Here is a 228727-nt window from a genome sequence, read left to right on the forward strand (position 1 = left end):
AGATGCGTGGACGCCTCGCAAGGCCACGAGGCAATGAACTTGGTTTCGGTCGACCGATCAACGGGGACGCTCGCAGCCTTGCTGCCGCGTGTGCTTTCGGCCGGATGGTCGATTGATAGTGGGCCCACTGCGCGACTAGAGTTCTATCAAGCGACCGATCGATTAGAATGGCCGTAGCCTTGCTGCCGAGGTAACGTTCGGACGAATGACCGAGCCACTGCGTGTCTGGAACGCGACCGAATAGTCGATCGCCGGAAATGCGCGCTGTCTTACTGTCGATGGCCGTTCGATGAACAACGACGTCGATTGTCGATAGCGGTGCCTTCACACTTCACACTGCACGGTTTGCAGCGGTGAAGCTTAGCGACCGTACACCAGCCATGGTAAAAACACTGAACCCTTTTGCACGGGTGGCAGTTTTGTCTACAAACACACCACCAAGAGCATTGGGTTTTACGCGTCGTACCAGTGCTCGATGGAAAACACCAAACGCAGCGAACAAGGCACCGGTACCGGTGCCTTGTTCGCTGCGTTTGGTGTTTTCCATCGAGCACTGGTACGGAGCTGTACGGAGCGTACAACTTAGGATTGGGCGATCTTCAGAGAAAGATCAATCTTGACGGATCGATCTTATATTTGGCTCTAGAATCGATCTACTGATTAAATCGCTACCAATGAATCGGTCTTTGGTAGATCGATCTTTTGAACTTTATTTTAATACGCTTGTTTACGTTGGTACCCTAAGAATTTTTTTTCCTTTATAATATTCAACAGGAGGGAGGTAGCGCAAACCTTCAAATGTTGCTGCATTCGGAAATAACGAAAACGCAAATAGTAGGCACCAATGCTACCGACGCAAGGGAGGCAGCTTCCACACCTGAACCCTACCTATAAACCCAAGGCGTGATCAGAGATGTTATGTCTCAGAACCAGTGCGCAAAACAGTCAGACTCATTGATTCATTGTGATATGAATATGAACTGCCATCTGCCTCATCATTCACTGCCTCGTGAGAGTCTGAATGATTCAGAGGTAAACGAGTCACTGACAGCCGAGCACTCAGTCAGTAGCTCAGTCAACACGTTTAAAGGGTGATACGGTCAAAATTTGGTCAAGGAAAAAGGCGTGTAAATCGGTGAAATCGTTTATTTAAAAAATCAAATTAAATTTCTTTTTCAAGTTCAATTAGTATAAAATTCAGGAAAAATATTCAGTTAGGCTTCCGCTTTTCCAAATCCGAATTGCCGGGCCTTACGCTTGACCCCTGCCATCAGATTTTGTACAGCCACCTTGTCCACCTTCTTCGCCGCAGAAAGCCAGTTTGCCTTGAACTGCTGCTCGCCCTTAGCAGTTTTTTTGGTCTTCTTTAGGTTCCGCTTGACAATAGCCCAGTATTTCTCAATTGGGCGGAGCTCTGACGTGTTGGGAGGGTTCTTGTCCTTGGGAACCACCTGCACGTTGTTGGCGGCGTACCACTCCATGGCCTTTTTACCGTAATGGCAAGATGCCAAATCCGACCAAAACAGTACGGAACAACCGTGTTTCTTCAGGAAAGGCAGCAGACGTTTATTCAAACACTCTTTCACGTAAATTTCTTGGTTGACAGTTCCGGAAGCTATGAAAATGCTGCTTTTCAAGCCACAGATACAGATGGCTTGCCAAACCAGATATTTCTTTGCGAACTTTGACAGTTTCATGTGCTTGAAAACATCTGCTACCTTTCCCCTTCCTTTTGCCGTATAAAACTCCTGTCCCGGAAGCTGCTTGTAGTCGGCTTTGACGTAGGTTTCGTCGTCCATTACCACGCAGTCAAACTTCGTCAGCTTCGTCGTGTACATCCTCCGGGTTCGCGCTTTGGCCGTCGTATTTTGTTTATCATCGCGATTTGGAGTCACTACCTTCTTGTAAGTCGATAGTCCGGCTCGTTTTTTGGCTCGATGCACGGTTGTAGACGATACACCCAGCTTATTTGCGGCATCTCGGAGAGAGAGGTTAGGGTTTCGCTTGAAACTACCGGCAACTCTCTTTGTCGTCTCAGCGGCTTCCGGTTTTCGATTTCCCCCCGATCCAGACTTCCTGGATGTCGACAAACGTTCCCCAAACACTTTAATTACATTTGTAACGGTTGATTTGGCAACTTTTAGCGATTTTGCCAACTTTGCGTGCGAGTAGCTCGGATTTTCGCGATGCGCGAGCAAAATTTTGATACGCTGCTCTTCTTGCTTGGACGGCATTTTGACAACTGAAGAGTGAATTCCAAAATCAAAATAGGAGCAACATTCTACACACACACACCTTCAAAATGAGGGGTGTTCAGGTTTTTTAAATGCAAAATTGAAAGAAATACGTCAAGCTGATATTGACCAAATTTTGACCGTATCACCCTTTATTCTGCCGTGATGGTACCCAATATTTGTTTTGAATGACTGAGCGTGCATTTTCTATGGAAAAATGACTCAATTACATGCTGTGTGAGTGAATGCAAGCGGTGTGCGTCGCCTGCTCGTGAGTGACTGAATGTCTTTGTTGGCTCTTTCATTGCCTCGCCCTTTACCGTTTGATACAAACGATCTGCACATAGCAATGGATTGAATAGTGCAGTGCTTTCACACTCAGCCTAGGCAGTCAATAATTTTAAGCTCTGCTCAGAACATCCCGGTGGCACCGACTGGGATTGAACCTAGGCCTGCTGGGTGAGAGGTATTCACGCTTACCACTACACCACCGGCACCGCTAAAGCACGCGCGATGCTGATGATGACGTTATGTTCGTTAAATTTACCACGTAGTCTGTAATGAGACCGTTTTTTCGATGTAAATATACTTCCAAAATTTATCATTAATTTTTTTTAAGATCGAAACAAGATATCGATTTTATCGATCTTTTCGTGGAGAAAGAATCGATCCGAAAAATCGGGAATCGGGATAAAAAATATCGATGTTCCAAAGATCGATCCAAGATCGCCCAATCCTAGTACAACTCAATGCTCTTCGTGGTGTGTAAAAGAGGCAGTACGCAGTGTAGTGTTGCGTTTAGACATGCCTGCCGTACACAACAAAATCCTCTTGGATGTAATATTAAATTTATTTTTTGCTATGTAGTCACGTGTTGTTCGACGAACAATGACTCGCCGGAGGGGTCACACTATGTGGGCTTTGGCCTGTCCGGAATGAAAACCTTCATCCCATTGACGGCAATTGAATGTACAAGAAAGACAGCTTCCACACCTGCGTAGGATATCGCACCCATTCATTCAACACACATGGACCGGGACCAATGGCTATACTTCCCTTCCGAAGGAAGACGTGAGCAGAGATTTTTATGCCTCAGAAAAATCCCACCGACCTCGGCTGGGATTGAACCCAGACCCATTAGGGTGAGAAAGTAGTCATGCTTACCACTACACCACCGGCGCTGGCCAAAATAAAATAAAACATATGAAGCGTGCCTTACGCAAACAACGTGTCATCAAAAGGGGATCAAGTCTCCAACAATTTTCAAAATGTGGTTTTAGACATCTTAGAGAAAAAAAAAACGTAGTTTTGGGAAATTATACATTTTGGAACCTTCTGAGTATTGATAAACTTACAAAACTGTGAGCCTGTGCAAAAACCACAAAATCAAAACAGAGGTGTCCAAAGTGTTACCACTATCGCCTACCGATAAATTAATAATTAATAATTAATAATTGTTCATCCTGACTGACTGACTGATTTCAAAATCTATCTATTCACAGTGTATCAACAAATGGTCCAATCAGTTATTTTCGACAATGTTGATCAGGTGCACAACGTTTATTTTAAGGTTGACAGCTCAAAAATCCGGGTCTTTCACAAAACGTCGAAGAACAAAAAGTCGAATGGACAAATGGTTCAGGGGAAAAAAATGAAAGAATGAACCTTAAAGGGTCAAAATTTTGAGCTGATACAAGGTTGAATGAACAGAATGTTGTATGAACTATAGGTCGATTGGAAAAAGATCGAATAATCAAATGTTCAAAACCGTCTAAAGGTCGAAATGAATTGAAGTTCTATAGACATAAGTTTGAATGTAACTTAGAATTTCACAATTTTTCCTATTTGACCTTTAATCATTCGGTATTTTAACCATTCAAACATTAGTACCTTTTAATTTCATTCGACCTTTTTCCATTTATAATCTTTTCCGTTCGACCTTTTATTCGATTATCAAAATGTTCTTTCGATCTACTGTCGATTTCAACCTTCTTATTTATCCTTTACTAGCTGAGTGTGCCCGGCCTTGCTCGCGATTCAATATTAGCTCGAGTTTATGCGCCGATTAAAAAAAACATACAATATTGTACGTATCCCCTCTTCCCTCTTATCTAAGGGGCTACTTTCTATTATCTCCTCTTTATACCTCCACATGCCAAGTTTGGTTCTTTTGCTTGATTAGTTCTCGAATTATGCAGAAATTTCTGTTTCATTTGTATGGGAGCCCCCTCCCCTTACAGAAGGGGGAGGGGTTTCAAACCATCATTAGAAACTTTTCCTGCCCCAAAAACTATTCCACAATCGATTGCCAATCAACGACGAGCGTCAATTGTCAATTAGTGATTAATCACTGACTGCAATTGAACGCCAGAGAGGCGATTTCCCTACCTGGAACACATCGAACCAACCAATGCATGGGCTGGGACCAACGACTTTAATTCCCTTCCGAAGGAAGACGTGACCAGAGATTTGTTTGCCTATGAAAAATCCCAACGGCCTCTACTGGTATTGACCCCAGACACACTGGGGTGAGAAAGCAGTCACCAGTTACCACTCAACCACACGCGCCATCTATTTTTTTTAACTTCTGTCTCCCTAACTTTCATTCGATCATTGGTCCTTTTGTCCTTCAATCTTTTGTCATTTGCATGTGCATTTTTGTTCTACTTGACCTTTTTTCCAATCGACTTTTTTACCATTCGGCCTTTCTATTCCCTCTTTGGCGTTTTGTAATATTTGACAATTCGTCCTTTGTAAGGTTAAAGACATCTATATGTAAAAAGTAGCCTGTGATTCACTCCAATATCTTTTACTCAGTTAGCAAAAACGGTCGCCACTACAACACAGGGATACATGACAAAAAACGACTGACGATCATTCATGCAAAACGATTTAAAGCTCAAGCTAAAGTCAAATGGAATAACATGCTGGTAGTAATGAACCATGTTGCTATCGCGTATTTGGCATAGGTCATGTTTTTTAAGAAACATCACTTTGTTTTTTTTTTTACTCCATTCCATCCAAGATCTCACACGTACAATAGCAAATATGAACGTTAAACAGTACAATAAGACATCTCAAAGAAGCATCATCCTGAACCTAAATACACTTATATCATAGCACAGTGTAGCATATGCGGCTGTGATATCGTGTGATGGTCAACCATCATATTTAGCAGATGCCAGGAAAATAATCAGTCAACATTTCAAAACACAACTGAACTCAATTAGTTAAGTGCCAAATAGACTCTGTTTTCAATATTGGCCTCATAGAGCCCGGCTGGTGGTGAAAAATATCGAAGTCACCGATTCCGACTGTTGTCGATTCGAAGTTAGTTTTAGCATGACTATGATACATTGTGCCAATTGTTAATTTTTTAAGTTGAGGTTTTTGGATCACTGGGTTGATTTTCTGGGACTTCTACCACCCCATCCGGAACAATGAGATAACAAAAAATGTGCATACCCCTGTCGAATGATGCAACATGGTGGCTGCCATCCAGAGAACCGAAACTTTTCACTCCATCCAATAAGAACTGCAAAATCTTTGCATTTTGTTGAAACGTGGATGATAAACAATTTTAAAACGATTGTGACTTTATTAAGCTTAGTCTGGTTTTCTTGTTATTTTAAAAAGTGTTAAATGCTAGTAATAACCTATTGTACAAATATTAAATAGTTCAAATATCCAGTTTCTGGAAGAACTATGACCCGTGGAAATTGAAAGACCCATCTAGAGGACGCCAGAAGGACTTTTGAGGAAGTAGGAAGATACTTTTAATAGAAGCCGGAAGAGTCTTCTGATGAAACATCTGAGTAAAATTGGAAAACAAATTGGGGAAGTTGGAAGACGCATTCAGAGGGAGAAGCAAAACGAAACTTCTGGGGAAAGATAGAAGACATTTCCGAAGAAAGTTAGAAGGAAATTTCATTGAAAGTCAAATATGCTTCCAGATGAAATCGGAAGAAACTTCCAAGGCAAAGTGACAGACATGGTCGGAGCAAGTTGGAAGATAACGGGTGTTCAATAAAAAAAAGAGATTTTTTTCAGTCATATAGCTAGCAAAAAAAAATTTCAACTAATTCAGTATTTTTTATTAAAAACATAATGTTTATTATTTTGCTAACCTTAGATTATAAGTTTGATTAACCTTGTGTTTAGTTTGTGTATTGTGCGTGTAGTTTTTTTTTAATGTCTGTTTTCAAGATGAATAGAAATAAGTTCATGTTTTAGGATTAATTAAATATTTGTATAATAAATTATATTTCAAACCTCCTTCTCCCTTTCCCCATCCAAAAAATTGTTAATCTCCACTAACCTCGAGACGACCGCGAGTAATCGGTTCAATTCCTTAAATGATAACTCGGCTCTGTAAAGTTTATTCGATTGAGCCTGTACAAATAAATTAATATAAAAAAAAATAATGTTTGTTCTTCAAAAAACGTCAATGAATATTGGAGAAGGGGCCCTGGTCAGCCGTACGACGCAACTTAGTCGCGATGCTCTCACAAGAGCCTGACGGCACTGAAATCATTCTCATTTTTTATTGAACACCCGTTACATCCAGGAATTTTCGGGAGAAATTTCCGATGTAAGTCTGAAACAACTTTCCGTGGAAGTCAGAATACACCTCCAAAGGAAATCATAACGACTTCTGTGGAAGTCGAAAGAGTAAGTTAGACGAGTCATCCGGGAAATATTTGCCGATTCTAGGGACCTCCCGGGAAGATCCATCAGGTGTTTCCCGATTCACGGGTAACCGAAAGTGGTAGGGAAATTGAAACACTACTCAGAATACCAAAATAATAATGCTAGCAAAGTCCACAACCGTCAAAAATTGTGTATACACTTGAGCTGCAATATCTCATCAACATCATTTATTTCCAGTTCAACGGTATTTCGCCAAACGACCTAAAATCGTCTACAGCATATGAAAATATTCGGTTACAATATTGCTACATCCTCATGAAAGGGAATAAATGAATGGATGAAAACTAAAACAACCTTAACTGTCAATTTGTACATTCATCACTCCCAATTCTATCCACCCCAAAACTTCTGATACCCCCTCGTTCATCCCTCTCATCCACCAACTAACCCACTTCTCACGATCTACTTCCACTTCCAGATCACCTTTGATACCCAAATCCGTGCCTCACCACGGCAGGATCCTAACCAACGTAATCCCTTTCTCGAGTGGCTTACCAGCTGGATTGGCACCACTACGACAACCCCAGCCCCACCACTAACTCCACCTACCGACTGTAGCGAATGCAGTAAGTATGCCCCTTTCGCTCTTGCCGCCAAGTAAACTCGATACTAACCGTCAATTTCCGTAGAATGCGGTCGAACGAACCTAGCAACCCGAATCGTCGGTGGAACGGAAACTCGCGTTAACCAATACCCGTGGATGGCTATGCTCCAGTACGGAGGAACCTTCTACTGTGGAGGGTCCCTGATCTCTGATCAGCATGTCCTAACCGCGGCACATTGCGTGCATGGCTTCAATCCGGCCAAGATCACCGTTGTCCTGTTGGATCATGATCGATCGAGTACGACCGAAGCGGAAACCATCACCAGCAAAGTAGAACGAGTGATCAAGCACAATGGGTACAATTCCAACAACTACAATAGTGACATAGCGGTGCTGAAACTGGAAAATAAGATCATGTTTAGCGATAAGATTCGACCGGTTTGCCTACCGTCGGCGAAGAAGTCCTTTACAGGCCAAGAAGTAGGCAAAATGTGTAGCTTTATCCATCGTGGGAGGTTTTTTAACAAGTGCTTTTATTACAGGGAATCGTAACCGGTTGGGGTGCCACATCGGAAAACGGACAGATTTCGGTGAACCTGCAAGAAGTAACTGTACCGATCATGTCCAATGCGGATTGCAAGAAAACTGGCTACGGGCAGAGTCGCATTACCGATAACATGATGTGCGCTGGATTTCCGGAAGGAAAGAAGGACTCTTGTCAGGGTGACAGTGGTGGTCCACTGCACGTTATCGATTCCGAGATGAAATCGGAAAGCGTTCATCAAATTGCGGGAATAGTATCCTGGGGCGAAGGGTGTGCTAAGCCTAACTACCCGGGAGTATACACCAGGGTGAACCGATTCCGGACGTGGCTTATGACTAACACGGCTGATGCTTGCTACTGTTCGGAATGACTGGAGGAATTGGAATAAATGAGGAACTAAAACTTCTGTAATTTTTACTGAATTATCCGAAATCGTAATAACGCACTGCAAATCATTATTCATGTTGCTTCATGGTAGATACCACTAGGCATCATTAACTCATTGCATCGCTTTCGCCACCTGCTTGCTATTTACTTTCAGGTTATTCAAGATCCAGTTCATGAGATCCCGGAGGAAGAGGATGATAGCGTCCTTGTCTCAGCTGGGGACAGTCCGGATCGAAAGGACAATGCCTTCCTGGAGTGGTTGGAATTGCTGACAGGGGTTCAACGACCTTCACCCCCACTGAAACCTGCTGAAAACTGCACCGAGTGTCGTAAGTATCTCGGCTATGGGTTCAAATTCCTGATGATAAACTATCTTCATACCCAACGCAGAATGTGGTAGAACCAACACGGTGAAGCGAATCGTCGGTGGTATGGAAACTCGCGTCAATCAGTATCCTTGGATGACGATTCTCAAGTACAACAATCAGTTCTACTGTGGTGGGACGCTCATTACGGATCGACACGTTATGACGGCCGCTCACTGCGTCCACGGTTTCAGTCGGGCACGGATGAGCGTTACCCTCCTAGACCACGATCAGTCCATGATGAATGAGACGGAAACCATCACGGCGAAAGTGGAACGCATCTTCAAACACCCTGGATACAGTTCTCTGAACTACGACAACGATATTGCCGTACTACGGTTGGATACGGTACTGCAGATGAACGATAAACTTCGGCCGGTTTGTCAACCGAGCTCGGGCGAATCGTTCACTGGATATGATGTAAGATTAAAACGCTTTCAATGAACATAAAGAAAAATTCAATGCTAAATTATTTTCCAGGGTATTGTTACCGGTTGGGGTACTACTTCGTCCGGAGGAAACGTTTCACCTACCCTTCAGGAGGTCACCGTGCCGATAATGTCCAATGAAGATTGCAAAAAGACGGCATACGGTGAGAATCGCATCAGTGACAACATGCTGTGCGCTGGATATCCCGAAGGAATGAAGGACTCCTGCCAGGGTGACAGCGGGGGTCCGTTGCATGTGATGGACAAGGAAATGGAATCGGAAAACATTCATCAAATCGCTGGGGTTGTGTCCTGGGGCGAGGGTTGTGCCAGACCGAACTATCCGGGTGTTTACACCCGGGTCAATCGCTATGAGGAGTGGATCCGAAACAATACAATCGATGGGTGCTACTGTAAGCAAGACAAGACGTCTTCTGTTTCAGTTGAAAACTGAATCATATTTATTATCCTAGGCAAATATTATAACAACGTGCAATGCGATATTTAATATCAATATTTATGTACTCAATAAAACATGGCGAAAAAGTAATAATGTAATCCACAAATCAAATATCAAAAACCACTATTCAGAGTCGTCCTCAAGTCATATTCAGATTAGTTCCATTGTGACTATAACGAACCACGGTATCAATAAAAGACGGTGGTTGGTGGTTCCAAATTTGTAACGTCGTATTGGAGGGCTGGTGGGTTTTCCAAATCTTTAAACCTAGTTATCTCTGAAAAAAAAAACCCATATTGACGCACCGAGCAGGTGTATAGAACCATTTGTTACTCAGGACAATACCGTTTTTGATATTATCTAGAAAAAAAAATTGGTCCATATTTTTTTGTCTCACAGGAAATCTCGTTTCTAATATTACCTTTCAGGTGATGATGTACTTGCTTTACCAGTCGAGAAGGTGCCGTGGAGACGAATGGAGCGGTGTCCTGAACGCTCACAAAACAGAGATCCATGCTACGGTTGTTCTCGTTGACTACGTGGTTTATTTGAGATAGCGTTGCTGTACTATAGCAGGCGAGAAGGGTCTGGGTAGAGAAATCCGCTGTGAGATGGTATCAAACGCCAGCAAGATTGAAGTCACCCAGAACGATTATCTCATCAATAGGTGTCGCATTCTCCTTGATGAAAACGGACTGGCCATGGTTATCGATAAGTTCGGTGTCACGAACCCGGTCAGGTATTATGTACACCGTACATAGGTACAGTGTGCGATCGCTTAGTTCTACGGCCACCCAAACTTGTTCCACACAGTTCCACAAGACGTTTACAATAGCTCTCACTTTTAACCCGAAACGAATTGCCACGAGAACACCACCTCCAGTAGATTTTTTTTTATGTTTACCACGGTTGATGGTCGCACGAGGTAAGGCGTTTTCCCTGGAAGTCATGGAAACATCAGGCGGCGAATGGACATTAACAATCTCAAGCGGTTGGAAGACCCCCTCTCCACATCCAACCACAGACCCGGAACGACTATGAAGATCGGACGCGGCAGATAGCAGTACTGGGTGAGGGATTGGGGGCTTCCGAAAAGTTTTCTACAGCGCGTCCCGGGGGCACTTCCTCGATTGAATTGGAGCTCCTTTGCCAAAGCGATGCCCCCTGGATAATCGCTCTACAAGAGGTCTATAAAGTTACAACCGACCAACTCAATCGTTCGCTGGGAGGGAGATACGATTAGAGCTACAAGCGCTGCGGGAACTTCAGGCACTCCGTAGCCATTGGGGTGCTTAGGAGCATTTCACACCAAGTTCTTGACCTCCAAACCGACCTACCAATCGTTGGCGTCACCTCAAGAATGCTGCTTACTTAGCTATCGGTTGTGGGTACCTGCCCTGTGAACGGATAGCTTACTTAGATGGAGACTTGCAGCTATTTCCAAGCTTCCAGAACCGCGGCTCATCGTCGGTGACTTCCATGGGCACCATCCGGACTGGGGCAGCCCTCGCCCAGACTCCAGAGGTTCTACCCTGGCGAACATCTTCGAGAGTGAGGACCTGGTGGTGCTGAACGACGGCGCTCCCACCTTTTTTAATGGACGGCACACCACCACTATCGACATTGCCACTGCCAGTCAATCTATCGCGAACAGGACGCAGTGGAATATCAATAACGACCTGCATCGTAGTTACCATTACCCGATCCGCATACAGCTTTCCGTAGGCGCGGCCTCTCCAACGACTCGGAGACCCAGATGGCGCTACGAGGAAGCCAACTGGGACGCCTTCAGGGAGAAATCCAACACTCTCCTTCAGCAACGCAATTCGATCAACTTCTCGAGCTTCACGGAAGTACTCTACGAAGCTGCAAAATATTTTGCCGGCCTGTCTGCTGTCAGTGGCTAAAATTTCGTCCAGCGCGTCAAACTTTCCATTCGCGAATCGCAAATTCCACCCGATGTTCCTGCTCTCCAGATCAACGAAGCTCTTACCTCCCGGGAGGTTCAATTTGCCCTCAACAGCAGTAGTGGTCAATCTGTCGGGCCGGACGAGATTGGATACCCGGTGTTAAAATACCTCTCCCTCGACGGAAAAACGAGGCTACTCGCCCTCTTCAACGATCTATGGCTCACTGACTCGTATCCGGACCTCTGGAAACAAAGCTTGGTTGTGTCCATTCCGAAGAACAACACGGCGAGTGAAGAAGCCTCCTCCTTTAGGCCGATTGCGCTCACTTGCTGCGCGGCAAAATCGTCGTCTTAGGTCGTCGAAGACCACCGATCACCATCCAAGATCATCGGATTCCTCTCAAGAAAACAGTGCGTGTTCTGGGGGTAGTACCAACAATCAATACGAAACTAACGATTTTAAATTGGCTCACTACATGACTAGCCTATTGGTCCCAAGCAAATTGATTAACGTACCCCATTCTAGTCGAAATTCTAGTACTACACAATGTTTGTTTTGATTCGCTATGAAATTTTGGCAGATAAAATGAGGGGTTATTGGATATTCCTATGTTTCGAGGGGTGAATCGATTAGCTTAGGACCGAAGATAGTACCAGAGCTGAGCCAAAAAGTTGAGCACGTTTCTTCGGGACCTACTAGTCTTAGAGTTACCTCTATGGTAGTACTGGGTAGCACCCGACCAGCACTTCAGGATGGCGAAAGAAAACTGTTGTAGCCGCATCAACATAGTCAGGACAAACTCCCGCCCCCATCGCTCCAGCAACCGTGAGATCCGCCTTCGTGTCGCTCGGGCTGTTATCGACAGTCGACTTTTCTACGGCCTCGAAATAACCTGCTTAGCCACGGAGAAGCTCAACCACATCCTCGCTCCGGTATGCAATACCTACGTACGCATCGTATCCGGCCTTCTCCCTTCCGCTATCGATCTGCTGCAGTCATTGCTACGACAGCCACTGCCTTCGCTGCTAAGACATCCGGATCGAAAGGGTCTTTCTCCTCAACGAGGGGAACAGAGCCCTCTGCACTGCAGCCAACCGTGACCTCCTCCCGGTGGCCAGGGTCCACTGGCATGGAGAGAGGAGTTGGCGATGAAACGTCGTCAAAATAGATAAGCGGATTAAGAGTGGACTCCAAACCGGAGATAACTCTGTTGCTTTGAGATGTTCTGTTGCAGAGCTTCTCGGGTCGGTTTATTCGGGGCACGTTCATCGCTTTACAGACGGATCGCGGTCACGGACTGAAGTTGGACTCGGAGTGGCAGTACCTAACACTGCAACGAGTCAAAGTCTACCGGAGGAGTGTTCCGTCTTTTCCGCTGAAGCTATTCTAGACGGCAGATCAACCGATCCTCGTGTTAACTGACTCACACAGTGTCATCCAAGCGCTGGAAGCCAAGTCCCGAGCCACACCTTTTTTTTTATGCAGGAGGTTATCTGCTCCCAGACTCCTGAGAAGATAACTCAGGGTGTGGGGATGGGAGAAATAGCTCTCCCGACCCTCTAAACCTTACCCTGTGCTCTAGGCCCTTGCCCTCCCCGGAACCGCCCGAAAGCATTACGTCATGGGAGGAGGCCGGTTGCGCTATGGCGCATCACTAGGTGTTGTGTCCGACGTGACACTCGCTACTGCACAGTGAGCAGCTGTGCAGGGCCTTCCTCTTGTTGTTCGCTGTTCGTTGTTCGCCTGGGTTCTAGAGCAGACGTGATAGCCAGCCAACTGTCCAACAGGGCAGCTTAGGACAGATGTGACCTCTTACCAGCTGCATGTGCTAAGCACTCTAAGAACCCGGCGTCACTCCTGCCTTTGCACAACGAGGGTTTGTGCAGGGCTTCTCCACCTCCTGGGACGAGCTAGATGGGGTTCCAGCGTCCCTACTCTGCGGTAGTTCGTTTCGCCGCAATATCTCTCCCTTGGGTTCGATAATTAGCGTTTCCAGGGCACACCACGAGGAGGCGAACTACTTCATGCCCCCCGAGCCACCCCTTGATACAAGCCATTACACGGTACGCCCCACCTTCAACCGTCTTTACGTGGATCTCTGGACACTGCGGTGTTCCCGGAAACGAGGATGCGTACAGACTGGCGGGATCTGGTGCGTCCCGTCCCCGCTACACCAAGAACGTACCCCTCCTAGACGTCAATACTACAAGTGAATACTATTATGGCAGCCTGGAAGCAGGAATGGTTCCAGTCACGGATCACTTTCCTGAGAAAGATCAAGGAAACCGTACGCTCCTGGCTGGACAGCCAAAAGTATAAGGGTCAGCGGGTCATCTCAAGACTCCGGACCGGCCATGCGAGGATTTCCGGTAATTTTGGTGGGACCCCTATCTGCAAGGTTTGTTCAATTTGCAGCATTCCCGTCTCGGTGGAACACGTGCTGTGTATCTGCACGGAGTTCCAGAAGCTATGGGAACAACATGGACTCCCGGAGAACGTCAGTAATCTGCTTGGTTACGACCCCTCGACGTTGGCTGCGCTGATCGCCTTTCTGAAGGACGCCCACTTGTATGGTCAAATCTAGCCTCCCGTCGGTGGCTGCACTGATCGTATTTTCCTCACCTTTTTATTTTTTCTGCCGCCGGGGTTATCTCCGCCGGACCGGGCACTGTTTCCTACGGTGGAGCTCTACCTTGTTCGCACAACTCCGATGTAATCCTCACTTTACATTAAGTTTTTAAAATGTTGTCTGTCTCATTCGTTGGGTAATCAGAGCCAGTTATACGTCACGTTCATGTCAAATGGAAACCTTTTTTTTTTTTTGAAGCAGGATCTAGCCTGACCATCTGCTGTATAACGTGATGAACTAGCGTACGGCTAAAAATCACGGTAATAAAGAGAAAAAAGAATTATAAATACTTCCTCGCTCGGTGATATTCTGGGAATGTCTATACATGGCCGTGGGGAAAACTCATGATTAATCACTTTGATAGAGCCTGGAGGAGCCAGTCGGATGAGGTTATGATTGATATAGAGCTTCTGCAGCGGGACTTAAGCTACATGTATATATCTCGCTCTCTTATTTCTGGAAAGTCGATCGGATGATATCGGGAAGTGCACCGGAAAAACCTGCGCATTTCAATGACAAATTGGGAAAATATTTACTTGATCTATTTTTCAGAAAAAAACATAAGATGATTGGCCTTATGAAAATCTTTGACATTCTTGGACCCGAATGTCTTGCTGCTTGAGAGTTATCAACATGGCTTTAAGCAAACATTTTGCAGATCATCCAAACAGGGACGGTATTGAAAGTTAATCCGAGTTTGAGCTTACCGCCATAAGGGATTTTAGACTTTAACACCAAGTCACTTGTGTAAGTTCAGATTCTGAGGAAAAATTTTAAGTAGCTCTGTGGAAAACTCCAAGTCGATTGTGAAGAGAATCCCAGGATCCGTGAAAAATACCAAGGGGATCGAATTTTGAGGGTAAAATCCCAAAGGAATTCTGACAATAATTTTATCGGAATTCCAAAGGCATCGCAAACCTAATTTCTAGAGGATTTTAAGGAAATTTCCAAGCAAAATTTCAAGACAACTCTGAGATGAATGCCAAAGAGGATTCAATTGAATTTTTAAATAAAGTTATAGAAGGAAGCTTCGAAGAAAATCTAAGGAGATAACATGATTTATAAGCGTTGATCCGCAGAGAATCTCTAGACTGTTATAAACACGTTTTTAGAGACTCCCAGAGAGAATCTCAAACTTATTTAAAAAGAATTTTGAAATAATCTCTATGATGGGAATTTATTTCAAAGGAAATGTATGAGAATATTCTGATAAAAACCTGAAAAGGGTTTTGAGTTGATTTTCAAGGTATTTAGGGTAAGGCTTGCGTCAGAACTTGCGATCAGAATATTTTAGCTCCAAATCCCAAAAAAAATAAAACAATTTCATTATCTATTGCTTTTTTTTTAAAGATTTTCTGCGTTTTGTCAACGCATATCCATTATTCTTCATGAGAAATCAGGTTGGTTCTGTGGTGGGAAACAAAGTGATTTCCCTATCACAAATTACAGATTTCAGTACCAAGCACTGAAATAATCGGATGGTACCTCTATTCTCTATTAGATTAGCAGCTACTTGGAGAAATATGCTTCGGAACGACTTGCCATGCCACGCCGTTCCATAGAATATTTTTTTCTTGTAGGAGATACTTTCAATGCAACAATGTCAGAGGTACTGCATCACCATCTATTGGTTGGGATGCTGAAGAAGATCCTTCAACTCGAGGCAGGAAATTCAAATTATGTTTAACAAGCCTTTTGAAAATGCATACGTTCGATATTGTTAAGTAGAACCTTGTTCAATCTTCTTAGCATTGACTAAACCAAGCGCTGACAGGTTTCCTTTGGTATAGCATACCACTCTTTTTGAATTGTGGTCCATAGTTGATCCTGATTTGAAAATTCTTTTCTTTTAAGCTCGTTCCATAAATTTTCGATGGGGTTGATGTCAAGAGATTGGCTAGGTCATGAAATAACCGACACTTGGTTTGCACGAAACCATGCCTTTACATACTAAGAAGTGTGTTTGGGATCGTTGTCTTGCTGAAAATGCCATATAAGAGGCATGCCCAAGTAACAATTTTGGTTTTATGAGGGTTCTGTAGACCATGATTTGGACTTGCAGAATGCTATAAAACCTCTATAAAGCTTGCAATGTTACTTGGGTGTTCTCTTCTGCATAAGGGAGCATAACCTCCTCCATGATTTCTCTTTATTCATATCTGGTCATGATAGAATTAATATGGAAATTAATACGGATCGAACTCTTTACCGGATGGTCTACGAACATTTCAGAGGAAAACAAATTTATTTTCGTTTCATCGCTCCTGACGATATTCCGTCATTTTCTTGCACCTCCCGGGCCGGCCCATGCACGATATTGTAAAGCATATATGTCACATATACAACAATGTCCATGAGATAAGGTGTTATGATAAATGGAAAGGTATGGTAACGCTGTAACTGCAATAGTGAGCGTTGTTCGTGCAAATCGGTATCTTGCAGAGGCACACCTTTTTTAATGACCTGCAGTTTATCAACACTTTTAACAAGTGGAGAACCTGTATACGAGCTTTTGCTCTGATTTAGAAATTCAATAACTGAATCCCCTTAATTTTCAATTGATGTTGAACTAAGCACATACTTATTGGAAACCAAACGTTTGATTTGAGCAAAGTTACAGTATTAGATAGGAGAGGAAACATCCTTTTCCTCAATAAACAGATACCATATTCTACAAGTACATAATGATGATGAATGATAATGTTTTATTAGGCTTGTCCTCCTGGCCTGTTGCGTTATCAATAAATTCAACTTTCACTCTCTTCTTTGCTTCAGAGACCTAATATAAGACTAATGACGGAACTACTGGAAAAAATAACGTATTTTTGGCAAGCAAGTTGTTCCACCTGGTCTTATAATCAGAAATCAAGCTCAGTTATTTTCCATTATCTTCCCGGACGTATTTCTGCAGAACGTCGTCATTTTTCACCGGTAACGTTTTGAAAATCTTGGCAATGTCTTGAACCCTTAATTACATGTGGAATTAAAAATATCAAACATATTGGAGTCATGCTAAAATTATGTTATTAATCTGGAGTTTTGATAATTAAAATTACAATGCAAGTTTGAATAATGATCAATACCGAAATTACCAGAAGTTTCACATGCGGTATTGGCAAATCGGCCAGTATTATCGGTTGTACCGGTACCAGTACTACCGGTAAAACAACTCTAGTTCATGCCACACAATATGCATAAATCATGCATCGATAGACCTAGATAACTAATAGTTGTGAAAGTGGTTCAAAGAACACTAAGTAAAAAGCATACAAATCAATTAACGCTATTACTGATTTGGTTCTGAGCCCAACACACTGTGTTAATTAGATTAACACGTCATGCCACAGCTTAGATATACGGTCGGGTAGGATGGTCTAAAACGCACCCCTAGGGTAAAATGGCCTCACGCTGTTATTCACAGCATTCCAAACATCACTTCGTGAATTGCGAGTTCAGTACTTGAACTAGTATTCTGGCACAAAAAATCCCAGAACTAATAATGGGGTTTATTATGGACTGTTCCCCCTACGCAGAAATGAAATTCAGGGAGCAAGATCATCTTCAATTTCAACCATCGACAATAAACAGAGTCAATAAGTATACAAATTGGAATAACCGTTATTTTTTCGGGAACAGGTCCAGTCCAGCTTTTCATTGCTGCACATGCAATGCAACATATAGTGTTTAGATGAATTTAAAAATAAAACCGACTGGCATGATCAAAATCTACCTGATCCTAAAATATAGAATAGCTTATTTTTGTTTCTTAGATAACTGAAAAATAGGAAACGGATAAAATCGTCCAAAGGTCAACTCGCACCACCATCGGTCATCAGCCTCAATGTGCCAAATTTTTCCCGCTGCACCAAAGCGTGCTCAAAACGAACAACATAACATCACAAATGATAATAATTGCATCCCGCCGAATGAATCCAATATCAATCAATGTCCCGGGTGCACTTATGTACCTACATCGCGATGCATGAAAGGCGAAAGAATCCGTTAAGAACTGGTCCCGGTAAACAGGTTTCGAGTTCTTTCAGTTTTTCGGACAATTCCTGTTTGCATTTTGATTGCCCTACTGATTCCGAGTTACTTTCATATGCGTGAGGTCGACGCTGCCAGGAAAGGATAAAAGGGCAAAGCCTTTGCCAAAAACTCGACTTTCACCGTTCAGCTTATTTGCGAAGTGTCCACGGCGCCGTGCGGAAGTGTTTCGGAGGAATTGGTGCTCTTTCACAGACAAAAAAAAATGGGATCCAAAAAAGTTGATCTTTTGGTATTTCAAGTGATTCTGTTAGTGATCAGTGACATCGTAGGGGCCAGATTGATAGCAATCAGTGACAGTGACGCATCCCAGATTGAATTTTTACGATTGAAAATTCTGCTGAAAAGCAACATCGACAAAGCTTTCCAAGGCGACGAGGTCAAGTTCAAGTTGACCAACTTTGCTACCCTTACTTCACCGCATGCATCGGTGCAAGGATATGGTTCGCCACAAGACGGGAAATTTCTTGATTTGAATCCAGGACAGCGAGTGGAGTCGGAATCCAGTTCAGCAAGTACAGATACTTCGGTAACCGCGGCCACCGCCTCTTCCATATCAACTGATGATGCAACAACTTCATCATCCTTTGTCCCTTTGGCTGCCTTCGCAACAACATCAACACCGCCCATAAGTCCTATAGTTTCCATTATCCCACATGTTTTCCCTCTAAAATCTGGAAATTCAGCAGCCATAGCAGAACCAATAATTACCGACCAGCAGTCCGACAATATTCCGGATGAAGTTAGTGTACCAAGTCAGATACATCCTCCATACGGTTTGAATCCTTCTTCGATACATGTTCCACTATCTCCTACAGCGAGTACCTCACAGGATAGCAATGTTTTCGGAAGCCTCCAACAAATTGAATCACCGAACAGCAGCCGTAACACTGCTACCTACCAGAGGTCTAGATCCCTTATTCCCGGAAAAGTCAGCAATAATCAATTTAAAGAACTTATCAACTCCATTGGGCCCAATCAAGGCAACAAACCTCAAGCGGACCGACAGTCGGATACCTTCTTTCAACAGCTTGGGTCACAATTCGGCAACGCCTTTGGAACCAACAACGCAAATCAAAGTTCCGGATCTAACCCACTGAGTCCGATCACCTCACAATTCCAGAACGTAGGATCACAGATAACCGGAGGATTCTCAAACGTCACCAATGCCCTCGCAGGATCGAGCAACAGTGCTAATCAAACATCTGGATCGAACCCTGTTGGCAGTATCACCTCGCAAATCCAATCCGTCGGGACTCAGATCGCTGGAGGATTCACCAACGTCACGGACACTATCGCCGGATCTAGCAATAGTGGCAATCAGTCGCAGTCCGGTACATCTCCTATTGGCAGCATCGCTTCCCAGTTTCAAAACGTGGGTTCACAGTTCAACGGAGGAGTCAATAATGCCACCAGCGCAATAACAGGATCAAACACCACTACCGGAATTCAAAGTCAACTACAACAGCTGATTAACACTCTTGGGTCCAATCAGGGCAACAAACCTCAAGCGGACCCACAGTCGGATACTTTCTTTCAACAGCTTGGGTCACAATTCGGCAACGCCTTCGGAAGCAACAACGCAAATCAAAGTTCCGGATCCAACCCCATCACCTCACAATTCCAGAACGTAGGATCACAGATAAACGAAGGATTCTCAAACGTCACCAATGCCCTCGCAGGATCGAGCAACAGCGCTAATCAAACATCTGGATCGAACCCAGTTGGCAGTATCACCTCGCAAATCCAATCCGTCGGGACTCAGATCGCTGGAGGATTCACCAACGTCACGGACACTATCGCCGGATCTAGCAATAGTGGCAATCAGTCGCAGTCCGGTACATCTCCTCTTGGCAGCATCGCTTCCCAGTTTCAAAACGTGGGTTCACAGTTCAACGGAGGAGTCAATAATGCCACCAGCGCCATAACAGGATCAAACACCACTTCCGGAATTCAAAGTCAACTACAACAGCTGATTGACACTCTTGGGTCCAATCCGGGCAACAAACCTCAAGCGGACCCACAGTCGGATACTTTCTTTCAACAGCTTGGGTCACAATTCGGCAACGCCTTCGGAAGCAACAACGCAAATCAAAGTTCCGGATCTAACCCACTGAGTCCGATCACTTCACAATTTCAGAACGTAGGTTCACAGATAACCGGAGGATTCTCAAACGTCACCAATGCCCTCTCAGGATCGAGCAACAGTGCTAATCAAACATCTGGATCGAACCCAGTTGGCAGTATCACCTCGCAAATCCAATCCGTCGGGACTCAGATCGCTGGAGGATTTACCAACGTCACGGACACTATCGCCGGATCTAGCAATAGTGGCAATCAGTCGCAGTCCGGTACATCTCCTATTGGCAGCATCGCTTCCCAGTTTCAAAACGTGGGTTCACAGTTCAACGGAGGAGTCAATAATGCCACCAGCGCAATAACAGGATCAAACACCACTACCGGAATTCAAAGTCAACTACAACAGCTGATTAACACTCTTGGGTCCAATCAGGGCAACAAACCTCAAGCGAACCCACAGTCGGATACTTTCTTTCAACAGCTTGGGTCACAATTCGGCAACGCCTTCGGAAGCAACAACGCAAATCAAAGTTCCGGATCCAACCCCATCACCTCACAATTCCAGAACGTAGGATCACAGATAAACGAAGGATTCTCAAACGTCACCAATGCCCTCGCAGGATCGAGCAACAGCGCTAATCAAACATCTGGATCGAACCCAGTTGGCAGTATCACCTCGCAAATCCAATCCGTCGGGACTCAGATCGCTGGAGGATTCACCAACGTCACGGACACTATTGCCGGATCTAGCAATAGTGGCAATCAGTCGCAGTCCGGTACATCTCCTTTTGGCAGCTTCACTTCCCAGTTTCAAAACGTGGGTTCACAGTTGAACGGAGGAGTCAATAATGCCACCAGCGCCATAACAGGATCAAACACCACTACCGGAATTCAAAGTCAACTACAACAGCTGATTGACACTCTTGGGTCCAACCCGGGCAACAAACCTCAAGCGGACCCACAGTCGGATACCTTCTTTCAACAGCTTGGGTCACAATTCGGCAACGCCTTCGGAAGCAACAACGCAAATCAAAGTTCTGGATCCAACCCCATCACCTCACAATTCCAGAACGTAGGATCACAGATAAACGAAGGATTCTCAAACGTCACCAATGCCCTCGCAGGATCGAGCAACAGTGCTAATCAAACATCTGGATCGAACCCTGTTGGCAGTATCACCTCGCAAATCCAATCCGTCGGGACTCAGATCTCTGGAGGATTCACCAACGTCACGGACACTATCGCCGGATCTAGCAATAGTGGCAATCAATCGCAGTCCGGTACATCTCCTCTTGGCAGCATCGCTTCGCAGTTTCAAAACGTGGGTTCACAGTTCAACGGAGGAGTCAATAATGCCACCAGCGCAATAACAGGATCAAACACCACTTCCGGAATTCAAAGTCAACTACAACAGTTGATTGACACTCTTGGGTCCAATCCGGGCAACAAACCTCAAGCGGACCCACAGTCGGATACTTTCTTTCAACAGCTTGGGTCACAATTCGGCAACGCCTTTGGAAGCAACAACGCAAATCAAAGTTCCGGATCTAACCCACTGAGTCCCATCACCTCACAATTCCAGAACGTAGGATCACAGATAACCGGAGGATTCTCAAACGTCACCAATGCCCTCGCAGGATCGAGCAACAGTGCTAATCAAACATCTGGATCGAACCCAGTTGGCAGTATCACCTCGCAAATCCAAACCATCGGATCCCAGATCGCTGGAGGATTCACCAATGCTACGAGCGCTATCACCGGATCAAGCAATAGTGCCAATCAGTCACAGTCTGGATCACCTCTCGACAGTATCAATTCTCAGCTTCAAAACGCGGGATCGCTATTCTCCACAGGATTTGCCAATACTACCGATGCCATAACAGGAACAAACACCAATCCCGGAGTTCAAGGTCAGCTTCAACAACTGATCAACAGCCTTGGATCCAACCAAAGCAGTAACAGTACTAACAATACATCCGGAACTGATCCTTTGGGTGGTATATCCTCACAGTTTCAAAACATAGGATCACAAATTTCCGGTGGATTCAACAACGTCTCTAGCGCCTTCACAGGTTCGAACAACCAAGCTAACCAAACATCCGGATCATCTACACTGGGATCGATTGCATCACAATTCCAAAATATAGGATCGCAATTCACCGGAGGCATCTCCAACTTCACCGGTGCCATAACGGGTTCAAACAACAACAATCCTCCTCCGGCCAACACTTCACAAGATACTGGCGTTTTTGGGTCATTCAATCCCTTCGGAAGCAACAGTGCTAACCAAACCTCCGGATCCAACCCACTTAGCCCCATAACTTCACAAATCCAGAACATTGGATCACAGATATCGAACGGAACTGGTGGCTTGATTCCAAATTCCCCCTTCAATCAACTCAGTCCTTCTGCAGTATCCCAAGCATCCAACCAGGTAGTCGATGCCCTGAAGCCATCTTCTGTGCAAGGGCAACTCGAGGGAATCGGTTCTCAGTTACAAGCAAACATTCCACCTGTATACAAAGACGACGAACTGCCTAATCAATCCTCAGTAAGCAGTTCACAATTGCAGGGAATCAAACCATCCATCAGTAATGACGTAGGCGTGTTTAGCACCCCAGGTGTACTTAACTGGAACACGCTCAATGAAGTCCCCTTCATCACAAACTTGTTTGGAACTAACAACAACAACAACAACAACAACAACAACAACAACAACAATCTCTTCCCAACACTTCTACCGACATTGCCTCTACTATGCCCAGTCTGTAGACCCGTTTGCGGAAAAACCAATCCCAGAACGCTTCGGGATCTGAGGGTAGTTGGAGGATCGGCACTGACTCCCACCAACAAGTATCCATGGACCGCCCGCTTTTCGTACTTTGGCGCCGATGCCGGCCAAGGGTCGTTGATCAATGACCGAACCGTAGTCACCACGGCTACCATAGTGCAAAGCATTCCAGTCTTCTCGCAGGTAAAAGTACTGTTCAACGTTTACGACCTCACGTCCACCACTGAACAGCGCCTCGTAAAGACAGTATCCAATGTTGTCGCTCATCCACTCTTCAATCCGCAAAACATCTACAACTTCAACATTGGAGTAGTCACGCTCGCTACACCGGTCGCTTTCACCAGCACGTTCATGCCGATCTGTCTACCAAAGCTGTTCGATTCTTACGCAGGAACTAACGCGGTCACCGTCGGTTGGGGCGCTGATTCCTTAACAGGTCAAACTTCATCAGTTCCTCTAGAGGTAACAATCCCCCTCTACACCGATCGTGAATGCATGCTGTCCAACTCCAAACTTTCCTACAAAAATCTTTGCGGTGGGGTGATCAAACCAGCAGTTGCCACTGCATTAAAGGCAACTTGCAAGGTATGTGCTTTAATTTCCACTTGAGCTTTCCTGGTTTACCTCTAATCTTAACTATATATTTTTTTTCTCAGGGCGATGATGGAGCAGGACTGATGTATCCATCGCAACTCGACCCATCAGTACTTACGTTGGCAGGCGTCAACATCGATGTACCAAATCAGGGTTGTGGGGAAACGAATCAACTGTCCGTGTTCAGCAAAACACAGAGCTACATCGATTTCATCATCCTCTACGGGTTTGGCTGCGGGTGCTAAATATACGGCAGTTCTTTTCTCATTTAATCAATAAACGACATAATACTTCAGATTACATTTATTAGTATGTACATTTATTCTCTTTAAAAATCTCCTGACAACAAAACGAACTTTAATTAAGTTCCAAAAAATAAAGGGAAGTTCCGATAAATTATGGGAAGTTTCTTGAACATACTGCGGGAACATGAAGAAAGTTTCCGGAGCTTCTGGAACAGTTTAGAGTTCTTCTACAAAGCTTCAAAAACCTAACGGCAGTTCCATTAGCTTCAGGAAAACTGCAGCAAATTTAAAAAAAATCTGAGCACTTCAGGGATATTCGCAGAACTTTCATGAAGTCAAAAAACTTCAAAGGTATCCACAAAACTTAAGGAAAATTGTAAAAACTTGAATGAAGATTAAAGAAACCCAAGAATGCTAGATGAAAATTTAAAGGGCAGCTCAAATGACTTCAGTAATATTCCGACAATTTTTGGAAAGTCCAGACCTTTTGGAAGTTTAATAACCTGTAAGGGCAAGTTTCAAAAAAATCAGGTCAGTTCCAAGAATTTCAGGCAAATTTCGATAACCTTTAAATACTTCCGAGTTTGAGGGAAGTCTAGTTCAAAGATGTTTCGGTCATTTCCATTAATTTCAGAGCTTCAGATAAGCACTTCAGGAGAATTGCGAGAACTTCAGGAAAGTTCCGAGCACAAAAGCGAAGATCAAAGAACCAGAGGGCAGTTCAGTTAACATCAATGGAAATACATGACTTTCAAAGAACTTCTGAATAAAGGCGGGATTACAGTTCGGAAACAAAGTCACGGGATTTGATTTAGGTCACGGGAAAGGAAATTTATGAACTTTACGGTTAGCTTAAGTCAAGTCTTCTTTTAAAAATGTTTCTTGCCGTCCGCCCTGAGGAAGCCCCTATTCCACTCATCGCAGTCGAGCCCCTCCTGCCAGCAACCAGCAGTCGTCCCGGCCCTGCGTTTGAGATGGGAGAAGGGATCTTCCACATTCCTGTTATTGGCAACGGCCCTACTCGAACATCCTTCCTCCGTCAAGTGACATCTACCAGCTCCCAAATGCAACTACACGCTGAACCTTCCATTGTTCCCGAACAGCGGAGGTCGGACATAACGATTTACTATCAGAACGTTGGCGGTATGAACGGCCTCGTGGAAGATTATCATCTGGCCGTCATGGATCACTGCTACGACATTTTAGTTTTGACCGAAACATGACTCAATTATCGAACCATTTCAAACTATGTCTTTGGTGCTGGCTACGAAATATTTCGCTGCGATCTAAACACGAATAATAGTAGGAAAACTACTGGGGGAGGCGTCCTTATCGCAGTTAATTCCAAGCTGAAAGCAGAAGTTATCGAGGACGATTCCTGGAACAGGGTTGAACAAATGTGGGTGGCTATTCAACTTGGTGATCGTCAATTGTTTCTCTGTGCAGTGTACATTCCTCCAGATCGAACCCGTGATTTGGAGCTTATTGACGCACATTGTCGATCTGTCTTGACCGCTTCAGACAAAGCAGGCCCTTCCGACGAAGTTATTGTTCTTGGCGATTTTAACCTACCGGACATTGCATGGACTCCAACCCATAGTGGTTTCTTTTGTTCTGATCACGAGCGTTCATCTTTCCACGTAGGAACCATCCAGCTCCTGGACAGTTATAGTACCGCAATTCTGTCACAAATCAATGGCCTGTTGAATGAAAACAACCGCACCCTGGATCTCTGCTTTGTGAGTGCTCGTGATACAGCTCCTTTCCTCTCCACGGCACCCGAACCTTTAGTCAAGGTAGTGCATCATCACCCTGCTTTAGTTATCGTGATCGAAAATAATATTGTCCATGATTTCACCAGCACTCCAAACGCTGTGTCATATGACTTCCGTAGAGCTGACCTTTGCAGTATCGTCCATGTGCTGTCTAACCTAGATTGGGCGCATATTCTAGATCCTGTAGACGTCAACAATGCTGCACAAACCTTTTCTCACGTCTTGGCATATGTCATTGACAGACACGTTTCCAAAAAGATCATCCATATCGACTCTCGCGTCCCGTGGATGACGAAAGATCTTCGCTCGTTGAAAAGAACTAAGAAGGCTGCTCTCAGAAGATTTACTAAACTCCGCACACTGCCACTGAAATGCTACTATGTCAGACTCAACCACGAGTATAAGCGGTTAAGTCGTCTCTGTTTTCAACGCTATCAAAGGAGGATTCAACGGCGGCTAAAATCACACCCGAAATCCTTCTGGAACTTCGTAAATGAGCAACGCAGGGAAGTCGGCTTACCCTCTTCCATGATTTTTAATGGTGAAACTGCTGGAAATCAACAAGACATTTGCAACCTGTTCTCAGCCAAATTTGCTAGTGTGCTTGAAGCTGAGCAACTCTCCGCTAATATCATTACTTCCGCGGCCAGTAATGTTCCTTTGATCAACCAAACGCTCAGCATGGTCGAAGCCACTACAGATACGATTTCTAGAACAGCATCTAAACTTAAGACTTCAACTAAGGCTGGACCCGATGGTGTTCCGTCGATTTATTCTTAAAAAGAACATCACTTGTCTTTTAGATCCACTGCGCCGCATATTCCAGCTCTCTCTTTCCAGCGGCATCTTTCCGTCTTGCTGAAAGACTGCGGATATGTTTCCTGTTCATAAAAAGGGAAGCAAACACGACGTAAACAACTACCGGGGAATCACGTCGCTGAGTGCTGTATCAAAACTTTTTGAATTGGTTGTCATAGAGTCCCTAAATGCGCATTGCAAGCAATATCTAAGTACAGATCAACACGGATTCATAACTGGGCATTCCACAACTACGAACCTGCTGTGCCTAACGTCTTACATCACAGACAGTTTGATTGCTCGGACCAAAACGGACGTTATCTACACAGATCTTACGGCAGCCTTCGATAAGCTGAACCACGAAATTGCGATCGCTAAGCTTGATAGGCTAGGGATCGGTGGAAATCTTTTGAGATGGTTTCGTTCATACCTCACGGAGCGCCAATTGACAGTAACTTTGGGTACTTGTCGCTCAGTAAGCTTCTGCGCAAAGTCCGGTATACCTCAGGGCAGCCATCTGGGACCATTGGTATTTCTCCTCTGCTTCGACGACGTTCACCATGTTATCACAGAGCCACGATTATCGTTTGCAGACGATCTGAAAGTTTTCTGCGCATCCGCTCACTCGCCGACTGCCGTTCTCTCCGAAATCAGATTGACATCTTTGCTGACTGGTGTAGTCTAAACCGACTGGTGGTCAACCCAGCTAAGTGTACAGTTATTACTTTCTCACGCAAGAAACAACCGATTATTTTCAACTACAAACTACTAGGCACGACTATCGAACGGGTGCACTGCGTGAAAGACTTAGGCGTTTTTCTAGACTCAAAGCTGACATACTCACACCATATATCGTATGTCGTCGACAAAGCGTCCAGAACGCTTGGCTTTGTCTTCAAGATTACTAAGAACTTCACGGACATTTACTGCTTGAAATCGCTCTATTGCTCTCTCGTACGATCTACGTTGGAATACTGCTCTGCTGTCTGGAGCCCGAACTACAATAATGGGGCCGAGCGAATTGAATCTGTTCAACGACGTTTTCTTCGCTTCGCGCTCCGTAAGCTGCCTTGGAGATACCCACTTCGTCTTCCAAGCTACGAGAATCGCTGCCAATTGATCAATATCGAGCCCTTACGTATCCGAAGAGATGTTTTCAGAGCCTTAACCGTCGCCGATACTCTTCAAGGAAGAATCGACTGCGAAGCAATTCTGCAACAAGTGAACATTAATGTTCAACCTCGATCACTACGCAACAGTCGTATGCTGAGACTTCCACTTCTTCGAACTAATTATAGCATAGGGAGCGCTATTTACGGCTTGCAGCTAGTGTTCAACCGAGTAGCGTCGATGTTCGATTTCCACTTGACACGGAATATGCTTCGCCGAAGATTCTCTGCCTTTCTTGCTGACCGAAGGCGCTTGATGCTTAACAGCTAAAGGGTGATACGGTCAAAATTTGGTCAAGGGAAAACGCGTGTAAATCGGTGAAATCGTTTATTTAAAAAATCAAATTAAATTTCTTTTTCAAGTTCAATTAGTATAAAATTCAGAAAAAATATTCAGTTAGGCTTCCGCTATTCCAAATCCGAATTGCCGGGCCTTACGCTTGACCCCTGCCATCAGATTTTGTACAGCCACCTTGTCCACCTTCTTCGCCGCAGAAAGCCAGTTTGCCTTGAACTGCTGCTCGCCCTTAGCAGTTTTTTTGGTCTTCTTTAGGTTCCGCTTGACAATAGCCCAGTATTTCTCAATTGGGCGGAGCTCTGGCGTGTTGGGAGGGTTCTTGTCCTTGGGAACCACCTGCACGTTGTTGGCGGCGTACCACTCCATGGCCTTTTTACCGTAATGGCAAGATGCCAAATCCGGCCAAAACAGTACGGAACAACCGTGTTTCTTCAGGAAAGGCAGCAGACGTTTATTCAAACACTCTTACACGTAAATTTCTTGGTTGACAGTCCCGGAAGCTATGAAAATGCTGCTTTTCAAGCCACAGGTACAGATGGCTTGATATCTCTTTGCGAACTTTGACAGTTTCATGTGCTTGAAAACATCTGCTACCTTTCCCCTTCCTTTTGCCGTATAAAACTCCTGTCCCGGAAGCTGCTTGTAGTCGGCTTTGACGTAGGTTTCGTCGTCCATTACCACGCAGTCAAACTTCGTCAGCATCGTCGTGTACAGCCTCCGGGATCGCGCTTTGGCCGTCGTATTTTGTTTATCATCGCGATTTGGAGTCACTACCTTCTTGTAAGTCGATAGTCCGGCTCGTTTTTTGGCTCGATGCACGGTTGTAGACGATACACCCAGCTTATTTGCGGCATCTCGGAGAGAGAGGTTAGGGTTTCGCTTGAAACTACCGGCAACTCTCTTTTTCGTCTCAGCGGCTTCCGGTTTTCGATTTCCCCCCGATCCAGACTTCCTGGCTGTCGACAAACGTTCCCCAAACACTTTAATTACATTTGTAACGGTTGATTTGGCAACTTTTAGCGATTTTGCCAACTTTGCGTGCGAGTAGCTCGGATTTTCGCGATGCGCGAGCAAAATTTTGATACGCTGCTCTTCTTGCTTGGACGGCATTTTGACAACTGAAGAGTGAATTCCAAAATCAAAATAGGAGCAACATTCTACACACACACACCTTCAAAATGAGGGGTGTTCAGGTTTTTTAAATGCAAAATTGAAAGAAATACGTCAAGTTGATATTGACCAAATTTTGACCGTATCACCCTTTAAGTGTAAAATTTAAGACTTATAAATTTTTAGTAACTTGACAATGCTTTCCTAGTTATTTTCGTTTGTAACTGTAGTAACTGTATGTCGTTTGTATAATCTGTACTTTTTTTACAACACATCATTGGGACTATTTCTAGTCTGTTGATGCAACCATAACAAATAAACAAATAAACAAAGCAATTATAAACTATTATGCATGTATTGATGTCAACATGAATAACAATTACACTAAATAAATTTGAGGCATCCGACTAGGTATTCATGGTGCTTACTCGAAGATTCTACAATTTTACAAAATTTCCGAACACTTTAGCGAAGTTCCTGTGAGATTTTGGAGAATCTTCGAGTTAGTTCCATGAATATAGTGAAAAAGCGGGAACGTTTTAAGGGAATTTTATTTATGTTAATAATGTCATGGCAGTTTCGAGCACTTCAGATATATTGCGGGTACTTCAGCAAAGTTCAGAAAACATTAAGGCAGTCCCATTAATTCGTGCAAGATCATAGAACTTCAGAGCACTTCCATTAATTCCATTTCAGGAAAATAGCAACGTGGAGTCCCAGGGAAGTTCGAATATAATATTGATATAGGAAAACTGGTTGGTTATTGGATATTATATGTACCTTCCGATCCTGCACGTTGTAGTTTTATATTTATCACAGTGATCTTGACAGTTTTACCTAGAGGATGAGTACTTAAGCAGAAACATTTTAGTTGAAGTTCTGTAAACTTCAGAGCAGCTTTAAGTATGGTGAGAACTTTAGAAAAGATCATTTCAGTTCCATTTTGTTTTTAAGATAAATAGAAAGAGGTTTTGAGAAGATGATCCTAGTATTCAGAAAGTCCAGGACACTTCAGAGATGCTTTGAAAACGTCAGAAAAAAAATCCAGGAATTTCACAGAAGCTCAGAGAACTCCAAAGAAAACAAAAACTTCAGGAAAATCGTAAGAACTACAAATAAATTTAAAGAACATCAGTGAAGATCAACGAACCTCCGAGCAATTCAGTTTAAAGATCTTAAGATCTGTTGAGAAGTTTTGATATTTTCAGAGAAGTTCAAAACTTTTCAAGCCAATTTAACAAAATTTGCTGGAGCTCCATGATAAATGGATAAATGAGGCAACTTCCGGGCGGATCAAAGAACATCAATGCAGTCGCATTAACTTAAGGAAAACTGTAGGAGCTTTGAAGAAATACTGAAGACTTCAGGGAAGCCTTCAACATTTCAGGGAAGTTTAATGAACTTCAAGAACTTCCATGTATAAGACGCTAGTGCATTTTAAGAAAGTTTAGAGATCTTTATGAAAGTTACGTGAACTTCAATACAGCTACAAGAACTTTTAAGGGAAAGTTTACCGCCGGAAAATAAAAACATATATTTTCAGAACGTTTTTATTTTTCTAAAAACATTAGGAAAAATCATCAAAAGTAAAAGAAAGTAAATTTTTTCCTTTGATTCTTAAATTCACATGTAAAAATAATGAAGTTTGAAATGATCATGTCCTCAAGTATGGTATGAATTAAAAAAAATGTTTTTCGAGCATTTGTTAGAAATTTTACAATCGACACTAATTCATTGACAAAATTATTTTTAACATTTTGATAATTTTGTTGAGTATACCATAAAAATTTGAGAAGCTGACAAATCGCAACAAATTTTTCAAATTTAAGTATGGATAATTTTTGAAAGATGAGATCTCGACAGTATTTCGAGGCATTAAATTTTAAATAGATTTAATGAATTTTAGAATCATGAATATTTAAAAATTGAGACAATTTTTTAAATATTATAGACTAAGTAAAAGCATAGCTCCTCAAATTCTATGCCACCGCCTGTCAACATTTGCAAGAGAGTTCGTGGGGCAATACCAGGCGGGATTCATGGGTGCCCGCGCTACCACGAACCAAATTTTCGCGATTCGGCAGGTTCTGCAGAAATGCCGCAAATACAACGTGTCAACACATAATTTGTTCATCGATTTCAAATCCGCATACGACACAACCGATCGAGATCAGCTATGGCAGATTATGCACGAGTACGGATTTCCGGATAAACTGACGTGATTGGGCGACAATGGATCGAGTGATGTACGTTGTTCGAGTATCTCGAGAGTGTCCCCAGCAGGGCCCAACAAAGTAACTTTCAATTGAAAATCGTCAAGCGACGACGAAGCTGTCAATCATAACTTTCAATTGAAAGTCATTCTGTCTTCTCTTCGAGCATATTCCCTTCAACAGCAACAGAACCACTTAAGATCAGTTTTCATGCTGTTTGTATTGGCTCTTGTTCATTTCGTCTTCAATTGTCAAATGAGCTTACTTTCGCATTGAAGCGAAGCTATTCGATCCAAATTCGCGCTGTTTTCTTGTTGCGCATGCGCAAAATATCTGTGCACGTGAATGTCGAATTTATCATTGTCGGGTGGTTTGTTTACCCATCAATATGGATATTTTTGGAATCGGGGTGACGTCTAGAGTCTGGAAAACGATATGTGACGCCATTTTTAAATTGAATATGTTAAAAAAAGGTGGGAAATACTGATGCCGACCCACCAATATGGTTATTTCTAATCTAATCTAATCTAATCTAATCTAACACCAACACAGCCAGTTCTTGAAAGCATCCTGGAAAATGATGGATATACCTCCATCATTTTGCTTGTCTATTTGATATATGTTTCATATCGAAGATGCGTCACACATATAAAAACGGCCAGGCCTACTGTGCAGCATTTAAGGGGCAAGATGATTCAGAAAACATCGGGCCTGTTTAAATCGAAGATCGATGCTTCAGAATCCAATAAATGGATGAAACGTGGACATCTCGTACCGATTTTGGTAATTATATGATTGGTTGGTCGTTGGAAGCATCAAAGCTAGAAAGGTTAAGTGATGCTCCATTTTCTTCTGACGGTTACGGCATGAGCACTAACTCTTGTCCTAGCCTGTTATGACTTATGGCTATAGCGCCATTACTCGCTTTCTGAAAAGAAAAGAGGGAAAAGAAAAAAGGAAAAAAAGAGAAGGACAATGGGAAAAGGACAATGGGAAAAGGATTATGTAAAATCTATGAACATAAACAACATTTTTTATTTGAAATATACAATATAGAAATGCATAACAGCGGTGGTCACTACCCGAGTCTTGTCACTATTATCAAGTCAAAAAAAGTAACAAGGAATAAAATGTTATCCTTTGATAATTGGAAAATCCTGATTTTTTAGTTTGAATTTGTCACGGCTAGGGTTCGGTGGTAGATCTTATGCCAGTAACGCACCACAAAAAGGTGATCCCCCAACGTTACTGGTTTGAAAAGACAAAAAAATTACCAAATGGAACGAACTCACCAAGTTTAGCTGCTTGACATGTGTTGATGTAGAAGTCCAAATTGTAGACGAAGCTTGACTAAGATCAGCATGAATTTATTAAATTTCATATATAAAAATGAAATTTATTCATTGATATTGAAGGGATCATAGAGTTATGGAGAGTTGACTGTAGCAGAGCAACCGAAAGAAGTTTAATATCATCATCATCAATGGAGTTTAGATCCTGCTTCATGACAAAGACCGATCTAACGGATAACGGAGTTTGACGTCAAAGTCCATCTTCCATCCAAACAACGGGGGAACAAAAGGGACCTCTCACACCAAGGCGCATTGCGAAGAGCCCTTCTACCACTACCGCGAATCATCATTTCGGTGCTCACACTCTAATTCAATTGGCGTTGACGGCACCTTCGAAAAACCGTGTCTTCTAACAATTTTAAATAGAGCGATTTCATTCGCAAAAAAATCATCATCTTAGCGCCCCTCAGTGGGACTTTGTATGGGAGCGAGCTGTCAATTTAATAGTTGAGTGTCAAACAGTGTTATTATCTTGCATTAAATCTTGATGTAAAACCCGAAATAAAAGTCTGTGGGATCGAAAAAAATATCGTTGTGCTCAGAAGACAAGCTCTTTCAGATGATGTATAAAAACAGATAATTTTTTCTTCCAATTTGGCATTGTTTAAAGGAATTTTTATCAGCTTTTCAAAAATCACATCCCTATTTTTCGGAAACTTTCGAAATTTAGTGCAAAATTATGTTTTTTGATATCAAGTCTAATGGCTGAAAAAAAATGATTCTACGCAAATACAAGCGTGGCATCGAAGTAGGCTATGACCATCGGTAATTAAATTGTGATCAAATAACACTCAATTATGTTTTACGCTATTTAATTTTTTATTTTGCCCTTATGCAGGATGGGTACACATTTTTTAATTCCATCATATTATTTTCCTGATGAATGTGAGCGTCTTAGTGGAATACCTGTATAATGAGAGAGAGAAGGATTAGTATTTTCCATTTAATTCCACTACTTTATTTGCTTATTCTTGACAGATACGCGTATTTCGTCTACAATGTGTAGACTTCTTCAGTGTCTTGTACTAATACTCGACTAATAATAGTCGAGTATTAGTACAAGACACTGATGAAGTCTGCACATTGTAGACGAAATACGCGATGTTCTCGATAGTCAGAACAAACACCGTATTTTTAGTTGCAAACTTAGCAGCTTCAAAGCTGTAATTTAATTGTTAACATTACTGATGATACAAAGATAAGTATAATACAATAATCTTACATTTTCAGTGTTCTTCTTCTTTTGCCAGGTCACCGTCTACCATGGATGGACAATTCCGACACGATCTATAACCAACGGTAGGTATTTAGGTCCATTTTAGGTTAGGCGACAAGCAAGGTAAGTACTATTATTCTAATTTTAGGAACAACAATTCTAATGAATGATCCACTTACTACGTGGAAAACCGCGAAATTATAAATACGAATCGAACTGTAATTACAATAAACGTTTTAAATCACAATTCTTCAATTATTAATCGCTAAACTTACAAGCTATTTCACCTCACTAGAATTAACTTCTTTATTTTTCCTCACAAAGAAACCAAAACAAACTTCAATAGCGCTTCATATGGGTCTACAACTATATGCGTTTCTTTACATTCAATCTGTCATTCGCTTCGCCCGGCACTGGCGTTTTGCTCGCGAGGGTTCGGTCAGTTGGTTCACCCACAATTCGCCGCGTCGAGGGGTATCGGCGACATCCCCCAACCCGTGAACAACTTCCGTTTCCGAAGCGACTGCTTCCGTACTCCTGTCGTTGCTCGCCACGTCCAGAACCACCAGCTTCACCGCAGGTCTAGCGAACACTCCTCTAGCTGTCTGTACCGTAGCACGCCTCACCTGCCCAGATTTGTCCGGAAAGGTCTCACAAATACGTCCTCGCTCCCAATGATTCTTCGAATTTTCGTCGACTATCACGACTAGATCGCCAGGTTCCAGCGGCTTCACTGCATCGAACCATTCCGTACGCCTCGTTAGCATTGGGAGATATTCTCGTACCCATCTGCGCCAGAATTCGTCCACGATGTGCTGCGCAAGCTTCCAGCTGTCTCGAAGGATCTTACCGTTCACAGGTTCGGTTGCTGGTTGCTTGATACCGGTTGACCCATACAGCAGAAAGTGGTTTGGCGTGAGTGCCTCTTCGTCTGCTGCCTTCAAGGGAACGTAGGTCAGCGGTCGCGAGTTGACGATCGCTTCAGCCTCCAACATGATCGTTTCCAACACCTCATCGCTTGGATGACGCGGACTATTCGATACTGCCTTCATCGCTACCTTTACGGAGTTGACCATACGCTCCCATGGTCCTCCCATGTGCGGAGCCGCTGGAACGTTGAAATGCCACTGGGTGTTCGCGTTGGTGAATGTGGCAGCGCAGTCCTCGACGATGTCCTGGATCTTCTGCTTCTCTTCAGACAACTGGCGATTCGCTCCTACAAAGTTCGTGCCGTTATCGGAAAAGACTTCCAACGGTGCGCCCCACCGGGCCACTAATCTCCTGAAGGCCACCACGCAGGAAGTCGTTGAAAGGCTGTGTACCAGCTCCAGGTCAACCGCCCTCACTGTGAGACAGGTGAACAGGCAAATCCACCTCTTCACCACGCTGCGTCCGACTTTGACTTCGAAAGGTCCCATGTAATCGACGCCGACGTAAGTAAACGGCCGAACGAATGGTGTCAACCGTACCTTTGGCAGTGGTCCCATCAGCACCAGAGCAGCTTTCGGCACTTTACAGTGTTGACAAGCTCTGCTGACTTTACGTACGAGAGTCCGAAGCTTCGGTAGAGTAGTAGAACCCTTGCCGTAGTTCATTTAAGACTGTTTCTCCGTTGGCGTGAAGGAACCGCCGGTGGAAAGAATCCACCAGAAGGAAGGTGATACGATGATCCCTTGGCAATATTACGGGATACTTTGCCGTGTATGCAATGTGCGGCGCGTTTCCATTCCGACCTCCTACCCGAATGATTCCGTGATCATCGATGAATGGAACTAACGATTGCAGTGAGCTTTGTTTCCGAACGCTGCGACCCTTGCTCAGCTCGTGAAGCTCCTCCGAATACGCCAGCTTGGGCCTGTCGCCAAAGTGTCTCCTCCGCCTTCTCGAAATCCTCTTGGTCTGGACCTTGTCGCCATTGTGCATCACTCAGCGTGCGCTTCCAGAACCGTAGCGCCCTGTGAACGTAGGCCATCGTACGGACTAAACGATTCCAGCTTGAAAAACGTGCAGCATCAACTATCTCCACCGTCGTTTGGTGTACCGCTACCATTCGAAGTTCTTCGCTTGCCGCGTCTGCTTCGCTTACTTCTGCTGATTGCTTAGGCCACTGCCCTTTTGGATCTCGTAGAAACGATGGACCTTGAAACCAACGGTTTTCTGGATCAAACGATGGTCCCGAACTTGGTGGCGTCATCTGCCACGTTGAGCTTCGATGGTACGTAGTGCCATTCATCCACGCTGGTGAGCGAAAGAATCTCGCCCACCCGAAAAGCGACGAACTGGTGGTACCGACTGTCGCTGAATCCGTCCAAAGGAACCGTTTTCGAATGTTGAGGGTTAGCGCCCAACACACGTTTTGCAATAAGCGGGATCCCATCATGGCAGCCTGAAGCTCCAAGCGTGGAATTGAGAGAGTCCAAAGTGGCGTAGCTTTTGTTTTTGCTGCTACCAACGAACACCAGCTACCTCCGCTGAACATCATTCTCAGGTAAGCGACACACGCACATGCCGCTACGCTTGCATCCGTGAACACGTGGACCTCGATTTCGTCCACCTCATGGGGCAGAAGATTTCCGTCAGTCAAGGATAAGCAAATAAAGTAGTGGAATTAAATGGAAAATACTAATCCTTCTCTCTCTCATTATATTATTCTTGTTTTTTATGTTTTGAAACATGTTGGTACTTGGTAGCAATTTGAGATTACACGATTCAAAATAGAAACGAAAAAAAAAAATCGCGTTACAGAATTGAGTTTAATACAATAAAAATGTCTCATGCTGAATTTTATTTCAAAACACATGTTGATCATTTCCTTGAGAGTAACCGTTCTCGAATTTGGCCAAGTTGGTTGAAAATGGTTCTTAGCCTACACAGTAGAAAAAACTAATGAGAATGTCTATCACTATGATGCATATAAAAGGAGCGTCATGTATCATTCAAGTTAACTTTCAAAATATTGTTTGCAACATTTCTTGCAAGTGGTATTATGGAAGAAAGCAGTTTTAGTCCGGGAATTAGAAAGTGCTTACTCAACTGTTGATCCAGAAACTCATTTTAAAATGTTTGAAAATTCATACCAATTCCGAAGTCACTTTCAGAAGCCATAAGCTCCACATGTCTACAGTTCCGATATCACATGGCTAATTGAAAGGCATGCACACCTTCAGATTCAGAACAATGCTTTGAATCCAGCGCGTATTTAATAAAGCATGATGTAAAAAACGATTGGGAATATCCATTGTCAGTAAAATAATATGAAAAGATCTCACCAAATTATGTGTCTATAGATCAAGCTATGGATCCTGTCTTAATACATTATTGTTGCCATCGTCCTCCTCCTCTTGCTTGTAGATGCTTTTTTCGCAGCAGCACACATCAAAAGTTCTATTCAATGGCACTAATTTCCTACTGTATAACTTTAGATATTTATAAAAAAAATACAAAAATATTTGGAAAAAGTGACAGAAGTCAACGAAAAAAACAGCGACCGAAAAAAAACACAATTCCATCCGCGAGCACAGCACACTGCGATCTTCGTCTATGGTTATTTGTGGAATCGGGGTAAAGTCTAGAGGTCGAAAGTTGATATGCGATGCCATTTTGAAATTCAAGATGGAGGCTTCCAGTTAAAGAAAAAGTGGAACTAGGATGCTTTTCCGTCGATCTTGTTTTCCGTGCTGAGCACCAATGCTACCGACGCCAGGAAGGCAGCTCCCACTCCTGAACCTTACCTATCGACCAATAAACTCTTAAACCGGGGACCGGGGACCAAAGGCTTTCCTTCCCTTCCGAAGGAAGGCGTGATCAGAGATGTTATGCCTCAGAACATCCCGGCGGCGCCGACTGGGATTGAACCCAGGCCTGCTGGGGTGAGGGGTAATCACGCTTACCACTACACCACCGGCGCCGCTATAGAACTAGGATGCTGTCTAGAGAATGTAAATTTAATCCGACGCTATTTTGAAATCCAAGATGGTGGTTTCCTATTTCAGAAAAAGTGGGAAATAATTACAAATACCTATCAATGTAGGTATTTTTGGAAACGGCATGTCATCTAGGGATTGGAAATAGATATGCAACACTATTTTGAAATTCAAGATGGGGGCTTCCGGTTCACGAAAAGGCGAAAAATTCTGTCAAATACCCATCAATATGGGTATTTTTGGAATCGGGATGACGACTAGAGAATAAAAATCGATATCCGTCGGCATTTTGAAATCCAATATGGCGGTTTCCAATTTCAGAAAAAAAAAGTGGGAAATGCTGTCAAATACCCATCTATATGGGTATTTTTTTAAACAGGGTTACGTCTGGAGGCTGAAAATCGATATCCTACGTCATTTTGAAATCCAAGCTGACGGCTTCCGATTTCAGAAAAAAGTGGATAATTCTGTTGCCGACCCATCAATATGGGTATTGACGTCTAGATGCTGAAAATTGATATTCGACGTCATTTTGAAATCCAAGATGGCGGCTTCCAGATATGCAAAGTGGGAAATACTGTCAAATACCCATCAATGTGGGTATTTTCGATATCCCAGTACCGTCTAGAGGCCAGAAACCAATGTTTGATGCCATTTGAAAATCTTACATGGAGGTTTTGGTTCAGAAAAAGTGTGAAATACTGTCAAATACCGATCAATGTGATTATTTTTGGAATCGGGGTGATGGTGGCTTCCGATTTCAGAAGAAGCCCTACGAATGGCGTTGAATATTGATTTTCAACTTCTATGCGTCGTCTCCGTTCCAAAAATACCCAGATCTTACGGTATTAGATACTTTTCTGTAGCCCGATGGCCGCCATATTGGATTACAAAATGGCGTCGAATATCGATTTTTGGCATCTACACGTCGTCCCCGGCCCGAAAATACCGATATTCTAGTGTATTTGAGACTTTTCTGAGCCCGATGGCAGCTATCTTGGACTCCAGAACATCCGGACTACATATAATCCGGATGCCATCCCTATCGGCACCCGATATTGTGCGTATACTATGTTTTGATGCCTGAAGACGTGACGCGTGACAAATCGAATGAGCCCCGAATTGAAGTGAAAGTGGAAAAAACGAAGGAAGCAGGTTTCGAGTCATTAATTACGTCAATTGAAACAAGTCTTTGCTTCAAATGAAATGAGCTGATGCACTTGACGAACGAAACAAGCCATAGTCAAGTCATGTTTGACAGGAAGAATGTCCATAGTGACTCGACAATAAGAAACATAATGACTTTACGAAAATGATATTGCTCGAAATGAAGCGATTCTGCGGAGAGTTCATTTTCTTTTCTTTGTTTCGAAAATGCAGAACCCTGCTCTCGAGTCCCTTTGAATCTCGAAGGGGGCTACGGCAAGGTGATGGACGTTCGTGTCTGCTATTCAACATCGCGTTAGAAGGTGTGATCAGAAGAGCTGGGAGGCGGATTGGACTTGTCATCAACGCATCGAAGACAAAAATACGTGAAAGGAAGAGGCTCTAGGGAAAGATAAGATAAGATATTTTGAATATTGTCGACTCCAGGCCCTAAAACCGGGATTTTATCATCAATTCAGCGTGAGCCAATAATTTCCCATCGGCTTGCGCGTAAAAACTAACACGACACGTCCTTCAGCGCTATATTTTTGTGAAATGAAAATAATAATTTTGCATTTGATCCTCAAAATCATCCCCACCAAAATGAAGACGAATATTAATATTGGCAACAACGGAGGCGATAATGAACATCCAGCCACGAATGAAGAAAAACAAAATGTTGATTACGATTCTCAGAGGTTGCCATGATCAAGAGAATATTGTTATGTCAAAAATAAGATTCATGCAAGTAGTTGGTCTTCATTTTCAGCTATGTTGAGTGTAGAAGAAATGATTTTTATCGGCACTGCTCTTAACTATCGTTCTAATTTCAATCACCTTTCATCATTTTTATGCTATTATTTACAAAATCTTTTACCATCAACACGTGGCCATTTCATGTTGTTTTCACTATTTCCATCATCGAAATATACACTATTTAATATACTTACCTGCATTCTGAAGCGAAAACTGCGCCACTTTAGTGAGCCCTGTGTGCGCGCAATGATCGTAATACTCGTCTACAGAATTATGCTCGCTTTTTCTCATGACCGACGCGAACCCCAATCGGTGATCGATCTTAATTTGTTTTATCTGTCTAGTCTCTATGTAACATTCCAACTTAAGTAAATGGGGCTGAACACTCGCAAAGCGATATTTTGTTCTTGTATGTTACAAGAAGAGGTTATGAGGTGTGAGTTTGACACATTAAACTTGTCAATTTAGTTTTCTGAAAGTCACAAACACTTGTCCCATTCTCTCCTATGAGCTCATGAAATTAAGAAATAAAATTACGCAAAGCTCTGGAAATATTGGAGTTGGATTTTTGATTTATTGAGCAAATTCATATTTTCAACAACATTGGTGAAGTCATGGTTCCTCTAAATCTCCATCCTGTTTTATCATAGTAAAACATGACTAATTTTTGATACGTTCAAATTGTGGAGAATAATCATATAAACAAAACGTTTGAAGACAATTCAAGGCTAAAATGAAAAGGTCAGGCTCTAGAAAAAAAAAAGTTCCACAATTTGCCTTTTTGGATCACAGTGCGATAGTGAAGCAAAACTGATCAAGCCCTTAAGCTTACATCAAGGTGACAATCGAGTGGTTCAGCAAAGTACAAAGCTAGCTGGATTTCTTCATGCTCGTCGATGACAGCAGCGGTTGCTAAATATTTGGATTTTCTTTCTCATGAAATCACCAAACTACGGAACGCTTTAGATCACAACAGTAGAGATATAGACACATTTATTCATTTCAATAATCTACTACTACATAAGTGAAAGTCTTTGTGAGCTTGTAAATTGAGTCCTATTGAGTGTAATTGCAGACGTGAAGGCACATTCGAAGCTAGTTATCCCCTAGAGTGCGATAGTCCTAGCAGTTTACTTTTTCTTGATGAGCTTTTTCCCAGAACCGCTGGGACCGGCTTCTAGCCAGAACGTTTCCATCTCTCCCTTTCCCTGAATTCATTCGATCCATCATTACAACTTCAATCAAAAACTGTACCATTTATTATCTTACCTTCACGGCCACCTTCCCGCGGAATGTCAGTTTGAAGCCATACTTCTTCAGCTTGTTGGCCGTGTATCCGGAAACTTGGATCTTGTTAATATCGCTACTGCTCTCCATTCTGGATGATGTATTGACCGTATCGCCAAACAGACAGAAGCGTGGCACTTTCAACCCAACAATTCCGGCCACGATCGGTCCGGTATGGAATCCAATTTTCACTCCAACTCCCGGCAGGTTCAGGTCGTGGATGCTCTGGAGCATCCTCAACGCCAGATCGGCCGTGTGCTGTACGTGGCAAGGATTAGCATCTGGCGCTCCACTTACCGCCATATAGACCTTGCCTACTGTCTCGACCTTGTACGCCATCGGTGACTGTATCAACTCGTCAAATGCGGAAAAGGCCGAATTCAACGTGTTCACTGTCGTCATCGCGTACTTGATCGAGTCATCGGACATAAGCGATTCCTGAATTTCTGCAAACAGAACAGTCACTTCCTCAAAGCTCTGACATGTTTCCAGAGGATTCTGCCCTTCTCGCAGCCGTTCAGCTATCGACCTAGGGATCATCGAGTACAACAACTCGTCACCCTGCCGTTTCCACGAATCGGCCAAGGCCAACGACGTTTCCAGCTCTTCAGCTCGCTTTTCCTCACGCTCACACATCAGATCAAGCCGGGAGTTGTGTGAAAATCCGGAGAATACCATCTCCCTGCTGAGACCGTGCGTGTTCAGATCATTAAGATACAACCCAACCTCTCGCAGTTCCTCCAAGTTGTTAATCCTGAAAATGCACCAGATAGTATATCGAACTTCGTATCGTTAAACACCCCCATGTTCATACAGAGGACTACAGAGAAACACCACTGAATCGATATCCTTGATGTATCGCATCTCCCCTTTCAGCAGGATACTCCTCAGACCCTGCGAACCCCGACGTGCCATAGATATCAAATTGGCCGGATCGTCCGGTTCCGGTTGGGACGGTTTGAGATCGGCTGAGGCGTGGGCAGTTTCGGCCGCTCCATTAATCGTTGAACCCTTCAGCAGTTGAATTTCAAAGTTCACCGTCTGGAAACGTTTCAACTGCAATTGATAACAATAACAAAAAAACATTCGTAAACATCAATCGATGTATGGTTAAGTAAACGACTTACATTCTCCCAGGTGAACGTAATTCCCGTAGGTCGCCGGAGCTTGAAGTGTTCGGTCACCTTAGCGCCCATCAGCTCCGTCGGTGAACGGTTAGTGTTGTTGAGAATCCACGATTCGATGAGCTTCTCACCGGCTGCGGTGATACGCATCTGCTCGTTGAGGATCAACGCGAACGGGAACAGATCCAGTAGCACACTGCTGCTCACCGGGGGCAGCTGAAGCTGCGATGGGTGAGCGTTGATGTGGACTCGTCGTTGCATCTGTGGATGAAGACAATATGTATATTTTTGTATGATGTAGATATTGCAGGTTTTCCAGATTACGCCATATGTGCTGGATGAATCCACACTGCCCTAGCCGATCATTTGTCAGGAATATAACCAACTTAGTGAAGAACAGCCCTCAGTATCAGTATCAGTAGTGTCACAATATTGAATTTAAAAATTATTCCTGATTAAAACTACAATAAATTAGTGTTTCGATTGCAACACCCCTCACGAAGTAGAGCGTTAGTTTTGAGCAGTGCTGTCATGGTCAACTGAGATTTGGTTACCTGCTGAATTTTCGAATGTGCGCGCCCAACCACCTTAAATTCATGCGCCCCTTTTCACAAGATTCCGTAACTGTAATGTAGAAAAGTATAAACACATGTACGCACAATTTAGTTCCCTCTAATCGACACTCAGACATGGCTATAGTTTTGTTTTTTTTTTATTAATTACTTTATTTGTACAGGCTCAATCGAATAAACTTTACAGAGCCGAGTTATCATTTTCGTTATACATTATTGATGTCTTATATTATATATAAGTTAAAGGAGCTGGACCGGATACTCGCGGTTGTCTCGAGGTTAGTGGAGATTTACAATTTTTTTGGATGGGAAAAGGGAGAGGGAAGTTTGAAATGTGGTTTTCGATACAAATATTTAATTAATCCTAAAACATGAACTAATTTCTATTCATCTTGAAAACAAACATTAAAAAAAAACTACACGCACAATACACAAACTAAACACAAGGTTAATAAAACTTACAATCTAAGGTTAGTATTCTTAAAGTAAACATATATGAGTTTCATAAACTCCAGATCACGTCTAGCCAAAATATCCCGAACTGGAACATTAGGTTGTCTACCTCGAGCCCAAAGGGAATCGCACAGCTCAGATCTGACTCCACGATGCTCAGCACAAGACCAAAGGATGTGATCGGCGTCTTGGTAACCTTGTCCACATTCACAGAGATTGCTGTCTCCCAGCCCAACACGGAACAAGTGAGCGTTTAACGAATAGTGATTGGACATGAGGCGAGACATCATACGAATGAAGTCTCGACCCACATCCAACCCCTTGAACCAAGGACTCTTCGACACCTTAGGGATGATCGAATATAGCCATCGTCCCAAACTCCCTTCACTCCACTTATTCTGCCAGCTGACGAGTGACTGTTGACGATAAATGAAGAAAAATTCGTTGTAGGCCATTTGTCGATCGTAAATATCGCCTTCCATAGCGCCCACCTTAGCAAGTGAGTCCACCATCTCATTGCCCGGAATCGAGCAATGAGATGGGACCCATGCAAAGGTGATGACAAAAGATCTTAAAGATAAAGCACTTAAAAGCTCTCGTATTTTCATGAGAAAATACGAGGAGTGCTTTACCGGCCTCATGGATCGAATAGCCTCGACAGAACTGAGACTATCCGTAAAAATAAAATAGTGATCTGGTGCAAGTGAGGCGATCGTTTCTAGCGTATAGTGTACTGCCGCCAGTTCAGCAACATATACGGAACAAGGAGCTTGAAGCATTCGAGAGGCGCTATGAAATTCGTTAAAAATACCAAAACCAGCGGACGACTCTATTAGTGATCCATCTGTGAAGAACGATCTTGCGGAATCAACTTGGCCAAACTTTGCAGCGTAAATTGACGGAACAATCATGGAACGATGATGTTCTGGGATCCCACGAATCTCCCGCGTCATAGATAAATCAAAACTAACTGAATTGCCGAAGTCAGAGAAGCATACACGATGAGGATTATGCTGTGAAGGGCTGACATCCTGTGTTATGTACACGTAGTACAATGTCATAAAACGAGTTTGGGGGTTTAGCTCAAGAAGCTTCTCAAAGTTTGCAATCACCAGTGGGTTCATAATTTCACAACGGGTGAGGAGCCTGAGGGATAATTCCGAAAACCGATCAGATAGTGGCAACATGCCCGCTAACACTTCGAGACTCATCGTATGAGTCGAGTGCATGCATCCTAACGCGATACGAAGACAGCGATACTGGATCCGTTCCAGTTTGATGATGTGCGTTTTAGCCGCCGACTGGAAGCAAAAACTACCGTACTCTAAAACCGATAAAATCGTTGTCCGGTACAACGTCAGAAGATCTTGTGGATGGGCTCCCCACCACGTTCCGGTAATTGTTCGAAGAAAATTGATCCTTTGTTGGCATTTTCGTCTCAGATACTCAATGTGGGATCTCCAGGTGCATTTGGAATCGAACCAGACCCCAAGATATTTGAAAGACATGGAATGAGTGATCGGCCTACCCAAAAGTTGAAGCTTCGGTTGTGCTGGGCTATGCTTCCTAGAAAAAACGACCAACTCAGTTTTCTCCGTGGAGAATTCGATACCTAGCTGAATAGCCCAAGTAGACAAATTGTCTAAGGTATCCTGTAAGGGTCCTTGCAGGTCGGCCTCTCTGGGCCCTGTCATAGACACAACTCCGTCATCTGCAAGTTGTCTCAGCGTGCAGTTGTCACTTAGACAATTGTCAATTTCTCTGACGTAGAAATTATACAAAAGGGGGCTTAAACATGAGCCCTGGGGGAGGCCCATGTAACTAAATCGAGAAGCTGTAGAGTTTCCATGAGAAAAGCTCATATGTTTCTCTGACAGCAAATTGTACAAAAAGTTATTAATTAATGGAGAAAGGCCACATGCGTGGAGTTTGTCTGAAAGGACCTCAACCGATACTGAATCAAAAGCCCCCTTAATATCCAAGAACACAGAAGCCATTTGCTCTTTTTTAGCAAAAGCCAACTGAATTTCGGTGGAAAGCAACGCGAGACAGTCGTTCGTTCCCTTGCCCCTACGGAAACCAAATTGAGTATCTGAGAGTAGGTGGTTCGTCTCAACCCATTTGTCCAAGCGAAAAAGGATCATTTTCTCCAACAATTTTCGAATGCACGATAACATCGCGATGGGACGATACGAGTTATGATCTGAAGCCGGTTTTCCAGGCTTTTTAATGGCTATAACTCTCACTTGCCTCCAATCATCCGGAACAATATTGAGCTCTAGGAACTGACAAAACAAGTTCAACATGCGCCTCTTAGCGACGTCTGGGAGGTTCTTCAACAAGTTGAACTTGATTCTATCAGCCCCCGGAGCCGAATTGCCACACAAAAGGAGCGCGAGTGAGAGCTCCAGCATTGAAAAAGGCTGGCTGATCTCGTCTACCGAATTCGTCGTTTCGCGAGGAATCATCCGTGCCGGCACGGAATCAGGACATACTTTTCGTGCGAACTTGAGAATCCACCGATCCGAGTACTCCTCGCTCTCGTTGTTTGAAGACCGGTTACGCATCCTTCGCGCCGTGTTCCAAAGCGTATTCATCGACGTTTCGCGCGATAAACCGTCCACGAATTGCCGCCAGTATCCGCGTTTCTTGGCTTTGATGAGGCTTTTGAGTTCGCGTTCAAGAGTCGAGTACGCTTCGAAATACACGGGTGTTCCACGTTTCCGGAAAAGCTTAAACGCGTCGGACTTTTTACGATAAACCTCTGTGCATTGGTGGTCCCACCAAGGGGAAGGAGGTTTCCTACGCAAAGACGTTCCAGGAACCGACCGAGTTTGAGCTCGAAGCGCGCTGTCCAAGATCAGATTGGAGAGGAAGTTATATTCCTCCAACGGTGGAAGCCCTTCTACCGACGACACGGCTTCCTCTATCGCGGTCTTGAACGTTGTCCAATCGATATTACGGGTGAGGTCGTACGCGACGTTAACGGATTCCGACGGATTGAACCCACTGGCAATCGAAATTTTGATCGGCAAGTGATCACTACCGTGGGGATCTTGGATCACATTCCACGTGCAATCCAACGATAATGAGTTAGAGCAAAGTGTGAGGTCTAATTTACTTCCATTCGAGGATGGTCCAGCCAAACGTGTTACTTCTCCATTGTTAAGTATTGTCATATTGAAGTTATCACAGAGGTCATATATAAAAGTAGAACGGTTGTCATCATACAGTTCCCCCCAGCCTGTACCGTGGGAATTGAAATCTCCCATGATCAACCGTGGAGCAGGAAGTACCGAACATATATCTGAAAGTTGTTTTCGATTAACAACGGCTCTAGGAGGAATATAAACAGAAGCAATACAAAGGTTCTTACCTTTAAAAATAGCCTGACATGCGATAACTTCAATACCTGGAAATTGTGGAAGATTCACTCTATAGAAGGAATGGCACTTTTTGATCCCCAAAAGTACCCCTCCTCCATGCGAATCCTCACGATCCAGTCGAATAATGTTAAAATCATAAAAAGGAAGATCAATATCTGAAGAGAGCCAAGTTTCACAAAGAGCAAATGCATCACAATCATTATTGTGAACTAAAAACTTAAAAGAGTCTAATTTAGGAATAAGACTTCGACAATTCCACTGTAGAATAGTGATCAAATCCCCGACCTCGTTTGGAAAATTATCCATCGAAGGAAATGATTGCTGCAAGGAGGGGCCATTTCAACGTCAATTGCTTTAAGAGGGTCTTCACAGTAGGAAGCATTGCCAGAACAATGCTTTTCAGAGGATCAGAAATATTCAGGTACTTGAGGATATCGTCCACAATTTTATCAAATGAGAACAACCCAGATGAAGAAGGGGCTTCTGTTCTTAAAAATGGGACATCAGGGGTTTTGGATGTCCCCGGGAGAGGTGGAAAATCCTGGGTATAGTCAGTTCTTCTGAATCCAGGAGGAGTAGAAACTTCCTTTTTTCCACCACTCCTTGATTTGGGCAAGCTGATTTGAGGTTCTTCATTCTCAACTTTCCGCGAACGGATGCGTTTTCGTTTCCGTGCTGAAAAAAGGAAAGAAGTTCCCTCCTCAGCCAAGTCAGAGTCAGTCTCGTCATCTGACAAAAGAGAAAAGGGATTTTTGTCGTTGGTCGATGGCGTGGCCGTCTTAAGCATTTCTGCAAAAGACTGCCGGGAACGTTCCTTAAGTGAGCGTTGTAATTTCTCCCCGCGTTGTTTGTACACCGGGCATGACGAGATACCATGAGGAGTTCCCTTACAGTACACGCATTTTGGTGCAGTGACTGTGCAGGCGCCATCCTCGTGCTTCTCCCCGCATTTGGAACAGCGTGCCTTGCTGCCACAGTGGGACGCCGTATGTCCCAACTGCTTACAGTTTTGGCAGTTCATGACCCGGGGAACGAACAAGCGCACAGGTAGTCGAAGTTTTCCCAGCTCGATGTAGTGAGGAAGGGCTGAACCAGAAAAGGTCACACGGAACGAGTCTGTGGGGGTAAAACTCTTTTTACCCTCGCTGACAGATACTGAGCCCAGTTTTTGGACATCCAGAATCTTCACCGGGGGAAGCAAACGGTTCTTGAAACGGCCAACCGCCTGCTTCTCCAAGATCTCGGGGGTCAGACTCGCTTCGGTGACCACACCTTCGATCTCCACATCACGAGCTGGGATGTAAACTCTATACTCGAGCGTGAAGAGCTGGGAGGCAGCAATCTCGTTAGCCTGCTTCAGGTTAGAGACGGAGACACGAAGTTTATTGTGCCTAACCTTCGTGATTTCAGTCACGGCCGAGTATCGCTTCGTCAGATCATTCGTAATTTGCATTACATTCAAAGGTTTGTTTCTGGGCTGAAAGTAGACAACCCATGGGCCAGTCGAGTCATCTGGATAGGCTCGCGATCGGGGGTTTATCTGAGCCTGTCCTTTGCCAGACTGAGACGATGAACCAGGGATGACATCATCTTTCTTCTGAGATGACGTACGTTTTCGACCTTTCTTGCCATCGCGTGGCAAAGTGGTGTCATCTTCCGACAAAACGTCCATTTCGTCTTGCGACAAAATGTCCATTTTGCCGTACTAGTGGGAGCGAAAAACGCTCTACCACTGAAACGATAATCACTCGGACACAATACACAAAAAAAACTACAAACACAGAACACAAACTTAAAATTTAACAGATGGGCGAAAGAGAGAAACAAGAACAAAAACTTATCTGATACTCCTATACTACTACCACCGAGCGTTTAAACAGCAGCAGCGGAGCGACGCGCAGCGTGGATGATCTTCGATCAGCGTGTGCGGGCGGTCTTCGTTGGTGTGTGCTTGTATGAGGGTCGGCACTCAGCTGAACACACGATGATAGATGAGCGGTGTAAATGCGGAGGCAGATGCTGACACTCGTGACGATGATCCGTGTGCAGGTATGCGTTACCACGCACCGATGGTGCGCAAAATGGTTGGCGAATTGGCAATCGCCAAAACAATTTTCCTTCCGATGATGCCGAAAACACACTTTCTTCTCAGAAAAAAACTCACTTTTAGTTAATTGTTTAACTGGGAACTATGTCAGGAAACACTAAGCGAGAAAAACTGATAATTTAAATCAAGTGAATATCGAGAAAACTTCCAAAATAGCGGAGCGCGAACTAAGTCGACCGTACTTCTTGCTAGGACGCAGTGGAGTGTATAGTTTTGTTAACTATCGCTTTTTGAGACGTAATAACTTCCGTAAACTCGATGCGAATCCAGATCCTAACCTTGATAAACCAAACACTCAACCATTGCACAGTGGTTTAGAATGCAGATTTAGGTGGAATGATATGTTTTGAGCCTGAAATTGAAGCTTTAGACTAAAAGTCTCTTCTACAAAGTTGTTCCTTATAGTTAGACCCGCATTTTTATGATAATGAATTCTAGCGTGGTTCTTATTATCATTGAAATCAAAAATCTAACTTTTTTCAGAGTTGGAAATGCTAACATGAAGCTATAGTGTGATAATTTATTAGCTAGAAAATGATCTTTTTAGAAGAGAGTAGGTGGATAGTTCCGTTAGAGTACGGCAGTATGAAAATTGAATAGAAGTTGAAAATGAGCGAAGGGCCATTAATGCGACAGTTTTTAAAGATAGACGCACATCTTTTGCCTAACCCGTACGATGTACGCGGAGACTTGAAGTATGTCTCGAAGTCTACAGGCAAAAAATGTGCGTCCCTCTTTTTGCTCATAAACTGACTGCGGCTGTGGAATAGTTGTAGCGCCGTTTTCATCACTACCTAAAGCCCCACGTTGCGAGAGCATTTCCAGTCGATGGTGTGTTATAATGCAGTTCTTCTTTACCCAACTATTGTGTTGCTCCTCTCGTCATGACCAACGTGATCATCTCAGAGAGAAGGCAGTAGGGTGGTTGTTGCGTGCTGTACCATCATCAGCATTGTTGACGGCTACTCCCGCCTTGAGTTGTTACATTAAAAATGTTTTATGTTACTTCATACGCGAAGCTAGCGATTTTCAGAGTTGGTTGGAAATGCTAACATGAAGCTTTAGTGTGATAATTTATTAGCTAGAGAATGATATTTGTAGAAGAGACTAGGTGGATAGTTCCGCGTACATCGTACGGGTTAGGCAAAAGATGTGCGTCTATCTTTAAAAACTGTCGCATTAATGGCCCTTCGCTCATTTTCAACTTCTATTCAATTTTCATACTGCCGTACTCTAACGGAACTATCCACCTACTCTCTTCTAAAAAGATCATTCTCTAGCTAATAAATTATCACACTAAAGCTTCATGTTAGCATTTCCAACCAACTCTGAAAATCGCTAAATTCGCGTATGAAGTAACATAAAAACACTTTGAATCGAACTTTTTTGTTTGTAGAAATTAAGGTTTACATTCTTAGGAAAATATATATAGTAAAATATATAAATAAATTAAAAATTGATTTTATACGAATTAAAAAAATAACATACATAATATTTCAAGACGCCTTTGCTGAGAAATTTGAAATAATAACACTAGAGTAAAACAGCTGTTTTTTTTCAGAGACACCCTAACTCAATTCAAGGAAATAGCTCTTAATCGGTCAATTTAAGAGATACAAAAAAGTTCTTTTTACAAAGTTGCTTGAAATTAGCTCAGCTATAACTTTTCAAAAAAAAGTATACCTTAATTTCTACAAACAAAAAAGTTAGATTATTGATTTCAGTGATAATAAGAACCACCCTAGAATTCATTGTCATAAAAATGTGGACCTAACTATAAGGAACAACTTTGCACAAGAGACTTTTAGTCTAAAGTTTCAATTTCAGGCTCAAAACATATCCTTCCACCTTAATCTGCATTCCATCTCCCAGATGTTCATTGGCTAGTTAGTTAGTTATCTTTATTAAGGAGACTTTCAGCCGAGCGCTGGTTCGTCTCCGAAAAGATGTTCATTGATCGGACCTCAAGTTCCCGTAATTTTCCTAAAATTCTCGGAACTTCCCGAATTTCACATAACTTCTACTGATTTGTGAATTTATATCGTCTTTTCAATGCTCTCTGGATATCCCAGAAAATCATTCAACTTTCCTGAAGTTCTTTGAACATCCCAGAAATTTTCTGGACTTCCCTGAATTCCACAGTTTCCACTATTTTCTTGAGGTTAATGGAACTGTCTTAAAGATCTTTCATCTTCCCTGAAGTATCCTAACGGAATTTCCTTCAAAATCTCCAAAGTTTTTTTTAAATTCCTTGGATTTTCCTGAATTTTCCAAAAAAAAATACTAGATGTCCTGGGAACTTCTCTTAAGTTGCCACGATTTTCCTAATATTCATGAATCTTCTCTAGCACTCCTGGAATTTTTCGGGAATTTTCTGAACTTCTTTGAAGTATGCTGGACTTCTGTAAAATTCCCTCATCGTTTCTATAGTTCTTCGAAGTTCTTTGAACTTCCCTGAAGTTATCAGGATTCCTGTAAAGTTAAATTTTCCCGAAATTAAAAATCCAAATAATTTACGTTGTTCGAAGATTGTCACTGAAATCCTAGAAATTTTATTGAAATTCATAGAACTGCCCCGAATTTATAGGAACTAATTCATCAAGGACTTCAAACTACCCTGTAACTACACTAAAGATCTGAACTTTCTTCTGTTCATTTTTCAAAATCACTAAATTTTCAAAAAAATTTCTTTCCAGAAGGTTTTGGTACTTGTCTAATGTCCCGGCAACTATGCTTGACATGCACAGTTGTACACACCAATTGCTCATTTATTAATAACTTTTCACTCAGTTGTTGGAATTTATTTTTCTTTAAAATAATTCAAAGATTAGGATCATAGTTTACTATAAATATGCAAAGAATAGGTAAAATTTAACATTTGAATCAACACCAATGAATTTTTACACTTAAAGTCCGAGATGTACAGCGAGCACTTCATTTTTACAACGCAAAAACAAATATAGTTTATTACTAGAATTTTGATTTTTTTTTTTTAAGTATCTATAACAAGCTTAAACTCTATTCCATCTACTGCTTCAAAAAGAACTTTGTTTCGTCAACTATGTGCAAAGTTATAAGCAAATGAGCAGTTTGTTACCAAAACTGTGTATGCCAAGTAAGCCGGCAACCATCCTGGGATTCATGGAATTGGCTTTGATTCATTGCCTGGATTCTGTGGAATCATTGTTCGCCTGGAGCTGTTGCAGTCGTTCGATGCATCTAATGTGTTAGCCTAACGTCGCACAGAGGGAATAAATCAACATAAAGGGAGCAAAATTCATTATCTCTGATCACCGCTGATTTAACTTTTGCAAATATAGTCATTCTTATGGGAAAAATGGAAATAGTTTCGTCCTGGGCAGAATAGGGCAAGTTGGAGTTTTTGGAGCATTTTACTCAAACATGGCCGCATTTCTCGACGAAGGCTCATCTTTGACTAGTTGAGGACAACTTGGAGTTGATGGTGATAGAAGGCCGTTTCTGCTGTAAAACCGGGAACGTGACGAGAGTAGAGAAATAATCCAAACCGGTATCGTTGGTCATCTCAGCCGCGAAAGGAAGAAAGCTAATAAAGCGAGAGCTACGGTCAACTGCCATTATTGTGTTTGCGCGTCAGATCAAGCTCTACACGATCTTGTCAAGGATTTTTTCACCACGGATGACGTCGGTACGCAGCCAGCAATGAATCTGCTATCCGAGGAAGATAAGCGTGCTCAACGGATCCTGGAGGAAACAACGGTTCGAGTCGGCACCCATTATGAAACCGGTCTTCTGTGGAAGTATGACCAAATAGAGCTTCCTGTCAATTACAACATGGCTTTTCGTCGACTTGAATGCTTGAAGAGGAGGATGGATCGAAGCCCAGAACTCAAGAATGCCTTGCACAAACAACTAGAGGACTACCAACTCAAGGGCTACGCACCCCGTGCGACCGAGGAGGAGCTAGCTACTGCTGATCCAAGAAGAGTATGGTATTTACCTTTAGAAGCAGTGCTGAATCCACGGAAGCCGGGAAAGGTCCGCATGATTTAGGACGGTAAAGCTGCTGTAAACGGGATTTCTCTCAACTCAGTACTATTGAAAGGTCCAGATCAACTGACGTCGCTTCCAGGCGTTCTGGTTAGCTTCCGACAGTTCAGTGTGGGCGTTTCAGCAGATTTAAAAGAGATGTTCCACCAGCTATACATGCGCAAGAAAGATCGACACTCGCAGCGATTCCTATTTCACAGTGATCCTTCCAGAGATCCAGACATCTACCTTATGGACGTCGTAACATTTGGGTCAACGTGCTCTTCGGAGTCAGCTCAGTACGTTAAAAACAAAAACGCTGATGAGTTCAAAGAGCTGTACCCCCGAGCCGCTGAAGGGATAGTACAGAACCACTACGTTGATGATTCTCTTGAGAGTTACGAAAGTGTTGAGGAGGCCATCAAAGTATCCCGAGAAATGCGCTATATTCACGAGCAAGGTGGCTTCGAGTTGATAAATTGGCTAATTAATTGTAGCGAAGTGTTGAGCGGCCTAGGAGAACCACAGTCCAAAGAAGGCAAGCAGCTCGCAACAGACAAGTCAAACGACTATGAACGTGTTCTCGGACTTCTATGGTTGACACAGGAGGACGCCTTCAGTTTCTCAACCCAAATGGGTCAGGAAATCTGTGATTTGATTCAGAATGGCGAACGTCCAACAAAAAAAGCAAATGTTGAAATGCCTGATGTCCCTTTTTGACCCTCTGGGACTGCAATTCCACTTCACAGTACAAGAAAAGATCCTGTTAAAAGACGTGTGGAGAGCAGATATTCAGTGGGACGAGAAAGTGAGCGAGGCTTGCACAGAAGGTGGAACAACTGGACGAGCCAGTTCGAGGAGGTTAGAAAGCTTCAAATTCCTCGCTGCTACTTCCCAGAAGCAACTGCCGAAAGCTACAGGGATCTACAACTTCATGTATTCGTTGACGCGAGTGAATCAGCGTACTGCGCAGCTGCCTACTTTCGTACGTTGAACTCCGAAGGATTCCCTGAGTGGGTGTTAGTCACAGCGAAGACGAAGGTGGCTCCTATGAAGACGCAGTCGGTGCCACGACTGGAACTGTAGGCCGCAGTTTTAGGAGCACGTCTGATGCAGTTCGTGAAAGAAAGCCACCACTATCCATCACGAAGAAGGTGCTTTGGAGTGATTCTGCTACGATGTCGATACAAACAGTTTGTTGCGTGCAGAATAGGTGAGTTGCTGACTGTCACCGATGTAGAAAACTGGCGTTGGGTTCCTAGCAAGCAAAATCCGGCAGATATTGCGACGAAGTGGGGAAAAGGTCCCGATTTGGCAGAAAACAGCGTTTGGTTCAAGGGTCCTGCATTCCTGCAACTTGCAGAAACAGAATGGCCGAAGCAGCGAACGCCGTCATCACCCACTGAAGAAGAACTGCGTTCTTGCTACGCTCACATAGAGGTAAAAATACCTGAACGTCTGGTAGATCTGGAAAGTTTTTCCCAGCGGAACAGGTTCACTCGCGCAGTCGCTTGCGTCCTGCGGTTCATCGGAAATCTGAAGCGGAAAACCACAGGCAACCAACGATCCGTAGGCCTGTTGACGTCTGAAGAGCTGCAGAAGGCGGAGAAACTTCTCATTCGAGCGACCCAGTGGCAGAGCTTGGACGAGATGGTGGTGTTAACACGCAACAGGTCGAAACCGGACGAAGAGCAGATACCCGTGGCAAAATCCAGCAACATAGCAACGTTGTGTCCAATCTTGGATAAAGACGGTATTCTTCGCATAGATGGCTGGATAGGAGCAGCACCGAACATTGGAAAGGAGGCGAAATTCCCGGCGATTCTCCCTAGGAGCCATGTGTTCACACGTCTGGTGGTCGACAGTTATCACCGTAGATATCTGCATGGTAACGCAGAGACAGTCGTGAACGAGGTACGCCAACGATACCACATTCCAAGGCTTAGGACAACACTGAACAAAATCATAAAGATGTGTCAATGGTGTAGGATTTACAAGGCTTCACCGTATGGCAAGATTCCCCGTATGGCACCGCTTCCACTTGCAAGGATGGCATCATTCGTACGTCCATTCACGTACGTCGGCGTAGACTTCTTTGGGCCATTGACTGTGGAAGTAGGCAGGAGTAACGCAAAACGATGGGTAGCGTTGTTTACATGTTTGACGGTACGCGCAGTACATGTTGAAGTCGCTCACTGCCTCACCACTGACTCCTGTGTGAAGTGCATGCGGCGATTCATATGCCGTCGAGGCTCTTCGGTGGAAATATATTCGGACAACGGCACCAATTTTCAAGTCGCCGAAAGACTACTAAATGAGCTGATCGAGCAGGTAGCCGTTACATTCACGGATACCAATACGAAGTGGATCTTCAACCCTCCAGGAACACCCCACATGGGCGGAGCGTGGGAACGGATGGTGCGCTCCATCAAAGCTGCAGTTGACGTAGCATACAATAGCAACCGCAAGCTAGATGACGAGGCGCTGGAGACATTCATCGTGGAAGCTGCAGTGGTCGTGAACAGTCGTTCACTCACGATCTACCGCTTACATTGGAGGAATACGAATCCCTTACGCCAAATCATTTTCTTCTGGGCAACTCAAGTGGTGTGCGGCAACCGGCAGTTCCTGCAACAACTCCAGCGGACGCTCTACGAACCTCTTGGGGTCAGATACAACAACAGCTCGACGTTTTTGGAGAAAATGGACCCGGGAGTAACTCCCAACTTTGACTAAACGCTCAAAGTGGTGCGGTGAGGTGAAGCCGATAGCTGAAGGAGAACTGGTCTTGATAGTTGGCGATGGGAGAAGGAATGAGTGGATACGAGGTCGTATAGTCCAAGCAATCAAGGGGGTGGACGGAAGAATACGGCAGGTTATGATACAAACTGCGAGGGGGCTAGTGCGTAGACATGTGGCTAGATTGGCGGTCCTAGAGGTTGATGAGATGAGTAAAACTGGACCTGGTGGTCAGTGTTACGGGGAGAGAATGTTGGCACTGGAAACACTGCTTGTGACGGTACAGTAGCGGCTCGGGCGAACTGTCAACGAAACTATCACAGTGACAGAACCGAAAGAGAGAAGAGAGATAGAGCGTGAAGATCTACATTGTCTCGTTTATTGTAGATCAATAGAATGAATTCAATCAAGTAAACGTGCTATCAGAAGGTGAAAAGTTAATAAAAATTGGATTAAATTTGCTTAAAATTACATAAAATTATTCCTTGCAGCTAATAATCATACCGCTAAACCTATTATTGAAATTAGTTGTTCCTACCTAAAGTTTATACAAATTCATGCAAATTGTAAGTTGTTAATCTAAATTGTTTGAACCTAACCTAACTTACCTTAATCATGCAGGAAAAAGTGAACAGTATTGTCTAGTACAAATGAATTGTTCTTAAAACTACACATGAACACCGATTTTTGTAAGTAAAACTAAATCTAATGAACTACTCTAAAAATAAACTTACAGCTAAAGCTACATTACAACAAAAATACCGTCGTTCTGATTTGCTAGAAAAAATCGTACCGTGGGACATATTCGACAGACAAACGTTGGGAACACAGAGTTTCCGATTATAAGAAATCTACCTCCATGTTCATAAATACAAACATTTAGCAGAATACGTGGACAAGTTGGTAAGATGCATATTAAACAATATAATTTCGTTTGTTTTAAGCCATTTCCCTTGAGTTTTGTCGATGAACAAGGTGCATCTTGCAACAAAAATAATAAATATATTCGTCCCCATCTTGCTCGCAAAACTTCTCCTGACGCCAATTTGTCAGATTTGATGAAATCTGCATTGGCGCGTTCAGACCCCAAGATCGGAACATTGGTTATGGCACACAGTTCTAAACGAAGAAGATCTTGAATATTTCATGAATCCTCAATGCGAACCTTGTAACAATGATGACAATTCTGATAAATAATACAACTATAATGTCAGCCACGATGAAGAATAAGTATTAGAGATGTTACTATTTATAAGTTTGGTGTAGAAAGCCCTAAACAAGTGCTTTGAATGATTTAAGAAAATTTGTACGGAAAGAAATCGAGTTTTATTTCAACTTTCAGCACCCTAACCCTGTCAATGTAAAAAAAGATAAACTGCCACGTCTTAACCTCGAGTAAGCCATGAATATATGATTTCACGTTACATGCATCGTAAACAGAATCAATTTGATCAGCAGGGTTAATATTTTTCATTATTTTTCATCAAATCCAATATCTTTGTATTTTCTATTTACTGGTTCATAGAAATGATCGTTTGGAGGATTATAGATAAAAGGATAAGCGGTAAGGAACATACTCTGTAAGGAATCAGTTGAAATGGAACTGAATTGGAAAGAAGCTGATATTTAGAAAGTTGATTGATTTTGTTCAAGGAATCAAAAATATCTCCAAATGACAAAATGACAAGCGATCAACGAACCGAATAATAACGCTATGTCAGAGGTGGAAATCAATAATGTTATAATCTTGTTCCTTCTTTTTCATGACAAGCAGCCCGTGCGACACAACTCACTCGGGGCGGTAGAAGGAAACGAGCAAATTGTTGGCCAGCTGCTTCACGAAGTAAACCTGAAGATGATACACGTGTGTTAATGGAAATTTTTTTGTTATGTCTTTTCTCGATTAATTTCAAGCTATGTCCTCATCCGTGTATATTGCAACAAAGCAGGCAAGCAATATATCATTATCCTTCTACCACTCGGATCGAGCTATGTTACAGAGCGAGTTTGTCATGGTAGTCGTAGCAACCGTTTTTTCTGTATCGTTGGTTGCTTTATGTGTTTAGATTCGCTGATTTTGTTTGTTTCCTTACACACGAAACACGGATTGTGCAACTTATGAAATAATTAATTTTATGTGATACATAAAGTTATTGAATAATATTTCTACGGTATGTGAGGTTCACTTAAGATGGGATTATCACCATAAGATGTTTTCAGTAGGACAGTTCTTGAGGGTTTAATATAAATGTATGATTTTACTTTTTTTCTTCAATAAAAGGGGAGAATCGGGAAAAATGTTTAATTATCTAAAGTCTGCGCAAAATGAGACAAGCATTACTTTAAACATATTTACAATGATATAATAAACGAGTATTCAATATTACATGCGTGAGTTCGAATTTATTAAATTAGAGGTGATAATCGGGAAAATGGGTTAAAAGCTGATGTCATCACAAAATGAGACCATCACCATTAAATTCCTTACACATTTTTACCGAGGAAAAGTGCCCCAACGATCAAAATAACAGACCTTAATTGGTATAAAAGTATAAAAGAAATTGGGTAAAATGGGTAATTTATAGAAATTTTATCAAGATGAAATCATCACCATTCGATTCCTCAGTCATTTTTACAGTAATACAGTACACGAGGGTATAGTATGACAGGCACTAACGCGTATAACCGTGTAACACTACTGATTAACTTAAACAGGGGAGAATTAGGAAAAAGAATAGCACCATACATCAGCTTACCTTTCTATGTAATTTAAAACGTATTTTTTTGGATTCCCTTTTCCTTCAAGAAGGACTATCATTGGACAGATTTTCTTATCACTGACTACTGTCTTTTAAAAAATATCGAAAATAAGGTAATTGGGGTAAAATTTGTTGAAATACCAATTTTCGTATCACCCTAAGCATATGGTACACCATAAGCGAGTTGGTAAGGAAAGAGCTACAATAGATTCTGCTGCAAACTGTTGTACAATAGAATATGGGCTATCTTTTATTGCGCAACTGTTTAGCTGAACTATGTACGTGCCGTATATGTCTATACGGACAGCCGGAGAGTGTAGAAGAGTTCGGATATTGTGTAAATCGCTACCGGACTATACTCTGTATATACATATTAATGACTAGATTTCATGTAAATAAATTATCTTTGGAATCGAAACGAAGAGTATTATTAAAATACAATCCATTCGATTAGTTCACGGACCTCAACAAAATTTACTAAAATGCATAGTCTGCACAGACTGGTCATGTTTAAAACCATTTTTAATGGATTCTCTAGATGTTTTTATATAAGAGTGATAATATGTCAGAACGTATATTAACCACAATGAGGTATTTTTAAAGTCAATTATACAAAATTTTATGAAATTTGAGTAAAATGCTCCAAAAACCACAACTTGCCCTATTCTGCACAGGACGAAACTATTTCCACTGGATTCCTGAGACTTTTTCCCATAAGAATGATTCTATTTGCAAAGGTTAAATCAGCGCTGATCAGATATAATGAATTTTGCTCCTTTTATGTCGATTTTTTCCCACTGTGCGTCGTATGACCGGGCTGCCGTGGCATTAATGGTTCAGTTCAGTTCGAAATAGAAGTGAATATTTCTGTTCGATTTGAGGCACATAAATGGAGCGTCATATAAGCTTACATTCTAAATCTGAGATATTTCATTAAAAAGTTGCAATTAGTGTACACGAAAGCCCATCTTTGTAAACAGCTTACAAGCTGCTCCATTCCGTGAAATGATATACAAGTTTACGTGAATGAATTTTTCCATAATTATAAAAATTGAGAATTTTTTACTGTTCAGCACATATGTAAACGTGCTTTTTTCATTTTTATTTCGTACTGATAGTCTAGCTAGACGTTAAAGAAATTATGCATTAAACACGTTATATGAAAGAAACAAAACTCGAGTTCATTTTAGAGCTTCGCAAGTGTAACAGCCCTGAATCCATGACTACCCAGACAACCAGAAGTCGTATAACAATGTACTCACAGTATCGTAAATGGCTACAGTTTAAGTCAAAATCGCATATAATAATGGCATACCTCGCATTATGTTTAAGTGAAATCGTATAGATATATATATGCGATTACTCATTTTTCCGTCGTACTGTATCATGAATTTGTTATTACATATTAAATCGTATATGATGTTAAATCAACTAGTTTAGAATTAAATTAAAATATACACGTATATGGCCTCCACTTTTGTACGTATAAGCCATTTCTTTGCATTCTATACGAATTGTTTGTTTGTATATATGTTTATATATCACGAAAACAATTTTGAATATATGTGCTTTCTGGTTGTCTAGGTAACTACCATGACAGGTCTGGGGTAGATTATCATCCCCGGATGTATCACTTCAAAAACCACACACTAAATGCTCAAGTACTCACGTATTCCTTGTTGTCGAAGTCCAGCCGATACTTAACAATCACCGTCTTCAGCCCTCCCTGTATCGAAATCGGTCCAGCCGTCCCACCGGGCACATCATTCTGGCTCTCCAGCACCTTGATCGTCACTTCCATATTGTACAGCTGCTTGGCAATCTCCATCAGCTGGCCGCGCAGATACTTGGAAAACCCGGACCGAGTGCTCCTGTAGACCAACACCGCTCCATGCTCATCCACCTCGGTCAACTGCATGGAGGGGCTTTTCATCTTACGGTACGTGAACCGCATCTGCAGATGGATGTTATCCATCGAATGGAGGAAATCGCAAAAATATCTCCCGGTAGCCTTGATCAGCTCATCATATCCAAAATTGCTGAAGAACCGAACGAAGCACCGCCCGAAGAATATCATAAAATCGTCGATACTTTTCCCGGTAATGGCCGATAAAGCTGCCGCCAGGTCCGGGATAAGGCTATCCGGATATTGCTGAATAAATAGAAATCGAAAACGAAACATTTATAACCACCTTTATACATATACACATCAATCCTATAACCATTCTGCATTACGCCCAATCTATATGCAAATGGCTTCGGGCAACGCAAGCTGCTACAGGTTGATTAAGCTCTAACTCACCTGGTACGTGTTGAACACGGTAAACTTGCAGCCGGTTGTCTGTAACGCTTGCTTCCATATGATTTCACCATATTCGAGCTTAATGCGGTGGTGGGTAAGAGCGAGGAAAATAATAAAATTAATTTGAGACTTTCGACCTACAGACGGATTTGAAATGCGATGCGAAAAAATACACACACACACACACACACATACGTCTACACACCATGCTGGTCTAGACTGGTCCGCGGCCAATCTAGCGCCCTGTGCAGAGTGCGTCTGGCTTCGATTTAGCGGAAACGGACGTACGTGATTGTAAAGCGTGCTACGGTGAATAACGTATGACTTTTTTTTTCAGATAATTGGCTTTCAGCACCGAACCTGAGATACTGACGAACCTTTTTATTATTGGAAGGATTAAAGAACTCCATGATGGATCGTTGGGGTGAAGGGTTGCTCTTTGGTGAATCGGCATTTTTCAACCATTTCAAAATCACCCACTTGATTCATCTTCCATCGTCTCGGCAGTGCAGATGTTCTCAAACTGTAGAAATAAAACTTGATCGGGAAATGTGGCGGAAAGACGCATTCATATCTGAATATGGACGGAAGCATATGTTGCCGTCGTAGTAATGGAATCCCGAGCACGTGTTCGTTTGGTTTCGATGATAGGGGAGAGTGGACACGCATCCCCTGCTTTGACCTTGGACCTCAGCGAAAAAATCGACGATGCGGTTTTCGCACCAGCTCACAGGGAAATATGTTTTGTAAGTTTATCAGTACTCAAAAGACTGGACGAAAAGTGAAGAATAAATTCTCAAAACTATGTGCGTTTTTTTCAAAAACGCATTTTGAAAAATTCGGAGAGAATTTATCCCCTTTTAAGAGATGCGCTGTTGTAAAGGACAGTGGACTATGGGACTTTTCAAATTACTTTTTATTATTCTCTCAAACTCTGACATGATGTATACATTCTTAAACGTACGTTTTTCTAAAATTTGCAATGAGACACAGTTTAAAGAATTAAGGGAGACTTAATCCCCCCTTTGGTTAATTTTTGAACACATACCATGATCGGATTTGTCAAAATTCTGGGGGATCTGGTACCCCAAACTGAGTTTTCATCTTCAAATAAAACTGATCGAAAAATCAAAAGTAACATTTGGCAACTATATTATATAATGTATGTAACTGATTCTAACGTTACTTATTCACGGCTTAGATCTGTAAAATTTTAATGAATTTCGGATTAATATCCAAAAACTTATTAAGAATGTTTATGGTGGCTGAAAATAAGTCGAAGGCAGTGACAATTACGTTACACAATCTGACGCAAATGTCACCAAAACTTTCCGTCTAGACGAAGCTTTGTATAAAGTTACCGGAACAAAAAAAAACTGCTCTGGATTTCGAGAAATCAGGGGGGGTATCAATTGTCCCCGGGGATCAACTGTGTCCAGTTTCCCCTACCTCTGATGGATGGAGAGGAAAAATGAGTAAACAGGGCAAACAAAAATTTTACAGATTGATGCAGGGTACGAACGAAAAGGTTCCGGGTCCGTTCCATGACCGGTCAAAACGGTCAGCCACCATTTCACTGACTGGCTGGTAGCTTCTCTGACAAGCAACGTGAGATGATTTCGCATAAGCCCACATATTCTAGGTGGGATTAAAATGAACATTGTATCAGACACACTTAAAAGATTATTTTAGCTCTGGTAACAGCTGCTGAGTTGGATTTTACGAGATATTTGTCTTCGAAACAGTCGATGGGCGTACCAGGAGAAATCCCAGGAAAGGATTTCTAACTCTAAGAAAGGTTATGCTTGAAAAGTTTATAATTTCGAGGATTAGCATTTCTCGGTACAGATTTAAGCGTTAAATCAATTTGCGAAATGTTTTCAAGCTGGTTGATGGGACACATTTAACGTTGTTTTCAGAGCAGCAGCATATGAGTAATTTAAACTATGAAACAAAGTATGAATATTTAAAAATGAGCAATGCTGGGGTAGAAGAATCCTGATAGAATTATGCATGGTGAAATTATATATTATCAGTAGAGCAAGTAGGCTAACCAACTTGAATTGGACCCCTACATATTTTGGACCCTTTTCATATATTTTTCTCGCTTACTGTCTAGTTTCTTCAAATTCATCTAGGTTGATGTTGTAATTACATTCTTTCAATTACTTGCTATGTCTCAAGATCATTAGTTCACCTCAAATTGCTTACAATTGCTCAATTTATGCAGTTTTAGAAAATGTTATCGAAAAAGTTTCATGTTTCGACGTTTGTCAAGAGGAATCGGCGTTAGTGTACTTGTTTTAAATTTGGTCTAAAATATACAATTCAATGATTTTTTTTATCAAATCAGTTTATCTGACTTTGGAAGATGTATTTCACGTGTTTATAAAGATTTCACCTTAAGATTTTACTTAAAAAGTATTAAATAAAAAGTGTCCAAAAAAGATCGTAAAAAAATGTTTCCAACTTATTTTGGACACTTATCAAATGAGAATCATCAAAAGAGCGACAAAAAAAATTCCGGTTGGTCGATCGTGCTATTATCTCAGATTTCTGATTAAATTGGTAAGTAAATCAATCAAAATTATATGAATTCATTGTTTTTAAATATATTTCTTGTTTATCAGGCGATTCAAAATGGGAAAAACGGCAAAACACGTAGAGTGGTCCACTCTGAGTTTTCCTAGTTTTCCTAGTTCCTAGTTTTCCACAAAAGTTTTCCTATCTCCCAAACGCAACTAAGGGGCTGTTCATAAACTACGTAGACGCTTTAGGGGGGTGGGAGCGCTTGGCAGATGTCTACGGTCCATACAATTTTTTTAAATTTTGTGTTTGAGACTGTCTTCTACGGAAGGGGGGGGGTTGAAATCTCTCAAAAACCGTCTACGTAGTTTATGGACAGCCCATACAAAAAATAATATGGACTGCAAGCATAGAGTCAGGTCTCCGTATTAAGATTTACTTCTGAATGATTTTTTTTTATAGTATGATTAGTTGTTTCCTTATGTTATATTATATTTCCACCGTTACTCGCGCCAACTTTTGTAACACCAGTACTCACGCGTTGTACTTTGTACAACAGTGTTCACTCGGCTGTCGACAAAAGCAGGCCACTCTCGATGTGTGCTACGCGATCGTCTGTTTACTCGGCAGCAACCATTGTGTGGTCCTCCTCATTGTTCTTCATCAGCAGTTCTTTCGGTCGATGCGTCGTCGACTTTGGAAAGCAACCGTTTCGTGATGAGTGTGTGAGTGCTGACCACGTTTTGCGTCCATTGCTGCAATGGACGCGCTCTGACCCTCGTTGGCGTACAACAATTTGCCATACAATGAAACCACTGGAAGCGACTCCAGTTCTGATGGACGAGGCTTTTTGGATAGCGGAAGATAAAGTGTTTATTGTGTTGTACCTTTTGACTATAGCTTTAAGATGTATTGTATAGTGACCATGAATCCTCGGCTCTGTTAAGTTAATTCGGTTGAGCCTTATCAAATAAATTAATATACCACACTTTGTACAACAGTGTGAGTTTTCCATTTCCATTTTGCAGCCGAGCTACCAATCGATCTGAAATCAACGAGTATTTCTCAAAAAACTTGCTTTTAACTAAACAAGCTAAATATTTATTAGAGTTAACCCCCAAAATATGCGGATAATAGAGAAAATGTAAATGGAAACCGCGTAAATGGTGTCCATACTACGAGGGTTCTGACTTAATTGGTTACAACATGGAATATCTCGAGATCCTGACCAGATAGAAAGTTACTGTCTTTGCCAAAGTAGTTCTAGAGATCATAACCTTTTTGCTGGTGGACAGTAGTTCAAAATTTACTCACTACATAGCGCTAGTATACATGTGAAGTTCTCGCATGTGATATATCTCGAAATCTTGACCAGATAGAAAGTTACTGTTTTCGAAAAAGTTGTTCAGGAGTTCAAAGCCTATAGTTCAGAATTTTTTCACTATATGGTGCTAGTATATACGTGAAATTCTCATATAAAATATCTCGAAATCCTGATCATATAAAAAGTTACTGTCTTCGGCAAAGTTGTTCAGGAAGTCAAGGCCTTTTTGCTTATGGACTTAAATTCAGAGTTTTCTCACTTTGCAACGCTAGTATACATGAGGAATTCACGCATATAAAATATCTCTAGATCCTGACCAGACAGAAAGTTACTGTCTTCGGCAAAGTTGTTCAGGATGTTAGGATCTTTTCGTTGGTGTACAGTTATTCAGAATTTTCCCTTTACGTGGCACTAGTATGCTGGTCATTCAGAGATATTTTATATGCTAGGATTTCACGTGTCTTTCAACGTCACCTAGTGAGAAAATTATGTACTTCCACCAACGATAGGGTTTGATCTCCTGGACAACTTTGCCGATTACAGTACATTTTTAGCAGGTCTTGAAATATATCATATGCGAGAATTGCACGTATATACTAGTACCATGAAGTGAAATATTCTGAACTACCGTCCACAAGCCAAAAGGCCTTGATCCCCTGGACAACTTTGCCCAAGACAGTAACATTCTATCTTGTCATGCTCTCTAGATATTTTATATGAAAGAATTTAACGTGTATACTAGAACTACATAGTGAGAAAATTCTGAACTATTCAACACCAAGCAATAGGCTTTGACCTCCTGAACAACTTTTACAAAGACAGTAACTTTCTATTTGGTCAGGATCTCGAGATATATCATATGAGAGAAGTGTGTATGTATACAAACGCCACGTGGTGAGAAAATTCTGAACTACTGTCTACCAGTCGAAAAGTCTTGCCCCCTGAACAAGTTTGCCCAATACAGTAACTTTCTAGCTGGTCAAGAACTCGAGCTATTGTATATGCGAGAATTACACGTATATACTAGCGCCTCGTAGTGTGAAATTTCTGAACTACTCCACCAACGAAAAGAGCTTGACTTCCTGAACAACTTTGCTGAAGGCATTTACTTTCTATCTGGTCAGGATCTAGAGATATTTTATACACGAGAATTTCACATGTATGCTAGCACCACGATGTGAGATAATTCTGAACTATTGTACACTAAGACATAGGCTTTGACCTTCTGAACAACTTTGCCGAAGACAGTAACTTTCTATCTGGTCAGGATCTCGAGATATTCCATGTTGTAACCAATTAAGTCAATCCCACGTAGTATGGACACCGTTTACGCGGTTTCCATTTACATTTTCTCTATTATCCGCATTTTGGGGGTTAATTGTAATCAAAGTTTAGCTTTTTTAGTTCAAAACAAGTTTTTTGAGGAATACAAGTTGATTTCAGATCGATTGGCAGCAACAAAATGGCAATGGAAAACTCATTTGTGTTGTACAAAGTACAACAGCGCGAGTAACGGGGAGTTAAAGGGTGATACGGTCAAAATTTGGTCAATATCAACTTGACGTATTTCTTTCAATTTTGCATTTAAAAAACCTGAACACCCCTCATTTTGAAGGTGTGTGTGTGTAGAATGTTGCTCCTATTTTGATTTTGGAATTCACTCTTCAGTTGTCAAAATGCCGTCCAAGCAAGAAGAGCAGCGTATCAAAATTTTGCACGCGCATCGCGAAAATCCGAGCAACTCGCACGCAAAGTTGGCAAAATCGCTAAAAGTTGCCAAATCAACCGTTACAAATGTAATTAAAGTGTTTGGGGAACATTTGTCGACAGCCAGGAAGTCTGGATCGGGGGGAAATCGAAAACCGGAAGCCGCTGAGACAACAAAGAGAGTTGCCGGTAGTTTCAAGCGAAACCCTAACCTCTCTCTCCGAGATGTCGCAAATAAGCTGGGTGTATCGTCTACAACCGTGCATCGAGCCAAAAAACGAGCCGGACTATCGACTTACAAGAAGGTAGTGACTCCAAATCGCGATGATAAACAAAATACAACGGCCAAAGCGCGATCCCGGAGGCTGTACACGACGATGCTGACGAAGTTTGACTGCGTGGTAATGGACGACGAAACCTACGTCAAAGCCGACTACAAGCAGCTTCCGGGACAGGAGTTTTATACGGCAAAAGGAAGGGGAAAGGTAGCAGATGTTTTCAAGCACATGAAACTGTCAAAGTTCGCAAAGAAATATCTGGTTTGGCAAGCCATCTGTACCTGTGGCTTGAAAAGCAGCATTTTCATAGCTTCCGGGACTGTCAACCAAGAAATTTACATGAAAGAGTGTTTGAATAAACGTCTGCTGCCTTTCCTGAAGAAACACGGTTGTTCCGTACTGTTTTGGCCGGATTTGGCATCTTGCCATTACGGTAAAAAGGCCATGGAGTGGTACGCCGCCAACAACGTGCAGGTGGTTCCCAAGGACAAGAACCCTCCCAACACGCCAGAGCTCCGCCCAATTGAGAAATACTGGGCTATTGTCAAGCGGAACCTAAAGAAGACCAAAAAAAACTGCTAAGGGCGAGCAGCAGTTCAAGGCAAACTGGCTTTCTGCGGCGAAGAAGGTGGACAAGGTGGCTGTACAAAATCTGATGGCAGGGGTCAAGCGTAAGGCCCGGCAATTCGGATTTGGAAAAGCGGAAGCCTAACTGAATATTTTTCCTGAATTTTATACTAATTGAACTTGAAAAAGAAATTTAATTTGATTTTTTAAATAAACGATTTCACCGATTTACACGCGTTTTCCCTTGACCAAATTTTGACCGTATCACTCTTTAACTTTTATGCATACCGTAAAACGGGGTGTAATTGATCTGCGGAGCAAAATTGATCGCTGAAATTTCTCGTGATATTTTTTCATGTGTAACATGTTTTTCGTTACTAAGCGTACGAATGTATCTTTGTATACATTGTAAAAATATTATGCATAAGTACAATATTGGGTATACTCAGTGATCAAATTCACCCCGCTGATCAATTTCACCCCGTTTTACGGCACCTTCTTTGAAAATTTTCCCACCTAGACGGACCTAACTAATGCGAGATAGGAAGAAGTGACCGTCGTAATTAATTTTAGGCTCATAGGTTGAAAGAACTTCAGCATGTCCAAAGTATATTCGTTCCCATTCAGTGTGTCTAAATATATTATGGACACTGTCCAAAATCAAGTGGAAGGGTCCAAAATATGTGAATATCATGATGTGAAAAGAATTATTTTTCGAGTATATATCAATAAATAAAACATCTAGTTACATTTTACTTACAAGATGAGTAGCTTTCGAACACAACCGCATGTAAATTGCATAATAATAATAAACAAATAATATTATTTTGACATAAACGTGATCTCACTTCCTCTAGGGGTCCAAAATCAGTTGGTTACCCTATTAGGGTGGCTCAAAATATCGGTTCTTAACCCGCTCAATCGGTTCTTAATCAGATCTTAATCATTCTCCCACAATTTGAGCTCATATGGTTGTGATCTCGGTCGGTGAGATAAGCAAGCTGCTTGGTGTGAATCGAAAGTTTGACTGGCGATGCAAAAAACGATTGGAGGATATAAGTGGAGCTGCAAGAATACCTGGGTCAAGGAGACCTCGTTCAGTTCGGACACGGGCATTGATAAAGGCGGTGGCCAACACAATTCGTTGGAATCCGGTAAGGTATATGGATCAAATGGCCAAAGACTATCTGTCACGTATAACGATGCAAACCATGGTTAAAAACGATCTTGGCCTCTATCCTTCTAAACTGTAACAACGACAACTTCTCACAGAAGCAGCAAAGAAGAAGCGGCTGGAAAGAAGCAAAATCCTGTAGAAGTGACTCGTGGATAACCCTGACGTCGTGGTGATTTATTCGGATGAGAAGCTATTTGACGTCGTCCGCAAATTTAACCGACAAAATGACAGAGTGCTATGCAAGAAAGTTCAGCTGATCCCAACAACAAATTCGTCTACAGAGCGCAAATCCAGAGTCGGTAATGATTTGGGCAGCAGTTGCATCGAATGGGAAGAAATCAGGCGTAACATTTGATAACGGCACGAAAGCTTTTGTAAACAGACTTTATAAGGTCCTTTGCACGCGAACCAAAGTACGTCAGTCCATTCTCGAATCAACAGTGCAAGCAAGCGGAAGTACGTGCCCACTTTCATCAACGGCGTGGCAACTAAGCTGCAACTGGACACGGCAAGCGACACCACGGTAATTTCAAAGTAAACCTGGAACTGTTTGGGTAAACCTACGATCAACAAGCCGACTATTGAAACAACTAATGCGTCGGGCAAGGCGCTGGGTGAGTTCCAGTGCGAAGTGAGCATCAACGGCAAAATTGCTCAAGGAAGATGTTTCGTCACAGCGGCTGCCACCCTCAACCTACTAGGCATCGACTGGATCGAGCTGTTCGAGCCGTGGGCAGTTTCCATCAATACGGCATGCAATCAAGTGAAGACGAAATCGATCGATCAGCAAGTTCGTGAATTCCAAGCAAAGCATACGGACGTTTTGAACGATTCATTGGGACACTGCAAGAAAATGAAAGTAAAGCTTTTTCTGCCATCGTGTGAGGAAAGGACATGGAGTCGCATGCAGTCTATCAAACACAACTCCACTACTTGGGACACATCGTGGACGCACAAGGCGGAACTTGAACGGAACTTTTAGAAAATAAATTAAAATAGGCTTTTGTCCTCTACACCAATTCTATATTTAGTTCGCACTTTTATGAAAGTTATTCCTAAAGGCAGGTATTAATATGTATTGATTTATCAGCATTAGTAGTAGTAATGGAGCTGTCGGAAGAATTAAACCCAGTCCTTCTGCGTGAGAGTCTCAGCACGAACTACTACGTCATCTGAAATATATTAAAGTGAGCTGTTGTCCCGCCTATTGTTGGAGTTTTCTGAGCCAGCTCACTTGAATACGAAACACAACACCTTGATGAATTTAAATTGGTGTTTGCCCGCATGGAATTCCATCACACTTGTAGCGCAGTGGTTAGCAATCGTAGATCACATGCAGAATACACGGGTTCGAATCCAGGAAATGTGGTTAGCAATCGTAGATCACATGCAGAATACACGGGTTCGAATCCAGGAAATGACTTTTTATTTTTTTTTACTTTTGGATAGAATGTTGCATAAATATAAGAATTATGAGTTATTCGGACCACTGATTATTTCATATTTACGTACATTAAATTTTGTTACAAAAAAAGATTTGTGCGGATTGCTTCATGTGGCTTGAAAGTTCTGTCGGAACTTTATTTGAACTTTATGGAACTTGAATGTTCAGTCGGAACTTTATTTGAACTTTATGGAACTTGAAAGTTCTGTCGGAACTTTAATTGAACTTTATGGAACTTGAATGTTCTGTCGGAACTTTATTTGAACTTTATGGAACTTGGAAGTGTTGAATGCGGACTTTTGGTTACTTGGGTAGACCATTCACATTGAGTTAACTTATTGTCCAAACTGAACATGGCAGAGCTTCACCATGGAAGGCGGTGCCCCCATCCGGTAGAGATGCCCCGACGGCCGAAAGGAAGGAATCAAACATTGAAAAACAATCCAGCGTCCTTCAGGAAGGAGATCAGGGTAGCCAGGATCGAAGGTTCGTCGCCCAGTATGTCGCCGATATTCCCCGAAAGGCCGTAGTGTTGCCGCACGAGCTCGTACTTTGGACACACGCAGAGGATATGCTCGACGGTGGCTGGAATACAGACGACGCAGGTCTTGCGGAAAACTCCTCCGCCGAAATCTTGTGAGAGCCGGGAGTGACCTGTGCGAAGCCTGGAGATGACTCGCTGCTCCTTCAGGTTCCCAAGGTCCTTCCATGGACGCGTGCTCTGCTTGATTTTCCTTAGAAGTGGTCCTTGGTTTGCCAACCATTCTGCTTGCCACCTACCTAGCCTGCATGAAAGTTTCGACCCATCGCTTGATGTCCGCAAGGGGAACTTCATCGGTATACCTGGCACCAGATGGTTCCGGCCCCGGCCAGTCTGTCAGCGTCGGAGTTGCCAGTGATGCCACAATGCCCCGGAACCCAAGCGAATATTGTGTTGGGGGGGCATGTCTGATGATCCCCTGAATCTACGGATGAGTGGGTATGTTGGACCGGAGAGCAGAAATTACGCTGTGTGGATCAGTGAGGATTAGGACTGGTCGGTCGGATGGTTTGATTGCTGCTTCGAAAATCACCGCTGTCTCTGCAGAAAAACAGAGCATTGTGGCGGTAGCCTCAAGCTCGTTGGCGAGAAATTTCCCGCAATGCCTATCCCAACTCCATTGTGTGATTTGGACCCGTCCATAAAACGGTGCGTATGCCTGGGGTACCCGAAGTTTAGCATCTTCGCGACGGAATGTCTGAGCGCGGCCGAGTTGTCTCCTGCCCTAAACAGGTCCTTAATTCGGCTTTCGTTGTTTAACGATCTCGATTACCAACTTTTTCCTCCAAGCCAGTCAAGAGCCACTAGGGGAGGTCGGTATTGGCTGCTGTACGGAGGATTCTGTTCCCCTCTTCGAGGAGATAGATCCATTCGTTACCTGATGTTTTTGCCAAGAAGACAGCCGCTTTGATAGCGACTGCGGTGTCGATTCGAAACCGGAAAGGGAGAACCCCGACTTCAGCGGGCTGTGACGGCTGGCGTCGAGGGCAGGAGACCTGAAACTACCCGGATGTAGCCGTTGTAAACCAGTGCAAGGACTTGCAACAGTTTGTCCTTGGCCATTGCGGTGTGCTCCAGACCGTAGAGTAGACGGCTGTCAATAACTGCCTTGGCTACATGCAGCCGGATAGCTCGGTTGTTGGTGCGGTGCGGCATGGAGATTGTTTTGATAAGGTTTATGCGGGTCTTGCAACTATCCTTAAATGTTGCGTGAAGGTTATGTGTCGATCAACTAGAACGCCCAAGATGCGTATCGTTTTTTCAGGGGAATCGGTTGATGATAAAAGCGCCGCCGACTCAGTGACCGCCCAAGTAACCAAAAGTTCTGATAAAAGGCTATTTATGGGCCAAGCAGCTAGGTTGAAGGTGGTCTATAGAATTCTTAGCAGCCTAATTTTTAAGTCGTTATAACAACTTGAAAGTTCCGGTACCATAATTGAAGAGCATTCTAAGCAGCCTCTGGCAGAACTTGTACGGAACTTTCAGAAAATAAATTAAAAAAGGTTTTTTTTTGTCCTCTACACCAATTCTATATTTAGTTCGCACTTTTATGAAAGTTATTTCTAAAGGCAGGTATTAATTGTGTATTGATTTATCAGCATTAGTAGTAGTAATGGAGCTGTTTGAAGAATTAAACCCAGTCCTTCTGCCTGAGAGTCTCAGCACAATCCGCTACGTCATCTGAAATATATTAAAGTGAGCTGTTTTCCCGCCTATTGTTGGAGTTTTCTGAGCCACCTGACTGACTTGAATACGAAACACAACACCTTGATGATAAATTGGTGTTTGCCTGCATTGTATTCCATCACACTTGTGGCGCAGTGGTGAGCAATCGTAGATCGCATGCCCGAATACTCGGGGTCGAATCCAGGAAATTACTTTTTAATTTATAGAATGTTGCATAAATATAAGAATTATGATTTATTCGGGCCACTGATCAATTCATATTTACGTACATTTAATTTTGTTACAAATAAAGACTTGTGCGGATTGCTTCATGTGGCTTGAAAGTTCTGTCGGAACTTTATTTGAACTTTATGAAACTTGAAAGTTCTGTCAGAACTTTATTCGAACTTTATGGAACTTGAAAGTTCTGTCAGAACTTTATTCGAACTTTATGGAACTTGAAAGTTCTGTCGGAACTTTACTTGAACTTTATGGAACTTGAAAGTTCTGTCAGAACTTTATTTGAACTTTATGGAACTTGAAAATTCTGAGAGAACTTTATTCGAACTTTATGGAACTTGAATGTGCTGTCGGAACTTTATTCGAACTTTATGGAACTTGAAGGTTCGGCCGGAACTTTATTTGAACTTTATGGAACTTGGAAGTGATTTTAATCGTTGAATGCGGAACTTTTGGTTACTTGGGCGGAAGCGCAGACGTGACAGCGGATACTCTTTGCTGCTGAGAGTTGGAACCCAGCTGAGGCCGCCATTTGGAAAATGCCGATATAGCTGCTTATGCTTGGGTGCGGGTCCTTGCGATGGTGCGGCCGGTGGCCACAATTAGCACGTTATCCGCGTAGACGAGAATGTGGATGTTGAGTGGCAAACGAGTTAAAGATCCGGTTCATCGCTATTAGGAAAATCGTCCCCGTGATAACCGAGCCTTGCGGCACTTCTGTTTCCTCCGGGAAAGAAGAAGACTTGGTGTTCCCCATGGCGACTTTAAACGATCGTCTTGCTTCTCTCCAATTCCCGTTCAACAGAAAAGCATACAAAATCGAGTTATCTTATTGGTTTATAGCCTATCCATGATCCGAAGCATGGAGAAGCAGTGGAAAAAGCATCGCAACGTTTGTGGTTCGAGTCCAGCTGGTAACCTTTTTTTCGACATAATTCATTTCACTCACCAATACCACAGACGAACAGACATATCTCTTTGATTTTTTTTTTTGAAAACTGTGTACCTCAATAAATAGGACATCAGTAACGTCATCTCTCAAGCTTCTCGCGGAAAAACAAGCTTGCTTGTTAAGTCGCTAACAATATTGCATGCAAGGTAAACAAAATATATATTAACGTCAAAGTGATCCGATGCCAACGCTGTTTGAGGAAATGATAATATTCAAATCAATTGTGAAATGTGTGAACGATGTTCCAGAATGAACTGTTACGTCTGTTTGTCTGTGCTAATACACTCCACATTTTTTGGTCTCCATTGTCTTGCATTGAACCGCAGCTTGGTATATATCATTCTCTGAGCATGTGGTCGCCGGCGCTGGTGGTGTAGTGGTAAGCGTGACTGCTTTCTCACCCCGATGGGTCTGGGTTCAATCCTAGTCGAGGTCGGTGGGATTTTTCTGAGGCATAAAAATTTCTGGTCACGTCTTCCTTCGGAAGGGAAGTGAAGCCGTTGGTCCCGGCCCATGTGTGTTTGAATGGGTGCGAAATCCTACGCAGGTGTGGAAGCTGTCCGTCGGAGCTTGGCACTAGATTGCGAAACAGAGACCGACGTTAAATAAAATAAGGAAGAAGAAGAAGGAGAAGAGCATGTGGTCTCCAATAACATCCTGCGACGATGAATCCCTCATTTTTTAAAGCAAATCTTAAATCCCCCTGTTGAGTGTAACGAATAAAAGCTCATATAGCAAACTAACAACACAATCAGGTAATTCCTCTAACTGTAGGTACAGTTTTATTGCAAAATCGCTTTACGCCCAAATCTTAAATCAGTCCGGATTTATTTCAATTTCCTGAATCTCTGAGATTAAGTAAAAAGATATGCTCTTAATTTTATAAATAAACAATGAAAAGATACCATTAACCATCGACAGAGCACCTCTTCGACGCAGTCTGTAAATATATTAGCGGTAATGAAAATTAATGACTTTACATTGTACTGCCCGAAAAGGCTGTTCCACCCCACCACCACCGCCCGCAACAGGGCAAACGAAACTTTCCAGCAAAAGTTCCCGTCCCTCTCGTTGACTTTGCTCTCTCTGACATGGGTCAACAAAACCGAGTCCCTTTTCGACAAAGCGTCACCCTTCGGGCCAAAGTCCCTAAACTTTACTTTAGATCGCACGTTTCGTGATGCGAAAAAAATCTCCGCTCTTTCATCGGAGCTCACTGGATTTCTTTTCTTCGGTTTTATTATCCTCAAATCCAGGAGGGCAAAATCAGTTCCAGATGAAGGGAATCTCAGCGGCAGCGCGTACCGAAGCGTTAAGCAGTATTCAGACATGAGCGTGCACGCACGGAGCGGAGCCGGGATTGCACCAGTATGAAAGAGTCAACTAGAAGTAGTTAACTCTCTCATCCTGATGCAAATCCCGCTTCACAACACGCGTGCACGCTCATGTCTGAATTGACGTTTAAAATTGATAATGTGCTCATAAAAGTTACACAAATGGTTTGCAAATAAGGGTTGCAAATCGATAAAGATGAAGCACATCGAAGTGATGGGTTTAGATGACCGCATTGCGTTGTCAGTTGTGGAAAGCACTATGTCCTTCATCAACATGAAATAGCATCACGATAAAGCCGTCAGTGTTGTCTAATTGTGAATTCTTTTTTTTTTAAATCAGTTCGAGACCGAAATTTTTAGTATTTATTACTCAAATGTGTTACTTTTCGACACTGTTTTGAATAAAATAATGGCCTACATTTCATAACTAAAATAGCAGTGTCGAAAAGTACTACTTTTCAGCATCATAGGGTCATTTTTGAAAAAAATAACTACAAGGGACAGCCCTATAGGGTTGTACGCAATGATGACGTAGGAGTACGAGGTCTTATTTAATAAATCTTATTTGTTAACTGCAGCGGGAGCTTGTGTTTTGTGTAGGAATAGGAATTTAAGCGGTGTTCTCTTTGTTTATACTCTTTAGTATGACGCGCTTGACATAGATGGCCCACAGCGACTCACGAAGAGCTACTGATTCCGGTGAATAGCGGTGCGGCTTCTTCCTCCTTCTATGGATGTGCCATGTGGGCTGCAACTCTCTGCTTGCAGGTAGTCTTCTGTTGTGTACTGGAGAACAATGTTCAACGCCACGTGCCGAAAGCACTGCTGCTGCTGCTGCTACTGATGCCGACGACCGGACACAACCACACACGGTGATTAGAACTGAATTAGATCAGCGGTTGAGGCCAGCCTTGATAGCTAGCTGCTTGCGGGGAGCCTTTCATTGTATCCCGGAGAACACCACCACTCACCACGTGGTGATTGAATAAACACCGTTTGGTGAGACCGGATGGTATTCAACTTTGAAACCTATGTTAGGGAAATCGCTTTTCGTAGGCTATCGGTAACGATTTTAATTATCATTGCAACAGTTGCAATTGTAATTACTGTCATTTTTTTAAATGATAAAGTATTAAACTAAGCAGATGCGTAGGAATATTTCTGATCGATTGGTGATAAAATTATTGAAATTGGTCTAGGGGCAGCTGAGTTATTAACGTTCAAAATCTTTCATAATTTTGTTACATGTTCCATTTTTGGTTTTCACAAAGTGTACCCCAATATAGAAATTACAGACGTAGTCCTACGTCAAAAAAGTGATTTTTGGACCACAAAACATGGAAGTGGACACCTTAATGACAAAATAACAGAAGTCTAAACGATTTGCAGTCTTCGAAAAAGTCGTCCTACATAGTATTCCAAGTCTATTTCCGCGATTTGATGAAATGTGAGCAATATTTGAACTTTTGGCAAGCAAATGAATAGGTTCGTTTCGTTTCCCATACATTTTCCCATACAAAATTTAAAATTCGCCCCCCATGCCAGATCATAACCAAATCCGTTCAAATTGGACACCGTTGTTTGGGACCTCAGTACACATTGGAAGAGCAGTGGAGAACAGGGGGTTGTGATCCACCATACAAATTTGGCTCATCGTAATGGATATATCCCTTATGGTATAATGATTTAGGAGTTTGCCCAGGACATCGTTGAGTTTGTAGAGCATCAAGTTCTAAACTTCAAGATGATTTGGAGAATCAACGATGTCTTGCTAACACATCCATATGTCTCAAAGGATATGATGGGATGCAAAGAGGTTCCAAGGGGTTCTTTCATGACTCAAGACATCTGGACTTGGTTGAACCTGGTTTGTTGGGTCGTGAGATTATGAAATTTCTCAGTGTGTTGCAATCAACGAATGATTTGAGACCTCTGCTAGTCACTAAATTCACTACTTATTATATTGCATGCCCACTACCAGCCCTGAAATGGCTTTGAAGTTTGAACTTTCTTTATTGCAGGATTTCATTTCACTGGATGATGCTTCAGGTAGAGGGGGTACAAAGCAAAGAACCCGAAAAGGACTTTTGAATCTTAATGCGCTCGGAAAAGTACACAGCTTAGTGTTTAATAACGCTAGATAAACTGCGACCGTCTTCGTTTTCGTTTGCCGATGGAGGGTGATAGCCACTGCTTTTTGTCGGTGTTTGCGTTTGTGAAAATGAACGACATTCGATAATAATAATGATGGCGATGATGAAGCGAGTGATAGCGTGGTTTCCATCACTTTTTTTTAAGTCGATGGAAAACGCTAGCCTTGTTTGTCTAGCTCAATATTTATGGAAGAAGGAAACGTTTTATTGATACTCGAGTCATGTTTTATGTTTCCTTGACAATAAAGTAGCACAACATCGCTTCTTCTTTATTGTATTTACTTGTATTAATTTTCCAATAACCGCTCTGAATGATTTACTGCTTCTTATATGATTATATTAGTGATTTATTTCAGTGTACATTCACATTATAATTCCTTTGTCATTCTTTCTTCACCGAAATCCACCTTCCAAATCGCTACGATATTAATATTTTTATGCATGTATCATCATCAACTGAACCTTGAGGCAACAATATCATCAAATAATTGAATGCTCAGCAAGGACATGCCAAGCAAAACAAGTAATTACATCCCTCGAAACATTACCATCATCATAAAAAGATTATCCTGTCAGCACAACCACTTAACTCTCACCCACATCTCTATGACTTCCATTTCCCTGGTAAACATTGACCTTAAAAAGGAGGGGGCTCAACAGAAAAGCCGCATAGTGCCATCCGAGGCTTACCATCTTTGACACTAAACATTTAGACCATTCTCCGTACAGAACAATAACAACTTTTCGATGGAGGCTTCAAACAACAAGTTCAATAAATAGACATAACACCAATAACAACCCATGGTGATTAATGGCTCTCATCAAAAGTCAATCATCAGGGAATAGAGCAATAGAGAGCCAATTAAGATAATTTCCCCGTTCGTTATCGTTATCGGCATTTGTATGCCCCCCTCTCCTGCCGAAGCCGTCCGCCCCTTCCAATGCTGGTTGCTGTTCCATCGATAGGAGGATATCAGTTGCCACCAATTTCAGCAGCAAACATAGGAAAGGAATAAACTTACTATTACTCATAGTGCTGTTAGTGTATGTCTGTGACATTCAATGTACGAGGCATTAAATGAAAATGGGAAAAGGCCTACCGCACTTTAACCGCACGGCAAAGGCAAACGGAGGGGTTATGATCACGCATATCCATTTGCGTCCTCACTACGCGCACAGTGGGGCGAAATTGAAGTTATTTTTCATTAATTATTATTTTCATATCATTTCCTTTTTTCAAATTCTCTGATCGATTTTAGCCTTTAATGCTAAATTTAAGGATAATTCCACAAGAAATGAATTTTCAGCATTACTGTGAAGATGAAAAATAGTTAAAAACTGTAGATTTCCAAGGCATGATAAATTGATCTTCCTAGAAATTCAATAAATATTCATTGTTAATTTCAATTGCTTCATTGGTTCTCATTATTATGTAAGAAAAATATAACTATGTTAATATATAATTAAATCATTTTAAAAATATTGAAAATCATTCTTCAACATCTATACCTAAAATATGCCTAATTGCGTCAATATGGGGTTTGTACTGTCTGAATGGGTTTTTCTGGACCTTTTTAAATATCCGTTCCACATTTTTCACAACTGTGTATATTTTGTCTTAATCTAGAGTGCTATGGATATTAAAACAGATATGTATAACGATCCAAAAAAAGATGACTTATTGTTTCAACTTTACACAACAGTTGTTATAAAAAATCCTTTTTAAAAGAATGAGCCACCCTAGAGTATTAAATTTTTAAATACGATATATTGAACGCCAAATGAGTATCAAATTACCTAAAAGGTATGTTGATTATTTTAAACCAAAAAAAAACAATTTCGACTGGTTTTTGGATGGCGTTACCCCACAGTGCTGCGGTTCGGTGCTTCTTAACTGCTGGACCTTCCACATTGTTTCTTTGTTATGCGTGCCTCTACCCTCGCTACATTAAGGAATTTTATGGTTATTGTTTTGCAAATTCGGAATGTCACGGAGGATGTACTTTGTGCTGTCAAGGTCAGAGTTGAGCTCATTTTGTTTTGGGTTAAGAACAGGAATACTTACTAGACTGATGCAAAATTTGAAATTTTCGCTCCACAGTGCTTAAACGGTTCCAAATTGGGTCCTGCTTAGCCTCCCAAAATTCGAACTACTTTAGTAAGAAACTGACTTGCCACAAACCATTTCAAGTTTATATGGAAATTACTATGAGAAAACTTTTGTTTTTGTTCATATCTATCTAACAATTCACCACATAACTATGCTTTTAAAAATGATAGCAGTGATTGTAGAAAATTCAGCAGGCAACATTGGTGTTTCTGGTGCGAAGAATTGAGCACAAATATAATGACTACTATGTCACACTGCAGAATTCAGTGTTGCCCACAAAACAGCTGCTTGATCATGCCATAAGATTATCAATCTCATAAACAATTAATAACTATTTAATTTAACATATGTCTGAAAAACGGTGTTTCGCAAAGTTGTAGCTTAGAAAATTTTCCGTAAGAATAGTTATAGAACTTTTCGAAAAAGCAATATGAAAAATGGGTAGAAGACAATGAATAAAAAGTTTAGTTTTCCAATAGTAATTTCCATATAAACTTCGAATGGTTTGTGCCAAGTCAGTTTTTTACCAAATGAGTTCAAATTTTGGGAGGCTAATCAGGACCTGATTTGAAACCGTTTGAGCAGTGTGGAGCAAAAATTTCAAATTTTGCATCAGTCTAATATGTATATTCATAATTTCCTAATGCTTCTGAAGTTTTCAGAGCAATCATTAAAATGCTCGGAATATCCCATAATTCCACGGAACTCCTTGTAGGTCGCTGAAAATTTCCTTAAATTAATGTCCAATGTTCTGAAGTTCGAAGTACTTGGAAGATATTGGTGCTTGCTAAAAATTCTTGCATTTTTTTTTTAATAATCGAACTTCGTTGATGTCCTTCAATCAGCTTGGCTAAACGTTTGAATTTTATTAAGTTCCTAAAATTTTCATTGTATAACACCCTTAAGGTGATTCGCTGTTACATCCTTATTCTCGTAACCACCGTAAACTTTAAGTGCACACATATAAGCTTCTGAGACACGTGCAACATTTAAATTGTAACTCCACGTTTGCTGCACTGAAACATACATGAAGTAACAATTTCAAACGAAATGGGGTACTGATTTCCGAGATTTATGTAATTGAAAATTCGAAGTGGAAGTGCATGCATACTATACTATGCACTTGTATAGCCTACGTGGCGGCCATTTGTGGACTCTGCAAGGAATCACATTAAAATACTCTCACTTTTTCCGGATGTTCATATAATTTGTATTACGTTCCGGGAATTCTCTCGTAGCGTTGTTGAAGTTTCCGGAAATTCCCTGAGTATCTCGAAGCTTAATTGAGGTTTCTACAATTTCCTATTTAAACTGCCCTTTGATTCTTTGATCTATCTTGATCTTCTCGAAGGTTCCCTGAACCTCTCAATTCTATTGAAGATCTCAATCCTGCGCAGAATCAAATTGAATTCTCGTAAACACCTTTAAACATTCCTGAAATTAACTGGACTTATGTGAAGTTCCTGAAATATCTCAAAAGTTGGGTAAAGAAGAATTGCATTATAACACACCATCGACTGGAAATGCTCTCGCAACGTGGGGCTTTAGGTAGTGATGAAAACGTCGCTAGAACTATTCCACAGCCGAAGTCAGTTTATGAGCAAAAGAGGGACGCATATTTTTTGCCTGTAGACTTGGAGACATACTTCAAGTCCCCGCGTACATCATACGGGTTAGGCAAAAGATGTGCGTCTATCTTTAAAAACTGTCGCATTAATGGCCCTTCGCTCATTTTCAACTTCTATTCAATTTTCACACTGCCGTACTCTAACGGAACTATCCACCTACTCTCTTCTAAAAAGATCATTCTCTAGCTAATAAATTATCACACTAAAGCTTCATGTTAGCATTTCCAACCAACTCTGAATCTCAAAAGTTTTCATAAATTCTCTGAATGTACAGAGTTCCTTGAAATTCTCAAAACATCTTAAGGGTTCTCGATTTTTTTTTCAGCGCATCGTGGATTTATCCTGAATTTTTCTAAACTAATGCTTATAAATCTTTAAGCTGCTCCAAAAGTGTCTGGATTAAAGTTACAGGAACTGCCCTTAATATCTCTGAAAGTCCCCAAAGATCTCTAGATCTTGTTTTTCTGAGGTACTTAGAACTTCTTAAAAGTTTTCACAATTTCTGAACTAAGTGACTCTAAGTTTCTGAAGTTCTCCTGACACCGGTGAAGTTCTCTGAAATTTCAGGAACTTCTTAATAGTGTCAGCAGTTTTTCGGAAGCTAATAAAACCCCTTTTTTTTTCCTTGATTTGTTTTCCGTCGATCAAGTTTTCCTTGTTGAGCACCAATGCTACCGACGCCAGGAAGGCAGCTCCCACACCTGGACCCTACCTATCTACCCATAACTCGTGAACTGGGGACCAACGGCTCATGAGTTATCGGCGTGATCAGAGATGTTATGCCTCAGAACATCCCGGCGGCGCCGACTGGGATTGAACCCAGGCCTGCTGGGGTGAGAGGTAATCACGCTTACCACTACACCACTGCTCTATAAAACCGCTTTGAAGTTCTGAAAGCTTCCAGTAAGTTTCCCATATTATCAGGGTATCGACTCAATGAAGAAAAGCAAACTCTCTGATATTCCATGATTTTAAAATAATTTTCAATTAAATTGCAGGTACAGTACCTACATTTTGTTAGCAACACAACTATTACTTTCCTCAGATCAGTGGCGAAACCAGGATTTCTATCGAAGAGGAGTTTTGTAAAATCAGACGAATAAAACAAAAAAAAAGAATTTAACTTCATGAGTTGAAAACTATGTTTAGTGTTTTTTACCAGTGAAATCCTCGGAAACTATTTCCACGAAGTTTAACAAATTGCACGTTTACCAATTCTAACGAAACTATAGTTCGATTTTCTGGGAAATCGCTAAAACTGGCATTAGAGTGTTTCAAAATAGGTCAATCCTGGGATTTCAAATGCTACCGCCATGAAATGATAGTTTCGGGGGTCAGAAACACCCTGCCAAAATTTGAAGTCATTTGGTTCGCGGGAATCAATCGCTCAAATGGCTTGAAGTTTGTATGGGGAAAATTGACAAAATGTATGGGGGAACGAGTCACTTTCACATTCCTGGCTATAGGTGGCGCTGAAGTTGGTCGATTTTCTTCGTGTACAAAAAGTATGACCTTTGGAGTATTGGGAACATCTTGGCTCAAGACCGGATGTGAGTCCGAGTTAACCCCGAAAAGTTATTAGCGTTTCAAATTAACGCCACGTGCCTTACTTTTGGTGAGGGCCTAACGCGCTTTGTGCGGTTTTATTTTTTTTTTTTTTTTTTTACGTACAAGCATACGGATAGCAATGTTTACATTGGTATAACTTTTATGTTTCACCATGAATTTGGTTGAAATTTTCACATTCTGAGAAAAATGTTCAAAATTATGGTCTACTGAAAATTGGAACAGATTGGCCTAGTGGTTCCGGTTTTATTTCGGGTTTCCAAGAGACCATTGTAGTAGATAGAGTTAGAGTTGAATAAATAATGAGTAGAATCGAGTGAGCGTGAAGCTTGATAGTCCGTATGTAAACGGAATCTCATTGGTTAGAGAATTTTGATAGGTTAGCAGGTATAAATATGAAGTACCTAAGCTCGTTGAATTCATTCTTGTAACGAATTTTGGAGGTGACGGACCACCATCAGCAGCAGAAACAGCAGCAACAGAAACAGCAGCAACAGAAACAGCAGCAACAGAAACAGCAGCAACAGAAACAGCAGCAACAGAAACAGCAGCAGCAGCATATACAAATGACCCGTGGGAGCTGCATCGCTAATTCGTGTAGCCGTGACCAAGGCTGGAAACCGGTCCGGTCACGACACCAAGTACTCAACACCACTGAAGAATCCATCTTTTATCTATGAGTTAAATATTTCTAAACTTTCTGCTACGACTAGTTTCCAAGGCGAAGATACACTTCGCAGGATATTGATGTTATCGTTTGTCAAATTGTGCCCCTTTGTAACGATATATATATTACCATGACCTGATGGATGGTAAATGAGAATTGATACGACATGATAGAGGGAAATGTGAACTGAAGAAATTTACCATGACATGAAGGATGGTAAACTATGCTAAAAATAATAATAATGAGGATTCTTGAAATTTTCCGGAGTGAAAGGTCTCCGAGGAAAAAATATGTATTATTTTACGAAACGAGAAAATTCAAGGCAAGATAGATAGTATAGTGGATGGTAAAGAAGTATTACCATGACCTGATTGATCATAAATAAGAATTACCATTACCTGATCGATGGTAAATAAGAATTTCCATGACCTGATGGTTGGTAAATAAGAATTACCATGACCTGATGGATGGTAAATAAGAACTACCATGACCTGATGGATGGTAAATGAGAATTGATACGACATGATAGAGGGAAATGTGAACTCAAGAAATTTACCATGACATGAAGGATGGTATACTATGCTTAAAATAATAATAATAAGGATTCTTGAAAATTTCCGGAGTGAAAGGTCTCCGAGGCAAAATATGTATTATTTCACGAAGCTAGAAAACTTCAAGGCAAAATAGATAGTATAGTGGATGGTTAATAAGTATTACCATGACCTGATTCATGGTAAATAAGAATTGATACAACATGATGGATGGAAAAGTAAACTGAAGAAATTTACCATGACCTAATGGATAAATAGCCATAACCTAATGGATAATTAGTTCATCTGAAACTTGAATAGAACGGTAATATTCGTGTACGCGGTTGAAATTGGTGACACTGATTTCAATGATTATATTGAAATAGGTAGTCATTTTGATGAATAATGATAACAGATATTGATAATTTTGAAATAAATATCAGTGTGGCAGGTTTGAAAATAATTATCACCTGATGAATGAAATATCTCTGAGAGGATAGATGAAAGTCCCCCGAGAGGGTAGATGAAATTCCCACAAATGGGTGAATATAATGCCCCCTGTCCTCAATTAAGGAGAGTAGAAGAGGGGAAGAATGTAGTAGATAGAGTTAGAGTTGAATAAATAATGAGTAGAATCGAGTGAGCGTGAAGCTTGATAGTCCGTATGTAAACGGAATCTCATTGGTTAGAGAATTTTGATAGGTTAGCAGGTATAAATATGAAGTACCTAAGCTCGTTGAATTCATTCTTGTAACGAATTTTGGAGGTGACGGACCACCATCAGCAGCAGAAACAGCAGCAACAGAAACAGCAGCAACAGAAACAGCAGCAGCAGCAAAAACAGCAGCAAAAGAAACAGCAGCAACAGAAACAGCAGCAGCAGCATATACAAATGACCCGTGGGAGCTGCATCGCTAATTCGTGTAGCCGTGACCAAGGCTGGAAACCTCGGTCCGGTCACGACAACCATCAGGGGTATAAAAGTTACCAGCCGTCTAGAACAAGGTGAGGCTGGAGATCCACAGCAACAGGCATCTATGGGTAGTGCTGATTAATACTTTAACAAAACCAACCCACAACGTAGTTCTAAATACTGAGAGTCCACCAGAAGGCCATCCAGTGACCCGGATCAACTTTAATCTAGATTATTATGTATTTTTGATCAAAGTAGGCCTTGATTATTCTCTGGAACTATATGAAATGAAGAAAAATTGTGATTTTTTTTATATATTAACTGGTCATTGGCTCCGAGTGGTCATCAGATGACCCGCCGAAAGATTCGAAAAACCCCTAATATTGAGTGATGTTTAAATTTGATCAAAGTAGGCCATGACTTTTATCTGCAACTATATGAAATTTAGTAAAATTGTGAATTTTGAGATATTAGCTGGTCATTGGATCCAAGTGGTCATCAGATGGCCCGCCGGAACCAGACCATCCGTAAAACTGATTGCTACGTAAATTTGATCAGAGTAGGCCTTGATTATTATCTGCATTTATATGCGATGTGGGAAAATGGTGTTTGCTGATATACTAGCTGGTTATTGGATCCGAGCAGTCACCAAATAATCCAGAACATCCGTTAAATTGATTGCTGTTTAAATTTGTTCAAAGTTGGCCTTGATTTTTCTCTGTTACCATATGAAATGTAGTAAAATTGTGTTTTTTTTTTTATATGTATCAGCTGGTCATTGGCTCCAAATGGTCACCAGATGGTCCGCCGGAAGATCCCGAGCATCTATAAAATTGATTCCTGTGTAAATTTGATCAAAGTTGGCCTTGATTTGTTCTGATACTATCTGGAATGTAGTAAAATGGTGATTTTTTTTTATATATTAGCCAGTCATTGCCACATAAAGCCACCAGATGGTCCACAGGAAGATCTGGAACATCAGTAGCAAGTATTGTAAAGTAAGCCTTGATTTTTCTCTGTTACTATATGGAATGTAGTAAAATGGTATTTTTTTTATATATTAGCTGGTCATTGGCTCCGAATGGTCACCAGATGGTCCACCTGAAGTTTCAGATCTGTAAAATTGATTGCTGTGTAAATTTGATCAAAGCAGGGAAAAAATATTGTCGCGACTGGATAACCGCAAAATTCATTCAAAATTCACCAAAAACTATCAAAATTTAGAAAAAAAATCTACTTTCAAACTGCTACATCTCGAAAACAATGTAACTTAGCAAAATGTTATTTCAGGTTTTCCAATTGCAAATTTGATGTTCTTTCAATGTATCAAGTTGAAAAATAACTAAACTAAGTTTTGGCTATTATTCCAAAAACTTGAGTTTTCTCAAAAATCATAACTGTTTTGTCTATCATATCTTATTCTTGACCTATGATGCAATAGATGGCATTAATTGTTCCATAAAACATAAAAATATAAACAAAAATTAAAATGATTTTGTTGAAATCATTTTTACGTTTAAATTTATAAAAAATATTGAGATTTTTTTGAGTACTATTTTTTTTTGTGTTTCCAAATGTTCCGTACAACATTGCCGAAGGTACCAAACCTATTGGTCAAACATTTTTTGAGAAACAGTTTTCTGCAGATAAGCTTAACATTTTTCTATAGGTCTGTTTTAAAATTAAGGCTCGATTTAAAATGGTGATCTGAAGATGCAAAATGGCATTTGTGGTCATGAGAAATGTTAGCCAAATAAAAAAATATATTAAAATTAATGGATTTGCGAATTTGTCTGGAATGGCTCAGTAGAGTGCTCTCACTAAGTACTTGGAATGTCCATCATTTTTGCATTTAAATAATTGTTATATTGATAGAAATGCTGCCCCGGTGTGGCGTTTTATACACTCCTACCATAATTGAAAATTGAAAATCCTCCCCTGCTTTGAAATCGATTACCGTAGTGTCCAAGGCATCGAATTTCATGAGAAAGATGAATACCTACCCACCAACCTACAGTATTGCATACACACAAACACGCTGTCCAGGCGGAAAATTACTTTTATCCACATGGTCGATCAGACGACTCAAAATTTAGTCGCTTCGAAATCGATTTCACTAAAAGTGGATTTAGCCAAAAGTGAGTTGAATTTTCCGGGCAAACCCGTGAAATTTTTACCTCAAAATTTTACGCAGTTTAGGATATACTGAGAGAAATCTCTAAAGATTTTCCTCATGTTCGAGAAGATTTTCCTGGAAAAGCCCAGCAACTTTTGAGTGAATCCTCGTGAATCCATATTGAGTCAGTCTGATTGACCGTGCGTGTTTACTTCAAAGTTCATCGAAAGATGTCCTTGAAAGTTCAATGATTCGATTCCAAATTAAAAAAAAGTCCACCGAAAATATTCTCTTGAAAGCAGCATGAAAGAAAGAAGGGTATGAAGTGGGGTAGACTTGGACTAAGGCAGAACTTCTGATGTTTGTATGAGGGTAAAAGAGGACGTTTGAGTTTGAGATTTCCCAAGGGAGCGGTTAGATTGGTACAAATGTTCATTGAACGGTCTCGATCGGAAAAAGGTAATGTGCGAAATCGCTACCATTTGATTCCAGTGTGGGTCTGTGGGAACATGGGTTATTATTTATTCAACCATTTTCTGACTAGTTTACGTACTAGCTCTATTCATACTGAGTGAACGCTGTTAGCCCGTTCCCTTGGGGTGATTTCTATATAAAATTCTGCGAACGAACACAAATCTAACACAAATTAATCGCAACGAAGAAACTCGAGGAACCGATACAAAGAGGAAATGTACCGCACAATTTGCATAAGTAATGGCACTAGTAAACATTATCCAACGAAAACCAGCATCACGTATCATCGTTTCTCAATCTGAAAGCCAATTTTCCGTGCTACAAACAGAGATGGAATTTTACTGGCGAGTTGTGCCCCGTCTCTCTTGCCACTCGGTAGGTATATTCCAGTCAATAAAAAAAATAAACACAACAAAACCTACAACGAGCACATTTGCCATGGTGGGAGATCGAAACAGTTTTGGTTCCTTCAATTTCCTCCTTGGATGGGAGAAAGGCTTCACAGCGTGTGTGTGCCTGGGGTGATATTTTATAAGAACAGAAACCATCTAGGACTCCCCTCGTACGCTTGGGAAAATAAAATTTAGTCTCCTACCATGTGCCATGATGGTAGTGCTTTTCCAGTTACATTTCGTAACAATAGCACACGTGCGCCACAAAAAAAAACACATAATACACAATCACACCCGTGATAAATTTGTACGGTCACGTAATTGGAAAATACGAGTTTACAAGGTGTTAACAAAAGCAATGAGGTTTCCCACTTTCGCCCGATCCCTTTCAACGACACAAAAGTGTTTTCAAAATCTCTAATAAAATAACAGATTGCAGTTAAACGGAAAAGCCAAACGAACACGTGCACGTGGAGGTGGTTTGCTTGTTTGTTTTGTTATGTTTTGATTTTAAACTTCACAAACACAGTTCGGTACGAGGAAGGGTGGTCTCTTCAATCAACGAGCATGATTTGACATATGTCTCAGACGAAACACACACTCTCACACATACACATTGATTGGACCCCACGACCACGTGGCCTAAACATAAATTAAAAATAATCACACGCACACACATACACACAAAACCACCCACAAACAACAGTTACGCATCTGAGGGACGATCGACACGGCTGGTTACTTACCAGGACGGCATCCTTGATCGATCGTAGGATGAGACCGTACATTTTTGATTCCTTATGCTACACTAACTTTACGTCAATCTAATGGGGTTTTTTCAGGTACGGCAATGATCAACTGTAAACCGTTGAATGTTTATCACTAACCACTGAATGCTTAATTCACTAACCCTGATTGGTTCAAATAAATCCGTGACCAGTTCGATGGAAAACCTGTGTTTGAGTTTTACTTATCGATGTGTTGAGCTATTCTTTCTGTGAAAATTAATATATGGTTCGGTGAGTTTCAAGAGGAATGTTGAAACTAGCGTTTGAATTTGTGAACCAATTCTCTCTGCAGGCCAAAACCATGTTTTAACTCTTTCGGGGCTAATTTTTATTTAACACATTTTGAAATCGGGTAATAGCATTTTCGGTGCATTATATCCAAAACCACACACACAATCCTGGATGGTGGTGCGATCTAACTCTTCATACAATTATAAAATATGATATATAGCGTCATGAGATTTGACTTAAATCAGCTTCTGGTTGCTTCATCGAGAGCAACAATTCAGGTGGGGCCAAGAAGACATCCATAAGGGGGCGGGGGTTTGAAATCTGCGACAAGTAATGTATTAGGTATAAGATGAACGTGACGAAAGCGGGGAGGGGTTGAATTTATCCTCAATTTAGCGTGACGTACTAAATGGATCACCCCTAATGTGGTCCTAGGCCTTCACTATGACTCCTATTGATCTAATTATAGAATTCTCATGTGATTTGATGTGTCCATTTTGAGTTTTGATTCAAAATGACATTAAACACTTTCCCGGGAGCATTCGGAACATGTCCAAGTGCAGCCAACGTGGTTCTGGGAACTCAGTATGACTACCATTGATATTGTTTTCGAACTCTCTTGTGATATGATGTGTCCCATGATTGGTTTGACACGTTTCAGGATGCTTCTAAAGGTTGAACATGAAAAAAATTTAACACATTAAAAATGCTGCCATTAAGGCATTTTTAGAGTAATTTTTTTTAAACTTCACTGAATCCAGATAAAAGTGTATAGAATCACAGTAGGCATTGGTTGTCAGAATAGGTTCATTTGTTTACATCATGGCTTCAGCGGAGCAAGCACTTCGCGATTCGATCCTGCACGATCGAAACGAACATCCCGGTCTATCCGCTCTTGGCAGTTTTAGATCAAATTCCGGGGCAGGAATGGTATACCTCGGTTTACCGGAAGAGTGCCCCGGATGAATGTAAAATCAGAAAGGAGTCGTAATTCCCCAAAAAGTTTCTTGTCTGGTAAGCAATCTGCACTTGTGGGCTGAAAAGCAATACTTTCGTTACTTCTGGGACCATGAACCAGCAAATTTACCAGGAGGAGTAGTCTCTACGGAAGTGACCACTGCTTTTTCTGGAGCAGCATGGGCTGAATTGAACATTCTGGCCGGACTTGGCAAGCTGCCACTACTCAAATTCCACCAAACAGTGGTAAAGCGAAAATGGCGACACGGTGGTGCCCAAGGAGATGAATCCGGTCAATATTTCGGAACTAAGGCTAATTGAAGAATACTGGTCAATTGTGAAGCATATACTAAATAAAAAGGGTGGAACTGCAATGGACCTGAAGAATTTCAAGCGGAAATGGAATTTGGCAGTCAAACAAGTGGGAATAGGGCTCGTGCAAAAGATGATGGTCCGTGTAAAGTTCGAGCAATGGCCTGTGGTCCGATTTAATTTCATCCCAAAGGCATGGAAAACTGGACATGACTGAAAGTGTACACAGCAAAAAAATAATTTTGATACCACATCGAAGTGGATGCACTTCAATCGTGTCAAAAATATGGTGTATTATTGCTTGCCAAAAAGGACAAAATTATCATTATTACAGTGCATGAACTGACATTACGCTGCTTTTACAGTATTTGTTTATTTTTGTGGCCATAAAAAATACATGAGATTTTCGACATGGTTAAAGTGCATCCTCTTGGATGTAATATTAAAATTTATTTTTTGCGGTGTAGCCTCAAAAATAGCAATATTCTCCGGATACCGGAGATATTCCGAGTTTCCAGAGGACTTGTTTAACTTGCTAAATTTTTGATGAGATTTTATAAAGGATGACGGTTAAAAATCTATACTTTTGTAAATACACAGAATGAAGAACTTTTTCTGCAGCGAATAATATGTCAAGAACTAAAATCGGCCAATAATCACCCGAGATATGGCCATTTACCTGGCATCGGTTCTGAATGCGGGCAGATCTATTAATCACTCAAAACATGCCGTTCGACAGCTCATTCTTCATCGTTTTTCGTCAATCAAACGGTTTTTAAACCAAAACATGCCGTGGCTCGATAGGCTTTAAATGCATCATTGTCAAGATGGGTCACTTTCGGAACCTCCGGGATACCCCGAGGAACCTGAAGCTAAGGATAATTGCAAGTTTACACCAAAACATGTCGTACGACAGCCATTTCTTCGTCGCTTTTTATCAAAAGGCTTTTGATAGATTTGAAGTGGATATTGGTGAACATGGTGCTAAACAAATTGATTTACATCTTGAGTCGGTCAAGGTCCATCGCCAGAAACCGGCGTTGGTGGTGTAGTGGTAAGCGTGACTGCTTTCTCTCCCCTAATGGGTCAGGATTCAATCCCAGCCGAGGTCGGTGGGAAGCTTATATCTCTGGTCACGTCTTCCTTCGAAAAGGAAATAAAGCCGGTGCCTAACAAGTAACATCTAATGATTCCAAAATTCTAAAAATCATTTTTTTTATAGCAAGTAAGTGGAAGCAAGCCGGATCCTGATCTATTGAAAACAAACTTCATCAGATTTAAATTATCAAAGTATCTCAACTCCTACTCAAATGATTTTTTTTTTTTTTGCTTTCAAGGGCTCCAATATAGCGAGTGAGATTATTGCTTATCCCATATAAGCTGATTGTGTACTCTCAACTTAGTGGTCTATATGCACTTCCACAGTTATTAATTTAGAGCTTTCGATGCTTTTACCATTTTTGCATTAGTATAATTGAGTGGCAAGTACAATCATACTCTATTATGCCCAGGGAAGTCGAGAAGTTTTTCAACCCTAAAAAATCCTAGATGGGACCGGGAATAGAACCCAATCACATCCAGCATGGTCTTACTGCGCTTTTACCGACTGAGCTAAGGGAGGCCCCAATTTCGATCAATCATATGTTTCTAACCATGTTTTTGAAAAATTATGCTCTGCTGTGGTAGAACCGTCACTCGTTGAGTGGGGTAGGACTTATTTGGAGTGCTGGGCAGTGCTGAGATTGGTCATTGTCATTAACAGACTTTCGCGCGATATTGACAAAACTGTTCGTCACATAGTCACTGACAGACCTGATCCTCAAAAAAACCTTCGTCAACATCTCATTCATTTTTTCGTCAATGACAAAAATTCACCTGGTAATTACGCATCGGATTCACCAAAAAGTGTAATTTCGTACATTCTGTGTTACATTATTGTCATCCAAGCAGTTCAGGACGTTGATGCTTGTTCACATTAACGGCTCCATGTAATAGTGTTGCTCAAGTCATTTAATTTCGTTACCAATTTAATAAAAATAAAAATCTACACATGTTCGTCACTGATAGCATTGTCATTGACAATTGACATGGATTGCGTTGACTGTGACTGTTAGCTCAAATGAGTGACCAAAGCAGAACTGTCAATATCATCGTGTATTGTCGAGATTTCGCAGCACTGGTTCTGGGTATAAGGGTGGGCTACAAATATCCACACTTAATGGATCTTTCGATGTGTATTGAGGTCCCCTACAGCTGTGCAAAATGTGATGGGATTTGGTTGCGATCTGAAATTGCTCCAGAATTTTAAAAATAGTATGTGCACTAAAAGGGAAACGGTAAGAAAATATCCATTTGTTGGTCTATAATTCACACATTGCTCATCATCGGACAATTCTGAGAGTTAGATTGAGCAACTCATATAAAAAAAACGTTTTTGAATACTGCAAATCGATTCGACTATTGTGCAAATAACCAATTTAACTCAATTAAATATTAACCAAGTCCAATGCACATACTTACAGAGGTTTGCGAGCCTGCGACTGAAAAACGCTGCTAAATACTGAAATCCTAATGATTACCAACTTGTAACTAATTAATGCTCCCTTAATTATCATTTTTTTTTCTTGCTTTGATTTCCGTCGATCTTGTTTTCCGTGCTGAGCACCAAAACCTACCGACCCCAGGAAGGCAGCTCCCACACCTGGACCCTACCTATCGACCCATCAACTCATGAACTGGGGACCAACGGCTTTAGTTCCAACGGCGTGATCAGAAATGTTATGCCTCAGAACATCCCGGCGGCGCTGACTGGGATTGAACCCAGGCCTACTGGGGTGAGAGGTAATCAGGCTTACCACTACACCACCAGTGCCGCTTCTTTATCATCATGTATACCATCATTATTGACTAAGGTGCGGTACACAAATTACGTAACGCAGAAACGCCCCTATGTAACAATACGTATCGTATTGCTAGACTACCCTCCTAAAATAACGTAACGCTAACTCACTCCCCCCTTTTATTGCCTATACATATTGAGGGGTATTTGACAGTAGTTCCCAGTTTTTTTCTGTAACCGGAAGCCATCACCTTGGAATTAAAAATGGTATCAGATATCGAATTCCAGTTCCTACACGTCACCCCGATTCCAAAAATGCCCATAGTGTGAGGTATTTGACAGTATTTCCCAGGTTTTCTGTAACCGGAAGCCACCATCTTGGATTTAAAAATAGCGTCAGACATCGAATTCCAGTTCCTATACGTCACCCCGATTCCAAAAATACCCATATTGTGGGGTATTTGGAAGTTCCAAATTGGAACTGTTTCCCAATTTGTCTATAACCTGAAGCCGCCATTATCGTTTTCAAAATGGCGTCAGACATGGATTTTCGGTTCCTACACGTCCCCCTGATTTCAAAAATATCCATATTATGGGATACATGACAATATTTTCAAAAAACTTTTTTTACAAAGTAAATCCCAAAAAAACGAGTTAATCCCAACTATCGATTGTTTTTATACGCACTGATACGATTAGCGAACCCATTTTAACATTTTAACGAACCTTTTAAAAACCTGATACAACACATTTTTATTATTTGGCAAGGACTCTGCATGGGAAAAAAGTATATAAGCTCTCTATTATCCTAAGGTTTTATTTTTCGAAAATATTAGGAACAATTATCAAAAATTCGAGAAAATCGTTTTTTTACTTAAATTCCAGATACAATTTACATGTAAAAATAATTTTTCTATCTAATCTCAGATCGTAATAAAATTTGTTCAAATTTGGCACAGTTGTTAGTGACCTTAATACGCATCGGAAAAATAGTGGAGATCAGGAGGTTGTGAGCCGTCATATAAACTTGACCCACCCTAATTATCATAATAGAATAATATGATTGTTTCAATAAAACATATTACTTGAATTAAGTTCAAATATCTCAAATACATCTCAATATACTTCTGGGATATTTGAAGAATGAAAGCCTATTTGATGTTTTTTTTTTTTTTTGAGGAGGGGATACCTAAGGAATTTTCTAATAAAGTACCTCAATGGTTTGTTACGTTTTGCTGTTTTCATGACCATATTTCTAAGAATTCACATTAAGACGAGTTTCCCACTGTTCTTTCAATGCAAAATTTTAACGAATTTGGTTATGATCTTGATTTGGGGGAGAGTTTTTAAGTATTTACGGAAATATGTACGAGAGACTGAGCGATCTTATTCATTTGCTTACCAAAAATCCAAATATTGCACAAATGTCACCAAAACTGGGACTTAGATTGAGAATACTATACCAAACAACTTTGTCGAAGCTGCAACCCACCCTAATGTACATACTTGGAAACATGGTCATGAAAACAGCAAAACGTAACAAAGCATTAAGGTACTTTATTAGAAAAATCATTGGGCATCCCCTTGGATCCCCCTATGAGTTGTATATGTAAGAGTAGGGTATAAGGTGTTGAACACAATTACGTTGAGTTTAGCTGCTAATACCTACTAACCTGCAAGGTACAACCCCTTAAAAATAGTGTAAACAATTATAACTAAGGATGTAAATTCTTTAAACAAAGAAATAGCAATTTGCTTCCTTCAGCAAAAATGTGCATTTTAGAGCACATACAACTTTGTAGTTAATGTTCTATAACAATGGAACATTCAAGCTTTGGGAAAAAATCAGTTTATTGTCTTCGAAAACGTTTCTTAAAATGACTTCATCTACAATGATTCCAAAGATATTTATCAATTTCAATAAGACATAACCTTACCTGAGTGTATACCCCCCTTAATCAAACATTTTCACCACTTAAATAAAGTACTCATAAAATGAAGAAACATTCTAGAAGTCATCAAAATGCTACACTCAATAGTTTCGTCGCAAATGGCCATGTCCCACTTTTATTGATTTCGTCCCACTGTGCGACGCCAGGAAGGCAGCTCCCACACACTCTCAGTCAACCGTTTGCCTTACGAACCGGTACTAGACGATCCATCTTAGGCTGAATTGCTGGTGAACAATTGTAGACAGGTTGTTGTCCCCTATACGAATTTGCACGGCAGACAAGACCCAATATTCATGCCTTGGCTGTGTAAGTTCACCCATCACATTCCGAGGAATTACTAGAGTAGTTTCAGTGGTCATAGTAAACGAAAATACAAGGAATTTGATCTCAGGCATAAATTTTTGGAAAGCCTTTGAAACCTATGATGCAGGGAGCAACTGGACTAGAGGCATGCTTGCCCTACACAGGTTTGATCACGAACTACTCATTTGCTAATAACTTTGAAAAACAGTTGACGAAACAAAGTTCTTAATCTATCAATTACTTTAAAGAAAAACAAATTTCAACAACTGAGTGAAAAGTTATTAACAAATGAGCAGTTGGTGTGTACACCTGTGCATACCAAGCATCGTTATAGGAGATCGCAGAGATGGATAGAGTGAAGGAGTTGTCAGCAACTGAATTGTTCCATTTTTTCATCCACTCTATCGAGACATTACCGGTAATTGGAAACACAACCCCAGGCGAATCGTTAGACATCCCGGAACTGGACTTAGCAGAGTCTTTGACAACGACACCAGAAACCGTAGAAGTTGAGCACAACTTAACCGAATAAGAGGGACAAGAGTTAAAGGATATCATTCGGCTATTTCCGTGCACCACCGATGACCGCCTAGGTCGAACAACTATATTGAAGCATGAAATTGTCCTGCGAGAAGTCGTAAAACCGGGACAACAACCTGTCTACAAATGTTCACTAGCAATTCAGGCGGAGACGGATCGCGAAATTGAGCGATACAAGAAGGTAGACGCCATCGAAGAATGTCCGTGTGAATGGGCAAACTCTCTTGTATCGGTTCGTAAAGCAAACGGTAAACTAAGAGTGTGTTTGGATTCACGAAGGATAAATGCCATGACTCATATCCCATGCGAGATATGAGAGGCATCTTTCACCGCTTAGAAAGTGCAAAGTTCTTTTCAGTAATAGACCCGAAAGATGGGTATTCCCAGATTCCTCTAAAAGAAGAAACTCGTGATTATACGGCATTCAGAACCTCGAAAGGATTCTAAAAGTTTAAGGTCTATCCGTTCGGATTAACGAATGCACCATTCAGTATGTGTAGACTGATAGACAAGGTAATAGGACTCGATTTAGAGCCCTACGTTTTCGTCTGTCTAGACGACATAGTCGTTGCTACCAAGACGCTAGCAGAGCACTTCAGACTATTGAGACTTACAGCAGAAAGGTTACAGAAAGTGAACTTGACTATGTCGCTGGATAAGTCGCGATTAAGTCGCAATCAAGTTAGCTGCTTAGGCTACCTATTGACTGAGATAGATGTTGCTATTGACAGCGCCAGGATTGAGCCTATTTTAAACTACAGTAGACCTAAATGTGTGAGGGACACACGCCGGCTTTTTAGGTTAGCAGAATTTTATCAAAAGTCTATTGCAAACAATAGTGAAATCGCTGCCCCGATATCGGACCTTTTGAAGAAGAATCCAAAGAAATTCGTGTGGACTGAACCAACAGAGGAGGCCTTCCAGTACTTAAAATCAGCTTTAATATCAGCACCGATACTCGTAAGCCCAGTGCCAACTGGGATTGAACCCAGGCCGTTCGGAGTGAGAGGCACTACACCACCGGCGTCTCTCAGACTATACATAAAGTATCTGTAGCTTGAAGTTAAAGGCAGAACATATCGCAACGTAACGAGTAACGCGCTATTGACACTATTGATTAATCTACGGTATTCAAAAGTTTTTTCGCACGTATTATCGGTCGTATCGCAGGAAAATAACCGTGGAAAACATACAGCAACACCTGCTTCGCAGTAAGACTTAGAAGGTTGATCATATTTCGTCGCGGTTGGAGTGTAAAAGTGTTTCAAAGTTTTCCACACGCCGGCTAACGCCATTGATTGTTTGGATTGTTCGTGAAAGGGACCCAGTTGAGTTACTCACGAGGCGTTACATTGGTACACTCACCGTCGGTTGTCAGTTGCGCTGCACTCCCTATTGAAAAGTACTGTTTATCCGAAGACAAAAAATCAAGAAGACTGGCAACTTTGCCAGAATCCAAGCGACAGATACAGTAGCGCTGCACTTGAGTGAAGGTGGAAGCAACGCATAGAAAAATGAGCAAATACACAAACCCATCTTCTGAGGTTGTAATCTTTGCTATCAAATTCGTTCGAAGCATTTACCTTTGAGCGGCAGATGACGCGATTGTACCTGTCTCATAGCGTTTGTATGAGAAAATGGAAGAGTTGCCAGTCTTCTTGATTTGTTGTCTTCGGTTTATCGCTTGGTTTGTTTTGCTCTGTGCATTTGCACACCCGGTTTCTTATCGCATAAATCGTAAACAAGGGCTCAAAGCAGCAGTCTCAAAAGTTGTAAAGTGCTCCATTGTTTCGGTCTGCATACGGTCGGTGGTGCTGTTAAATTGGATAGAGAAATGCGTCTCGGTTCTCACAGTGGTCTCTAAAATTAAGGAATCGATTGGTGGTGATTCATAGTGTTTGCAGTCGTACTGGCTGGTAAGTTTCGCTTTTTGTAAACTACTCGAGTGGTTTCAGTTTAAGAAAAATCCTTTTTTATCATTCAACTTCTGCTTGGGTTTGGAAAATATTGGTATCATGGTAAGGCTTGCGGTGGGATCTTTGATCGATCCGAAAAGTGCGTACTGTGCAGTGGGCTTTGTGATAAAGTTTTCCATCCCGGTTGTGTCGGACTGAATGTGACGAATTTCAAGGCATGGACTGCAAATGTTGCGTTGCTGTTGTTCTGTGAGACCTGCAGAGTAAACTTTAACCCTATGGTCATGAATCGTGAGGTCGTTATCATGAAGACAATGCGCGATCTACTTCTGCGCGTCGATTCGTTGGATCTTCGAGTGGGTCAGTTTGGCGAAAACCTCAAAACGCTGAATGGTTTTCTTTCCATGTCGACATCTAGGAGGCGCGAATCCAATATTTCTACGAGGCTGCAACAGTTCCTGGTAAGCGGAGCTGGAATGAATGATGCATCTGAGTTTTTCAACAGCATCGATCGGTTCAACCTCGATTTTTCGCTTCTTTCAAATGCGGCTAACAACAAAATCTTAAATGCTGATGAATTATCCATTATCACTAGCGCGAATGATGTAATGGGAGCAAATACAATCACTGAAGCTGCCGTTACTAGTGCCATGACTACAACAACTTCTGCTGCCACTGCTGCTTCTAATGTCATCAATGCTACTCATGCTACAACTACTACTGCTGCAACTACTACTAATGTTACCGGTGCCACCACTGCTACTGCTTCTGCTGCTCCTATCACTGCTACTGAAACTGCTGTTACCACTGCTACTGTCACTATCATTAATACTGAAGCTTCTACCGCTATTGCTGCTTCCACCACTCTTGCTGCTTACACCGTCTTGCTGCTTCTGCTCGTCCTGCTCCAGCCACTTCAACATCTGGCCTCAACAACCGCCCTTCTTCCAGACAATCCGTCGGCTGATGACAACTGTCAATTGAAATTGGTTTGCAAAAACCGTTTGAGGATACGACGTGACTCCATTAAATCGTTCTACGTTACGCCTTTTCATAATGGACAGACAGAAGAAGACATCATCGATTACCTGCGTGAAGTTACGAACACCGATACCTCAAGGATCAATTGTGTGAAGCTAGTGCCAACAATCAATACGAAACTAACAATTTTAAATTGGCTCACTACTTGATTAGCCTATTGGTCCCAAGCAAATCGATTAACGTACCCCATTCTAGTTGAAATTCTAGTACTACACTATGTTTGTTTTGGTTCTCTATGAAAATTTGACAGATAAAATGAGGGGTTCGTGGATTTTCCTATGTTTCGAGGGGTGCATCGATTAGCTTGGGACCGAAGATAGCACCAGAACTGAGCCAAAAAGATTAGCTCGTTTCGTCGGGACCTTCTGGTCTTAGAGTTACCTCTATGCTAGTGCCCCGCAACAAAAACATCGAAGAATGTACATTCGTATCGTTCAAGCTCTCCGTATCTGATGATTTGGATTCTATCCGAGGGGGACGACTCTATCTACGATGCAGGAACGATTGTGCTTTTGCTATGGCTAGCTGCGTGCACGCTGAGTGGATAGAAAGAAGATTGACAACGATTCTGAAGATTTCCTGCAAAAAGATGATGCGCGATGCAAGTAGATGCGAGAAATGAAAGAAGATTTTTCGAAGATTGATTCGCTAGTTGGAGATTTGTTAAGCATCTAGACTTGAGATTTAGATGTGTCGCCCCCTCCCCCCCCCTCGATTCTATCGTCGGTGACGCTTTCTACTGGCCAGAGGGAGTAGAAGTTAGGGAATTCCGTCCAAAAAACGACAAAGTCCATATCACCACTAAACCGACATGAAAGTAATGAATACCGGTGTACCTATTAACTCTTGCCATTTTCCTAGTTCTACAATTCCATTTCCTGTTGATTCAATTTTTGAACCGACCGTGAAACAACACCATTTAAACTATGAGGATATCAAAACTATAGTTTCAAAACATTCGATGAACTTTTTGAAGCTTGCTTTGCATAATGGTCGCAGCCTCTGTAGTAACGTAGACAATTGTCGACTAAAATATGGCTCACCAACAAATCCGTTGAATTTCAGGGTTATAGAATAATACGATCCTGACCGGAAATGTACAAAACGGAATCGCAGAGGAGGCGTTGCTTTCTAGTTGATGACAAATATCCGGTTCTCAGTTTTTGCCAAGTCTGAAGCTAATAGTGAAATCGAATACTTATTTGTTAAGTTAACAAAGGCTACCTTAGTGTATGGAATTATTTACAAACCACCCGATGTAAACCTGAACAAAATGAAAATGGTTTTTGAATTCATCTTAGAAACACTGGCTACTGAACCTAATGTTGTGTTAATGGGTGATATTAATGTAAATATTTTAGATGTAAATTCTTCCAAATGTCGTAGTATGCTAGACCAACTGAATACTCTCTCTTTTAAAATAGTGAATCAGTCACCCACACGCCATCAACCCGAAAGCACCGCGTCTCTTACTGATTTTATTGCAGGAAATTGTACATCCAATGTGAATAATACCTACCAGTCTTCTGCTGGCGGTATTAGTGACCACGATTTAATATGTATTGACTATATATTCAAACACTCAAAAACTACATCCGAAACCTATTTCCATCGCGATTACAATAACATTAACCACGATTCCTTTATACGGGATTTACAAGAATTAAATATGGATGCTATCTATTCTTATTGTGATGTAAATGACAAATTGAATAACCTGAATAATGCACTATTGTCACACATAAACCGTTATGCGCCTTTAACCAGCAAAACTGGTAAGAGACCCTTCAACTCCATGGCTTAACCAACATGTCCACAAGATGTTCAAAAATCGTTCGGAAGCATATGACTGTTGGAAACGCGATAAAAATAATGCTTAAAATGGCAAAATTTTGTTAAGCTACGCAACATAACTAACCGTACACACTTAGAAATAACTAATTTTACAAGTGACGGAATCCATCTCTGACGTAATAGATGAGACGTAAACAAACATGTCATGTAATATTAAGTGCTCCGAGACCGAAAAGTTCGTTGCTTGACGAAAAGTACGGTTGATTAAGCTATATTTCGCGTCTGTTATGACTCAAATTTATGTCAAAATTGACGCTCGTATATTTCAATCTCACAGCACCTAAATTTACATGAGTTTTTCTAAGTGTGTACGGTTAAAAACACTAAACGTGAATACTTTGCTTCCCAACTTAGTGCATTTCTCCCTGCAAAACAACACACTTAGAAATAACTATTTTAACTCGAGACGTAATCCATCTTTGACGTAAATTATGGAACGTAAACAAACATGTCACGTAAAATTAAGTCTTCCTAAGCCGAAGCATACGCAACTCGACGAAAAGTACGCTTGATTGAATTGATTTTCTCGTTTCTTTCAACTGATTCTTAAGTCATTTGGGCCGCTTGCATGTGTCGGTCTCAAGGCACGGAAATTTACATGACTTTTTCGTAATGTGAACTTAGGGATAATATTAAGCGACTCGGGATAAAAGGCTCAAATATGAATGTTGGTGATGTCTGCTGATTCATTGAATTATTATTTTGTTTCACATTTTGTCCCATCATCGTTTATTGAAACTGAGCAAGTTGATGAACTTTTGCTTTTTTTTATTCAGAGGTATTACTAGTAACGATATTTTGGCAGAGTTTGCGTCTTCTTCATGTGATTCTGTGTGTACTGATCTCATTCTTCTAAATAATTCGAAAGTGTTTTTACGTGTCACTCTACCTTACATCACAGACTTATTTAATTTTTGTATAACGACTTCAGAATTTCCATGTTCATGGAAAGTGGCAAAGATTGTTCCTATTGGTAAGATTGACAATCCAACTACAGAAAAGGATTATCGACCTATTAGCATACTTTGTGTTCTGTCGAAAAATTTTGAATCAATTCTATCCAAACAACTAAACGAATATCTTAATAATCATAATCTGCTATGTTCTTTACAATCTGGTTATCGTGAGAACTGCAGCACGATTACAGCTCTTAAAAATTAAAGACGATTTAAGAAATCGACAGTGAGCATTCATAAGGGCGAATACGCGATGATCGATTCTCTTCATCGATTTTCTCTTTGCATTGCTACAGCTAGGCGAAACAATTTTCTAGAATTTGTTCAATGCAGAGTAGTAACAGGTTGTATTGGCTATCAAAAGCAACAGCAAACGCATCGAGAAACGTTAAATCTAGCGAGTTATTAACAAAAGAGAAAATCGACGAAGAGAATCGATCATCGCGTATAGGCCCTTATGCATGCTCACTGTCGAAATGCTCTTGATAAGAAAATGTTAACCGTGATGGCGTTCTTAGATTTCAGCAAAGCTTTTGATTCAATTGATCATCGGAAAGTCTGCAATATACTTGCTAGTTGTTTCAAAATAGGTCATTCCTCAGTGAATTTAATCGAATCATATTTGGCTGGCCGATCACAGTATGTTGAATTTAATAACATGCCATCCAATTACGTGCATGTTCTGAGTGGGGTTCTTCAGGGATCCATCCTGGGACCCCTACTTTTTTTCTTTGTTCATCAATGAAATGCCCAACGTTTTAGTAAATTGTAAATTTCACTTATATGCAGATGACTGTGAACTATACATCTCTGGGAAATTGAATAATATTTCTGAAACTATATCATTATTAAATAGCGATTAATATAAAATTAAGATCAAAACAAACTGGTATTCAGGATATCCCATTATTTGAAGTGGGTGCTGATATCATTATGTATTCTGACAGAATTAAAAATCTTGGTATTGTAATGGATTGCAACCTCAACTGGAATGTTCAAGTCAATGCTGTGTATAGCAAAGTTTATTGTAGGCTTCACTCCCTAGTTTTGTTACGTCACTCCACGCCTCAACATATCAGATTTCAGCTGGCTAGAACCTTGATCGTTCCATTATTTTTGTACGGGGATATTCTCTTTAGCTTAACTTCTAAGACAAATACAAGAAATTAATGCCGTTACTAGATACGTATACGACCTGCGGAAATACGATCACATTCACGATCACGATCACACTTTTCTAATTTATTACTCGAGTACGATTTCGTCAACTACATAAAACTTAGAATGTGTATTCAAACTTTTAAAATTTTAAACGAAAGTCCGATATATCTTCAAAACTTCTTTATTAACTCACAACCTTCTAGGTCAAGTGTTTTAATTATTCCAAGATGCTCTACACATTGTTTAAGTGAATCGTTGCGCTATCGCTCGATTCGATTATGTAATGAACTACCGAGGGAATGCAAGACAGCAAGAAGTTTAACAACATTCAAAAACTTATGCAGCAACTACTTCAGTTAGGATAATAGGTTCATCGGTAGTGTAATAGAAGCACAAACTCTGAAAATCATTAGTAGATTACTTGTGCTATTATTCTTGTATTGTATAAATATATAAATAAATAAATTTTCAGTAGATTTTCTCAACCTACACGGATAGAAATCCCCTTATTCCTTTTGACAATTTTCTTTTGCAGCAAAAAATAATAATGAAGATCATGTGTCAAAAAAAGTATAAATGGTCACACATACCGTTTTTGTTTTCTTATAGGACCTATGTGGTATGTGTATGGGCGAAAAACATGAATAAAATAATTAATTTTCGTTTCGTGAACGTTCATTGAACATCCTTTTTTATATTGAAGTCTACCCCAAGTCTAGCAGACTAAGTGCTACACCTAGCACAGATTATGGAAAGAATCAAGTTCACAAAATCCAAACTCCATTATAGCTCAACACACTCAATTTGTACTCTATTATGTATGCTCGCGCAAGTAAGCATCTCAAGCTCTATACGTCACGTAATTTCACTGTGGTACTCTTTTGCAAAGCACATCTTCTTGTCTTGAAGATTGATTTTCTGCCTGATTTGCTCTTCGCTTTATTGTTCCTTCACCCTCCTGTAAAATCATAAAATCAAAAGCCAAGTATGTTAACACCGTGTCGTCGTCGTTGTAGTCATCATCGTCGAAAGTAGCAATATCGATCACATGTACACAATACTCGTATGGCGTGTTGTCTTCTCTTACGAGTGTACCCTGCTCCGGCAGCAACTTGACTTGTAACAACTCGCCTAAAAAAATACCGTCGTCTCGTCAGTTCCTCTGCGAAAGCCAATTATTAGGGGAAAAAAAGGGCACATGTACAAACACAAGACGCACAGCTGTAGACACATACATTACGCACCCGTAATACGCGCCTTTGTCGGATTTGTCGCCTTCGCACATGCACACAATCCAATCAATCAGTGAAAATTGAATAAAAGAAATATTTGATCCCCCTTTAGTTCGAATCCCTTTGGCATGATGAGCGAAACCAGGTTCATCGAGCCAAACTCACTCACTCAAGTGGCCCAAATCGTTTCAGGAGAGAGGCTCAATAAAAAGGAAAATCAAATACTTTTTTTATCCTTTTCCGCAGAGCAGGAACACGGCCGATGAATCTGATTCAAATATGAGTTCCATTTACTCACTTTCATTAAAATAATCGTTCTTCACAGACTGAGTAAAAATCTGCTCGAATTTTGGTAAATATTATTCATATTCGAGCAAAAAACTTGCCTCAGTCCATCAGTAATCACAGTGAGTAAATCGAAAGCGAGTAAACGGAACTCAATTTGAGTCAGATTCTACGACTGTGCAGCACACGGCATACGAAAAATGGAAACATCCTTTTCGATGAACCTTCATCCTTGCAAAGATGTTCCATTTTTCCTATACACCGTGAGCAGTTGGACGAAAGCCTCTCAGCGCCTATGTTGCTTTCTCTACAAGTTCTCAGAATCTCGTCTTACCTGCACAAAGTGCTGAACACTCTCCAGCAGCATACCGTACATCGTACACGTCGAAGTGCCTGCTGCCTCCTATCACAAGAAAAAAGAAGATAATCTGCGGAACGATCCGTCTCCAATGTTGAGGGTCCTCCCCTAATTGAGCCGTCTGCTGGTCCTCGGATGGCACGGCGTTTCTATTCAAACACAATATTCACACTTCACTGATCAACGATGCCCACACCCTGCACCACCATCATCATCTTCATCATCTTCGTTAGGTCTTTCATCATCATTCAGTGCAAAAATAAGAAATATTTGCTATCATGTATCGCCGGTTCCGACTACCTTTCGCCTTTTCTGCTTTAATGTACCGGTCCGCGACAGCTTCTCGCCCGTTAACGGGCTTGTTAAAAAATAGAACCTATTTTTAGACTAACCGTGTACCAAGGTTCTCCCCGATATATTTCCAACCCAAACATAAACCAAATTGTCAATCCACCTCACGCTTCCACTTTCTCGGAGAGAACATCTGTGGTACTCAAATTAACATTATTATTTCGTACCAGTTGCCCACACTTTTGTCGCTATCTGATTTCATCTCTCCTATACATTATTCGGTTTGTGCTTCATCGCGAAAACTTCTCCGTTAACAGTGTTGCCGCTACACGTGGGGATCGGATTCGAGTGCAGATTGCAGAGAACACGAAAAAGTTCAAAGTCATATCAAGCTGATGTTGCTGCCGACGACCGCCGCCGCCCACACCTGTAGTATGGGTCTTCGGCGAAATCAGGGAAGCAATCTGATGATCCCGAGGAAATTGCTTCAATATATTCGTTATTTGTTCGGTGGCCGTTGAGGAAGGATGTAGCATGGGAGTTTTCGTTGTTGTTGAGCAAGTAATTATCGTGTGAATTCGTGGATTTTAATCATACAGGGTTTTAAGAATTGCTCCTCAATCGAACGGATACTGTATTATTGCTTTCATAATATTACGAATAAAATCTTCAACAAATATTACTCTGAACAAAAATGCTAGGGAAATATGAGGCTATGAATAAAACCCGAGGTTCATAACTAACTAATGATGATAAAACTGACAAAATCCTTTAAAAAATTGCTGAGTTCTGAAACTTGCTCATTACCCCGTCTTCCCCTACACAGCTTAAATTAATTTGTAATTTTACACGAATTTCCTTTTTGAACGAGTTTGCATAAAATCGAGCTGATTGTCAAGTACGCGGAATTATCACAGACGCGGAATAACCCGCCTTCACAGCACAGTACAGTATCTGAACGAATTAAAAGTGCTCTCTGCATAAAACCGCTTTAATCAATATTTTGTCTGTCTTTCATTTTCTATTTGAGAACGCGCTTATGCACGTCACATCGTTGCACATAACATTCTCCTCTAAAGAAGTGACTCGAGTTATACACGGCGGAGAAAAAAACTGATCCAATAATCGGTCCGTCCGCCGAATTAGCTTTCTCAATGTTTGTTGATTTAAATTTACACGAGCATGTAAATTTATAGCTTTTATCGTTGAAAATTCGATGTTCTTCGATAAGTTTTTACATCGCGTGGAGAATAATACACTGCAAGAGAAAATTAATCGAACAAACGTCCAATTTTATGAGTCATATCATGCACTTTTAATGTGCATGATTTGTAATGTAAAATTTAAATTAAAACATAGTTTAAAGCGATGTAACTTTACAATGGTTTTGGTTTACATGTCATGTCTAATTCCTTATTTTTTGCTGTGTAACAGCAATATGTGCCAAGGAGCGCTTACCACGCTAGAAAAATAACTACCTCTTAAAGCAGAAAATCTGCTTTACACCTAATTATTTCCCATGAGCCTATAAAACGTTGCCTCTTGCGGTCGCTCGTTGTCTCGTGGTCATCGTAATCATGCAGATTAAAAATTTCGCAAAACGAGGAATAGGAGTGAAACCATAAAATGCTTCTGATTTCTCAAACAAAGCTTTTATTTTTAATCCTCGCCGTACATTTTCATTTTCTCGGACTTGTTTGGCAACCCGGGAATCAGGAAAGGGCCGGTGGCTCTTCCTGGGAATTCATGGAAATCTGGAAATAATTATATCCAGTAACCAGATAGATTAATCAGAATGTTCATGTTTATATGAAGCGATCTGGATTTTCCTGAAATTGTCTTCCAACTTCCCAAGAGGTTTTTTGCTTACGTATACTGCGTCTTACGGGAATGTACCGAAATCTAAAATTGCAACCGTCACGAAAAGGTGTTAAGTTTTTAACGCTTATAACTTTGTCATTTATAGATGAAATTAAAATATAAAACCCATATTGATCCATATTGAATAGAACCTTTGCTACACAGTATAATCTCGTTTTTGATATTATCCATAGATAGACGAGGCCTTAACAGATATTTTTATTCTTATTGGTCTCAGTTTCTGCACTGCTCAATTGAACAGCAAATGCTAGTTTGAATTGGAGTCCAAATCATTATTCAATAATCAATTGATTTATGTCTTCACGTTTATTTCCTAACATGACAATAATTTTAAGATATAATTGTGGCTTATCTATGAGGAGCTGATAAGAGTTTTACGTAGCGCGAAGTGTATATAAATCATTTTCTTTTTGACGTAGGACTACGTCTTTGATTTCTATATGGGGGTACACTTTATGAAAACCAAAAATGGAACATGTAACAAATTAAGAAAGATTTCCGAATGTTGATTTTCAACAAAAAACTATTGAAAAACTGGTAAATATCCAGCATTGTCCAAAAGCGTCGAATTAACTAACAAATCCACCAATTACCTACATGCATATGCTGCTTCCCCAGCACAGTCGTCAGAGAGTAGTAAGTAGACGAAGCAAATCGAAGTGGCATTCGCCTCCGATCCTCAGGCGCGTGCGAATAGGGAGGATGGAATTGCGTAATATTTTGCACACTCATCGCCATACCAGCCAGAACCACACATCCTGAATCTGGAACTCAAACACTTGAAGTCCAGATTATACAACCATCGGCACTGATTTTTAATCAGTGCCTCAGACTTGGCTATTTCCCCTCGTGTTGGAAGTCAGCATCCGGAAACCTGGGAAGGATCCGTCCTCTCCTTCAAGTTATCGACCAATCAGCTTTCTCTCAGGGTTATCAAAACTGTTCGAAAGAGCAGTCTATCACCGGCTCCTAACATCTGCCGAAGATCTCAACTTGTTGCTGGAGGAACAGTTTGGTTTTCAAAAAAGGTCGTTCGACCGTCCACCAGCTTACTTGAGTGACAAACATTCTCCAACAGAACAAGTCTGTTTCGAAAACATCTGCCATGGCGTTGTTGGACGTTGAAAAAGCGTTCAACAATGTCTGGCATGATGGCCTGGTGTTCAAATTGCAGCATTACGGTCTTCCAATCTTCCTAGTGAAGATAATAAACAACTATCTATCGGACAGGACGTTCCGAGTCTCTCTGAATAGCATAACATCGGATGCTTTCAACATCGGTGATGTGGTTCCACAAGGAAGCATCCTTGGCCCCATCCTATTCAACCTGTTCACCTCCGATATGCCGGCTCTCCCTGATGGTGGATCGTTGTCTCTGTTCGCAGATGACACATCCATCGTCTACAAGGGTAGGGTCATCGGAGTTCTGACTGCCAAACTTCAGAGAGGCCTGGACGTCTTGTCTGAACATTTCAACAGCTGGAAGATCCGTATCAACGCGGCAAAGAACCAGGTCATCATCTTCCCACACTCAAAATCTCCCAGACTTGTTCCGTCTGAGAATAATAAGATCTGCTTAAACTGCTCAGTGGTGGAATGGTCCAAAGAGATCGTGTACCTCGGGCTAACACTAGACAGTAAGCTTCTTTTCAGGGAGCACGTTGACAAAACCAAAACCAAGTGCAAAATCTTGATAAGATCGTTGTATCCACTCATCAATAGGAGGTCTACCCTGTCCCTGAAAAATAGGCTTGCTGTCTACAAACAAATCATCCTTCCCGTAATAGAATACGGGATGCCAATCTGGGAGAGTTGCGCCAAATGCCATCACCCCAAACTCCAAAAGATCCTAAACAAGATCCTCAGGATGATCCTTAACAGTCCCCCGCGGACTAGAAATGCTGAGGTCCACTGCCTGGCTGGTCTTCTGACACTGGAGTTACGAAGAGATGACTCCATCGCAAGGTTCAGAGATTGCTGTAGGCGATCCGATCAATAGATCGTCAGGGATCTGGCACGTTAGGTTAAGTTAGGTTATGTTGGTAGAATAACAAATTAAAACATTGAAACAACATACTTCACAAGAAGAAAATTGAAAAACATTACACAGTAAAACACAACATGTACAACACAAAATCAAAAGGTTCACCAAAGATGAAGAGCCCTTCTAGCTAACCTCTTGCCCTGTATTAGCAATTGTAAACCACATAACAAATCAAAATAAAGAAGAATTTTACTACTACTACCCTCGCTCCAAACAACATACAGCTCGACAGCCTCATCCGTGTTGAACACCCAGCTCAGAATTACTGAACCATCACTACAAAACGGTCCTTTTCAGGACCACCATAAATTTGTTAAGAGTATTATTTGGACATTTGTCAAGGTCATCAGTTCCCGCAAGCAGCTTGCTATCAAGGCTCAACCTGGTCTCTATAGAAGGTGTGCACACTTAAAAATTATCACCGACTTCGGTAATTTTTACCGAAATCTGAACAGCTGAACTGTTCGGTAAAATTTATGCAATTCAATTCAATTGCTTTTCAGCTACTTTGAAACTGAATCCCCACTAAAATGACAAGATTTGATCATTAAAAGAAGGTTGAACATGTTTTGAAATTAGTTTCAAATTCAATAGCCTTTAAAATGAAGGTTAAAGTTTTACCGAACGTTCAGCTGTTCTTATGTCGGTAAAATTTACCGAACACGAAAACAAAATCTTAGTGTGTGGAATTGTAGGCCCGAATGTATTCGTGAGATTAATCATCGTCCAACCATTTTCCAAAACACGCTGGTAGGAAGTGTTAAAAATCCATATAGAATTTGAGAGAAGCGGGAATAATTCGCTTTGGGTGTATTTTCAGTCCCCAGAAAGCCAATAAAATAAAATTTGTGAGAAAATTAATCCCTCACGTGTTCAATCTCTCGAAGTCCCTCCTTTTTTACATATTCTGCTCAAACGATACTTTCCGCCCCGCCCCATTTATATAATTCGGAAGGAAATCCTGTGAGGGGTTAATTGAATACTCTTTAATACCAAAATGCACAAAACTTAAAAAATCATAAATAACAAAAAATTCAAAATACACCTTTTAAAGTCGGATAGATGAATCGAAAATACTCAAGTTGACAGTCCCTTGGATTCTCTTCATCAACTTTCTCTTTGAAATAAATACTACAAATTTGATACGCTTACAAATAAAAAACGGAAAGAGTTAAGATAATTGAAGATTGATCAATTAAAAGAACTAAATGTTCACATTTGTTGCGTCCACTAGCGGTCCTACGTCAAGCTTCCGTTCGTGCCCCTAGGCACAGACCCTTCTACTTTTTTTTTTTGGCTTACAACTGGAGTTTTATGACTTCATACTTAATCTGCTTTAATCGATTCTCTTAATCGATTTTCTCTTTCGCGATTAACTCGACTGCAAATGAATTTCCTAATCAGTGTGTTGATTCAGGCGCAAGCTAACTACAGAGCTGTTACAAGATTTTCTAAATTTTATCCGCGAAATCCACGATTTCTCAAAAGAAATCCGCGACTTCAAATACTAATCCGCGACAAAAAAAAACTGTTTTCATTGCCTAAAAATACCAAGCTTATTGCTTACAGCATATTAGATTTTTACCTGCTCTCAACTTAGTGTTCTTTGAAGTACCTTCACATTTTATTTGAGAGCTTTCTATGCCTATTATCCTATCCTATGCCCAAGGAAGTAGAGAAATGTTCCAACCCGAAAAATTAAAAGACCGGACGGGAAACGAACTCAGTCGCCTCCAGCAGTATCGTTTGTAACATTTGAAAAAAAAAACAAAAAAAAAACAATGTATCATATTTATTCAGATATTTATGTATAGTATACATTCTGAGTAATTAATAAGTGAACATAATAAAACACCCTTACAATATGAGATTCGATTGAATAATACCGGCCTAGATTTGATGAACCATTATTTAAAAAAATAATAATGCATTTTCATTTGAAATGCAAATTTTTTTGAAAATTAACCTTTGCACCTCTGACGTATTTTGCTGTCCTAAATGTTGTAGTTAATTTGGCTCTATTTTTCTCAATTTTTTACCGATTCAAACTAAACACCCTGCACATAATCGAGAAATTACCAGAGTTTCATAAGTCACAATTGTTGGTCACGTCGCGGTTCTGTATTTACACGGATATTTCTTGGGGACTGTCCAATGGTGAGACATTTTCATGATATTTTTTATTCCAATATGAACCTAGCACTTTTTCGTTGTCAAATCATAACCGAATCGTATCATCTTGTTGAACGACTTATTACTATGTATACCGGCAATTATAGGTTTTCCAAATCGTCCAGAACTGCAATAATGTCTGTACTATCGAAAAATCTCCAATCAAATTCAAAGTGTCTATCAAAGTGTAATCCAGATGTTCAAGGTTCTTCAAATCGTCCTGGAGTTCAGATAATTTGCTCTACTATATCAACCGAGATTGGGACAAAGTCTTTAGTATCGAAATATTCCCAGACAAATTCATAGTGTCTATATGGATAATGTTTAATTATTTCCACGTATACCAGACGATTTAGGTTCTCCAAATCGTCCTGCAGTTCAGATGATCTGTTTAACTAGATCAACAAAGACTGGGATAATATTGGTAGTATCGAAATATCGATTTGGAAATCCTAGAACATTTGGCATACACGGAAATAGGTTGACATGATCCGCATAGACACTGCAAATTTGTTTGGGCATATTTCGATACTACAGATTTTGAATTAGTCTTGGGTGATCTAGTAGAAAAATAAGCTTATCTCCAGAATGATTTCAGAACCTATAACATCTTGTATACGTAGTAATAGGTCGGACACGATCTACATAGACACTTTGAATCTGTTTGGACATATTTCGATACTACAGACAGGCATGGAAAATCATTTACATTCATTTCATACATTCATTTACATTCATTTGCCTCTAACTTTTTTCATCAACAGCATTCCGCAAAATGATATACAGAACTTTTTTAGGTTTTGTTATTAACTACTACTTTTGCTCATAACTCAAATCTGTATCTCTTATCCATCACGAACTAGAGCGGGCAGAACTTGTTACTGTTCTTCTGTGAATGTAAAATACATTCACTGAAAAACAATTGTGGCTTCTGTTCGCTCTGGTCCGTCATGCATCAAAGATACGGATTTGACTTGTTAACAAAAGTTGTAGTTAATAACAAAACCTACAAAAGCTATATACATCATTTGGCGGAATGCTGTTGATGAAAAAAGTTAGAGGCAAATGAATGTAAATGAATGCACGAAATGAATGCAAATGATTTTCCATGCCTGACTACAGACATTATTGCAGTCCTGGTTGATATAGTATAACAAATCAACTAAACTCAAGGACGATTTAGAGAACCTAGAATATCCGGTATACATGGCAATTACTCGCATATATACGTAAAGTTGGAAGGGTTGCCCGTGTTGATATCCAACGATTTGGTCTTGTTGACGTTGATGGTGAGACCCGCTGCAGAGGAGCGTTCGGCTAGGTCATTGAGCTTACTCTGCATATCAGAGCGCCGTTGTGCTAGTAGAGCAACATCATCAGCCAAATCGAAGTCGTTGAGATGCTCCATGGTGATAGGCTACCAAAACACCCACGCAAACTACCCACGGCTCGGTACACGGTCAATTTCACCTACCATGATCTCGTCGATTACGATGAGAAACAGTAGCGGTGATAGTATACATCCTTGTCTCACACCAGCGACTACCCGGATAGGGTCGGACAAGGCTCCGTTATGCAGAACTCTGCACGTGAAAGGCTCATACTGCGCTTCGATGAGGTTGACGATTTTATCCGGGACTCCCTTGCGTGTCAGGGCGAGGATAGGCCCTTTTCAAATGTTACGCGAGAATACAGAATAAAATTTGAAAAATGTGGCATCACTGCCTAAGGCACCCCCAATAGCTACGCCAACGGAGCTGATCGGTAACGGTAAGATATTTTCCATAATTGTTTCACGATGTACCAGTTCTAATAGCGATTTTTAAAAGTGAGGGTGTTGTATAGACCAAGATTTAAAGCGCCAGTTACACTATCCTCCTTGTGAATATATTGACATGTGTAACGTCCGCTTTAGGTGTATAGATGTTTAGATGTATGGGCAAAAACAGCGCAGGATGTAAGCTATTTCTAAACAATCCAAATTTGAGTAGGATCTACTCATATCCACCAAAATTGAGTAAACAAAGTTGGGGCTGACAAGGTGGCGAATGAACAACATCGACCTAAATCCAAATGTTAATTTGTTATCTTGTTAGTTACAATCTAGTTTGTAACTAAAAAAACGGACTCAAACGACATGCACGTACCAACCATATCGAAAAAAGCTTGCCTAGATGCAACGCGTCCACAGACGCACATACAGACATCAGCAAATTTCATCTTGCCGGGTCGATTTTTCATGTTCAATTTGATTCTACGATGTCGTATTAAAACTGTCAAGCCAGATCGAGCCGAGTTCTATCGATTGGGAATGTTTTATACAAGTGAGATAGGTTGTGTGGATGGCTATCGGTCACAAACGGCAAGACGTGTGAAAATCGATTCTAATACCTATGTTACGCTAGTAACAAAGGTAATACACCAATCGATAAGAAATAACACTTAGAATCTTAGAATCAATAAATGCTTTTCCAATTTTACATAAAAAAAAACTTTTTAAAAATAAACAAACTAAAAGTGATAATTTTATCACTGTTTTCATGAAACAAACGCTCATTTTCGCATCGGACGGCGTGGTGAGCTGGTAGTAGCAGTAGAAAGGCAGTAGCTGCTTTTCGCTTATCCTTCCGGCTTCATACGCACAACACATCAGCGATCAGTAACGTCGTTTTCGCAGAACTTCCGTGCCGCCACGGACAGACACCACAGATCACCACGCGCTGCCTCAAGCGACAATCCCCATCCGTGTTGGGATTCGCTTTTCGAAGTCCCGTCGTTCCTGTTAACCACAGCGTTCACGAGTTCGCACCCCGAATCTTGCGCGTCGTTCCCATCACAACTTCTGAACAGGGTTACTTCCACTCACTTGCTATAAAAAAAATATTTTTCGGAATTATGCAATCATTAGATGATATAATGATGTGTTGTACTTGTAAGTAACAAGAAGAGGGTGAAAAGTATGTGTTTGACGCATAAAACCTGTCAATTTCGCATTCAGAGCGTCACAATCAGCGATCTTATGATTCGTGAGCGTTCACTCGTGAGCGCTCACGAGTCGTTAAATCGCTGATTGTAACCCTCTGAAAGCAATATTGACAGATTTTATGTGTCAAACACATACTTCACGACCTCTTCGTGTAGCTTACAAGTACTTTTTTTTATTATTATAGTCACTTTAACACTTTTGGGTCATTCGCGACTTGTCCGGGGGTAAGATTTGAACTCGTGACTTTGGCGTGAGAGGTATGGATGTTAACCACTACACCGAGGTCGCCCCCACTTACAAGTACTAATTATCATTATACCATCTCACGATTTCATTATTCCGAAAAACATTTTTTTATAGCAAGTGAGTGGAAGTAACCCTGCTTCTGAAACCCCCTTGTCTCTTCAAATGCTACGTCATTTATGCATGTCCCTTGAGCGATTACTAAGAAATTGGGCAACAGTGAAAATCAGTGCTATGTCTCAACATTTATGTTCCTAATGTTAATTCAGGTAGAGCTTCCTCAGAATGATATAAAAATGCACACATCAAAATTAAAGGGTTGTGTCCTAGACGTAGAACTCAGCCAAATTGATGTATGCCATGCATGTTCGACTATTATACTTTATCTTAAATTTTTCAAGTATTTCAATGTTTCCGCTATGGTTCAAAACTCGCGACATCGACCACCGTTCATCTTACGCATGAGATAATGTAGTTAAATTTAATGTAATGGTTAAGAATGGACAGAATTTTCCCTACATAACTACATAGGGTTGATCAATGTTGATCTATTTTGCTGTGATCAATGTGCACTTATCATCAAGTATAATACACAAAAACGCCATGCATGTTGTGGGATAAAACAATTCGCAAAATATACGTAATTTTTTTCAGTAGCTCCATCATTAGTTTTGAATTAGGTCTCTGAAGCAGAGAAGAGAGTGCAGGTTGCATTTTATGATAAAGCAACAGGCAGTTGTTTTCCCTATCAGAAGACGGTACTTTCAATATTGAACAAAATGTTGGTTCATATGTCAGCGAAGTAGGGGAGGAAGGAGTATAACGATCATACGGGGTTAAAGCACCTCTTTGTTCTCCATAACATAAAATTATCATGCATCATCACTGTGTACTTTCCAGCGTGTTCTTAGAATGATGCAAAATAGAATACTGTGACTTTTCTCAAATCAAACGTTTGGTTTCCAATAAGTAGGAGTATAGTACAACATTAATTGAAAATTAGGGGGATTAAGTTAGTGATTTTCAAAGTCAGATCAAAAGCTTGTATACAGATTCTCCACCTGTTAAATTTTTTGATAGTAAGCATCATAGTTAAGGTACACCGGGGCAAGTTGAAACGGTACATGTATCTCTTAGCGGAAGTGAATATTCACTGTAATTATTTTTGAGAGGCATTGTGTACTACCGCAAACTACTATATTAGAAATAATCTCAGTGATTATTCACTTTCGCTAACAGATGCATCTACCGTTTCAAGTTCCCCACGCACTTCTTTCTCTATGATGCACGGTATATGCATTTAGGTTAACATCCGACGTCCCTCCTTCTTTACTATTTTGCACAAAAAATACTTTCAAAGCCCCGCAACTGACAGGATTTCCCGCCGTTTTTTATGAATGCCGCGGGGCAGAAAGTATCTTTTGTGCAGAATATGTATAACAGGATGGACCTCGGATGTTGATCTTATTTCATATATAGAGGTACTAGATCTGTTTTACAATCAGCTTTTGATAAAACACCAACAGATTACCATCGAAATGCATGTCATCATATGCCTCTTAAGCAATTTTTTGTGTAGATAATTTTCGTCGTTCATACTAGTTAACGTCTCTCCTTTGATATCGCTGGTTGTCAAGGTGATCGATCCCCTGCCTAGACAATTGACCATACAAAAAATTTAAAGTTGTATGGTATAGTTGCCAACAGCCTCTAGGGAATCTTTAAATCTGTGTGGATTAGCTAGTGCCAGTGTACTAGCCAACTAGCACATGCTGGTAGACGCTGATGCCCTGCTTACATTATGCTGGCAGGCTACGCACAGTGCTAGAACACTATCCGCATATATGTGAACCACTGACTTGGTCCTGCTTGCAGCAGGACCTAGTGCCACGCCACCCGAAGCGGTAATGAGCAGAGGCAGGAAAGCAGCGCTGTTTTATATCTTTTCAGGTTCAAGCAGAATGATGTGCAACTAAGTGGTACTCGTTTATGATGACTGGGTTTGGGGAAAACGTTTATTTCATGAAAACAGTGATAAAATTATTGCGCATTTTTCCAGCAAATTTGTTAAGTAATATCCTATCGATTGGCGTATTTTGATTTTAATTTCATCTATAAATGACAATGTTACAAGCGTTCAAATCCTAACACTATTTCACCACATAATTTTTTTTGATTTGCACCCCAGTATAGTCGACAAAGACGTAATTCTACGTCAAAACGAGTTGCACATATGCTCCTATTTATGTGAAATTTCGTAATTGATAGTGAATATCTCGCGATTAGAACATTTTACCTTGAAATCCCTCCAATAAATTCTCGGAACATCTTTTTTCTACCGATGGAATTTAAAAAATACTAAATGTTCAATCTATAAAATATGTCGAACCTCTTAACGGAATCCCTTTATGCAGAGCTTTGAGTGTGTGGGTTTATTTCCTTTAAATTCCGTTATAATTGCTTATCTTTTGACCGATATGCGTATTTCGTCAACTACTTGCAGACTTCATCAGTGCCAAGTGCTTGTGTTCCCAATGTTCCGGTTCGAGATATCTTGGCTGGGCGCGATTTGGAATATATGAAACTCATATATGAATTTTTTAAATTCATTAACCTTAGGTTGTAGATAGTTTGTTTTCTTAATTTGGTATATTTGTCAAGATGAATGTGTTTGCGAGAAAGTGTGTGTGTATATACATTCCTTCTGTAGTATTCATGTTCATCTCATGTTGAACTGATCATTTCTTTAGATTTAAGTAAGTGTTTTAGAAATAGTTACCACATTAAAAAAAAATAAAATTGGTAATCCTCTCAACCTTTCCCCATCCTTAAATTGTAAAACTCCCTAACCTCGAGACGACCGCGAGTAATCGGTTAAACCCCCTTAACTCTAGTTTTAAGATTCTTATTGTTGAAGAAAAATAATATCTCGGCTCTGTAAAGTTTATTCGACTGAGCCTGTACAAATAAACGAATTACAAAAAAAAGTGCTTGTGTTGTGTTGAGTACTTGGCACTGATGAAGTCTGCAAGTAATAGACGAAATACGCGTATCTGTCAAAGGATAAGCAATTATAACGGAATTTAAAGGAAATAAACCAACACACTTAAAGCTCTTCATACTAAATGTTCCTTTTTTAAAGATTTCGTGGGTTTTGTGAACGCACATCCATTATTTTGTAGAAGGAAATGGATAACAGTACCAAACACTGAATTTATCAGACGGTACTAATATTTATGCTTTTAGAGATTAGCCATGCAAGTTCATCCTACTTGGAAAATAATGCTATAGAACAGTTTTTAAATTCCCGGATTTGTTGCTGATGGGGGCGAGGCATAGCAAGCCGGTCCATTGCATGCTTCTCCAAGTAGAAGGGACTTACAATGCTAATCACTTTGCATAAATAGAGGTACCGTCGAGTATTTCACCCTTTGCTGATAATGCCAACACGTGGAAAAGCAAAATCAAATGCCTCTTAAACTCAAACAATTATGTTCCTCCATCGGCAATCACCCAAACTAAAACTGGCTCCATATTGTACTGTAATCATAGATAGCACAAGGGTTGAGTGGACTCCTGAAGTAACCTATCTAGGGATATTATTCGATGAAAAGCTCCTCTTCCGTTCGCATGTAGAGAAAACCGTAGTCAAGTGTTCTGCCTTCGCTAGGTGTCTGTATCCGCTGATTTGCCGCTGATTCCCGCCTCTCAAGTCTGAACAAACTTGCTGTCTACAAATAAATCATATCACCTGCGATCCACTACGCAGCTCCGGTGTGGGAATCATGCTCACAGACTCATATGAACAAAATCCAGATCACTCTGAATAGAGTGCTGAGGATCGTCCCTTCAACACAAGAATTTCAGACCTCGACCAAAAGGCGAACATTAAAAAATTAACCATTTGTCAAGCTCCGGTATTAATTTCCCATCAGATGCCACTGCTGTTGTTTGCGGTGAAATCTATCAGAAACTACGCATAAACTGTTTTCCGAACTGTTCCCCCCCACAAATTAACAAGTTAACAAATATGTATGCATTTAGATTAACATTCGAAGTCCCTCCTTTTTTACATATTCTGAACAAAAAATACATCTGAAATCCCTCCTTTTTTACATATTCTCCGCAAAAAAATGCTTAGCCCCACCTCTGACAGGATTTCTCGCCGAATTTTTAAGAATGGGGCGGGCTGAAAGTATCTTTTTTGCAGAATATGTAAAAAATCATTCTCTTCGGATGCTAATCCAAACACATATTTAGAGGTACCAGACATGTTCTGCAGAGCCAGGTAAGGGAGAACGGTACATAACGCACCCCCGGGGTAGGACGCACTTTTTCATTTTATTTTAAGTTTTTCTTGGAATTTTTAATCCAATTCTAGGATTTATCATGCAGGATTTTTAGTTCATATGCTATGCTAGAAGTGCTGCTTGATAAGACAACAAAACAGTTTAGTAAAAGCCATGAAAAACACAAATGAAAGTCAGCTGGTGCGTTCTACCCAGGGGGTGCGTTGTATACCATTATCCCCTACTCTATTTTCTAGTCAGTGAGAGGTAAATCACTAAAGACATGGCATGTTGAGAGATTGAGCTCGTGAAAGAAAATATTCTCTCCCAAATTTGAAATGTTTGGCTCTCTGGAGACTGGCAGTAAAGCGGTTAAAAATGTTTGGGAAAAATCATTTTATTTAGTTGCAGCATGTTTAGCAATAATCTCGAGGAGAAAAGTGAACGACAAAGTCCATGAACGATTTCATTAGGTTATCGTCTACTTTTTTTGACATGTCAGATTTAAAAAAAAAACTTCTATGATCCCAGATTTTAAAATATATTTCAAAATTATTGGAATTTTTTAAATTTTCTTTGGCGATCTTCCATGTGATGAATTTTCAATTAAATTTAAAAAAAATTCGAAAATAATATAAAATGTTCAAAAATCGCTTTGCTGAGAGAAAATAAACCAAAAATACAGCCATACCTGTTGGAAGAATCTTCATTCGTGGATTTATCAAAAGAACTTCTATGAGAATTTCTTTTAAAATTTAGACGCGCATCGATGGCATTCTAGGCACAAGTATAAAGGAATTCAGAAGAGTATTCAATACAAGAACAAATTACAGTTCTGAGAGCTTACTGATTTCGGGTGAAAAATAATGAAAATTCTAAGGAAATTATGAGGAGAGCATCAAATAAATTCTAAGGGGTATACCAAGGTAGTTCTGAGGAGAATCCCAAAAGAATCCCGAAGAGACTTCTCGCAGAATTTCAAGGGTATTCCAATGAGAAATCCCACCCCAAGTAACAATTCTGCAAACATTTGGCAACCACTCTGATTTCTGATGGTTTTATAATGGCAATGAATAAGCCATTTAGTTTAAATACAGCATTTCACAGTGTAAAACGTTCCTGCTCAATAGTTCACCTTTTCGCTGTTTTAAAACCCGTTTACAGTCTGGCGAGAAGTAAAAAATTGTCTTGTTTTAAAATTAAATTTAAAGTAGTTCTCAATCCCTTCATAAAACTGTTCTAAAAATCAATCATAAACTTCATTAGCAATTTTTTATTAATGTCTTGATAAAATACTCTATAAACATGTTCTATCAATATAAAAGCAATCATAAAACCATTCGGTTTTAAATGAGAGTAAAATGCATATATTGTTGCCTTTTCGGCTTTTAAAGTGTATCATAAAATCTCCTCTGTTTACAAATTGAACTTTCAGGATGGATCCTCATAGTGAATAAAAATCAAATTTATGACAAGGATATCTCGAAAGATAAACGATGCTAACGACCGAAGGGAAGTCGAATTCAGTAAAATTTAGATCTTTAGAAGAACCAGCACGTCCAGCCGAATGGGTACCATCAACGACTGCGCATCATGGAGAAGTGTGAAGTGAGCGTGGTCCTCAAATTCATAAAACATTGTCAAAACAGTCTGAAAACAGACCAGCCTTCTTCAGACCTTGCGAATAGATGAAGATCGGAATAACTTGCGTCAGTACCGACAGCAAATCACTGAAACTGTCAGTTAGCGGACACTAGTTGGTTTTTCGATTCTTAGCTGCGATTTTATTCGGTGAAAGGATCATCACTTGGAAAAAAAATCATTCAACCGTACATTCCTGCATTGTTTGATGGTGCACTTCCAGAACCATCCGGAAGAATTGGATCTTTTCGGAAATGATCGAGGTTATAACTGTGCGAAATGCGAAATGTTGTGAACACTTTCTGAGTAACTGCTTCCAAGCCATCGGGAAAGAATCGCCTGGAAGAACACTGAATCGCTCAGCGAAACTATCGAACGATAAACAAACTTTGACGTTTAACATTTTGTAGGCAACATTGCCGCCATAAATGCTGCCATAAATCTGAACGGGTTAGGATCAAGCAAAATGGCTTTAGATAAATACAATTCAGTCTACAAGTTTTCTTCATAAAATCCATTTCAAAACCTTATGAATTTGTTGAGGATTTCTTGAAAGCAAAATAACTTTTTACAAATGGCCCATGAAAATCAACTTTTATGCCTCCGCCAATTACAATTATTTTGTTTGTTTTTTTACAATCTTCGATTTTCAATCTATATTTCCTTGCATATAACATTATTTTAGTTAATTTAGCAATGAGAGGGTAAGCTTAATGATCGATCTGAAGAATATTTTTTTTTTTTCTTAACGTTAAATAATTAGTAAAATCGATGTTTTCCGTGAGCGGACTCAAGTTTTTCGATGTTTTCACGTACATTTCACATCAAATTTTATATGGCACCTAAAACTAGGCCTAGTTTTGAGAACTATTTTATAATTTTGGGAATTCGGCAGGATTTTTATACGATCAGTTTTTATTTTAATTATTTTGATAAGATCGGATGGTATTTATGAATCCTTTTTTATCTTGATTGTTGTTATTCTAGTGAACTTAGCAAGCAGCTAGGGCTCAGAAAAAGGTTTTAATTGTTGCCAAATAGCTTTTATTGTAACTTAAATACGGGTTTGAAATGGATCTCAATGCGTTTATCGTACAACCATTTTGCAGTAAATCAATCTTGAAGAGCTTCGAAAATATACCCTTCAGAACCTTCTCCAGAATGGGCCAACTAGACAGATTCTAGGTTTTGGTGGATGCATCAATGGCAAAGCAGTATTGACCAGGGTTTTATGAATGTTGTTTTATAGTAGGTTTGTAGTATTTTATAAAACTTAAAATGTTACTTGGGACGTGTAAACAAAGCATGATTTTTCGGGAATTTATAAGAAAAAACTCTTTGGAATTGTGAGGAGAGTTTTAGGTGAATTTTAAGAAGAATTTCATTTAAATTCTGAAAAGGGAGTTCAAACTTCAATGAATTGAAAGTACTCCAAGTATGTTCTAATGAGAATCCCATGGTAGTTCCGAGTAGAATTCCAGGATTATTCTGTGGAGAACTCGATGAAAATGTTGTGGATAATTCCAAGTATTATTCCACAAAAATGCGTACAATTCCAAATCGAATTTAAAGGTGCACTCCAAGGAATCCAGTGGAGTATTTTATAACGCTTTATGTGGTAATTATAAGAAATTCTTTAAAGAATTCCTACAAAGAAAACAAAAAAACGTAAGGAAAAATCTCATTAATGTTTAAGGAGAAAACGTGTTATCAATATCGGATCCACTTTATAAAGACAAGTTTTTTCTTAAGAGTTTTAGAGATTACGAATAATTTGTGAACTCTCATGCTCAGAAGAGAATTGAGATAGGATATCTCAGTTCATCAAGTCTCTGGGACTCGAATATTCTAAATGCCAAACTTTTTAACATTTCTAAATTAAAATAGATCGAACTTCTGTGACAACGGATTTTGGCAAGTTAAAAATGTTCAAAATCTTTGGCTTAAGCAAATTATTCAAACTTTACAACATTAACATTTTTGAAGACCTGAGATTTAAAATAATATGTGACATTCCGAACTGAGCATAAATTCAAACATTAGGTAAGACTTCACAAATACTTCCAAAATTAAAAGACTATGTTATGAAATGACTTTTCAAAGCAGATAATCTTCCGATGCGTATTGAGATCCCCAACAGTTGTGCAAAGTTTTAACGAATTTGGCTATAATCTCGATTTGCGAGAGAATTTTAAATTTTGTTTGGTAAAATACGTCATAAACGGAACGATCCTATTCATGTGCAAACAGTGGAGGAAACTGCGAAGCACATGTTCTTTTACTGCCCAAGATTTGAGGCAGTGGTAATCAATACGGAGAATGTTGTACAAGAATTCCGTGAACAAGACAGTCATATACCTAAACATGGTCAGAGCTGCGCTGAAAGCTGAGAGTTGATAAGAGAACTAAAGGGTGTCCACGATGAAATTGTCACACTATGAAATTGCTCTAACTGTTTTAACCGTTGGGTAGAATTTAATGAAAATTTGGGTGGATTTAGTTCATAGTGTATTATTTACATCCTGCAAGTTTTAAAGTCCTGTGATCAAAACTCGCGGAAATGGAGTCGAAAGAACAGCTCGTGCGTGATAAAATCTTGCGCATACATCACGAGAACAAGGATCTCTCGCATCGTTCCATCGCTAAAACGTTGGGAATCGCAACCTGTTTTTCACGGCCAAGGATAAGTTCAGCGTTCCGGAGCATGTCCGCACTCAGAAGATGTCCAAATTTGCGAAGAAATTCCTGGTTTGGCAAGCCATTTGCACGTGCGGGAAGCGGAGTGCACCTTTCGTGACCCAGGACACGATGAACGGACAGGTGTACATAAAAGAGTGCCTCCAGAAGCGGCTGCTTCCTCTTCTGAAGGCCCACAACGTCCCAACAATCTTCTGGCCGGATTTGGCCTCATGCCACTACTCCAAGGACGTGCTGAAGTGGTATGCGGACAATAAGGTCAATTTCGTGCCGCAAATGTTCAACCCTCCCAACACTCCGGAGCTCCGCCCCATCGAGAAGTACTGGGCGATTATGAAGCAGCACCTTCTTAAACGACCTAAGGTAGTGAAGACAGTCGAGGAACTTAAGAAAGTATGGATTTACATGCAAAAAACGGTTGATTCACAGGTTGTGCAGAATCTTATGGCCGGGGTTAAGGCCAAGGTGCGGGCATTTGCGTATGGACTGTAAATAAAATACGAGTAAAATGGTAAAATGAAGTTTAATAGTTATTTCTCAATCCCTGAAAATTTGATGGCAATCGGATGAAAACTCGAATTTTGCGAATCAATTCTGTGTGTGGCAATTTCATCGTGGACACCCTTTAGCAAAGCCGGCATTCTGAGCTAACGTTAGGTACATGAGCAATCAATGGATTAGCTATTTTCATACTTTTAATTGTCCCGGCCATGCAGCCCTCGTGCCTCAACTGAATCATGGACGAACGAGTCAAATTCAAAGCTATTTTAAATTATCGATGAGTAAGTTTTCTCATCATCATAATTGTACTGTCACTGTTCAGTGAGTAAGCTACAAGCAAGAAAATGTCATAATTTGCCTATGTGTACTTTCCCTTCTCGCCCCATAACTTTCCGTTTACTGTACGGGCACGTTTTCAAGTTCACAACATCACAAATGAGTCCATAATTTAATTTGTTTCTCTGCCTACCGCGCATCTCCGTCCCTACTCCATCCACCATCGCTCAAAAGAGCTCAAAAGGGTATTCACCACGAAATTTACAAACCACCGGTAGGCCGAATAAGAGCGCAGATGGACATAAACATCACTCCCGTCTACCACCCACAACTGAGAGGAAACACAGCGAAGATGTACCCACCACAAATAGGGACACAAAGTGATTCAATCAATTCTCGAATATGGTTGATTTCCGACGAGAGCACAGAGAACCAACCAACGACGGCGACAACAACGACGATGAAGACGACAACTTAGGAAGGAGTGCGCGACTGTGGCCACAAGCAACGTTGTTCGAAGTTGTCATCCTTTTCCGTCGTTTCGAGTTCGCGGTTCTTGAGAAATCATTACGTATCACGTTGATACATTTTCTTGGTATTTGACGAATTTCGATGAGATTAAAGCTTATGGCTGTGTGGGTGGAAAATGACTACCTAAAATACGGTCACTAAATAAAGAAGGTGAAATTCCCATAGTTCCAATCGGAATTATCAATCAACGTGCTTGCTGGAAAGCAATGGAATTATTTGAAACTCCATAAATTATTGGAAAATGGGAAATGAAAATGTAAAAATTGCAATAGGAATCGTTTCGGTAGAACCAATAAAATCTCTGATCACGCCTTGCTTAGGAAGGGAAGTAAAGCCGTTGGTCCCCGGTTCATGAGTTGATGGGTCGATAGGGGTCCAGGTGTGAGAGCTGCCTTTCTGGCGTCGGTAGCATTGGTACTCAGTAGTACGGAAAACAAATCAAGGGGGGAAATACATAGATCCAAATGAATGGGGCTTGAAATGAGCAAACCATCTACAAAGCACTGTTCAAGCCCGGTGAATACGTAATATTTTATCATGAATATCACTTTTTTCGCATCGATCCGTTTGAGTTCTACCGGCTGATATATCGAACATTCTCTTCTACAAAAGAAAAATAGTTATCGGAGTTTGAACCCACAATCTTCTGCTAAGTAAGCAAAACGGCAACGGTCACCACTAGGTCACTGAGCCCCTTATATCACAACAACAATTAGGGTCGAATTATCGATAGAAATGCTGCCTCAACGATGACGGCAAGCACGATGACTGTCACATCAGTAGAGAATTCATTCCAATAGATTGACCATTCTGAAAGGATTCAATCATGTTTTCTGACCATTGCATCGTGCATGGGTTGATGCTCGATTGTTTCGTGTGTGGAGAGGTTGTAAGCCAAATTGTCGGTTAGCCAATCGGTTGAAGTAAAATCAAAGCATTTTGATTTAAGATGGGCGGAGTGAAAGTCTGTCAAACTGGTAGCAGTGTATATGGAGAAGTCGCACAAACATTGTGTGCATTTTAAATGAGTTTTCCAATAGGTTGACGTACAAGTCGAATAGCGGATTGGATTGTGTGTGTGGCGCAGTGGAGACTTGTTTGCTCGGTGGACAAATTGGTTGAAAGCCGATCCGACCGCGGAGGTCGACTCTATCGAAAATGCAGGGAATATTTTGTTTTGCTGTCTTTAGCTGCACTCGCGATGAAAAGAAGATTTATATGAAGATTCTGTAGATTTCTTGCAGAAAGATAACACTCGACGCAAAAAGATGGATTTAGATGCGTGAAATGTAAAAAAGATTTTTCATAAATTGAATTGCACGTGTGAAATTTCGGGCATCACAGGAATATTTAAGATTTAGATGTGTCGTCCCCCTAGGATTCGACATCCAGTCGAAGAACCAAGTGTATAACCTTGTTGCATTGTGTATGGGCCACATTACGTACACAACGTGAGTTAAACAAAACCAAAAACGTCAAACGTTACTAATCATCGCGCTCTGCTCGCGCCTCGTCTACTAATCTGCTCTTTCCAACCATTTTCGAAACCGTAGGAAACCAGGATAGATACCGTTTGGATCATGGGTGGCATTCAGGTTGAACATTCATTTTTGTGTCTAAATACAATCTTTAATATTTAAACAAAAATTCTACACGGTAAAAGCTTCCAAATAAGTCACTTCCAATCGAAATCATAAAATTAATTGTTTACAGTTATGCAATAAGCAATGAAGCAACCATTCTTCTGATTTGAACTCTATGAACATAGATTTGTCCCCCGCTAACGGCCAATTATAAGTAAATTGGTACGCACCTTGCGCGCCACTAGCACGCCTCTAGTGTTGAAATCGAAAATCTTTGACAGTGGTTTGTTTACACTTCTATAGAGAACAACTGATGCAAGTTTGATCAAATTGCTCGATCGCGTTCAGAAATAACGTCAAATGGAACTCGAAAAAAGAAAAAAAATTGTTCACAAACACCTGGAAAATCCAGAGTGGTCCGGTTCCAAGCTGGCTAAAGTGCTGAAGATGCCGAAAACAACAGTTTGTCGACAAGGAAACCCTGAGCGTAGAAAGCAATCAGCGGACCTTCGAAAAAACTGGAACCAGGGATCGTCAGCTGCACAGCAAGGTGCGTTAAAGCCAACCCCGGTCCTTCGATCCGAGATGTGGCCAGAAGGTACAACGCCAACTTTCAAACGGTGCGTAACATCTTTGCCAAGGAAGGATACAAGTCGTACAAAGCCAGTAAACATCCGAACCGGCACATGCAGCAGGACTCAGTGGCCAAAAAGCGCTCTTGTACGACCGTGTTTTGACGAAACACAAGGGCTGCACTTTGATCGATGACGAAAAATACGTCAAACTCGATTTTAAGCAGCTTGCCGGTCAAAAGTTGTACATCGCGACTGGACGTGTGGATGTGCCGGGAAGATTCAAGTTCGTGTTTGCCGACAAGTTTGCGAAGAAGGCCATGATTTGGCAAGTGATTTGCAGTTGTGGCCTGAAAACGGAACCATTCGTTACATTTTCGACAATAACATCCCAAGTTCAGTGCTGCAAAATATCAATATCAATACCTTTGAAATGCTGAATTTCACTAGCCACTTGATAAGTTCTGCCTCAATGTTTTTCTTATATACGCCAGCTAATCGAGTACCGATCTTTAGAAAACTAACCAGTAATATTAAAACAATGCAACGGTCATAAAAATAAGATGATTTATTGGGATAATAGTAAGATTTTCAACTTTTCCCTAGTGATATTCATATGGATAGCAATTACCGCCTGATATCCTCCTTGCTACGAATATCAGTGTCGGAAGTGAAATTCAGTGCTAGACCAATATCTTACGTCAATTGACATTGTTGACAGCACGCAGCACTGCCCAAGTTTACATCGTATTGCCGTTCATCCGCAAGCATAGGGACAAAGTCTCCAAGGTGGTTCTGGAGTGATATGCTAATGAATCCTCCGAATTGCCCGGAATTTCGACCAATCGAAAAGTACTGGGCAATTTCAAAGCAGCGACTTCGACGAAGCGGCGGAGCAGTCAAGGACATCCAGCAAATGCGGGCAAAATGGAAGAAATGCGCTGATTCCGTGTCCGTTTCCACTGTGCGGGCGCTGATGGGCCTCATCAAGAGGAAGGTTCGAGATTTCGTTCGAACTGGAGAAATGTAACCATCTAATGCTGTAACTTTGAAGTTTTAATAAAAGTACTTTAAAGCAAGCATTAATGGACTTTTTAAACTTATTGAATCACAAATTACAGGTCTTTTTGTGCGTACCAATTTACTATTAGTCAGCCTTTAGATCATGTCTTTTTTTATTAATAAATAAATCAAAAATTGCTCACATTTTGCAATGAAATGCTGAAAACTTCACAAATTGGTCAGAATTTCAAAACAAATTAATCGCAACATTGAATGCAATTGATCACAATGTTTAACGATATCCACAACTAGCTTCGAAATTAATCGCAATTTCCAAAATATCTGAACGAAAATTTGGTGCATGTTTGAAGACTTTTAACCTGTTTTAACAGAAATAGGCATAAGTTTTTGCATCACCATTTTCAAATAAAAACATAATGTATACACAAATTGTCTCAACTATACATTTTCGATTTCACAATTTTTGTATACTGCACGGATTATCAAAGTACTTTTGAATAATTTCGAAAGATTTACAGACAACTCTGCCTTACTCGATCTCTTCCTAACTCAACGGGAATCCAGGCTACCTTGCCCTCTTTACCAAGTTTCCAAAATTTACCTCCGTAGCTCGATATCTTCCCTAAAGGTCAAAACGCAAAGAGGGTGGAATGGAACGAAAATGGAAAGTTCGACAGTTATCACAAATACCATCAAGATGACCAACCGAAGTCGATTTGGTTCTTACTAGTTTTCCTTCATTCATTCATTCATTCATTCATTCATTCATAGGCTTACTCAGATCGTGAGACGGTTCCTTTTTGTTTGTTCAATTTTATTTTTAACAGGATTGGAATTTAAATTTAGGAGCTCGGCTCAGGGCGTAAGTCACTCTGCCACCTTGTGTTAAGCACATCAAAAACACTCTTCGACACACTGAAACACCCTTCAACCACCATGAGAACCAATTTTTCAATCTTTTCTGGCAGCACTGCCTAGAGCCAAGAATGTTTACATTCGTTTGATGCCCTTTTTTATTTTTGTTGATTTTTTCTGAAGGAGACATCTCCCACCAGCAATCGGTAGGATTCCACCGAGGATTCCACAGAAAACTGATCGGGACATGGAAGTAACACTCACTCCCGTAATTGGGACATTGAATATAGCCTCTAGAACAAAATAGAATATCTGCAACTGTGCATGAATGAAGGAGCGGATAATAATTATCACGTCAATTATTGACTGATAGCTGAAGAGAGATATTTCTTTCTAATTTAGTAGTAATTTCATATACACAATATCACAATCCTACTAGCTGCGGCGTACAAAAAGTTCGTATTATTTGCGAAATTTAGATCGAGAGATTGCTTAGAGAGTGGCATGCTCGGCTGGGTTATCAGGGCTTGATTGCGACTGGAATTCGTTTGGGATGGATATGAGAGGGCTTTACTAGTTTGAGCCAGGATCTCAAGCATGATAATTTGACGGCTGAGGGAGTACTTTTTGAGATCGGAGTCGTACATATACAGCACACTCTTTTAGATAGGTGATGCGGATGAGGATCAGGGATGAGAATTTGAAGTTGTTTACGTTGACGTGTGGTTTTTACAGGGATTCATTCCATGCTTACACTGTGCATTATTAAATTGATAAATTTTTGGCGAGAGCAAAAAAAAAGATTCTGTTTGTAAACAAATCTGGATGTAATGGTTGCAGGTAATCATCAATTTTCGCTCAACGTTTTGACAGCTAGGTCGACATGTAGAAACACGCAGAAACACTTTCCGACACCCAAAAACACACAAGAAACAAAATCAACACAGGCACAAGGTGGCAGAGTGACTTACCTCCTGGCTCGGCTAGCTTGGCGACTGCCGCTTTTGCTTACTGAGTAGAAGATCGTGGGTTTACTCCCAAGCTCCTCGAGAACAAAACAATTAATTATGTAATGTTGTTTTTGATTTCATCCACATCCAGAGGGCCAGTCACTTTCGAATGTATGGGAATGGTAGGAAACCATTTGGAAATGCATGAAAATTTTCAGTTTTTATTCATTATCGTCTTTATGGGCAGTTTCAGATGCACAAAAATTGCACGAGTACATTACTATGGTGATAAGGTAAACACTCGTTTATTTGTTTCCTTCTGTGAAAGCATTTTTAATCATAAATCGTGGATTTTCTGATATTCTCCATACTGCAAAAATGATTTTCCTACCACTGAAGGGACGACATCTCTCGGATCTTCAGTATAGCTACTACTCAAATCATATAATTAATTACTATGAATATCGGCGATAAAATATTATCGCCTGCTTAAGCGAATCCTGACCCATCTCTTACCAAAATATCCAACTCCGTAGCATCTATGGGAGCATTGGTGAGTCGCTGGCCTCCCGTTAAGCAGATGTTACATCATCAATATCCTTCATTTCCCCGTAACGGAGAAGATGGGCGTGGCCGGCAATGGTAATTTTCATGCTTTTCCTGTTCTGAACTTTGATTGGAGAACTATTCACTCCCAAATAGTTTTCCTTAAGCAATCAGATTAAGAACGTTAAAGTTTATACATGACAGTTGCCAGTACTACATACTTATGCAATCTACGAATTCTAGAGTAACATTTGAAATGGGCCTATGTCCAAAACGTAAACAAATCGGGTTTTGATACCATTCTTTAGCACCGCTTGATAACTACTTATCGTGTAGGAAACTTCCGCATAATCGAGAAAAATCATTAAAAATAACTCCATTTTCGAAACGGCCGATCAACGAAATTTTTCAATTCATTAATGGCCCGCACGCTAAAACGGACAACGATTCATTTATTTCATTTCATTGATAAGCCTAGTGACGTAGAAGGGTCGATGATTGAAAATTTTCAAGCCAAAGCTAGGCCCTACTGCTTGAGGCAGGGCCGATGATTTGTTTTGAATTTATTTGACGTTGCGAAAAGACTTAGCAAAGAGCGTACCATTTCTGATGACAAGCACAACGGCTTAACAAAAAGGGTCTGTACATTGAAGGATTCACAAAAAGGCTTATTAATTTATGAAATTAAATTGTTATCGATTTTCATATATTTTTGAAAGCTTTTCGTATATGTGGATGTTTTATACTGAGATACAGCTACTATTGTTATTGTGAACAACATAAATGCCAAAACTACTTCAATTTTCTTAAATATGAATTGAATAGTGGCGGAAAAATTTAAAATTAATTTTCTGGTTTGTTTACGTTTTGGACATAGGCCCATTTCAAATGTTACTCTAGAATTACTCCGTTACACACGCAACGCAACGCACGCAACGCAAGTAGGCTTACTCAAATCGGGATTTTCTGCTGTCGCTGTCGTTCCACTTCTCCTGTCAATTGCGCTTCGGCCGGATTGTTTTCCAGTCAAGGGGTGTTTTAAAATTTTTCAAACTTTACTACAAAACAATTCAAAATTTAATACAGTCAACTCTCTCTAACCCGGTATGTTAAGATCCATCATGTAAAGGACCTTAAAATATCGAGTTAGAGAGAGTTGTAGACTGTATCAAATTTGAAATTATTGAAACCGCCCCTTGACTGGAAAATACCTCTCCCGCTGTATGTGCTTCAACAATAGCTGCAATTTCCAAGCCTATCGACTATGTCAGATGGCGAGTTGAGTGTGGAACAATCGATAGAGCTGCTTCCGCACATCGAAGGTACGTGACCAAATCGGCGATAATCTCTTTTGCCAGTGGTGGCGGGGGGAGATGCCCCTAACCATCCCTCCCCAACAGGGTAGTTTGGTAAAGGAGACGATCAACCAGATTCGTGCCTTCCTCAAAATTGACCATTGCCCGCTTTCTACTCTCTATGTACAATTTTCACACTGCCGTACTCTAACGAAACTATCAACTCTATACTTTCATTTTCTCATCTATCGTATAAAAATGACCAATTGTCTGATATTTGACGTTAAGCATCTCCATCTATGTAAATCGTTAGCTTCTCGCATGGAGTACTACAAAATTTATGTGTTAAAGCACAAAACTTTTATGTTTAATAATCCTCACGTGAACTAATATCACATCAAATCACTTGAGTTTTCAAGGACATTCTAATTCGTGGCCGTGTTGGTATCTCAAAGTCAAGACGTATGCTCCTTATCAGTTTTGTTTGTTTTCTCATTAAGTGGTTTATTGGCAATTTAGATCAATTCGAATTTAAGATAAGAATTCTTAAGGCACCGTTTACATTTTTACCGGTGTAAAATATGTTTGAGCAATCATACAAGCTATCTGACGGGATGATTCGTACTAATTCGTTTGTATGGCGAAATGGCTCGACTGGATTCATTCTCCAGGTTCATTGTACTTTGCATCGCTAACTATGTGGCACGCAGCAACCGACAGCGGGAGAATTTAATTAAATTTTGTTCCTAACTTATTCTGCTTTGCAAGGTACAAACGCGGAAAATGTATCCGAAAATTGGAAATTCCATGATCACGTGCACCCAACCATTCGCATTTTTTGCTTCCATTAGCTGCAATCGATCGATAAACAGCTTCGACTTCCTAAAACTAATTGCCCGTGAAGGCGCGTGTCTCTTTGTATAATACTCAAATCTCTGGCCGGTCGTCGCCAGCAACCTGCCGTGGAAAACAGATTATCTTTGTTCGTGATAAATTTAATGAGATGGGAAGACCGCTTTTACGGACCTACCTTTTTGCATTCTCTTTGAAGTTCACCTTCCGGAGGAAGGTCCAGCAGTGAAAATTATTTGCTAATTCAATCGTAATCCATTCATTCATCCATTCATAAAAAAGGACCCGGATTCGTGGGTTTGTTCACGTTTCATTGAAGTTTTGATTTTTATTTCGCTTTGTACAGCGAACAAAAATAAAATCAAGATCTTCATTTATTTCCTAAGGGGCTAAGGGGCGAAATCCCAAAAAAAAAATAAACAGATTTGTGATGATTAAGGTTAACCACATGATCAAATTTATTTTACAACAGTAAAATGCAAACGAACAAAATTCATAGCCCAAATCCAAAATTCCGCTCAGAGGTATGCAATTTGCGAGGGATTCCAATCGGTCACACCGTTTCTGAGACGGATGGCCTCAAGCGAAAAGACCTACTGAGTGAATTGATCCGACTGTTCCAAACCGCTTTGCAAGACCAACATTCTTAGAAGGTGCCAGCAGAAGCTTTTCTTTTTCCACTCGGTAACGCAGCGTCTTGGATATGGGTCACCACCCAACGACCGACTCAGCGACATGACAAATAGACCCTGATGGAAATTAATTTCGTTCCAAGAAGTGCGCCACCTACCCAGCATCATCTAAACTGGCAGCTGGGTGGAAAAAGTATCTGGCTCGTGTGCTGAATTTATCTTGAATAGGAACGTGTGAGTCATCTCTGTGCAGATGAATAGATAAAAATATGACTTCCATTTCATGGTAGTTCTGGGGAACATTTATGTGGATATTAATTTGCAATAAATTTAATATTTTACACGTTAGCTTCAAGCTCCAGGTTCAGTTCGATCGAAATAAAAAGGTGCGTAATGCCTCAACCCTTCTGAACCTTCTTGGAAGGATTTAAAAAAAAATCTTGAGTTGGTGAGTTTTAACCGTTCTTAATTATTTAAAAAAAAACCTGTCGGCATGATTACTGTTGGATTATATCAAAATGGCAAAAACTAGGCATTATTCATGAGAAGCGGTACAATTATCGGAGGTTTCATCAATTTGAGTTTCATCAAATAATACAAACGGTAAATACATCAAATGTAAGAAAGCCTATTACATAATAACAAGAAATTTAATGGTAATACTTATAGCTCTACGGGATTATTTTTTAGATCCAATGCATTGATAGAAATCAACTTATTCCATAAAATCAGCTAACATCAATCTTACATAATGCATTGTAAAGCCTTGCGACCACTACAAAACAGAATCTCAAGGGTTTCATACGCAATTCATCATCCCCATTGGGTAGGGGAAGAATTACCCTACCCGATGGTTATGTTGGTTTGCGTGGGCGTGCTTTGAATTCATAGAAATCATGGAATCGCTGGACATAAATGGCCGACTGCAACTCACGAAGAGCTACTGATTCCGATCAATAGCGGTGCGGCTTCTTCCTCCTACTATGGATGATCATGTGAGATGCAGCTCACTGCTTGTCGGTAGCCTTTCGTTGTGTACTGGAGAACAATGTTCAACGTCACGCACCGAAAGCACTGCTGCTGCTGCAGCTGATGCCGACAACCGGACACCACCACACACGGTAATTGGAACTGAATCCGAAATACTTAGCTGCTTGCGGTGAGCCTTTCGATGTGTACTGGAGAACACCACCCCTCACTAAGTGGGGATTGAATAAACACCGTTTGGTGAGACCGGATGGAATTCAACTTTGAAATCTGTGTTAGGGAAATTGATTCTCGCAGGCAATTGGTGATAACTTTAATTATCAAAGCAACAGTTGCACATTCGTGCAATTTTCAATAGTAAATTTTTTAAAAAAATGATAAATGCTTGAACTTAGCAGATGTCTAGAAATATATCTGATCCATTGGTGATAAAATTATTGAAATTGATCCAGGGGCAGCTGAGTTATTAACGTTCAAAATCTTACATAATTTTGTTACATGTGCCATTTTCGGTATTCACAAAGTGTATCTCCATATAAAAATCACAGACGTAGTCTACGTCAAAAATAATAATAGCAAGCTTGTGAACCCTTAAGAGGTTGTCCAGGAAACTTCCAGGATTTGCGGGAAAAACCCACCGGGCTTTTGAGGCAAGTTCACCGAACTTGAGAAACAAGTCCATCGGACTTGTACGGAACTTTAAGGAATATTTGATCGTTCTTAGAGGAAAGTTCACATGATGTGTAAGGTGAGGGTACCAGATCTGTAGACCATCCCCCGAACTTGTGAGGCCAGTTCACTAATGTTGTGAAGCTAGTTCACAAGAATAAGAAAAAAGTCCACAGAACTTAAGAGGCACATTCACTGGACTCACGTGGTTAGTTCACCAGACTTGCGATCATAAGAAGCAAGTCCACTAGACTTAAGAAGCAAATCCACCGAACTTATGAAGAAAGTCCACTGAATTTGAAAGCAAACCTACTGAACTTATACAGCGAGTCCACCGTGACTTAAACCGGACCTTCGCAGCAATTTATCTTGACTTGTAAAACAAATGCACCGGACGTGTGAAGCAATTCCTCCGGATTTGTAAGGCAAGTCCAGACTTTGCAGAAATTCCTCTGGACTTGTAAGGCAAGTGCACAGTGTTTGTAGACCAAGTGTACCGGACTTGTAAAGCAAATCCATCGGAGTTGTGAGGCAAGTTCACCGAAATTTTGAAGCAATTACACCGAACATATGAAACATATCCACCAGACTTTTTAAGTAAGTTCACCAAGTGGCCTTGTGGAGTACAAGTAGCCTTGTGAAGCACAAGTAGCCTTGTGGAACACAAGAGGACTTGTGGAGCACAAGGGAACTTGTGGAGCACAAAGGAAATTATGGAGCACAAGGCGATTTGTGTACCACAAGAGGACTTGTGGAGCACAAGAGGACTTGTGGAGCACAAGAGGACTTGTGGAGCACAAGAGGACTTATGGAGCACAAGGGGACTTGTGGAGCACAAGGAGACTTGTTTAGCACAAGGGGACTTGTGGAGAACAAGGGGACTTGTGGAGCACAAGGGGACTTGTGGAGCACAAGGGGACTTGTGGAGCACAAGGGGACTTGTAGAACACAAGTGGACTTGTGGAACACAAGTGGACTTGTGGAACACAAGTGGACTTGTGGAACACAAGTGGACTTGTGGAACACAAGTGGACTTGTGGAACACAAGTGGACTTGTGGAGCACAAAGGAAATTATGCAACACAAGGTGATTTGTGAAACACAAAGGGACTTGTGAAACACAAAGGGACTTGTGAAACACAAGGGGACTTGTAGAACACAAGTGGACTTGTGGAACACAAGTGGACTTGTGGAACACAAGTGGACTTGTGGAACACAAGTGGACTTGTGGAACACAAGTGGACTTGTGGAACACAAGTGGACTTGTGGAACACAAGTGGACTTGTGGAACACAAGTGGACTTGTGGAACACAAGTGGACTTGTGGAACACAAGTGGACTTGTGGAACACAAGTGGACTTGTGGAACACAAGTGGACTTGTGGAACACAAGTGGACTTGTGGAACACAAGTGGACTTGTGGAAAACAAGTGGACTTGTGGAACACAAGTGGACTTGTGGAACACAAGTGGACTTGTGGAACACAAGTGGACTTGTGGAGCACAAAGGAAATTATGCAACACAAGGTGATTTGTGTACCACAAGGGGACTTGTCGAGAACAAGGGGACTTGTGGAGCACAAGAGGACTTGTGGAACACAAGGAGATTTGTGGAACACAAGGGGACTTGTGGAATACACTGTGGACTTGTGGAACACATGTGGACTTGTGGAGCACAAAGGAAATTATGCAACACAAGGTGATTTGTGTACCACAAGGGGACTTGTGGAGAACAAGGGGACTTGTGGAGCGCAATGGGACTTGTGGAGCACAAGGGGACTTGTGGAACACAAGGGAACTTGTGGAACACAAGGGGACTTGTGGAACACAAGGGGACTTGTGGAACACAAGGGGACTTGTGGAACACAAGGGGACTTGTGGAACACAAGGGGACTTGTGGAACACAAGGGGACTTGTGGAACACAAGGGGACTTGTGGAACACAAGGGGACTTGTGGAACACAAGGGGACTTGTGGAACACAAGGGGACTTGTGGAACACAAGGGGACTTGTGGAACACAAGGGGACTTGTGGAACACAAGGGGACTTGTGGAGCACTAGAGTGCAAATATACATACTCAAATAGGCTCTCGGACTTGTCGGCGAGTCCATTCGACTTGTGGGTGAGTCCATCGGACTTGTGAGCGAGTCCATCGGACTTGGGGCGAATCCATGGAACTTGTGGGCTATACCACACGACCTAAAGGAAAAGTACACCGGACCCGTTAGGTATGTCATCAGATGACTAATGAGGCATCCCCTTGGCCACGTTATTTGGCTTCTTAAATCTTGATTAGACTTATGCAAATAGTATTTTTAATTAACGCACTTGGTGAAAATCACGCGATAGTCTGTATGTTCGATAGCAGCTATTGTTTCAGTGCGCGCTTTGTTCATTGCTGGCAACTCGGCCACTTTCGTCGTTACCGTCTGAAGTGAAATGTGTAAAATAAAGAATACCATCAAGTTCAGCTTCCGAAAAGGAAGTGCAATACCCACCATGGATAAAATTGCTTGTTTCGTGAAAGTACTGAATGCAGATCAAATTGAACCAACTTAGCGCATTGCGGAGGAGAAAGCACTTTTCATAAAGTTCAAGTCTAAATAATCAATGCTGTATCACCCTGAGCAATATATTTTATATAATGCTAATGGAAAGGCTGTCGGTAGCGGCGCCGGTGGTGTAGTGGTAAGCGTGAATACCTCTCACCCCAGCAGGCCTGGGTTCAATCCCAGTCGGTGCCGCCGGGATGTTCTGAGACATAACATCTCTGATCACGGGGAGTAAAGGGAAGTAAAGCCGTTGGTCCCCGGTTCATGAGATGATGGGTCGATAGGAAGGGTCCAGGTGTGGGTGTACGGAATACGTACGAGTGTACGATCTTTCTCCAGAGATCCAAGAGTTTAAGCTGGGGAAATACGGTAAACTAAAACGTGTTTTCTGGGAGAAATTCCCTGTGGAGTTGGGCCTTGACATATGTGCGGCTGGTATATATGGACGTGAAAAAAATTCTCAACTCACTGCATTTCCTCAATCGGATGGACAATATGAAGGGTGTACTAACTAAAAACTCTCTCAGTCTAGGGTAATTCAAACAGTTAGTTGTGCATTGCACTGTTTACCCTAGACTGAGAAAGCCATAAAAACGAAATCTCCATACAACCAGTTGAACAACCAAATCACTAACTAAAAACTCCATAAAAAATACCACATTTTCTAATAATGTACACATGGCTCTCAAAGCATACACATTATCCACGTCCTAGTTGCTCTCTGTGTCCTAGTTTTTATGACACAGTTTACGCATACCTGAGTAACCTCGCAGTCAGCAGTAAAACTATTTCCTCTTTCTTATTTCGAAACCTTCTTAAGTGTTACAGCAAGAGCACAACAAAACCTATTTTCCAAACATCACTCACGTCGCATTGCATAGCATTTCTGTAAACTTTCCTTTCAGGTTTTTAGTTCAAATATATGTATTCCATTAAGACTCCATAGGTGACTAAAGTCACTTATAATATCCATCCGGTTTTGCCACAAGGGAACAAAAACAAATGTTTCTTATGTAAGGTGGAGGAGAGCCAAATTAACTTCTGCCCCAAGCGGAAGGTAGCGGTACCAGTACGTACGATTACAGAAGAACAACGACAAAGTAACAGTGGATGAGGTTGAGGTGCTTGATGAAGAAGTAGTGGAAATGGACGTGACAACTCCGGAGGCCGAAGATAGCTGTGAAGACAAAGCGAGCGATGCTCAGAATCAGCAGTCACCGGTATTCAAGGATGCGAGGGATGCTCCAAGTTTGGAATCGTACACTGGATGAAGAAGTCGTAGAAAAAATGGAAACATCAGAAGAACTCTTAACGAACCCCATCCGATACTGGGTCGGAATGGGAAAATGGTTTGGGTAACATTAAAACAATTAAATACCAAATAAACATTGGAAAAATTCTCCTTTACTGTATAGCTACTCAGATTTACTGTCCTGCCCTACCTGCAAGAAGATTCTAAAGAAAAATGAACTTCCAGAAGAATCTTCTTAAGAAGATTCTAAAAGAAGCTTCTTTTGGAAGCTCATTCTAGACGCTTGCCCTTTCGGCTCCGTAAGGTTTTCTATTTTTCACTGAGCCTTACCAAATAAACAAATGTAAAAAAAAAAAACAATTGCATTTACAACCTTGTGCAGTGCAATAAATATGGAGAAGCAATTCCATGCATGAAGTCGCAAATGTGTCCGAGATTTGCGCTCAAGTAAATTTGAAATGGTAGTGAAGGTCAGCCACCAAAATGGTCATTTTTGGATTCTGCATCGTATCAACTTAAGTAAAGTTTTAGAATCTAATCTGCTAATCAGCTAATGCTAATCTGGTTAAAATGTAGGTTATCACAAATTTGGTAAATTCGAATATCTCGCTTCATGCACTCTGAACTGAATTTTAGTATTAAATAAACGGAAATTTACTCTGAGCTTCGTCGTAAGATTGATTCAATATATCTCGGAAATCCTTTGGTCACACCCAATATGTACTCCTCAATTGATATGAATAATTTTGTGAAGAAAATTCGCAAAACAGCCAAAAGACAAAACTGACACGAAATTTAATCTTCAAACTAATTATCCCAGACTGGAACAATAATCAAACAAAACAGGACGACAAGCTTGGTTTCGGTTGGCTTGATTCGATTTGATTGACTGAAACTTTGGAAGTGATATTGAGAAGAGCTTTACCAGTTTACACTTGACAAGACAACCGTCGGTAAAAGCTTATTGATGTGCTTTCTTTGCAATACAACTTCTCAATTATTTGACAAAGCAGCTACAGACAGACAGGCACAAACTTTTCAAATTTCCCGCCATTATGTATCTATGTTTAGCAAATCATCAATGCCAAAAGTCATCCTGCACCAAAATAGAAACAAGTTAAATTTGTCTGACATTTTATGTACTTGCTGTTGAAGATGGGCAACAATGTTGTGCAACCTAAACGACCCTTCTTATACTCTCCTTTCCCCCTCCCCCAATCACACACCCAAACACATGTACAGTTGTTCATCTGTACCCGCGATTTTGGAACGTGCCAGCCAAAACTTTTGAATCCTTCGTTGAAGCAAGCAGTTTTTTTTTCTTCAGCGACTAAACACTCTTTTTATATAAAAACAACGCTGCGCTGCACACTGATACCGAGATACAATCTCCTGCAGACGTAATCCGGAACGTAATCAAAAATATAATATATTTTTCCCCCCAGAAGAGCGGCAGCAATTCTCATTTACAAACGAATCATAACTTCTAATTCTGTACTTTTAAGCGTAAAGCATTGCTGTCGGATTTTTTTCGAAATAGGTCGTGACTTGAGAATGATCCCTGTCACTGTTGTGCAAATACGAGGAAAAAAAGTACGACAAGTACACACTCTCCTATTTAAATTTTGCTGAAGATTACTGTCGACTTTAAGTTTTCAAACATGCTTCATCTCAGTAGGGTTGAGAGTCATATTTTGGAACATTTCAGGCAAAGTTGTTTTGTGAATCATTGCTGTGTCTTTAAAACGGAGTCATCGTTCGGACGGAAGTTATGGAAACAGATTAAATTCAAATTTACACGTTCTACTTAATCTTGATGAAAGTTTTCTTCAAGACAATAGAGGGGATCATGTGCAAAGGAGTGTGAGTGATAAAATTGATGGAATTCAAAGAGATTGGAAAGGGTGCAGAAACTTGATAGCAATACGACCTTCTTGAGCTATTTCTAAGTAGTTGGGAAAATGGTTCAACTTGTGAGCACCTTCAAATTAGCATAACGATGAATAGTTGATTGCAAACTTGGAAGCTCGTTTTCTCTACCTTAGTTTTATGTCACTTGCATCACTTCGTTTCATCTTCTAACTGGCTTTGACGCTCTTACACTAGCTTTCGCCTGCTCTCAGCATAGAACGTTGGAAACATGTTCACAGTTATTAATTGAAAGCATCCTATGGCAACCAGTAGTTACTGTATTTTTTTCAATTGCTAGAGCTGAAACGAGCAACCACAATGATGTCCAGGGAAGTCGAGAAAATACCCAACCAGAAAGATTTCCTATACCAGACTCGGAACTGAACCCATCCGCCTCTGGTTTGGTAATATCGTGCCTCAACTGACTAGGCTGTACATATAACAGAAATACGCTCTTCTGACGAAATGCAGCACTACCCCATTTCATCGATTTTATTCCGACTCGCACAGAGACCCGGGCTTGTCTTACTTTCGACGCACCGCAACCGTCGAAAACCCAAGAGCAAAGCATCAAGAGTGACAGTCTACGCAACCGAAAGGTAGTAAAATCTCGTTACCGAGAACAATAACGAAGTTTTTTTTTATTTTCTCGTGAAAACCCATTTGCTCCGCTTTGAGGTCAAAGCACCACCGCTGCTTACGATGGACTGCCAGGATGATTGGTCGATTAAATCATTGACCGAATTTGACAATAGGTCAAACTGGCAAAAGATTAAATTTCCGCAGGTTGAAGAATTCCTGGCAATAAGCAGACCAAACCATGCCCCAGTATTTGAAACGGAGTAAAAGTTTATTCATGCAAGAATATTCCGCTGAAAAAATGGCTTGAACAGGTTTTTATTAGAATAAATCCATTGTCCTATTAAATTAATTTTTATTTCTTCATGATTATGTTTGCTTTTGGTTCGTTCACTTCGATCGCACGTGGTCGCTCGGTTTAGAGGTTGGATATGTGATTTTGATGTGTTGTAGGTGTGTACTAGTTTAATGTTTTGTATATTTTTCTGTCACATGTGTCATAAATGGTGTATTGTGATATGAGATGCTCGGTTTTTAGTGCCAGCCGTTTCTGCTAACTGAGCAGATCATCGTAGGTTCATTTCCCAGGCTCCTACATATTTGTTGATTCGGAACATAACAAATCACAAGTGTGCACAGAAGTTAATAAAAAGTGAAAAACAACTAATAAATTGAAAATTCAAAGGGTGTCGGTATTACCCACAGTTTCGGTTCTACCCGGATTTCCCCTACATGACATAAATTGGAAAAGATTTCCAATGGAGAAATAACAGACAAAATCAAGTCACGGTAATAGTTAAATCGTTTTTCAGTCGACATAGAATTTCAACATTCTTGGAAATTTTCTTGATGACATTGTCAATGAGAGTTGAACTTAAGTTTGTCATCAATAATCACGCCAAGATATTTAATCTCCCGAATGCGATCAATAGTCTCATCATCAATTACAACAGAGACGTTCTCATTTAATCGATTCCGTGAAATTACCATAAATTTAGGTTTTTCAACTGCTTATACTTCAACCATCTACTTAGAGAACGCAAAGCTTCATTCAAGTGCAAAACGGCATCATCTTAATCCTTAGCTACAATGAATAACACAGTATCATCTGCAAAAGATTAATGTTACAAAATCGTAAGACACGTCGCAAGTCATTAATATACATAATAAATAACAGGGGCCCTAATACACTTCCCTGGGGCACTCCAAGATTATTCCCCACGGGACTGGAAACAGAATCATTGAAAACAGTCCGTTGAGATCTGTCAGATAAATAGCTTCCAAACCATTTATATGTAGTGCTCGTAATTCCAAAGCGTTTGATTGTACTTAACAGTAAGGGCCTAGAAATTGTTTCAAAAGCGCGTTTCAGATCCAAAAAACAGCAAAAATCGTATCTTTTTACGCTCCAAGTTGTTTTTCCACTATGTTAACACCAAATTCAACGCAGTTTCACAATAATGACCTTCCCGATATCCTGATTGTTCTGGTACCAACAAAGAGTTGCTATTCAAATACAGTTGGCCTTTAACAACAAGTTCTAAGATTTTCTCTAATGGGTGCAACATGTTGATGAGACGAAACTCTTCGGCTTTAATCGTTCCAGCAACTTTTTGAATAGGAACCACTAAGGATTCCTTCCAAATGTATGGCACATGTCCATTCTGCAATGATTTATTAATAAGGTCCAGAAAGATGTGGCCAATGACTTGAAAGCAATCTTGAATAACTCTAGCATTAACATTATCTACTCCAGCCGATTTTCCTAATGGAAAGCAAATAACTTTAAGTTAATCTATGTAATTGGGTGACAACCTTCACATCTACAACTACTATTAACAGGCTGTTTTATTTCGTCAGGCTCACCGACCAATTCAATGGAATGATTAATCAATGAACCACTGTCTACAAAATAATCATTAAACTTAGATGCAATTACTTGCTCTGACTGTTCTAATGTGCCAGTAAAGGTTATGGACCGCGGTTTGCAATAACTAGGTTTTAATGAAGATTTCAAAATTTCCCATAACTCTTGGCTGTTGTTTTGATGCTGATCAATCTTCCGTTGTACATATTCACAACGAGTTTTCTTTATCGATTGTGAATACTTATTACGCGCGATTGTGTACCTAGTCCAATGATTGTCATTATTTGATCAACAAAAATTTTTGTACCATTTGTCCCTTTTCCGTTTAAGACGCAAAAGATCCAAATTGTACCAGCTGTTCGATTTTTTCAAAGAAATAAACTTTTGCTCAACTAGTTGATTGGAGCACGTTTTCAAAGCGTTATTAAGACTCTGAACCATTTGGAGAATTATTTTAACTTTTGGTTAAAATTTGACAGATGGAAAGTTATCGATTAACCCTGCTATCCGAGCGTGGTCACTTCTGATAGACAAGAAGTTAAATTTTGACAACCTTGACTAAGTTCTTCTCGAAAACCGGTCGATCGACAGCACAGGGATTTTCGAACATAGAAAATAACTTTTGAAATGTTACTTTTAACCACGAGTTAAATTTAACTCGGAAAATTGTTCACAGCCTAAGAACAGCTGTAGATTCATCTAAGTTACCGACGGCGAATGGAAAATCCACGCTCCTCTCAACAAGATTCGAAACAGCTAGCTTCGAATATTTCCTCCAGCACTTCAATTTTACAAAATTATCGTTATCATTAACATGGTCTTAGACATTAATCACTAAGGTCTCATGATCGGTTATTTTCAAATCAGTTACCGTAACTGAACAAATGGAATCAAAATTAGAATAAACGTGGTCAATTACAGCTTTACTGTGCCTGGAAATACGTGTATACTCATTTACCGTTTTCTTTAAATTGAAAAACTCAGCTAAACGCTTCAAATGATTCGAATTATGGTTATCACGCCAATTAATATTAAAATCACCAGCCAATATATTTAATTTACTAGAATCAAGGAATGTCTCGAGCCAGTTCTCTAAAACTTTAACAAAACTGTGATCACTAGAACTGGGAGAATGATACAAAACACCATAATTACCCATCTTCATGCCACGTACAACTGTAATGCCCAATAACCAGTTGCCATCAATAACTTCGTTGGTACGAATGTTGAATTGAACTAATTCTTTGACATAAATAGCAAAACCGCCAGTGTGTCTAGAATGTGATAACCAAGCAGCAACAATATATCCCGTAAAACTATACTGATCAAAAGCTTCAGTGTCTACAATATGAGTTTCAGATAATAAATCACATAAAGGATGAGACGTAAACAAGCACTGTATTTGAAAAATGTGACTCACATTGGGGCCTCCCTTAGCTCAGTCGGTAAAGGCACAACTACAAAGCAAGACCATGCTGGAGGTGGCTGGGTTTGATTCCCGGTCCGGTCTAGGAATTTTTCGGGTTGGAAAATTTCCCGACTTCCCTGGGCATAGAGTATGATTATACTTGCCTTGCCACACAATTATACTAAATGCAAAAATGGTACATGCATCGAAAGCTCTCAATTAATAACTGTGGAAGTGCATCCAGAACACTAAGTTGAGAGCACGCAATAAGCTAATATGCGATACGCAATAAGCTTGAAGTGCGAGGAAGAAAAAGAAGAAGACTCACATTATCGCTACATCGCACTGTGAATAATTTGTGATAAGCTTGAAAATTTTGAATATTTTTTTATAATATCATTTATTTGTAAAGACTCAATTGCGTTAGCTTGAAAATTGTAAATCAACTTCATATATTCGAGATCGCGGCTAGCCAGAACGTCTCTAACGGGTGTAGCAGGTAGCTTTCCTCGGGCCCTAAAGGATTCACGCCACTCGGTAAAGTTGTTTAAGAGATCATAACCTTTTTGCTAGTGAAGAGTAGTTCAAAAAATTATCACTACGTGGTGCTAGTATATACGTTCAATTTTCGCATATACAATAGCTCGAGATCCTGAGCAGATAGAAAGTTCCTGTTTTGGGCAAACTTGTTCAGGAGGTCAAGACTTTTAGGCTGGTGGACAGTAGTTCAGAATTTTCTCACTACGCAGCGCTAGTGTACACGTGAAATTCTCATATTTAATATCTCGAGATCCTGACCAGATAGAAAGTTACTGTCTTCGGCAAAGCTGTTCAGGAGATCATAATTTTTTTGCTGGTGAACAGTAGTTCAGAATCTTCTCACTAGGTAGCGCTCGTATGCATGTTAAGTTCTCGCATATGATACATCCTGACCAGATAGAGAGTAAATGTCAAACTTGTGCAGGGGGTCAAGACTTTTTGGCTGGTGGACAGTAGTCCAGAATATTTTCACCAATGCCTATTCAAATTTTTTCGGTCAATGCCTATTGCTTGGTGCACAATAGTTCAGAATTTTCACACTACGTGGCGTTAGTATACACGCGAAATTCTGGCATGTAAAATATCTCGAGATTCTGATCAGATAGAAAGTTACAAAGTTGTTCAAGAGGTCATAAATTTTTCGCTAGTGAAAAGTAGTTCAAAATTTTCTCACTACGTAGCGCTAGTATACACGTGAAATTCTTGCATGTGGTTTGTTTCGATATCCTGACCAGATAGAAAGTTACTGTCTTCGACAAAGTTGTTCAGGAGGTCAAAGCCTATTACTTGGTGTACAATAATTGAGAATTTCCTAAGCGGCACTATTTTACACGTGAAATTTTCACTGTCTTGTGCACAGTTGTTCAGGGGGAAAAGGCCTTTTGGCTGGTGTATAGAAATTCATTTTTTTTTCACATCATTGCGCTTACGTGCAATTCTCGCATTAGATATATTTTGAGACCTGCTAAATTGTCATCGGAAAAAAAATTCCAGCAGATCAAAACTTTTTCGTTGCTCGACAGTACAGAATTTTCTCACTACGCGGTGCTAAGATTTATGCGAAATCTTCGCATATATAATATCTCGAGATCCTGAACAGCTAGAAATTTACTGTTTTTGGCAAAGCTGTTAAGGAGATAAAGATCTTTTGGCTCGCATATCGAATATCATAAAATAAAAATACATTTTACATCAGCCTAAGTGGGATAAGACAAATATATTCTGGATTTCTTTTACTGGTGAAGATTTTCATGCAGATTTGTGGATACATTAATTGGGATGAGTCGTTCCACTTATATACCTTATCCACCTACCTATAAATTAGTGGTAACACGTATCTCAGATAGAAAACATTATCTTAAAAGATCAATATCACTGAAACTTCCACAAAATTAATGTTTAGAGTCTCCCTTTCATTTTAAGATAATTTCAAAATGTCTTAACGAGGGGTCTAGAACAAGAAAATCCCTTTTTTACGTGTATACGGACAACGAGACTAACTCAGAGAGTGAGGCACTTTTGCTCAGATGAATGGAGAAATTTATAAAACCGTACACTCGCGATTATAAGTTTAAGAACACCTAACAAAACATGCAAATGTGTTATGTTCATATTTTTGTTATATTACGTAAAATTTTCGTTCTTTTTAGAACATTTGAAAGATTTTGAATGGAAATACAAAGAGGCAAATTGATCAATATAATTTCAAAATTTTGTATACCAAAGGTTCACCCAAAGTTACACTATTTTTCAAAATTTACTCTGAAGAATCATGGTTGATTTTCACAGAATTGAGTTGAAAAAATATTTGAAGTTAAAAGTAGTAATAGAACCCTTATACTATACCATTCGTACCATTAAAAACCCGAATTTATGATCAGACCCTTCTTACTTATTCAAGTTTATTTATTTTATTGTCATTATCAGTGACCAAGCCCCCCACCCCCGTGTCATCCAGTGACGCTACGCCACTGCCCGGGGGTACCCGGAATATATCCGGGTGTAGTCTATTTGGTGAGGCTACCAATCACCTTATCATCGTATTTTAATGTGATTTAATGGGTTTTAATTCAATTCATATTCAAGCAACTTCCCCGGGGTACCCGGAACATGTTCAAGTGTGTCCAATGTGGTCTGGAACACTTAACACGACTTGCATTGATCTTATTTTTGAATTCTGTAGTAATTTGATGTGTCGCATGATGGTTTTAATACGTTTTCCGTTAAATCCAGCGTGAAGGCCCATATTCACCGGATCTTATTCCGGCCATATCTCTGGAACCGGTTCACCGATTCCAAAACCGTTCAATAGCGTTCAATGGGACTTCAAGACCTATCATATGTCCAAATCGGTTGAGCGGTTGCTGAGAAACGTGAGCGCATTCATTTCGTTACATACACACACACATACACACATACACACACACACACACACACACACACACACACACAGACATGTCGGAGAGGCAGTTCGGATTCCGGAAAGGGAGATCGACGGTGGATGCAATTCGGACAGTGGTCGAGAGAGCTGAAAAGGCGTCCAAACAGAAGCGGAGAGGAGATCGATATTGCGCCGTGATAACGATCGACGTCAAGAATGCGTTCAACAGCGCCAGCTGGGAGGCCATCACCGAAGCACTGCATATAATGAGGGTCCCTGATTACCTGTGCAGGATCCTGAGGAGGTATTTCCAGAACCGGGTTCTGGTCTACGAGACAGACATGGGACTGAGATCGATTAGGATCACAGCGGGAGTTCCACAAGGCTCCATCCTTGGTCCAACGCTCTGGAACGGGATGTACAACGGCGTGCTAACGCTGAAACTGCCCAAAGGAGTTGAGATCGTTGGCTTTGCGGACGACGTCGTCTTGACGGTAACAGGCGAGACGCTGGAAGAGGTGGAAGTGTTGTCAACCGAGGCAATCGACATGATTGGTAACTGGATGAAAGGAGCGAAGCTGCAAATAGCCCACCACAAAACGGAAGTGTTATTGGTCAGTAACTGTAAAGCGGTACAGCGGGCAGAAATCACCGTCGGGGAGCACACCATAGCCTCAAAGCGTGTGTTAAAATACCTGGGAGTGATGATCGATGACCGGCTAAACTTCAACAGCCACGTCGAATATGCCTGTGAGAAGGCTTCGAAGGCCATCAACGCGATAGCTAGAATCATGCCGAACAACGCTGGTCCCAGCAGTAGCAAGAGGCGTCTTCTGGCCAGCATGTCATCATCGATACTGAGATATGGAGGTCCAGCCTGGGTTCCAGCGCTAGAAACGAAGCAGAACCAAAGGAAACTGAGCAGTACTTTCCGGCTCATGGCCATGCGAGTCGTGAGTGCGTACAGAACCATCTCGTCGGAAGCAGTATGCGTTATCGCCGGTATGATCCCTATCGGCATCACCCTGGCCGAGGACAGCGAGTGCTACAGGCAGAGAGAAGCCGGAAGAGTACGGAAAGTTGTGAGAGTGGAGTCATTGGCTAAGTGGCAACAGGAGTGGAACACGACGGAGAACGGTAGATGGACACATAGACTATTACCGATTCTTTCGACCTGGGTGAACAGAAAACACGGAGAAGTCAATTTCCACCTAACGCAGTTCCTGTCTGGCCACGGCTGCTTCAGGAAATACCTGCATCGGTTCGGACACGCAGCGTCACCCCTCTGTCCGGAGTGTGGCAACGTCGATGAAACGCCGGAGCATGTGGTCTTTGACTGTCCAAGGTTCGAGGCAGTGCGAACGGAGATGCCCATCCTTAACGTGGAGAATGTCGTCGATGGAATGTGTCGAGAGGAGGACTCTTGGAATGCCGTCAGCAGGGCAGTCACGCAGATTATGTCAGAGCTGTGCAGCGTAAATGGAGAGAAGAGCAGCGATCTAGCAACGCCAGCTAGCGCTGAGAGTACGACAAGTGCATGAGCACAGCCACCCCCCGAAGTAGTCGCTTCACAGTGGTCCCGGGGGGATCCAGGCAGAGGAGAGAGTAAGGAATGGGTTTTAGTGGAGCTGCACTAGGCAACTAGTGGATACCACACCGTGCCACCTTCACTACAGGCCAGGCTTCTTGAAGCTTTCCTAAACCTTACTATATATAAAAAAAAAAGACATGTTCCGATCTCGTCGAGCTGAGTCGAATGGTATATGACACTCGGCCCTCCGGGCCTCGGATCGATAGTCGGTTTTTCAAGTGATATCTATACCCTTCTTTGTAAGAAGGGTAAAAACCCTAAGGAGATCAAAAATTTTGTACAAAACACACTTTCATGTATTTTGGGGTTGTATTTAAGCACATGATCGGGAGTGTAGGTTACTCAGCGCTGAGTGAACTACGCTTTTGGAAATTTCTCCAGACAACTGAGTAAAACAATCTCACGACTGAGATAGTCTGATGGCTCAACTGGCTAAGTCGTGTGTATATATTTTATACATTTTACATTACATTACACATTTTAGACGAACTGAGTAGATTCTTCTCGTTTAGATTTAGGATAAGGTGAATGTAACCATAAATTCGACGTCACACTCCTAGCAGCGTAGGAATAGCGGTACTATAATGAAAAAGATGTTAATTTCATATTATCAGGCCTTTTCTTTATGATTTTGGATGCACCCACACACTTAAATATTTTTTTTTGCCGATATGGGCACCACCGAGCTGCTCGGTATTTTATTTTGCTGGATCTCAGTGAAAAACTTGCCGCGTGGGGAGAAAATTCTTAACTACTGTCTACCCGCCAAAAAGTCTTGACCCCCTAAATAACTTTGCCGAAGACAGCAACTTTCTAGCTGATCAAGATCTCGAGCTGAATACGCGAGAAAGGCACCGCATAGTGAGAAAATTCTGAACTATTGTCACCCAACAAAAAGATCTTGACCTCCTGAAAAACTATGCCGAATACATTTACTTTCTATCTGGTCAGGATCTAGAGATATTTTATATGCGAGAATTTCACATCTCTAGTAGCGCCGCGAAGTGAGAAAACTCTAAACTACTGTCCACCTGCGAAAAGACCTTGACCTCCTGAACAACTGTGCCGAAGACAGTACCGTTCTATCTGGTTGATAACTCGAGATATTCTATATGAGAATTTCACGTGTATACTAGTGCCGTGTAGTGAGCAAATTTTGAACTATTGAGCACCAAGCAATAGGCTTTGACCTCCTGAAAAACTTTGTGAAAAACAGTAACTTTCTATCTGGTCAGAATCTCGAGATATATCACATGCAAGAATTTCACATGTATGCTAGCGCTACGTAGTGAGAAAATTCTGAACTACTGTCCACCAGCGACAAGGCTATGGTCTCCTGAACAACTTTGTCCGAGACAGTAACTTTCTATCTGGTCAGGATCTCGATATATTCCATGTTGTAATCAATTAAGTCGAATCCCACGTAATATGGTCACAGTTACTATTTACATTTTCCCTATTATCCGCATTTTTAGGTGTTTACTGTAATCAAAGTTTAGCTTGTTTAGATCAAAACAAGTTTTTTGAGGAATACTCGTTGGTTTCAGATCTATTAGTAACTCAGCAACAAAATGGCAATGGAAAACTTATGTGTGTTGTACAAAGTACAACAGTTCGAGTAACGGAGGGTTAAATTTGATTGTTTCTGTGACGAAGAAAAAGTCGAAATCTACCTATCTATTCAGAACCTAGTTCTTGATTCATCGTCACCCGAAGAATCATCTAGTAAATTAAAAAAAGTTTTATTTTAGAAAAAGCAGAATTTTAAGATTTTACTACCATACCTCACCATGCAAAATTTTGAAATCTGCATCATCAAGACGTTTTCCAAGATGCCCGCAAAAAGTCATGTTTTCAGCCATTTCGTGTTGTCGTTCGGTAATGGTCAAGTTTACCGAAGTGATTACCGAGCGCTCAGCAGTTGTTATTTCGGTAAAAATTTCCGAGTCGGTATTGGGCAACCGGGTTGAAAAAAAGCAACAATAAATCAACCTCTCCGGGGAAAAAAACGCACAGTAAGAATCGAACATAATTTGCTGATAAAAGAACTAACAGAGGCGTTGAAGGAATATAAAAATAGGCCTCAATTGCCACTTATAACGAAACGAAAATTTCGCAGAAGCACTTTAGCAGACAGCCATCACGTGCGTACTTCATATACAATATGATATTGGATGAGTTGTGTCCGAGTCACGTTTTTTTTCGCTTTAAGACTTTGAGGTTCCCGAAACAAATACAGAGGGACACACTGTAAGTTACAGTCTGTAACCATCAACAACATTGAAAATTAAAGCTTCCAATCCATAATCGATTTCAAATCATACAGCGACCAGAAAAGAAAAAAACCAAGAAAGCTATTGTACGAAACCGATTTTTCATGCGTTATCACATTATCAAAGGTTTCTAAATTGATCCTGACTCAAGCAGGGAAAAAAACTAGAAGTTGATGAGCTCCATATCTTCCCGCTCTCCCGGAAATTGATTTTGCTTTGCAAGATGAAATTCTTCGAAGAAAGGTTATTTTATTTACTGATGCTTGTAAATGATTAATGACCTTCGTTCCTAGTTGAATGGTATTATGCAGAGCTGAGGAAGGTAATACATTTTTTCTTCTTCCTTGGCATTATTATGACCCATCTGGGACCTTACGCCGGCCCTCAACTTTGTGTTCTTTTGAGCACTTGCACAGTTGTTGATTCATAGTTTTCTAAGCCTGAAACATTTTTGCATTGGTATATATTGTGTGGTGAGCACAATCATACTGCCAGGGAAGTCGAGAAATTTTTCAACGTAAAAAATTCCTAGACTGGACGTGGAATCGAACCCAGCCGCCTCCAGCATGGCCTTGCACTATAGTTGTGTCTTACCGACTGAGCTAAGGGAGGCCCATAGGTAAACCCAACAATATGGATACTTTCGGAACGGGGACGCCGTGTAGAGGACGGAAATCGATGTTTTATACCATTTTCATATCCAAGATGGTACCTTTCGGATTATGCTCAACAATATTGGTATTTGTGGTACAAATACGTCGAGGCCGGAAAGCATTTTTTTTTAATAATTATTTTATTTGTACAGGCTCAATCGAATAAACTTTACAGAGCCGCGATATCATTTCTGTGATTCATTATTACTGTCTTATATTTAAAGTTCGAGGTTAGTGGAGATTTACAATTTTTGGATGGGAAAAGGGAAGAAGGAGCTTTGAAATGTGGTTTACGATACAAATTTTTAATTAATCCTAAAACATGTCCGGAAAGCAATGTCCGACGCCAGTTTGAAATCCAAGACGGTCACTTCCGATTTTGGACAAATGTTCAATTATAGCGTATTTTCGGAACAGAGTAGTGGCCGGAAATTAATGTTTGTAGTCATTTTGAAAATCAAAATGAGGTCTTCCCGCTTACGAAAAGCTGTCGGAAATCAATTATTGACACCATTTTGTAATTCAATATGAACGATTCAGGTTTTTTGAAAAAAAAAAAGGTTTTTAATGACTACAGTTTTGACAATTTTGAAACGAAGACATCTAGTTAATTTCAAAAACAACAGTTAATAAATCACATTTCGTCTCGCACGCTGAGCCGGTCAAGACGTTCTTGAAATTGATACCCATGGACGTTCCAGTTGACTCGCTCTCCAGCAAAAATACTGGAGCATACTCTCCCCCGCCATTTCCTGCACCGCCCACACCATTGCCCCCGAAAATCTCTGCGCTCCCCCGCCTATAAGCTTACCCAGAAGCCTCGAAAGGCCCATGGGTTGTTTTTTTCCGGCCCAAACAAAAACTTTTGAACATTCCGAGGATATCTAAGGATCTAACAACACATTTTTCGGCCTCTACCGATATTTTTAGAGTGACACCAATAAAACTGCGCGTTATCGTACACACTTTAAAAAAATAATGTAAATTTAGGTGCTCTGCGACTGACATATACGAGCGTCAATTTTGACATAAAATTGTGTCATAATAGACGCAAAATTAAGCTCAATCAAACGTACTTTTCGTCGACTATCGAACTTTTCAGTCTCGGAGCATTTAATTTCACATGACATGTTTGTTTGCGTCTCATCCTTTATGTCTAAGATGGATTCCGTCACGTGAAAAATTAGTTATTTCTAAGTGTGCAGATGATCGAAAGCAGGCTAACCAAATTGTTTCGTGCTAGCTTTTTTGATTGGAATACCGAGTCTACATACCCAGTTATGAGGTATAAATTGAAGGAGTGGTGACCGAAGCGAGTTTGACTAGTGATGATTTCTTGGGTCCCGATTCCTTCGGAATCTTTGAAAACCGTGCTCTACCGAAGGTGAAGATATTGAACTGCCTTCAAATTCAGTCAGTATCCGTCGTAGGCTCCAAAAAATCTTATCCCTTGTCAAACTCGTTTCGTGTGACCTTTTCGGGTTCAGCGTTACCTCACTACGTCGTTATTGGCAAGGTTCGGCTGCCTGTACGTCTGTTTGTAGCTCGGGTAATGAACTGCTCGAAATGTAAACAACATGGTCACACATCGGACTACTGCTCGAACAAACCACGCTGCGATCAGTGTGGCGAGTAGCATCAAGAGAGTCCTTCCAGTGCTCCTCCAAAATGCGTGTACTGCAAGGACAGCCTGCATACCCTGACTGACTGCCCTCGGTATAAACAGCAGGGAGACACCATTAAGCGGTCTCTGCAAGCTCGCTCCAAGAGAACAATAGCAGAACTCTTGAAGAATTCCGCTTCATCTTCTCAGATCACTCCAAAAAGCAGTAACACTTTCTCCATTTTGCCAGTTGATGATCTAGACTCTGACTCAGAGGCCGGTGAGGGTAGTCCGTTTGTCTTTAAAGGCAATACGAGAAAACGAGCTAAAAACACACTACCAAAAAGCCTCGTTAGGCCACTTGTATGGACCGACCTCCCCTCTTGGAAAAATTAAGAGGTAACGGAAATGCACCGAAACCCATTCCACCGGGTTTTAAACCTTGTAATTATGACAAGAACTTTCCGTCACTTCCAGGATCATCTAAAACCCCAGATTTCCCAGTTTTTCGGTCAGAAAATCAGCTGAATAATCAACAAGAACATGCCCCCATGTTCACGTTTTCTGGTATTCTTCAGTGGAACTGTAGAAGTCTTAAACCAAAATTTGACGCATTTAAATTTTTAGTTCACAGCTCACTCTTTGATGCATTTGCCTTTTGTGAAACATGGCTCTCTTCAGACAACGATCTTACTTTCAACGATTTCAACATTATTCGCCTTGACCGCGCAGATTCGTATGGAGGGGTGCTTCTCGGTATCAACCATTCCTTTTACAGAATCGTTCTGCCTTCGGTGACAGGCATTGAAGTTGTTGCATGTCAGGTTTGCATTCGAGGTAAATGGCTCAGTATTGCCTCAGTATATCTTCCACCGAGAACTGCGATTTCTCGTCAATATTTCTCGGATATCTGCACGGTTATGCCGGAGCCACGGTTGATCTTGGGAGATTTTAACTCTCACGGTACAGGCTGGGGGGAACTGCACGACGACAACCGCTCAACCTTGATATACATGTGCGACATCTTCAAAATGACAATTCTGACCACTGGGAAGCAACACAAATAACCAAGCCTCCAGCAAAAGTAAGCAGATTAGACCTCTCACTTTGTTCGAGTTCACTATCGTTGGATTGCTCGTGTAAAGTAATCCAAGATCCCTACGGTAGTGATCATTTGCCAATCAAAATTTCTATTACCAATAATGGTTCATCTTCTACTCGCTCGGTTGATATCGCGTACGATCTCACGAAAAACATTGACTGGCGAAAATTCACGACCGCGGTTCTTGATGCCAGTCAATCGGTTGAAATACTTCCTCCACTGGACGAGTACTCCTTTCTCGCGCGTCTCATCATCGATTGTGCGCTGCGAGCACAGACGAAACGTGTTCCGGGGGTTTCCGTTCGCAAGCGACCTACCACCCCGTGGTGAGATAAGGATTGCACCGACGCGAACAGCGAGAAGTCCGCCGCGTTTAAATGCTTCCGCAAACACGGTAAGGTCGGGAATTTCGAGCGGTACACCGACCTCGAGAAAACTTTTAAGGACTTGATTAAAGCAAAAAACGCGGTTACTGGCGTCGGTTCGTCGATGGTTTGTCGCGAGAGACTTCCATGAGAACACTCTGGAATGTCGGCAGGAGAATGCGAAACGTGTCATCACCGGTTAACGAAGACAAGAAGTACTCAGACCGTTGGATATTCAGCTTCGTGCGGAAAGTTTGCCCGGATGCGGTGTCCGTTCAAACCAACGTTCGTGATCGTCCGTCGTGTAGTAACGAAATAGATTCCCCATTTTCGATGGTGGAATTCTCACTTGCTCTCCTCTCATGTAACAACTCAGCTCCAGAAATGGATAGAATCAAGTTTAACTTGCTCAAAAATCTCCCAGACGTCGCGAAGAGACGCTTGTTGAACTTATTCAATCAATTTCTGGAGCACAACATTGTTCCGGATGACTGGAGGCAAGTAAGAGTTATCGCCATTCGAAAACCTGGTAAACCCGCGTCTTTTTCGTCTAGACAAATGGGTCGAGTCGAATGTTTTACTTTATACGCAATTTGGATTTCGGAGAGGCAAAGGAACGAGCGACTGTCTTGCGTTGCTTTCAACTAAAATTCAACTGGCCTATGCGTAAAAACAGCAACTGGCCTACGCGGGTTCAGTTTTCTTGGACATTAAGGGGGCTTTTGGTTCTGTTTTTATCGATTTCCTTTCGGATAAACTCCACGATTTGAGCTTTCACCAATTATGAACAACTAGGTATTTGAGCAACTTATTGTTGGAGAAATATATGAGTTTTTCTCATGGAAACTCGACAACTTCACGAATTAGTTACATGGGTCTCCCCCAGGGCTCATGTTTAAGCCCCCTTATTTATAATTTTTATGTTAAAGACATTGATGGTTGTCTCGATGAAAATTGCTCGCTAAGGCAGCTTGCAGATGATGGCGTTGTGTCTGTTATAGGGCCAAGTGCACCAGACCTGCAAGGACCATTGCAAGATACCTTAGACAATTTGTCTACTTGGGCTATGAAGGTAGGTATTCGAATGTGGAGTATTCAACGAATTTCACAGCGCCTCTTTTCAACTGCAAAAACCCTGTTCCGTATATGTTGCGGAACTAGCAGCCATATTCTACGCAGTAGAGCAAATTGCCTCACTAGCTTCTGACCATTATTTCATTTTTACGGATAGTCTTAGCTCATTGGAGGCTATTCGCTCAATGAGGCCGATGAAGCACTCCTCATATTTCCTGACCGAAATCCGAGCCAAATTGAGTACTTTATCTAACTGCTCCTATACCATCACTTTAGTCTGGGTCCCATCTCATTGCTCTATTCCGGGTAACAAAAAAGCGGACTCGTTGGCTAAAGTGGGCACTATGGAAGGCGATATTGTTGATCGACAAATCGCCTTTGCAGAATTTTTCTCAATTACCCGTCAGCAAGTCCTCACCAACTGGCAAAAAAATGGAATGAGAGTGGTCTGGGAAGATGGTTACATTCTATTCTCCCACAGGTGTCGTTCAAGCCGCGGTTCAAAGGGTTGAACATGAGCCGTGACTTTATACATGTCATGTCGAGGCTCATGTCCAGTCACTGCTCGTTAGATTCGCATTTCTTTCGAATCGGGCTCGCAGGCAGTAATTTGTGCGCTTGTGGTAGTGGTTATCACGAGATTGACCACGTGCTTTGGTCATGCACGCTCCATTGTGTTGCTAGATCCGAGTTATCCGCATCCAGGCATGGAAAATCATTTGCATTCATTTCGTGCATTCATTTACATTCATTTGTCTCTAACTTTTTTCATCATCAAAATTCCACAAAATGATGTATTTAATTTTTGTAGGGTTTGTTATTAGCTACAACTTTTGTTAACAACTCAAATCCGTATCTCTTATACATGACGAACCAGAGCGAACAGAAGCCACTACACGCAAACCAAAAATCTATTACAATGAATGTTAGTTCCGTTTCCTATCATCCTCTGTTCATGAACATCGCAGCGAATGTTAGAAGTTGACCTTACAGGCGATGTAATGGTTTTTTGTCTTTTTCATTTCGTGTTCTATCTACGCTTTCGACTATACCAGTAAGCTTGTAGAACGACGCACATTGTAGAACATTGTAGAACGACACACACACTTGCCTCGAATCTCTCCAGCAGAAAAAGCATACGAAGTCGAGTATGCGAGAAAATGAGCGCTTAATGTTTGCTTTTAGGCTATCCATATTCACGAGCATGGAGAGAGCAGTGGAGAAAGCACAGGTCTGATAATCGAAGCGTTCGTGGTTCGAGTCCAGTCGGCCATCGGATACCTATTTTTTTTCGACATAACTAATTTACCTCACTAATACACTCTACATTTTTCGGTTTCCAATTTTCTTGCATTGGACCGCAGCTAGGTATATCACATCCTCGGTTCATGCGGTCTCCACTAACATCCTCTGATGATGAATCCCACATAATTGTAAGCGAATCTTACATCCCTCGGTTGGGTGTTTTTCAATGAATGTATTTTACATTAATTGAAAAACAGTAACAAGTTCTGCCCGCTCTAGTTCGTGATGCATAAGATATACAGATTTGAGCTATGGACAAAAGTTGTAGTTAATAACAAAACCTACAAAAGCTCTTTGCATCATTTCGCGGAATGCTGTTGATGAAAAAAGTTAGAGGCAAATGAATTTAAATGATTGCATGAAATTATTGTAAATGATTTTCCATGCCTGTCCGCATCCCTCAGGGCCCGACGAAAACAACCTACCGAGATCTCGACTATTGCAATTTAATTTATGTGTTTTTAAAACGGATAGATCTGAGGATTTAGTAGTTAGCTGCCCATCGGTGTACCCCCATGTTTGTCTTTTTATCAGTTTGTCGATTAGTTCGAGATCAAGAGCACATTGTTCTCCAAACCTTGTGTTCTCAATGTGTCGGAGCCGTACTCCAATGAACGGAATGGTGGGACTTCCTAGTTCTCTTGCGGCAAAACTAATCGTGTCCTGACAAGACAGGAAAGGGAAAGGGTGCCGCTCAAACAGGAAGTCTTCGTAAAATGAGTGTTCTGCTCAGGCGCTTGGGATAACAAAAAACTCTTCTTGCCCTGATAAGGACGGTTGGGATTCCGCAAGCCCGTCGACAGCAAGCACTCAACCAGCGGTGGACTGTATTTAAAAACGGTGTACTGCTCCTCCTCAGTTGAACACAATGCCGGATCAGAGGATGTTGTAAAAAAACTAGGATAGCTTCAATTATTTATTTTCCTCTTGTTGTATACAGTTTGACAACTAAAATCATACTAATACTAATGCCACTAGCTTCGCTGCTTATATACTATCGTACTGCTTCTTCTTCATCTTCTGGTTTCGCCTTGCTCGATCGTTGGTTGAGAGAAATTTAACAAATGGGTGGGGCTTACGACGGTCACTGACTATCGTTCGCGTTTGGGCGTGAACATTCTCCCCCGGGCTGAGAAGTATTCTCGGAACGATGATCCAACGATTGTTTATTGTCCTTGATAGGAAGCACTGCAATCCTTGTTGCTGGACGCTTGTAAACAGTGCTACCAACCTTAACGTCGACCGTACGAACTAATTCATCGGATCCTGGATAGGTTCGAACAATCCGTCCCAATTTCCAGTTCATGGGTGGCAAATTCTGTTCTTCTAGGAGCACAATCATTCCTGGCTGCAAATTGTGTTTCTTGATTTGGTCCTTGGTTCGTTGTTGCAAGGTTTGCAGGTAATCATTTTTCCACTTTCTCCAAAAGTTTTCCCGTAGTCTTTGCAAAAATTGCCAACGGCCAAGACGATTGACAGAAATGTCTTGGTAACTCGGCTCCGTGATGGCAGTAAGCGGACGCCCGATCAAAAAATGACCAGGAGTGAGTACCTCGGGATCATCAGGATCAGGTGAGGTAGCATAGAGCGGCCGGGAATTCAATATAGCCTCGACCTGTGTCAGAACTGTCACGTATTCCTCAAATGTCAAATGAGTGTCCTTCAAGGTGCGTTTCAAATGGTATTTGGCACTTTTAACGGCGGCCTCCCAGATACCACCAAAGTTTGGTGCCTCAGGTGGAATAAAAAACCAAGCGATTTCCTTCGGTTGACAAAAACCCTCGATCTTTCCAACGGCTGATTGAGACCGAAACAGTTTGTACAGCTCGTTGAGTTCCGCCTTTGCTCCTCGGAAGTTGGAGCCGTTATCAGAGTGCATTTCTCGAGGCAGTCCCCTTCTGCTCGTAAATCGTTGTAATGCGCCAATGAACGCATCTGTGGTCATATCCGACACTAATTCCAAGTGCACAGCTCGTGTTACCATGCACACGAATACGGCTATATACGCTTTCTCCACAATTGGCTTTCGTCGTCCTTGTTTTACAAACACGGGGCCCGCATAATCCACACCAATCACTTCAAACGGGTTAGCAGGAGTCACACGGCAAGAAGGCAAATTTCCCATTAGCTGACTTGCCTTCGTTGGTCTGATATGAAAACAAGTGACGCAATTCCTCGTAATTTTCCTTACTGCAGATCTACCTCCTGTTAACCAAAATCTGCCTCGAATTATCACGAGCAAACTTGACGGTCCAACGTGCATATTCTCGAGATGGTACGCTCTTATCAGAAGATCGACAATGGGATGATTCGGCAATATATATGGATGTTTAGTCATGGTCAATATAGGCGAATTCGTCAATCTTCCACCTACTCTCAGCAGTCCATCCTGGTACACAGGATTCAGAGAAGCAATTCTTTTACATGGCTCCTTGTTCTCGATACGGCTTATTTCGTCTCCTAAAATTTCATGTTGAACTACCTTGATGATTACATCCATCGATCCTCGTAATTCAGGAACTGTGAGGTGACACTTCAAGTTACGAAGACTCGAGTCCTTGATTTTACAGTTTGAGATGAAACGCCGTACATATGCGATCACTCTCTGCAGCTTCCGAAAGGAGCTGAACTTGGCAAAAACGGGAAGATTATCAGCATTGTATGCGGCTGCAGAAACGAAGGCTGTCAATTTCAATTCCGGCAATTTTTCATCCGATAGCTGATTTGGTTGTTCAGTTTCGTAGTTTGCGGATCGTAGGAAAAGGGGACCCTTCCACCACAATTCATTGGATATCAAGACTTTGGGCAGCGATCCTCTTGACACAATATCCGCTGGGTTCTCCTTGGTAGGGACATATTTCCAGGTGTAGCCTTTGGTTTCAGTGATGATCTCAGCAACTCGGTTCCGTACAAATACTTGGAGTGAGCTTAATGGCTTGCGTAGCCAAGCCAGTACTATCTGGCTGTCAGACCAGAGAGTAACATCGTCAAATTTCATCTTCATCGAATCAATCACCTTCACAACCAATCGGGACAACAGTCGAGCCGCTAACAACTCCTTCCGAGGAATGCTCAATTCAGCTATTGGGGCGACCTTTGATTTGCTACACAAGAGTCGCAACTCGGCTCTGCCATCAGGAAAAACATTCCTCACATACACAATTGCACCGTACGCAGAAATCGAGGCATCAGAAAACCCGTGGATTTCCATAGCAACGGTGTTTGAAAGAATGACACGTCGAGGAATTTTCATCTCACACATTTGCGGCAGAGCATCGCGAAACTTCAACCAAGAAAGCAGAAGTTCTCCTTCAAGATTTTCGTCCCAAGAAAAACCAGCGGTCCACAATTTCTGCATCAAGATCTTTGCTACCACAACGACGGGAGAGACTAAACCCAATGGATCAAATAGCCTCCCAATTTCCGAAAATACCTTTCGCTTGGTGTATGTTTCAGGCACTTCGGCTGGAATCTTCGTTACGAACATGAATTCATCAGAATGTGGGCTCCAGGTTAGCCCCAAGGTCTTGATTACTTCGCTTGTGGTAGTATAATCCAAGCGCACTAACTTTTCTCGATTTTCTTCAGGGATTTGATTCAGTAATTCCGGACAGTTTGAGCTCCACTTGTGGATAGGAAAACCACCAAGTTGGAGTAATTCTTGCAGCTGGCGCTGTGCTTCTACAGCTTCTTCTACACTGTCAGCTCCAGAGAGGATGTCATCGACATAACAGTCTTCAATGAGAATCTTGGACGCAAGAGGAAATCGGTTACCTTCGTCGTTGCACAACTGAACCAGGCATCTGGTGGCAAGGAAAGGCGCTGAAGCTGTTCCGTACGTTACGGTTAGCAGCTCCAGAACTCGTAGTCGTTGGTTGGGTTCCATCCGCCAAAAAATCCGTTGGAATTGAGTATGGCCCAAAGCAATCAATATCTGCCGATACATTTTTGATATATCAGCGGTGAATACTACGACGGGTATGCGAAAACGAAGAAGAATGCTTAACAAATCACTCTGAACAACGCCTCCGACTTGAAGTACCTCGTTTAGAGACTTGGCTGACGGGCTAGGCTTGGCCGAAGCGTCGAACACCACTCTTAGCTTCGTCGTCGAACTGGTTGGCCGTAACACTGCGTGGTGTGGTAAATAATAACGACCTTGAGAAGGAACATCGTTTGCTTCATCGACTTCATGGCAATGACCCAATGCTTCGTACTCAACAATAAACTCAGAGTACAGTTTCTTCAGCGTGGGATCCTTCTTGAACCGTCTCTCGAGCATTAGGAAACGACGAAGTGCAACGGATCGGTTGTCCTCAAGCAATGCAATATCTTCTCGGAAGGGGAGTGAAACCATGTAACGTCCAGTTGACGTCCGACGATGTGTTGAACGGAAAATCTCCTCGCACATATTTAACTCTGTTTCCTCCTTCACTGAATGTGAAATATCCTCAACTTCCCAGAACCGACTTATCGTCTCACTTAGGGAATCAAGCGAAACAGGGTGGGCCACTACGGTATCAGCAGCATCGTTGTTGATCTCTCCAGCGAAGACCCAACCGAGATGGGTTTCATGGAGCTCAGGAAGACCATCGGCTAGGTGAATCTGACCAGACTTCAGCAACGTGAAAAACTTTGAAGCGCCGATTAGCATGTCGATTTTATCAGGCACGTGGAATGTAGGATCTGCCAATTGAACTCCGGTAGGAATTGGCCACGATGAAACATCTATTTTAGCGGAAGGGATGGTACCGGTTACCCTTGGTACCACAAGGCATTCCATATCAGTGGAGAAATTGGAACACCTGGACTGGATCGTCACTGTCAGCTTCTCTCTTGCGTAGATCTTTGCTCCGCCTATTCCGGTAACTGGCACGTTCACTGGCTCACGGGAAATCTTCAAACGGTTGGCGATCGTCTCGGACAAAAAACATACTTGGGAGCCACTATCCATCATTGCCCGGCAAGGAACTAACTGACCATCAGCACTCTCAAGATTCACGATAGCAGTTAGCAGCATCACGGTCTTCGCGGTTTGAGAATGGTTGCAGGAACAGGATGTGTTGGCACTTGTTGACGGAACGATTTTGGGAACTGTTTTGACTTCAGCAGCGTCCTGGAAAGAGTCCTTTTCAGGGAGGGTTTCGGTCTCAAGGGTTTTCGTGAAGGATTCTTCGTGCAGGAGGGTGTGATGTCGCTTGTGACATTTCGAACAATTACGCTTGGAAGAACAATCCTTGGCACAGTGGCCAAGTCCGAGGCAGTTGAAACAAATTCTCAATTGCTTCACCTTGTTTATGCGCTCTGCGATAGGCAATTTGGTAAAAATGGGACACTCAAAATGGCGGTGGTTTTCACCACAAAATTTACATTGTCTCGAAGAATTAGAGGACGTGACAGTGTGCGCCTTCTGATACACAGGTTTTGCATTGGAATATTTGGACTGAGGCTCTTTCGCCATAACAGGATGACGAGAATGTTGGAAACGCTCAAGAATTTGGCACTCACCTTTTAAGAACACCAACGTATCCTCGTACTTGGGTAACTCACCATGTTTTTGCTTACGTTCCCACAGCTGTAGGGTGTGATCGTCCAAACGGGAAGTTAATAGCTTCGTAATGATGACCCCGGATAGTTCGTCCACTGCCAGACCCTGGTACTCCAGTCCTGCGACGTGACGCTCACATGATTTCGTTAACTCCAACAGATCCTTGAAGTTGCTCTTCATTATCGGTTTCAACTGGATCAATCCATCGACGTGGGTGTCCACTATGACACGCTTGTTTTCGAACTGTTCTCTCAACTGTCTCCATACTTGATGGAAATTGTTGTCTTGAATCATCTTGGCATTGATGAGACCAGCTGCGTCACCCACCAAAGATTTGTCAAGATAATGCAGCTTGACGGCATCGGAATCACCACTTTTCACGACCAAATCCTCAAACATGGCTTTGAATTTGGGCCAATTCTCCACACGACCATCGAAAGAAGGTATCGGTGCTTTGAGGGGATGATGCTGCACGACTACTTGGGCTGCTCCACTAGGAATAGCAACCACAGGAGCAGGCTTGGCAAAATACTCCATCAGACGCTCTAGGCGATCGAGCGCTTCCGTGTGCAGAACGTCGAATTCGTCTAGCTTGTCGTCTTGCTCTTCCATTTTTGCCGGTGGAGTTATGGCAATCACTTCACGGTGGGCTTCAGTGTACTCGGTGTAATGCATTTCTAACTTTTTGCCATACACTTTGAGTAACGATGCACTGATTTGCGATGGGTCATCTTCAGCCTTTTCAAGGTTGTTGGTTATTTTAGTCACTTTGCCTTTAATTTGACCACGTTGGTGAATAAACATCTGCAACTTCTCGGCGTCCGCAGTGGGCTTCTTAGGCGTGTGGTCGATAGGCATTATGACGTTTCACTTTTCACAACACACTTTCTTTCACTTTTTCACTTCAATGTATCTTTTTTATTTATTGTCCACTTTACTTATCCAATTCTCACTACTCACTACTAGCTTTCTTCCAACATCCTCCAGAAACTCTGCTTCTCGTAGGTTTCTCCGCACAACGTTGCTCTGATCCGGCTCGAAGGACCAATGTCGGAGCCGTACTCCAATGAACGGAATGGTGGGACTTCCTAGTTCTCTTGCGGCAAAACTAATCGTGTCCTGACAAGACAGGAAAGGGAAAGGGTGCCGCTCAAACAGGAAGTCTTCGTAAAATGAGTGTTCTGCTCAGGCGCTTGGGATAACAAAAAACTCTTCTTGCCCTGATAAGGACGGTTGGGATTCCGCAAGCCCGTCGACAGCAAGCACTCAACCAGCGGTGGACTGTATTTAAAAACGGTGTACTGCTCCTCCTCAGTTGAACACAATGCCGGATCAGAGGATGTTGTAAAAAAACTAGGATAGCTTCAATTATTTATTTTCCTCTTGTTGTATACAGTTTGACAACTAAAATCATACTAATACTAATGCCACTAGCTTCGCTGCTTATATACTATCGTACTGCTTCTTCTTCATCTTCTGGTTTCGCCTTGCTCGATCGTTGGTTGAGAGAAATTTAACAAATGGGTGGGGCTTACGACGGTCACTGACTATCGTTCGCGTTTGGGCGTGAACACAATGCCTACCCTGCCATCCATTTGTTACAATTTGTTACCTCTAACCTCGAGATAGCCGCGAGTAATCGACCCCGCTTTACTAACGTTAGTTTTAAGTAATTTTGTAATATGAACAATGAATATCGGCTCCGCAAAGCTACGGCAAATAAGCCTGGAAAAATAAACGCATTATTAAAAAAAAGTTAATAAATACTGTTGAATTTAGTTACACCGAGATGAACTAACCTATGGCTAAAAATCTCGTTTAAAGATTTAAAAAATATAATACTGCTAGAGAATTCACCCTTTTGCAACCAATGAATACCATGTTATTAAAATCGAAACATGCAAAATTCGACAACCATTTCCTGTATTAATCCTGTAAACTATACCAACATAATCTGCACCTAGTCATTAATAAAAGAGGAGTGTTTGCTGCAAACATCTATTCATGTTCTTTTCCGTCATATCCGATCAAACACTTATCCGTCTAGCGCATCCAATTACTGTAGCAGAATCCTTTGGATGATGATAAGATGAAACCACATACGAACAAAGTAGAGTAAATCTTGTTTCACACAAATCTATCCTCTACCGTGAACGAATCAGATTTAATCGTTTTAAAAGTAATGCAAACGACCAACTTCCGATATATGCCTTCAGTCTATGACGTATCATCCTAAACCAGACAGTTATCCCCACAAACAGCGTAAATCCAGTCAGTGTGCCACCAGCCACAGCCGCGGCACACTTCGCTTGAAATAGACAACGAAGGATTATTTACAGTGAGAACAAAAACCACCCATCTACCACCAGCAGCGACTGGAAACAAAAATGACACGTTTTTCTTGAATAAAATTTCTCTTCCAAGCCAGTTTGGGGTAGATGAGGATGAAACTCAGACAAGTGTTGGAAATGTTTGCACCATGCCTCAAGTTTCATTCCCACGGGTGTCATCAGTTTTGTGTCTTTTGTATACGATACCGTCCCTCCACGGCAGTAATGGTTAGGTATAGCATGGCATACTTACCCAATACTAGACTGCGGGGATTCTTCAGACATACCTATGTACCTAGCGGATTGTGTCTTGTGAACAACGCACTCGCTCTAGACGTTAGGCACACAGCACCATCCACTATGCAGGGACTAATGCTAATGCTTGTGGTTTGTGGCAAAAAAGGTGCAAAGTGAATGTGAAATAATACTAGATTTGGAGAAAGCTAGTGACATAAGGGAATACCCGGATAGAAGTTGCACATCTTTCGTGTTATAGCATCATTTATCATGCAAACTTATCTGTGAAGGAAACATCATTTCACTAGATCGAATCTTTATCATAAAATTAACATCTACAGAATGTTACGTAAATGGAAGTTTTTTTACTGGGCATGAAGCTTTATGCATGCAAACGATGTGGAAAATAAACACGACTTGTATCGCTCAGTGTAACAAAAAAATCCAAAAAAGCAAACAGAGAAATCGCCGAAATGTGCTGAGGAACTTTAGGGATTCCCTTCGAGTACGATGATGTCAGCTGGCAAACTAACACATGTCTGTTTTCGGACTATGATAGATGATTTTCATGTTCGATATGATGATCATTTCTCTCCTGTCAGGCAAATTTCTTGAAGCAATCTCAGTAGGAAGCGAAAGGAAATTTGAAAAGTTTACTCTTCATTCATAGCATTTTCCTATCCTTTGTCCCGCGATAACAGTCAAACTGTGGAAAATTATTTTGCAACGAAGCAACATTCAATGACTGTATAAGACATCTGTCGAATAATTTCCTAAGCTTCTTCCAACAAGAGTCACCAAAATCAAAGACCGCACCACCCATCCACCCAAGACGTCTCGACCCAAACGCAAGAAACGATAAATTTGATGAGCAAACTTTTCCTCTGTCCTTTGAATGGTGTACTTATCTCGTAGAGCTTCATTCACAACCATGGTGGGACAGTCTTTATCGACTTGCTACGCGCGCACACATAAACAGAAACGACTCTTACTTCGGCGACACACAGCTGGATTAATGAAAGACGATCTAATCGAAAAACTCAATTTCCGCACATTTAAGCCCGGTTTGGATGATTCAGTTCAGCGTTCAACTCCCTTGAACTGCGAAATGAGCGTCCAGAAAACTGATCAATGTCAATTGAACACTGGTGAGATGAATTCAAGTCACTTGCCTCGTCTAAACTCCGCTTTACTGAGCTATGTGGTAAATATACAATGTCATTTCCTCGTGCCTTAGAGCAGAGAAATGCTGAGCTGCTTTTAGAAGTCAATCGAGAGGATGGAACACATGTTGGCTATATGATACACTAACTCGGGCTGCAGGGTATCTGCTCCTTGTTATTCACGTTATTCATAACGATTCCATCCACTGCTTTCCCTTCCATGGTGTGTTGGTGGGGGTAAATTCGGCTGAGATTCCAAGATAAACCCACTGCAGATATGTTTTTTTCTTCTGAAATTCTACTTAATCCGTGACATCCTTTAAAATGTTGGATCAAAAGTTTGCCGTTGTAGCTGGGCTGCGGGAAAAATTCTGTTTGATTTGTAAAATATATAAAATGAAAAGCCAGCATCAAGATTATGTCTTTAATTACCTTTAACACGACTAATTTCGAATAGGATTAGTTAAAATGTGTATAGGAGCAAGGGTTGATGCATATATTATGTCACGCTCTAAGGGGGAAGGGAGGGGGGGTTTGTGACAAGCAATGCATTAGGTATAGGAAAATCGTCACGATAGGGGGGGGGGGTAATTTTTTGCTCGATTTAACGTGACATAATTAATGAATGGGCACCAATCAAGTAGGTCGGTATGTAATTTTCTTCTTAGTTCCTTGGAATAAACAATGTATTTACAACAACAAAAAAAACTATGCGCTGAATCATTTTGTGAGGTAGGATTATGTCTTTTGGCAATATATTGTGGGTGCAATTTAAAAAACCCAAAATCGACCACGTTACGAAAAGTGGTCAGGTTTCGACTACATATAACTCTGTCAATAGCGGATGGATTTTAATTCTAAAAAAGCCAATCGATTGAAAATTTTAAATACTTTTGAACAGGTCACTATTGAAAATTGCACAAATGTCAAACTGTTGCAATGGTGATCAAAATTATCACCGATTGCCTGCAAAAAACCGCTTTCCCTAACACAGATTTCAAAATTGAATTCCATCCGGTCTCGCCGAACGGTGTCTATTCGATCACCGCGTGTCCGATCGTCATCAGCAGTAGCAGCAGCAGCAGCAGCAGCAGTGCTTTCGGCACGTGGCTTTATACATTTTTCTTGCTGCCCTCAAGAGCCCTCGTTTCACCGAAGAAGGAGTAAGAAACCGCACCACTACTGATCGGATTCAGTTGCTCGTCGTGAGCCGCTGTGGGCCATCTATGCCAAGCGCGTCACCCTCACAACAAAACGGTCCTTTTCAGGACCACCATAAATTATTGTTGCTTAGGATTTTTTTTAATTCTTTATTAAGGAGATTTTTAGCCTATGGCTAGTTCATCTCCGCGGATTGTTGCTTAAGAGTTAATTTTCATTGAAAATTCGCTCACCTCGCTGGCAGCCACATTACCCCCAAAGCTCTTTAATAATGTACCCAGCAACCAAACGTTTGTGGTCAAATGCGTAACAGTATTGAAGTGGTACATACAATTTCTAGCATGACCTTGTCAATTAACCAGAAACACTTCAAATTAAGCATAGGTTTACTCCAGGATGCTAGAAAAAAAAAATAAAATTCGAATTTATATGATTGATCGTGAATATCTCACGATTGGAAAATTTTAGTAAGAAATTCCTTCTATCAATTTTCACTTGTTTTATTATCTATTGAATAAACCAAAAATTACGTTCGTTTTGTGCACGACAGTGTGTAATTTTGTCATTGGTTTCCCTAACACAGTCGCCGAATATTGATACGAGTTCAGTTTCGAACCCCTTGGGATACGGTTGTGTTTTAAGTTAGCTCTCTGTTTTGTGCGTGCGTTCGCTTTCGTAGTTTTCGGCTGCTTTTGCCTGATTAGCGCTGGCACTCTGCCTTCCGGACGGTTATACGTGTGTGATTGGTGGTTTTTTTCGATTTCTGGTAAGTTTTAGAATCGAGAAAGAAAACGTGATTCATCATGTTTGCAAGCATCAGAAGAAATGTCGTTATCGACGTTGTTTGTTTTTTGACGTAGGGCTACGTCTGTGATTTGATTTCTTTATGGGGGTACACTTTGGGAAAACCGAAAATGGAACATGTAACGAAATTATGAAAGATTTTGAACGTTAATAACTCAGCTGCCCCTGGACCAATTTCAATAACTTTGTCACCAATCGATCAAAAATATTTCTACGCATCTGTTAAAATTAGTACTTTATCATTTTCAAAATGTCAATTAAAATTATAACCGATTGCCTGCGAAAAGCGATTTCCCTAACACAGATTTCAAAATTGAATTCGATCAGGTCTCCCCAAACGGTGTTTATTCAATCACCGCATGGTGAGTGATGGTGTTCTCCAGTACACAACGAAAGGCTCCCCGCAAGCAGCTAGCAATCAAGGCTGCCCTCAACCGTTGATCGGATTTAGTTTCAATCACCGTGTGTGGTGGTGTCCGGCCATCGGTATCAGCATCAGTGCTTTCGGCGCGAGGCGCGAGGCGTTGAACATTGTTCTCCAGTACACAACGAGCTGCAGCCCACATGGGCATCCATTGAAGGAGGAAGAAGCCGCACCGCTATTGATCGGAATCAGTAGCTCTTCGTGAGTCGCTGTGGGCCATCTATGCCAAGCGCGTCATATTAAAGAGCACAAAACAGAGAGAACCCCGCTCAAATTCCTATTCCTACACAAAACACAAAGTCCTGCTGCAGTTAACAGCCGGCACCGGTGGTGTAGTGGTAAGCGCGACTGTTTTCGCACCCCAATGGGTCTGGGTTCAATCCCAGTCGAGGTCGGTGGGATTTTTCTGATGTATAAATATCTCTGATCATGTCTTCCTTCGGAAGGGAAGCCTGCAGCTATCTATCTATGAAGCTTCTTGAACTTCTGTAAAGGTTACTGAGCTTCTACAATTTAGGCTGAATTTTTAAAAAAATCTCAAGCATTTGTATGAAGTTTTACGAAGTTCCTGGAGCTTTTACGTAATTCGCTTAAATTCTACGAGGTTCTCATAATTCTTATGAAGCTGCATTTCTTCAAAGTGCCCTGAAGTTCTCCAAAATTTTCTGGATTTCTACGGAATTTCCAAATTATATTTTAAGTCCATTAAACTGTTCAGAAGACTGAAGCTAAATGAACTTGTATGAAGTTCTTTAAAAATAAACAAAATGTCATTAAATTCTACGTAATTTCCCACAATTTAACAAGGTTCACAGTTGTATGAAGTTTTTTCCGAAATTCCACAAAGTATGTTGCGATAACAAAATGTTCAGAACAAGAATCAATGGAATTTTATATCTAAATTCAACCAAAATCAATGAATTTTTTCGATTTTCTCTGAATTTATTCTCTATGAAACTTCCCGTGTATAGCATAACTTTCTAGAATTTTGAAGATGTTCTCTGAACATCTCTAATGAGATTAAAGAAAAATCACTGAACTTCAGCAGTTCGCCGATTTTCTACAAAATTCGTTGTAAAGTTTTACAATATTTGATGAAGATCTTCAAGTTTTTCTGATCTTCTGCAAAGTTCCTAAATTCTACAAAATTAGCTGAAGTTTCTTGTTCAACGGAATTTTACTGAAGTTCTATGAAGTTTAATGAACTTCTTAAAAGTTTGCAGGCCTTTTATAAACTTTACCGAATTTTCGGAATTGTTGCATTTCTAGAATGTTTTTTTTTTCTTTTCTTTATTCTAGTGGCTTTCAGCCAGTGGCTGGTTCGTCACTTGCTTCTAGAATGTTTTCAGAACTTCAACGTAGTTCAATGAATGTTTAAGAAGTTTTCATTAGTCCTACGATACTTCTTGAAAGCCTATGAAATCTATTTATCGGGAGCCTCATGAAAGTTTGGGAAGCCTCGTTGTAGTTAAGGGATTTTTATTTAATTTGTTAAATTTAAATAATTATTATTAAGTGCAATGATCTTAAAATAGATCTGGAATTCCATGAAACCTTGTAGAAACCTTGAAAAACTTCAAAAAATTCGCAGAAAATCAACGGTATTCTAAAAATTTCAGAGATCTTTGCAGGAGTGCTGTGAAGTTAATAGGAATTCTAAGAACTTTATCAAGAGAATTACATACGTACACAGCAACGAAAAAAAAAATTTAAATTCAAATCAAAGTGGATGTACTTCAATCTTGTCGAAAATTTATATTTTGCTGTGTAGCACTTCGAGAAACTTCGCCAAACTTCATGGTGTTGAGATTTTTACTACAGTTCAAGGAAATTCTTATAAATTCTTTCAAAATTGTAGAAGTTAAAGGAATTTACGGTTTGACTTAAGAACTTACTGCAATAACGGGTGTTCAATAAAAAATGAGAATTTTTTAAGCCATATAGCTAGAAAAAAAAATTCAGCGGATTCAGTATTTTTTATTAAAAACATAATGTTTATTCTTCAAAAAACGTCAATGAATATTGGAGAAGGGGCTCTGGTCAGCCGTACGACGCAACTAAGTCGCGATACTCTCACAAGAGCGCTGGACGGCACTGAAATCATTATAATTTTTTATTGAACACACGTTATTTGGGATCATTGTTTCAAAATTCATAGGAAAGGATCAGGGTCATTTCTGAACTTTGCAGAAGGACATGTATTTTCAAAGATCTTGGACAAAAAGAGAGAAGTTAAAGGACCTTCATAGAAGTTGAGAAAATATTCATGAAGTAATGATAAAGAAACTTTGTGAATGTTAAAGGGACAGTGGAGCAAATTACTCGCCCGTCCATATTTTTTTGGTAAGATTTTGGATATCAATACAGTCAACTCTCCATTTCTCGATGTTATATATCTCGATATGTGACCACTTTTTTTCTATATATCGATGGTTATCTTATCTCGGTCCCTTCAAACGGTCTAGTAGGCTATTCTTGTTCTTTATATCGATCGCTCCATATTTCCATGGTCCCTTCAATATCGAGGTATGGAGAGTTGACTGTAGTAAGGTTTGCTGTTGACCAGTTAATAAGTCTCACGCTGGACCACGCCATCGCATCACCGCAGCCGAATGCAAATGGCTTGACGATGGCCGACGTACAATAACATATCACGCCACCACCGACAAAATTTTAATCGGCGCACAGGTCTAGTTTCCATGACCATATCGTTTTCTTACATCTCCAAATTGTCTTGAAGATCAGATGTCCTCAGCAACAAAACATGTCCGAGCACATTCATTTGCGATCCATTTCCATGTATATAAGACGTTCTAAGTTCTCCAAATCGTCCAGGAGTTTGGATCATTGATTTGATAATTTGTCATCATCAACATCTCAGTCTCAGAACGTTAATCTTTTATCCAAGTTCCACAATCTTGATAATTTTGCGAATGCAAGTAGGCAAACAAGAGTGGACAATATTTCGATTGTGACATTAGGCTAAATTTTGGAAGGCGAGAAATTTTACTCAAACCGAATCTAACCACTTCCCCGGGGATACCCGGAATATGCCCGGATGCGGCCAATATGGTCCTGAGTACTTAATATGGCCACGAATGATCTAATTTTTGAATTCTGATGTAGTTTTATGTGTCCCATGAGAATGTTGAGAAGAATGTGGCCACTTTTCCGGAGGTACACGTCCCTAGTAGCACGCTTGTCACAAATCGGTTGTGGCAACTTCTATACAACTTATATCAGTCATAAACAAGTTGCTGCAACTCATTGTGACGGAAATGTGCTACTCGAAGTAACACATCCGGATCCTGCCAACGTGGTCTTCAGTACTTAATATAGCCACCAATGATCATATTTTTGAATTCTCATGTAATTTGATGTGTCACATGTAGGTGTTAAACCAATATGAATCTAACCACTTCTACGGGGGTACATGCTTGGCCAACGTAGTCCTGAGTACTAAATATGACCACCAATGATCTTATTTTTGCGTCATCTGCTGCTGAAAGGTAAATACTCCAAACTAATTTTATAGCAAGAATTCCAAAATATTTTATCTCAGCCGAACTATTAACAAAACAGAAAATGTATTTAGAGATTCAATCATTGCAGCAAAGCCCCTTACGCTTGGAAGAAGTATTTTTGAAAACCCATTTTAGTCTGACATTATTTTTCATCATAGTTATGTTAGAGTAAACGGATTAGGGTAAATGTCGGCTTCGGCACCCATTGACTGTTTTTGGCAACCACAATTTAAACATTATTGTCACTGTATTTCCCCTTCAAACCACTTCGCTGATTCCTTAGTCTTTCAGCTTCAATCTGATTACTTTCCTACGACTGAGCAGCTCTGGTATGCCAGATTTTTCTTTAAATTAAATATGCGCACTACAAAATGCGTCTGATTTCGAGTTGCCGATAACAGAACAGCTGGTTAACACACAGTTCAAATGGAAAGGTTTCCGAAGAAAAGAGGGCTGCCGACAATAGCCACACTCAGCTGAGTAGTTTGAAGCATTGTAAAAACGCTTTCAAATATGCAGTTTTGAAAAAAAAAATCAATTGGAATGGATAGAGTAGCAAGCAGCAGATAAAGGTACACAAACAAACACGTTTTATGTGTGCGTGACGCTGAGAAAATTCTCATAGAAGTGCGAACGTTGCTAAAATTGACGAGAATACGTAAATTCTCCTTTTTGATTTTTGTAAAGTTGCATATAAAAATATGGGCCTATTTGAGCAATGTTTTAAGAGATTACTTCTCTTTTAATCTTTTCGTGTAGAAAAATTAAAAACAAAAAGAAAATTTGTTCAAGATCACCCATTGAAACATTTCATAAGTAGTCTCATAAGGACAAGAATAATCGAAGATTTGAGAACACCGCTCTTTTGTACTGGACAGATTGCAGTTCAGTTGATGAGGCCCTGGAGTCGGTTGTGAATATCGATCCTCATCATCCAGCTCTTGTTTTCACGGTGTATTGTTCAGCAATCTTTCCATTTATTGAGAACGTCGATGAACATGATCGTGACTTTAGTAATGTTGATTATGACGCACTCAACTCTATGCTTTCTCAAGTTGATTGGTCTACTGTTTGTCGGTGTAGCAACGTAGATGATTTTTTTTTTCTTTATTTTTGTGATTTCTAGCCGTAGGCTAGTTCATCACATGAGCGTAGATGATGCTGTTAGTTGCTTCATCAGTATACTGCGCGATTGCTTCACATTCTGTGTTCCGTTGTCAAGACCTCGGAGAAAACCTGCTTGGTCCAATTTTCGCTTATAGTACCTTCGACGTATTCGATCTAAGATGCTTAAATGCTTTTCGGCACGCAAAAATGGCATCACTAAACTGGTGTTTTCACGAGCTAGTCGCAACTATCGGAGCTATAACCGTTACTAGTACGGCAGATACGTAAGACATGTTCAGGAAAATCTGCGAAGAAATCCTAAGCAGTTCTGGAATTTTGTAAACACTAAGCGAAATGTAAGCGGCCTTCCATCTACCATGCGCATGGAAGATCAATCTGCCTCCACCGCAGAAGCCAAATGCGAACTATTTGCTGCACGATTTGCGAGTGTTTTTCAGGCATCAACTGCGTCTCCATCGGACGTTGAAACTGCGACAAGGTCCCTGCCCGTGGACGCATTCGACATTGATATTTTCGATGTTAATCAGACGATGGTGGAGAATGCACTGAAGAAGCTGAAATCATCTGTATCACCTGGACCGGACGGTATTCCTGCGTGCATATTGAAAAAATGTAGTGGCATGTTGATTATACCTCTGCAAGCTATATTCAACCTCTCTCTTCGAAGCCAGCATCTTCCAATCGCTTGGAAGATGTCATACATGCAGTCTATCTTCAAGAAAGGCAGTAAATTGGATGTGTCGAACTATCGTGGAATAACTTCGTTGCCTGCCGGATGCAAATGCTTTGAGATAATTCTCAATGATGTTATGTTCCAGGCCTGTAAAACGTACATTTCAACATCTACGCATGGATTTTTTCCGCAACGTTCAGTCATCACTAAGCATATACACTGACATAAAGGCTGCGTTCGACTCAGTTAATCACGATATTCTGTTGACTAAGCTGGAGCATCTTCGAGAATTTGTAGTTGGCTGAGATCATATTTGACTGGCCGTCAATTGTTCGTGAAAATTGGATCAGCCGTGTCTGCACCTTTCATTCCTCGATGTGGGGTGCCGCAAGGGAGCAACTTGGGGCCGCTGTTATTCGCGTTGTTCTTCAATGATGTGTCCCACGTTCTTCTGAATTGCTGGCTAATGTTCTACGCAGACGATTTGAAAATCTACCTGGTTGTTAGGAGCACCAATGATTGCCGTCAATTGCAACAACAGCTAGATTTGTTTGTCAGTTGGTGTGCACTGAATCATCTAGCAGTCAGTGTGTCCAAATGCTGTATCATATCCTTTCGAAGAACGAGAAATCCTATCCTACATGACTATACTATCAATGGCACTGTACTGAATTGGGTTGATCATGTTAAAGACTTGGGTGTGGTACTCGATTATCAACTCACATTCAAAATGCACTATTCGGAAATAGTTGATAAAGCAAATCGTCAACTTGGATTTTTTCTCAAGATAGCGAACGAATTTGATGACCCTCTGTGTTTGCGATCTCGGTATTGCTCGCTAGTTAGATCAATTCTTGAATTTGCTTCTGCCGTCTGGTCTCCGTACGATGCTGTGTGGATTTCACGAATCGAATCAGTGCAGCGGAAATTTGTGAGATGTGCTCTACGAGGCTTTCCATGGACCGACTCATTACGACTACCACCCTACGAGCACCACTGTGCGCTGCTTGGTATTGAACCGCTAGTGGATAGACGGAAGTTCAGCCAAGCTATCTTAGGAGCCAAAATTTTACGCTCCGAAATAGACTGCCCTGCATTGCTGAGTCAGCTCAACATCTACGCCCCTCAACGAGTGCTGCGATTTAGACAGCTATTGCGCCAGCCAACGAGACGAACACAGTACGGATTCAACAATCCCATCGATTCGATAAGTCGAAGACTCCAAGACAATTACAGCTTGTTTGACTTCAATATCTCTACCAACGTCTTTCGAAACCGCCTACGGAATCGACCAGAATTATTTTGTTTTTTTCTGTACAACGTGTTAAAGTTTTTTTTTTTTAGTTAAGTTTTATTCATTAAGACCACGATGTCAGATGGATTTATACAATAAATACTAATTATTCTCATAAAGACTTCGTGGGTAATTTCTGTGAATGAAAATTACAATGTAGAACATACACAAGTGCAAAACGTACTTTTCAACTCTCTAATCTCTATGCAACCATTTAAATTGAAAGGAAAGGAAAATCAAACCCAATCAGTAAATGATCAGCTTATTAACTCTCCAACTGGTAATGCACTGCTTTTGGTTTCGGTCTGAAATAAATATCAATCCTTCTGAATTGGAGCTCAACTTAGAAAGTCTAGAAGCGTATTCAAACTACTTGAAATGAATGATACTTGAAAATTAATCACTGAAAAACATTGGTGCCCTGCCACCCTCATATGTTTGGCCCCAGGCGCCCATAAACGTAAATCCAGCCCTGTCTGTACCATCAGTCCGCACCGGGATCCGAACCTGCCACCAGGGCATGCTCTTTTGTTAATAACTTGGCACTCAGTTCATGAAACTTGGTTTTACTTTAAGCAAATGATGCAGTAAGATCAGAGATTTCAGATCAGTTCATTGAAAGTCCGAAAAGAGCAGCGATTGTTTCTCTTTTCGTTTTGTGACGCTAAAATGCGAACAGCTTTACGTACCTCTATGTACCTCAAACTTTGTTTTTCAAAATCAACAAATGAGCCATTTGTGCGAACAATTGTGCATGCCAACTCTTCCTTCCACCACCGGTATAGTATACCGCACCTGAACTTTTTCAGCATATAACTGGATAGATATAAAGTTATATTTCAAGCACCATATCAAAGTTTATGCATCAACTTTTACATCAAAATTGCATAATATACCTGATTAGGACCATGGCAACAATTTATGACTAGCATCACCATCAGCCAGTCCCCGTTACAATGCAGCATGAAAATGTTCGCTCCGTAATTCAACTCATATTGTACTTCTCTGAATACTGCCTCGAATTGCCTCTGGCATATAATACTTTTCTTCTTTCACCATTCATCCACATAACCCAGACAATGCGGCCCATTCAGCATTATTAAACAAGCACAAATTTTCCAACCAGAACCATGCTACCCTTCTTCTCGAACGGCCACAGTTTACTCTTTTACATTTTCTACTTTCCCTCCATGCATACACACACGGACAGGCCCATTCCCATCGCACACTGCGGCTCGGTCATAATGCTTAAGATTCACTCCCACCCCACCCACCACTCCAGGCTAAATCCTTGCTAATCCGCATCCTAACTGCTCGCCTCCGTACACTAATCACAATCCTTCCGTAGCTGTTATCTTATCTTCACTCGTAAAAAAACACCGTAGAACACTTGTAAGCAACCATCTTCACAAATCTTCCGACAGTCACTATTCCCACCTATCACACTGAATATTCATGCCGGGTGGCCATCCATTATTCCATGCGTTAAAGCCGTCAACGGACGGGCGGGGGAGGGCACCATTCGTATTCGTTTGTTTTTCCGCATCACCTACGCGTTTCAAACCGAATGAATGATGGATTTCCCATTCCTGCAGTAACAGTTCCTTCCTTTAATTCGATACAAACCCTTTTACCCAAAAATCACCGTCACCAGCAGGAGGGCAACCACAACTGCCCAAAAGCTTCAAACAGCACCACCCGAATTTGAGCAAACGGATAAAAATTCTCGAAGCACGTTCTGGTCGTTTCATGCGTGAGCATCGACAGAATGAATCCACGGGTACGGTCGGACGACGGGGGAGCGCGAAAACCTTTACGGAGAAAGAAAGACGTCTATTCCCGGCGGCCGCTCACTGCCGACTAAAGTGTGCACCCGGTGCTGAGTTCTGTTTTATAGCACTCACTGCCCTGTTTCATTTCCCAACTCTCGAGTTTGAGCTTGAATGGATCCAGCGACCAGGGGACTCCATTTTCTGCCAAAAGCAAGGTTTGTCCTTTCTCGTCCTCCACAGCGCGTGTTCTAGGTTCAGTTTCAAGGACTATTCTGTTGCGGGCTCCGTTATTGCTTGACACTGCTGCCGATCGTCGTCGTCGCGTCGTGTGCTGGCCAAAACGTGAAGGGTCGTAATTAATGGACCCAGGATGATGGCGTGAAAAGGACGATATTAATCACCAGGTGCTTTAGATTCTTTGAATAAAAGTATCATTTTCAATTTTAATATATCCGGAACTGTCTGAAGAAAGTGGAAGACTTGGTATTTTTTACAATGTAGCATCATGCTGTCAGTTTTAATCTCACAACTACTGACAGCATGGCGTCACTTTGCGAAGGCGGAGAATAAACCGGAAAAATAATGTATGGAGATTTGAACCTTTTTCCAAAAATATCGATTTAGGAAGCGCAAACAGAAAACAATCCCTAATAAAAAATAACCATAAACGAACGATAACCCAAATCATTGAACTATTCCACAAATGGTTTGGATGATACCAAGAACACGTCGTTAAGCAAATTAACCATACAATTTTTATTAGGGATATTTTATGTTGTAGCGTCAAAAAAATGACCCAGCACCTGTACCCAATATTTGTTTCAGAAAGGTCCTCAATTCGTAAAAATCAACATTTTCCGGTTGCTCTTCTAGACATAGAAAAAGCATTCGACAGTGTTTGGCATGAAGGTTTGATTGCTAAATTGAAAAAGTTTAATTTTCCACTTTATATTATGAAATTAGTTCAAAATTATTTAACTGACAGAACTCTGCTGGTAAATTATCAAAATTCCAAATCTAATCGACTACCTGTTAGAGCAGGAGTTCCTCAGGGTAGCATTCTTGGGCCTATATTGTATAACATTTTCACTTCGGACCTCTCTGATTTGCCTCAGGGTTGCCACAAATCTTTGTTCGCTGATGACACAGGCATTTCCGCTAAAGGAAGAAGTCTTCGTGTTATTTGCAGCAGACTGCAGAAAAGTTTAGATATTTTCTCTTCTTATTTACAAAAATGGAAGATTTCTCCCAACGCTTCCAAAACTCAACTTATAACATTTCCACATAAGCCTAGAGCTTCGTTTTTGAAACCTAGTAGTAGTCACATAGTCACTATGAACGGAGTTCCAATTTCCTGGTCAAACCAAGTGAAATATCTTGGATTAATACTTGACCAAAAATTAACTTTTAAAGATCACATTGAGGGCATTCAAGCCAAATGTAACAAATATATTAAATGTTTGTATCCTCTTATAAACAGGAAATCCAAACTTTGCCTGACGAATAAACTTCTAATATATAAACAAGTTTTTAGACCGGCCATGCTTTACGCTGTGCCAATATGGTCTAGTTGTTGCACTACCAGGAAAAAAGCACTTCAAAGGATTCAGAACAAAGTTCTGAAAATGATTTTGAAGTTGCCTCCCTGGTACAGTACTACCGAGGTACATAGAATTTCGAATGTTGAGACTTTAGAACAAATGTCCAACAAAATAATTAATAATTTCAGGCAAAAATCGTTACAATCCTCAATTGCAACGATTAATTCCCTTTATACTTAGATAAGATTTAGTTTTACTTTTTAGTTTTAAGATATCAATTGATATACTGACATGCAGGTTAAAAAACCTGTTTAAAATACTTAATTGCCAAGACATGAACAATGTAAAAACACTTAGATATATATCATAACAATTAAGGCTGGTACGTTACTGCAGTAACTGGAGCACCTAGGTTAAAAATGAAATGTAATTTATTATGAATTTGGAACAAATAAAGAGTTAAAAAAAAAACATTTTCCGGTTTCTGCACACAAAATAAATCGCCGTTCTAAAGGGTCTCCCACATCAAATTGCATCACGGAAAAAAACGGTGTAGAAAATTACCTAGTTGACCGATCCTTTCCAAACTTTCAGACAATAAAATATAGCCCATTAGTAAGCTTTTGGAAAATTTATTTCATTCAACTTCAATACCATAACCGTACACTCGCACATTACGCTTAACTCCACTCATTAGGTTCTGTACAACATCTGGCTGCAGTTTCTTCTGTCTTCCCCAGATTTGACCTCCTTGGGATGCTTCCGTAGTGCCTGCTTCATAATAAACCAGTATTTTTCGATGGGCCTTAGTTCCGGTGCGTTGGGGGTTCATGTGCTTTGGGTACGAAAGTGTGCTACTCGGGGTGGCTTCGTACCACTCCAGGACAACATTTGAATAGTGACAAGAATCTAGATCCGGCCAGAAGATCGTAGGCCTTCGTATTGCTTCAACAGAGGAAGCAGACGCTTCTGCAGACAATCTTTGAGGTAAATATCCTCGTTTACAGTCCCGGTAGTTACGAACGGCGCACTCCGTTTGGCACATGAGCAGATCGCTTGCCAAATCATGTATTTCTTGGCAAACTTTGAATGTTTCTACTTCTTTACTTCTTCCGGAACATCAAACTTGTGCTGGGCGGTGAAGAACAGTAGCCCCGGAAGCTGCCGGAAGTCCGCCTTGACGTAAGTCTCATCATACATGATGAGACAATGAGGCTTCGTCAGCATCTGGGTATTCAGTTTCCGGGCCCGTGACTTTCCCACCGTATTTTGCGTTTCTCACGATTTGGAGCCTTCTGCACTTTGTACGTATGCAGTCCCTCCCGGTCCTTGGCTCTTTGGACGAAAGACTTGGACAGATTCAACTTTTTGGCCACATCCCTGACCGAAGCATTGGAATTCCGCTTAAACGCTTCCGTTCAATGCTCAGAGTTTCGTAGTAATGTTTAATCATACGACTCACCGTTGACTGCACGATTCCGAGTTGTTTTCCGATGTCCCGTTCGTTGAGGATTTTCCAGGTGCTTGCACAAAATCGATTCGCGACGTTGCTTTTCGGGTGACGCCATTTTTTCCAACTATCGAAAAAATGACAGCGTAAACAATACACTCTAAACTACTTCTACCCAAATTTTCAAGAGAAAATACCCAATGTGTAATTTTCGGCAGCGTTTTTCCCGTGATGCAATTTGAAGGGGGCGCATACTCGCGACTTACTCGAGGTTAAGGGCTACAATTTATTAACAGGTACGGATGGGATCAAGGAACAGGTACACTAGGATGCTATAGATATATTTATCTCCATCGCCGTTGTATTGCTGACTTTGGAGGATTCACCGTGGGTGATGCACTGTGGTGACAGACAAGTGTTCTGGATCGCCCTACAGAGTACAGATTGTTGATGGCAGAACTGTAACGAAACACAAAAAAATGGGCCTGGATTGGGACAACGATGAGAGGAAAGACGCTTAGATTGATACACGAACAGAGAAATAACTACTCTACATTATCGTAAGGCAATCTATTCATCAAAGTTGATGATCGACGAAAGCAATAGCCAGCAGAATCATCAAACTAGTGATGTTCCTCGTGGAGTCAGGCGTTACGTTGTTCTGGCTGTGAAGTTGGTGCATCTGGAGCAGAGGTGGTAAATGTCATAGAAATAAATCATATGGGGAATAAACTACAAGGGACAACCCTAAGGGGTTGTAAGCAAAGGTGACGTAGGACTGTTTATTAACTGCAGCAGGAGCTTGTGTTTTGTGAAGGAATGAGAATTTGAGCGGGGTTCTCTCTATTTATACTCTTATCGTCATAAGAGTTAACAGAGCTTAACAAGGATGGCCCACAGCGACTCACGAAGAGCTACTGATTCCGATCAATAGCGGTGCGGCTTCTTCCTCCTTCTATGGATGCTCATGTGGGCTGCAGCTCGCTGCTTGCAAGCAGCCTTTCGTTGTGTATTGGAGAACACCACTCACCACGCGGTTAACATAATAAGAGACCGGATGGAATTCAACTTTGAAATCTGTGTTAGGGAAATTGCTATTCGCAGGCAATTAATTATCATATGAACAGTTGCACATTGATACAATTATCAATAGAGACATTTTGAAATGAAATGAAATGAAATGATAAAGTCTTAACCTTTACAGATGCGTAGAAATATTTCTGATCGATAAGTGATAAAATTATTGGAATTGGTCCAGGGGCAGCTGAGTTATTAATATACAAAATCTTTCATAATTTTGTTACATGTTCTATTTCGGTTTTCACAAAATTTTCCCCCATATAGAAATCACAGACGTAGTCCTACGTCAAAATATCATGACATTTCCCCCCCATTCGTTTTCATATTCAGCCTGACCCTGAGATTGGCGAGGGAAGGCATTTCGTGTTCAAAGGAAGCTATTTACGTATGTCACACCACAGCCTCGGAAACCCTTTCCAATTCACTCTTAAGTTATCTTGGAAAAAATTTCCATTAGATTTTGACAAGGACTTTCCACGACTTCCAGGTTCCTCGAAGGCTCCAAGTTACGGGACTTATTTTTACAAAAATATATCAATACGTCCATTCCATAGCAAAACGATGTAGTGGTTCTCAGAATTTGGTAGTTTTGTTCCAAATCGTAAATATAAGACCTGTATTTTTTTTTTGCCATTAGGGTGAACTTTTTTTTCTCAAAGCTCAGTAAATTTTGAAATCAGTCTCGAAAAAAGATTAAGAAAGTTCGATTTTTTCTACCAGGCAAGCTACTAAAATGTAATGCTTCCTTCTTTTGCACATAACCAGTTCTTTCAAGTTGTACTGATTTCGGACATTTTTAAACAATGAATTTATTACATTTTTAGAAATTTTCAATTCATAGGAATGATTCCTTCTTTTAAACTATTCGGCGAAATAATACAGTCCCATTTGAAAGGGTTTCCGAGGCTATGGTGCGACATTCGTGGATAGCTTTCTTTGAACACGAAATGCCTGGACTCAATCGAAGTCAAGCTAACAACTTTTACATCGACAATGTGCTTAGTGAGTTGGCTTCCGAAGAGGATGGCGGCAACAGATCGACCTTCTACAATCAGCCGGATTAAAGCTGCACAAATGGACATCCAACGGTCCGAAGATTCTCCGGAATAATCCAGTGGAACCTCAGGAAGACCGGAACCTATTGGATCCCTGTCTAGATCTTGCCAACTCTCCCTGTCTAGATCTTGCCAACGTTAAGCTGCATGGGTTCAGCGACGCTTCCGAAAGCACATACGGCGCTTGCATTTATATCCGTACAATGTCGTCTAGCCGAAACGTATCGGTGCACTTTCTCACAGCAAAGTTCAAAGTCGCACCGAAGGGAACCGAGAAACTTGACCCTACTATTCGCTTACCTCGTATCGAGCTCTGCGGAGCGCTTCTCCTGAGCCACTTGTTTGAAAAGGTGGAAAGCAGTCTGCCAATCAAAGCCCGTCAATTCTCTGTTGGACTGATTCAACAATTATCGTCCACTGGTTGTCCGCTTTGCCGTATCGCTGGAAGAAATTTGTTGGCAACCGTGTGACCGAAATCCAGAAAATCACTGCTTCCGGAATTTGGAGACACGTTCCGGGAATCGAGAATCCAGCAGCTGTCTGCAGCAATACGAAGAAGCATAACCAAGAAACCAAGAGTTCCGGACCCTATCTGCGGCTGCATTGGAAGACGCGCTGGTCAATTGGTCAAACTCGCCCAACAAGAATCGTTCGTGGAAGATCTGCACTCCATCCACACCACCGGTCAAGTGAAGTCTACGTTAAAGCTGAAGGCGCTATCTCCAGTGCTAGTTAATGGTGTTCTTCGCACGAGAGGTCGCCTCAACAACGCAGCGATAACTTATGCTCAAAAGCCGCCTATGATCCTGGAATACAAGAATTCGTTCGCTCTTCTAGTTTAGTTCTTTAAACGAGCAAATCATGGCAAACTTACCAGAGGTTCGAGTAACACCAACCATATCGTTCGAATAACAAGCAGAGGCAGTATTCGTTTGTCTATTAACCAAGGCAATACCGTGCGGGACCGAAATCCGTACACCTAAGCACGAGAGAATCATCAACGGTCAATACTAAATAATGCTATCACATTATGCTCTGTATCACATCTTTTTCCTTTACATTTATCTTTCTTTTTCCAATATTTGCAAACACCAGGTCTTAAAATTACCTTTAATTATTAGAAAAAAGGATTTAAATTGCACATATCTTGAATCAAAATCCGTACAGCGTTCTACGATTGACTCAAAATCCGTACAGTTTTGAATCGAAATCCGTACACTGTGTTGAGGATGAATCAAAATCCGTACAGTCATGAATCAAAATCCGTACATGAATGTAAATCGATCCAAATCAATGAAAAAAAAACGTGTTGCTATCTTGAATAAAGTATTTTTTTTTTGTAGTTGCTTGGCTAAGAGTCCGTTTAAATACACTAGTTTACAGCATATTTGAACTTTGTACGCTGATGGTCATTTCCCATGTAAAATCGTGCGCTGAATCCAAAAATGTAGTCCAAAAAAATCTCGGTAGGATAGTTTTGGAGATATAGGGGTAAGAGAGGCATAGTGAACAGGTGGGGCATAGTGAGCATCGTGCGTGCTCCAGCTTGGACTTCCGGCCGTTCAGAACAAATTTGTTGGCTGTAGGGTCAATATCTTAATGATATTGATCTTACTACCAGTTGATTTGTTTCATGGAGTTGGAGATCCAGAGCCAAAGTACGGGATGCTCACTATGCCCCACCTGTGCACTATGCCCCTCCTTCCCCTAGCTAAAAAATGAAATCTCACGTTTAAAAAAAACTAAAACACAAATATCTCTGGCTGCAATGCAGTGAAATTAATTATTTTAACGCCAAATTAAACGTGATAAAATGTTACTTCGATCGTTAAAACACTATTTTTCCGTGAGAGTAATGGTAGAACCACCATAAACATTTTAATTTACATTGCTTAAAAACTTAGCAGAAATTCAATTTTTCTTGGGAAAACTTAAAAAACAAACTATTAACTAACAACAATACCATAAATCTCACTGACAATTGATGTTCAATTGATCGAACGAAAAAATGTCTTACCTCTAATTTAGCGTTAAAATAATTGATATAATCTCATTACAACCGGAGATATTAGTATTATAGTAATCAAACTTGTATAAAGTGAATTTTCATTTTTAGCTGTATCTCAAAAACTATCCTACTGACATTTTTTTCGACTACATTGTTGAATTCAGTGCACGATTTTACATAAGAGTCATTCGTCAAAAGTTCAAGCTCATTTTATTTACTTTTACTTTTTTAACTAATGATATCAGCGTTAGATTAATTGATGCTCCAATCGATTCAAAGGAGAGGTATCTGATTTCTTTTTATTTCAGAAGGTAATTGTTCTGGATTTTTATGCTAACTAATATCATTTTTCAGGATTAATTTCCTCCAAATTTTATTCTATACCAGTGCTTTGGGTTAAATATTCTTACTGGAGTTTTCCTCCGATCACAACTTCGAGGTTTTTGAAATTTAACATGTGATAACGTGCAAGATGCGCCATACTTTTGGACTCCACCAACCCACTGGTATCAAGCGATAAATTAACCGGTTTCTAAGATGGTAGCCCTATAATGGCGGATAAGTAAAAGAAAAATGCAACCATCTAAGAAATCAACAAAAAAAGACAATGAACTGACATTAAGGATTAGTTTTTCGTTTTGTGCATGAAAATTAAAATTGGTAAAATAACGACTATAACTTAATTTAATTTAATACGTCAAGAGAGTAATAATCATAAAAATACAGATCTTTCATTGCTTCTTTTCCACAGCTTTCTTCTGCTTCTTCTCCATTGTTACCATTGCCTTTTCAAGTTATAATGCTTTCTTGCTTCCAACCCTAATAAAAATAACCATAATAGAGAGCTTAACGACGTGTTCGGGGTATCATCCAAACCATTTATGGGAAAGTTTACCCATCCGGGATAAAGTTCGTTCATGGTATTTGTTTATTAGGGAACTTTCTTTGCTCTTCTTCCTTTTCTTCCTCCTCTTCCTCTCTTGCTCAACCTTTTTCTTTTGTCGTTCCTCAATCCTTTGTTTCTTTGCGTTCTCTTTATCAATTTTCGCTCGCACTACTTCCATGTGTATTTCCGGTCATTCCTCGCTGGTAGCTACTGCTGGGAATGCTCTCTGGCCCATTTCTGTCTGCTCTCTGTAAGGGAGCATCCAAAAATGACGTAGCATATTTTTGATCAATTTTATACTCCTCCTCCCCCCCCTCGTAGCGTATTTGGCTATATCCAATACATGGCCGGTAACAAATTCTAAAACCCTCACCTCCCCCCTCAAATGCTACGTCATTTATGCATGGTCCCTAATTTGTATATGCGTGTTGGTGATATCCTGTAGGGGAGCTGCGTTTTTTTACTTTTCGGCTGGTTCTTGACGCTCTTCATTAAAAGATATTAATAATATAAAATTTACAATACGAATAAAATAAGAGAGTAGCGATTCAATACGGCATCTCTTATGGTGGTGAATTGAACGGCAAAATCCCTGGATGCTTCTCGGTAAGATTTCTCCGCACGCATCATTGCCACAGTCTTCTCCAAATCCTCCGGCGTGTATTTAGTTTCCATGATCTGCTGAAAAACATTGGATAAAGTAGAATCGTCATTGTTAATACAGAAGTGTACGGATTTAGAATCAGCTGTTATATATGGATCGAAATCCGTACAGTATTAATTTTGATAAATAAATACCATATGAACGAACCATTGCTTAGAATTGAGATATAAAACGATAAACACTAACCTTTTCGATCGACCTTCAGGAAACTACTTGCAAACATCACTGAAATACGCTTAACAAACTGAAGTAAATCCGAGAGATTTTCTTAGAAAATCGTTAAGAACGCAACCGATTGACAGAAATGCCCGACACGTGTTGAGGTTTTTATTTTTCTTATTTTAATTGCATGACATTCTGCTTAATTGTTGACGTAAACATTAAGCTAATGCATGAATGAACATGAATATGTACTCATGTATAATATTTACATTGTTATGATGCATATAAATAAACAAATTCAACAGGGTGTACGGATTTCGGTGCTGTACGGATTTCGGTCCCGCACGGTACACCTCAAGTTGGCAGGCAACCTATCCGCAGATCCAGTCATCGCCTCCTTGAAGAGGTTCGCATCACGCCGAGGAGTACCACAGACCATCTACTGTGACAATGCAACCAACTTTGTCGGAGCTTGACGAACGCTGAAAAAATTCCTGCAGCTGTCTCGCACCCAACAGAACCACCTGGGTGTTGCACGACAGAACCACCTGGGTGTTGCACCCCACTTCGGAGGTATCTGGGAAAAAAAGTAAAATCGCTGAAGACGCACATCCGTCGCACGCTTACGACTGCTTTGGTCACCATTGAGCAATTCCACACGCTGCTTACGCAAATTGAGGTGCTTCTCATTTCCCGGCCTCTAACGCAGTTTAGCTGCACAAACCACTGACCACAATCCCGCAGCCGTCCTATGAAGAACTACCCAAAACTGATATAACTTCGGAGTTACTCTTTTTGTCAAGTTGGTGGGTTCAGGTTACTTACCTTACTAATCAAGCAAAAGCCTTGTTGACCTCTGCTGTCCGAAGAAGTCGTCTCCACTCGCAGGTCGCCTTCTACTTGGTCGATCCACCTTACCCGCTGCGCACCTCTTCTTCTTGTTCCTGTTGAGTCGCTTTCGAGAACCATTTTCACTGGGTCGTCGTGCGACATTCTTACGACGTGCCCAGCCCACCGTAGTTGCCCATTTTTTGCAATGTGTACGATGGATGGTTCTCCCAGCAGCTGGTGCAATTCGTGGTTCATTGGCCATCCATCTGCAATCCACCGTAGATGGTACGCAACACGTCAACTTCGTGCGGTGGCGTCCTCCGGAGTCCAAAGTAGACACAATTCCCTGCCATAATGCGCATTTGAATTTCTCTGCTGGTATCGTTTTCGGTGGTCACCAGTGAGCCCAAATACACGAACTCATCGACCACCTCGATTTCGTCACCGTCAATCTGAACTCGAGGTGGTAGGTTAACATTATCTTCCCTAGAACCTCTTCCTCTCATGTATTTCGTCTTCGATGCGTTGATGGCAAGTCCAATGCGCTTTGCTTCAGCCTTCAGTCTGATGTACGTTTCCACCATCGTCTCAAAGTTCCGTGCCATGATGTCGATGTCATCGGCGAAGCCAAGAAGCTGGATGGACTTCCTGAAGATCGTGCCACTCGTGTCTATGCCAGCTCTTATGATCACACTTTCTAACGCGATGTTGAATAGCAGACACGAAAGTCCATCGTCTTGCCGTAGCCCCTTTCGAGATTCAAAGGGACTCGAGAGTGTCTCCGATACTCGAACAACGCACATCACACGATCCATCGTCGCCTTGACCAATTGCGTCAGTTTATCCGGAAATCCATATTCGTGCATAATCTGCCATAGCTGAACTCGATCGAAAGCGATGAACAAATGATGTGTTGGCACGTTGTATTCGCGGCATTTCTGCAGAATCTGCCAAATCGCAAAAATTTGGTCCGTGGTAGCACGGGCACCCATGAATCATGCCTGCATTGCCCCACGAACTTTCTTGCAAATGGTGACAGGCGGTGGCATAGAACTTGGGAGAGTACCTTGTAGGCGGCAGCACAGCAGTGTGATAGCGTGGTAGTTGCAGTAATCAAACTTGTCGACCTTTTGGTACATTGGGCATACGACACCTTCCATCCACTCCTCCGGTAATATGTCCTCCTCCAAAACCTTGGCAATTACCCAGTGCGCTCTGGCCAGTGCGCTCTGGCCAGTGCTTCACCACCGTATTTTAATAGTTCGCTTGGTAGTTGATCTACACCAGTTGCTTTGTTGTTCTGCAGCCTCAACTTCTTGAAGATCAGGGGCCGAAACCTGTCGTCTTCTGCGCGTGCTCCAAGGTATGTTGCTGTGCCACCTTCGTTTTCTGCTGAATCACCGTTGAGGTGCTCGTCATAGTACTGCTTGTACCTCTCAATCACCTCACACTCGTTCGTGAGAAGGTTACCGTACAAGTCCTTGCACATAACGGCTTGCGGCACGTAGCCTTTGCGCGAACTAATTAGCTTCTCGTAGAACTTCCGTGTCTACTAACTAACAGTTTGCATTCGCCATCAAACCAGTCATTTTTTCGGTCCGGAATCGCAGTACCTAGTGCCACTGCAGCAGTACTACCTATGGCGGAACGGATGTCCCTTGAGCCATTTTCAAGAGTAGTTGCGCCAAGCTGCTCTTGCGTGGGTATTGCAACTTCCAGCTGCTGCGCATTATCCTGGGCATCTGCTGGCGTCCCATCATTGCTCAATGTTGGGTCACGGCGTTCGACTTCGACGGGTGATATGCACCGTCGAGAGTTTTGAGCGCATGTATACTTCAACTAGGTAGTGATCCGGTGGTATGTTGAGGTGTGATATTCAAAAAAAATTTGCTCAATAGGCGTAGTTGGATAATCCCTTCCACCCCCAATAAAAGTATTAAGTTACAGAGTCAAATAATTTTAGTCGAATTTTGCTCGTTGGACTATCTTTAAGTGGGCTACGTTTTAGTTCGGCTGTTGTAGTCCACCTAAATCAAAGTTTGCCGTTGCATCATTTCTGGCAATGCTGATTACTTTTCGAAATTTCAACCGACTTCATGCGAAAACCGGCTAATGAGTGGTGTTCAGTCCGCATCGCAACGAACTGAATAAGGAAAAGATTTGCAGCATTGGCCACGCCCTGATAAGGAAGATCACCAGCAACTCGACGACGAGAGAACGAACAACGACAACAGTAGCGAGCGAGCAGTATCAGCAAAATACAAAATACAACAGAGTAGGAAAGAAGAAGGTGAGCCGAGAACGGCTGAAGAAAAACACTTTGTACCGAGAAGAAGAAGATAATATAAGATGGAGTGAAATTTATGGTGTGTGTGAGCTTCTTTGTCTCCAGCCGAAAGTCCCTCGTTTCACCAAGCTGTAGAGATTGTGTGCAGCCCTATGAAAGAGTTAGAACATCCGCATTGATTAGTTGGTGGCTGACTGCAATGAAGGCAGTTCCTGGTTGATTGTTAATCAACAAAGCTTGGTTAGATTCCACTTGGGGAATCAGCATCACTTCTCTCCGCTGCATGAAGGCAGCTTTGGTTTAACGGCAGTTTTACAGTCCACTGCAATACGACGCAACAAGTGAAGTAATAATACAGGATATATCAATGCGAAACGACGAATTGTTCCTTGACGGTTGTCAACGATGTTGGCTGAACGAGGGGTGCAGCTAATATCTGACTTCAACAAGAAACCCACCCGAGACCCAGTTCGTCAGCTATATTTTCTTCAGGTGATCGAGCAACATCAAAAATAGTACCCTAAGAAATCGTAGAATATATTACACTCATATATAATCATTACAATCTATGACATTTGTGTGAAAACATCTGACAAAGTATATAACATCAAAAAAGTAGGGAAGGAACCTGTAGCAGTTAGGACCCCCCCCCCCCCCCCCAATCAAACTACGCCTATTAGGTTGAGCTAATATGTTTGAATAACACATATGAATACCAATTCAATAATATGAGAAACACCGAAGCTATTTCACTTTGAAAATTTACTTCCTTTCAAATGAGTAAAGGAGGTGTAGTAAACCCCCCCTCCAACTACGCATATGAGATAGAGAATTTTTGAATAATTCATTTTCATATACCAAATCGATAAGATAAGAAACTTCGAAATTATTTCAGTTTAGAGTCTGAATTCTCTTGGTGCACCGGCAGTGTTGGCAGAAAAAGTGATTTTTGACATTTAATTCAAACCATTAAAATTTTAACAGTTATAACTTTTCTAGAGACATTCTAGCACCGGACTTTCTTCGGCAAAGTTGTTTGGCACTTTCTGGACTATATTTGTACATTAATTGCATGATTTAAAATTGTGGTCTCTATGCATCAAAATGCGAAAAAAAAGAGGTTTTCCCTACTAATTTCCATACAAATTTCAATCGCAATGCGTAAAACCAGGTTACAACCAATCGTCACCATATTTTGTACAGTTGTTCGAGACCCCAAATGGATCCAAAAAAGGGTTGTTCCCGTTTGATGAAGTCAAGTTTGCGTGTTTCCACATAACGGTGACCCGTTATGTGGACACGAAAAACGTCAGATAAGTCTATTGGCATGATTTTTCGTTAGGGACTCTTCAACCCTTACGTGCACTTATAAATCTAATCAATTCAGTAAACGAAATTACTCAGATATTAACTGTATCCACCACAGCACCCTCGTGTTTCTTTTCCTCAGTTCCGTCCTATCAAGTTTGTAGCCCATAACCTTTAAGAAACCACGAGTATTTAGCACCCTTCAACTGACTTTAGTTTTGAAAAACTTAGTAAAATGCAATCATTATCACGACCCCGCAAAGCTACCACAATTGAGTCTTGATAAATAAACTAAATTTTTGGCGATTTAAGATATACATATTTGTAGAGTAATTGTTCGTGTTACCCTTTGTGATTCCATAAATAAAATATTAAGGTTTTTGATAAGTTACGAAACTCTGGTTATTTGCTGCGGAGAAGCTAGCAATGACTGAAATTTACAGATCACTAGAATCTGCACGAAAACACCTGAAAGGCCAATTCGAACTTGTTAGCATTGCATTATTCAATGCGATTAAGGTTTTTTTTTTGAGATTTTAAGATTTTCTTTCGATTAATAACTTTTTTAAATTTGTTTAGATGATTTCAAATAATTTTATAGAATTTCAGCCACTTGATGTTCTTTTGGTGACTGTAAGCCCATTTTGGCATTTTCATACAACCATTATGAATTTTCGTAAGGCAAGTTATCGTAACATGAAAATATACTGTCCATCTTATTCGATGCTGATCCAATTACAAAATAATCCATCCAAAATTATACAGAAGTTCAAAGCTGCAATAATGGAACATTCCTGACAGAACATTTTCCTATACACAAAATTACCACCCGCTGCTGTCAATCAAAAAGTGCCCAGATAACACTTGACCGCCGGTCAATAAAAACTCTCCAACTACGTGACTGGATCAATATGGAAGCAAGTGGTAATTAACGCGACACCAACCAGACTCTACGTACCAGACACCCCTTGGAGCGCTCCATTCAGTTGACGGCCTCCCATTGCTTTGGTGATAATAAAGCCAAGAACATCCAAAAACGGTCAACCGCTGTCAGTTTCACGAAGGCAAAGATGATGACACTTACTGCCTTTAGTTAAAGAGCTAATTACTTTTTATCGTTTTTAACTTTCCGTCCGCGCGTTTACTTTATTTCTTAGTAAAATTAACCGCGCATCACTACTGTGGTGATAACTCAACAGGGGCACGTGTCGCCCAAGCAACCGAACCGGACGGTCGGTTGAATTCGGCAAGAGATACCGACCATTATTCAACCGCTTGGCAAATAGCCTGTCAATCACAATCAGCCCAACCAGAATCGGTGAAGAAGAACCGTAGGTATCTTGATAAGAAATTTAATTGCTTGGAGATTGCTGATATCGCTGAAAGATCTCACTCTCGCACTCTCGTCTTGCAACTGCTATATGTAATGCGGAGAGTGGAGCGTGAGCTACCCGACTTCGGCGGCAAACCGAATCCATTTTCGCTCCGAAAGTGAGAGTGTTTCGTTTTCCACGTGCTTCTGCCCCACATAGGTATACATCACCTTTTGTTGTGATACACAGAGAGGCGTCGTTGTTGTTGACCTACATTAGCAAATGAAGCGGTGCGACATAGTCGACCGGAGATGACTATCTCGTCGCACGAGGCACCCTGACCAGCCTTAACAATGAAATAAGAATCAATGCTTTTCAGTCGTCCAATTGTATTGCACTTCAATAAACTATATTGGCGTTAACAAGGATAATTTACAACAATGTGGATAGAAGGTTCAACCCGCTCACTGCTATGACCAGAACGGAGGAAAGTACTATCGTAACACCGGCACCACGATCAGCCTTCTCGTTCTCCTTCTTTAGGAACTCGTACAACGGAGCGTAGTACTCCAGTAGGGCGTCAGTTTTCAGTTCGGTTTCACCGGTCATCGCACGCAACGCTTCGGACCAATGGACGGTACGTCCCAACGAAAGACCCGCCCGCAATCGATCACCGGCAGCCAATGATCCATCAATATCGCACTTGTGTAGAGGTTTGTCCGGGTTGTTCGGTTCGTACTCGTCGGCCACCTGACAAAGTGATTTGTGTAACTGCAGGTCCAGGATGTGGGCAATGAAGTAGCTAGAGTTTAGAAACGATTGTTTAATTGAAATGTTCCCTAATACTTTGCAGAACTTACGAAATGTATTTACTGTCATACGGAATATGATATTTCGCTCCCGCATCTAACGCATCCAAGTCTCGCTCTACCGGAGCCGAAACCTTCTGGTACTCTTCTCTCAATTCCCACCATCGTTTGTTCCAGTTGGGGAAGTCCACCTTGCCAGCAAATATCTCCCAACGCCACATATCGATCATCAGTCCAAATGGCAAGAATGCCACCCGATCTAGTGCCTTTTGGAACAAGGCGTTGATATTGTTCTCGTAGGAATCTTCATAGTCTTCCAGCAAGCCAATCTTTTGGAAGTGTTTCGGTGTCGCTACGGACAAGGCAATCGTGTCTCCTACAGCTTCGTGGAAACCCGGATTGGCTCCAGCTCGCAGCGTTACCGGTTGGTCCTTGTACAAGAGGTAGTAGTTGATGTGACCCATCTCGTGGTGGATCGTAATGAAGTCCTCCATGTTCATCCGGGTACACATCTTGATGCGGAAGTCCTGACGATCGCAGAAATCCCATGCCGAAGCATGGCACGTTACTACACGATCCGTCGGTTTCTCAATCAGCGCTCCACGACTCTCGTCGTAGCTCATGCTATTATCCGGAAGTCCCAGGCCCACGTAGAAGTCGTTGGATATTTCAAACAGCTGCTTCACTGTGTAATTCTTTTCTACCAAAGCCTTTGTAATGTCCAAATCGATGGCGGTTTTGAAAGGTTTGATGCGGTTGTACAAATTACCCCAAGCCTGTGCCCACATATTACCCAGCAAATGAGCTGGTATGTTTGGATCATTAGCGTCCATCTTGTCTCCATGGATCTTCATAAGCTCCCGACGGACATACTTATGCAGCTCATCGTAGAACGGCTTCAGCTGAGTCCACAAGCGTTTCATCGCTTCAACAAAGTCCTCCTGCTCAAAGGCGTTCCTCCAGAGACCTCCCATGTCATCGTATCCGGCGATTCCAGCAGCCTTATTCATCAAATGCACGTACTGCGCGTAATCGTTTTTCATAAGGCGCCCCGTTTTATCACGCCACTCTTTCCACACGTACAACAGCTCGTCATAATCCTGAGACTCTCCCATCACTTCGTACAGGTCCGGATCCAAGCTCAAGCTACCCTCCGTGCAGTTTTGCTTGTCATACGGGCAAATCAAAGTACTGCTGTAAATATGCTGCATTCTGCCAAGAGCGTTGTTCAGCTGTAATTGAAATACCAATCAACACTAAACCCTTTCCCAGGATATTCAATCAAACTTACCTCAGTGAAGTCCTCGGATGGAAGGTGATTGATCGAAATCTGCGTCAAATACTGCAGCTGTCGTTGAATTTCCGGTTTATCGTAATCCGCTGCTTTCACATCAGCAAAGTATTGATTGTAGTTGTCCAAAACAAACTTGGTATTTTGGGTCAAAATCTCTGTCAGTTCCTGCAGCAAGGTGTAGTTTCCAACGTCAACTTGCGTAGCGTACTGCGCCTTGACCTGCTTATTACAGGCAACCGAGTACTCTTGACTGTAGTTTTCCAAAAGCGATTCCATCTCCGCATTTCGCATCTTCTTGTTCTCCACTTTCAAAAAGTCATGTAACGGTGCAAAATACTCCAGCAGGGCATTTCCGCTAATATCTTGACCTCCGCTCAACTTCTCCAGAGCAAATTTCCAATCTTCACTGTACCCTAGCGATAGACCATCCCTTAGCTTGTTGCCCGCGGCCTTGCTGTTGTAAAAATCACACTTATGCAACGGATTAGTCGAACTGTAGGTCGGATCATACTCTCCGGCTTCGATACAGAGCGACCGGTAGAACTGGAACTCCAGGATGTGGGCCAGGAAGTACGCAATGTACTGCGAGTTTGCCGGAACATGATACTTAGCACCTGGATCGAAGTCGTCCTCAGACCGAGGCACTGGAGCGTATACTTTCTGATATTTTTCCCTCAGAGTCCACCAGTGAGAATTCCATTGGCTTTCGTTAACTGCCCCACTGAACACATCCCAACGCCACTGATCAATCATGTAACCAAACGGCAAGAAGGCGACTCGCTTCAAAGCCATTTCAAAGAGTGCATTGATGTTATCCGCTTCACTGTCCGCATATTCGTCAAGCAGACCAACCTTTTGCAGATGCATCGGTGTCGCTACGGACAAAGCGATCGTATCACCGACAGCTTCGTGGAATGCCGGAGTTGCTCCCGTCTTGAATAGCAGCGGTTGATCCTTGTACAGAATGTAGTACATGATGTGACCCATCTCGTGGTGTACGGTTACAAAGTCTTCCATGTTGACGTTGGTACACATCTTGATGCGGAAGTCTTCACCGTCGCAAAAGTCCCACGCCGAAGCGTGACAGACCATCTTCTGTGGTTGCTTCTCGATAACTGCCTTAGGCCCGTAGCTCATGGCACTGCTCGGCAGTCCCAGACTTTGGTAGAATTCATCGGACATTTCAAACATTTTGGTAGCGTTGAAGCCAAGCTGCTGCATCTTAGCGGTAACATCCACCAGGCTAGCCTCCGGGAAGGGTTTAGTGCGATCATATAGATTCACCCACGACTGTGCCCACATGTTGCCGAGGATGTGTGCTGGGATCATCTTGTTGTTCTTGTCCATGTGGTCTCCTGGAATGCAGAATAATAATAAATTTGACGAGATGTTTTAGGATCTTAGAAAATGAAGGCTTACCATACAAGTCCAACAGCTTGTACCTCACGTAGGTATGCAGTTCATTGTACAGTGGTTCAACTTCTTTCCACAATCGTTCCAGAGTTCCTCGGAGATCTGCGTCATCGTATCGAGCCCGCCACATTTCGCCATAGTCACCATATCCATTGAGCTTCGCTGCTTGATTGACGTAGTCCACGTACAGCTTGTAGTCCTGTCGCATCTTCGTGCCGGATTCCTCACGCCAGCGTCTCCAGGTATACGACAACTCTTCGTAGTCCGTGGACGTAGCCATGACGTGTTCCATCTCCGGATCCAGTGTCCATTTCTGAGAACTCACGGAGCAGCTCTGATCATTGTAGGGACAAATCTCCACCAGCTGGTAGGCTGCATCCATACGCCTCATGATCTTGTTGTATTCCTCCAGATCATTCGTCGGTAGTGCTGCTGTTCCCAAGTCCTTCAGCAAGGTCAATTGCTTACGTACCTTTGGGTCCTGATAGCCATCTACCTCGGCATCCTTAAAGTACCGCTCGTAGAAATCGGTCCGGAACTTGGCGTACTCCAGGGAGATTGTATTCTATCGAAAGCATAAACGAAAAACTAATAAATCATTTCGTACAACTTTAATCCGTCAGCTCTTTCTTTCGTTTTTTCGACAACAACAAAAAAACGGTACGACGAATGATGCCACTTATTGCCCATAAAAATTTAAATGGGTAAAACCCACATCCTCATTGACGTCAATCGTACCTGTTGCACTTGGTAGTCAGCGTTCTCGGTGTTGGTGGCCACGTTCCAGTTGGCTTGAACCTGTCGGTTACAGTAGCTGCGTACTTCGGTGTCATACTGCTGCAGCACGGCCTTCATCTGTTCCTCATTGAGAACATCGCTTTTGACCACTACCTGCGGGTGGGAGGATGCCAAGGTTGAAAGGCATGCCACCAGTAGTGTTGGGAGGAGTATCTACAACAAGGACAAAAACAAAAATTATTTACAACTGCTTGTTAATAATACAAGTGGTGATTTGCCATTAAAAGATGATAAGCTGGACTGATAAGCTAGAAATGTGTCAATTGTTTGTCCGATTCTCTTGACCCGTTATGTCTAGACCAATACAAGTGAAATACTTCGGCATCAAGCAGCTCCAACAGAGTCACCAAAGTTACAAAATGAATCGAAGATATGCTGCCGATGACACAATCTTTGTTCAAAACAAAAATGGTTATAACTTCCTTAATAGCTTGACTGAGACAATCAAGTCACCGGGAGTAGTGCTGTGATGAGTATCATTAAACTCTATTTATAGAATAGGTGCAAAACAAACAAGCACCATTCTACAGCCATGCAAATTACAAGCTAGACACCGAAGGCCATAAGCCATTATCATTTCAGCTATATTCATTTTACAGCACTTTTCCTCCTACTTGATGTATCATGTTATCACAAGCAATCCCCAAACAATGCCCACATTGCGCGCCATCAATTAAGGGCAATGTCAATCGTATGCATCGGTTCAACAACTGCAGCTAGCAACGGCTGGGTGCACTTTTTCACATTTACTCAAGTATCGATCGTATGAGCCAAGTGAAGAGGAAAATTCAGCCACCCGCACTTCACAAAACACCCCCACCGATGGTAGACAAATCAGTAGCTTGTGGCTATTTGACTATTCTTACAGCAAAGATATGTTTAAAAATCACTAGTTGGTTTGTTTGTGTATATTTAAATGACTGTCAAATGCTTCATTAAATCTTTTAAAGGTTGAACACGAAAATTCCGAACACATTAAAAACACTGCCATTATGGCATTTTTGGAGTAAATTTTTTCAAAATTTCCCTTAATCAAACTTAGAGTGTATAGAATCACAGTAGGCATTGGTTGTCAGGATAGGTTCATTTGTTTACATCATGGCTTCACCGGAGCAAGCACGTCGCGATTTGATCCTGCACGCTCGAAATGAAAATCCCTTTCCATCCACTCCTGACAGTTTTTGATCGAATTCCTGAGCTGGAATTTTATACCCCGGAAAAATTTAAAATCAAATAGAAGACGAAATTCCCCAAAAAGTTGCTTGTCTGGCAAGCAATTTGCAGTTGTCGGCTGAAAAGCGAAACTTTCGTTGCTACTAGGACCATGAACCAGCAAATTTACCAGGAGGAGCGGCTACGGAAGAGATTGCTGCCTTTTCAGGAGCAGCATGAGGTGTATTGTCTATTCTGGCCCGATTTGGCAAGCTGTCACTATTCAAATGTAACCAAACAGTACTCCGGAAATTTTGTTTTTTGATAAATTTGCTTCCAAGGTAGTTCAGAGTAAATAGGGCTTAGTATAAGAAAGAAGCGGACTGGCTAATGTTGAGTCAAACGAACTTTTAAAGCCAGATCCAACTGAGCAGCGCCTATCTTGATTGCATTGGCAGTGTTGCTAGGCACTGCAAATATGCTTTGGTCAAGTTTCGATTGACCTGGCCTGGCGACAGTTTGGCGGATTCATCTCCTTAGGTACAAATTGGACCTTGTTGGCTTTATACCAGGCTACCGTGTTCTTGGAGTAATGAACCGACGCCAAATTCGGCCAAAACAGTACTGAGGCGTCGTGTTTGCGGATCATGGGTAACAGACGCTTGGTTAAGCACTCACGCACGTAAACATCGGTTGTCATTGTTTCCGTTGTCACAAACGGTTTGGAAAGCATACCACACTCACATACCTTTTTACCGAATTTTTCGGTAAAAATCGACTTATCCGCGTCGTCAACACTTCAGCCATCACGAACGGTGTAGAACTGATCACCAGTAATCAAATTTAACGTATGATTCATCGTCCATTATCACGCGCACTGATTCTCCGCACAGCAGTCAGGCTTCTTTTGCTTATTAGGTATACGTCCTTGGATCCTTGCTTTGGCCCGCTGGGCGTTACTCTTCGAGGATCCCACTTTTTTAGCTACGTCTCGAACCGAAGCACTTTTCTTGCGAGTGAAAGCTTGCACGATTTTCCGGTCCAGATTTCGGTCAACAGGGTTCGGTTTACGTCCAGATTTTGCTTGTCCTGGAAAGTTGCTTCCTCGTCATAATCAGCATTGCCAGATTGTTTTCATGATTATCGGTATCAAATGATTAAAAAATCGGTATTTATCGGTATTCGCTTTTTTTTTGACTAAAATTGAAAGATGTACTTTCTATGTAAGTTGGAAGAAACTTCTGGGAAATATTTGAATTCGTATCTTAATGGTACCAACAAAACTTCCAAAGGAAGAATAAAGAAGATCTTGTGGAGGAAGTTTGAAGGAAGTTCTAAAAAATGTCTAACAAACATTCAATGGGGATCTTCTAAGACAAATATTAAGAAACTTCTGGTAACATTTTTTAGAAACTTTCGGAAAAAAATCCAGAAGCCAGAAAAGTTTGGAAATTGAAAGCCAATCCCGGAGGAGCCATTTTTATTTTATTTATTTATTTTTATTTATTTATTTTTTTTTCGGCAAGGGGAAAAGCCAAGATGGAAACATTTAATAATTCCTTATGTTTCAATCTCGGTCGTAAAAACCCCTTTCAAAAGATTTGTACAAAATTTCATTAACAATAGTTTACAATTCTTGGTTTCTTCCCCTAACTAATTCATTAAAATGCATACAAAATAGTTACAATGAACCATTGGCAGTCTAGAGACTGATTGGGAGGTTCTTTTTCGATATTCAACTGTGCAAATGAGAGTTAATTATATTGATTGGTATATAGAAAAAAATAAAAAATAGCTTTTTAGTCTAGACAATATTTTCTGTGACGTACCTTTTCAAGGCCTTTTTGAATGTATAAATCGAAGGGATATTTTTAAGATCCATTGGCAAATTATTGAAATTAACTATAGCGGGATAAATACAACCAAATCGAATATAGTTGGTTCTAGGGATTGTAACTCGAATATTGTTACATTTCGCGTATCATATCGGTGTGTATCACTTAGTGTTTGAAAATCTACATTATGTTTGATCAAGTTATTTTTTACTTTGAATATGCATAGAACCGATTCATAATATTTAATTTGGCTTAAATTCAACACGTTATTATTAGTATACAAATCAATAGTTCTTACATTCGGGTCTAAATATTGTTCCCAGAAAATAGTTCTCATGAATTTGTTCAAAGTTGTAGATATTTTGCTTGTAACATAAGTAGGTGCATTTTGCCAAATTATATTTAAGTAGCAAATTTGTGAATGAACATGGGCATAGAACAGATTTTTTTTTTCTTTCATAGGGGAAGTTAGAAGAAGCTCTGAAAAACCTTCCAATAAGGCAGAAAAAACCTACAGAGAAGCTTCCAGAGGAAGACGAAATAAATTTCTGGGAGAACTCGATAGATACATCCGGTAGAACTTTTATTGAACTTCTTGGAGAAGACGCAAGAAATTTCCAGGAGACACTGGGAGAATCTTCCTAAGGTAGATTGGATGAAAATTCTGGAAAAAGTCGGACGCCAGAGGACTTACGGAACAGTCGACTACTTCAAGGAGGAGAGGGGAAAATATCTGGAAGAAATAGATTTCTGTGGGATGTTAGCGCAATATTCTCTGAAGTTCCTCACATGTTCTATTGTACTTCGGAATATCTCATACTCGGAACTCCTTGAAAGTTCGTAAATTTAATGGGGCTGTTTCGAAGTTCTTTGATCATCATCGAAGTACTCATAGCTTCCTTGATTATTATGGAACTACTGTTCTTGCAATTTTCTAATGTTCACATAACTACCAAAATTTTCATGAACCTCTCGGTTCTTAACTGAAGTTTTCGGAACTTATTTAAAGGTTCAGAAATTTCCTTGAATTTATTTGTAATAATGCTTCCCTAAAGTTATCTCAATTATCCTGAAACAAATGGAACTATCCTGAAAACCATTAAATTTCTTTGAAGTTCTTTGGACTTGTGAAGTTTCCAAAATATTTCAGTTTCCTTAAGTTCATTGGAGTTCTCTGGGCTTTCCTGAGATTTCCGGGTTCTTAAATTTGAACAGAAGTTCATGAAACTGTCTTTAATTTATCTAAACCTACCCAAAAGTCCGAACTATTCTGAAGTTTCAGAACTTCTGAAAAGTTCCTGAAATTTTCCTGCAACTAATGGAACCGCAATAAAACTCTGGAAGCATTTCTGAAGTTCCGGAGAAGTTGAAAAAACTGACGGGAGGAGACGGAATAACCTTTCGAGTGAAGCCAGAAAAAGCTTCCAAGGGAAGTCGAAATAGCTTTCCAGAAGTAATCGGAAAATAATTTACAGCGTAAGGTGGACGGAAATTCCTAGGGAAAGTTGGTAGAAACTTCGAAGGAAAGATTAAAGAAATTTAAAGGAAGTTCAAAAATTAACGTTTTTATGGACTACTGAATAAAGTATTTCTCGATGTCCAGAAATTGCTGGGATGGAGCCATCAGCTGTTTCTTGACTCTTTGGTTACAAAAAACGGCGAGGAAATGGAAGCATTAGTCGAAAAAGTATAAAGCATAAGACATTTTTGAAGATGATTTTTTTTAGAGCAGTCTCAAAAATTGTAATTTTCAAAAAGATAAAAGTCTCTCACAATAGTTTCCTCTGAATATTCAGTGCGGGTAGGCAGTAATCATTTCGATTATTAATAAAAAAAAAATCGGTATAAATCGGTATAAATCGGTATTGTAGCTCAAAAATCGGTATTCTGAGAAACCTTATCTGTATATCGGTATCAAGTTTGAAAATCGGTATAAATACCGATAAATCGGTATGTCGCTGGTCATAATTCAGAATCGCGTTTCGAACGGCTCCGATGCTTACACCTTCCAATTTCGCTAATTTACTCAGCAAAATATTGAAGATAGTACACCATTTGTGCACGATCTGTTCGCGCTTTTCTGGAGAAATACTTCTCATTGTCACGGATATGTAAAGAGCCGACACTTGCGATACACGAAACTGTTGGTCGAAATGTAAACAATGATTCAGCGTGATAATCAGCTGTTTAAACATTATCTGAAACAAAGAGGGGTGTTCCAAAGTCGTGCTTAGACATTCAGGGACACCCTCTACTTCTGAGGAATTTTAGATTTTTCATGTGAAGCCTGAGATAGATTAGAGTAGAATTTTAAGAAAACCCTCAATTCATGCTGAACAATGCATTAGGTCCTAAGGAATCTCATTGAAGCATTTTACCAAAACTAGACATATTTATGTTATCCTTTCTTTTCACGACTACAACATTATCCGTCTCGATCGTGCAGATTCGTACGGTGGGGTGCTCCTAGGGGTCAACAAACAACACTCATTCTACAGAATCGACCTTCCTCCAGTGTCAGGTATTGAAATTGTCGCATGTCAGGTAAATATTAGAGGTAAAACCTTCAGTATTGCCTCGTTATACATCCCTCCGAGAACGGCTGTTTCTCGGCGAGCGCTATCATACATCTGCTCTGTGCTACCTGAGCCGCGGTTGATCTTAGGGGATTTTAATTCCCACGGTACATGCTGGGGAGAGCTGTACGATGACAACCGCTCAACCATCATCTATGACCTATGCGACGATTTCAATATGACCATTCTAAACACCGGTGAAGTAACTCGAATAGCCAAAGCTCCAGCAAGAGAGAGCAGACTAGACTTGTCACTCTGTTCGAACTCACTATCATTGGATTGCATGTGGGAGGTAATCCAAGATCCCTATGGTAGTGATCATTTGCCCATCAAAATTTCGATTTCCAACGGTTCATCTTCACAGTGTCCAATCAACATCGCGTACGATCTCACGAGAAACATCAATTGAGAAGAATACGCGAACGCGGTCCGTGACGGTTCAGAATCGGTCGACGTTCTCTCTCCGTTGGATGAGTACTCCTTCCTATCGCGGCCCATAGTGGATTGCGCGCTCCAAGCACAAACGAAGCCTGTTCCTGGCACTACCATTCGCAAACGTCCTCCCCCTGTGTGGTGGGACCAGGAATGCACCGACGAGAATAACGAGAAGTCTACCGCGTTTAAACAATATCGTAAATACGGTTCCCGCGAATACTTTGAGCGGTATACGGAGCTAGAGGAAAAGTTTAAGAGCTTGGTCAGGGCCAAAAAAACACGGTTACTGGCATCGGTTCGTCGATGGGCTATCGCGAGAGACTTCCATGCAAACGCTCTGGAATGTCGGCAGGAGAATGCGTAACGCGGCATCGTCGGTCAACGAGGACAAGGAGTACTCTAACAAGTGGATTTTCGACTTCGCGCGTAAGGTTTGTCCCGATTCGGTTCCGCTTCGATGCAACACTCGCGATCCGCCGCTGGAAAACGATTACATGGACTCCTCGTTTTCGATGGTAGAATTCTCAATTGCTCTTCTTTCATGCAATAACTCGGCTCTGGGAATTGATCGAATCAAGTTCAACCTGCTCAAGAACCTCCCAGAAGTCACAAAGAGGCGATTGTTGAACTTGTTCAATCGATTTCTTGAGCTCAACGTTGTTTCGGAGAGAGTTATCGCCATCCAGAAGCCCGGTAAACCCGCGTCGGATCATAATTCGTACCGTCCCATCGCGATGCTGTCGTGTATTCGGAAGCTGTTAGAAAAAAAAATGATTCTTCTTCGTCTGGACAAGTGGGTCGAGGCGAATGGCTTACTCTCAGATACGTAATTTGGATTCCGTAGGGGCAAAGGGACGAACGACTGCCTTGCGTTGCTCTCAACTGAAATCCAATTAGCCTATGCTGAAAAACAGCAGATGGGTTCAGTTTTCTTGGACATTAAAGGGGCGTTTGATTCTATTTGCATCGACATCCTTTCGGACAAACTCCATGAGAGTGGGCTTTCTCCGATTATCAACAATTTCCTGTTTAATTTGTTGTCCGAGAAACGAATGAGCTTCTCTCATGGCAACACGGAAATTACACGAATCAGCTACATGGGTCTTCCACAAGGCTCATGTTTAAGTCCCCTCCTGTACAATTTCTATGTCAAAGACATTGATGATTGTCTGGCCGAAAATTGCACGCTAAGGCAGCTTGCAGATGACGGCGTGGTTTCCATGGTTGGACCAACAGCACCGGACCTGCAAGGACCATTGCAAGATACCTTGGATAATTTGTCTACTTGGGCAATGAATCTGGGTATCGAATTCTCTCCAGAGAAAACAGAGATGGTTGTTTTTTCTAGGAAGCTTTATCCAGCACAGTTTTAGCTTCAACTTATGGGTAGAACAATCACTCACAGCATTTCGTTTAAGTATTTAGCTGTCTGGTTCGATTCCTAGTGCACTTGGGGAAAACACATAGCGTATCTGAGGCAGAGATGCCAACAGAGAATCAATTTCCTTCGATCCATTACCGGCACTTCATGGGGAGCCCATTCGGAAGATCTGATAAGACTCTACAAGACCACCATTCTCTCGATTTTGGAGTACGGTAGCTTTTGCTTTCAATCGGCGGCGGGGACGCACATATTGAAGCTCCAAAGGATTCAATATCGTTGCATTCGAATCGCGCTAGGTTGTATGCAATCGACGCATACCATGAGTCTTGAAGTTCTTGCGGGCGTCCTCCCCTTAACAAATCGTTTTGCGGATTTATCGTTCCGGTTCCTCATCCGCTGTGAAGTCATGAACCAGCTGGTGATCGAAAGTTTTGAGAAGCTGCTAGAGCGGAATCCTCAAACACGATTCATGAGCTTGTACTACGAGTACATGACTCTGGACATCGGCCCCTCCTCGTTCAACCCCAATCGCGCTGTCTCCCATCATTTCAGTTGTTCTTCCGTGAGATTCGATCTCACAATGAGGCAGGAGATAGGAATTCCAGACCCTTACCGTTCCCTGATTGTCCCAACTATTTTTGCGAACAAATACCGCCACGTCCCCACCGAGAAGAGATTTTTCACAGATGGGTCGGTGATAAATGCGTCCACTGGTTTTGGAGTATTCCACGATCTTCATAGCGCCTCATACAAGCTTCAAAAGCCGTGTTCGGTATACGTTGCTGAATTAGCAGCTATATCGTACACGTTAGAGCGTATTGCCTCACTTCCACCTGACCATTATTTCATTTTTACGGATAGCCTAAGCTCCCTGGAGGCTATGCGTTTAATGAGGCCGATGAAGCACTCGACGTATTTCCTCCAGGAAATACGATCGTCATTGAGTGCTTTATCAAACAGCTCGCATATCATCACCTTGGTATGGGTCCCTTCTCATTGCTCTATCCCGGGAAATGAGAAAGCGGACTCGCTGGCCAAGGTGGGCGCTATGGAAGGCGATATTTACGAGCGACAATCGCCTACCACGAATTTTTCACGATTTCTCGTCAGCAAGTCCTCGCCAACTGGCAACAAAAGTGGAATGATGGTGATCTGGGAAGATGGCTACATTCTATTGTCCCACAGGTGTCGATCAAACCCTGGTTCAAAGGGTTGGATATGAGTCGTGATTTTATTCGTGTAATGTCCAGGCTCATGTCCAATCACTGTTCGTTAAACGCCCACCTCTTCCGTATTACGCTTGCCGACAGCAACTTATGTACCTGTGAAAACGGTTATCACGACATCGAGCATGTTGTTTGGTCCTGCTCCTTGCATTGTGAGGCGAGATCCGTTCTGTGTGATTCCCTTAGGGTCCGAGGAAAACAACCCTTTAAGCCAATTAGAGACGTCTTGGCTTGCCGTGATATCGACATTATGAAGCTTATTTACGACTTTCTTAAAGCTGTTGATGTATGTGTTTAGTGTTTTGTGTTTTAGTCATCCTTTACGTTTAAGTTTTAAATTAGTTCAAAATGCTTTCCCTTGTCCTCCCTCCAAATGATCAATAAATGTAATCCCTAATCTCGAGTAAACCGCGAGTAATCGGCCCCCGTTCTAATAACATTAGTTGTAAGAAAATTATATTCACACACAAAAATGTAAAAAATATTCGGCTCCGCAAAGCTAACGCATTTGAGCCTTGACAAATAAATGGATTATTAAAAAAAAAAAATGATTCAGCGTGATGATCAGCTGTTTAAACGTCATCTGAAACAAGCAGGGGTGCTCCAAAGTCGTGATTATACATTCTGGGACACCCTATAAACCCTTTCTACTTCTGAGGAATTTTAGATTTTTCATGTGAATCCTGAGATAGATTAGAGTAGGATTTCAATAAAACCCTCAATTCATGCTGAACAATGCATTAGGTCCTAAGTAACCATGATCGATTCTCTTCATCGACTTTCTCTTCAGTTAATAACTTGGATATTAAACCGTTTCTTGTCGTGTTTGTCGTATAAAAAGCTAGATAATAGCATAGAGGTAACTCCAAGACCAGAAGGTCCCGAAGACAAGTGCTCAACTTTTTGGCTCAGCTCTGGTACTCGAAACTTTCCACGAACCTCTCATTTTATCTGTCAAACTTTCATAGCGAATCAAAACAAACATGTGTAGTACTAGAATTTTGACTAGAATGGGCTACGTTAATCGGTTTGCTTGGGACCAATAGGCTAGTTATGTAGTGAGCCAATTTAAAATCGTTAGTTTCCACCGGTTGATAATAGCTTGTTTAATGGATCTGTGTGCATAAATTAGATGGGAATGTCTCAACTTGGCCGTGAAAAGGCAAAAACAAAGTCTGCGAAGAGAATCTGTCAATGTTACTTAGGACCTAGTGCATTGTACAGCTTGAATTTAATTCAAAGTAAATGTTAATGAAAAGTAATAGGAATTTCTGAGGAGCAGAACTCCAGTGAATTTCAAATGAAAATTCGAAAGGCACTCCGAGAATAATTTCATGAAGTTTGTGGGAAAAAACGAATTCGGAGTTTAAGTGGGGTGAAGGTGATGCTAAAAGGAGGATTACAATTTAATCTGAGAATGATTCGGAAAAAAATTCCAGGAGAGTTTGCCAAACGAATTAAGTGGAGAAATGCAAATAAATTCTTAGGAGACTTTTAATGGGAGTAGAATTCCAAGGGAAGGAGTCAGATTCAAAAGAAAATCTGAAATGAATTAGGGGAAATAGCTCTAATGTTAGCCTATGGATCTAAGATTGGGCCAATCACTAAAAATCTGCTATTTACCAATTTTATCTAGATGAACGCGCCATTGGGACGGTACTAATTAATGGATATTTTTGGTAGCTATTGAAAATGTAGTCGATTGCTGAATGTTTGTATGGGCCCAAATTAAGGGCATTTAGGCCGACATTACATCCATTTCCCCTATATGAAAATTGTGAGAATCTTTCCAAAGGGTTTCTTACTAAGGAGAATTTAAAAGTAAGTTCAAGGAAAATTCAAAGAAAATTGAATTCGGATGATAGTTGCAATCAAATTTTGATGAATATTTCAATGGAATTGCGAGAAGTATTCTAAGTATATTCTGGTGATATTTCGTTTTTATGGCTTTCTCAGTCTAGGGTAATTCAAACAGTTAGTTTTGCATTGCCCGACGTTTCGGCCGTTTATTGTGGCCTTTTTCAAGGGTAAATATTTTTGATGATATTGTTTCGAAAATTTAGAGAAGCATTCTAAGTGAATTTTTAGAATCATTCCATGACAGTTTCGAGAGAATCCACAGCGATTCCTGAGGAGAACTCCGAGTGAATGTTCATAAGAAATCTTCGTTGAATATGGAATGTACTATTCTGAGGTCTTCAGAGCTACTTGATAGTTCCCAAATTGTTCCTGAAGTTAATGAAACTGTGAAATTCATTTGAATTTTATGAAACTAGCCTGATGCTCACAATACTTCTCATTAAATGTTTAAACTTCCCTGAACTATTCCAGACTTCTTAAGGTTTCCTCAATTTCCCTAAAGATCATTGATCTTCTCTAAACTTTTAAAATTTCACTGAAGCTCTCGAAACTTCTAGAAAATTTATGTAATTTCTCTAATGATAACGGGACTGCTTTGAGGTTATCTGACCTTTCCTGAAGTTATCGAAACATCTCTAAAGCTTTTGCAGTTTTCATGAAGCTTGTTATACTGCTCTGAATTTAATTAAACTGTCCTAAAAATGTGTGAGGTTCCATGAACTTCTAAACTTATGTGAAGGCCTCAATAATAGTCTTAACATCACTCAAGTTCTCTGAAAATCTGAGAACTTCTTAAAATTTCCCGCTAATTTTCTGCAACTAATGGAACTGAACTCCCCCTGAAATTTCACCAAATGTTTAGAGCTTACTAAACTTGCTTAAAATGCTCCCGCATTTTGCTAATGTCTCGGTTCTTCCCTTAAGTTCCATAGACTTCTATGAAGTTCTCGAAATGTTTCAAAATAATTATGAAGTATGCTTCCGAAGATTTATTGGAATCAAAATTAAATCATTAATATAGGGTAAGTGCACAAGTCAGTGATGGCATAATCATTAGCAAATTGATATTTTCCCGCTCTCATACGCTCTCAATCTCATGCGTGATATATATTATCCATTCTCCTATTCATAACGTGTAAAGTTGAATCTGAGAGTTGAATCGACGCAAGAATGATTCCGTTGCATCTCCTTTTCTTCGAAAGAGAAGGTATGATAATGCTGTATCTTTTTTCTCTTCGCCGATAGCAGACACGAAGCGACTGCTGCCAGCCATTACGGAATTTTCAGTTGCGTTCGGGTGTGAACCAAAAATCATGAAACTCAATCTCACCACAGTTTGGTGAGATTTGCAGCTGGTGAGTTTTGTTAGCCCACAGCCTGCAATATCAACCACAGTTGTTTGCATGTTGATTTTTGTCTACGAAAATCAAGCGTGATCTTGTTCTTTGGTGAGATTTGAATTTTTGATATTTTCCCAATCCTGGCACCATAGTTTCCTATTTTGGTCATACCTAAAAAAACCGATTGAATCGCAACCTGTATGTGTACCCCGATGAATATGCTTTGAATCAACAATCTTAACAGAGCTCAAGAACTCATACTTTAAAAAAAAAGTTGAATATCGTCAAAACATGGCCAAAACAGGTACGTTCCCCCTCAGTCCACATCGTGCTCTCTTGCCGTGCGGATCTATTTGCTGCTGAAGGAAGTGTTACTACTACCTAAAGCTACAACAAATTTAAACAGCACTTTTCGGTGCTCAACCTGTCAAATTTCTACCTTTTTCAACTCTTATTCCTCTTCGACATGTTTGTTTGGACATACGCGAGGTAATCCTTCTTGGATATCGATTTGGAAAATTCCTCTTCGATCCTTCAGATTCTTAAGTAATCTGCTTGGAAGTCGATTTGGATAAAAAATTACTACCGCCATGACGCCTAAGCGCAAAAGAAAAGGGCAAACTCTTAATCCCCCTTCTGTTGAAATTAATTTGAGCAATCAATTTGATATGCTCACGGATGATGGGAATGATCCATCATCCAGGAAAAAATCTAGTAAACTTTCCCGGCTTAATGCAAAGAAGGAAAAGATTCCCCGTATTGCGATAACCACTTCCGATTTCCAGCTCTTCGCAAAGGACGACTGCCCTGTGAAGAAAGATCCTAAGAAATTTAAATGTTCAAATTGTGATGAACACCGCAAATCCAATCCTTTAAATTTGTTAAACCACTCAACGGAATCCCTTTATGAAGAGCTTTGAGTGTGTTAGTTTATTTCCTTTAAATTCCGTTATAATTGCTTATCTTTTGACAGATACGCATATTTTGTCTACTACTTGCAGACTTCACCAGTGCCAAGTACTCAACACCACTGAAGAATCCATCTTTTATCTACATATATACTAATCAATAGGTACTAAAAATCAGCAGGTATCCACTGCCATGTCACTATGTACCTAACCAGGTACCTAAATTCAGTCTCAAAGACAAGCTACGATGTGTGGATTTAGGCAGCATTCTAAAGAGTCTCAAGTATCCGTTTCCTTGATCTCTATTAAGCAATGTTGATTGTTGTTCAAAAATGTGAGCTATTTCGTTCGATTTTCCTGTATCGCTAAGAGGAAGAGTTTGTATCCTGTGAACCATGTGGTGAAAAGTGGCCATTTTGTGTTGATGGAAATGGTTTGAAGTGCTTGGTATTACTCTCTTTGTATTTGTTGGTTTCCTATAGATTTCTAAATTGAACGAAGACGTTTCCCTGATAATGAGAAGATCTATAAAGGAGAATTTGTTGTCTCTCTCTTCTTCGTGAGTAAATTTGATTTCCTTGTCAACGTTGCTTATGGCCTCCAAAGTTTTTGATAAATCTTCCTAATAAACAATGCTAAAAATGTCATCCACGTACACTTGGGCAACAAATTCCTATCCTCCAGAGTATTTTCTAGGTTAGTCATGAAGAATCGATAGTCTCGGTGCTATCGCATTGATGAGTGGCGCGAATACATTGTTCTCGGGGAGTGGATGATGACGATGATGATGATGCTGGTGCGCTGGGTGTCGGTGCTGCTGCTGTTGGTTGGCGTGGCTTTGATTTTGGTGGTGCGCTGGGTCGGTTATTGCTGCTGCTATTCATGTTGGCTGTTTAACAAGGCAAGCGATTTAGCCAGCCGCTGTTGTTGCTGTTGTTGAAAAAGCTTAATTTGATTCTCGTTGGCCGAATGGTTGCTATCGCTGGGGATGGAATCTATCGATTGTAACTTTTTTACTCCAGAAAATGCGAAGTGGCATTAAAGCAAAAGCTTCCAGACCGCACCACCTTAATACCCCGTACAGACTATGGATTATATCATGTTATATAGGCTGTCTTGCAATGAGCACTAATACATAGGATTTCCAGTGAAAACCATATAAGCCATAGTCTGTGCGGGATATCAAGTCAAATAATTCAAAAACTTCGTTAAAAGTAGGAAACATAACTTTAATAGGGTCATTTTCCACACTTCGTGAACCAAGATGAAGGAAATCCCGGTAATGTAGTCTTTTCTCTGGTACATGGAAATTTATTTCGGCGAGCATAGTCGGGGCATCAATTTCTCCTTTCAGCATTTTCGTCACAAGTGCTTGCGCGATCTAACGATGTTTTTCTCTTCAGAGCTGTTTCGATCCTAGCAATCCAGTTGGCGTGATAGTAGGCGTTGGCCAATGCCCTCCCCCTAACTTAGCAACATTTTTGTTTTGGAAGATTCTTACAAAATGTTGAAGCATGAACTCCATATTTTCTAAGTCTAATAACTAATTTACTTGAGTTGCAGAAGCATTCAGTTTTTCGAATGCCATTATATCTAACGTTCTTGAGCTGGTTCGGTCATGAAACCCAAATATTAGATCATGATGTATAAAGGGTATAAAGAGAGAGAGAAAGATTAGTAATTTCCATTTAATGCCACTACCTTATTTGTTTATCCTTGACAGATACGCGTATTTCGTCTACTAATATTTCTCTCTCTCTCTCTCTCTCTCTCTCTCTCTCTCTCTCTCTCTCTCTCTCTCTCTCTCTCTCTCTCTCTCTCTCTCTCTCTCTCTCTCTCTCTCTCTCTCTCTCTCTCTCTCTCTCTCTCTCTCTCTCTCTCTCTCTCTCTCTCTCTCTCTCTCTCTCTCTCTCTCTCTCTCTTTGTACAGGTATTCCACTAAGACGTCCACATTCATCAGGATAGATCATGATGGCCACAGACAAACAGACATAACACATTGAATATTTCTCACTGTAAAACATCGTCGCTAAAACATATCCGCCATCTGTTGAGTACACTGTGGTGGGTAGTACGCTGAACAGATGGCGGTAGTGTGAAAACGTCAAACGCAAGGGAATTGACTATGCGCGCCACAGGTGGTGGTACTACCAACTAAGATACTTTGAAATTGACCGATAAATGCTTGTTCGATGAACATATTGCGAGTGTTATGTCTGTTTGTCTGTGGCTGAACAATGATTTTTATGAATCCTTAAATTTGTGAATTTATAAAAATAAGATGCTGCAAAATCATTTTGACTTTTTGAAATTTTCAAGATTCCAAGACTTGGATAATTTTCCCATCAATCAAAGCAATTTAAAGAAGAATCTCAGTTTCGGAATATTTTTAATATTGAAGTGGATTTTTTAAGAGCCTAGCACTTCGAATAATTTTCTTAAGAATGTTGAAAAGAATATTAAGGAGAATTGGAAAACAATTCGAGGGGTAGTTTTAAGACTCAAGAGATTATTTAAAAAAAAAACTGTTCAAGGTAAATTCGAACACCCCAAGTAACCACCAAGCCCGCTAACTACCCGATAATCGCCCTTTTTGAGATATAAGGTAAATATAGGGTTTTCTGAACTTTACATCACTCGTATAGAAGCCTTATATACCAAAAAGGGTGATTAACGACCTTGTTGGTTACTTGGGACCAGAAGCTCAGTTCTTTCAGAACCAGCCTCTCTCTTATACTAGACTCTCTCTTATCTAAACTATCTGGATCGTTTTATTTATTGATTTTTTTATTGCACCGTTTTGCACAGTTTCTGAATGTTCAAGCTCAAAAGAGTATTTCTTTCTTCTGGATTAATGCTTAATGTTTCCCTGTTTAATAGGTTGTAAATTTCAGCTTAGCCATGTTTCGGTTTACTATATTTTAGGGAAGTGGAATCCGGGACAAAATTCTGCCACAACCCGTTCATAAGGGCCTAAATGCAACGATCGATTCTCTTCGTCGATTATCTCTTTTGTCAGTAACTCGCTTGGATTAAATTTCTTGGTGCGTTTGCTGTTGCTTTTGATAGCCAATATAACCTGTTGCAGCACAGTATTGGACAAATTTAAGAAAATTGCTTCCCTTAGCTGTAGCAATTTAAAGAGAAAATCGATGAAGAGAATCGATCATCGCAGTTAGGCTCTTTGCATGCTCACTGTTAATTTGCTCTTTGCACTTAACTTTGTCGTTTTTGTTTTGAAGTATAATGGAGGAAGCTATCCAAGTAACATTGCAAGTTTTATTGAGGTTTTCAAGCATTCTACAATTCTAAATCATGACCTACCATGAACCCACATAAAACCAAACTCAAGCTGAACATTGCATTAGGTCCTTTTTCGTTAATAACTTGAGCACATAGCCGTTTCTTGCGGTGTTTGTCGTACTAGATGCTAGATGTGCTGAAAATACCTGGGAATGTCTTAACATGGCCGTGGGGATGCAAAGAAAAAGTCGATGAAGAGAATCTGTCAATGTTGCTTAAGACCTAATGCAATGTTCAGCTTGAAATTGTTAGTTGGGTAGTGACTAGAGCAACATGTGAAAAGGGCGTATGTGCCAAATGTAAACAATGACTTTAAACGTCGATTTCTCGTGAAATAGGCTCATTCTGGCAAACCGACACCAGCATCTGAGAGAAAGTTAGCTCTATCAGCTGATATAGTTTGTTTGTGTAGGCGTGTTGTAATTCGTGAATAATCGACGATTGTTTAGGTTTGACTTGTATGCCTTTTCACATATTGCTCGAGAACGTTCTTGTGAACTCAAATCTGCAAGGGGTAATCAACTCTGCACACTGTGCCGAAACACATCACAGCACACGGTTAGGGCACACTTTGACAAGTATGAAACAAAATATAATATGTAACTGCATCACTGTTGTTTGTTATCGTTGTTCCAATAGTTGCTAAGGTTTCGCACTTTGCTGACAGTCGTCGAACTTCACTTCAGGATGAAAGTGACACATCCATCGGAGTAGACGATCGGATTCCGAATTAAAAGACAAACATATACTTTGCTCGGATCTCTCCTACAGCCAGTACTTCGTTCAATTCCCTGCAAGAGTTGTCAAAGTTAGAGTGATAAATAAATACCAGCGCCAAGATCATCACCAGCAACAGCAATAACTAGGTCACTCTCAGGGTCATCCACTTTAGCAAAGAACATTTGATTGGCGTTTCCGATATAGTTTCCAATATCGGTAATCACGGTTCACATGGGTCAATGCCACAGGGTGGCCAGATACATAGCGTCATACAAATCAGGTACCTTTGAGCGATCTACGGCACCACTAGTCACTCACCTTGTTTAAATAATCAGGATTATTTCAATAAATATTATGATACCCAATTGTACATTCTTAGACAATTAGATAGGCTTTCTGTAAAACGAATTAAGCACATTTTGACAACCTGAACCCGATCCCTTCATTCTTTTCGCTTTGCATACAACTGAACCAAATTCGGCACCTCAAAGTTGTTCACCTGAAGTAAATCGAACAATGTTTTTGCAAAATCCCCACTAATCCCCAAGTAGCCGCCCTCTGCTTGTAGCTGATTGAATAGTTCCACCGCCGCCTCGCAGTTGCTATCGTTGTCATACTGCTTCATAATCAACGCCACGGACGAAGAACCGCGTCCAGCTTGCCGCAATCCACCAGAATCTCGAACTATGTCATGATCAACTATGCCTCGTTGATGAGCGTTTCCGGATTTATAAGGATCCACCGGAGTTGGGCTTCGGAACCGGCTTCCGCTGCAATCAGTGTTTTGTTGGTGATGAACGGTCAGAATCTTGAAACAGATTTGGTTTACTTGGCCCAGTTTTCTTATTAGGATAGAATTTCCATTCTGCAGCAGTGATTGTTGAATACATCAATTCATCACGCTTCTTTTTCTCGCACAATCACAAAAGTCATTAAAACTTCAGTGTTGCCAAACTCATGGGATTGGTTGGCAGACTTCGACACCGCTAAAACATTCGGCACAGATTGAGGTGTGCAGAGTTGATTACCCCTTGCAAATCTGTGTAATTCGAGTACCCAAATTTGTAGAGCTGCAGCGAATAGCACTATTCGGCCTTTGGTCGAATACCAAAATACATGCTTCAAGCATTATTTGGTTAACGGAATATTCGGCCGAATACTTGAAAAACCACCAGACTATTTTTACTGTATTTGTAAACAACCCGTTCTGAGATCCTTTCATCACAATGCCAAGGCCGGCCACGCAAACCAACACCATCATCGGGTAGGAGAAAGTTTCCCTTATGGACAATAGCATTAGATCGATTTGTATACAAATGCTGATAGGCCTTTCTATTGTTAATCCATAGTTAAAATTCTCCAGCTTGAGCTTGAGCTTGAGCTTGAGCTTGATTGACCGCCCACGGTTGCTACTCTGTTACTGCCAGATCAGCTGTAATTACACAGAGAACCAATAGACGATGCTTGGGACACAATAGCAATCATCCTCAATGTGTAAAAACTGGTGATCTTAAATTAGGCAATACCAGCGCCGGCCGCGCCCGAACACAGGTCAAGAAAGGAATGGGAAGGATTGTGTTGACATGACACTCGCTTTGATGGAAGCCGAGAACACCTCTGCACTTCCACGAGGAATCACTGGGATGTTGGATAAGAGGGTTGGGTTTGCAGCAGGGTTCGTTTTGGTAAACGATAAGCTGAATTGATGTCCTAACGATCATATAACGCGAAGGAGCTTGGGACTAAACCCACGGTCTTCTGCTCAGTAAGCAAAAACGTTTGCCACTAGGCAGACGAGCACCTTTTTAATCACCGAGTTGCTGTTATTACCATGTAGTCATATTAACAAATAAAACGATTGACGAATCTTGAATGTGGATGGGCCTGAGATTAGACTCATGATGTTCTGCTCAGTAAGCAAAAACGGTTGCTCTAAGGCCACCGAGCCCCTCATATCACATAATACCGTTGCTCTAATTTTTGTATCCATTCAAACCCGGAACCAACGACAACAACGAGTTTCGCAAAATACACGATACACAAGCGATTTTACTATAAATCTCTTTGATATGTAAGGACCTGGGACCGCGTTTTTCTGCTCAGTAAGCAGGCCATTGTAACCGACGATCTTTCAAATCCGAAAACTAAAAACTAAGAAAAAGTACTTAGGCCTTCATTAAGTTCCACTTTCACGCGACGTACAATGTTTCAATTTGCTCTTTACGTATTGTTCAGGCTAGGCCCTTTTCAAAATTTACGCGTGAAATACACACAATCGTCACCTACCTCGCACAACTGGTTCCAAACGACAACAAAGGCATAAGCAACGATGGATTGTTGAACTTTGCTGGCTCCGGTGGTGTAGTGCACAGCAAAAAAAATGTAATATCGATCAACGTAATTCAAGCTGATGTATGGAATAATGATGTAATTGTAATTTTGTAATTTATCAGCACACACCCTGGTCGACCACTGTAAACCAATCTGCCGTTCAGCGTTTTCGGTTTTTGTTTCTGGATCTTTAGTTGCCTCTGTGATATACTTACTTGCGGCATACTATTTTGGGAGTGTATATGAGCGTGTACCATGTACGGTAGCTCATCTCTCATCGTGATGGTGGGACATAGTAGACAAATTAGAGAGAAAACAAGGAGGTATTAGTATTAGTTATATGTAAACAAACAAAACAAAAGTTAGATAATGCGGCACTGTAACTACTACTATTTTAGAGGTATGATTCGTCATGTTTAACTCAATGTTTCAATTGAGGCAAACTATCTATCTTACAATTACAAAAGCAAACCTAAACTTACAATTATATGCAAATGCAAAATGAAACTTGACAAATCATCAATGCAAAATGAAACTTGACAAATCATCGTCAATTCCCTTATTCCAGGGCAGGGCCTGACGATTTGAATCTAATTTTGATCAGTGAACGGGCACCATATGGTACATTTTCTCACCATGAACCTATCATTTCCATCCTATCTGAACTATTTAATAAATGGAAGCCATAACATGGGTTACGCTCCCCCTAAGCGGGCCCTCCGCATCCTGTCTCTGTCTTATCTCAAATACAAAATGCCAATGGTATGAATGTATCTATATATAACTTGGAAATGACGTACAATCAAATAGACCCGTAACCCACTCACTTGGTCAGGCTTCAGAATCGTCCAGTGGGCAGTGCACTCTACACTCCAAGTTCCCTTTTTTCAAATTTACCGCAAATTTGATATTTTACCCATTGAGTGTTGATTAGTCACAATGAAACATTGTGACAGAAGTTGAGGTTACTAGTGTATTAAATAATCTAGGTCCTATTTAGGATTATATCTGAAAAATCCAAATCTGGCCAACGCCCACCCTAAACCTAAACCTGTTCTAATCCACCTGAAATGACTAACGAATGGAAGACTTTGACTACCCAGCCATGCAATAGTCTCATTCCGTGCCTTATGGCAACTTGATGATTCTATTGCGCTCATCTTCTTGCACCACCCAGGGGAGACTTGGTCCTGTACCCAATGCTTAACTTATCTCCTTTCCACTCAGCTACTCGCAATTTCTTGTGATATAGTGGGCGGAATATTATTATATGAGACAATTCAATGCAGACGTCTTTCCAAATTTGGCAGATCGACAGGTAATCGGTGAGTTACCACGATAGTTGCTATTCAACAACTCGACAACGTTCCATCGTCAACGCCTGCTATGAGAATTTCCCATAGTAGACGCCAACGAAATGACGTCATCGAGCTATCGATCAACTACCCTGGTTATCGCCTGGTACCTTATAGCACGATGCTAGGAGGCGAACCGGAAGAATCGATGAGCTACCTCCCCCTTAATCCATAGTTAAAATTCTCCATGAAAAAAACTCGCTTGTAGCTTTTATTTGAATGAACGATTATTTCTGAATGTCAGGAGCTGTCAAGATTTTGCGCGCCGTCCGCTACGTAAAATAAGTCTGCTTTCTCTTTCCGCCGTTGCTCGCGTTGAAGTTTGCGTCGTTATCGAAGTTTTCAATTTTCAAATCCGGAAAAAATGAGTGATAGGCGTTCAGTAATTTGGGAATATTTCCAGGAAATCGACGATGGAAAAAGTGCCTAATATGTCGAGTGGAATTAGTAAGAATGCACTGAAATCGGTGAGGATTAATAATCTGAAACTGCATCCGAAACATCAAGAAGCATACCGCGCTAGGAAATTGAAACGAAATCATTGAAATCCAAGGATGGACTTACTCAAACGACAATAAAGGAATGTTTGAGTGCAGCAGAAAAATGGAATCCTTAATCTGACAAAGCTATTGCTGAAATGATTGCTTTGGATATTCAGCCACTTTCGATGGTGGAACACAAAGGTGGTCGTCAATTAACCCTTTATAAGGCCGTGGAAACCAAGCAAGGAATCAACAAAAACTACAACAAAACACAATGCTTACTCGGTCAAACGCTCAAATATATTTTTTGTTTGGAAAAAATAGTTGAAAAACTTGAAAAAATTAGTGGCAATATAGTTGCCACTGCCTTCGAAGTCCAAAAACCTTGGTGGCAATATGTTTGCCACTGCCTTACTAGCGCAACAATATTGGTGGCAATATGTTTGCCACTGCCCTGCAGGTGCACTTTATTTTTGGAACGAATTGTAAGATAGACATAGCTCAATTTCAATTAAGTTTTACGTGAAACAAATCAAAGCAAGGTGTTGCGCAAAGTGTTACCTTACACTTGGAACATTGAATTTTGGACCTCTTATTTTTAGCCTTTGTACTACATATGCGACAACGACGATAGGTAGCCAACTGTTCCAGTTTATGACTTCCAACATCTGAAAAGCGTAGATTAGCTGGTACTCCTTCTTTTTGATAGTTTGAAGACATTGTAGGCTTCTTTGTAGAATATCTTGGTTCGCTTTGTAGGCTGCGCTTCCTCGAAGTATAGTTACCAACAAGGTCTCGTGATAAATTCAACCTGAACTGCAGCTGAGTCACGTGATTTCGCACATGGTTGTTAGATGCATACAACAAGTATGCATTCGTAATAGCCAAATCAATGCAGAAACTGAAAATCCGCAGCCACCACCTCTGGCTTCTTCTACCGACCCCATACGTGCTTCTCTTTTGATCAAACCGATCAACTCCGCCCATCCGCTTTGTGTATTCCTGAACCGCTTTCGGACATACGATGGTTTTTCTGGTACCATCATGTTGCTTCCTTTCACACGTAGCTGTCGTGGTTTTAGGATGGAATGCTGTAGTCAACATTGTTACCATTTTGGAATCTTGCCACATTACAAAAGCAACGTTTTTCTTCAAACGCCACTTGTACTCCCCTCTCAGAAAACGCTTTCGCTTTTTCGGTTGGGACTTTCTTTTGTACTTTTTTAGTAGTACAGGTAGGTCCGATCTATTACTGTTCACTGTAGCCGTTGCATAAATTCCGTGATCATATAAGTATTGTAATATACCGTATGAGGCGAAGAAACTATCAAAGATCACATGACCATGAAATCCTTCATCAATTAGTTTCTGCGTTAGATTCTTGACTACATTGGCCCCTAGGCCTATAGTAGGAGACTTGTCATCGCGTTTGCCAGTATAAATATCAAACTCAAATACGTAACCAGTCTCACTGTCGGCTCTTGTCCACACCTTATAGCCTCTCTTGATAGGTTTTAGTGGCATATATTGTTTCAATGTCGATCGCCCTTTGAACAGAATCATCGATTCATCAATCGATTGCGATGATGTGGACTGTACTGCTCTCTGGCATGCAGTGTTCAGTAAATCAAGAAGTGGACGAATCTTGTACAGTTTGTCAAAATGATCTGAATTCCTTGGAGGCATCTTACGATTATCATTCAGATGCAAATTCTCTAAGATTATTTTGAATCTCTTGCACGGCATAATGGAAGCAATTTCGTCCGTACGGAAAAATGGATCACTTGACCAGTACAAATCAACACTTGCAAGAGGCTTGAGACCCATCATAATGGTAATCCCTAGAAAAGCTTTGATTTCCGCTTCAGATACCGGTTCCCAGTGTTGACTTTGCTGTTGGTTTGCGTAGATGTTAGTTTGGGTAACTATATGTTTCAAAATGTCATCGTCGAAAAACTGTGCTAAATAGGCTACAGGTCTTGCATTTCCCGGGACTGCATTCAAGGCTTGCAAACGAACATTATCAAAATTGGCTGTATTGGGATCCTGGGACCGATCACCTTTTTTCCAGTCAACTTCATCATCGTCTGATTGGTCCACTTGGGAAAAATCTTCGCTTGATTGATCGTCATCCGATTCATCTGAAGCTGATGTTTCGGATAATGCTTGAGTCGTTGGCTTTCCTAATAAATCGGTAACATATATAAACGATATCAGATATGATCCAACAATATCATATAAGGTTAGCACAATGACCCGAATAGATGATTTAGACACTTGCAACTGTTTTCAATGCGGGTAATCGTGCGTGGGTGAGGAATCGCTTTTAAATGCTTACGGTTGTGATAACCCGAAGAACACGGTTGTGGTTCATCAATGGATGTGTGCCGTTCAGTCCCACTGCCCTTAGCAGCATCATCTGAATCATCACTTCCAGCGAGAATATCGATCAGAAATGTATCTAGCTTGCTCAAGGTAGAGAGTTCCGGATCAGCTTCCAGTTCATCATCGGACATATCGGGATTATCAGGTAGTCCACAAATTTTCGCCAGCTCTCTTTCAACCTCGTCATCCGACTCTGTATACGGTATGTTCGACATACTTTTAGCTGAAACGTAAAATTGCATGTAACAGTATTGCGAGCATTTTTCATTGTAGAAAACTGTAACATTTGACATGAACTACAGATCAATGTTTGAAAAAAGTACATGATCTAAGAAAGGAGTTCCAAAACAGTATATTTCTATTAAAAAACTGACCGTCTTGTGGGATTTGTAATGAGTTTTAGCTGATATTCGTATTTCCGCTCGAAAATGGCGGTTTGTTTACACAAAAATGACTCCCAACTACTCAGTATCCACTTATTCCGGCTCAAAAAAAATAGAAGTGTTGCCAGATATCAGAAGTAGCCAATGCACGGAAAAAAAAACTGTAACTGGATTGTTTGTGTGGAGAAAAAAATACAGATTGTTGATGGCAATATAGTTGCCACTGCCTTCTGAAGGGTTTGGTAACAATGTAGTAATATCAGGTAAGTTAAACACAGCACAATTTTTGTGATGACTATAAATCATTTGCAGATTACCAGCCGCAAGAATTTCTGCACGGTGTTTCTTCCCGGTGCAGAAGAACGATACAGGAACTACTGCTTCGAGAAGGATTCATCTCATGTACTACAGACGTTTGTCATCAGTTTAACATAACGACAAATGTTGCAGACAGCATTCAATATTGAATACATACGAATTCGCTGGATCCCATACCGGTGAAAGGATTGGTTTAAAAATACACGAAATATTGGCTGAATGAAACATAAAGGGTGATACTGTCAAAATTTGGTCAAGGAAAAACGCGTGTAAATCGGTGAAATCGTTTATTTAAAAAATCAAATTAAATTTCTTTTTCAAGTTCAATTAGTATAAAATTCAGGAAAAATATTCAGTTAGGCTTCCGCTTTTCCAAATCCGAATTGCCGGGCCTTACGCTTGACCCCTGCCATCAGATTTTGTACAGCCACCTTGTCCACCGTCTTCGCCGCAGAAAGCCAGTTTGCCTTGAACTGCTGCTCGCACTTAGCAGTTTTTTTGGTCTTCTTTAGGTTCCGCTTGACAATAGTCCAGTATTTCTCAATTGGGCGGAGCTCTGGCGTGTTGGGAGGGTTCTTGTCCTTGGGAACCACCTGCACGTTGTTGGCGGCGTACCACTCCATGGCCTTTTTACCGTAATGGCAAGATGCCAAATCCGGCCAAAACAGTACGGAACAACCGTGTTTCTTCAGGAAAGGCAGCAGACGTTTATTCAAACACTCTTTCACGTAAATTTCTTGGTTGACAGTCCCGGAAGCTATGAAAATGCTGCTTTTCAAGCCACAGGTACAGATGGCTTGCCAAACCAGATATTTCTTTGCGAACTTTGACAGTTTCATGTGCTTGAAAACATCTGCTACCTTTCCCCTTCCTTTTGCCGTATAAAACTCCTGTCCCGGAAGCTGCTTGTAGTCGGCTTTGACGTAGGTTTCGTCGTCCATTACCACGCAGTCAAACTTCGTCAGCATCGTCGTGTACAGCCTCCGGGATCGCGCTTTGGCCGTCGTATTTTGTTTATCATCGCGATTTGGAGTCACTACCTTCTTGTAAGTCGATAGTCCGGCTCGTTTTTTGGCTCGATGCACGGTTGTAGACGATACACCCAGCTTATTTGCGGCATCTCGGAGAGAGAGGTTAGGGTTTCGCTTGAAACTACCGGCAACTCTCTTTGTCGTCTCAGCGGCTTCCGGTTTTCGATTTCCCCCCCGATCCAGACTTCCTGGCTGTCGACAAACGTTCCCCAAACACTTTAATTACATTTGTAACGGTTGATTTGGCAACTTTTAGCGATTTTACCAACTTTGCGTGCGAGTAGCTCGGATTTTCGCGATGCGCGAGCAAAATTTTGATACGCTGCTCTTCTTGCTTGGACGGCATTTTGACAACTGAAGAGTGAATTCCAAAATCAAAATAGGAGCAACATTCTACACACACACACCTGTCAAAATGAGGGGTGTTCAGGTTTTTTTTAAATGCAAAATTGAAAGAAATACGTCAAGTTGATATTGACCAAATTTTGACCGTATCACCCTTTACCTGTCTCAAGTGTGCATCTCATTCTACGTGATAATGTAGCTAACATGATCAAAGGATTGGACACGGTGGAGCTGCGAAATGCTGGTTGTTTCATTCATACTTTGCAGCTGCGAGTTGTTGACGCCCTCGAGTGTCAGAGTGTCTAGTGTAAGAGAACTGGTTACTAAATCTCGTAACATCGTAACCCATTTCAAACGTTCTCCGTTGGCCTGCAACAAGTAGCGTGAAATACAAACCAAATATGAATTGCCAGAACGTAAACTTATTCAGGATGTCCGCACCAGGTGGAATTCAACGTATTATATGTTACAGCGGTTGATGGATCAGCGAACAGCCGTAACCTACTACGCGGGAGAAGCTGCCAACATTAAAAACTTGACTGAGTCTGAGTGGAATTTATTTTATTTATCCTTTATTTAACGTCGGTCTCTGTTCCGCAATCTAGTGCCAATCACCGACGGACATCGATTGCCATCCATTGACGGCAACCGAATGTGCAGGAAGGCAGCTTCCACACCTGCGTAGGATATCGCACCCATTCACAACACACATGGGCCGGGACCCTTCCGAAGGAAGACGTGACCAGAGATTTTTATGCCTCAGAAAAATCCCACCGACCTCGGCTGGGATTGAACCCAGACCCATTGGGGTGTTAGAAAGCAGTCACGCTTACCACTACACCACCGGCGCCGGCCAAAGAGTGGAATTTGATTGGTCCTGTTCTTGAGTTTCTAAAGCCATTTGAAGAAATTACACGTATTATTCGCTCTGATGATTCGTGTGTTTCTGCACGGGAAAAATTCCGTTCCGGAATTCGTGAACCTCAAGTCACGAATTTCGGATCAAGTCAATTTTTCGTTTACGAAAATGCACCATGAATAAAGTCATAAAATCGTGAGCATTATTCCACAAAATAAAAGTAACGCCTGCTTTATGGTGTACCAGGCATCAGCAAAGGTAACAAAAGTCATAGAATCGTGAACTCTGTTCTGAAAATCATGATCTAGTTCTTGGAAACGTGGTATATGTTTTGCTTGATATCGTGAAGCTGTTCTCGAAAATGGAAACATGGTTCATTATTTTAAATGGAGTGAGGAAGTGGAAGGAAAACAACGGAAGACTTGATTCAGGTTTCACCCACACCCCCAACCTGGCAGCACGCATCTGTTCAGCAGATGGAATGGACACACTTTCAACAAATCAACACTACCTTCGACTTCCATTGGAGCGGCGGGTAGCAAGTACACCGGATATGTTCGGGGATCCTTTTAATCGAGGTATACGACCAGTTTGATTACACGTCCCAGTCACTGGCTTTGTGTTGGAGCACCATTCTGATGATACGGCTCAGCTGCATTCACATAAGAATAGATAAATTCGACAACAACTGAAAATGACAGCACCAGCTTTGCATGTGATCCAAGTTCACGATTTCAGGAACGCAAATCACACTTATGGGTTCATGGATCACGAAATCATGACTTTAGTATGTGTTTTATGTAGCATTACGAAATCGTTGGTCGCGCTGAACACGCGTAAACTAAGTTCATGGATTTAGGATTTATTTCATGAAAATGGGATTTGCTCAAGCCCGTTTACGGGAACTAAGTCATGAATGCAAATTAACTAGCAGTTCAGGTTATCGTGGTTTTTTGTTCATGAATACCGGAACGGTTTTTTTTTTGCGTGTACTTGATACGTGGAATTTGGGATTCAAACTTCAGCTTAATTTACAAAACAACTGCATATGTTGTTGCGAAATGGTTCTGATCCTGTGGAAGATCCGAAATATCTGTAAAAGTGGCCAATTCATGAAACTCATCCTAGAGCTCCGCGGATTTATCGAAACCACTCATAAACATCTTATCAGAATGAATTCGGAGTTGTGATCAGAATATGGGCCCTGGGGACCACGGGATGGTTCACCGGAAGATCCAGAACATCCGTAAAAGTGGTCAATTCATGAAACTGATCCTACAGCTCCGTGGATTTTTCGAAACCACTCATAAACGTCTTATCAGAATGAATTCGGAGTTGTGACAGAAATATGTACCCTGGCGGCTACGGGATAGTCCACTAGAAGATCCGGAACATCCGTAATATAGGTCAATATTCAAGAAACTCATCCTAGAGCTCCGCGATTTTTTCAAACCCACTCATAAACGTCTTATCAGAATGAATTCGGAGTTGTGACTGGAATATGGACCCTGCGGACCATGAGATGGTTCACTGGAAGATCCGGAACATCAGAAAAAGTGGTCAATACATGAAACTGATCCTAGAGCTCCTTGGATTTTTCGAAACCACTTATAGACGTCTTATCAGAATGTATTCGGAGTTATGACTGGAATATGGGCCCTGGTAAAATAGATCAATTGATGAAACTGATCCTAGAGCTACGCGGTTTTTTTTCAGAACCACTCATAGCCGTCTTATCAGAATGTATTCGGAGTTGTGACCGAAAAATTAACCCTGGGGGACTATGGAATGGTCCACTATAATATCCGAAACATCCGTAAAAGTGGTAAATTCATGAAACAGATCCTAGAGCTGGATTTTTCGAAACCACTCATAGACGTCTTACCAGAATGAATTTGGAGTTGTGACCGGAATATGGTCCCTGGAGACTACAGGATGGTTCACTAGAATATCCGGAACATCCTTAAAAGCGATCAATTCATGAAACTCATCCTAGAGCTCCGAGGATTTTTCGAAACCACTCATAGACGTCTTATCAGAATGAATTTGGAGTTGTGACCAGAATATGGACCCTAAGGCTACAGGATGGTCCACTAGAAGTTCCGGAACATCCGTAAAAGTGGTCAATGCATAAAACTGATCCTAGAGCTACGCGGTTTTTTCAGAACCACTCATAGACGTCAATCCGGAGTTGTGCTCGGAATAAAGACTCTGGAGACTACGGGATGGTCCACCGGAAGATCCGGAACATTCGTAAAATAGGTCAATTAATGAAACTGTTCCTAGAGCTCCGGTAGAGGTTTTTTCGAAACCACTCATAAACGTCTTATCAGGGTTGATGCATATATTATGTCACGCTCTAGGGAGGGGGGAGGGGTTGGTGTCTAAGATTTTGTGTCAAGCAATGCATTAGGTATAGGCAAAACATCACGATAGGGGCTGGGTAAATTTCTCCTCAATTTAGCGTGACATAATTAATGCATGGGCCCTCAGAATGTATTCAGAGTTGTGACCGGAATGTGGACCCTGGGGACTAGAGGATGGTTCATCGGAAGATCGGAAACATCCGTAAAAGTGGCCAATTCATGAAACTGATCCTAGAGCTCCGCGGGTTTTTAGAAACCACTCATAGACACCTTATCAGTTGAGTTCAGAATATGGACTCTGGAGACTACGGGATGGTCCACCGGAAGATCTATAACATCCTTAAAAGTGCTCATTTCATGAAACTGATCTTAGGGCTCCACGGTTTTTTAGAAACCACTCATAGACGTCTTATCAGAATGAATTCGGAGGTTTGACCAGACATTTTATACACGGAATAGTCCACTAAAATGTCCGGAACATCCGTAAAAGTGGTCCATTAATTAAATTGATCCTAGAGCTGCGTGGTTTTTTAGCAACTACTCATGGACATCTTACCAGAACTTTCAGAGACAAAACAAGCCCAGGGCTGAAAATCTCCTAAAAAAATCTTTAGATATATAAAAAAAAATCTTATCAGCATGAATTCGGAGTTGAGTTCAGAATATGGACTCTGGAGACTACGGGTTGGCCCATCGGAAGATCCTGAACATCCCTAACATCATGAAATTGATCCTTGAGCTCCACGGTTTTTTAGAAAGCACTCATAGACATCTTATCACAATCAAATCTGAGTTTTGACCAGGCAGTTTCTACTGGGGACCACGGGATGGTCCAATAAAAGATCCGGAAGACCATTGAAGTGATTAATTCATGAAACTGATCCTAGAGCTCCACGGTTGTTTTTTTTTTTTCAAAACAAATTTTAATAATAACTCAATAAGACGATGTTTTCAAATGGCTTATTGATTAAATTTTGATGTGATGAATTAAAAATATAAACATTGAAGCTAGTCCCTCGTTAACTTGTAATTCCAAAGAAACATCTCCAAGAAGTCAAGGGAAATAAGTCCATGAAATCCAAGGAATAATATTCAACAATTCCGTTAAAAGTGTCTAGAAATTATTAAATACTTAAATACCACCTACACACTTAAATATTTTCGCCGAGATTCCAACATCAGAGATATCAGCAAAAGTAAATGCCGAGGTAATCGGCTGTTGGAGATTTTACCGAGCTAGATTAAGTGTGTAGAAATCATCCATGATAATAAATAATTTAAATGCCCAACAAACAATTTGAGCTGATTAAAAGCTGAATAAGCCAGAGCTTCAGCTAGAAGCTCACTTTTGTCTGAATAAGCTCTTATACAACTGTCAATGTTTGTTGGGTGTGCCTATGAGCAGTTCTAAAAAACCACATAGTGCTTAGATTAGTTTTCTTGACCTATCCACTTTAACGGATGTTCCGGATATTCCAGAGGACCATCCAATAGACCTTGTGGTCCATTTTCCAGTCACAATTCCGAGTTCATTCTGATGAGTTGTCTATTATTTTCCAGAGGAGCGTTCATGGCCTCCAGGGTCTATTTTCCGATCATAACTCCGAATTCATAATTATAAGACGTCTATGAGAGTTTACGAAAGAAAACGGAGTTCTTGGATCAGTTCCATGAATTGAGCCTTTTTACTGATGTTTCGGATTTTTCGGAGGACAAAATTTTTGCGCCCAAACCGTCAGTTTTAGATATATAGTGTCTTCGGGAAAGTTTCTTCGTATTTTTTAGGCGATTTGAAATTATGGTGGTCCTTAAAATTGGTGAATGTGAATGGCCGATCTTTTTATGTTAGTGAAATTAGGGTGGTCCACAAAATTGGAGATTTGAAAATACAAACTTTTTTTATTATTATTTAAGATATACCAATGCTATGTTCTGAAAGTTGTAGAACATTCAATTCGAAGCAATTTTGCTCAAGACACCAAATTTCTATCTCTTATGATTTTTTTAAACAAGCAGGTGAGAATCCCAAGTAACAATTCAAGCTGAATTGTAAAAACAAAGGTTGATTATTGGTTGATTTAAGGTGTACGAAGCTGATTAACACCAGGCTGAATATACAATTGATTAGTAGTGCATGAAGCGAATTGTATCCCCATAATTCAACCTCAGTAAGTTAGCTGATATAAAGACTGAACAAGACTTATTTAAGCTTAATACTTCTCCACAAACCAGCAATGCGCTACAAATATTCCGATAGCCTGATAGAATAATATGAATTTATAGCACAATATTGTTAAATGTCGTCAGTCTCACTTGTTGCATTGCCGACATTTTAGTTATTCTAAATTCACTGCCTACCTTTCTAATACCAAGCAGCACCAGCAGTAGAGAAGCTGAAGCTGAAAAGGAAGAGGAGCTTTTCAAGAATAGTTCCACCTAGAAGTGGACTGCGACGACGTCGGAAGTATTAACATTAGTATTCCTGTGTTTTGTCTGTTCACCACTTTATATTGCACTTAATTTTCGTACCGCATTTTAAAAATAGAATCCAATAATAGCACTAAAATAGCATCGAAATACATCGCGCACTTGTGTCCACATTGTGTTTACTGCACTTGAAATGAGAGGAATGTTTTACTGTCACAATTTATTGTTTATAATTCGGCATTGCTGTTTAATACTCTTCCGGTTGCTATTATTCAACTTAATTTTGACGTGCTTCATGTTAATGATCATACCTTCTGCCTCAAATATGCTTATGTGATCGAGTGGGTATAGTTGACGCCTGTGAATCAACGACTGCCGGTTCGAATCCCGAAATGTAAAGGTAATTTTTAGACATATAATAACAATATAAATATGTAAATCCAATTAGTCAGCAACATTCTAAAGCAGTCTCATAAAAGAATATAAGATATGAAGCGGTCTTCCATTATATTTTTTTAAATAAAAAATTAAGGCTGAACAAGGGTTGGAAAAGACTGTTGGTTAATGCATTGAAAAGCTTAAAATTTAGATTGTTGTTAAGCTTTGGGCTGATTAAAATCACCAGATTTAGATGTTTAAAAGCTGAACAAAGGTTAAAGTGGTCTATGTACAACAATTATTAAAACTAAGCCTGAATTAAAATCGTTGAAAGAACACTTGTTAAGCATCAATTTGTTACCTGGGATGGCCCCTAAAAACAGATTTCTTCGAATATCTTTTCATAAGTTCATTTCTCGTAAAAACCTTGTTTTGGTTACATTTAGAACTTATGATGACGCATATTTTTGCTGAAGCAACCAGGCTGCTATCTTTTTTATTATTAGAAAATTAATCGAAAACAAACAGGCTACCGACAATAGTCACTCTCACCTGAGAAAATTGCTGTTGCAACACTGTGTTCCATAAATTTTAGAGAATGGTACCAACTTTAGCATGTACCAATTTTGGCCCATGAGATTTAAATGGCCTACGGCCATATAACTGCCACAACTCGTATCTACATGGAAAAGTGCTTTAAATGGCACTCTGTGTCATAACTGGAAAATTTACCCACATTGATCTTTACTGTGTGGTCATTCTCTCGGACTAAGCATCATCAAGTCTTCTATATAGTAATTACCAGATTTTGTCAGCCCTTTTTTTTAAAATCTTTTCTAATAATCTACGAGGCCCATGCGCTTTTTCAGTGATCTTATTGCATCAAAGTATATTATAAACACAGACAAACAGACATAACACATTGAATATTTCTCACTGTAAAACATCGTCGCTAAAACATTACCGCCATCTGTTGAGTACACTGTGGTGGGTAGTACGCTGACCAGATGGCGGTAGTATGAAAACGTCAAACGCAAGGGAATTGACTATGCGCGCCACTGATGGCGGTACTACCAACTAAGATACTTTTAAATTGACCGTTAAATGCTTGTTCGATGAACAACTTGCCAGATTTATGTCTGCTTGTCTGTGTTATAAACATCCATCTTGATGATGCATGAGAAATATTTGGAATTACGGTTATGTGAAATTATTGAAAGACAAAAGTCTGATGTGTCCCCTCCGGCTTGCAATATCGGGTCATAACTGTACTGATATTCCTTGGATCATACAATCATTAGATGCATCAATTCAGTACAATGAATAAGAAATGTTGGTCTTCACCAAAGGTGAATCAATTCAGTGTATGTCACCGGTACGTCGAAAATGCACCGATGCACTCAATAGTAGAAATGCAAATTCCGATGCCGAGTCGAATGGCAGTCCGTACCGAAATATATGGATATTGAATAGCTTTCATTCGAAACAATCAACAGTAAATCAGCTGACTCTCTTCCACAGCCGCAATCGCCAGTCAATCGGCGCTCGCATGTGCCGGGATAGGTGTTTCAATTCTTAAGATTGATTGATTTGATGTCTGATGGTCAATAACTTTTCGCACATACCGGGGCCACTTCCAATTTCGTGGCAATCAATTTCGGCAAGATTACCGTTTCGTTTACGATGTGATCGATTACCCATCACAACCACGCTGATACACGATTAGTATTTCCAATTGGTGGAATTTGAAGAGCTTGTTTTGATCAATGGCTACCAATTGTAATGGTTGCTTTTCAGGACGAATGGATTGTTCAATACTTACCCTCATCGTAATCATATTCCGTAACTTTCCGTCGAACTTTTGAACTTCTCGACAAAATTCCTTCTCTCTCAATTCATCGAATGTGCTGTACAGCTCATGGAACGTCAACGATCAAACTGAAAACATTGCCAAAAACTTCTTCACTTGACTTGCTTCCTTTCTTCCGTAAAAACCACAAACAACCGACACTCGCAGTCGACCGCTTGGCATAAACAAATTATCCAACAATGGTCCTATTAAATATTTCAATCACATAATTTCTCCTCCTCCTTTCGCGACTTTTTCCCTTACTCTTACACTTTTATTGGCGCTGCTTCTAATACATAACCCTCCAGCTCGACGCGTGCACACACCGGCCACCTTAACGCTTCAACGAACTTCGATTGACTGATGGTTAATGACTTTCAACTTCTAGTAATATCTGTATTTTTTTTTTTTTTTACACTAAGCCGGTTGATGAGCGTGTTTGAGAAGTTTGCGAAGGAGAGAAAGAGAAAACAACCACCCACCCACGGATGAACCCTAAAATTGGCAACCTACCTGTCCCCACCGGCAGTGCATCATTAAACAGTGCGATAAGGAAGATCAACTCAAACTCACTAATACCCGCGACCTAAGAATCTGGAGGCATCGGGGTAAACTTGACGCATATCATAAATACATTGTTTGATAACACCCTCATCACTCAAATTCAAGAGGCACCTAAAGTCTTAAAGTAGTGGCTGCTTTTCGTACATCTTTATAAGTAGCTATCACTTAAAACCGGTACTTAGAACGATAAGAAAAACAACTTTATGTGCAAAGTGATTGGAACGAACACTGTTCTCGGTAATAATAACAACAATCGATCACAGATCTGCAGATCGCACTGACTGGTGAAATGAACTTCCATGGGAGTTTCCATTTGAGCGCTGGCTTCGTACATTTGTCTGTGGGTTGGTACCTAACTACAAGGTGCGTCATCTTCGGTAAACACCCAATTAAGTAGTAAGTAGCCAATTCTCACTCTAACTCGCTCGCTGCTTGGTGCACCTAAAATTATTGATATGTTCGCTTGGAGATGCAACCGCTTACTGAGCGACTTAGCCGACTA

At 41.0% G+C, this 228727-nt stretch overlaps 6 protein-coding genes across 7 annotated transcripts in view; 3 read left to right on the forward strand and 3 right to left on the reverse strand.

Annotated features, from left to right (window-relative positions):
• The window catches only part of LOC135705421 (trypsin-1-like), a 16252-nt gene extending 7818 nt beyond the window's left edge, over positions 1-8434 (forward strand). Inside the window, exons 2-4 of the mRNA XM_065227155.1 lie at positions 7363-7510; positions 7574-7968; positions 8031-8434. Coding sequence (XP_065083227.1) covers positions 7363-7510; positions 7574-7968; positions 8031-8402 — 915 coding nt within the window. The 3' untranslated portion in view covers positions 8403-8434. The remainder of the gene's footprint in view (positions 1-7362; positions 7511-7573; positions 7969-8030) is intronic.
• A 142-nt stretch (positions 8435-8576) lies between these two features.
• LOC135705405 (trypsin-1-like) lies at positions 8577-9666 on the forward strand (the record flags this gene model as incomplete). The annotated part of the gene is made up of 3 exons (XM_065227135.1): positions 8577-8748; positions 8810-9204; positions 9265-9666. Coding segments are annotated over 3 exons (969 nt in total), but the record flags the coding sequence as incomplete, so codon positions are not given.
• Positions 9667-19928: 10262 nt separating this feature from the next.
• LOC135705413 (uncharacterized protein DDB_G0283357-like) lies at positions 19929-23967 on the forward strand. The gene is made up of 5 exons (XM_065227145.1): positions 19929-19946; positions 20024-20465; positions 20703-22852; positions 22910-23713; positions 23785-23967. Exons 1-5 carry the CDS (start codon positions 19929-19931, stop codon positions 23965-23967), a joined length of 3597 nt encoding a protein of 1198 aa, XP_065083217.1.
• Positions 23968-34284: 10317 nt separating this feature from the next.
• Positions 34285-35385, reverse strand: LOC135705414 (uncharacterized). Its single transcript, XM_065227146.1, has one exon. It carries the CDS (start codon positions 35383-35385, stop codon positions 34285-34287), a length of 1101 nt encoding a protein of 366 aa, XP_065083218.1.
• A 5299-nt stretch (positions 35386-40684) lies between these two features.
• LOC135705389 (soluble guanylate cyclase 89Db-like) lies at positions 40685-175578 on the reverse strand. Of its 2 annotated transcripts, none has more exons than XM_065227107.1 (8): positions 175369-175578; positions 103466-103828; positions 60461-60538; positions 59828-60310; positions 42138-42395; positions 41825-42066; positions 40993-41764; positions 40685-40931 (listed from the first exon to the last, which is right to left on the reverse strand). In XM_065227107.1, exons 2-8 carry the CDS (start codon positions 103505-103507, stop codon positions 40854-40856), a joined length of 1953 nt encoding a protein of 650 aa, XP_065083179.1. In that variant the 5' UTR covers positions 103508-103828; positions 175369-175578; the 3' UTR covers positions 40685-40853. The 2 variants fall into 2 exon arrangements, with proteins under 2 accessions (XP_065083179.1, XP_065083178.1); XM_065227106.1 differs by having other exon boundaries at positions 103466-103847.
• Positions 175579-190467: 14889 nt separating this feature from the next.
• LOC135705380 (angiotensin-converting enzyme-like) lies at positions 190468-228038 on the reverse strand. Its single transcript, XM_065227074.1, has 6 exons — positions 227635-228038; positions 194354-194566; positions 193622-194180; positions 192200-193557; positions 190960-192140; positions 190468-190901 (listed from the first exon to the last, which is right to left on the reverse strand). The coding sequence occupies exons 1-6, from the start codon at positions 227647-227649 to the stop codon at positions 190532-190534; spliced, it is 3696 nt and encodes a 1231-aa protein (XP_065083146.1). The 5' UTR covers positions 227650-228038; the 3' UTR covers positions 190468-190531.
• Between the last annotated feature and the right edge of the window lie 689 nt (positions 228039-228727).

The sequence above is a fragment of the Ochlerotatus camptorhynchus genome, unplaced genomic scaffold (genome assembly GCF_037179485.1).
Source record: "Ochlerotatus camptorhynchus isolate MF236.1 unplaced genomic scaffold, CSIRO-AGI_Acam_v1.1 ptg000266l, whole genome shotgun sequence".
NCBI lineage: Eukaryota > Metazoa > Arthropoda > Insecta > Diptera > Culicidae > Ochlerotatus > Ochlerotatus camptorhynchus.

What these genes read in the sequence shown, in the direction of transcription:
- LOC135705389 (XM_065227107.1), bottom strand. Translation starts at nt 103,507, where the DNA reads ATGTACGGTATGCTGCTGGAGAGTGTTCAGCACTTTGTGCAG. An exon ending in GTGTTCAGCACTTTGTGCAG is followed by an intron (nt 60,539 to 103,465) that starts GTAAGACGAGAT and finishes CACCGCATTAAG; the next exon opens with CTCGAATATGGTGAAATCAT. An exon ending in GCGGGAAGGTGGCCGTGAAG is followed by an intron (nt 40,932 to 40,992) that starts GTAAGATAATAA and finishes GAATGAATTCAG; the next exon opens with GGAAAGGGAGAGATGGAAAC.
- LOC135705413 (XM_065227145.1), top strand. An exon ending in TACAAGCAAACATTCCACCT is followed by an intron (nt 22,853 to 22,909) that starts GTATACAAAGAC and finishes TCACAATTGCAG; the next exon opens with GGAATCAAACCATCCATCAG. An exon ending in CATTAAAGGCAACTTGCAAG is followed by an intron (nt 23,714 to 23,784) that starts GTATGTGCTTTA and finishes TTTTTTTCTCAG; the next exon opens with GGCGATGATGGAGCAGGACT.
- LOC135705414 (XM_065227146.1), bottom strand. Translation starts at nt 35,385, where the DNA reads ATGGGACCACTGCCAAAGGTACGGTTGACACCATTCGTTCGGCCGTTT.
- LOC135705380 (XM_065227074.1), bottom strand. An exon ending in CAAGCTGTTGGACTTGTATG is followed by an intron (nt 193,558 to 193,621) that starts GTAAGCCTTCAT and finishes TCTGCATTCCAG; the next exon opens with GAGACCACATGGACAAGAAC. An exon ending in TATGACAGTAAATACATTTC is followed by an intron (nt 190,902 to 190,959) that starts GTAAGTTCTGCA and finishes TCTAAACTCTAG; the next exon opens with CTACTTCATTGCCCACATCC.